This window comes from Vanellus vanellus (genome assembly GCF_965231255.1).
Source record: "Vanellus vanellus genome assembly, chromosome: 3".
In the NCBI taxonomy this organism is placed as follows: domain Eukaryota; kingdom Metazoa; phylum Chordata; class Aves; order Charadriiformes; family Charadriidae; genus Vanellus; species Vanellus vanellus.
Window position 1 is genome coordinate 83,073,159 of NC_138907.1, and position 226,041 is coordinate 83,299,199.

General features: G+C 42.3%; 6 protein-coding genes across 6 annotated transcripts; 5 read left to right on the top strand and 1 right to left on the bottom strand.

The window, feature by feature from the left end:
- Window positions 1-14,458: 14,458 nt before the first annotated feature.
- CCNC (cyclin C) lies at window positions 14,459-32,417 on the top strand. Its single transcript, XM_082481317.1, has 11 exons — window positions 14,459-14,573; window positions 15,357-15,463; window positions 19,198-19,282; window positions 21,048-21,148; window positions 23,982-24,037; window positions 25,279-25,314; window positions 27,069-27,160; window positions 27,906-27,973; window positions 28,271-28,350; window positions 30,326-30,444; window positions 31,112-32,417. Exons 1-11 carry the CDS (start codon window positions 14,542-14,544, stop codon window positions 31,164-31,166), a joined length of 831 nt encoding a protein of 276 aa, XP_082337443.1. The 5' UTR covers window positions 14,459-14,541; the 3' UTR covers window positions 31,167-32,417.
- A 3,429-nt stretch (window positions 32,418-35,846) lies between these two features.
- On the bottom strand, window positions 35,847-38,413 carry TSTD1 (thiosulfate sulfurtransferase like domain containing 1). Its single transcript, XM_082480313.1, has 4 exons — window positions 38,305-38,413; window positions 37,959-38,132; window positions 37,587-37,746; window positions 35,847-36,255 (listed from the first exon to the last, which is right to left on the bottom strand). Exons 1-4 carry the CDS (start codon window positions 38,387-38,389, stop codon window positions 36,192-36,194), a joined length of 483 nt encoding a protein of 160 aa, XP_082336439.1. The 5' UTR covers window positions 38,390-38,413; the 3' UTR covers window positions 35,847-36,191.
- Window positions 38,414-50,788: 12,375 nt separating this feature from the next.
- On the top strand, window positions 50,789-99,114 carry USP45 (ubiquitin specific peptidase 45; the record flags this gene model as incomplete). The annotated part of the gene is made up of 17 exons (XM_082480586.1): window positions 50,789-50,888; window positions 53,015-53,184; window positions 54,743-54,846; window positions 55,356-55,456; window positions 64,628-64,773; window positions 66,053-66,148; window positions 68,263-68,393; window positions 80,642-80,729; window positions 85,329-85,410; window positions 86,419-86,510; window positions 88,559-88,615; window positions 89,435-89,578; window positions 92,193-92,862; window positions 94,535-94,632; window positions 95,015-95,101; window positions 96,509-96,662; window positions 97,867-99,114. 17 exons carry the CDS (start codon window positions 50,789-50,791, stop codon window positions 97,998-98,000), a joined length of 2,454 nt encoding a protein of 817 aa, XP_082336712.1. The 3' UTR covers window positions 98,001-99,114.
- A 6,026-nt stretch (window positions 99,115-105,140) lies between these two features.
- PNISR (PNN interacting serine and arginine rich protein) lies at window positions 105,141-137,781 on the top strand. Its single transcript, XM_082480589.1, has 12 exons — window positions 105,141-105,247; window positions 119,041-119,159; window positions 120,428-120,613; window positions 126,869-127,092; window positions 128,748-128,934; window positions 129,189-129,379; window positions 129,984-130,121; window positions 131,137-131,236; window positions 131,956-132,009; window positions 133,303-133,473; window positions 136,089-137,190; window positions 137,440-137,781. The coding sequence occupies exons 2-12, from the start codon at window positions 119,072-119,074 to the stop codon at window positions 137,468-137,470; spliced, it is 2,472 nt and encodes an 823-aa protein (XP_082336715.1). The 5' UTR covers window positions 105,141-105,247; window positions 119,041-119,071; the 3' UTR covers window positions 137,471-137,781.
- A 4,807-nt stretch (window positions 137,782-142,588) lies between these two features.
- COQ3 (coenzyme Q3, methyltransferase) lies at window positions 142,589-150,050 on the top strand. The gene is made up of 7 exons (XM_082480587.1): window positions 142,589-142,706; window positions 143,777-143,900; window positions 144,275-144,427; window positions 144,595-144,694; window positions 146,223-146,465; window positions 147,629-147,788; window positions 149,764-150,050. Exons 1-7 carry the CDS (start codon window positions 142,616-142,618, stop codon window positions 149,958-149,960), a joined length of 1,068 nt encoding a protein of 355 aa, XP_082336713.1. The 5' UTR covers window positions 142,589-142,615; the 3' UTR covers window positions 149,961-150,050.
- Window positions 150,051-162,161: 12,111 nt separating this feature from the next.
- Window positions 162,162-183,933, top strand: FAXC (failed axon connections homolog, metaxin like GST domain containing; the record flags this gene model as incomplete). The annotated part of the gene is made up of 6 exons (XM_082481471.1): window positions 162,162-162,436; window positions 162,855-162,990; window positions 168,414-168,610; window positions 176,584-176,801; window positions 181,940-182,056; window positions 183,650-183,933. The coding sequence occupies 6 exons, from the start codon at window positions 162,162-162,164 to the stop codon at window positions 183,931-183,933; spliced, it is 1,227 nt and encodes a 408-aa protein (XP_082337597.1).
- Between the last annotated feature and the right edge of the window lie 42,108 nt (window positions 183,934-226,041).

Here is a 226,041-nt window from a genome sequence, read left to right on the forward strand (position 1 = left end):
TCTCCTCTCCTCTCCTCTCCTCTCCTCTCCTCTCCTCTCCTCTCCTCTCCTCTCCCCATTTCCTCCTTCCCCTCTCTCTCTTTTACAGTTTCTTTCTATCTCTTCCTCGATTTCGCTCAATTTCGCTCTTCCAGCCACTCTCTCCCAAAACTCCTTCCCTTTACCACCCGTTCCTCCTTTCTCTTCCTCCCCACCATATCCATTCCTCCCCCGTGACGCCGCCCGCAGCAGCCGCCTCCTTCGCCGCCTCCCCGCCGCGGCGCTGCCGGTGCCCGGCGCTGCCGGTGCCCGGTGCTGCGGGCGGGCGGGAGGGGCCGATTGGCGGGGCCGGGCGGTCGCGGCCCGAGCCGGCGGGCCCCAACCAGCTGTGCGGTGCAGACGAGATGCGGGTGGGATATTAAAGCAGCTTTTGAATAGTAATTCAGGTTCTATGGGAACCCGGGCAGATGACAGGAGCTCGATTTGGTATTCGTATTGTTAATCGCGAGCGTCAGCCCAGATCGGATTCAAACACGTTTTGTGCTCGTTAAAAATTCCAGTGTAGGGGCTGAGATTTTTTTTCTTTTTTTTTTTTTTTTCTTTTAGCCCAGCTTCAATTGGAGGCGAAACTTGCCGCATAAAGTATTCAAAGTCTGTCTAAAGTTGCCTTTTAACCGGATTCTCCCCCTCCCGCAGCCCCCACTGCATCTCTTGGTTCTTTCGGTTGACATGGTGCAAATAAAAGTCAGTAAACTTGTTGCTGAATTGCAATGTTTCGGTGTACCTTATAAATTCATACCTTTTCTCCCTCGATCGCCTCAGAATGAGCCCCTGCCTCAATTCGATTTTCCTTGCTGTTGGGCACATTTAGGAGAGAGTCTATTTGTGAAGTTCATTTCTAGGCAAATGTATTCAAGAGCTGATTGGGATGAATAGGACCGTGTGTCAGCCGCCCCTAATTGGGATTAAAGCACTTCGGACCATATGCAGAGAGTGACAGAAATTCTCAGGTTTCATTGTGCTCAGACTTCCACCCGCCTGGACACTCCCCCTGGAAAAGGGTGATTTTTAAAGATTTCAGGGAGAAACTGAGGAAATAAAGGAGACGCGGAAAATGACCGGGCTGATGTCGCTCTGCGGGGCTGCCGGCGTGGCAACTGCCGGGGACAACGACGGGCAGCGGTGGGCAGCGGAGGGACCCGGCCAGGAGGCGGATCCGGGGCCAGCGCGGCCGGGAGCGGACCTGGCACCGGGTTTCCCTTGGGATGGAAGGGAAGGAAGCCTCGGCTCTCTCACGCCCGGCTTGAAAACGTAATGCAAAACCATAACCTCGGGGTTGCGAGTTATATGGGATAGGAATGAAAAACCTCATGGGGAAACTTCCCCGGGTGTTTCCAGCCCAAGGAACAGGCTCCCAGGGGAGGAGGGAGGGAGGGAGGGAGCGGAGACGTGAGTCACAGGCAGACGCCGCTCCCTGCCCGGCCCAGCACTGATATCAGAGAATTGAGGGTTTTGGAAATGTGGACCCCTGCTGCAGCGGGAGGTGGCCGGGGGCTGTACACCCTGCGCCGGGCCGGCCTGGTCTGGTGAAGGATGCCCTCGGCTATGGAGAGGTCTTTAAAGGTCCCTTCCAACCCAAACCACTCCATGAGTCTTTTTTTTTTTTTTAACCCAAAGCTGCTCCACGTCCATATCCATCCATCGCCCTGTCTTCCCATCTATCCAGCTGTGTGCCAGCTGAGCGCAAGTGGCCACGGCAGGGCGAAGCATCCTGCCCCTGAAGGCTCTGCACTTGTAGCAAGAGGCAACGTTCAAAGCTCAGGCCTGGCCGTCACACTGTGACTCATCCGGGTGTGAGGTCGTCCGGATGCGGCAACGGGGTGAGAAAAATATTGTTTAGGTTAGTGATTTTTAACCCTTGTGCTCGGTTATTAGAAAGACGATGTTTCATCCCATCATAACAAGAAGCAGAAGAACCTGTACCGCTAGCAAGGTCCGTCATTTGCGGAGGCGACTTTGTCCCAGCCAGGTGACCCAGAGCTGGTGACCGCCTGCTGCTTTCGTCCTCTCTACGCTCCTCTGCAAAGCCCCGACGGGACGGTTTTGTGCCAGTGTCGCCGGCAAGTCCGTGTACCCCTGGAGGCAAAGCCGGTGCCCCTGCCGTTCCCGGTCCCCCGCGGGCTCCGGGACCCACAGCCCGGGCGGAGCCTCCGGGGGGGGGGGGGGGGGGGCTTGGCAACCCCCGGGGCGATACGGATACAACTTTCCTCGGCGATACAGAGCCGGGTGTCCCCGGTGGCATCTCCGCGGTACCCGACCTTCGTATTTCTGCAAGACAAAGAGCGGGAGGGAGAGGCGACGGGAGGACGGTCGTGCGTGGCGGTGTGCGGGGGTCGGGTCACGGCGGTCGCTCCGGGTGGCCGCCGCTGAGCCCGGGAGGAGCCCCTGACATAATTTCGCCGCAACGGCGCTGGCTACGGGCAGGGGGAAATGCACAGCCGTGACATACCTCCGCCCCTCGACGGCTGCGATATTTAAATAAAAAAAGAAAGAGCATCCCCGCGCCAGCCGGCAACGCTGCCCCAGCTTTCGGGACGGGACGGGGGACGGGACGGGACGGGACGGGGACGCGCCGGTTTTGCCGGCGCAGCCCGAGCCCAGACGAGGCGACCCGTATTGGCACCCCCACCCAGGGAGCCAAACCTCTGCCCTCGCCCCAGTCCGAGGAGAGGAGCGCGGCCCCGCGACACGGCGAGTCCGGGCGTGGGGGCAGGCCCATGTCTGCCCCTTGCTCCCGGGGTGCCCGAGGAAGGGATGCCCAGGAGGCTCTGCTGCCCGCAGGCTGCTCCTCGGGTTAAAGGCAGAGCTGCATGCAGCTGCCTGCAGCTACAGCATCCATACGTTATCCATATGCGCATATCCACAGGCACCTCGGAGGCAGGAGGGATGCAGGTTTGCCTGTGTGTCCTTACATACGCACCCGGGTATGTCTGTGTGTATACAACACACATACACATTTATTTGTAAGTCGGTATGCTGAAGTCACTGTTTTTAATGATCCTTTTTTTTTTTTTTCCCATGGATATCGTGACAGGAGCGCAGGGAGAAAGGCCCTTCCGCTCCCTTCCGGCCGTCCCTGAGAGACAGGGCTGTGACTTATGGAAAAGCATACTGTACACATAGAGCCAAAGGTCACCGAATATATACCGGACCAACGCGCTAGGAAGCATCTGCAAAGGGCTGCGTGGCGATGAGGAACCCGAGTTGCTCCTGTGCTCCGGAGAGCAGCAGGGTGAAGAAGCAGAGGGCGCTTCCCTCCCTCCCCGTCCTCCAGCATCAAAATTATTCCCGGGAATCCAATTTCTAGAGCTATATTCTGACCTAAGCTCCCTCCGAGTCGCGTTTTGCACAAGCAGTGGTTGTACCACTTAAATCACATGGTCCTTCCACCTCTAGGCAGGCAAGTCAGCATTGACATTTTATTTCACCCTGGGCTTTAATTGTTTGTTTTCTTTTTCTTTTTCTTTTCTTTTTTTTTTTTTTTAATACAGTGGGAATCCCCTTTTCTGAAGATTTCCACAGACTGTCTCTCTCCGTCATGACAGCTTGAGAGATACGAGCCCGACCCTGAATCTCTTCCAGGGATGTAATTGTGCAGCGACAGAGGAAGCCAAAGCACCCAGGCAGAGCGCGCATCCCGCAGAGCTCCCCTCCTCCTCCTCCGCCTCTTTCTTCTCCTCCTTCTCATCCTCGGATCCCTCTGCCGTCCTCAGCTCGGCTCAAGCCGAAAAAATTCTCTATACACAGCCTAAATTTGTTGCGTTTTCCTCAAGAGCTTAACAGAGGGTGTGGTGGTGGTGGTGGTGGTGTCATCTCTCTTAAAATCAGCCCCGTGTTTACAGAAGAGTTGCAGCTATAAAACGAGGCACTTCTGTAAATTTTCTCCTCGAGGGGCAGCGTTATAGTGGTGGGCTATAGAGGGGTGGTTCCTAGGTAGATGCCCAGGAGCTCGGAAGAAGCAAGTGGCATCAGTGCCGGGATGGGAGCGGGGACCCCCGGCGGAGGGAAGGCGCCGACCCGCTCCCGCTGCGGACGCCCTCGACTGGGGAGGGGAGAGGTGGAAACGGTGGTGATTTCCCCTGTTAAGGCTCCCACTGAAACCAGCACTTGATCTGAGGAGAGGCAGGGAAATAAATCGTTGGCATGGAAGGGAGAAAGGCATGCAAAACCGATAGCTGCTGGAAGGAAGGTCTCTCTCTGCAGTGGCACCAGAGAGCAGGGCAGAGCTTGCTGGCTGGCTGGTCGCGATGTAAATGGAGAAGGAGATAGGTTTTGCCAGCAAGCAGGAGAAAGGGCTGTAAGAGAGCTGACTTCCTAATGAGCGCATATAATGTTGTAAAGGGTTTCAGCATTTTATGCTTTTCAAGATACGACTATCAGCAAGAAGGGGAAAAAAAATAGAACTTTAGCACAAATGCAGCCATCAGAAACTGTTCGTTACACTCTGGTAAACATCCCCTCATGGTGAAATTGTTGGTGGGGGCGGAAGGCAGGGCAAGAAAACGCATCTTCTTCTAGTATGTGCAGCTCTCTAATTAATGAATTTGACAAACTGAAAGGTCTTCCTCTGGTTCCTGTGACTTGACTTCTTTTTCCTTTTTTTTTTTTTTTTTTTTAAACCAGTTAAGATATTCGAAATAAGAAAGAATTTGGCTTAGATATGCAGAATAACGAAGGTTAAACTCACGTTATCTGGGACTTATCTTAAAGTACACCACGAAGCACAGCCCTTTTCCTTCTCTTTATTTCGGCGTTGCATATTCTGATGCTGAAATATGCATCATTTTTGACAGCTTCGGAGTTATGAAACCAAAGAAACTTTTGGTGTCATCTGTCGGAAATAATTTTTCTTTACAGCCTGTAGCTTTAATGTTGTTCTTTCTGTTCATTGTTTGTGCTATTAAAATAAAATCCAAATAAAATTATTCAGTATTTTTGCCCAATCGCTTGTGGACCGCTGCCCTCAGCTTCCTCAGCGTCGTCATCTTTCAGTCTAAATATTTAAATATGTGTTTAGAAGAAGAAGACAGATTAACCTCAGAGTTTCTGTCTCACTCTATGTCTCTCACACGGAAAAAGAAGGGCACACTTCGGGCACACATATACAGAAGGGTTAGTTCTTCCAAAACTAGGAGGAAAAATCCTATTTGTCTTTGAATATTTCGATCACGGTTTGGTATTTAACAGGGGCGTCCTTTTAATAATCAGACCTCCTTAAATTGTTTGGGGAATGAACCCTTCTTAAAATCGGGTTTGAATTAAGCTGCCGTCAAAACATCAGAGTCAGACTAACTCCCGCTTTTGAGTCACTGATTTCAAAGATAAATTATGATGTCCACGGTATAGGTATTTCTGCCTGAGAAAGGTGGCTTGCCACCATTGTCTTTAAACCCTTTTCCCGAGGCATTTGAAGAAAAAAAAAAACAGTGTGCACATTCAGCTACGGCTGAGAAGAAGTTTTCAACAACCCGTGTCAGCCAGAGCAGTCCCCGGGGCTTTGGGGCTCACCCCCAGCTACAGAAACTGCTCTCGGATGGGTGCAGGATCGGACCCTCTACAGACCTAACCCCATATGGAGGCAATGCTTGACTTTCACCCATCCTTTATGAGTCTTCCAGACAATTTTCCCTCGGGAATGAGAGACCCAGGCCAGACCCCGAGGTGCCCGCACCCCCCCCGGCAACTGGGCTCCCAACGCTGCCCCGAGCTGTCCGCACCCGCTGCCCGCGCCCCCCGGCTTGCGGGCTGAGCGCCGCTGCCCGGCCCGCTCCCGAGGAAGACACACACCCCCCTCCAACCCTGGACAGTCTTTATTTGAGAAAAGGCGGCCCCGTCCTACAGCCTAGGCGTCCTGGAGCTGGTGTGCTAAGATTTCCCTCTAATGCTTTACCTTGCAAAGAAAAAATAAACCAATCAACCAACCAAATTCTTTTTTTTTTTTTTTTTTTTTAATTCCGAGAGAGCAAAAATACGCCGGTCCCCTGGGATGAGTTCCCAAGAGGGGAAATATCTGGATTTTTCATCACGGCACACCTGAAGCTGTCACCCCGCCCCGTTGTGTCCCGCTCCCCGTGTCCTTCAGTTACTACAAATATCAACCTAAACGGCGCTCCCCCCGCCGCCTGCCCGCTGGAGGAGAAGCCGGCCCAGACCCGCGGCGGCTGAGGGGTGCCCCCGTCCCGCTGCCCCTCCGAATCGACCCCAGGGGCGGGTTGTGATGGAGGCGGTCGAAACTTGGGGCAAGAAGACGGCAGTTTCTCAAATTCCCTTTGGGAGCCCGCAAAACTGGGTGGAAAAGATGCGCGTACACCTGTGCGTGTTGTATGCACGTATATGAAACCTGTCCGGGGGAATATAGACACTCAAATACATAACACGGCAGTGCTATATTTCGTCTCTTCGGTTATATGTTTTTTTTTTCCTCACTTATATAGTTTCAGAAACCCACTCTGAGCTTCTGGGTTGGAGGGAAACCGTTTTCTACCAGATAGAGCGAGGCAGCGAAGCCTCCCCTCGGAAAAGCGTCTCTCAAGCGTGATCCGGCGAAGATGCAACTAATTAACTCGCTTCTCTGTTTTCCGCTCATTTCTCTCCGGTAATGTCAGGGGCTTGTCGGGGAGGAGGAGCAGGAGCGGGGGTTCTCCTCAGGCCAGGCTCCGCCGTGCGCACCGGGGAGCCACAGCCCCCCTCTCGCCTGCCGGGTTGCTTCAAGGTTAGCCGATACCTTTGCGAAGTCGTGCAGAAAAACCCGGCTGCCGAGGTCCCACGGGGCCGAATCAAGCAAGAAAATACGTGCTCCTAATTTTATTCGAGTTAATAAAAGCGACACAACAAGTTTGCAAATGCGTGAGGCTCGGGCTGAAGGCGGAGGAGCTGCTCTCTGGGGGGGCGGGAGGGGGAGAGAAGAAAGGTTTTGAGGGAAAACCTAGAGGAATAGCAAGAAAGGAAGGAGAGGTCTTGGGGAGGTGGGCACAGCCCCTGTGCAAGCCTGGGGTGGCATCGGAGCAGCCCCGGTGCCCTGCGGGGGGAGCGGGGGGGGCGCGGGCCGTTTTTATTTTACGGCAGCATCCTTTCCTCCGAAGGGGCCAAGAGCTCAGCGCAAAAACCTACACCTTCGGGTCACACCCGCTTTCTTCCAGAAAGTGTTTAGGGTGCGGAGGGGTCCCCCGAGGCACCTAGGGGTGCGGGAACAGGTAGAGAGGGCTCCTGCCCTGGGCTGGGCGGCAGCCTCGGACAGCCTCCTGACTTCTCAGGACGCCTTTCATCGCCCACAACGGCTTGATGCTTGTTTAACTGAACGGTTGTGAAGAGGTAAGAAAGAGGTAAACTCTCCCTGCGCAGTGCAGGCTACCTCAGACACCTTCAGTCCCCTCCCCGTGTCCCCGAGGGGGTCCCCAGCGGAGCCACCCTCCCTTTGCAGTTCCAACACAAGGAAAGGAGACGCGGTGCCTGATCAGTGCTGGAATTTGGGGGAGGGAGAAAAGGGGGGCAATCCGCAAAATACCCTTTCAGAGGGGTTGTATTTCATCCTGGAAACTTGGTCTTTCCAGGAGGGAAAGTCCTCCCTGATGGGACACATGGCCCACGTGAGTGAAGGGCCACCCGGTCGGTGTCTGGACTGCAGGTTGACCTACTTGGCTTCCAGGGCTTGAAGGACAGTTGAACCCCTGTCTCAGCCTGGACTGGGTGTGCTGCTCAGGATCCGGCCACCCCCTGCACGGAAACCCCGAGCCATTGGGGCAGAGGATTCATTTCTATCTGACCAGACCAAAAAAAAAACCAAACCAACCCTCAAATCAACGTAACACTGATTTGATACTCTGTCTTGCATATGTTCCTGCTGTGTATATTTTATTGAGAGGAGGTGGGGTTAAATGCCAGCGTATCTGTGACCCAGAAAGGAAAACCCTTTGAAACAACAGACTACTGTGTGGGAATGCTGGCGATTTTTAAAAATGATTTTAAGTGCAGTTTGGTAGGAGGTAGTTGAAAGCATCCTTCTGAACCAGCTATCCTCGCCAGCAGAGCTGATGGTTTTAATAATGCCTCTGTCTCTTGTCATTTATCCTCGTGTTGTAAACTGAGCTGTCATTATTCTAAGGTCTTTCCCTCATCTAATTAAATTACCCTGAATGTCTTCTAGGTAAAATATTAAATGGTAGCATTTGCAAGAGTCTTTGTGTGTGTGTGAGCGTTGCAGGGAGGTGAGGGTGCTTCAAATAAAAAAATCTCCAATATAAATAATTTCCCCCTGAAACTGTCAGTCGAGAACATCAGGATCCTTATGTTCAGATACACGCTACTGAGCAGCTCAATTTTTGTTTCATATGTATAAACATTATTTGTGGATAAACATTATTTGGGGATATTTCCCACTGGTTTGACATGGGGTCACATCCAGAGTCACCACTCCACCGATCCGCCTCCCTCATTGCAGAATATAGCCTAAAAGACCACCATTATTGGCAAAAATATCAGACAACTGTCACATTACCTAACTTAGCGAAATCATAACAAAGGCTTCCATTAGAAGTGACATAACATAAGCTGGAAGGGGTTTTCAATTCCACTTACACTTCTTTTCCCCGTTCCTTCCCTGAAATGTCTCACATTCTCAACATGTTTTGTGGAAGCTTGATTAAAGTCAGGAAATCTGGTTTTGTACCACTCATTCATTTCCTGAGGGGATATTAAACAGAAGAGGGCTTATAAACAGGAATGCTTATTGTCAGCTCTGTGAGAAGATACATACTGTTTTTGGTTATTAAATGAACATGTAAACATGTAAAAAACCTGAGAGTATTAGTAGAGACTATTTCTGTGCACAACTAAAGGAAAGGGCTAAAGGAAATATTGTATTTGGAATTGTGGAGGAGGACCCATGAACAAAAAATTGAATGTGCATCATCCTTTCAACATTTTAAATGCTGCTTATAACATGTGTATTGGAAGAAGCATTTATTTTGTAAAAAAAAGAATCTATCCAGCTATCCTGTGTATATTTATATTTAGTGATGGACTACTAAGTATATTCAATATGTTTGAGACAGGTTTTACTAGGGGGGCAGAGGGGGAAGAGATCAGCAAGAGCTGACAGATAATTTCATCTCACAAATACGACAAAGTATAATTTTACCTGCAGGTTCTTGGCTGCGATTTTTTCATCCTATATCTGGATGTCCCTCAGAGCAGCAGCCAGGTCCAAGGCTGAGCAGGAGACATCGGCACACACAACAGCACTGCACATCTGTTTCGTGAAATCTTTGTTTGCCTGTTTTGACAGGAACACACAGAGAGGACATGGTAAATAAAGTGATCCTCTGCACATCTCCTGGAAAAGAAAGGCTGCAAAGCAATGTCAAGGGAAAAAAGCTCTGCCCTGTCTGCCCGTCGCCATGCCTCTACCCAGCAAAGCACCTCCCAGCTGGGCCTCCAGGGAGATGGAGCTGCTGTGGCATTCATGTCCTCCAAGAAACATTGGAAACCGCACACGGCCATCAATATCCCCCATCGAAAGTATAATGTGATCCCACGGCTCTACACCAGCCACGGGACTCCTGGCCTGGCAACAGGCATCCCCAGCATGCCCCAGTTGAGACGAGCCTTTGCCCCTTTGCACAGGGGATGCTGCAAGCCTGGGACGGACCCCTTGAAGCACGGGGTGTCACACCACAGGGGTGCTCTCCAGCAGAGCAGGATGTCCTTTCGTAGGGCACCAAGAGGGTTTACTCCTCCACAGTACCTCCCTGGTACTGGTGTGGTCTGCTGCTCTGCTGTGAAATGGGGTCATGCAATACGAGGCCAGTCCTGCCGAGAAAAAGACAGTCCAGCAGCGGGGTTGGCAAGACCCTGCAGTGGCAGACTCTCCCGTTCCAGAAGCATTAGACAGCCCCTGCAGTGCCAGGTGCAGGGCAAGCAGAGCTGTCCCCCATGCCCAGTGTGCGGTGGAGCAATGGTATTTATCATTAGCTACGGTAAGTCTCCTGCCCAGTCCCTACTATTTATTTCCTGCCACACTGCAACATGTAGAAATGCAAATCGCCAACATAAGGTAACAAAACGCAGGTACCAAAGCAGAGTAAGAAAAAGGCAGGTAGAGAAGGACAGTGAAACAAAGAGATGCCTGCTTGATGTGATAAGCAGTAACACGAGGTCTGCTGCTATTTTGGTTGCTCTCATATGTTCAGTGAAGCAATGACAGGCTTCTGTGTTGTACAGCAGCTTCTCTCTTTCCTGGCTCCCGGGCGCTGTGCTAAGCTGGGTGTGATGCAGTTGTGAGTGGCTGTGATCCAAAGGCATGTGCTGGCAGCCTGGTTCCCCTCTTTGTAGCGGTGACATTGGAATAGTGGAATAAGGACTTTCTCCTTTGAGTTTTCACATGCTCAGCAAAATCTGCAAGGTCTGGGTGTATTTTTGGAGGAAAGTGTCAGGTCAGAGAGCCTCCTTAGAAATCCCACAGAACTCAGCCTGTGGTCTTCATCATGTCTCCTTGCACTGAGAAGGGAGAATCAAAGGAAACACAGCCAGGGTATGCAAATTCTTTCTTCCCTACCTCACCCCTCACCCTCACCTTCCCACTTACAAACAAGGTCTCAAGCCCAGACTCTCTCTGGCACGTCAAAAGTTTCTCATTCCACCGGCAAAGCCATTTAGAAACACCACTGTCTCCATCTTACCCAGTGCATCTTCCCTCTCCACTTCATAGTTCCTTATGCAACCCAGAAGGTCAACTGTATCCTGGGCTGCATCAAAAGAAGTGTGGCCAGCAGGTCAAAGGAGGTGATTCTGCCCCTCTATTCCACTCTCATGAGACCCCACCTGGAGCACTGCATCCAGCTCTGGAGCCCCCTACATAAGAAGGACATGGGCCTGCTGGAGTGTGTCCAGAGGAGAGCCACAAGGATGATCCGAGGGCTGGAGCACCTCTCCTATGAGGAGAGGCTGAAGGAGTTGGGGCTGTTCAGCCTGGAGAAGAGAAGGCTCTTGGGAGATCTTATTGTGGCCTTCCAGTACCTAAAGGGGGCCTACAGGAGAGCTGGGGAAGGACTTTTTACTAGGGCATGTAGTGATAGGACGAGGGGGAATAGCTTTAAACTGGACACCCTGGGCACCCTGGAGGTGTTCAAGGCCGGGCTGGACGTGGCCTTAGGCAACCTGGTCTAGTGGGAGGTGTCCCTGCTTATGGCAGGGGGGTTGGAACTCGATGATCTTCAAGGTCCTTTCCAACCTAAACCATTCTATGATTCTATGCATCTCCAGCACCTTAGCTACACCATCAGCAACAGATCACTGCCGAGTCCTGTGAGATTGGATCTGAAATGCCTTTCAGGGCTACTTGGTCAGTCTAAGGACAACTATTGTGTGCTTCTCACTGCTCCTGCCACCCACAAATTCTTGCTTTACTGCTTCCAGCCCCCAGCCCCTGTCAGCTTCAAGGCAAAGTCCAAACTAAGCACACCTGGTATGCTGCAGGGACAGGGAGGAACATGCTCAGACAATCTCTGTCATGGTAAAGTCAAGAGAGCATTCAGGTTCCTCTACACAGACACGTATATGTATGTATACCTATACACACACGCATACCTCTAGGCTCATCTTCACTTATCACAATGGCAAATATATTCCTATATATATATAAAAGAATATATGAATATCCCAAAAGATACCCAGAACTATATTAATTATATTCTTAATGATTTGCTCATTGAATATGTAGAAAGTTCCCATGTTAAGTTTTGCTGAATGGAGATGTTTCTTTGCTTATTGGTGATGGTGGTGTTGGCTGCGTTCTGGCTTTGCAGACAGCCTCTCAGTTCAGGCTGATGAAGCTGAGGGAGATATTTAAAGTGGTGGACAGAGACGGAAAGAATTTGCCTACTGTGAGGAGAACCCCTAGGGAGCAAGCAGGCTGCTCTTCGCACAGTACGCCGCATGCAGATGGACGAAGCACACTTAAATTTCAGAACAAATAGGTTTTGTCAGACTATGCAAAAAACAGTTCTCATGGGCTCACAGGTCTCACCAACCATTAGCACCATGCACCACCTTCCCAGCAGGATAAACCAGGAGTCACCTCACTTCACTGAGGATCTGCTCTATGAGAGTGCTTCTTGCTGCCACCATGATTGCTGACAGAAACTCTGCTGACTTTTGTGGGCACAGGGGATGGGTCTGAACCCCAGCCTGGGTTCATGGTGGAACAGGGAGGCTGTGAGGGCTGCAGCTTTCCCATAGCTGCTGCCAGCTGCTGTCTGTGGGTCTGTCTTGTGTCCAGGCAGCCTTCCCCTTCCTGCCCACGTTCAGCCCTGAAAACTGGGCTTGCAGGAGGGGTGAGTACACACACTCATCCGGGTATAAGACCACACATGTATGTCTCTGGGTGGGGAAGGAAATAACCCCCCTGATCTAGGTTCTGCCACGTTAGGGTCCTCATTAGAGGTAACCAAGTCAGACTGTTGATTTTGCAATAGAAGTTGTGAAAATGGGCAAAGCACCCAGGACAGACTTACTCAATCCACTGATTTTATCTATGGTGCATGTGGAGGACAGGGGAGAGGACGAGATGAATGTAAGTGCTGGCACAAGTGAACATGGGTAGAGCTTGCCTTCAAGACCCCAAAAGTTTCACCTTCTTAACATTTTTGGTTAAATAGCAAATTAAGAAAGTGTTCTGGAAAGCTGAGGCAATAAAGTACAAACCCTAATGATTTAGACAGCAACTTTAATGGAAACAAGCTTGGGTGAAATATTAAATCACATAACACAAAGAGGTGCCTTTTACTGCATCCATGGTGGCACACCATACACCAGCTCCACGTGCCAGGGCCCTGAGGGCACCCAAAACCCTGGCTGTCCTTGCCCACCCCTTGGGGCTCCCCTCACCCTGCCCACGGCCCAGGACCCCATCTCAGCCCCCCGGGGCCATCAGGCACTGCTACATGCTGCCAAATGGCATTAATGAGCCCCCTCCTCAAATGTGGAGCAGGGTTTTAGCCAGTGTGGGATAGGAGGGTGAATATTTGGCCTGTAACAGCATCAGTCCTGGCAGTCGAGCTCAGGGTCCCTCATCGGTGGCCACACACTCCCAGCCCTGCCAAACACCAGGTGGGCTTGCTCACCTGGGAGGTGACAGCTAATATTCAGCTAGACTCCTTCAGACTTTTTAAATGCGCCCTTTTTTACTGATCTTGCTTCAAAACTTGGGTATACTTCCCCTAGCGACAGCGCTGCTTGAAGAAAGGAAGGCACCATCCATTCCTCCTTCCACACTCATCCTGACCGGAGTGTTGCATCCCTGGGGCAGTGGAGGTCCGGGGACACCCCGGGTCCTGCCCTGGTGCACCCTTCCCAGCAGTACATGGGTTAACACATCTCAGATCCCACTCAAAAGTTGAAAGCTGCGAGCGTTTTGTATGCCACCACAGGAAAGGGCATGAAAAAAAAGCTGCAAAGGATTTAGACCCAGGCTTTTCATGTTAAACTTAAAAAAAAAAAAATAAAAATTGCCCCCAGAGGCTCCCTCCAATGAGGAAAATTCCAGCACGGGGCAGGCACAGCCCTGAAACCTTAGGAATGAGTAAAGCAAGGGGAAATTTAGGTGAGGTGGAGACAATTGCAAGACAAATAAGTGGTCTTATTGGGTCCGCTAGTCTGTGTGACATCTAAAGAACAAAGTTTAAAAGTTTATCAATAAAGTTTTGTTTGAGACATGGTTGAGACATCACAGGAGACAACACATGGTCCCAGTTGGGACCTTACTGGGAGCAGACGGGTACCAAATTTAGACAGCAGTGGCTTTACATTGGAAGAGGGCAGGTTTAGATTGGAAATAAGGAAGAAATTCTTTACTGTGAGGGTGGTGAGGCACCGGAACAGGTTGCCTGGAGAGGCTGTGGGTGCCCCGTCCCTGGAAGTGTTCAAGGGCAGGTTGGATGGGGCTTTGAGCAACTTGGTCCAGTGGTGGGTGTCCCTGCCCGTGCCAGGGGATCGGAAACAGATGATCTCCAGGGTCCCTTCCAGCCCGAACCTCCCCGCGACCCCACGCAGAGGGCACGGCGCAGGACACCCTCCCACCGCCGGCGGGACCCCGGACGGCCCCCGCCACCCGCGGCCGCCGTCGCCGCTCGCTGTTGCCTACACGGCGCCTCAGCAGCGCCGGATTGTGCCGCGGCCGCCGGGCCAGGCCCTCCGAGGGCTGTCCGGCCGCAGCAGCCCCACACCGCCGATGGCCGGGGCCCTGCCGGGGCCCAGCCGGTGGCGGGCGGAACCCGCGCGCAGGGGAACGTTTCCCAGTGCCGCGTGTTGCCGCCCGGCGGCGGCGGTGGCGGCGGGCGCGGGGCGGGGGGGGCGGGAGGGCGGGGTGGTGGTGGTGTGGGGGGGGCGGTGGCGGCCGCCTCCTTCCTGCTGCCGGCGCGGGGGCGGCGGCGGCGCTGGCGCGGCGGGGCCGGGGCATCGCGGGCCCGGGCGCCTCCTCCCCTCCCCTTCTTTTCGCCTCTCCTCCCCATGGCCGGGAACTTCTGGCAGAGCTCGCACTAGTGGGTGCCGCGGCGGCGGGGCGGGAGAGCGGGGGGGGGGGGGGGGGGGTAGGGGGGGGGGGGGGGGGTAGGCGGCGGCGGCGGCGGCGGCGGCGGCGGCGATGGTGGGCCGCCAGCGGGCTTTGTCCATTCATTGCCGGGGCACGGCTCTGTCGGGAGGCCCGGCGGGGGCGAGGGAAGCGCCGCGGCGCTGGGCTCCGTCTTGCCAGTGGCGGCGGGGCCTGCTCGCCTCAGAGTCCCCTGAGGGAGCCGGGGCTGGAGCGCGAGGGCAGCCGGAGCCGCCCCGGCTTGGGGGGTGTTGGGGCTCTCCGGGAGGGGAACCGCCGCCTCCCGGTGTTTCCGGTCGGTGCTGTGGTCTCCAGCGATGGGGTGGGGGCGGCTGCGGCCCCCCCGGGTACCCCAGTGTTTAACCTTAAAGCTGAGGTGCCCACCTTAAAGCTTAAGGTAGCCCGCGCTGAGGGCGTCCGGGATTACGTGGGTGCCCGCCCTGTACGAGACGTAACGTACAAACCTTGCTGGGCACCGACAGTGCGTATGGTCTGTACAGCCAGTTTGGTTTGCTATAGGTAAAGGCTAATCCCAGTCCCTGATACTTGGTGGTTTTTTGCATGGCTTAACTTTGGAAAACCCACACGCGCGTCTCCTTGAGAAGATGGCATGAGGCTTGGTTAAAGGCCACCAGCCCTTTAGCCCTGAGCTTTAATCTGTGGGCTGCTTGTATGGGGGACGTACAACGTATGCACGTTGACAGAGAGTTGCTGAAATGATTCTTCTTTCCTTTAGTTTACAATGGATTTTGGATAAACAAGATCTATTGAAGGAACGCCAGAAAGACTTGAAATTTCTGACTGAAGAAGAATATTGGAAGCTACAGATATTTTTTACTAATGGTAAAACTGTTTTATTTTTATTTCTGCCGTAAAATGTGTACGGTATCTGCCGTGTCTAAATGCAAGTTTGAATTGCTTAGAGAATGTTATGTTTTCATTGTGATGTTGCCTATACTTTCACAACCTATTTTAACCAAGAACTGGAACGTCAATAACATTGTCATTTGTTAGCTGTATTAACACAATTTTAGGAGAACTTACAGGCAAATTAGTTGCATATATAACATTTTAACCTGTGATGGGACAAAACATGGTACATTTTCTTATTTTCAAGAGGTTCTTACCAAAAGCATAAAAGGAGAAGAAGCAAGCAGAAACTTAGCAGAAACTGCTAAGCTAGCATATGAAAGGCTCAGTGTCAAGCTTTAATACTCAAACTGGGCTTTCGGTGGGCTCTTAGGCTGTGGTAAGTATTTTAGCTGATCTGTGCAAAACAAACCAACCAGCAAAGCTTAGAAACTTGTTATTTGTGTTCGGTGACGTTCTTTGAAACCTGCACCACAGCCTGTGTCTTGCCTTGTGACTGATTCCCCAAGCACCGGCTGGCTCTCAAATTGTCTACAAGTTTCTGAGAGCTGTTGGCAGGCAGCCTGTGCTCCCAAAGACTTTGGGGTTTGTCTGCGAAGTTACCTAAGACTTACTTCATCCTGCAGAGCATTTAGCCCTCTGAATGGCCGCACTGGAGCATATCAGGTTACGTAGGCACTTAAACTCTTTTCTGTGCAATTGTTCAGCATTTAAAAAAAAAAAAATCTCCCTAAGCAAAGCATATTGCTAAGTAAGAGTTTGTTTGCAGACAGCTCGTTAGATATTTTTCGCAGCAGTCCTTTAACATACAGAATGCTTATTTTTTCAGCTATCTGGCCAGGCATACTTGAGACAGAGAAGTTAAGTGACTTTCCTAAGGCCACTGGAAGATCTTATGTCAGGGCTGGAATTATATCTGTGAAAGATACTTATCCCAGCTTCTCTCTTAGCTTAGCTATTTTTATAATAATTGCGTATGCTGCAAATCTGATTGCTGTGGATACATCTGTGTTACTGCCTATATAGCACCAGGAAATCGAGCTAGCAATGATTTACCTATTTGATCAATTCCTGAAATTCCTTGAGGTTAAAACAAAGTGGTGTAGCTTCATAATGCAAAAAAGAGAAAACAGGGTACTGGGATTTCTAAAACTGTATTTCTGTGCTAATTTTCACTACTAATAATTTGAATTGTGAAATACGCTTTTTAGAACATTTCACTCCAGTGTTTTTCTTGAGTAAACAAAGATTTGCAAAGTAGACAAGGTGGTTTCAATTTGTGGTTCTTGGGCTCCTTTTTTTGGCACTCCTTGCCTTCCCTGAAGGTACAGTGTGTGACCCATGGCAGCTGGAGAACGGCTCTGCCAGCATCTCCCTCGTGCACGTATGAGCACAGCCTACCCTGGAGGAGAGAGTGGTGCTAGGCTTTCACCCCTTCTGTAGCAGAGAGAGGCACCTTCACAGGGAGGACAGTCAAGGGCTGCTCTGTGCTGGTGGGAGCTCAGGCAGAGCTTGCTGTGTTCAAGCCCTTGATATGTGTTGTATTGTCACCTGCTTCTGCATAGGGGACCCTGCTTTGGGTTTATTGAGCCTCCCTCTCTTCTCTCCTACCTCCTGCGTTACCTGGGTAGGGAGATGAGTCTTGGCCCCTCAGCTTGTCAAATTCTGCGTGTGTCTGCACAGGAGATGGTTGTTCCCTAATGCAACCAAAAAATTGCCTGCTGTCTCATCATTGGAAAACACATGCAATAGATCACCAACTGATTGTATGGCCAGGCACAACAACTCCGAATGTTAATACTGTACGGAAGGAAAACTATCATCTTCTAAAATGGTTTGAAAGAGGAAATTTGTGTTGATTTCTCTCTTTGGATCACAAAGTCTTAATAGAGTTCTTGGTTGAAAAGCACATTAATTGATTTCTCTTTCTGGTTTAGGGCAGAAGCTGTGATGTTTGTGTTACAGGCTACTCAAGACACTCAGATTTAAACCAATTTTTATTAAAAAAAAAAACACTGAAACCACATATTTTGTAAACATAAGGGAATAATCCAATAGTTTCTTTAAAAATATTTAAAAAATTAATTACAAGCATTGGACTTTTTCCCAGCATATACAAGCTTCCATTTCATTAAGTCTCTCTAGGCTCTTGTCCATTTTTTTCCCTAAACCTCACTTGATATTTCTCTGACAGCAGATGGCCTAACTGTTCCTGAAAATCCCATGGGAGTGAGAAACATATTTGGAGAATTCTGTTTAGCTTAGTATTTGGATTTTTCTGATGCCTTAATAGTAAGACAGCTTTGTGGCCCCATGGTCAAATCAAAGGGAAAGATCCTTTCAAACCTCCCAAGATATGCTGATAAATATTTTAATATTTGTACAGACGCTGCATACCGAGCTTAACTTCTTCTCTGGCAGAATTGCTTGTCCTACCGTCACTGGCAAGCTAGTCTCAATTTGGCATTCTTGTTTTTAGGAAAAGAGTGGTATGACATGGACGGGGACTTAATGTTGCTTTGGGTAATCATAGTGGGTTACAAATTAGTTACCTTTTCCTGTGGAAAAAAAAATTGCTAATCATCACTGCTGTTCAGGGTGGTTTTCTTCTTTTCTCCTACGTTCAGCCCTTTTTAGCCAACAACGTCCTTGATATTTGCGTGTTTTAAAATGTTGTGCTGCTCATTAAAAGTGAGGGTAGGGTGTACCCTGGCTATTCCTAAGCGATATGGGATAAAGGCATGGGGGGGAAGAGATCTGGGCTTGTGTGCTTAAGTAGAGACTAAGAATTTAGCAATGACTGCCAATAGAGTTCTTACTTTTCCCATCAGTGGTCACTGTCTTGATCTTGCTGCATATATTTTAAATATATATTTAAGTGTATTTTAAATGATAGTTTTGGATATTTCTGCTGAGGGAGGGGAAAAAAATAAGAGAGAGTCTTAACACAGCCAAGCCTTGCTCAGAGTAATGGCTGTGAAGAAGTATGGGAAAAAAACATGTAACAACCTTATGTTTCACTCTGCCATTCTCTGTATCTGACCCCCGCTTTTAATCCCGGCTTGATGCATCTAATTTGCTTGGCACCTTTCCTTTGCCTGGGAGGCCAAACAAGAGCTACCTGCACAGATGACACCAGGGTTGTTTCTTGGCCAACTGGCAGAGGACCACTGTGATGGAGCAGCTGACTGCATCCTCTGGTCTCCCACCCCCTCTCCCAAGACTAAATATGTCATTTTTTTAACACCTGCTGCCTCTGCCAAATTTAATGACCATGTTTGTGTTGGCAGCTTTAGTTGTTTGAAAAAAAACCCATCCATTTTGCATGGCGCTGAAAAGCCATAGGCTTATATTTTAAGTATTTGAATTTGTTTTGCTCTAAAATGGAATACCCAAGCTTTACCCTTCTGCTATTTGTGTTATCATCTTCTTAAAGGTCATACTCACTTTGTACACAACAAAGTCAAGTTACCTTTCCCTTTTTAAAGGTGTCCAGAAGCTTCAGGATACAGTGCTGCTTCTTCACCTGCAGGTCTGTAGGTTTACAGCAATATATTGTCTCCAGAATGACGTATCTGAACTGAGGGAGAAGACTGTGCTGCCGCTCCTTAGAATCCCCAGCACTAGTCGTGATTTGAGATCCTTTGCTATTTGGTGTCAAATTGTTGTAAAATCTCAACTCAAGCTTTTGTTCATTTTTTTTTAAGTTATCCAGGCTTTAGGTGAACATCTTAAATTAAGACAACAAGTTATTGCCACTGCTACAGTCTACTTCAAGAGATTCTATGCCAGGTAGGATTGTTTACTATGATGGTTTGAGAATAAAACAATTGCTAGGCACATTTTGGTAGCCCTTTAAAAATGCAGTTCTGTATTAAAAACAGTGCCACTTTTGTTTTCTGGATGGTGTAAAGCTTTTATGCTAATAAAGTTAATTTAAGCTTTGCTTTTTCAAAAGGAAGTGTGGTGCTCTTAATAGATTAATCGTTCTACGTGTATGAAACAACATATTATAATTTTGTTATAACATTTCAGATATTCCCTAAAAAGTATAGATCCAGTATTAATGGCTCCTACGTGTGTGTTTTTGGCATCCAAAGTAGAGGTATGAAGTATTACAATTTTTTAATGTAAAATTATGTGATGTATGAGAGAGAGAAAACGTTTAGGACTTCTAAAATTTTTGTTGTTCTTCATGCTTTGGGGGTTGAAACCTTCTCTTTTTTTGTATGGATTTCTATGGCAATTTAAGAAAAGGAGACGGAGAAGGCCTTCAAACATGTTATTTAGTACTTGATCTTTCACAATTTTGTCTGAATTACTAACCCTGAAGGGCCTCTGAAAATTGGAAAGAGTATTTTAAATGGCTATTTCACTGTAATACAGTGTTTATGTATTTACATACACTATCTCCTAAATTGTGTGCTATTGCCTTTCTGGTGTGTTTTTCCTTATTTATGTTTACTCAAACTTTAAAACATAATTTGAATTTTTTTCATAATTATCCTTTTTGCTTTCATATAGTGAGGGATCCTCAGAGTTTACCACACTTTCATTACTTGAATTAAAAGTATGTTGTAGCTCATATGGTGTGTTTGAGAAATTATCATAAGGAGCTGACCCATTAGGGATAATGGTGAGAAGGCTCCATGCCTCCACCATCAGAAATCCACTTTGAATGTGACCAAGTTAGCATCAGCTGGGCACTGCTCTTAGTCCTCTGTAATGCAAGTTTTTCAACTGTTTGAGAAGTGTCTGTGTAATGGAAAAAAGTCAAATTGGCCATTTTGTGATATGTCAGGACTAATGAATTTTACAGGAGGAACTCAAATACTTAGTGGATGATAGAAGCAGTCCTACTAAACCAGTGTTTACGTGTGGTACTGTTGACTGTATAAATACTGTGGCACCTTCCAGTGTTTGGAAGAGATGAAGGAAAGGAGAAAGATGCAGAATATTGAAGAGAGTATTTTTTATCAGCCTGTTAATTAAACTTTTAAGAAAGCACAGACATAGAGCGTACATAGGCAGATTTACTTTATATTATAGAACACTTACTAGAAGTCAGTGCAGACTTCTTTACACTATGGCTTCTGCAAGTTTAGAATGCAGCTATAGTGGTAATGATTCTGCTATGCACTTCTCTGAAAGAACATTCACTATAGAAATATTTCAGCTTGCTGAGTGTCTCAGCAGAGAAGCTAAGGCTTCATGGAAACATAATAAAAAAAGGTAGTTAACGACAGGTTTCTAAAGGCAGTTTTCTCTCCAAGTGGGTTAAGGAAAAACAACATGCATTCTTGAAGCCCTCTTGTCTATCTTGTCTTGTAGGGTGTCAGCCAACTGAGCTTTTGTGGCTTTAATACCTTTCATAAATGTTTACTGTCCCTCATAACATAAACAGCAAAGTAACTAATAAATGAAAAAACTCTTTACCTAAGATCCTTTAATTTACTCTGTTCAGCTTAAGAAAAAAAAAAAGAAAGAAAAAGGGGTGGGGAAAAAAAAAGAAATACTGCATTAAGCAGCCATTATTTTAATTTGATAACACTGTGAGTATATGGTATTTCAGGTGGTTCACCTCATTTACTGTTCTTTTTGTTCAGGAATTTGGTGTTGTTTCAAATACAAGGTTGATTTCTGCTGCTACTTCTGTATGTAAGTATTAGTAATTTTCATTATACAGTAGTTGGGTATCTCGGGAGATCAGACATTTTCTTTGTGGTTTGTTTATTTTTTAAATTTTTGTTTGTTTTTAAAAGGTAGCCTTTTATCAAGTCATGAGGGGGGGCTTGCATGTTGATTGCTAGGAGTCAGTTAAAGCTGTACAGAATAAATAACTCATGTTTTTAAATTTGGTAACAGAAGGGTCCTTTCTGTATTAGTTTCGGTTGATTCTTGTTTGAACTTATACCAAGCATAAATAAAAACAAAGTAGTAAAATTAAACTAGTGAGGTTTATAAACAGTCTTGAGTAGTAAATTGATTCCTGAACTACTCAAAGATAGAATTGGAAACTTAGGGCTTTATTTGTCTGTTTTACAGCAGGTACGTCTCCAAGGAAGTACCTGTTTTCAGAATTTTTGGTAGTCTCCGTAGGTCCCAATGTTTTAATCCATTTTCCCCATCATAGTATTAGTCTCTGCGCATGATATTTATTTCTAAAAATACATCTTATAACCTACATACTGTTCACAAATAAATGCAATAAAATCACACTTTAGCTACTTCATTCTCTGTCTTTCACACCTGCCTTGTACTTCCCAGTTCCTGTAACTTGCGTCTCCTCCTTCAAGGTCTTAGTGATGGCTTCCTTAACTGAATGCTATAATTTGACCCAGAAGGTCCAGCTGCTCTCAGTAGGCAATTCCTGGCTGTGCTCTTCACAATGTAGGTCAGTGCTTTCAAAATCCCTCTTAGCCATTGAGGGGACAGGTGACTGGCTGCATGTGTAGCCTCCACACGCTCCACAGTAAGTATATCAGTCCGTGGGCCTGGCCTTATGACAGTTCCACCATCAGGAACTGAAACGCATCTTCAGTGCCAGCATGACCAAGACCAGTACTGGATTTAGCAATAAAAGTTGCTATTTTTACAGCAGTAGCATCTCACAGCACAGATCTATGTGGCAGTTTTGATGCATCAGTGAGAAATTTAGATGAATTTTAGTAAATAAACAGTAGTGGATTTTACTTGGACTTCTAGTCCTGAGCCGTGCTGTTTCTGAAAATCCCAAGTCTCAGAATCCCTCAGAAGTTGTCTCCCCATGGTTCTTCCTTCAGACCTAGAAGCCCTGCCTGTCCTGATAAGTACTCTGCATTTCACGGAAGTGGGGACAAAAACCAACAGGCTTTCTCCTAGTGTTTGTCTTTTATTCTACCTGGTCTTCCTTTACTAGAGTTGCTTCAGTAGCACACAGGAATTTTTTTGGAGGCCTTCATACAAAAGGCAAAAAATCATGAGGCAAGACAAGTAAAAGAAAACTAACAAAAGGGATGACTAGTGTAATAGTAGTCGGTTGAGGAGGATTGTTTGCTTTTAGTTAGGTAGAAACATGAAGTTGGTAACACATGCTTCCTTTGTAAAGAAGATAATCTCAGATTGATTTCTGGTAACCTCTTCAAAAGCTTTTCGCTCTGTTTCCACAGCTCACTAAAAAGACAGTTCCATATGGTTGTGTCTGCAGCTTGCTTTGTGGGGAAAATGTTTTGTTTCCCTATCTTCCCCCTCAAAGTGGTTTGGTTTTTTACTAGGTATCTTTTCAGTTTGCATGCTTCTTGAGAAATCAGTTTTATTCATTCTTCTCTTTCTTGAAATAATTAAAATTTCCAAGCAATAGCCTAGTCTTAAAAATTATCTAGCAAAGCCCACCATAGGTCTCAATGTTGAATTCTTTAGGCCAGAGGACTGGCACTACCTTTTCATCAAAGTGAATGGTGTACCGATTTTCTGGAAGTAGTATCAATTCATACTATACTGTCTGTCATTAATATAAGGAATGTTGTCCACCTCCAGGATGTTTAAATGTTACCTGTTTTCCGTGGAGGACAGGGACTTAAAATAGATTTTAAAATGTTTCACTTGTACAAATCTCAAATTCACATCCTCAAGTGTACTTCAGTTTTTCTTTGCTCAACATCCGAATATGAGATCACTCTGGTCTTGCAACTTAACATAATTCTTAACAGTGCACTATTTGTACCTGTTCTCCTTGCAAAATGCATGAGGATAGTTAGCTATCTAAACTGGGGATCATCATGAGCTAGAAAACTGAAGATATATTTGGACGTTTTCTTGCAGGCAAGTGGCTTGAATTATATCATATGCCTAAGCAGATGCTTAGGTGTCTCTTTCAAGGAGAAAGAGACCCTTGAAGTGTCTGATAATCCAGTGCTTCAAACATATGTCTGCAGTGTGGTGAATTGACTTCTTGCTTTGAATCTGAGCCTGTTTTTTGCATATCCAAAATCTTTACATCATGGACAGACCAGGTCTTCACCCTGACCTCGCTCATGTTTTTCTAAGGCTATATTACATGGTTTAAAATATTGCATGTTGAAGGATCAAGACTATGTAAAAAAAAAAAAATCCCATGTGAAAATTCCATTTGGATTTAGTGTTGGAACTGAGATTCTGAAGAGATCACCAGATTCTGAGTGACATCAGTAGCTCTGTGAATGATAACTGTTGGGAAGTTAGGTGTCCATAAGCTAGTTGGTAGTTAACCAGAAGATTTTGCAGTGTCCAAAGCAACAGAGAAGTGTCTGTCAGAGTACCTCTGAAAATCTGGGTTTCAGGTGTATTTCTCTTTCCCTTTCAGTATCTTAAATCTTATCACTTAATTTTTCTCTTTCAAATACAAACCTGTGCTGCAAGCAGTTGTGCTGCCAAATGCATTTGAAGGGCTGTGTATAGATGAGTTAATAGAAAAGCAAAGAAGTTAAAGAATCAATTACATAATTTTTAATATACTTATTTCTCTTTACTGTAGTGAAAACTAGGTTTTCGTATGCCTTCCCGAAGGAGTTTCCTTATAGGATGAACCATGTAAGTACGCTGTTTGAAATACAACTTGATCAAATAAATTAAAAGACAAATATTTGTTAGGAGGAAATCCTGTCTTTTAAATTCTAAGAAAGAAATATTTTCATACTTACATGTCAGGGTGCTCATAATTAGTTTTGGATAGATTATCAGGAAAGTTACTTACATACGCTCCTTTCTTTAAGTTGTTGACAGGAATGCTATAAAGAGAAGTGATGTGACTGGCAGACTGAAATAGCAATTTTTATATAGTATGATGATAAAAGAGCTTTAGCTTTTTTTTGAATGTTCTTGTTTACGAATACATTGCTCCGGGGAAGGTAAATAGCCGTTGCACCTGGGATGCTTCCAAGCTTGCACACAGGAGCAGTTGGCTTACAGAAAGCAGTTTTATTTTTGCCTGTAAAATGTAATGGCTTTGGAAAATAATTTTTATTTGTTATTTAAAAATTAGATCTACTAGTGGTTTTCAAGGCGTTCTCGGTCACAATCCTGAGAAATTTTGTAGTTTTTCTTGAAACCAGTTTTGACCTGTGCTGTAGGATTTTGCAAGTTAAACAGAGACGATTATTTTAGATCGTCTGTGACAAACGCTACTTTTTTGTTGGTTTGGTTTTTACCCAATCTAGAAAGCCAAATTATATATCAGAATATAAAGACCCTGTAATAAAACTGCACTGCTATTTTACAGGTAAAGGCAAACATACTGCTTTCCTGTAGCCAAAGCAGTCCAATCTCTTCCTTGATATCACTAATGCATAGTTATCTGTATGGAAAATGAGAGCTGATTTAATTGCTACAATTGGACAGAATATTTCATATGAACGTAAATCTGAAAATACTTTAAAAGGCCATTTGGCTTGTTAGTGGCCTGATGTAATTCTACAAAAGGACTTCTGTATTGCTGTTAATTGTTTATACACTGGGAACAATTTGCTGCTGCCAGGTGTTGAAACAAATCAGACAAGTACTGCCAATGAAGTAGCGTTTCATAGTAAACTTGATCCAATATGTTTAAATGTGTTGTTATTCTGACTGGAGTTAAGTTATAACGGTGGTAAGGCAATGGCTAATAATAGTTTGACTTTTGTTTGGTTTTGTAGTTTCAGATGAAATGCATTTAGGACTGTTAGGAATATGTGTTGAGAATTCCTGTGGATTCATGATGTTAAACTGGATGCCAGTTAATTCTTTCTGCTGTCTGAAACATGCTGCTGTTTAACTGTGATTTTACTTCTTTGCAGATACTAGAATGTGAATTCTATCTCTTAGAATTAATGGTAGGTGGGTTTTTGTAGAGGTTTGCCTTTTTTTTTTCTTTTTCTTTGTACTGATGAAGAATATTTTGAATTTTGTGCTATGAAATATGCATTATGCTATCTTTTTTTCCATCCCACTACAATTTTAGAATGATGTCCATACAGGTCTAACATTTACATTTTCAGCAGAATGCTGTAATTGCTGTGCTGTCATGTAGGCTGAGTGAGGGCATTCTCACCTCCTTGCCTTGAAGCTGGTCTTCTCGACAGAAAGAGAGCAGATTGTGGGAGCGCTGGGGACAGGAGGAGCGTGTATGTCTCTGCGTCCTACTGGTTAGAGCACTGTTGGGAAGGGTAAAGCATAGGTTCTGTTTCCAGAACTGCTTCTGTTTTTAAAAGAAAGGTACCTCTATGTAAGTCCTGATGCAGAGACTAGGATGGCTTGTCAGTGTCCTTATTGCCCCAGATGAATGTCCAGCCAAGAGCATAGAGAGTTGTATTCTTGCTATGCCCTCTTCTTGCCTGGGAGAATCTGGACCTCTACAACAGTCCAGCTTCAGCAGAAGGTATGGGTAGTACCTCACTCAGGCTAGTCTGTAACCTGATAATTAGATTAATCTTCTAGGAAGTGAGATGTGGGTTTGAACCCTGTGAGGAAGAAACTGAGTTCAGGGCCTCCCATTTTCTGAGATGGTGCTGGAATTATTAGGCTGTTGGCTGAAAGGAGCGCAATGTAACATTTTCTTCCAGGCGCTTTCAAAGAAAGGAGCTATACCTGCTTTTTGTAAGGGTTGCCATCCCATTGCTGTGTTTTCTAGGGCAGTTGAAAGAATGCAGCCCAGAATTCTTAGGGGGCTTAGGTAAAGTGGTGCCTGATTTCTGCAGGTTGGTTGGACTTGGATGGGTTAGGCACTGAGCTGGCTGCACTAGGGTAACTCTGCCCAAGTGCAGAGAAACCAGGAGGAGCCTAGTGAGTTAGGCAGCAACTGAGAAAGGATATGTTTTGGGAACAGGGCACAGAGGAGGTCGGATCAAAATTTTTGCTTGCGCCTACAGTTGTTATCACCCATTTTAGATATCCTGTTTAGATTTAGTCCTTGATACCTCTGCTATACATGGCAGTAACTCTTGAGTTTTGTATACAGGAGTTTTGTCACAAGTAACTGCATTTGCAAGAAGTTACGTTTTGGGGATTCTCTTATTTTTCCAGTACGCTATGCAACATACAGTATGTATAATAACGGTCTTGCTTCAGTGTTCAGCACATGTAACTTAATGTGGCTTTTCCCTATAGTATCCATATAGTTGGCTGCTTTTAGCAAGAGGATTGTTCCTTCTTGTTTACACCAACCTGGGCCTGAAAAGCAGGGATTTGAGAGCAGTGGATCTTTTTTTCTTTCTTTACAAACCAGTGTCAATTATTTTGGCATGCCTTCCATGTATGGTATTTAGTGACAGACTGTTTTCTGGCAGTGCTTTGTATTTCCAAGTGGGAATTACGGGTTTGTAAGCAAATGAGGTTTCAGTGTGCTGCAGATGTGGCTTTCTCTGTCTCTTAGGGGAAGGACATTGACAGACTGGCAACCATGCTATGTAATGGTATTCTAGAGAGAGCGCTGCCCTCATTAGAGCAGGGTTAGGTGTCAGAATGCTACTTAAAAAAAAATAATCAGTAATTGACTTGTAAACCAAATGTTGTTTTTTTTTTTTTAATACGAACTGACAGCACATTCTGCATTGTGATCTTACTTTTATCCTGTTGACATTTTTCCTAGGACTGCTGTTTGATAGTATATCATCCTTATAGACCTTTGCTCCAATATGTGCAAGATATGGGCCAAGAAGACATGCTGCTACCTCTTGCATGGTAATGAAGACAATGATTAACAACAGTGCCTCCTTTCAGCAAGAAAGCGAGTGTTTAACAGTTATGCTTCGAAGGTGGTTAAGCAAAAGCAGATTTAGCTATATTTGGATACAAAGGGCGCCCTAGTTAACCTGTGCAGGTATACGTCCCTGACTTAGCTTATGCTGTCTTTAACTCAGTAGTGATTTTACTTTTGGAGTGATCTGATTTTTATTTTTAGACTAGCTTTAATAGCACAGGTTTTTTACACTACTGAACGGTGACTGAGCAGCAGTAATCTTTTTCTATTCATGTCAGCTTTCTGTTGTATCTCTTTGTAGGACGTAGAAGCAATATATAGGGTTTTTTAGCTGTGTTAGCAGAACATTTATTCTTTAACTGTATCTCAAACACAGAAAGACAGTAACAAGACTACCTTTACGCTTGCCCTTAGTTACTTGTGAAACAGGGATAATTATTTTATGGTATGTGTCAATACCCTCTGCAGAATGACATTTATGATGCTATAATACAGTGCTTCTGCTGTGACTACAAGAAGAAAAAAAAGAAAGGCTTTAAGAGATTTTTTTACAAGGGAAGAGATCTTTTCCCTTGCTGTTTTGCCCTGTATCCTCACTGTTTCTGTTTTCTGGGAAACTGACAAAATATTTGGAAACTGACAAACATTTATAAACTGACAGCAGCTTTTGAAGTCATATAATCTAAAGGTGAATAGGATGATACTTACAATTTCTTTTTTGCACAGGAGGATAGTGAATGACACGTATAGAACTGATCTTTGTCTGCTGTACCCTCCTTTCATGATAGCTCTCGGTAAGTAACACAAGCAATGTCTCATGTCATGTTAAAGTGGATGTTTGCTGTGCACTATGCCATCAACAAACATTCCTTAGAGTGCCCTCACAAGGTGCTTCAGTTTGTGTTTCATACAGTACTGACAGTGTAGCCTTGCAATTTAGCAAGTCTTGAAGAAAAAATCAGATAATTAATCTCGAGTTTTCCCTGTTGAACCATATAGTATTTTGTCTGACTTACAAAAAAAAATAGAATGTTTCTAATGATATTAAAAGTGGATCTTTTTTCAATATCTCTGTTACTTGATCTTTGCAGCTTGCCTACACGTGGCCTGTGTTGTCCAGCAGAAGGATGCAAGGCAATGGTTTGCTGAGCTATCTGTTGATATGGAAAAGGTACTCTGTTTTTTCTTCCCGTCACCTGTAATGGACTGACCAGAAATGGTAGTCATGGTTGTAAAACTACTCTCCTCCATGTCTGTGGTACTGAATTGAATTTAATTCAGTGATCATATGTTAGGCACTGTTGAAGTTAGGTAGATCTCTCGGGGAGGGAGACAATGTCAAGTCATTCGGTTATCACCCTGCTCTGAAAGTCAAGACAGAACCATTGCATAACGCTGAAGTGTTGCTGCTGTTGCCATTTTTCAGATGGAAATATAAAACCTTTGCATTTTTTTTGCCAGAAAAATAATTTCCAGTGGTTTTCCTCATTCAAGATTGCCAGCATGAGTTTGACTTTTAAATTCTGGTGCATGGGATTTTTCTGATTTGCCTTTCAGCATTGTGCCTACATACTGTTCTCATTTTTTCCCTATAAATGTAGGTAGTATAGCAGAGTGTAAAACATTCTTGACGCTTTGAGGATGACCAGGGCCGTGACTTCAGTCAATGTTAAACAGGGGTACGCCAAGATCATTCAGTTCTGAGTTTCCTGCTATTGCAAATACTATTTCAAATAATCCCCTTCCTGAATTTCTCAGGTTCCAAGGTGCAGTTGTTCTCATACTAGTAATGTTCTTCATCTTCACTAATTCCTTTTACTTTTTAGGTTGACTTCTTTAACCTTTGTTTAGCTCCAGCAAGCAAGCCAAACTAGTACACATAGTCCTTGTCACAGTGTTTTACTCTGCACGTATCTTTCAGTCTATCTTTTTTGAAACCAAGTGTCTGGAATTAAATGGCATATTATGGATGAGATGTACCATTGCCCTATGCACCCTCCATATTGCCCTTTATCCCACTGATGATATCCTGGCATTGTATTTGTATCCCTGGCATTGTATTTCTATTCCAGGATTTGTCTTCAAATTTAAGCAGTGTTGATGCTATGCTGCATCAAGAGCTCTGTGAATTACGCTGTCATGCATGTAAAAGCAGGGCGATAATAAATTGGCAGCAGAGAAGAACCAACCTATGTTTGGCAGATAAGGTTACCATAAGCTTGGTACTACTGAACGTGTTTGAATGTTCATATGTCCTGGTTCTCGTGCCAGGGATACAATCTAAGCTTGATTTTTTTCACATTGACACCATGGACCTCTTGGCCAACTATGATTTTTGTTTCAAAGATACATATTGTTCTCGCACTTAATGCAAGTCCATGTCTTAAAAAGAAGTCTACCTTACTAATTTAGAGAATGATGAAACAAATTATGAGCCAAACATTACCCACCTTTTATATAGAATAGTGCACTAGAAATTTAATAGGAAATTAAGGTAGTTGAGGTGCAGTAGATAGAAAATGTCCAAACTGGTAGAGAATGCTTATGCTTCCAGAAGTGGAGTATGAAAGTTCAACAACTCTTATTATATGTATATAAGAATGTAATAAGAACAACCAGTACAAGTATACAAGAATATAATAAGAACAAGGTCTTTATTTCTTGGAAGGAAGGAATGTTTTTGTGGTTTGGGGCTTTTTTTTTTTTTTTTCCTGCACTGTGCCTCTGATGAGTATAGAACTTTGATAACCATCAGTTACTGTGTTGGTGAGCCATGGTCATGTAGTTGCAATCATGCTGCCAGGTGTCTCTATTTTCCCAGTAGCATAGTTATAAGCTGTGACAGTAGTAGCTTTTTATTTATTTACTTGCAATCCAGCTTGCAGGGGAGAAGTGGTATATACTGTTGAATGGGAAGGAACGTATTCTGTTGGGGCTTCCATTCACAATTAAATAAAAAAAAAAATTATAGAAATGGTTGATTGCCAGACCAGATTAAATGTGAGACATCTCTGTTTATATTATGAAAATTGTGCTGCTTAATTTCAGTTCGAGACATGTTTAATTAATTATGCACTTAAACTGACTGTGACAAAGATAAAATCGCTACTGTGTGTGACCTTAGGATCTATTTTCTTTTTAATCAGATTTTAGAAATAATCAGGGTTATTCTGAAGCTGTATGAGCAGTGGAAGAACTTTGATGAGAGGAAAGAGATGGCTACTATTCTTAGTAAAATGCCTAAACCAAAACCACCTCCAAACAGGTACTGTACTTCCTGAATACACCTTTCATATAGAAAAACTGGACTACTATCTTAAGAAGGAGTAAATGTTTAATTTGAGGTATAGTGTATGTATTTGCAGTGCAGACCTTTCTATTACAAACATCCAGTCTGATTGTTGAGGAGACGGTGAGAAGCAGAACATTTGTTGTTTTATGGAGACCATTAATGTGATTAGAATGTGATCAATACTGCTTAGCAAATGTAATGAACCGCGGTGCGAGGCTCCGTGGCTGGGCCAGATTCCTTGGAACTGGGCCTGCTTGATGTTGTATTTAATTACTGTGATTAAATATCACTGTTGGAAATCTGCACATGCAAATTCCTGTGCACATGCTTGTGTAATGTGAACTTTGAAGTGTTGACTTCAGAAGTAGGTTCAGCAGGCAGCTGTATGGGGATATATTGAAATTATTATTCAAATAAATACACTGAAGTTATTTATGCATGCAGAGAATAACCTTTGCATTTTTTATGAAACTGAGCAGAACATCTTAACCTATTTGTGTATGTTGAAGTATTTTCCTTCAAGAGGTTTTTACTACTTTCAGAATACTGTATTTTTTTAATTTAAAAAAAAAGACAAAAATGTAATGTGATGCTTCCTTTTGAAGACACATGGTTTTGTTTTTCTTTTTCTTCCAAACAGTGAAGGAGAACAGGGTCCAAATGGTAGCCAGAACTCTAGTTATAGCCAATCTTAAAACATTCCAAAGAATTTCTTTATGGACCACTTTGACTGAAGACATCCTGGGATCTTTCCTGTGTTCATGAAATGGACAGAAGCTTGTAGTAACATCATTGACAAAGAACCTGAAGAATGAATAGCTTGCTTGTGTCAAGCATTTTTGAAAGCTTTTTCTCTAAAACTGTATCATTTTCTCTGACGCTGGAGCAATTGTACTAAGATTTTTCAGTGTAAGGAATCAAACATTAAACCAAGCTGCAAAAGATTAACACTATCCACTCAAAACAAATAGTTCATTATTGGTTTTGTTTGCTTTGAGAAAATTGTAACTTGCCATTGAAGTGAACTATTTTTAAAGCGACAGTAACCTGAAGCCTAAGTGTAACTGTATTAATGACTTGTGTTGTCTCCATTTTGTTTGTGACTGAAGGAAGATAGTGCACTCTGTGTTAAATCTATTTGTTACCTTGAATTTGGTTGTTTTCTTAAAAATAAATATGGATTCTGTAACAAGTAACACAGCAATCCTTCAGAAACAAAGCCTAAAAGAGCCTGCAAATAGTATTATTACAGTTTTAATGAAAGCTGCAGGAAAGAAATTCAGTTCCTTTTTTGGATTAGAAAAATGCTGTTTTACTCAGTAGATTACTTGGATGTTTTTGCCATGAAGCGTAGTAGCCCAGCTTACCAGAGAAGTGCAATATGTATAGGGATTCTGCAGTTTTCTAAAACATTTCAAGTGTTAGGAATGAAAAAACCCCAACATACTATGATTTTTTTTTCGCAAGTAAATGTACTGTATAGTACAATATTTCACAATCAAGTACGAATCTGGATACGATTGCTATTTTTTATGGTGGATTTTTTTTGTACAAAAGATATACACTGTTAGTCTGCCTTCACTGTTAGTGTGAATTCGTGTGGTTCATTAGAGAGTTTATTTAAAGAGGATCAAGCTTTTGGTGAGCTTCATACTGGCTAATTATAATTGTGATGTTAGGAGCAACTCTTTAGAATAACTGAAATGGGATTCCTTGGTTAATTATGTGCTGGAGAAAATGAGATTCCTTCAAACAGAAGGCCATATCCTGTGTTCCTTACTCAGGCAGATATCCCACTGAAGTCAGGAATTGGCCTAAGTCGAATTTCTTGATTTTTAGATAACTTTGTTTTTAATTAAGTTCTGTACAACTTCATTTTGAGTAATAATGCTGACTTGCCCAAGTATAAAAATTGAATGATAAAATAAAGTGCAGTAATATTGTTCTCCTTTCCCCCCCCCCCCCCCCCCCCGAAGCAACACATTTCACTGGTCTGAAATATTGGAGGCAAACTCTTGAAAACCCTTGCTCTGTGATGCATCTTGGTTCAAAAAAATGGCCCCTTAAAAAACAACAAGTGTTTTTTTGCAAATATCTGTCTTTGTAATTGGCTGGTCATTCAGTGAAATGTAACTGAAGTGTGCTTGTATGTAGCCCATTAGGCTACTAGCATTTATTTCTGTTCAGGTTATTTATGTAAAACATTAGGTAAACAAGCCCAAATCACTTTGGTGAGACAGAAAATATATACATTTTGGTCTTTGCTACTTTTGTTGCCATTTGACCCATACCTTTTGTAGCCACTTACTTGATGAATTGGAATTTGGCTATTTGCCTTTGTTTCTTGAAGTCTAAAATGTGCTATTTGTATGTGGACTTGGGGACTAGAAATAAATCAATGCAACTTGACCACTGTGTGGAGTTCTTAAACAGGAACTGTTCTTTAGGTAAACATCAGTCTTCTCACATATACCACATAATCTGCTACGAAAGCTAATGTTTTGAAATTAGGGATTTCACCCTATTTATGAAGAATTCTGGCTGGAGCGTTTAAAAGTTTTCTTGCTGCTCAAGAGCCTTTGCAGACTTGACTTCACACCTAAATTACCTATGTGACCTAAACCTCAGAGCTAAAGCATCAGGCACTTCTTGATGGTAAATAGAAGTATCTTAAGTCATTTCTCTACTGAGCTGAGGACAGTTTTAGCAGCTCTGATTCCAGTATAAACAGTGAAAGGCAATTAAGAGCAGTCAGTGGAAGTGGATTCAGTGGTAACAGTTATAAAAAGAAAGATTTAAATTGGAACAACAGGAAATGGAACATAATGTAAATTGAACAGACAGAAAACATCACCTTTACTGTGCTGCATTTCAAAGGAGAGAAATGCATAAAAATTAGGTATCTCCTTAGAAGAGAGGTATCTGAAACTCTTCACAGATTATATGGTTATACGTGACAGCAAAGTGTCAAAGCAAACACAGGCTTTGCTACTTTTGTGCCAAAAGGACTTAAGGAAAAATCTAAAAAGAAGCAAAGTGAACTGGATCAGACAAGTTATTTAATTCAAAAAGCATAATTTGAAAAGCAAGTTACATCCACATAGGGAAGATACAGAGGACACAGAAAAGACCGTCAACTTTGACAAGCTACAAGTAGTTTGAGAAACATCTTGCAAAAAAATACCAAAAGTAATGAAAATGAAAAATAGGTATATATAAAATCCACAGCTCTTCAGCTCAGAAAAGATAGCAGAGGTCCAGAAAAATCTTAAGTGGTGTGAAGACTGGTGAGGTGACAACTGTTCACCACTTCTGATGGAAGAAGCAGGAGCATCGGATGAAAACACCATGTGGCAGGTTGCAAAGCAGCAAAGGGAAAGAGTTATTTTCACAACACGTTGTCAAAGCTAGTGCAGCCTGCTGTGACTGCTGGGAGTTTGTGTTGAAAATTTACAAATACCCAAACATACAAAGACAGGCAAAGCCTGAAGGAAGCATCAAAGCACCCTGAGTTGTAAATGAGGATAATCTGGGGATTGTATCACTACATATCCTGCTTTATGCTCTTCCTCAGACATTTATTAGCAGTTGCTGCCAAACAGAACATGATGAGCTAGACACATCTTGGTGTGATGCAATATGACTTTGCTGTTCATTTTTTGTGGCTATGTAGTTTTAGATGTTCCCAACAAATGTCAATGTAGCTACAAAAGGACGCATTGTCCACTTATGACTAAATTGTGACTAAGTTTAGCTGGTTAGATCTTGCTTTGTTCATTTGTATGCTGAAGTTTGGTGGCTTGGTCAATACAGCTAGGCATCATTAATTACACGTTTAACTAAATATTTCCAAATTTTCTATGCAGTCTGACATTAATGATCTAAATCATGAGGCATCATTAGTCCTGGTGAGACCTGGCACAACGCAGCCAACAGTGGGCTTCAGTTGCCCCTTTGACTATGTGCCCACAGCATTGTGAAACTGACAGTCTAGGTCATGTTAATCAGGCAGAATTAATAGATTATAGGATTTGGCTAAATCTAACAAAACTGTTGGCATCTGTTACTCCTCCTGATCCAGCCTGGAAAAGACCCTTCAAGAGTAAGATAGTGAGAACTGCAGAGTAATCAACCACAACAAGGTAACACCCATACTCGCCCTGGCATTTTAATTTCATCTTACTCCCATTAATTCATCAGTGAAACTAAACCAGGGTTTTGGAAATTAGTCTAAATTCAGGTTCTTAAGTTGCTTTGTTTGTATTTTTTTTTTTATGGATGGGAAATAAAGTATAGCAATAAGACCACTAAAAAGTCAATGATAACTTTGAAGAAAAACACACTCGTTACTCACTATGATGACATCTACGCTACAGGGTCTCTATTAGCAAAGACGAGAGAACAGAAACCCACGTGAGATCCATGGTCAGGGCAGCACAGCTAACACAGCTGGTCATGCCAACTGCAGGAGTTCTCCTCTAAAAACAAATGACTGCAGAGAGACTGCGGGACTGGTTAGAAATAAAATTCCAGTAAGATTAGTTAATTTTTCTTCTCTGTTCTCTAAATTTGAGATGGTGCATTTTTTAGGTCCTCTTCTCACCATGCAGACTGCACTGTCAGAATGGAAGAGCTGTAGGTAAGTGCACATTGCCCGCAATACTGATTAGAGAAGAACCAGAAATTTTAATTCCTTTTTCCAGACATCCTGCAGAGCCCTGAACTTCTGTGCTAGGACTTAAATTTTCTAGAGGCCAAAGCAAACCTTTGCTAGTTCCCCTGAACTGCTAACAGCATTAAAAACCAAAGAAACAAATCCTTAAAATTATGACTATGCAAATTTGTAGGTGGGGATGGGATGGGGTGGTTTGTTTTTTAAAGTTTAAGACACACAAATTAACGTACATAGAAGAAGGAATGGAGTTTTGCAACTTCCTTGGACACCTCAAATTTTCCAGCCTAAAATGATTACACCTCTCTAATAATAAAATATAGGCAAGTTCTCACTTGATACTGAGCTGCTGAAGGAAAAGAAGTTGTTGACTGAATGTATAGCATTGTGCTCAGAAGCAGTTCTGTGTATAAAAATGGATACGCTTTTAAAATAAGGAATCACACATTTTGAACAGCAGGTATTGTAGCATCAGGTCAGTTTCCCTCTGTATTTTCTGACCAGTAATGAAGTTTTGGCCTTACAATCACGTAGTACGAACCTAAAAGTTTGTACTCTATGCGTTCTCTTTAATAACAGCAACTATTTTAAAACTCCAGCTATACATGAAATATAATAAACTTGTGCTTAGGGCAGTTATCCTGATTCCATTAGAATAACTGCAGTGCAACTATTATAAACAAACTACCCAACACAGTTATTTGGGAAAGGATAATTTTATTTGTCCTATCACCATTAGTTTAAATAGTCATAAACTACATCATACAAAAATCTTAGTAAACATAATAAGCATTTAGGCTCCCTTCACATACTTTCACCAAAAAACATAGCCCAAAGTAAAGGTTGAACGAATTTTATGTCCTTTATTCATGTCATAGTCTTTAGATATGTTAAACCAAGCAGTTGATATGCATGCCTATTTAGAGGTGCATATCTATTTACAAGAGAAAACAGGAGTAGGCTGTATTCTGGAAGTGGAATGCACGTAGTTTTAAAACCTACAAACCATCCTGAAGCCTTGATGGGGCAAGGGTTGAGGTAGTCATCTTCATTTTTTCTCTGGAGGTTCATGTTTTACCCAATCCTCAAAGCCGCCAGCATATTGCTGTACTCTGAAAATATGCAGAAGATACAATGTTAAGAAGGACTCTTCTTGAAAAGGGTATCCAAGAGGACGTGGAAAAAAAAAAACAAACCAAAATGAAAAAAAAAAAATCAGAGAAAAAAAACATACAGAAATTCTCTGCAATCAAATACACTTGTACCTAGCTTCAATGAGCCAAATCAATGCTCCTTGTACTCTAATGCTGCCTGCTTCCACGCAGTGTTTTCTGTAACTCTTTTCTTCCAAATGACACAACGCTGGAGATCAAACATGAAGTCAGTTGTAGCAGCCAGATCAATGAAACAGTTTGGCACTTTTTTTTTTTTTAAAAAAGACAGAAAAGACTCACTGTGGTGGGAAATTTACATGTTATTATGTCTAATACTTCAGATGTCCTCAGATAAATGCAGCACACTGATCTTTACTTCCTTGCAAACCTACATACTCTATAGATCTGACATAAGCCTGCATGAAGCTCTGGAAAACAAAAGCCCACCATGCAAAACAATACCAACTCCTTCAATTAAGCAGCATGAAAAACAGGTAATGGAGGATATTTTGCACTAATTAAAACAAAGTATTTATAAAACAAGAATGTGGTTCCATACTTTTGACTAGAATTAGCAGGGATATTTCAATTCATGAATTGCAGTTCAGTGAAAACATGATGAAACAATCAATTTTTTAAATTCTATCTGTAGTCTTCAAGCTAGCCAGGCACCTTCTGGCACAGGTGTAACAATTCTGTCAACCAAACACTGCTTTTGCTTTCACTCTATCAATGTCATTGTCTTTTTAGCTATTGCCTTCATTGCTTTACTCCTGACAAACAATCCAATGCTTTACTGAAAGCGAGGGCGTACTTTGTTAACAGTGAACAGTACAGGTGGAACTGCAATTTAACAAAGGGTGTGGTTTCATAAACTATTTAATGCAATTTAAGACTGTACTTCTACCAAGGTGAGCAGTTCACCTTTCCAATCATCCTGCGTCTCAGGACTAGTGCTTATGAAGCTGTATAAGGAAGCAACATCTCAGCAAGGGAGCCCCAAGAGGCAGAAGGACCCTTCAGTGGCAGCATGGTCTTACAGCAGATTGCATCACCTGCAGCACATGCGCAGAGTTGTTGAGGGGTTGTTTCACAGGGCAATACACCTCACTTTGCTGGAACATCCAACAGTGTCTTTCAAGGTTCCGTGGAGACTCAAGGAGGTGTCTAACTCAAATACCAGTTGCTCTGCTCATATTGCACATTTAAATTTTTATCCTGGCCCATAAGAAGCCAAGTTAAGCAGCCTGGTCCACAGGAGGAGGCCATCCCTACACACAGCAGCTTACCTGCTGAAACCCAAGGACGTGGCAAAACCGAGTGCTTGTTTACTTCTCGTTCCTGCCAAGCAGGAGAAAACCACAGGGTCCGACTTGGCTGGCATCTTTTGATTGTACTGCTCCTTGAACTCCGTTGGGTCCATTTGTAGCGCTTCCACTAAATCACCCACTGTGAAATACAGAAGAAAAAAAAAAAAAAAGTCTCATTTATTCTCCATCCACAGACAGGCTCACACTGTGAGACTTCTTTCCAATTCCTCTGGAGGAGAAGTTTAGCCTCTCACACCACACTACGGCCGTCTCCCACAGCTCCTCTGTGCCCTGCCACCGCCACTTGCCTGCAGACGAGACTGTCAAAGCACAGGGCAACACCCAACTCACACGGTATGTTGATGGACGCCGGGATTTTCCCAAATTTGTCGATCTCCCACCTCTCCCGCACGTCTATATGGAGGACGTTGGCCTTCTTCAAGTCTTTGAGCTCCTGGTAGGAAAGGCTGGGCGCCCCGCCGGCACAGAGGCTGCGGCGGCTGGCAGCACCCACCGCCCCGGGACCTGCCAGAGAGGGGCAGTCCGTGAGCCCACAGCCGGCCCCGCTCTCGGGGAACACCATCGCCCCTCAGAACCTCCGCCATATTCACACGGGGCTTCCCCCTGCGCGCCGGCAAACCGCCCTCCGCCGCCACTCCGTCCGCCCCCCCCCCGCCGGCGGCGGCCCCCGCCTCACCGGGCGCTGCCGCCCGCCCCCAGCCGCCGCTCGCCGCCCGCAGGGCCCGCGCCGCCCGCCACCAGCCCCAGCCCCCGGCCCTCATCAGCCCGCCGCTGAAAATGGCGACCGCTCGGGCCCTCCCTGCCGCCCGCCCCGCTGGCGGGGGAGGAGACGGCACCCCGAGCGGCGCCGCCTTCTCCTCAAAGGCCCGGAGGCCTCGCTCCGGCCTGGGAGTCAGCAAGCACCACCGGGCGTAGCCAGGCTGAGTTAAAACCAGTATATTCCCCCACCCCCCCGCCTAGTGAATCCAGAGTAATTTCAAAACCTGAGGAGAAAAGGTGATTTTAGCACTGGCCTGCACCGCCTTCACCTTTGCCACAGTCCCCTGACAGCCGCAGTGCGCTCTGAGGGCAACAACTGCCACCCCTGGTTTTGACAGGCTTTGGCTTTTAAGGCTGTCAGTCTTCCAGACCCAAGGACTGATGGCTAAGATGTGTTTTAAGGGGAGAAATGAGGGTTCCTCTTGTTCAATGCGTTCTAAACCAGTACTCCATATTTACTGCATACCTTTATAGATACATAACCATACCAGCAGTTCCAGTCATTAAAGGCGGGTGTGCTGGATCTTTCCCCTCCATAAAAGCTGCGTTTTGAGGAGTACGCTGTCAAATCTTTCCTGGTGAGAGCCTTCCTTCTCAAAAGGAGAGCAAAATATTTCTCAGTACTGCAAAGTGTGACAAATTGAACCTGGCACACATAACTGGTTCACTAGCTGCCCTTCTGCCAGCCTCTCCATATGGCCTCCTTGACAGGCACTTGCAAATTGTCTCTTTGAACCTGTGTATCTATATATATATATGAGTTGAAGTTTTATGTGTTTTCCATTTTGAACAAGGTATGGGTAAAATACACTACTGCTGGAAATTATCTTTTCCAATATGATTTACTCTATATTTTATCTGTAGTAAAATAACGACCACAGATACTCTCAATTTATTGCATATATTGTTATAAGGACCATAAAGTGTGCAATGTGGAGCATCGGGATACTTCTGGTATTAAATGCATATTCACACGAAATTGCATTTTTATAAATTAATTTATGCTTTAAATTTGACCCTGGATCATACACATATACACACAAAGAGTGAACACACTCGCTTCCCTGCAGAAATAGGAATGACCCACCAGCCATCTTGTGAAAGACTGGGAGCCTGAAACCAGAGGAGGTCAAGCAATGCAAACTCCCCTGGTCGGTGAAAGGGTGGGAAGCAGCAAATTCAGTTCTCCCCTTGCCTTCATGGCACTGTCATCCAGGACTCACTCAACCCCTCCTCAGCAGCTTTCTTCATTTCACCTCTTGGGACTCTCTCTCCATTTCATCTCTTCTTCAGTTCCCTCTTTCTCCATTTCTGCACAGCCTCCCACTCTCGTCCTCAGTGGCGTCACATCCCAGCTGATTAACCATCTGCATTTACCCTTGCGCATTCTTTATTCTCATCTTCTCACCTCACTGAAGCCTTCATTGGTTGAAGAAATGGTTCACAGACCTAGGCTTGCATCAAGTGTTACTGCCTTTCTGATTTTTTTTGTTACCGTATCTTCTTTTTCTGACTATCATCTGTTTTTTTTTTTTCCCGCACAAACTTTTCAGCCTTCCCATAGTATTCTTCACCATGCTTTATTATTTGCTTTTGGCCTCCCCTCTCTGCTTTCTCTTTTCCTTCTTTCATGCCTCTGATTGCTGATGCTTTTTGTATTTCTTTCTTCTTTACCCTTGACCCTTCATTTTCTGCCATTACCAAACCCCAGACATGATTCAATCTCAGCACAGGCTTTCTTTGGCTCTGCTTCTGCTTTTGCATTGTTGAGTGCTTCTGGAGAAAAGCTGGGGACCTGGCCGATTTCTGTGGCAAATCTGTTTTCCTAACACGCAACTCTAATTTATATCCCATTTTTCTCAACACACGGGAACCTATGCATAAAGCCTGCTGTCCTTACTCTCTGCACAGAATTCAAAACATTTCCTTTGGGAAACATTTTTTCACCTCATCTCTTCCACCTCCTTTGCTTGCCTTCCCCTCTGCCAGTGCCCCAACGTTCTACCTATTCGAGACATTTCTGTTCTCCTCTCTGTGCTAAATGAACGTATTCCCCTTCACATCACACTGTCCCCCTTTCACACATGTTCACTTTTCCTTCCTTCTTTCTAACCTTTTAATCTAGTTATTGCTCTTGCAGTGCAATAATTCTTTAATCTCTCCTGTGTGGAGGAGAAAGGACCTACTTCTCTATGTAGTTTGTATTCTTTTTCCCTTTCACGTGCAGACTCCATGAACACAGTGTTCACAACCTGTATCTGGTGCTCCTCTGTTAGACGCTCTGCAGTCTGCCGGCAGATCTCTGCGCTCAGTTGTCACCACTGTCACTGAAGTGCCTAAAGAATTCCTCTTCCCTAAATCAAATCCTGCTTAATCTGTCAACCTCTTTCAACAATAGCCTTCTTGACATCTTGTCTTTGCCTGGTCCAATGACTTCTACATGCTTCTCTAACCATTCTTTCAGCCTGTTTGTCAGCAGATCCGCTACAGGTTCTCCATCCTTGTTTTCTGAGGGGTGCCACAGCAGCTTGACCTTTTCCCCCTTTTTTTTTTGCTGTGCCTCATAGAATCACAGAATGGTCTGGGTTGGAAGGGACCTCTGGAGATCATCTAGTCCAACCCCCCTGCCAGAGCAGGGTCACCTACAGCAGGTTGCATAGGACGGCGTCCAGGTGGGTTTTGAATGTCTCCAGACTGGGAGACTCCACAACCTCTCTGGGCAGCCTCTCTCTGCCACCCTCAAAGTAAAGAAGTTCCTCCTCATGTTAAGATGGAACTTCCTATGTTCAAATTTGTGCCCGTTACCTCTTGTTCTATCACTGGGCACCACTGAAAAAGGACTGTTCCCGTCCCCCTGGCACCCTCCCTTTAAGTATTTATAAGCATTAATAAGATTCCCCCCTCAGTCTTCTTTTCTCTAGACTAAAAAGACCCAAGTCCCTCAGCCTTTCTCATCACTGGATAATCTTATTCCGATAAAATGACCGCCTCTCAGTCCTTAATTCAGATTTGCCTTCTGTCCAAATAAAGTCCCCCTTAGCTGCCCAGCCACATACCGAGTTCAACCTCAATCCCAGCCTCTCCGAGCTCCTCCCTCGTGTGCTGGACACCCGTAACTCTCCCTGTCCCTCCGCTGGGATATCCACCTTTGATTCTCGTCTCCCTCCAGTCCCTCCCGCGGTGGCTGCCTTAAAAACCTACCAGGGGCCAGACCCTTCTGCATAACCTCTGGCTACGAGTACCCACTGTCCTGGTTTGCCACCCGCACCCCTGCGCACAGGTTTCGCTTGCTCCCCACAGGCACAAATCCAGTCCGCCATGTCCGGGTCTTTCAGCAGGACACGGCCAAACCCCGATGCGACGGGAACCCCATCGTGTCTCTCTTTCTTTGCGTCCCCTCCCCTACTTTCCCTCCAGTTTCTCGGCTGCCCCGCAGCCAGCCCTGCCGCTCCCTGCTGCCTCTCAGCGGGCCCCGCTTCCCTCTCGCCCAGCCGGCAACCCCGCTCCCCCCCCGCCCTTCCTACCCGATCCCCCCCGCCCTACACGCTCCCTGCCCCGGCCGTACCCGCCTTGCCGAGCTCGTACGGCGCCAGGGGCAGCCCTCCCGCCGCCCCGGGGTGCCGTCCTGGGCCGAAAGCCGCGTCCGGGGCGGGGAGCGGCGCGGCGAGGCCGGGGGCGGGCCGCGCCGGGCGGAGCGGAGCGGAGCGGTGCGGCGCGGCCTTGGCTGCGGCCCAGCTTCCTCCGCCGCTTCCTGCCGCCGCCGCGCCTGCCTGCCTGCCTTGCCGCCCGCCGCTCCGTGAGTGCGAGGCGCTCGGGGCGGGGGAAGGGGGGAACGGAAAGGGGAAGCCCGCCGGCCCAGCTCGGGGTCGGGTGTGTGGGGGGCGCCGTGCCCGCGGCGGGCTCCTCCCGCGGAGGCGGGGGGTCGCCGAGCCTCGGCGCGGCGGCCGCGGGTGGAGGGCCGAGCCAGGCCGTGCCGTGCCGTGCCGATCCGCCCCGCCACGGTGGCGGTTGGGCCCGCGTCCTGGGGGGCCGCCGCGCAAGGTGCAGCCGGGCGGGGTGTGGGGAGCAAGGAGGGCAGCTTGTGCGGGGCTGGGGGCGGGCGGGAAGCGGGGGGGGGGGGGGGAGGGAGGGAGGGGGTCACTGCCCCGCCGTGGACCCGCATCAGGCGGGCCGCTCTCCCCGCTTCCCGGGGCAGCCGTGCCCGGCACTTCTCCCGCGGTGTTCTGAACTGGTGGCCAAGTAGGGCTGGCGTGGGGTGGTTTGGGGTGCTGGTGCCGACGGTCCGCCGTCGGTCTACAATAGGCTAACCCAGCCGCGACATGGTAACAGCAGCGCCAGGCCCTCTCCGTGGCCCTGGCGTAAGTTTCTCGGTCTATTAAATTAGAGAGAGTGGGTAGCATCGCCCTTCAACATAAGCTTCGTCCACTTTGCATTAGGCAAGGTAGCAAGCGCCGGCTCGAAAACGGCCTTGCGGTTATGCGTGGTGAGGCTGGCGTGATTATTTCTGCCCGTCTCTGACAGTCTGGTATATGCCGGTCTGGTGATGCCACCGACAGCCCGCTGCCGCTGCGGCCTGCCCACGGGGCTCACCCACAACAAGTGTTTTTCGCAGGCGGTGCATGTGGCCGCAGCGCCGGCGCCCTGCGACCTGAAGCGTGGTTTTCAGCAGATGCAGACCCATGCGTGCCTGGTGGTTAGATGACAGCCTGATGACGGTCCTCTCCGTCAGAGACACGGTATTTTAGACCCGTGCCTGCAGCTCTGCACGTTGTTTGAATTAATGTTTTGATTCTCTGATTCCTGGATTTTTTTGTTTTAGAACTTCATTTGGTCTTTTGCTTTTAACGTCCTTTAGGACTTCATCCTGCTCTTGCTATAGATACGTTGCTACTCACACAGTTAAACAGGATACGTGTGACAGCCTTTTAAACACAGATGCACAAGAATACAGTAAGACATCAAGAACATAGAAGCGAATGGCAATTACTCCAGGTGCAGTGCTGTATTCTTGTTACACGTCATCTTTAGCTACAAGTATTTCCCAATTCCATTAAATAATCCTCTCATACAAGCATATAAAGCAGAGTCGTGTTTAAAGTGTTCTTTCCGCCCTCGTTTTCCAGCTTTCTAAATGGAAGCATAGTAGTGGCACGAGCACGTGCCAGATTGATAGCAGAACATGCCTTTGTGAAATTGCTCTGCAGTTTACTACAGTTGTAAATATTTTGTCAGATTTCTTCATGAAATATTGAAGAACTGGTGCTCTGTACTTTTGTTTCTGTGAGTTTCACAGAAATGCAGCTAGTGTCTCACAGGTTCTGCTGTGAGCATTGATCGTAGATCAAGGACAAGTTGTTCCACTTTAGACGTGTCATCAAAACAAACTGGGGCAATTTGTGTGGAGGAAGAAAATGAAATGAAATTCTTTGCTCTTGGCAGCAAGACTTTGACTTTCAAAGAGCTCAAACTAGTTTTCTGTAGTCATTTATGGTTTTATCTGCTTTACCCCCATTAATTAGCTGACTCCCACAACACCCAGAGCAGATGGGAAGTTATGTGTAGCCGTTGTCTTCCTTTATCTTCTCCGCCTCAGCCCTTTAGGCAGGGGTACAGCCAGAGTCTCAGCATAACATATTATCTTCTGTGGGCTTCAACCTGCTATCTCACACAATGTACTGCAACCACAGTTCCTTTTCATTACTTGTTATGACTTCACTATTTCTTCTTCTTTTTTTTTTCTTTTAGACTTCACAGAATTAGCATTTCTCTGAAGTTCATCCTTTGCTCATACTGCCCTTCATTTCCTCTTATGACATCTTGAACCACTTCTTTTCCCACCTGGTTATCCTGCCAAGATATTGTCCAGCTATTTCTGTTGTTACACCCTTAGGTTTTCTGTGGTGATGGCACTGTTACATCAGTGTTCATATCATGTGAGTGCATAGTCTATCAGCTCTGTCATCTGATTGCCTTTTCACGTACAAAGTTTTCACTTGTGGGTCAACATCCTTAGTTATAAGCCATGACTCTTTTTATGGTACTTAGGTGTTTTGCTTTTTAAAGTGTGAATTTGTAGGAAAACCCACGTTAGACCATGAAGGCATCCACCTGGATGTTTTTCCCCTCTTTGTGTGTTCATATTTTTTTTAAAATACATTTAGGGTGGGATAGAGGATATAAGCAAAAGTTGCAATTTGGTTTATGGTTTGGATATTGATGGGTATCCCGGAAATCTTCCATAAGACGCTAGCAAAGCCTTTGCTATAAGATACTAGCAAAAATATGTCATCAAAATACTACTCCTTTTTCCCACTCAATCCTTTATTTTGCTTTAGTCATAAACCCAGTTACAAGGTCTTTTCATTCTTGTTTCTGGACACATCTGGTTTATGTTCATCCTTAGAAGTAATTTTTCTGTGGCGAGTGGGTTTCAGTAGCAAATCTGAGGGGGATGGTGCAGGATGCAAACATCAACGTTGACAGACCATGTTTAGCATGGACGGCTGGATAAAAAGGATTAATAAAATTGAGGAACGCTAAGGGAATTTTACTGTCACTTGGAAAGTTGTATCTAGTGGTCCGAAGTCTCCGTCTCACTCCTTGCGCAAAGAGTACATCAGTGTCTCACCCTTTTAGGACTGTAGCATAATGTCAGGATTGGCGTTTGAGTTCCAGTGACGGTGTAGGATGTGTGATGTGCCTTTGGGCTAGGAAATCTTGGAGATGACACTTTCAGAATTTCAGATGACATTTTCCAGGGGAAGAAGCGTTGCTGCCACTACCAGTCAGCAGTTCTGGTCCTTTTACTGCTCTAGCAGGCAGCAGGGGCTTGTTTGCCATAAAGGTTTCGGTGGCTGTCAGAGCGCTGAGCCTTCTGGCCCACTGATGGGTGACACTGCCCGGTTGCTAACCGTGATGGATGCAGTTCTTCTTCTGATTGGGTGACATTTGATCTAGCAGCAAGCAAGCCAAAATGCCACAGGTAACGCCTAGAACAGACGTCCAAAATATATCAACTTGCAGCTTACATCAAAACATGTAGCAATTCTGCAGAGGATCTGGCATTACTGACCTGTACAATGCTCTGGTTTTTGTACTCTCACAGTTACGTGGAGGCTCATAAAGCCCTTTCGCAAATGTGCTATGGAGCATCTTGGCCTTTGGACTTAATCTGCACATCTGTGCTGTTCCTCAGCACCTTGCTTTGGTGGTAGGCTGCTGTTGACAGCTGGACAGTTCTGTTAAGTTACACGAAAGTGCTAATTTTTGAAATGCTGTATTTGGTGCGCTATGCCTTTTCAGTATGATGCAGGGTTTTTTTTTTTTTCCTATTAGCAACATAAAATCATATCATTTTAATTGGAAAGTTTGACTACAAGTGGTGAGATGGTTGGTATTTAGGGTACCTCAGATGAATGGAGGGATTGAGGTAAATGTATTTGCCCTAGCTTCTTTGAATTCGGGTGCTCAGTGATGAAATAATTAACACTACTGGTCTCGTAGTTAATGGGCAGTCCTACTGGAAGAGTCTTACCGCATCCAAAATAGTACCTACAGACTATCTGTAGACTCACTTGGCTACATTTCGTAGGGTAAGTAGGCTTAGATGAGCTGATGGTTATTATACCATTTTTATCCTGTTGTTTGTATTCTAGTAATGCAAGTGTAATCCTCCTAGTTAATCAAGAATCAGGAGGAATGTTGTGATAGGTATTACACAGATAAGAACAAAAATGTGGCACTTGCCTGAAAGAGCTGGCACCCTAATTATACGATGAGAAAAAAAGTGGATCTTGGCAGATGGAAGCAGTGATATGGTGGTAGTCAGCACAGCACTCTAACATGCTGATGATCTGGTTTGGGTTTCTTAGAATCATATCATAGAATCATAGAATACCAGGTTGGAAGGAACCTCAAGGATCACCTGGTCCAACCTTTCTTGGCAAAAGCACAGTCTAGACAAGATGGCCCAGCACCCTGTCCAGCTGAATTTTAAAAGTGTCCAATGATGGGTTTCTTATAAGCATCATAGTGAAGGTACAGCATGGGAAAACTCACTACATTCCAAAACTTAGCAAGTGAGCTGTAGACATTGTAGGAGGAGGGACTCAACCTCTAACTAAGCAGTGCAAGATGATAAGCTGGGAATAGGTTTTGAGGAGTCCAGAGAGTAAAGACATAGTTTGCTTTTCCACCTGTCTTGCATAAAGATGCTGTGAAGAGGAATGACCTGTTTAGTTTTGTTCTGTGGTGGTTTTGTTTGTTTGTTTGTTTTGTTTTTTTTTTTTCCCCAAAAGAAAAGTGAATTCTAGTTCACACTGGCCTTGTGTCTTCTATTGGTCCTAACTCTACTGAGTTCCAGTAAAATACAAAACTTTAAAAAATAACATTTATTTTAGAAACTACATCCAGCTCTTTTTACTTTCTAAATATATACTTGATGAAGAGTGTGCATTTCTAAATACAGAAATATTAATTCTGTTACATATAGACTATTTCAGGCATAACTTACATTTAAAATAACCTAGGCATAACTCAGATTTAAGGTAACAAATTTAGCACGTTGATTTTTGGCCCTTTGTCAAATTTAAAGCTTCTAAAATTAGGTAGGCAGATTATTCTGCTGCTTTTGAAGTGGTTTGATCTTTCTAGAAAGGTGGAAATGAGCAGTTGTAGTGAGGAGCTTTTGATCTTAATCAGCTTTTTGTAGGCAGACTCCCATTAGGAGTCTTTTAAGAAGTAAAAAGTAAACCGAGAGTAGCAACTGATAATGATTACACTTCAGACTTTTGTATGCTGAGCTAAAAGAATCTGAACACGTTTGGCAAGGACTAGTTCTTAGTTTTGTATAAAATGATTGTTTATAAGGAAGAGGTTTAGCTCTTTCTATTTTTATTTTTTTTTCCTCATGAAACTGCATAATTTTTACTTAAGGTTTCTACTGTGCGCCAAATAGAGATCTTTGTGGAGCAAATATACCCGCTGAATTCAGCTTTTTCTACAACAAAAATTGGGGTTCTTTTTTAATTTGTCAGGTTCATTAGTCAAATATCATTTGCACTGTGACTTGATTTTGTGCATACAAAATGAAAAAACTTACCGTATTTGTTTTTCCATCACAAAAAGAAACTTCCAAGCAAGGTTGCATGGAGGCCTCTTTCTGCTTTTGCATTCAGAGGTGAAAGTCTGTCTCCTTCAGGAGACTCCACAGTTGATGGCTGTAGCCACAAATTACTCATTGAACGTGTTCAAAAAATGGGACAATGGGTTGGAAAGAAATAATGGGAACATTGCAAAGGTTTTAAATCTTCATTGTGTCAAGTTCATTTTGTGTAAATTATTCATTTCTCCTCTGCTTGCTTGTCCTGAATGGCTTGTGCCTATGGTCAACAGAAACCTACAGAATTTCTCTTGCTTTTTTACTTAGCTGTATTTTATGCTGTCTTGGGTCTGTTTGATCAGGGTCTTCATTCCATTAAAATCTCAATCTTTTATGAGCACCTCAGGTTTCTTCCTTGTTTATCTCAATTAAAGATAATAATCAAATTCCTGGTGCAAACATTTTGATTTTGAAGAGTTGAGCACGTTTTTAATTGTTAAATGAAATCTTTTACTTGTAATGTTTTCTGTCCCCAAATAGACTGGAACAGGGCAGATAGTACTGCATAGATACTGTGCTACTTGTATTGTAGATGCTTGCTGAGTAGCTCGTTGCTCTTACCCTTTCATCCCACTTAAATGCTTTTCAAAATCAGGCACAACCCCTGGCTGGCTAGGTCCTTGATACGCTGTGGCTTTTCCAAGAGTTCACAGGTCAGTAAACATTGTCTGATGGATGCCTGTCTGTATGTGTGTTCATGAAAACTGATTAATCTAATGGTCCGTGTTATCTTTTGTTCTGCCTGCTCTTACTGAAAGAAGTTGCTTGGTGGGTTCCCAAACCTGCAGCGTGAACGCCAGCTTCTTGTGCCAGTCTGCTTTTTAATGCCGTGTTGATTATGTTGATTATGTTGGGCTAGAAGTGCTGTGTTTCCAGCTGACACTGTCTTTTACTCGTGTCCTGAAGGACCCTAGAGAGTGGGTTGAGCGGTGGGCTGTGTGTGCCCCAATCTGGATTGTATCACCTGGCTTGTGGGCCACAGGATTTCACAGGTGGTAAAGACTTGCTTGTAGTTCAGCTGGTTGCGCCCATAATTGTTCTTTCATGAAGTTATCCAAGCTCTCAAAATGTACTGATATGAATATGACTTTCATCTGGGTGAAATCTGTGGTTTGGACAGTCTTACATAATCTGTCCAAAGAGATAAAAATCGTTATGCCGAAATGAACTCGTATATTGCTTATGTCAGTGTTGAATAACCTAAACACAACTTCGTTCCTTTAGGGATGACATTTTTGCTGTCTTTGCTATTGACTCTTTACATAATTTAGTGTAAAATCATGGGTTTTCTAACAGCAGCTGTGTTGGCCTTACTGTGTGATGAATGTCTCCATGAATTTGGTGCTTAGTTAAGTGGCAGTGGGACAAGTGGTGATGGGTTGTTTCACATGAAGCTTCAATGTCTATGATAAGGTGCCAAGTTGAAGTTGTTTGGGTTTGAAGCACCTTTTCCTGTTCTAGGGATGCCATGATGCATGGCTGTTGATGTACGTTAGGCGTGCTAACATTTGTTGAATATAAATAGTCAAGAGCTGGAATATTCAGATCTTTCTTACTGTATGAGCATGAATTGTGAATCTAGAAGATCAGCAAAGCTGAATTCTGTGGCATTGTTCACTTGCGTGCCTAAGCATTTGAAGCTTTATATACTTAAGCACAGGAAATTTTGAAATCTATAAGTTAAGAACATCACAGTATATAATATAAACTGATTGCTATGTAAATGTAGCTTTCTGAAAAAAATGAAGTGCATTTTGAAAGGTTGAGGAGACATGAAACTGTTGGTGCAAGGAAACAGAGAGTAAAGGTTTCTTTCATACTCTACAGAAATTTGACTTGTCCAAAGAAAACCTGTGATTGATACTTTCATGCAGAAAACCTCCAGCACTAGCAGTATGTGTGGCAGATGCAGAGATGTCTGTCCAGATCTATAGGAACCTGGAACAGGAGCTCTGAGGTGCGGATTGCCTGCTTCACTTTAGTGAGAGCTGTTCAGATACCAGTGTTGATGGTGCTCTAGTGTCGATAATGATGACTGTTCTGCTGACTGGCTTAATGGATAAGAAAGGAGAGGGAATACTGAGTTAAGTGTATGGGTAAATTCCTGTGTGTCTCAGAGCTTCAGTAGCACAAAGGTCTAAATGTGTATACAGAGAAGATTTAAAAACTTATGTAGACAAACTTTTTAAACTTTGGTGAACCTATCTACTTTATCTGTAGCAAGAATATATCTTTTGCTGTTCCCAAATGTAGGGCATTTTAGAGGTTTTCCATACATAAATGAGGTAGCATAGTTGAAAATGTTCGGTACTGGTAGCACAGGTGACATTATTAACCTGTTGGTGGTACACAACAAGACGTAATTTTTTTTCTAAACAGAATGGCTCACAGGTTTGCAATATATGAATATTTGACTGTCTTACATTCATATGCTTTGTATATGAAAGCATAAATTTGTTTTTATGAAGCACATTGTTAAAAGACAATCTATATACTAAGCCTCAGAAGCTGTTTGTGTGATGCACAGCTACACTCCTTTGGTGAATTCATATTTGGGTTTTGGTTAAATGACTGGTGTGGTGAAATCTCTGAGGACTTTTTAAAAGTTTAGTTGCAAATATTTATCCTTTATTTCTGTTCCTCATAGGACTCCTATGAGAGACTTCATCTGTACAGATTCTCTCATATTTAACAGACAGGTCAGCTTGCAGTCCTGTCTGTGCTATTTATGGGAGAGGACACTTTCATGAGATTTAGAAGACTTTTGTATTTTATTAAAGTGTTTGAAATTGCTCAAAAGCTTTTAGGGAATGTGCAAGGGCATCCTTTTTGTAGGTGAGATATGTTAAGGAAGAGAAGCTTTTGTTTTAATGAAGTTTTTCTGGTAAGGTATGGCTGGAGCTCTGTAATAGTTTACTTTACAATAACAAAAATAAAGAAAATCTCCGTATCTCAAATATTTAACACTGCTGCCTGAAAGTGTGTCTCCTGTGGTTACAGATACAATTCATAATGTCATGTAACATTAACTAACTGATCTTACAGTGTTCCTCAGAGTTTATTTCTGACACGTTCATACACCTTGTTACACAATAGCTGACATTAGTCAAAGCCTAAAACTATGTTTGTGAGGTTTGAATGTGTGGTTTGATCTCATGCTTTTAGAATTCAAACTGAAGACATTTGCTGAAGCATTTGGACAATACAGCAACCCCTGTTTCTCTTTCCCAGTAAGTAACAGATGCGGGTGAAAGATCCATCAAGAGCCAACCCTGAGAAAGCAAAGAGAAGCAAAAGGCCTAACAGGCCGCAGGATGAGGACTCCTCAGATGATATTTCAGGTAAAAACATAAAGTGATGTTTGGCCCTAAGGTTGAAGGCTTATAACTTCCATGTTGACTGGTGAAAACTACAAATCAGCAGTACCATGAAAAATACTTCTCTTGTTTGAATTTAAAACAGAAATATCTCCAGTCAAGTGTTTATGACAGGATCGGTTGTTACACTACGTGACTGCCCAAAAGGCTGAGGAGTTGGTTGATCTTCAATGACAATCTCTTCAGAGCAGGAGAACGGTCCTTTCCAATGCTCAGAAGGTCAAGCACGTGTGGCAGGAGGCTGCTCGGCTGAACCAGGAGCTTCTGACTGAGCTGAGGCAAAAAGGAAGGACAGAGAGGGTGGAGGCAGGTTTGGGCTGCCCTTGCAGGGGTCTGAGTGTGCAGGGATGGGATTAGGTGAGCCAGCCTCAGAATTTAATCTGATGAGGGTTGTAAAGGGTGAGATAGGCTTGTATGGATACCGTGCCAGTAAAATAAAGGCTACAGCAAGTGCAAACCTGCTGCTTGAGGGGGCATGGGACCTAGGGACGTAGGGCATGGGAAAGGGCTGAGGAGCTCAATCCTTCCTTTGCTTCTGTCTTCACGTGGAAGCTCTGCACTCGGTCCTCCCTGGTCCCTGAGCCTAGTGGCAGACTCTGGGATTTAAGCATTGTCCAAACTATAAGAAGATTGAGAGCTGTTAAGCAAACTGGAAATGCACAAGTCTGTGGGATCAGACGGGACGCATCTGAAGGTGCTGAGAGCGCAAAGTGATATTGTGAGGCTACACTCTGTCATCTTCATGATAACAAATTGAGGAGAGCAGTTGATACGCTAGAGGGTAGGTCTGCCATTCAGAGTCACGTAGACCGGCTGGAGAAACGGGCTAGCAGAAACTCCATGGAGTTCAACAAAGGCAGTTGGAGAGTTTGACACCTGGGCCAAAGCAACAGTGCAGTTACAGGGTGGGAATCAATGGCTTGAAAGCAGCTTTGCAGAAAAGGTCCTGGGGGTCCTAGTGCACATGCTGAATAAAAGCAAGAGGTGTGGCTTGTGCCTGCTGTATGCCAGGCTGCATTAACTAAAGCACAGGGCGAGGTGTGTGATTCTTTCCAACTTTTCAGCACTTGTGAGACCTTATCTGGAGTAGTGTGTCCCCAGTTGTGGACTCCCTGTTACAAGAAGGACATTGACTTGTTGAACTGAGTCCAGCAGTGGGTCGCCCCTTCCATGTTGTTAAGGAGATTGAGAACATGATGTGTGAAGAGGGGCTGAAGAGAATGGATTTGTTGAGTTAAAGGAGTGAAAGTATAGTTTCTTTTTTTGACTGCCAGATAGGTTGTTATAGAGAAGGCAGAGCCAAACACTTCTAGGAGGTCCACAATGAAAGGACTAAAGGCAACAGACAAAAGTTAGGGCAAGGAAAATTTGGGTAGGTATGAGAAAATTTATTTTATTTTCGCCCTGAGGATGGTCAGACAGAAAACTGATTTTCTAGTGAGTTGGTGAAACCTCTGTCCTTGAAAATATTCAACATTCAGTTGAACAAAGCCATCAGCAACCAGATCTAAATTTGTATTTGGCCCTGTTTTGAATGAGGGTTTGGACAAGATGGCCTTCAGAGGTTCCTTCAAACCTAGGTTATTCTGTGATATTATAGTGGAATTTGTGCAAAAAATATGACGGAGAAGAATGGTAGTTGATATTCATATTGAGAATGGGCAGTTGTAGTAGGGATGCATGGGTATTTGAAAATCTTTCTTTATGGATTGAAAAGGAGTTAACTGCCTGTGTTGTTATATGCAAAAATAGATTTATGTAGTATTTTACTGTTGACAGTAAACCAAAAAACGGGGAAATGGATTTTTTACAAAAGTAATCCCTGTATTTTTGTACAAAGTAGTTTATCTGTTTTTAAGAGGTGGTGTTTATTGACTTGAAAATGATTCTTATTATGGAAAGACTGAAATAGACCCTTCATAAGATTCAGTATATGGGGAGCAGCTGACTGAGTTTTCCTGTTTTAGGTCTTTGCTGTTTTTTCCCTCATGCTGAATTTGTTGAAGATTCTGCTCCTTTAGTGTACACGTGGTCCCTTTCATAGCTATTATTTTTAATGGATGAAAGTGAGCATGTGCCATTTTGTCTAGGCTTAACCTGCCAGCACGTGAGCCAAGCGGTGGATGTGCATCATGTGAAGAGAGCAGTAGCTCAAAGCATCTGGTCAATATGTGCAGAATGTCTAAAGGAGAGGCGGATGAGTGATGGTGAGCCTGTGGCACCTTCGGACATATGGCTGTGTCTCAAATGTGGCTCTCAGGTAAGCGTATGCTGTAAATTTACAGAGGTGGATCAGTCCTGATTTTCTAAAGGATACGGCTGGTGTGGATCCTTGTCTGGCATCCCATTACCTTTGGTGGAACAATGTGACATCAGTGCTTAGTTGTGAGAGTTCATGCTTCAGCTTCTTCAGTGGAGTGGGATGTGGCCTTGTGTTCTTCTCATTTGGTTTTCGGCAGTGTTTCAGATTAGCTTTATGTGTTAGGGTGTGGTTCGGCATCACAAGCAGTAAGCGACGGTCCTGCCTTTTCTCTGTTCTTCATCTGCATGTTATTTCCACTTACGGAGAATTGGATCCAGGAACTGTGTGGCTGCAAAATGCATCCGTTCAGCTGGCTTATCTGGCAGGAGATCCTGCAAATACAAACGAATGAAAAAATGGATATGGATATTGCTGAATCAGCTTGCATTGTGGGCACTCAATTGCTAGATTTAATTGAAACCAGGGAGAAAGGACTGTGCTGGAGTGAGAATGCTGCTTTTTGTGGCAGCTAGCCATTAGATTGGATCAGTTATAATGTCAAATCGTGACCTCAGAGTTTAAAATGGCAGATCCTGACCCTAAGGACTTGCGCAGGTTTCGGTTCTGTGAGTGAAGTAAAGCCTGATACAGAAAAATTCAGTTTACAGGCAGTGTCAGGCTTCGTTCAGCTAATAGTTGCCTGAACAAAGCATTTCACAATTTTCTTAAGAGTTCCAGTAGGTCCTACTATAGTAAGGACAGAAGCCAGCTCCTACCAGTATTATCTGAACAGATTAAATTTTGCAAAGAAACATGCTATTAGCAGGCTTCAGAAGATAGTTAACTAGATCTGAGGAGGACTCATATAGCTTTTCTCTGAAATTTTGTAGTTAAGGAGGGCTTTTAAAAGGAGTTAAATCTTTTTTCGTGTTTATGCTGTTAATAGCCTTCAAAACTCATGCCTCCTGAATCTGTAGATACTTGGAAAATTGCAAATGCTTTCTCTTGAAGCTGCTGTACATAAATAGTATGTTCTGAGTACCTTTTTCATACAAAACCAATTTATGTACCTTGTGCTGTCTGGAATGCATTTGGCATTCTTGAGCGGTGAGAGTTACCTATACTGTCCTTTCCTTGATATTCTGTGGACCAAATATGCTATAAAGTCATTTAATTCACATTTTTTTTTGAGAAATCTTACTTTTCTGAATGGCATAATTTGCTGTCTATTGATACTTGTTCAAAAACTCAGAATTATTTCTATTAAGTTAAAACAAACCTACTAATTTTCTGTACATTTAACTGATTTTTCAGATTTTGGTTCTGCGTAGTCATTGATTTTCCTTTATTAGTAAAAAGAAAATGTGTTCATTTAAAAAAAAAGTTAATTTATAATACTCAAGTATAAAAAATGTTAGACCCTCTCAATCCTTGAGAATGCTAAATAAGTATTTAGGGCATTATACTTTTCAAAATTAGACAGAAAGCTAAAGTTCTTGCAGTTTTATTTACTAATAATATAGTCTTTTCCTACTTCCCTTTTTACCCCTTACTATGTTGCTGTTTCTATTTTTAGGGATGTAGTAAGAACTCGGAAGGCCAGCATTCTCTGAAACACTTCCAAACAGCACGCACAGAACCTCACTGCATTGTTATCAGTCTCAGCACATGGATCATATGGTAAGAATGAGTATGCAGGTGTTGGGGTATGCTTGTATATAAGGACTACTCATAACTTAAAGTGATGTCTTTTCATGATAAAGAATGATTCTGACAGATAAAATGAATATTTTATATAGAGAAAAGGCAGGCTTTCTGGAGAGAAAATTAGTTTGTCCTTAGGAGTCTCAGAGAGGTCAAAAATCAATACTAAGAGAGAAGTTTGAGTCCGTTGTGTTCTGTAGAGAGTTGGCTGGTTATAGGAGTTTGTCCTTCCAGCTTGTTTTTATACGATTATTTGCAGGACTATAAACTGAGATTGTTTGCGTCTGTAAGCATCACAGTGAATTTGGGCTGATCTATAGAAGGGCATATATGGGATGAGAGAATTCAATTTTATTTCTCTCTTCAGTGTGAAAAATTCTAACCAAGAGCTTAAGTAATTTGTGTAGGGTTGCTTGAGAGGTTTGTTAGAGCTGGGAGGTGCAACCAGATACCCTGAATTCCAGTTTGTTTCTTCTTTTGCTTAGGTGTTATGAATGTAATGAAGAACTGTCAACACATTGCAACAAAAAGGTTTTGGCTCAGATAGTTGACTTTCTTCAGAAACATGGTTCCAGGGCTGAACCAAGTAAGTTTACACAAATAGTTTTATCTGGAGACATCTGTAATGTACTGTCTCTAAAAATGAGCATTTCAGATTTTGATTCACGTTAAACGTACAATTGAAAAATTATGTATGATGTGAGTATAATACAGTTTGTAATTACACAATTATTTGGGCAGGTAATGCCTGTCAAAACATAATTTCTTTTTTTTTTTTTCTACAGTATGATTACATTTTAAAAATATTTTGGGCACTGTAGGACGGTTTTTCCAAATTTTGTTTTTAATGAAGAAAGTTTATTGTAGAGAAAATGTTACCTTAAATAAGACTGAATATAAATTAATGCACAAAAAATATATAGAAGCATAAATGAATTGAATTTTCCTAGTGTGGATGTGTCACATCTTAATTTTTTTTCTGATTTAAATTTGTTTTCCACAGTTAATTAAATTCATTTAAATGAATTTTCTAGTACTCTGTTATTGGATGTAATGCTTTCTGTTCATTTATGTGATTGGGTTTTAATTGACAGAACATTAATTTCTATTTGTAGAAAATACTATTCAATTATTTTCTTAACGTTAGGAGCCTACTGTATCTTCTCAATATATGTGAAAGTAGATGGAACTTTGTACATGTGGCCCTCAACTGTCTACTCTTTATAATGTTGATGTTATTTGTCCCTACTGTAACACACTTGGGAGCGTTTCTGGCTTGTGACTTAGAGAGTGCATTGGATTCCAGATTTTCCTCACAAAAAACAGCTTAAGGAAGCTTTTAAAACAATTGGTTGCAGTTTTTAGCAGAGATAATCAACTGGTTAGAAATAAGAATTGAAAATTATTGCCTTGCTGAATTAGACTAGGTATTCCTCTAGCTGCATGTGCGTAAATCCTACTGGTTTTAAGAGATGTTATATATTTTTTGAGAGGGGAAAAATGAAGGGCCACTCAGAAATACATATTTTATATTTTGATCTAGTCACAAGTTGTATGTTAAATATTCGATTGTAATGAATTGATAAATTGCTACTTTTTGCATCTTTTCACTTGGAGCAATGAAAATACAGTATGTGATTTCACTTTTGTTCACAGCTTCAGTTTCAAGTTTATGTTTAATAAATGGGTGTTGTAGTTTGCTTGCAGATGAAAATCCTGTAGTGTTTGTTTGTGTTAATTCAATGGAAACTATTTCATTTTAGTTTTGTACCACTGGATAAGACTTTCAGAGGAATACGACTCTGTGTGCTTCACGGTTTAGATTCTTCATTTATGAGTCATCAAAATATCTAAATTTTTCGGAGTGTGGTGCTTAGAAGTTTTCTGTGAAATGTCTTAAATTAAGCAACCAAAATTCCAAGCTAATTGAGGAAAAGTAACCTTAAATTATGCCCAGAATTTGTTAAAAATCAGGAATCTATAGCAGAGCAGGGCAGAATATATTTCTGCTGTATATGTGTTTGTGTTTCTTTTTGATACTCTGTTTTGAAAATACATATATTTCATTTAAATAGTTGCCTGATACAACCGTAAACTCTTTTCCATAACCAGACACAAAATGTAATTTTTTTTGTTAGAGCATAAACATTTCTCACCATGCCCCCCCCCCCGCCATTTTATTTAAACCAGTTTTCCCTTCAGTTTCTGAAATTGGGCATTGAAATGAAAAAATAGCTACCATCCAGCTCCATCACACATGTTGTGACGGCAGTGCATTGAGTTGGCCTTTGGTGGAGAAGGAGGTTCCCAACAGTGACGTAAAAGGTAGAGCTGGGTAGCTACCGATGGTGACGTCAGGTGAGAGATGTGTTGTGGGCAGCGCGAGGCGGTGGGAGGTGCAGGGCAGTTTTAAATCAGACTGCGGAGTCTACTTTCCCGGTGTCTCGGACTGTGTGTTAACTGGTCTTCATGGTTACTCTTCATCCTTCAAATTCATGCATGTGCCTGGTTTTGAGCATGCGAATGGTCACACCAGCATCCTTCAAGGCTAAGGAAGTCACGTGCGAGCCTTGCAGGGTGGCCTCTTCGACAGCAAGAGGTCTCGGGGTGTGGAAGTTGCACCTGCAGGGCAGTCGTGTCTTCTGCTCTGTGCCAGGAGGGGGCTAAGGCTCACGTGCAAGCAGGTTTTCACACAAAAAGTGAGCGTGTGCGTACCTCCAGTAATGGCTTTAAAGCTGGGAATCAGCGACCCTCTCTATGAGGCAGAGTATGGCTGCGCTGAGCAGTTTGGGTCCTGTTCTTGAGAGTTCTGGGAATGTTGGCCCAAAGATGATTTGTTGGGTTTTCTGAAGTGGCAGGGAAAAGAGGAAAAAGTTTGCCTGGCATGCTTTGCTGCATTGGGCCAGGCTCCTCGCTGGAAGAGGCTGGGAAACAGCCGTGTATTGATAAATAAGTGGTATGTGAGAGGGAATTCCCAGGCAGAGTTGGCATTCTTATTTCACTTTGATAAGTGTAACAGCAATGCCTTTTCTGTTTCATGTCAAATACTTGGGCTGACATACTTGGTACTTCCCCTAACAAAATGTAGCATAAGTAAGACTTTTTCTTTTCTTTTCTTTAAATTAGACTGCATATAAAGATTCTTTTAAAAATAAAATCTGAAATTGAAATGTAATTCATGCTGTTGTCCAGAACACAAAAGACACAAAGCATAACAGTGAAAATTAACTCTACTATTGACAACTTATCTTTTGGGTTTTTTTAAGTGTAGCATTTTATTTCATGTTACAGTGATATTTTGAGTATAACTGTCATCCTTTAAATAATTAGTTGGCTTATGCTTTTTTAATTTATTTTGTGTATTCAGCCATTATAAAAATAAACTAATTTTAAATAAATGAAAAATAACTTGTGAGAAACAAGTAGTGTAAACCTGACAGTTGTTAATTCATATTTCCCACTTAAAAATCAATCTTGTGCTTTTTTCCCCATTGCTTTTCTTAAGCAATGGGAAAATTAATTTTTGTATCAGAATGTGGCACTGTGACAACAAATCATCTTATGTCTGGATTTCTTTCTGTTATAACAACTGGTTGGCATGGTGCGTCATTAAAATTCAAATAGTGTTCTGTAGAAATTTCTGCATAAATGCAGTATGAACATGGATATAAGTAACAGATGAGAGCTGCTAGTTTTTTGTTGTTTTTTTTTTTTCCTCTCAAAACTGCAGGAGTCATTTAAAGATAAAATAATCAGCCTAAACATGTAAGGGAAGGTTATATAGATTTCCTAATTAATGCATCTTGGAAAATAAACAAGAGCAAAATGCTTGTCATTTGGTACTAATGTGGTGGAATAGTGTGGCAGCAGGATCCCTGCTTTTCACTCGGCCTCTCATAAAGATTCAACTTCACTTCAGCTGTAAAAATGTGCAAATTACATTACTACTACATGACTGACTTTTGTAATTACATTAAGCGATTGAGATAAATCCCAGTGCTGGGTTCCCAAAAGAATGCTTGCAGCTGTGTGATTTTCGCATCTGATCCTATGGTTTGTTGTACCCAGCAATGCCTGCTTTTTCCTTTTTTTTTTTTTTTTTTTTAGAGGAGTCTGTTTGGTTAAGAGGTCATGTTGGGCACAAGATGGAAGAATAAAGCAAGATTGCTTTCTAGGGTGTACCACCCAGAAATTTGTTTTGTGGAAAAGGTTAGCGGGCCGTGATGATTTTCACAGAAAGGCAGGTGCAGTATTGTCCGTGTGGCACACTTGTGAGCTTCACATGGACATAATGCACATGTAGTACACAGAAACCATGCTGAGACATTGCGATCCGCGTGTCTGCTCATTTGCCGGAGAAAATAAATTGTTTTGCAGTCTTAAAAGCGAATATTATGTGTACTTTCCTTTACAAAAGCCTAATTAGACATCAGTGGAGACATAAGATTGCATACTCAACTTTTTTAGAGAGCAGTTAATTAAATTTGTTTGTGTGGCAATAGAATGTGAAGGAAGAATATTTATTCTCAAATTTTCTAGTTAAATTTATTGTTGGGAAGGTCAAGCAGAGGAATGAGATTTTGCTAGTAAGTTCAACTGCTCAGATTTGGCAGTAGGTGAAAGTTAGAAATTTGATTTTTGTTTTAATGGGTGTAACTGATATAAACCAAAGATTAAAAAATATATAATTTTACAGTATAGTAATAGGTGTTAACTTGTATAGAAAAAAAAAATTGTATGATGAATAACTTTTCAGATTTGCATTCGTCTGTGGGTATTAGCAGTTGACAAAGGATCGTACTGAGAAAATTAATTGTGTTCTTTCATAATTGATTTTTACTGTGTGTGATTTGGACCTTAAAGTCATATAAGTCCGTTCTGTCTATTTAAAAAGACAATTAACTAGCAAAATAAAGCAGAATATGTTGATTCTCCAAATCTGAGATACACTTCAGCAAAAAGACATTTCTGTTGTGGGTTATAAAGTTTTCTTTCAAGTTTACTTACTTGTTAGGGGCTACTGTTAATTATGCAAATTGCAAAGAGATGAAAACCGAATCATTGGCAAAAATATTTTTACACATTCTGTCATTTTTATCCATGGATTCTTCCCTTTCCTGTACTTACTTACTTGTGAGGTGTAGCACAAGTCATTGGAGCATAGAGGATCAAAATTGGTACTTGAGTAGCTTGCTCTTTCACACTGTGCAGACATGTTTTTTAGTTTATAACATTCTGTCAGAATCAGAGAAATAAAATTTTTCTTGTAATCTCTAATTTGGTAAGATTGTAACGCTGCAAGAGGAATTTGTCTTTTAAAACATAAAGCTAGTGATGATTTCAAAAGAGAACTGTACTGTTTTTCTAAGGGTTGGATTCTTGTTGTTGTACAGTGTTGAAAAAAAATCTAAATATTTTAAATAAAAAAGGAGCTCCAGACAATTTAGTAGCATTTCATAATACAGCATGATGAGAACTTGGTAAAAGAAAGGCAATCTATTAACCTTGCTTTTACTGTGAAGACCTTCAACTGAAGTACCAGAGTTGTATTCAATAGAGAAGGCTTGACCTTGGAATAAAAGTGCATATTCCTGGAACCATCATTTTTAATTAAAAAAAAAAAAAAAAGTTGCATTGAAAAGAGGAGCAAAAATGCTTGCTCCCCCAGTTGAAAGAAAAATTGGATGCCATTTATCTTTTTGCTTGCATACCATCTGCACCCCCAGGCACAGCTCAGTTTCAGCAAGGGCGGTACAGAAGTCCAGGAGCACCGCAAATGTTTGAAATACTGGCAAAACAAACCGATGGAGAACCTGCCATAAGTTTTCTGAACGTCTTTTGCAAGTGGATGTGTCAGCAGTGTGTGTGCTTGTGCACCTGGCCTGGTGACTTGCTCTGATTCGTGGACTGAATCGTTGTCTGTGTTAACGTGGGGCTTAGGAATCTCAGTCACATACCCTTGAGGCCGGTGTTGTGCAGCTGTGGGACACAATGATGTTCCTTGTAAGAGGACTTACAAGACAAGACTACAGGTGAGCAGAAATAGGTAAAAAAGAAAAAAAGCTGAAGAAAAGAGCGGCAGGACAAGAGCGCATTGCAGCAAGAGCTGTAACAGTGGAGCAGTCTCTGACTGCTGTCCTCTTGCCTCTTGGTCTGGTGGGAAGGGGGGTTGCTAGCGTGGGGGACAGCAGGGTGACATTGGGAAGCTGGAAGGCAGCACCTACGCACAAGAACAGCTGTCTGAGAGCCGAAGGATTGAGCGCTGGAGGTGGATGTCATGGTGGGACCAGAGGCAGGCACTGACCTGGTGCCAGGGAAGAGGTGGTCAGTAGGGTGTGATGGGTCGGATGGAGAGCTGGGCAGTGGGTCTTGGCAGGGTGCTCCGGTCAGGTGTTTCTGCAGCCAGAGATGCTTTGTTGAGGGAAAAGGAGGTTGTGGTAATCAGGGCACAGCTTGGGTGAGAGGTTTCCCTGTGTGACTGGATTAGAAAGGCCACCTCTACAACAAAACTGCAGAAGAAATCTGACAGAGAGGCATAATCAGAATGTGTGAGCCCCAAAACAGTCACAGTCAGATGCGCTGTCCCTGCTGTGGAGGGACAGATCTGCCTGGGGCTGATGTCCACAGTGCCTGAGAAAGGCAGAGAGGTTGAGGGGCACCATGTCAATTCTTTAAAAGATGTAATAGTGAACTACAGGCAGAAATCAATCTATGAATTTAATTACTTTTGTGCTTCTCACCTGCCTTGCTCTTGTTAACGTTAATGAGGGTCTTTGTAACAGTTATTACTGCATGCAGCCGGATAGCTTGGAGTACTTCTTTTCTCCAAACACTGTTTGGCCAGGAACTGAAGGCCCTTGTGGGCAGCAGCAGATGACCGCTATTTCAATGGAATCCTTCTGCTGGGATCCTTGTTGTGTCTCTACTGGCATAAAAGTCACTTTTCATATCCAAAAGCACGCCTGTTAAAACATTACAGGATTGCAAGATTGTGTTGGCAAGCATCTATGGAACAGTTCAGCGCAAATTCACTTTAAAAAATTACATATTACCCTTTTGATTAATAACATGCTCGTAGCCTTGGGTTAATCTTGCAGAAGGACCCTCCAGCCCCAATCTGTAGAAGTATTAGCTATCACAGTCATTACCAGCATCTTCTATTAAGACTGACCAACTCTTCACATGTCAGCTAAACATTCAGCTTCAGGCCTGTCTGTCATTTGTCACTGAGCTGGGAACACTGAGCAGAGTTAAATTAAAAACTGCTGTCCTTCCTCTGGCTCTGTATATGTCCTTAAAAATATCTGCATGGAATAAGCAAGGCAGCAGATAATGTTTGTAATGGCAAAGCGACGCTTTTCTGTCAAGACTTTCACAGATAGAAAAACCATAAAATGTCACATGGATTGTGTTTTTAAAATCTATTAAATCAAGAGACAGTAATTAAAACCTTCTGAATGAAAGGAGTTTCCTAGACTTCAGTAACAACATACAGGCCTTTTCTTAATTTACTACTACTTCTCCTTATCCCTATACTAATTATCCAGCTTTGCAGCAATCGGATATCTGGTTCTCATTTATTGTGTTTTATAATTGCATATTCATCCGGCTCTTATCACAAAGCTGGATGCTTCAGCTTTGTTTTCCCCCTTAAACAATTTATATGTAAGGCTCAGCAAATGGAACCTCGCTACTTGTGTGAAGCTGCCATTTAACCATGAAGTGAAATGCTTTTATCGAGTTTGCCCTGCAGATATGGTCCGCTGTGGCAGTGCTGTCCATATTTGGTGGCTGTGCAAGGAGAGCCAGGTGGTGCTGCAAAGCATAGCACAGTGAAGCGTGGACAGATCTAGGTTTGACATTTGTCATCCTGTACTGCTAAAGGGAAGAGAAAAATCTGCTTTTCCATATGCTTATGCTTTAATTTTTGCCTGCAGTTTTGTCCAGATGGCCTTGTGAACATTGTTTACTTTAAGATGCTGTCCCAGATGTTTTTGAATGCCGATGGATAAATGCAACAACTGTGGTATACTAATACACAAATTATTTACACAATTTTGGCTTTTTTTTTTTTTTTTTCTTTTTAACCATCTCTTCTCCCTGGCACTTCTCTCACTTTTCAGAGGGGAAGAAGTCTCCACTTGTATTACTAGATTTTTGAGAGCGAGCAATGCCTGCGAGTTGCAGAAACTTGGAGCTCCTGTTCTCCTACTACAATTCTTTTGGAGCTCTGCGTGGGTGGACGAGTCTCAGACACTGTAGCATGCCCCTTGTAAGCATGGCAATTAAAAGATGTTGCTGCACGTGGCCCATAAAACAGTGACTGTTTCAGGGTGTGAGGAACTCCCAAGCTGGTTGTCATTCATTGTGTTCAAAAACACCTTGTCTGCTTTTTCAAGGAGAACTAGGTGTCTCACTTTGCCCTTGTAGTGTCTTAATTTTCCACACGAGTGGAGAGTATTTTAAAGCTGTGTAAGCAGTATTAGCAAGAACATTTTAAAATGTTTTTAAACAGCAAAGCATCTTTAACTGCTTTTTGACAAACTCAGATCCAATTTGGAAAAATAATTATGCCTTGATGGCACTATAGGGTGCAGACAGGCTGCAATCACAAGCTTGTTGCCAGATACAATAGATATTTAGATATTTTAATGATTTATTTTTTATTTAATTATATTTTTTCATCTTCTAAGCAAGAAATTACTTAGTAGTGTACATAAAAGAACCTTTTGGCATGAGCATTTCATTAACGTAAATAGGTCTGTTAGCTATTTCTCAAGAACACTTTAATGAGACTTCAATGTGAAACTCATTAGAACAAATATATGAATTCATATGTCAAGACAGAGATTGCAGCATCACAGTTCTTGGCATCCATTAAGTCCATAACTCGTTTACATTGACATGCATTGTTAATCAATATTTAAGACACTGCAAATGTCGGTAATGTTCATATTTAGTCCTGCAACCATGACAATATGAATGTTGCTAGTAGAATTTCAGGCTAAATATTGTTATCTCAAGTCTTTCCATTACCTCTAGGCTACAAGTTAATGACTGTCTAACTTTGCTGCCCCTCATCTATTTAAATAATAAGGGAAATAGGGAAATACGTGGATGTAATACTGGTAGCGTATTGCACTGCAGTTTTATCAAATTTTTGTTGTTTAAAACTAAAACAGCAGCGTTGGATGCATTTGGGTTGTGTTAGCAATTCCTCAGGCTGTGACAAAGGGAGGCGGGTGGAGGAGCAAATGTAGCATTTGGGGGAACTGATAACAACACTGATTTGGCCGTTGGCTGAGTTGTACAAGGCAGTTCAAACAAAGTGCAATAACTGATAAAGACTTGCAGCATTCCGGTGGTAACTTTTGGTTACCTCTCTTCAAATGCACCAAAAAGCAGTCTTTATGTGGTGTTTCTAGTGTGCCTAATGAACATATGTCTTCACTGCCGGTTGTTAATAAACTAGCGGAGCCTGTTTTACTTTATTGCTTGGGTAATTGAAGAAGTTACAGTCTTACAGGACAGTGTGATTGTTGTGGAAGGTTTTGTTGGATATATGTAGTTGTTGGGGGGATTTTTTTTTTTCTCCAGGAGTTTGACTGCTGATACCTCTTTTCTTTTTTTTAAAGATTAGAGTACCATCAAGGTATCTTTCCGTAGATTTTAAAAATGATAAATGTAATCCATGGAAGGACTGAATTGATTAAATTATGCAATTATGTAGCAATATTAATCTACAGTCTAATTACAGGTTCATCAAAAATCATACGACTTCGTGAAGAAAACAGTGAAACAAGTGAAATACTGAAAGGAAAAAGTTCTGGTAATGGTGCATCAGTTCCAGTTAAAGGAATAAATAATTTAGGAAATACGTGCTTTTTTAATGCCGTCATGCAGGTAAGATGGAAAGATCATACATCTCTCTCTTAATAGATTTCAGAAATACTTAATCTGTATAAACTGTGAGCTTCAGAGTAGGTTCTGACTGTTACCAGTCTTCGTTCTGCTTTCTGAAGGTCTTTTTCAAATTCTTTTTACTTCTTGCTGTCCAAGCAAGATTTCCTGTTATAACAAAAAAGAATTCCTGGATCAGGAGCATTTTTCACAGCAAAGAGACAAATGAAAATGTCAAGTGTTTTACACATTGCATATGTGTGTGGGTTGTGCTCTAGCATATGGTTTTATTTGTAGTTCAGCATTAGGCAGTCATGAGTAATGCACAGTATTTACCGTACTGGTGGGTGTGAAACATGGTACTTTGTGTGTAATGTAAATGTCTGCACAGTGCATTGTGATGGTTTTAAGCCCCTACAGTGGATGCGGTTATGAAAGTACTTTTATTGATTATGTTTGTTTTTTGCTCTGACCAGAATAAGAGGAATGAGCTATACTAATACACTTTTATTGATGTTGAGTGTGCAGCTAATCCAACATCCTCAAAAAAGCAGCAGCCTCAGTGGGTTTTATATTGGACCATCCTATTGCTTGTCAGTTGAGCAGGGACATCTGTGTGTCTGCAGACAGGAGCGAACAAATGAGAGAAAACTGCTTCAAAGTTGTTCTGAACTGGCACTCTTTACCTTGTGTTTATGGTGGTGATTACAGGACTCAGCAAACAAATAGTAAATTTTTAAGGAGTAGAATTGTAGCAAGTTGTTCTCTGTCCATACTTAGGGCATTGCAGAAACCTAAGTGATCTGCAGTCAAAGTTAACCAAAAATAAAGAAACAAAGCTGAGATATGTTGAGTTGGTTTCTCTCTCAAATTCAGCGAGGTAATGCTTTTCATTGTGCCAAAGCCTTTGTGCTTCTCGGGGCATGATGAAGGGGACTGCAGAGTTTAAAAGAAACAAACGATTTCTGATACTAATGACCTCGCCATAAAAAAAAAAAAAAGAAAAAAGAAAATCTCATTGTTCAACAAAAATAATGAAGTTATTACTAGGAAACTATTTTGGAATTACAGAAAACAGAAGTAGATACAGTTTTAGAAACAGTCTGAGATCAATGATCTTGGCTTTTGTAAGGGTGATATCTGCTTTTCTAGTGGTCTGATTTAAACCTCAGTGGTACATTATGAAATGTATCTGGTTTTGTCTATCCCTGAAGCTAGAATTTATAACTAAAGAAAAATGTATAGTTGAAAGATCAGCATGTTACTTGTTTTTTTCTTTAAGAACTTGGCGCAGACTCACATACTAAATGAACTGATGTATGAGATGAAGGAAAAAGGAACAAAGTTAAAAATCTGTCATACTTCAGACTCTCAGTTGGTAAGTATGCAGTGAGAAATACAAATTTGGGGAAATGTGGGAAGAAGCGGGAGGATGAGAAATTGCATCTCTGTTAAAGAGATGCTCTTACTCTCCCATTTCTTTTGCCTTTTAATTGTTTAGCTGGTTTATGACTTCTGTCAACTCACTCCTTTTACAAAACTAAGTATTTAGCCCCGGAGGAGGAGGAATAATCACTTCCTTTCACATTGTGTGACATGGAAGTAGCAAATAGTGCCTGACCGTAAGAAGGAATGGCTGTCTTATTTTTGTTTCCCATTTAATTTCCTCACTATGAATATATGATACAGAAAGTAGTGTATTTGGCTCTGGAAAGTGTTCGTGAAATATTTTATTTCAGTCTGTTCCAGCCCTTCATTGATAAGGCTTGTAAAATTCATTATGTGCTTCACGGGCCAGAGGATTAAACTGAGATTGAGGACCAAATTTCTTGTCCACAAGCTCATTGCGTGCATATGGGAAAGAGTCTCTTGTGGTTATTATCAGAAGAATATGCTGCTGTTCCCAGTCATGTCTCAGAGAGACTTGGGTTTTCATAATACGTTGTTGGCAATGAAGATAATACCCCTTTTCCTCTGCTAGCTAAAGAAAGCAGTTTACAGAGGATTTTTAATTGTTTTTTTTTTCTTTATTTCTTTTTTCTGCTGTTTGCTGGGAGCTTTCTGGTGGTAGGGAGGATTGAGGGGTGGGATTCTGTTTCAGATACCTCTGAAATGATGGAGATTTCTGTATGTTGCTGTCGGTGATGTTCATAGCTTCTCCAGGCAAGAACAGTGTGAAATTCACTGCATTGCTATCTGTATTACCTCCAGTGGCAGTTCTGAGCAGCAACATGTTTCACTAAGTTATCCTGATCCTCAGTGGAGGTCTGGAGCTTGTTTGTGCCCAGAGGCTTAGGAAGCCAGTGGTACGTTGGCTTATGCTTGATGTGAAACTCGCACAGCCATAAGGTTGAATGATTTATTTTTTTGTTTAATGACAATGCTTACAATGTAAATAAGACCTCTGGAGCAAAGACTGTGTTTTCTGGTCTTTGCATGTCAACACAGGATTAGAGGGCTGCAGTAGTCTAATAGTAATGTAGAGACTCTGAGCTTCCTGCTTGGTAAAGGGCATTTTTCCATGTTTTCATAGTGTATATAATGCAAATACTTTGTGTGTATCCATAGCGCTCATGTTTTGTGTGGCTCTACTTTCTGGATGAGGCAGCCTCTCTAATTGTTTATCTGGCAGTTGTAATGTGTTTTTGTGAGAGTCAGGCCAGCTAGTAGGAAGCGCTGTGGTCACATACAAAGCTGGGACCGTGTTAGGGAGAGCTGGCGATCTGTGGCTGTTGAGACACACGGGGCATGTAAGCAGTGCAGGAGTGTCTCCTGCTCTAAGACTGTCTCGAGTGGCTGCTGGCTGGCTCCGTCCAGCCCCAGGACCTGCTGGCTGGGTGGATCTCACACCAGGAGGGGCTGTGCAGGATATACCCCATGCCTATCCCCTGCCACCATGGTGGACCTGTGGGGTCTGCTGTCAGCCCCTGATGCGAGCCACTGCTGGTGCCTTCTTGGCACCTGGTTCCTGGAGGAACATAATATGTTTCTGTGGCGGTTGTACATGTGGAAAATTTTGGTGAGTGGCTCACAAGTCAGAGAAGCTGGCCACCCCTTCCCTAAGGTTGAGCAGACAGAGTGCCACTGAGCTCCATCTTACACTGGCCCACGGAGGAGGTAGCCTACATTGTCTCTCCAACTGAATTTCGGTGCACGTGGGATTAAGAATAAAGCAGGTAATACAGGAGGTAGTCCGGTTTTGTGAGAGTCAGACTGGCTCGTTGACATGCCTCTTCGCAAAACTATTGGTTACTAACCAATTTGCTGGACAAGAATTGTTTGGTTTTGCAACTATTGCTGCTTAAATAATAAGCTTTCTCTTCAAATATTTCAATCCTGTAGGTGACATCAACATTTAAAAAAACCCCCAAAACCAAACCCACTCTAAGACTGAAAGTTACATTGTTCTTTGTCATAAATGTGCTAACTGGAAATAAGTCTTGTGTGTCATTAACTTTGAAATCTGATATGCAATTTACCTTTGCTTTGAAGGATCCTTTGGTGGTAAACCTCTCCAGCCCGGGACCCTTGACTTCAGCGATGTTCTTGTTCCTTCACAGCATGAGGGAGGCTGGAAAAGGTCCTCTTTCTCCCAAAGTGCTGTTCAGCCAGCTTTGTCAAAAGTAGGTATTGTAAATATTTTACTTATTTATTTATATTTTATTTCCAGTGATATGTTTCTAAGCATGCCATGTCTTTTGTCCTTTCTAAGGTGCCATTAGATTTTTACCAGGCAATCCAGAAAATGTCTTTGTGTTTTAAAGTTGCAGGGCTCCTTGTTGTGCTCCAGGGTTGTACCTGCTCTTCATGAAATGTGTCACCCAGTCCATAACCAGTAACTTTCGATGGGCTTTGAACTGAGTGTGAGGGGGCAGAAGAGGGCATGGTAAAACTGAAGAAAATAGAGCTTTTGAGGTATATTAGCATAAAGCTGTGCTAATACTGGAAAGTGTATGGAGGTATTTTGAAAAAAGGGTAAGCTTTTAAATGGGAAACCTCTGCTGTGATGTCTGACCTTGGCATCAATTCAAAATTAAAAAGTCTAACAAGTAAGGACTTGAAGCAGTACTGAAATGGCATATGGCTCCAGATTGCAAGGAGCTCGTAAGCCCTGAAGAAACTCCTGTTTCTTGGCATGGAAAATGTTTACAGTGGTGCTTTGTAGGTGCCTTCAATTATGATGCAAACAATCTTGCTTTTTAAAGCACCTGTAGAAGACCTATTTCAAAGTTGATACAAATATTTAAATAATGACTTTATAAGTGAAAGAAACTGTAGAAGCAGAGTAACTGGAAGATGATATAGATGAATCTCACATTAAAAAAAAGATAATTAATGCATGTTAATTTATTTGCTACAGTATTAATGTATGGAATTTTAAACATTCTGCAGCCAGAGAGTTAAGAGGAAAGTTGCAGCCTACTACCAGGGTGTTCTGGGGCAACCTCACTGTACAAACGTGGGTTTAAAATTTGCTATAAAGAAGCAAAAGCATTTAGCCTACAGCAGGGACAATTTAATTCTGATAAAGAAATCAGTTATTACCTTTTTATTATCTTCAAAATTCAACTGCGCAAACTTAGTTTTTCTGTTGTACTTGACTTCCTTTTGATTCTTTTGACCTGTAAAAGGAAATGTGTCTAAAGTGTCCTTATAGTGATTTTGAGTCAAACAGCAGCATTCTCTGTTTAGCATTATCTACGTGGAAGAAAAATATATAGGGAAGAAAAAGATGTTGTTTCCTCACTCCTCCTGCTGTTTTGGGGTTACCTCAAAAATGTGATTATAAGAACAAAATTTGGTCGAGTAATGGAAGTGAAATTATTAAATAGGAATAGTAGTTTTTTTCTCTGTAAGCATCAAGGGTAGAAGGGAAAGGATGATGTAAAACGTGTTTTGAAGCCCACCTTAGCAGACTCATTGTAAAACAATCACAATGCGGTACACTTCAGATGGCATTGTATTTTTGAAGTGACAGCTATTTTATATCTGCTCTGTGTGTTTGTGTACTCAAGTGATGGCTACACAATATATCATATTAAATCTCAGATATCTAGTTGTTGTTTTTTGATCTTTAAGATGGGCATATACTTTAACAACCAGCTAAAATTGCAGCATATTTTAATGTGGGCAGCAGATTTTTGCTGTTTAGACACGTATCTGTCAGCTTCTGTCATCTCTTGCCTTCATCCCTACTTCTTACTTTTATTAGCCTTGCAGAACACAACTTAGATACAAATCCTATGCTAGCTCTAGTATTGATAACAAAAGTGTCAGCCACATCCTGTTAGCAAGAAATTAGGTGTTCAGGGGCAGTAAGTGGCTGCACAGGTATGACAGAAGGTTTTGGTCTTTTGATTATTTTGTTATTGATGGTGACGTAGCAAGAAGGAAGAAAGGGAGGATTTCAGCAAATTCAGCAGGCTGCAGTGGTCAAAGTAGGAGAAGGGGAAATCTTTATCTCTGAAAACAATATATTTACTATATATTAACTTAAATAGCATGAATCCAGTGTTCTGTCATGCCATGTTTACAAAGCCTTTTTTCATCTTTTAAAGTTGTCTTTCTACTCTTTAGCAAAGCTGAAATGAAAGAGAGAGCATGGCAAGATTGCAGGAGTCCCAGCTAGGAAGAAATCTGTTTTGCTGCAGCTTTCTTCGTGAGCTGTTTTTTGAATCCTGCCAAGAAGTCGTGTTAATAAAGTAATCTTGAAGGCATGCACTGCTTGTGGTCTTCACATGCATTAGCACAAACTCTTACTTAACAAGTAAAGATCAAACAGCATCTTTCCTAAAGAGGTGATGGGAATAATGTGTAAAAGGAGGAACTACACTGAAAAACAAGATTTGTCTTTCTCTGACATAGTTCTCTGAAATACATGAGAACTATGAACTACTGGGAAGCAGGTTATGGGGAAGAACTTGTAATAATAGTGTTTAGTTTTTATATATTTTACATAAAAGTTTGCTGACTCCAGTTGCAACCTCATTTTTAGTTTTGTTTTGTTTTTTTAAATTTATTCTTTCCCCATCACAGATCTTGCTGTCTCAGTCCCACTCTGCAGTATATGACCATAACTTTCTTCAATAAGGAGTTTATGAAGCAGATTGTACAGATAATATAGGATGTACTTGTCTGTGATATCAAGAGTTGGACTCAGAGACCCAGGAATTGTCTTCCCAGTCTTTACCATAACATTATTTTGAATCGTTGCTTATAGCTTGCAAAACAGGGACACGGACGCTGAGTGGTCATGCAGAATATAGACATTATACTTAGTATAGTCACTTCCAAATCCTACTAGGCTTCTTACAAATGTGAGTGGTTGAAATGCTGAAGCTGTCAGCAGGTGATGATATGCTGCTGTTCTTTATATACTTAGATCTGTCTACTTGTCAGGACTGTTATAGTATGCTATCTAGCCAAAAAGTAACACAGCATTTTCCTAGTAAAATAATTCTTATGTGTAGCTGATCCTTTAAAAATAGTTACTTTTTCCTGATGACACAATTAGTTTATATATATAAAAATAATTATAAATTTTGATTAAATTGGTATTGATGAGTTTGAGTGTTTTTTGGTTTTTAATCTCCTAGCTGAGTGATGATGTATTTTCATGTTGAATCAGTTGATGCAAGATAGAATCAAGGTAGCTGTATAATTTAAGACCTGACACTAGCCCTCATTTCCACTTCAATGCTGGAATATACTTCTGAATTTGATGTCCAGAGTTGCTTTTTTTGATGCCCTTGTAGGATTTCAGGACTCCACCTGCTTCAGATGTTGCAGTGTGAGTTTGAATGCTCACATTTGAACTGGGCATCCTTACTCCAAAATTTAAAAGTGCTCAGTGAAAGAAGACCTAAGAAGTCAGGGAAGGAAGGAAGAGCCAAAAAGAGTGGGTGAAGGTACTTAGAAATACAGCTAGGTACGGGCAGAGAGCCTGTAAGGAAAGGGAGCAAGTGTTGCCTTCTTCAGCTGCAGCTGTGTCGTAGCACCAGGTGGGATCCCAAAACCTGCAAGTGAGAAATTCTGCAAGTGGGTGCACGTTTGCTGCTCAACAGCGGTGAGAGAACTGGGACACAGTCCTTTCAACTGCAGACTGTGTCTTTAAGAGTCTAGGGAGATCACGGCGTGAAGTTCATCATCTTGTGTATGAAAGGGTATTTGTGGTGCGTTTTTATTAAATAACAAAAGAAAAAAAAATGATACCGAGTGTTAATTTTATCAAGTGGTGGGGTAGCTGGGTTGAAGAAGGGGAGAAGAAGAAAAGAAATGGATGAGTCTTTCTATAGCAACTGTTTAGCGTCTGGTACTAATTCATCCACTGTTAATTTTGTTAGTGTTGCAGCTGTCAGATGTTTTGCGAGGACAGATTGTGAGCATAGCTACGGGGCCCTTCTGTTGGTTTTCCACTATGCTGAATATCAGGACTGCAGACTTCTGACTTATCTGGAGACTTAGTGACTAACGCAACACAGATATGTTAAGAGAACATGCATTTTATTTCCTTTATTTGTTATGATTGAATAATTTTATTGGTGGAAGAAAGCTTAGGTTTGTGTAGCAAGTAAAGGTTGCAGTACTTAAGTGATGACTCCAGAGAGTAGTTACAGAATTTAGCATCTTCAAACTTCCACCAAATACTTATTTATAGGGGTATTATATTGCTACATTAACATGCAGGAAAAAATACTTGCCTAACAAAGATTTTATTGGCGGTCACAAAATATGCATACATCTTCCCTCCCTGAGGAGTATTCGTCCTTCCTTCTCAGGTGCAGAAAGTAGGACTCAAGATGGAGGTGGGACTGACAGAACGGAGGTCATGCGCAGTTAGGACTCTTGATTAGTTTTGGAGGGAAACCCAAACAAAGCTTGGAGCATTCCACATTTATCACTTCTGAGAGAAAATGCTAGGGGAAACTGAGGTAACCTACAAGATTTAAGGGGTGAAAGAAACAGGATTTTTCTTACTAATTAGGAGTCTTTTTGAGCCTTTTCTTTTAAAATAATATTGCTGTAGAGAAAAATCTCTTTCAAGAAAAGATTTCCAACTTGCTTGTTTTTCCCATTTGACTTTTACCATTTAAAGATAAAAGCAGCCAAACACACAGTTGATGTTCCTGTGACTAGTTGTGAAGGATTGTTTTGGGGTCCCTGTTGTGGCTCCACATGCCTTGCTGATGGAGCTGTGCCATGTTCAGGAGCTCTCTGACACAGGAGATTGAATCTTCTTCTCCGTGCAGCAGCAGCTGAGAGATCGCACGTCTTCATCTCAGTTAACTTTGACAAAGTTTCCTTAATTTTAGGAATAAGTTAACAAAGCTGGATATGTGAGGTTTATGTGTGCAAAGTAGATAATTACATATATAAGTAGTGTGCATTGGCAGGAATCATCTGCACTTGTTCCGAGTTTTGTGTTCACTTCTTCCATTCAGGAGGAAGACCTCTGCAGCATTTTGGACAACACAAGTATTTGTAGTGTGTAATTGTAATTTGTATTGGTGAGCTACGTAAGCAATGCTTGTAGATACAATGAAGGAGAAAACCAGTAATTTCATTAGGTACATCGGAGGTCTATCCTCAGTAGCAATGTTCAGGTTAACCAGAGTAGAGTGTTACAGGATAAAACCAGTTTGGAGCTTTAGGGAGAGGTACAAAAATAGGAGGCCCTCATGTCAAGAGGGACTTGAATATTGGGAGTTTAGGCAGGCGAGGACATGGAAAGGAGGCATGACAGCAAGAGAAGACAATAAGTGATAGCGGATAAATTAGTTGTGCTTATTTAACTGCCCTCATAAGAGTTCAAGGAACTGTCTCTGAAACTGAATGGCAACAGATTTAGAGCCAGGGGAAAAAAAGGGTTTTTTTTAACATTTCATAGAGCTAACCTGTGGAACTTGCTGTCACAGAGTGCTGTTGAAAATCTTAGCAGGACTTAAAGGAATAAAGAAGAATAAGATGTCCATAGAGAGAGAAAACTTTTTTATAGGGATGCAAGAAAGACCTCATGCCTAAAGGCCTTCACTTGGCTACCACCTGGTAGGAAGAAATTTCCCCAGACAGGTATTTCCATTATTCAGGATAAAGACCCTTATTTTCCCTCTGATGGTAAAGTGGGAAACGGCTCTGGTGTAGCATGTCAGCTGTTATGTCCGTTCAGAGCTACTTCTAGCAAGTGCTAGGTACCAGAGGTCTGGTGCATCAAAAGAAAGCGATGGTGCCTCGTTTTCTCTTTTGGGGGAAGGTGAGACAGAAAAGTATGAAAGAAATCAGCCAGCTCGTCCAAAGGAGAGCTAAGTGTTGTTTATCCATGCCATCAAGACAGGACAGGCATGTCTGGTGTTACTGGTTATTTACATGTGGGGGTAAGCCTGTGTTTGGTTGGGTTTTTTCCTATGAAGCACCTCGTGATAGCAGAACTCTTATGTCTGTTGAGCAGGTTTGAGAGAAGGTTAATCATGGGGATTAATCATGCTGTAAGATTTTGCTCTCTTTTCAGTCATAGCACTGCATATAACTTGGGATCACTAATAAGAACGATTGCTTTAAGAAGAACAAAACTTTTCATTCTAGCTATTCTGTAATGACAGTGAATAGGTATTTGATAGTGTCACTGGGAAAGGTAAGTCCTGTGAGTTGTGGTAACTTCTATAAACTGGTGCTTTGCATGCTTTTTTTTGTAATTTTCAGTGGTAACTGATCAGTCTTGAGAGATTAACATCCTCATTGCAGATAAGCAAAATTTCTTCTCTCAGGCTAACATTAAGTAACCATTTTACTTTGCTTCTCTATAGGGTACTGCAGTATTAAAGGGGTTCCTCTGCATTTTGCACTAGTGGAAAAAATCAAATAGTTTTCTGTTTCCAAGCACTTATTATTGTTTCTAAAGTTTTCCAAGGTATTAGGCTACCTTCTGATGAAAGATAGTAATTATTGAAAGGATGATTTTGGAGAGGATATTTACAGCAAAGGTATGGCAGTTCTGTGCAGTATGATTGAATGACTGTAATTGTATCCACTTTTGTTTTTGAAGCATAGCTTAATTTCCCTCACATGAATATAAGATAGGAATTAAAAGTATTAATGCTTAGAGGACTGGGGTTTTTCTCCTTTTAAAAATACATTATTATGCAGGTTTTGTTATTAAAACATTCTAGGAAGTAGATCATCATGAAAAGTATTTCTTTAACTGACAGTCAAGCAATTACAACTGGTCTGCAGATGAGTAATGAGAGGCTAGACAAGTAGTACGCATGTAGATGTCACAGTTGTCCTTCACCACTTATGGCCATTAGCAGGAGTTCAACCTGTTCTGTCATTATCCTGCTGACACTGTACAACAGGTTGTATCGCATTGGCACTGGCTTCCATATGTCAGCACATCTGTGAGCGGTCAACTGAACCAACCATCTTCACGTCCCCCACTTTTGCCAGGGATCTTGCTTGAAGCATATTTTCAAGGAGACAAGAGCGCACATCTTTTAGTTGTCAGATTTCTGTGTATCAGCATGGATTAATTCCTTCCCCCCCCCTCCCCCAATACTTGTTTGTAAGTGTAGGGCGTTTCCAGTAAATGCATTGCGTGGTGTGAAATTCCCTCCCTCCTCTTTTTTTTTAATTGTTTTTTTTTTGTTTACTTTTATGGCTTTCCCCTGAAAACAAATGCACTAATCTGAAATGTTTTTCTGCAGATCACCAGATATTTAGAATTATATACAACATCACATAGCATGCTATGTACATGAAGGACAGCTTAACTGTATATTAAGCAGTGTTAACAATGACATAATTTATCAGTCAAAATAAATGACTCAAACCTTACATAGCATCTTTACAAGTCCCTTTCCCTGCCACTTTACTTTTAAAGTGGTAGCTGCTACATTCCCATCATCCTTGTTACCATTAAAATTCAAGCATGTAGCTTTATGTGGAAGAGGGTTTAGTACAAGCACAGAGAAGCCTAAATAATCTTGTCCTCGTAGATACACTATGTGCTAGTAAAATGAAAGACTAAGAGAAATGAAAAACTGCCATGGCTGAGTTAATTTTCCCTCCCTTTCAAGCTAATAAACTGGTGTGGAACATATGGGTAAACTATTTTCCCTTGAAATATCATTTAGTAAATTAATTTTCATCTGAAATGATTATTGTTTGTTCATCAGTGTGAGGTTATACTGCAAACCGTAAACAGCAATGAAAGGTATGTGTGGTTTTTTTTTCTGATTGGCATTGCAGATCTTGCTCTGTGAGCGGTGCCGACCATGAAAAAACCCTCCTGTAACAGGGATGGAGCATGCAGTCTTTGCTGCTTCTTTGACAAGTAATTATTCCTTTTTCTTCCTTTTTACTACAGTGTCTCTTCCTTTTCTTCCTCTTTACTACAGTGTCCCGGCTTCTGTGGCCAAAAAAAAAAAAAAAAATCCCATCAGTACCAGGATCCAGGTTGGGTAAATGCAAGATTTTGTTTTCTTGCTGTACACTGGAGCTATTAATGTGCACATATTGGAGGAGATGGGCTGAATATACCCATTGATTCCCACTGTCTCAGGAAAACAAGAAATTTCTCATAAATAAAACTAATGATAATGCTATGGCTAACTAACTAGGTATCTCAGAATTGAACTGATTTTGGCATATGGGTTAAAAAAAATTATTTCAGATTGCTGGCCATTTAATTAAAGAAACAATGGGGAAACTTTTAGGAAATTGAAAAGTGAAAGTGTGCATGCATGTAAACGTGTGCATGCAAGTACATATTTATTTTTTTAATGTATATTGAGTGTTTTATTGGTTCCAAAATAAAAATTCAGTGCTTGTCAGAATGTATTTGGGTTTTATAATCAAATTAATTAGAAATAAAGCATTTGATTTTAGTAGAAGCAACAAATTGCATTTTAATAATATTAAACCAAAATATTTAATTTTTAAAAGAAATATTTCAAGTTTGAATGAATTGATTTTTTAAAAATTTGAAATTCATTTTTTAGGTTCACCTGCACATGCAAAAAAAAATTTGACTTTAAAAAAAATTTTACTTTGAAAAGATCACCCACCCTGCTGATTCCAGATTTTATAGCAAGCCTCATAGTAGAGCAGCATCATTAAATCATTTTTAACTAGGGTTATTGTCAACTTTGTGTCAAAAAGTAGATTTGAAATACAGACGTGAAAGTATCATATTTGTAAATGTGCAGGATGTTGTTTTGCGTATGCAGGTCCAGATTTATTCCACTTAATTTTAGGCACTGACCTTAGATGCCTCGTCACCTTCAATCCTTCTCCAGTTACATCCCAAAGTGCCTCCAGCGAGCAGTTCAGAGCTGAGCCCCTTCTATCGCTGCCCTGCCTGTAGCCCCGGGCTGCCGGGCCCTAGCTTGGCATCTCGACATCTTGCCCAGCTTTATGTTTTACTCTCCTAGGCACGGTGCACGTCTGATGCGTTTTCTGATTGCCTTTAATTTGTCCTGCCCATGGGCACAGATTTCTGAAGGAAACCTGAGCAGCTTTGGTCTATGAGTGGGAAAGAAACCTCACCTTCAGGAAGCCTAGAAGAGCATGGCTGGGCAAGTAAGATTATTGTGCCTTGAGAAAGTACTGATACGTATTTACAGCTCGATGTGCTGGTTAGCCAGAGCACGCAGTCTGAGGCTGAAAATGAAAACTGGCTCAACCTGTGTTTAATAAAATTGAGTAACCAAGTAAGTGGTTGCTTCTTCTGGCCACTCCGACAGTTTGATAAAATTCCTTTTTGTGCTCTGCTCAGCCAGTTCTCTCCTGTGCTGGATTTTGGAAGGGGTGCACATGGTTACGCCTGCATGTGCTCTTCCCAGTGGGCAGTGGGAGTCACAGCTGCAATTTGGTGGCATTACTGGAAATGCAAAAATCTGCACTTTCAAATCCCATTTTAGATTTGAATCCAAGACTGTAATTAAAGATCTAAAGGGTAACTTGCCTGGTAAGACAGGTATGGCTTGGCCAGTAAGTTACAGTTAATGTGAATAGAGATATGATAATAGTGAATATTTACACGGTCTAATTTGGGGTTGCAAGAAGCTGGAGATCCAAATTGTTTATGAGAAGCCTTCTAGCTATGGTTATCTTAGTAAGGATAACACCTTAAGGGTCTATCCATGTATTCATACGTGTATTTTGTAATTTCTATGTGATCTATGCCTGCAAAATATGATATTTAGAGTATATTTAGATGCTGTGAGTAGCAAAAAAAGGAATCTACAGTTTTTGAATAGCAGTGATTTGGACTGCTGAATGGTGGTCTTATGAACAAATGCAACATTACCCCTGTGCAGTTGGCTAAAACACCACTGGTGTAAATTGTAGCATAGCCTGAAACAGAGGTTTTTCCTCTTTTGTGTTATGAGGCTCATGCGGATGCTGCTGGTGGCCTTTTTACAAGAATTGCCTTTCCTGTGGAGCCTTTGCTTTTTTTTTTGTCCTGTGTAGTAAAGCGTTAATGGTACAAACTCAGCCAGTGCCAGGGTCCCTTCTGTGTCCTTGGGCTGACTCACAGTCTGGCTCATCTTCGCTGGTGCTGTGGCCAGACACCATGGAAGAGGGCAGCTCGAAGGGTGGTGTAGACTCAGAGGACAAGGGCAGCACCAGATGTGTATTTTCCAAGGCACGTAGTCCCTTTCCTTCAAGAGTTTTAATTTCTAGAGATGGAAAGTTTGGAAGTACGCAGTTTTGCTTTATTTTTTTTTAAGAAGCTGTTGCAGTCTTTGGTGACTTAGATCCTGTTTAGCCTGAGTAGCCACTATATATTATTCTAGAAGGTGGGCTTGTAATCTGGGAATTTCAGACAGTCATTCAGTATCGCACATCCAAGAGGTAGCGATCTTATTATTTATGCAGAAGCAATATCTTTTTCAGTGGCAGCTGTAATGCTTTTTAGCTCATTAGGGATCTCAAAACCAAAGCAAAACAAAAAAAAACCCCAAACCCTTCTTTCAACTTTATTGTAAAAAGGATGTCTGTGGCACACAGATATACAAGAAGTGCTTATCACCCACCTCGTGAACAAAATCACGGGATGGCTGGAGAGGTGCAGCCTTGTGGCTTTCTCCTGCAGGCCACTTCACGCGCTCAGCCCAAGATGCTGCTCAGTGCAGTTTTGGGGATGGCCAGGGAAATTCCCACAGGGGGCTGGCATGTAGGAACCGATTCTGGTGGGCTCAGGGCGGGTGTATCCACCACCTGTGCTTACGGATGTGGCACAGAAATGAGGCTTTAAAAAGTTTTACCAAGGGTTATAAAGTTTGGATGGGATGGACCACGCTATCCCCCATCTTCTAAACTCGATTAGTGTGAGGAAAGAGCGTTGTATCAGAATTTTCTTTTTAATGCTGGCTATTCAGATTAGTAAAGTAAGCTAATGGTGGTAGGAAATGTAGTGATATTAAATCACAGTAACAATGTGGACACTTCATGATATTCCGTGGGTTGACCAGGTAACTTGTTTTGATGCACTCGGAAACTGCAAAAAAGCTAAAATTTGTAATGTTTTTGTATTCAATATGCAGTGGGAGCAAAATACTCGATATACTTGGCTGTTACGATGGGCGAATCAGGAAGGTTCCTTTGAATTAGTGCAGAAGGCTTGTGAAATTTCAACCTATGTCATCTCAGATTTTGGGGTTTTTTGCTCTCAAAATCAGTTGGGTATACAATTCCTATAAGCAGCTTTGGGGCAAAAAAATCAGACAATGTGTAGCCAATTTATTACCTGCTTTTGCAGACCTGATATGATAGCTTTTGGAATCTGGATTCAGATGCATTGTCTGAATCAAAACAACTGTGAAGAGATTGTCTCATCAGTTTTGGGCTCTTTCCATTTTAGGTATGAAGGTGCGTTTTGTTTGCTTCTGGTAATACTATATGTTTTAATATGAATTTCAGACGTGAAGTATTGCAGTTTGTTAGACTGTAGAACAGGAGTTTGGATGTGGATATGATGTGAGTTGATAAGTCATGATGCTAAAAGGTCCTTTTAAAACTTTATAAGAGTAACTTAAAACAGGAGAGTAGTTAACTCTTTCTACCAAAAAAACCCCACCCCAAACCCTGGCTTTTCTCATTAGCAGTGCTTTTAGAATGGAAATCCTACGTTTAGAGCATTTATCTTGCAATGTCTGTAACATTAATTGAAGAATGTTTTCTTAATAACATTTGAAATCCATATGCTTATGTGATGCTATTTATTTTTAGCGTGTTTACCATCTTACTCATTGACTGTTGAGTCAGTTCAGGAAGCTGCAGATAGCTGGATTGATTGACTGTGGAGCCATTCAGAAGAGATGGTTATACATACTTTTGTTTAAGAGCTTGAGGAATTCTCATTTGGATTCCAACCTGCAGTTTTTCTTTGTTTGTTTGATGCATAACTTTGTGACTTCCCTTCCATTTCAAGATCATCTTTTTCCAATTCAGACTACAGTGCTGTTTCTGGCTTACTACATACAGACTGTTTGATGTGCATTTGAGATTTCCTCTTAGTAAAGAGAAGGGTGAGATAGCAAGGGAGGTTAAGCACTATGAAAATTGGGTCTGTTTGGTGATACAGAAGTACTGGTGCAGTCTGTTAGCAAAGTGCTGCCAGCGTGGATGAAACTTCACTGGCAAAACTGTATTTTAGTCAAGCCGTCCCCAATTTGGTCAAAATGCTACCCTGGTGAAAATGCAGCCTTGTTGGTGTAATTGCAGCCACACCAGGACCTTCCTAAAGCCCCATTAGATCCAGCAGGGATTGCACCTATTTATACCCCTGACATCCAACAGGAGTCTCATGTAGACTTTGTCTCACTAAGAACCTCCCAATGTAAATTTAAATTCCTTACTACTTCTTTTGTAGGGCTCCTCGGTTTAAGGGGTTCCAGCAGCAGGACAGCCAGGAGCTTCTGCACTATCTCCTGGATGCAATGAGGATTGAAGAAACAAAGGTAACGTCTTTCTGTGTGTTTTTAAGTAACTTATTTGACTATACGGTAAACTTTGCTTCAATGTTCTTCATGTTCCCCATGTTTTAAAAATGTACTTAGCAGTGGCTTGTTTTGTTATCTTGAGAAAAATAATGACTTTTTTGAAAGAGGAGTTAATTATGTTCAGGTTGATGGGTTAAAACAGCTGATTGGAATAAAAGTGTAAGTTTCAGAAAGAGTATGGTGAGTAGATCATGGTAACTTTAGGAATCTGAATTGTTTGCCTTTATTATTGATCAGAAGCTCAACATGAGCTGGCAATGTGCGCTTGCAGCCCAGAAAGCCAACCGCATCCTGGGCTGCATCAAAAGAAGCATGGCCAGCAGGTCGAGGGAGGTGATTCTGCCCATCTACTTCATTCTGGTGAGACCCCACCTGGAGTACTGCGTCCAAGGACATGGATCTGTCCACAAAGATGATGAGAGGGCTGGAGAACCTCTCCTATGAGGACAGGCTGAGAGAGTTGGGGTGGTTCAGCCTGGAGAAGAGAAAGAAGGCTCCAGGGAGACCTTATAGCAGCTTTCCAGTATCTGAAGGGCACCTACAAGAAAGCTGGAGAGGGACTTTTTACAAGGGCATGTAGTGATAGGATGAGGTGTAATGGCTTCAAACTGGAAGAGAGTAGATTTGAATAGATATTAGGAAGAAATATTTCACTCTGAGGGTGGTGAGGCACTGGAACAGGTTGCCCCGGGAAGTTGTGGATGCCCTGTCCCTGGAAGTGTTCAAGGCCAGGCTGGACGAGGCTTTGAGCAACCTGGTGTTGTGGAAGGTGTCCCTGCCCATGACAGGGGCATTGGAACTACATGATCTTTAAGGTCCCTTCCAACCTAAACCATTCTATGATTAAAATAATTAAAGGACAAAAAAAGGAATTCTGGGTGGTCAAAAAAGTAGAACCTCCAATGTAGCTGACAAAGTGCTCTGGGACAGAAATTAGCAGCTCCTAGCTGTGGGCCTGCCCATAATTTTCATTGAAATCTATTTAAGTGAAAAAGTAGGACAAAAATAAAATACTGCAAAGTTTCTTATATCTCTTGAAAGTGTGAAGAACTACGTGTTTTATAAGGTGCTGCTTTTCATTATTTAAAATCTCCATCCAAGTATACCAGGTATATAACCTGTTATATTAAAAATGTCCCTGTGTGTTTTTTTCTCACGTTTCTTTTGCTTTGTTATCTCTGCCTCCTGCATTGTTGAATACAAAGAAGAATACGTTTGCTTGCTCAAACTATTTTGACCATAGCGTATTTCGTCTGCCTGACTTAATCTTGGACCCTTCTTTTCAGATGATATTTTGGGAAATGGTGTTTTCTAAGTCTCATCAAAAGGAGGGCCTTAAATCCCATACTGACTAGCATATTTCCTCTTCCCTCTCATTTAGTAATGTGATGAATGTCATGATACTGAGCTGAATTATTTTGGAGATGAGACATAAAGCTGTGTCAGAGCCCGGTTCCTGGCACTAGAGTAGCACTGAACAAATCCCCATCCTACTGGAATATTAATATATATTGGTCTTGTCAGCAGTACACTTGATCATAAGAACTGAACTACAAGGAGAAACAGCTAAACCTTGACTTTGTCGCACTTACAAAATTAGGTGTTGAACAGGGCACGCAACAGAAGCAGCTGATCTTAGTTAAAAAACATTTGTCATGTTTTTGCAGTAGAGGGAAACTTTATTTTGTTGTTTGGTGATTTTCATGTAATAAAATGTCGAAACTGTATTTGCTTCACAAATGAGGATTCACCAAAAGCAAGATTATTACAACTACTAAGCAGCTTCTCCAGTGGGTGATTGTGCTTTCCCCTCAAGTCAATCTCAGTTTCACCAGTGAATGTGCTATCATTATGATAACCTGCATTCGTATTTGCCTTTTGAATTTTTTATTATTAGAGAGCGGTAACAGCTACAGTAGCTACCACAAAAGAGTAATGGAAGATTGTGAGAATTTTAAGTGACCTTTCAGGCAGTATTTCTGCAGCCGCCGTCACCAGACAGGGAGAAGTTGCTCCCACCCTGCCCTGTGATTACATCCCTCTGCTGCTGTAATGGTGCATTATCATAGCAATATAGAATGGTTTAGGTTGGAAGGGACCTTAAAGATCATGTAGTTCCAATGCCCCTGTCATGGGCAGGGACACCTTCCACAACACCAGGTTGCTCAAAGCCTCGTCCAGCCTGGCCTTGAACACTTCCAGGGACAGGGCATCCACAACTTCCCGGGGCAACCTGTTCCAGTGCCTCACCACCCTCAGAGTGAAATATTTCTTCCTAATATCTATTCAAATCTACTCTCTTCCAGTTTGAAGCCATTACACCTCATCCTATCACTACATGCCCTTGTAAAAAGTCCCTCTCCAGCTTTCTTGTAGGTGCCCTTCAGATACTGGAAAGCTGCTATAAGGTCTCCCTGGAGCCTTCTTTCTCTTCTCCAGGCTGAACCACCCCAACTCTCTGCAAACACGTCTTTATCACCTCGGGCTGCTCCGCCACAGACAGTAGTAGTAAAAGCTCTCAGTCTTTTTAAAAAATTTATTTAATTATCCCATGTTTCGGGTCTGTAGATGGCATGACAAACGGCGAACATCAGGCCCATGGTGACCCTAGCAGGAGCTCAGCAGCTGCCCCATGGCCTCCCCACCACGCCAGCTCCGGCTGGGGACAGCCTGACTGCTGTAACCTGTCTGTCACCAGAGCCCTGTAGCAGGGGTTACAGCCGCTAACCTTTCCCTTTCACGCTGCTTTTAAACTTTACTCTCAGAAGAGGGAATAGCCCTGCTGGAAGGGCAGCCAGCTGCTTTGCCGTCCACCTGCGAGAGCGCTGAACGTGGCCATTCCTGCTACCCTACACCTACCGGGGTTAATTTTTTTAAACTCTAAGAGTTTTGATGAGAAATACAGATGATGTATAACATGGCAGTAGTTATAGGAACTAACAAAAAATCACATTACACTTTTGCCTTTTCTCTATGGTTTTGTATATTGTGTCCAACACCTGTGTTGAACTTTTCCCTGTCCACGTTAAAAAAAGTTCAAAAGTGTGTATGTACACAAGTGGATTTTTTAAGATAAAAGCTTGTCGATACTACAATGAAGGTGACATAGCGTCTGCCGTTTCCAGCAGTGTGGGCTGGAGATGGTTTCACACCGGGGCCTGAAGTGGCTGAACCCTGCTGCTAATTGATTAATGTCTGCTGCCATTGTCCCCATCGCCCTGCCCATTCAAAGACTATGTCTTTCTTTGACCTAAATAAATGGTTCAACGCGCTAATCCCAACAAAAGGGTTGCTTATGGCCCTAAACCCATTTATAGTGCTCGGCTTCATGAATTACCTATTGATTAGTCCTTTTAGTATATTGTTGGCTTTAAGATGAACAAAGCTGAGCTTGGGGCAGCGGGAGTTAATTCACAAGCCAGGTCACATACTCATAAGGTGGGAGTATGACTTGGTCTGATGGGTGCCTGAACTGGAAACCAAACCTCCGACGCTGTCTGTCGTAGTGTAATATGTGGCTTGCAAGTGTTATTTGCTGCCTGCACACAAGAGTTATTATTCTTTTCCTGTTAGGACACAGGGTTTGGGTTACTTGCAGAAGGTTTACTATCACTGTTTGTCTCTAGAATGGTACTTTGCTCCAACTGTGACTTGCGTGACACATGTCATTGTAAATGTCATTTGCGCACCCACGTGAGAGACTCGTACACGTTACTAGAGTTTGTGGATGAGAGAGACAGTACGTTTGCCGGGAAGAAGGGAGGCATGGGTCAGGCAGGCTGCAGCATTCCCTGGCCATGGACCTGACTCAGCCTCCGGCTTCCTTCTCCGTCTTGGCAGCGTGTCGGGGATGGGGCTGAGCTGCCTTTGTGCCAGCCCGTGGGGTTCTGCTGCCAGGGTACACCTCGCGGGGACACAGCATCCCCTTAGCCCAGGGCAGCTGAGAAATACCGGGGGAAGCACCCCCTGTATGAATTTTCTTCTTTCAAAAACGGATTTTCCAAGCAAATGTTGATGACATTTATATGGGTTCTTGAAAAGTTTTGTACCGCTCCTAAGGTTTTCTAACATAGCTTTGAAATGCGCAGTGCTAGAAAGTAAACAGAAGTAATAAAAATACTGCCCCAAAACAGTCACTGAAGTCTGGCTATTGCAAGATACTTAGCTGCCTTCAAGTATTTTGTATCCTAGCAATCAGTAATAGTCCATTTTTCTTCAGCATTCCCCCCCCCCACTCTGCCCCCGCCAACAGTGGAAGTAAATGGAAAGTATTTGTTCACTGTAAATCTTACAGTTTCTTGATAACCTCTCAAGCGCTCTCCAATGGCTCCCTTTTTAAGGGGAGGACATTTTTCCATGGTTACCTGCTACGGTTAAGCTCATGTAGCTTTGACGCTGTTAGTGTGTAACAACAGTAGTTTTAAAATATTAAATAATGCTTATTTTATGGTAATAAGAGTACATAAAGCCTAATCATATATTAATACTTTTTAGAATGTTTACACTTAAAATACTTGCTAAATGGTTTTGGTTTTGTTTTTTTTTTCTAAATTATAGCGTATACAAACTGGTATCTTAAAAGCATTTAATAATCCAACTACTAAGACAGCAGATGAGGAAACTAGAAGAAAAGTCAAAGGTATGCAACTCTTTGTTGAATACTTATAAAAATGCACAAGTTTTTAAGTGCCATTGTCCTCAAAACTGACTATTGCAAACATCAGTCCCGAAGTACTGTAATTACAAGACTTTTATTATGTATTATTTTAGTGCCATCTAGTGCATATCTAAAGGATAGAGAGCTTAGTATGTGCTGACTTGTGTCTTTGTATCCAGGATAAAGTCTTCCCCTGTATTAATAATGGATCTTGTAATGATAGGTAGAAATTAATTTTGTTTTCCAAAAATAATTTTCTGCATCTTCAGGTTTCTTATATAGCCACAATCATTGTATCACTCAGAGAGGCCACTTTCCATAAATAAAACTGATTTCTGTCAGCTGTCTGATACCACAAGAACTCTAAATATGATTGCAAAGCCAAGATAGGAAGCTGTTTCCAAAGAAGGCATGGTTGTTTTTTGTTTTTTGTTTTTTTCAAAACAAGCATTTTTTAATTACTTTTTGTGTGTTTATGTATTTATGCAAAAGTTCTAATTTTGGTGATTTTGCTTAAATTAACGTCTTAATAATGATTAAGCTGTTTTGAAAGTCACCCTTCCAAAATCTGCAACAGTTAAGGCATAGAGATGTATTCGAACAGGCTTCGGTCTCCTTTTTTAAGAGTTTTGTAGTTTCAAACACCATTTAGAAAGGGTGACAACTTGTCTGCTACCCTAGTGTCTTTATCAAGGTGATACAGTATTATGTATTCAAAAGAAATCTGAGGTTTTATTTAAAAGGCTTCTTGAGAGATACAGTATTACTATTCTGTTACAGTAGGTGGGGAATGAAGGATAAAAGGGCACTAAAATATTTTGAAATGTTGAGATAATACGGTATATGATGTTATTGTATTGTGTTCAAAACGTTTTTAACATGTTTTTAAATTATACTTTCACAATGAATCTTAGAAAGAATTTTGTTGTACTTATAGTGTGGCATTGGATCTGTTATTTTTCACATTTAAAAAAGGCAATGTTTTTTCAGCATATGGAAGAGAGGGTGTGAAGATGAACTTCATAGATAGGATCTTTGTTGGTGAATTGACTAGCACTGTCATGTGTGAGGAATGTGAAAATGTAGGTATACTGGAATTTGGTTTGATGTGGAATAGATCACATACTGATTTGACAACGTTGTCTTGAAAGTATAAAATTGTATTGCCAATTTTATACTTGTTTGTTTGTTTGTAAAAGCAAAACTTTATTGAAAGTTTTTCATTGAAAATTATTTATTCCTTCTATAAAGCATTATCCTCCACAAACCTAAGAAGAGGGGTCCTTTGAATTCAAAAAGGATTCAAGTCCTGGGCTTGATTTTACATTTAACTTAAGGCTGGAGGTTCCAAATTCTATAATCATCTGTGTTACACGCAATTTTATTTGATATTTTTAAAACATCTACTTATCTTAAAACATAAATCCTTCTGCCTACTCTTCTGGGATATACCCGAAAATTGGAAATCACTTACTTTGAATTAGTATGAGTGGGGAAATGCTAAAATTACTTTTTTGTTCTTGAAGTATTTTCGATAATTAACGTAATAACTCTAATGAACAGCATATTCCTTTCATAATTAATATTACTGACATTTCATCATAAATGCTTTCCATGTTTCTTATAATTTTCTTTAACTTCAGAAGAGAAAAATCTTATTTGCATGACTTTTCTAATTGAATGTAACATTTGTGTTTGGTTTAAAACATTATATTTCATATTATAGAGATTAAGTAAATCAATCAGCCTGAATAATTAAGCACAGTCCTGCAGTGCCAGGTAAAATTCCCTCTCTGTGATGTGCAGATTACACTTCAATGTGCTACTAGCATCAATGAAGAACTTTGACTATATACAAAATAGAGGTTGTATGTATTTTGCGTGTCTCATTTATTTTTGCTGGATTCTTATATTCTGCCTGCAGAGGTCTCGGGAATTTGCTAGCTGTAGCCCTTTGAGGAAGAGTTTAGCATTCGCTTTTCCTTTGCCTGTGTTGGCAAAGATATTTTTGACTAATGTTCGTTCATGCAAACTCACTCTTTAGAGGAACCCCTGTTTGAAGAGCGCTCATCAGGCAGTCAGTCATCATAGTTACAATAGTTTTGATCTCATTTATTGCTTTACTGGAACCTAAATGCTGCCGAGTCCCTCGCACAACAGGTAAAAATAAGCCTACAGTCCCTATCAAATGTCGCAGGTGGAAGACAGGGTTACGGATGTAAGAGAAGGGCAATGGTGACAGTAATTGAGGGTGTGACTGTGTTCAGTAACCTACATGTACAACATGATTTCTGTTTCTTTTTTTTTTTTAAGGCCTTGTTTTTGTGTCTTTCCAGAGGTAAGATAAGTCAGTTTCAGAAGGAATTTGATAATGACAAGGGAGAGAGCTTAAGGAACAGGCTTGGATGAGATGTTCTAGTTAGATGGAAAGTGCTGAGAGAGAATGTCTTTAGGTACGATTTGCCAGATATTTCCAGTTTCAGCTCAGATTTTATATGGCTTATAGATAGCAAAGTAAAACTTCAGTACAGAAAAGAAGGATGAGGTTTTTTCAGTCCCCTTTTCTTCAGTAATTGAATTTATTTTAACAATTACCAGTGTATGTTATGGCGTGAAAATTTCTAATCAAGCTTTTGGCTGTAACCAGTAAGCCCGACTTAGTCTTTTCTGAGAGCATTAGGTTAGAACCTGTCACCTAACTGTCATTAACCAGTCCTTGCTGCGTAACAGTGCATGAGGTCAAATGAGGTTCAGGGAAGAAACTCTACAAGTTAGCTTTCTGCAGAATTGCACCATCTAGAAGGCCCATATGACTTGAAAATCTGTCTGGAGCTCAGAGAAACTGAGCACCACACTGCTCCTAGGTCCAGTTTGTGCCCACATGAATGGCTTTGCCCTTCATGTCTGTATGCTGAAATTTTGTGCAGTGTTAGAAAGAAAATCAGAGCTAACTTAAAATTAAAAAAAAAACCCAACTTTGTGGGAAGTTCTTCATTGTAGTTTCATAGATCTGGTAACTAATTAGCTTTTTGTATGTTCCTGATAATAATTTGATTTAAAAAAGGGAGCTATGTGCTAAACCCATATATTGTTCTTTGCATTTAATATGCATTTTCTCTTTTTCTTCAAGATTTCAACAGTAAAAGAACCTTTCATTGATCTTTCACTTCCTATAATAGAGGAGAGGGTAAGAAACAGAAGATGTATTAAATAACTATTGCTTCCAGTGGATTGTTTTTACATACCTTTATGAAGATGTTTATGGATATACACACAGTTTTGATTTCAAGCCTAAAACTGTATGCTTGTCCATAAATACCTGAAGGATCATACATCTGCTCATTATATGATTTTTTTATATATAGAGAGAGACATACAATGTCATAAGTGCATATATTTTTAAATTAGTCCAAACTTAGAACAAATTACCATTGTAATTTACAGCATATGTAGGTGTGAGATTAGCTTAATTTAGTAGTATTTTTAGTGTATACTTATATGAATAGAATGATTATAAGCTTTTTTTTTTAAAAAAAAAAAGGTCCAGAAAGTTAGATTCTAGCCTATTGGTTTGCATTTAGAGAACCTGAGTCCCTTGAGCTCCTTCATCACGTCTTAAGGTGGTAGGCTGCACAAGAGACTGACGTATGGGGAGCTATGTCCCCTATGTCCCCTTTGATAAAGTCACATCTCGTGCAGCTATGCATGTGTTTATACAGTACTAGAATGGATTATTTGGTATGTATTCTGTACAGGAACTCTGTATCATTCCTATTTCTTGTGGCTCTCTGTTGATCCTTCAAAGATGTTGACAGTGTGTTCACGATAAATAAAATTAGAAAGTAGTCTTATACTGCAATTCAGGGGGCAGTTAACTGGATTTATGTAGGTTGCTGTTTTCTAAAGTAAAGGAATAAAAACCCACCTACATTCATCTTTTCTGTAGGTTGCAAAGGAATACAAAATTGGCATATTTCCTTTCCTAATTTCCTGTCTAATTTCTTAGGTTGCAAAACCTGTGCCTTTGGGAAGAACAGGTAAAGGTAAAAGTGTACAAGAGGCAGATCTTGGTCAGTATAACTGTTCTTCTATCACTACATTGAATAATCAACCCAAAATTGTCAAGAAACACGCTTTAACAAAAGATAAGGTAAGAACTTAAATATTTGCACTAACCAGTCGTCTTGAGTTTATTTTTAAGTTTCTAGGGTTACAGGGGTGGGAATTTTGACACCTATCAGTGGTAGGTTTTTTCTATACATATAGCTGACATTGACTTGTTTTAAAATATTTAGGTCATTATTAGAAGCGTGAGAAAGGACAGTTATTGGGAACCACTTAGTTTTCAGTTAACAGGGTTTCTTTTGTATGGGAAAAAAAAATAATCTGCGAGTTGTTTTCAATTCATGTTGCTTTTGGTTTTGTTGACTACTTTTCTTTTGGTGTCCTTGTAGCTTGCTCCTGGTTGCAATCACAAGAAGTGTCATGCTGGCTCAGAGGGCAGGCAGGTCAGCGTTAGTGCCTTCCGAAGGGATTAGTTGGTAGTGGGTACAACAAAAATAGTACAGCCAGCAGAGACTCTTGGGGACTGAGAGTGTGGTTTCTGTGATCCACTTGGCCGTCAGCAGCCTGAGGGCTGGGGAGCTCGGGTCAGCCCGTCTCCAGTGCAGCCTCCTAATACGGTTCTTCCTAATGGGTTCTGCAAATACGGCAGCCTAACAAAATTGATTTTATGTATGTATTAGTGTTTAGAGATTAAAAGAAATCTGTAATAATTACTGTGCACATATATTATTGTTAATGAAATGTGACAAAGGCTCTCATTGTCATTATTGTCATCATATGTTATATACTGTCATGATTAACATCATCTTTTTAATAAGCCTGATCATCCATATAGGATTATGTGGCCAATTAGAATCTTAATCATAGTGTTAATACTGATACATAAAACACAATTACTGAAACGTTTTCAAAATTAAGAAAATAAAATATAGTATGGATTCAATAAACTAGATTAGACAGACTAAAGGAGGCAACAACTCTGCTTTCAGTAAGAAACTGAGGCAAGAAAGGGTCCTAATGGAAAACAGTTTTGGGGGTTTGTAATGATTTTAATTGGGATTTTATTCTTTTTTTTTTGCTAAACTGTTCACTTGCTTGTAAGTTTAAGGACTTGAATTATGAAGTCATACATTTAGTGTAGGTTTAGACCCCATTTAAGAAAATATTCAGGAATATTTTTTTGTCTTTCACATGGTCTTCATTTGGACTTAAGTTCTTGCTTAAAGTTTAAAACTGAGTACTCTTCTTGAGGACTCTTCATGAATTGAGTCTATGGTATATATTTAAGGGATAGAGTGAACAAAGTTCAGTGCCTGCAAGTTAGGTAGTTACCTGTAGTGCTTAGCAGTTTGGTACCCATGACCTGGAGTGGGATCCAAAAAAACCCTCTCTACCAAATGAGAAGCTACTTAAAGATAGTCAGTAGGAAATAACTAAACACAAAGACATACCTAAAGTTACACCCTCACTGCAGCTTAGGCACATGTTCAGGTGTGCAGAAGGGTATTTCCCTCCACTCAGGGTTCTTGTTATAGAAGCAACCCATGAAACTTAGTTTCTGTAGTTTGTTCTGTGAAAGCACTGATGTGAACTTAACTTGTTTGTTTAAAGGTACTTTATTAATGCCAGGAAGCAGAAGATGCAAGTGCAGGGCTCCTGATGCTCAGAGAGCATTACGAGTCTTATTTTAGGAATGTGCCTAGACTATAGGTTATGAGATCATGGCAATTTTGGATTGTTTTACGTGCCATCTGAGTGAGTCCTATTGAAAGGGTCTCTGCCCTGTTGGGGACCTGAATCACGTGAAGAAAAATATAACAGAATAACCATATAAAGACTGATAGGAGAAAAGACTGAGACAGAAGTAGAGAAAGGACATGTAGTAGAAACAAAGGAAAGGATGGAAAGAAGAAGGTGCAGACACTGATTGTTATAGGAGAAAAGACCTAAAACTAAAATTGTTAAGGTGAATGGAAGGATTCCCACTGACATCACTGGAATTTTGATCCAACTCACATAAAGGAAAAAGGAAAGGGGAAGGAAAGTTGCTCATTTCCTGTAGAAAGAAGCCAAACGAAAGAAGGAAAGGATTCATGAACATTTACAAATCACCTAAAATTATGGCAGTTTGGGGTTTTTTTTAATCTATAGTTGTAGTTTTCTGTGGCAGCAAAGTTTTTTTTCTTCTTGCAGTCTTGATAACATTAAAAAATCAACTTCAGATAACACACAAATTAGCAAACACACTACTAGGGATGTTTTATTTAATTATAAGACAAGTGCCTACAAGGTGAGTTGTATTTTCTTCTGGAGGTGCTCATCAGCTTAGGCCTCTGATGGGAGGCTAGGGGACTAGCTTAAACTTGAGAACCTGTAAGAAGCTTAAGTTAGATTAAGTGAATACGACTTCCAGTGTGCCATCCACATCTGTCACAAAGTGAATGTAATTAGTTGTGGGAAGTATTGATCTCGCAGTAAGTATAATGCTCTTAGCTGACTGGGGTGTAGGTTTCTAATCCTAAATTGGTTTTAAAAGATCTTAAGGAGATCAACTAGCTTAAACATGGGAGAGATGGAGAATATAAAAGAATAGGTTTGATTTGCTTTGAATTTGTCATGTTTCAAAACCTATGTTAGATCACAGATCAGTTTTCTGTTTCTGCCCTATATTACTGAAATAACAATGCCATAATTTACAGAATCAGTTGAACCAGGAGAGACGACTTGCCAGGAAAGCTTCCTCTAATGAAGAAGAAAGAAGTCCTGTTATTATGCAGGAAAAAACCAAAAAGCTTGAGCTGGAATGTAGCTCTGGTGTCCTGTACTCCAAAGATACAACTGCTGACTCCGCTGTAAATGGAAGTCAGACGGACGGCAGTGAGAAGGAAGCCAGCCGCTCTGAAAGCAGCTTTGATGCAGACAGTGAAGCCTCAGAAAGTGAAAGTGCATCTAAGCAAACAGCTTTCAGCCCACCTGGCAACATGTCTGGTTTGCATGTCAACCACATAAATGCTAAAATGCCACACAACAAAGCAAGTGATGGTAATGATGAGATGATTTCCAGTGCCATATCCAAACTCAGCTTCTGTGATACTATGAACGAAGATAAAAAATTGAGCCGTGGGGATCCAGCATTAGGTTTATCAAATAATTCTGTGTTCTCAGTAGACAAATCCCCTCTATCCCAAAACCCTCAAAATGCTTTCCAGACGCTTTCCCAAAGCTACATAACTAGCTCGAAGGAATGTTCAGTTCAGTCCTGCCTTTACCAGTTCACCTCTGTAGAGCTCCTGATGGGTAACAACAAGCTTTTATGTGAGAGCTGCACAGAAAGGAAACAGAAGTATCAGAAGAAAAACAACTCCACAGGTAAAGTGCTTGTGTCTGTCTGGACATTACAAAATTGCCTCTCAAAACCTGTGGGCTCGGTGCTCTTTCGTTGGTCCAGCATGGGCCTCCCTCTTGTGGATAAATAGAAAACATCTCCACAAGTGGAACTTGTAACAACTTAAAACTTCATCCTTCATGAGAGCAACAAGACTAAATTTTATATTAGAACATAACTGCATATTTTCTTTATTTTATCCAAGATAAGTAATTTAAAGATGACCACAAACTGAATAGGCTCGTTGTTCAATACTAATCTTTGCTGCTGTTTCTGTTCTTTACAATCCCAGAACCTTTGAAATAAGTGCTGTAATATTCAGCTCTAAGCAACTTACGTACTCAGAGAAGTCATGTAATTAAGTACGTAAGAGAGGCAAAAAAAGATATTTGTAATGAAAAGGGAAAAAAGACTTACAAAGATTTGCAAGAATTGAGATGAGAGAAAGCTACCTTCTTGTGACAGTGTTTTCCTTGATGTTTGTATAGCACAAGCAGATCATTAGGGTTCACTGAGTGAGAAAAACAATTTAAATATAATGAAAAATAAACTTTTTAAAAGGACTGGAGGACTTTTTTAATGTGTAGTAATTCAGAAGGATAAAAAGCATTAAGCTCTTCTTATTATTTGTAAACAAAATATAAAGGGAAGTCTTACAGTAACAAAAAATTGCCTGTTTGCGGTGCGTTTATAGGTATCTGGAGAGATACAAGTTAAGCATGGATAAATTCAGAAAAATCTAAAAAAACTATCTTATAATTATTCATTTATTGTTATTGGACTGAGAGTAAGTGCTGTATAAATAATATTTTGGTCCCATGGGCATAGTGAAAATTTGAAAGGAAAAATCAGTTCATAATTAATCATTATTTTTTTTTCCTTCTAAAACAAAAGATGTAAGAAGTCACCCACTTCTACTCAAAATGCTCCATTCTACATCAAATGAAATATTTTCCTTTGGATGTGCATAAAACCAGTAAATGAATTCATTATTCAGTGAACAAAATGCTTTTATTGTAGGGCGAGCCACTGAACTATTTTTGGTAAGAGCCCCAGATTCAATTCCCTCTGCACCACAGGGGGATCGGAGGCCACGTTTCCCAATGCTGTGTGCTGAAGGCAGCAGACTGTGAGGCATCCTGAAGTAGACACCCCCCCCCCCCATCAGGCCTTTCTCTTAAATAAGCACAAAGTATGGAGTCATTCAGAAAGAACTGAAGAGTGTAAAATTAATCTCTATCTTAGTGGTTAGGACATTAGGGTAGATGAAGAGACCTGTGCCTTCCCTTTCTTGTTCCGGTGATCATCCGTTTATTTCAGGTGAAATGGTTTTAACAGGAAAGTTGGGTGCTATAGTAACAGACAACGTAGGTATCTCACTGTGCAAGCTGACCTAGATAGTGTACATGCTTAAACTTTTGATCTGATTTGCGCAGGACAGGTTAAAATCATGCTCAGATTTGACAGATGATGTTCATTAAAAATGGGAAGAGTGAGAAAATATTTTTCTGTTACTCCACAAAATTTCCCTTGGATTTTATACAACATATACACATTCATTGCAATGCAGATCTAGTCTATCTAGATGTTTAAAAAATACTTAAATACCGTGTGACTGTCCCACTTTACAAATTATTTTGATATTCATAAATACAGAAAAGAAAATGGACGGTGTCTACACAAATGCTCGGAAACAGCTGCTGATTTCTTCTGTTCCTGCTATTCTTATTCTGCATCTGAAAAGATTCCACCAGGTAAAAGGCCAAAACCCTCTTGTATATTCCTCTGCCTCACTGGTGGACAAGCAATTCTTCAAGTGTCATTGTGCATATCAATATTTGCTTTTTATATGGAGAACTGGTAGAACCACTATTTGAAACATGCTTATGGTTTTGGTTTTTTTTACTATCTAATACCTTCAAAAGCGCATTTAGGCAGTATCCAGGGAAACTTCTTACGTGTCCATCATGCTTATATGTAGCAGGCGTTGTATTGAAAACATAACAACGTTTAAATCGGTTATAGTCTTATTCTTGGTTTTGGTTTGGTTTAATAGTATAGTAATGCACCTTACCTTTAAAAAGCTTCCTAGTAAAAATACCTGTTTTACAGTCTTTTTTTTCTTTTCTTTTGAAGGCTGGTTTGAGTCTACGGAAAGTAAATAGGCATGTGGATTTCCCACTGATTTTAGACTTAGCACCATTTTGTTCCGCATCTTGTAAGGTACTGATTTCAAATCTTTATTTTTATTGTACAGTTGTTGTCCTGAGCACAAGTTAAACTGGATTGATGATGAAGATGATGATGATTACTATTCCTTCCTTTCCTAGAGAAATTATAGAGTGAACGTTTTCAAATAGTGTCCTGAGATCAGAATTCTAAATAATTGAAATTCCATTCATATCAAGAATATTTTTGGTTTTGAAAAGCCAGCCTGTGTCATAGAATGGTTTAGGTTGGAAAGGACCTTGAAGATCATCGAGTTCCAATCCCCCTGCCAGAGGCAGGGACACCTCCCACTAAACCAGGTTGCCCAAGGCCACGTCCAGCCTGGCCTTGAACACCTCCAGGGATGGGGCCTCAACAACCTCTCTGGGCAACCTGTTCCAGTGCCTTACCACCCTCACAGGAAAAAACTTCTTCCTAATGTTTAATCTGAACCTGCCCTCTTCCAGTTTAAAGCCATTCCCCCTCATCCTATCACTACATGCCCTAGTAAAAATGCTTCCCTAGCTCTCTTGTAGGCCCCCTTTAGGTACTGGAAGGCCGCAATAAGATGTCCCCAGAGCCTTCTCTTCTCCAGGCTGAACAGCCCCAACTCTTTCAGCCTCTCCTCATAGGAGAGGTGCTCCAGGCCTGGGATCATCCTTGTGGTTCTCCTCTGGACACACTCGAGCAGGTCCATGTCCTTCTTATGTTGGGGACTCCAGAGCTGGATGCAGTGCTCCAGGTGGGGTCTCACGAGAGTGGAATAGAGGGGCAGAATCACCTCCTTTGACCTGCTGGCCACACTTCTTTTGATGCAGCCCAGGATACGGTTGGCCCTCTGGGCTGTGATTGCACATTGCTGGCTCATGTTGAGCTTCTCGTCAATCAACACCTCCAGGTCCTTCTCCTCAGGGCTGCTCTCCAGCCATTCCCCGCCGAGCCTGTATTTGTGCTTGGAATTGCCCCGACCCAGATGCAGGACGTTGCACTTGGCCTTGTTGAACTGCATGAGGTTGGCTTGGGCCCACCTCTGCAGCCTGTCCAGGTCCCTCTGGATGGCATCCCTCCCCTCCAGCGTGTCTACCTCACCAAAGAGCTTAGTATCATCAGCATCAATAATATCACAGATGTTAACTAGTTAATATCAATAATATCACAGATGTTAAATAGTATTAGTTAAGCTATCATGCCCTGATGGTGGTAGTGTATCTAACAGCATTAAGGACAAGTATTGCTGCTTCCATGGTAACTAATTCAATTAATAGACTCTCAAGTATTTTTAATAGATGTATTTCACCATTGGAAATGCTGTAGATGTCTGTCTGCTTCTTTTGAAGTAATACTGTTGAAAGCTACTTAAGATATCTGTAAAATTAAGTGTGGAATAATTTATCTTTGTTTTCTGTGTTCCTGGGAATTCAGAATGTTACGGATGGTGCGAGAGTGCTATACAGTCTTTATGGAATAGTAGAGCACAGTGGGTCAATGAGAGGTGGTCATTATGCGGCGTATGTGAAAGTCAGGACACCCTCCAAGAAATTACTAGAGCATATTTCTACCACTAAAAGTGTTCTGGGTATGTACAAATAGAGCCTCCTTTCTCTGTGAGTAAAACCAAAAGCAACCACTGGCTACAGCTCCTTATCCTGAAGGGGATTTATAGCAAATAATTGTTTTACCTCAGAATATTCTGTTATTTTTAGGGTCACATAAATCAATTTTCTTTTCTGTTACACCCAGTACACGACCTACTTCTGTATTAACCCCACATAGAGCTGAGTGAATAATGGAATTTTGATTCAGTTATTAAACAGAATTGATGGAAAACTCTTCTCTCTTTCCTAGTCAAAATAGTATGTCCAGATAAATAGTTGTGCTTGGTAAAATGTAATTATTTGGCATATTTAGTATTTGAAAATGTTCTTGCACAAGAGCCGAATCCATGACAATTTAAATTAAATTTTCCATATATTTGAGCATTTTACCTATCTTAGCATTGAAGATTTTTTAATGCTTAGAAATGTGGAATACCCTGGTTTAATGGAAACAGCAATAAACTTTTTCATAGAGGATACAAGGTTTGCTGTAGGGTTTCTGTTGGTATTTTGAGAACAGCACACTAGTTCTTATTAGTATGTTTTGGATATGTGGAATGAAATAAGATTCTAGCACAGAATCTGTTAGTGAATGATTTGTGGAGGCAAGAATGTTGAGCTGTCAGAGTAAGATAAATATATTTACTGTTTCCCTTCATGGGAGGAGTGAGAACCAAGCAATATCCTATCTATCCTGTGTAGTATCACTTTGCATTTGAAGCTAGTTTCCCAGAAGGACAATTTTTTATATTATTTTTGAAACGGAAGCCATCCTCAGTCTTATGCTTCCCTTGCAGTGATTGTTAGAACAGATTAGATCTTTTTGTGTTCTTCATTTCACACTGGTCAGCTTTGGAAATACGATTTTTTTCTATGTCAGAACTGGTTGTGTGCTAGTATAACTTACTGTTAGAACTCAGTAAGCTGTACTTGAAATGTCTTAGGGTTTTTGAAAAAATATGAAAAAAGCAATGGCAGTGTACCTTTGTAAGCATTGTCTTCCACCAGTTTCTCTTTACAGTACTCTTTGACATGTAAGTGTCAAACTACAAATACTGGACTGCATCTAAGTCATGAGTTATTCTCGTGGGTTAGAAGCTTCTCTTGCTTTTTTAAATGCCTACTGTATTTATTTGATGATGACGTGAAAGACAAAAAACAACTTATTTTGCTTTTGCATTTCAGGTTTAAAAGAAGCCATGGGAGCATCAGGAGGACAGTGGGTGTATGTTAGTGATGCCCATGTTCAGATGGTTCCAGAATCAAGAGTACTAAATGCACAAGCATATCTACTTTTTTATGAAAGACTATTACTATAATTCTCAACAGTTTAATTTAAAAGATAGTAGTGGTTATTTAGTTTATCTTATTTAAAGCTGCAGTGGTAAAAGTACCTGTAAATATTGTGCCTTTATCTTGTAGAGAATTTATCATATGTTGACTCTGAATTCAGTCACGCTATTATAAATATCTGAATGGTTCTCTTAAAGTATGCACTTTGCCAAACATTTAAAATCCCTGGATTCATTAAAATACAGTACCATTAGAATGTAAGATGATGTCCTATCCTACTGAAGTCTATGGAAAGTTTGTTCTTGATTTTAATAAGCTTTCACCCATAGTTCTAGAACAATTGAGAATAAAAATACTGATAGCATTAAGTGCCTGGATTTGCTGGTGTACAATAACAATATAAAGTATTTCAACTTTTTGTGATCTAGTCCAGATCCTTCCCATCACTGGGTTGGATGTCAGCTGTTAAGATTTCTGCAGACAAATATCTGTCTAATCGTGTCGCTTCCACATGTAGTAATTGGGAAGCACAGTGCTTCCAGAATGGAGTAACAACAGCTGTCTCTAGGTAATGCTGCTGTGCACTCTCCTGATAAAGCGGTGAATAGACTGGGAGAACATGGCTTCCACAAAGTGACAGTGAATCCTCAGATACCCAGTACCCTGTCAGCTGTCTCCAACTGGCAGTGGTATAGCAATGTACTCCTGTTTTAATATAAATATATACTCGGTGTGCTTATGTATATCCTCTCATATATATATATGCACACCATTAATCCATCAATCTGTATTGTCATTTTACCTACTAGGAAAGAGAATTGCAAATACTTCTGTATTTAGTAAATTTTCAACTTCATAATTATGACAATGTACAGCATATAAGCTTGTGTATGAATATGTATGGGGTTTAAGTGTAACTGCGTAATTCTGTTACTTTTGGTTCTAAACATGAATTTGTTTATCTGTTCCTGAATACTTTTCTCACAGGAGTAATAAACTATAAATTATTTTTGCACTGTGTGTGTGAGTTGGACAGTAAATGATGATTTTTGCCCTGATACACGCCTGGACTTCCCTTTGTCATCAGTGGAGGACAGCAGGTATCCTACTGGCAGAACTTGTTTCTGTATCCAGTTTGACTGCACCCTTTTGAGTTGTTACTTCTTTTGTTAATTCTCACTTCCAACCCAGATAGTAATAGATACATTTTAACACCAAAATATGATGACTGCTTTGACCCTATGTGGAAATTAATTTCCTTAATAAGCAGTTACTTAAATAGAAAATACTTCTGTAACAGTTTCATCCTGTCCAACTTCCTCTTTGGTAGAGAAAAGACTGTTTATTTCTGTATACTATTTTCATTTATGGAACTGTTTTTTGGTGAAAAAACATGCTGTCCTGACTACTGTTTCTACCACGTGTTGTCGTACCTACTTGAACAATGTTCCTATTCTCTAATTCTGTTTCAGAGCTTCATCCCGCCTCCATTCACTCTTTTGCATAAGAAAATAGCAAAACCTGCCAGAGTTGCATTTGCTGAAACTACTGAGGTGTTTTATAGCCATATTACTTGTACATAGTTGTACAGGCACTAGGGATTGTTAGGCCACACAACTGATTGACGTAACAGAGTGAGCCCCTGGTGACACAGGATTTTATTTTCCAAAGGAAAACTCCTCTGTTTAGCTCAAAATTAGGCTGTGCATTTTGGCCAACACAATCATTTTTTCCCTCCACAGATTAAATTGTCTCAGTCTACCCAAAAATAGTAAAACTCAGAGAAACCAAGCAGTCAGCTTTAGCCATCTGTATTTCAACTAAACATATCTTAACCTGAGTCTACACTAAGAAAGAAAGAAAAAAAAAAAAGTCACGTTTAGACTAGAGTTGGTTAAAATATGTTAATTCCCTTTTACCTCCTTATCTTCCCATACCCTTCATTCACCTACACGCACCTTCCCCCTCTTTGTATACAGCTGGTCAAAGCTCAAAATTAGTTCTGGGCAAGAATCACAGCAAATACCAACTAAGTTTCACTTCCTGTGACACAATCTTGCTAGGGGACCACAGATGGAGTGTATTTGATCCACCTTAAAGCAGACAGACTGACTAGATGAGACCTGAAGTTCCTAGTTTTGCTGATTTCTGTAGAACTACTGAAGTAGCTATATTAATCTCCTACTTTTTAGCCTAGAACTACCTCCATAGAGTACCCCCCCTGCCTCCCTAGGAGAGAAACAGAACAAGATTCTTAACCTATCTTTTCTTATTTTAATGCTATTTTGAGGAAACTCTTGACATGGTCTTCACTTCTCTTTAACCAGAGTTCAGACATTGTTTGGACCACTGAAATCTTCCCAAGTGACCATACTGACCAGGATGCCATGAAAGGTGCTAGCAGGATTATTTCCTCATTAACAGCCAGGGAACATTTCCCTGCTATTAAGGTATTTTATAGACTAGGGAGAGAAAATGGCATGGGAAAAAAGCTAACGCCTTTATCCAAGATAGCCATCGCTATTGCTCCTGGGTGAGGCTTCCTGAGCTGAGATAAAAGGCAGTATTAGCAGCAACCCCAGTAAGTTCAGAGTCAGGAACAGGTATGAAAATATTAGAGAAGGAAACACTCTCTAAAAATGAGGGCAACGGGTGAAGTTATAGCTTTAGAATGAAGAATTGATGACTAATATGAGATATCATACACAATTTTTGATGCAGGTCACACTTAGTGCGTCATTCAAGACATAGGTTGGGTGTTTTGTTTTGGGTTTGTGGTTGGTTTTTTTTGTGTGGCAAAATTTAGTTTCCTGATGTGTGCACGCTACTGAAAAGCTATGGGGTTTCAGAATTTAACTGAAGGGCTCTAGAGTCTAAGACTCTTCTTAAAATACCTTCTGTTACCGGACAAGAAAAAAGTATTTTCAGGCCTACAGCATCTACTCTTCATACAGCTACACCATACTTTGTTGTTTGGGGTGGTTTTGTTGTTTTTTTGTGGGAATAGGGGTTGTTTTGCCTTTTTTTTTTTTTTTTTTTGTCTCAGAGAAACTGCAGTAGCCTGCCTGCTTCTTCATTTGGAATAGCTTAGAAACATCTTTGTCCCACCCTTCTCTTCACACAAGGGCACCACTGTTTTCCTCATCAGCCTCATCTGTTCTTTATGTTTTCCAGGTCTCTGTAAGCCTCTGTCAATGCCTTTTCTTTCATGGATCCTTAACCATAACATGTTTCCCAGTCCCATCACTTGCATTCCACAAACTAGCAAAACTGTTACTGGAAGAGCTACTGTAACTATGGTCTTGCCTTTCCCTACCACCGCACTGGCTCTACCTACAGGTGGCAATACAGGCATCTGAGAAAAACTGTGATTCCCGAGCAGCTCTGTGCTGACCAGTCATGAGACAGTGCCTTTAAAACAACGAGAAAGAAAGCAAATAGTTCCTCACTCTTCAGTAAGTAAACATAATTTATGAGAAGTACTTTATTTGCATATGGACAACTGGAACAACCTACAAAGGTTTTCCCAGAGCGAAGGTGTCAACAAAGACGGCTGTATCAGCTAAGGAGTTAGTCCAGATTATAGTCTTTCTCCTCAGATCTTTAAATTTATATACCATTTATGCTAAATATGGCAAAAAAGTGATGGGGAGAAGATTTATTATACTAATCTATCTACACCGATACATGTACAGACATCATGTTTGTATAAGTCTGCTCTCCTAAGAAAGGGCCACAAATACTTAGCTGTGAAGGAAAAACAAAAAAAAAAACCCTGAACTTCTCTGCCCAAAATGTACCCACTATAACTGTCTTTGTTTAGAAAATTAAATCAATGCAGTCTGCCAAACCTTCTTACCCTATTCCCATCTGCACCCTCTGTGTGTGTCAATGAAGTGCTCTTGGTTATGGATTTCAAGTGGTAGCAGGTGAGAGTGGTTTATAAATTCATTACAAGGCTGAAATGTCTTAACTTCACCATTTGCTTCTCTTTGGACTTCTTTTTTATACTAACACAAACAATCATAAAGGGACATGAAATTAATGCATCTATGTTCTCAAGCCATTATAAAAATCTTACTTGAACATATTAGTAACAAACTAAGATTTCAAAAGGAATAATTTCTTGAGGAGAAACTTTAAGATTTATTAAAATGGGAACAAAGAAAGCATTTGAATACAACTCATGTTAGCAAAAATTAGCAGATCCAATTTTGGTTAAAAAGTGGTAACAAAACAGCTTCACAGCAGCCCTGATTAAACAAAAAAATTATATTCCTCAGTTTATATCAGCTGGAAAATTTTTTGTTGTGCCCTGCACACATTTATGCATTTTTACAAAGATTTATACATTTACATGAAAGAGATGCTACTAATAGTAGAACCATTTCAGTCTAATTATTTTAGAATAGATTATTTTTACTTCTGTATCTATTTACTGTGTCTTAGGGTGTCATTTTGCCAGCTGTTTTAGCTGTCTGTACCTCTCCTGTTGGTGTATACATAAACAGCAGGAACAGTGGGAAAGTGATTATTAAAAATTACTCAAAATCTATTTTTTTTGGTAAAAATTTGGTTGATATTATAAAATATATTTTCAGACAGAAGTCTGTTAGTACAAGTCAAAAGACTTCCTTTGCACAACTTTATATATAAAGTCTAACTGAATTTATTTGTTATAATAAAACAATTGCAATGCATTGTAATTACTTTAAGACTACTTAGAATACATTCCATTTATAAAAAGCTATAAATACTTCTGTCTTCATTGATATTAGTAGAAAAAGTATTTTTAAGTGTCAGGAATGTTTCTTACATCTATTGCAGCTTCAAATATTTTTCTAGTACAAAATATAAAGGTGCAGTACTGCTTTTAAAAGAGAAGAGAAAAGCATTTATTTTGAGTAGGTTTATGACTTCTTAACACTCATCTCATTGCTTTGCTAGGTTAGTTTTTTGGGTTTGAGCTCTGTAACCTGGGGATCATTACACTGAACTCTCTAATGAAACCACCATGTCAATGGCAGCCATTCCCTATTTAGCCATTTCACAAAGTCGAGTTCTGATTCTACTGTCATTTATACATAGGGATAATCCCCGATATGCTCGTTTGTACTTATACAAAACACAATCCAAGTAATCAAAAAAACCCCATTTCTAAGCCCGAAATACTTGTGAGCAATAAATCAAGCATGTTAAAAGTTTCATTTCGTTTTCATTCATGCACTTTTTTCATTTGTTTGAACTAATAGCCTAACTCTACTCTGCAGGTATTTAAATAACAAATAATATTTTTAGAATTTTACTACAGTACCAATACATTGTACACTTTATTTGTAGATTTCTGGTTCCAAATATTACTAAGTAATCGTGGCCTTAAACACAGACTGTATTTCAAAAACAAACAAAAGTCTGATCGGTTTTCCATCTGTCCCAGGTGCTTTAACAAGTTTCTCAGAATAAAGCTGCCATTTATCTTCTATTCATTTTGTCTTTACATCTATGCTATATATTATTTGATAAATTTACAAATAAAATTTACAAATAAAACATCCAACCATTTTGAAAACTATACTGTTTAAATATAAGCTGTATGCTGTACAACTGAGTTCACAAAGCTTCCATTTTTTTCCCAACTAAAGAGAGAATATTTTTTCTGTTCATCTTGTGTCATAACTTCACTGCATTTGGAAGAGCTACCCAGAAAATATCCATATCCTTGAACACTTATGCTACACCACTTATGTCCCCCTGCCTTACCATCTGTGGCATAGGTCATAGAGTAAGAGAGAGAGTTTGTTCCCTTTACAAGAACAGAGATTTGTAATTCTGTGGTAAGAACAGGACAGAAGATGGGTCCCCCCCTCACATGCCCAGTTTCAGTAGTGACTTAAAGCTTGCACATCCACAAGTACCACTCCAAGGTTCCAGCTGTGTGTCACTCAACATTGGGCAGAGTTAAATCTTCCACTTCTGTCCATGGGAAGTATTCTTGGTACAGCTGCTGTGACACAAAAAGGTAGAAGTCTAGAACACTTCGGTTGACAGTAATACGTAGCATAAGTGGCACCAGGAAACCTTACAATGAAATCCTAACATGATGTAGAGCACAAGTTTCTTGGAAGCTTTCAATTTTCTATAATTTATAAAAGTTAGTTTATTCTGTTACTCTATGTGGGTATTAACGTTACTTTATCCAATGATCAAAGAGATTATGGATGTTTCAGGCACTTAAAACAGATGATGCGAAAGGAAGGAAAGGAAGTGATCACAGTGGTAAGTAATGTGCTAGCTAATGAAAATCTCTGCTCCACAAAAAGCAATGCCACCACTAAGTCCCTGCCAACAGAATCAACCCCAGTGTGGATACAAGAAGAGCTATTTACCAAGCACGAAAGGATAATTTTGGTTTATCTCCATACATAAATATACAACGATAATTTCAAGGTAAATCTCATAACTTAAAAATTGGTTTGGATATTCTGAATAAACGGCTGTAAAGAATCGTCCGGCTCCATGAATGCTCCAGATACGCATACACTGACCTGACTTACTCAGAATGCCGACACCCGGCAGCTATGCAACATGTCAGTTACTTATCCATTCCAATGCAGTATCACTGCCCAGAGTCATGTCCACTTGACAAAGCAGCTTTATATACCTCTCTATATACTTCTCTTCACGTAGGCTCCACAGCGGAGCCCGTGACCACACTCTCTGCCCCGCAGTTACCTGCGGAGGCTGCGGGGCTGAGGAGATTCCCGTGGGTCTCCTCACACTAACGCTCGCAACCGCCAAGAGGGATCCTCGGAGAGGCCCCTGAGGCGTGCTGGACCGACAAGGTGATGTGGGCCGACGGAGACCCACCCACCTCGGCCGGGGTCCCTCTCCCGGCGCAGGGGGAACCCGGCCCCGCCTTCCCCCCCTCCCCTCCCCCGGCCGCGGCTGCCATGGAGAGCGGCGAGCGGCAGGAACTTGTGTGGCTGCCCACAGTAAAGATGGCGGCGACGGGGCGTTGCCCTCCGCTGGCCGCTTCCCGCCGAGGGAGGGGGGGAGGAAGGGAGGCACCGCCCGCCTGCCCTTAGCAAAGATGGCGGCAGGAGGCGTTCCGCGTGTTCCAGGCAAGGGTCACCACCGTGACGCGTTTTACTTCCGGGTGAGCGCCAGTAGGCGCCATATTGTCTTGTTCGTGAAGACGAGGAGCGAAAGAGGGGAGAAAGCGGCGGCGGAGCAGTAGCAGCGGCAACGCCTGCGGCGGGAGGCGGGGGAGAGTGTAAGTAGCGGGGCAGGCTGCGCTCGCCAGCACTCCCGGGGGCCGGCGGGTGTCGACTTGACCCGATCCTCCCCTTCGTTCCTCCTCCTCCCCCAGCCGGGCTGGGCCGGGCCGGGCCGGGCCGAGCCGAGCCAGGAGGTGTTGGGGGCTGCCTGCGCACCGTGGCGGCAGCTCCTCGCCGGCCGTGAGGAGCCGGCGGCGCCGCGCCGCCCCGAGCGGAATCCGCCGGCCTGGACGAGAAGGGAAGACAGGAGCTCCCTGCCCTCCCCCGCCGCCCCGAGGTGGCCCGCGGCGCATGCGCGGCGGGGGCGCGAAGGGCGGGCGGGGCGGAGGGGGACGACGCCGACAAGGGGCGGCCGGCGCCGGGGAGCCCTTCGGGACCCCCGTCCCGCCCAGTGCGCATGCGCCGCCTCCCCGCTTGGGGGGTGTGTGTCCCCGGTGGCCGGCAGGGAGCGGGTCCCGTTAGCCGCCAGTGCGCATGCTCCGGGGCCGCGCAGGGGGCGCGGCGGCGCTGCCGCCACTGCCTCTGCCGGGGGTGAAGCCACCGTGGGTGCTGTTGCCCCCGCGGGGGGAGCGGGAGAGGCCGGCGGGGGGATGGGGGAAGCGCGCTGCGCGCCCGGGAACCGAAGGAACGGCGCTCGGTGCGCGGGGGAGAACGTCGAGTTATTTAGCCAGTAACCCAGTTAGGAAAGGATTGCGCGCTCTCCAGGACTCGGCGGTTGGCTGTGTCAACAGCCCGGCTGTGGCGGGTAGAACGTCTCCCTGGAATGTTTGTGCCTTTTCATGGCTGTTCTCATGAGTTCGTCCCACTGGAGGGCTCTGGAGAACTAAAATTAACAATATCATTGCACGCAGCAGCATTTGTCAGGTACCTCAGCCTGTCTCGGCAGCCTAGCAAATGCAGGACATTTCTAAATTGATCCTTAAACAGAGCACAGGTTTGCGAGCTGTTTTGCATCAAGTGCTTATGCAGGCAGATTCTCAGTACTCTCTTTAGACAATCCCACAAAGTTCAGTGTTGAACTAAAATTGGATGGGGTGTGCTGGGCTTTACATCTGCTAAGGATGGGGCCACAAAAATGATCAGAGTGCTGCAACACCTCTTTTCTGAAGACAGGGTGAGAGAGTCGAGGTGGTTCAGCCTGGAGATGAGAAGGCCCTGGGGGGACCTTATAGCGGCCTTTCCTTATATAAGGGGAGCTTATAAGAAAGATGGAGAGAGGCTTGTTACCAGGGCCTGTAGTGACAGAACAAGGAGCAATGGTTTTCAGCTCAAAGAGAGTAGCTTTAGACTGGACATAAGGAAGAAATTCTGTACTGTGAGGGTGGTAAGACACTGGAAGAGTCTTCACAGAGAAGTTCTGGATGCCCTATCCTGGGAAGTGTTCAAGGCCAGGTTGGATGAGGCTTAGAGCAACCTGGTCTCATGCAAGATGTCCCTGCCCATGGCAGGGAGGTTGAACTAAATGATCTTTGAAGGTCCCTTCCAACCCAAACCACTGGATGATTCTATGATGTGCTACCCCAGTTGAAATTTACCAAGTTTCTGAAACGAATTACTATAGGGAGTATTCAGCCACCTTGGTTGTTGTTCATTTCTTCCCTTGCAGCCATACCTGTAAACGTTTGTATGCAAACAGCCTTTATTGAAAGGTGTGGGATACAGGGAACAAGGGATGCTCTAAAGTATCTGTTCCAAGGCAAAGGGTCAGCCACCGTTTAAAGCTGAAGAGGTCAAAGCTAGTCTTCAAAGCATAAGGTATGTCTGCCAGCAGGCAATATTCAAGCATCATTTTGCAAAGACAGGATTACAAATAGCAGTGCAGTCCAGCTGAATAGCTGTATCGTGTGTAGGAATAAGAAACCCCTTTGGAATTCTGAAGTCAGGCTGTGCTGAGAGATGGTGGCCTCTCATGGAGCTGACTGATGCTGCGGCTCCCCCTGACTGTAGAGCACAGGAGGAGCTGGGAGCCTCAGCTTTGTCCAGGGGCAAGTTGCTAGTGTTACTGACGATTTGGTGACAAATCAGAAGACAAGCTACTGATTTTTAATTTATTACGCTATTATGCCATTACAAGGCTTCCTGTATTGTCTTTGTCACATGTGACATGCAAACTCCTGCTCTGAAACAATGGTTTCTCCACTTTTGGGCTTAGAGGTATTGCAGGGCTTAGACCACAAATTTAGCACAGTTCCATAAATTTTTACAACTCGCCATATAACCTGCAATGGTAGAGAGGTTTGACAACTCACCAATTAACCTGCAGTGGTAGAGAGGAGTCTTAACCGTGTTTGATTTTCAGTTAGGTGCAGGATTATGCAAAGGTGTAATGTAGACAGGAGTGTCCAGTCTTCCTTCTTCCCATGACTGAGATACATGATTATCTTAAGTCTGCCTTTGGCAACAAATAATACTGTGTGTAGGCTTTATTAAACATTCTTGCTTTCATCGCTACCTGACCTCTCTTCCTTAAGTGACAACTGTTTTTATCATTGAGAGTATTTGCTCATAAGCAGCGAGGAATAGTTGTTTATTTAATTATTGCTACTATTCATTTTTTGTACAGAGCATGTTCGTGAAGGAGGAAACTGCAGATGGACAGTTCACTTCAGAAAAACTAATAAATACTGTTTTACACAGCTAATTGAAAATCTAGCATCAGGTCTTCTAGTGGAATGATACGTGCAAAAAATAGTCAGATCAGACTTTTTCTCCCTCCAAACCCAAGACAGTTTTGCCTCAAACTACTTAAGTTACTAAGGTATTCTGTGATAGTGAATGTTTTAGCAGTGGGTTTGGTGCTTGATGATAATCAAAGCATGTGTTAGTCCTTATGTCTCCAAAATACAAAAAATAAGTAAATTGTACCCGAGTTGCTCATATCTGGTCCTTTTGTTCTTTTAAAACGGTTGGCTTCATTTCAGGGGATATGTGGATTTAAGTTTAAAATAACAGACCTTGGAAGCTATACTGCTTGAATGACTCACTGAAGAAGTTTTCACAGTACTTTTTTTTTTTTTTTTTTTTTTTTTTAATTTGGCCTTTGTTCAGCCTGCTTCATCTTGGTAGCACTCTAAATATTAGTTAGACATGCTGACGCGTGAACCAGATTCTGGAAAACCTTGTGGACACTGAACAAGCTGTTTTCTTCGGTTCTTTTTCTGGTTCTGTATTTTGGATCTTGGTTGTGCATTTGGAAAGCCTCTGTTCTTCAATGTGAGAAAGAATAGTTCTGGTGTTAAAAAACACTCTTGGGAAGAGAAAAGATGTACAGTATCTGTGCATTAAGTACCTGCAACAACTTAGGGTGATGCCCTACGTGACATAGAGAAGTCTTTGGCCAACTGAAAGTACGATGAGTGAAAAAGAGTAGTAAAGATTGTTATTTTAACTCTTTTTTATCTGATTTATTGCAAACTTAACTCACCCCATAAATGTTTCATTTTCTAATCAGCAGCTGACTATAATATAGAGGTAAATATTTGTTTTTTCCAAATAAAGTGGAAGCGGGTATATTTTTGTCTGAGTGATGGTATGCGTTTGTTCTGACTCTGGGTGGATGTTTGTCTGCAGCCCTTCTGTAGTAACTCCTAGAGTCCATTCCTACGTGGATACATAGGGTGCAGCGCTTTTTCATACTCTCAGATCTTTTCAGCTGCAGAGGTGTTCTGACTTACCTGGGTCTCCCACACTAAGACCGCCAGCTGATGATTCTTGTGGTACCCTTTCTGCATTAATTTTTTCTTCTGGGTATGCAAGGCCGTTTTTCCTTTGCATCTCTCTTTTTCAGTCACACCTGTTGTGTACAGGTTCTTACAGTAAAATGTTCTTTAGTCCAGTGACACAGTCATGGAAGAAGTGCTCAGTTTATGTTTTCTTCCAGTTTGGAGCACGCCAAGATAGTTATTCTTGGAGTTTACACAGTCTGTGTCCTTTATTGACTTTGAACTCCAGTTCAGTTGGATGTCAGTAATACCACGGATGAGTTGCTCTATGTAATTTCTTGGGAGAAACGTGTGAACTGTGGGGGTTGTATCCCTAGAGTATCTATCCACTAGTCCTTCCAGCTTCATCAGTGATGTCTGTGCTATTATGACCCACTAGCATGGTGGGAGGAAGCAGGGGAAAGAACAGCTCTCAAGCAACACTGGTCTGATTGGCATTGGTCTGATTCCTATCTTTCTACTAACTGCTTTGCTTCAGGTGTTGTGAACATATGGTTAGATTTATCCTGTTTGCAACTGTTTGGGCCCCTCACTACAAGAAGGACATTGAGGTGTCGAAGCATATCCAGAGAAGGGCTACAAAGCTGGTGAGGGGTCTGGAGGACAAATCTTATGAGGAACGACTGAGGGAACTGGGGTTGTTTAGCCTGGAGGAGACTGAGGGGAGACCTTATCACTCTCTACAAGTACCTGAAAGGAGGTTGTGGAGAGGTGGGGGTTGATGTCTTCTCCCTGGTGACAAGTGATAGGACAAGAGGAAATGGGTTCAAGTTATGTCAGATGAGGTTTAGATTAGATATTAGGAATTTTTTTTTCACTGAAAGGGTTATTAAACATTGGAATAGGCTGCCCAGGGAGGTGGTGGATTTGCCATCCCTGGAGCTGTTTAAAGAAAGGGTAGATGTGGTACTTGGGGACATGGTTTAGAAGTGGTTTTGTCAGGGTAGGTTAATGGTTGGACTTGATGATCTTAAAGGTCCCTTCCACCCTCAGCAATTCTATGATTCTATGAAGGGTTCCACAAAATTAATCGTGGAAATTCACCATAAACCTTCGGTACTGTGCTGAAACTTCACTGAGTCAGTATCACCTACCTTGAATGAAAGGAAAAGACCTTATATTAGAACAAGGTGCTCACACAAAAGATCAGGAGATCAGGCTGTTGATTTCAAGGACTTCTGCTTCTGAGACCTCTCCATTTTCCTTTAGGTCCATCTCTAGAGCCTAAGACTGTATGGAACAGAGAAGCTCTGCCCGCAGAGTATGTGGTGCTTTTGAGATGCTTCTCAAGATGTGACATGGATGATTCCCTGCAGTCCAGGAATTCCACAAAGAGCATCAGACTGATGTATCTTTGCTGTTTGTGTTGTCTTGAGCTCATGCAAAAGATTACGTAGCTAATGACACTGATTATTAATATTAATTTGTTTCAAAAACAGTACTTGCAGTTTATTATAAACCAGGACTCCTACGTCTTGAGGTCCTTCCCTTCAGCTACTCTGTAAACCTAAAGATAGTCAAAAAGTCATGGCTGCAATGGCAGTTTATCTTAGAGGAGATGGAACATCTGTTTTTTTTACCTAGATATCTGATGGATGAATGGAATATCAGAGTGTTGTCTTTAACCCTGGGGTCCAAAGACTAGCTATGTAGGGGTTCTCAAAGTATGCATGACAGCCCATGGTTTCAGCTTCTTTGTTTATTTAGATAATGGACACTTCTTTGCTAAAACGCAATACCTGTTTGGAAGGCCTGCAAGACAAGATCTTTAGTCACCAGAAGAACTTCTGCAGCTACGTATTAGAGCTCAGATTTCAAGTAAAACTTGTCAGGCTGTCTCACGTCACATATGGACGTGGCATTCAGGGATGATGTGTAACATTATCAGAAAGGTGATGCAACAGCCTCTCTTCTGCATCAGAAAGCACTTCATTATTGGCTCTGGTTCTGTAGGCTCCATAATCGTCTGTCATTAGTCTACCTGTCTACCTGTTGAAAAAACAGGCTGCGAGACAGTTTCCTAGAGATCTGGTCAAATGATGTTGATGTCTGATGTCGGAGTTCCTAACCTTGATCTCTTTGACTCATGACACAGCAGAAGGTGCCTGCTGCTTTTCTTCTAGAGACATCCTGAGTCCTAGGGTGTCTCCTGATTTCTTGGAGTAGAGGTAATCTTGCCTCTAACGAGTATCTTATTTAATGTCATCTTCCAAAGAATACATTTTTTTTGCTGCCAAGATATTTCACTTTCATGAATTTCCTGGGACAAACTGCTCAGAATCTCCAAATCTTTTTTTTTTTCTGCAGAAGCTGTTGGTGTGTAAGGTGTTGTCATGGTTTAAACCCGGCCAGCAACTAGGACCACACAGCTGCTTGCTCACATCTCCTCCCCAGTCAGGGTAGGGAGAAAAGAAGGGGAAAGAAAAAAAGCTTGTGAGTTGACATAAAGACAGTTTAATAGAACAGTAACAGAAGAGGAAAATAATAATAATAAATAATAATAATAATAATAATGGTACAAGGATATACAGAATAAAATGATACAAGTTGCTCTTACCACCTGATGATCGGTTGCCCAGCGTGTCCCGAGCTGTGATTGTGAATCCCTGTCCCCCGGCCAGCCCCCGTTTATATACTGAGCCTCACGGCTGTGGTATGGAATATTCCTTTGTCCTGTCTGTGCTCCCTCTCAGCTTCTAGGGGAAGCTGAAAAAGTCTTTGACTAATACAAACATTACCTAGCAAGAACTAAAACTATGTGTGTTATCAACATTCTCCTCATACCAAGTCCAAAATGCAGCAGCTACCAGAAAGAAAATTAACTATATCCTAGCTGAAATCAGGAGAGTTCCATGTAGGTCAGATGCTGTGTAACATTCACATTGGGGAGAAGCATGTTATCACAATGACAGGAGGCTCTTAGAAGGAGCAAGGAAGTCTGCTAGGTGTACTCATCTGACCAACTAGGTATGGTTAGTTGTCTTTCTGATGCTCTACTGCAGCTGAGCTAACTTCATAAGTCTCTGTGCTTTTTGTCTTGGAAGATCTGCATGAATCAGAGCAATTCAGATTATCCATTAGCTGTATTAAATTTTATTTACGGGCTGGTTCTTGCTTATCTTTCCAGGGAAAATTTCTTGGTATTTTTCAGTTCTACTACAGCCAACGTCATAAGGCATGTAAGGAAGATAGCATCTCCAGGATGGCAAGTGGGCTTTGTCTTTTGACATTCACAGGACTGAGCCTTGCTCCCTAAGATTGCTCCTCTCCATTGTTGAGAGGTGTGAGCATAGTTACCTTGGCACAAGCACCGTTGAACTGGATAACAGATTTTATGAACTTACACTGTGGAACTGCCAAGGTAGAGTTTTTGAGGAATCTGAGCGAGTCTGTTAGATCTAAAGTTCTGTTGGTGGCCGTGTCCAAAAAACGGGCCTTTGACATTAGTGAGCAACTAACTATGGAGGCCTTCACCAAGCACTGCACCATTGGGAAACTGTCAGGAAACCAATGCAGGGTGGCATTCCCATCGGTGTGAAAGCCTGTAATTTGCCTCAAGGTAACTGTGTTTTGGGGGGAGTCTGCCAGAGTTAAATATGAGCATATGAATTGTCGCTCAAAACTCTGGTTACTGGTAAGTAACTTCTAATTGTATACTTTTCAGTGCGTGTGGTGTGTCTGGACACATCATACAACCGTATCGAAAAATATCTTATTTTACAGACATATAGGCAGGTTGAAGGAGACCTAAAAGAACAGGTTAACACTGAGGTGTAATCTATAGCCGAGATGCACGTCACTGTCGAGGAGTGGAAGGGTGCCTTTTAAAATATCTCTTCTTTCTCCATCTTAACCTAGCTTTTTGTAAGATACTAAAGTATAGTAGAGAGTTTGATGCTAACTTTAAATTTTTCTGGGTGCTGTGGGCTTTCAGAGGTTGCTACTTGCTGGGGATCAAGGTAAGTCCTGTCTATGCCACTATGTCAGCTTTTATCACTAACAGGGGAGCTTTCACGAGCAATCCTTCCAAAGGTGGTACGGCTTAGTACTAGTAATTTGCTGTAATGAAACTTTAGCAGATCCTTCCTTTGAATAAAGTTCCGGTAGGTCCAGCCTTTGAATAGGAATCTCTTTGTTTAAAAAAAAAAAAAAAAAAAAAAAAGACAACAGAACATATTGCAGAACATAGCTGCTCTTAAAAAATTGAGCACAATTTTGCAATAACACATTAACTTTTCATAATGTTAAGTACATGTAACTGAAATTAAATGTGAATCGACAGAGTGTTTTTCCCATGTGATTGTGTTTCTGTATAGAACAAAAAGAATCCTGAATTGGCTTCTGTTTTTTCACTGGTAAACAGATTTTTAATAGATTCTGGTTCCCGTTCTGTGATCTGACATCAGGGAATGGCTCTTGAAGCACCAATAAATGTTCTTTTGCTTATTTGTGTTTACTAGAGAGTGAGAAAGCAGAAAGGCTATATCTGATTGAATTGGAGGGTAGAACAGTGATGTGGAATAATGGTAACCCATCATCATAAGAGAGGGTAATATCTGCATTTACTTTACAAGTAGGTACCTGGAAAATTGATCCATTCTTTGAACCTGTTTGCTTTTCAAAACCTGTTGTACGCACTGGTGACATTGGGACCTGAGTGTCTTAATGACTTCTCAGTTGGTGTACCCCTATGTTAGTAAGTAACTGTCCTGCTGATGTTTGAATTTTGTAGATTTTAGTCAGTATTAATCTTCTGCCTCTTACAGTGAAGCAAGCTTTATTTTCCACTGTGATTTGGATGCTCTGCTGGGTATTTACCCTTGTTTCGCTAGTGGGAAGTAGGCTAAGAGCTGTCCATTGTATTAGGTGAAGCCTCTTTCTTTCAGGTGATGCTGATTTGGGAATTTTGTAAGAAATTAAAACTCATTTATAATTTCTGTGGCAGCATCCTTAGTTAGTTTTGGCAATGCAGATTTTAATTAGGTGGGAGAGGACTTTGATTATCTTTTTTCTGTTACTGCTACTTGATGTGTCTCAGGAAAATATTATTTGCTTCTTGGTACATACATTAGTACAAGAGGTTTCAGCTGTTCCCAGCCTTTAAGTTACTGATTTGGTGGGGGAGAGGCATTGTTTGTTGGTTTGGGGGTTGTGTCCCCCCCCCCCCCCCCCGTCAGTATTGGGAGTGAATTGCCTGCAGTAAATTTAAATTTACTGAGAACAAGCTGCATTTCCTCCCCATGTTTTGTGAGTTCTTTCAGAAGTAGTTTGTGCCATTTCCAGTTTATGGCACTAAGGTTCAAAAGTGTTGTTTTGGGAACTCTCACATCTGGACTTGCCTCGGTTTGCATTTATTTTTGACATCTTTAAAATAGCATCGCTATCAAAGGAAAATATCAGTGATATCTACTGGGACAATATTGAGATTCTGTTGAGAAGTTCTCGTGTACTCTTCTCAATAAAGTTTCACAAGGAGTATACAAAGTTACATTACTTTTATGTGAAAAAGAGTAACATCAAATAGCCTACGTGCATGTAATTTAATAGATGTATCTGTATATAAGATTTATTTAGTTATCTCTTAGAACATGATAACTTAAAACTAAGAGCTCAAACCAATTTGCCTCTGAAACTTAAAAGCAGATGAAATCATTAAACACTGGAGTGCTTAGCAAAACAATTTGTGAAGACCACAAATCACCTTTAAATACCTGTAGCCTCCCTGTAGTAAATGAGAAAATTTTCAATCAAGTACCTTTTTCATGCTTACCTTATACCAGTTAGTGAAGACTTGGAATAAGTGCGGGAAACCAAGTGGGGAGCAAAAAAGCAGGGAAGTCTGTTTCTCAGAAAGTGATGGTGTCCTGATATTTCAGGTCATTGTGTAGATGGAGGCCTCAGAACAAACATCTTCTGTTCACTGGCTCTGAATAGTGTATATTAAAATACAAAATTTAGTTTTCAATACTAAACAAATTTGAATACATGTGGTCTTCTCTTTTAGCCAGTGTATCTTAAGGTTAGTTTTATAAACATTTTCAGATGCTAATTTTGTCCCTTCCACATCCAATTCCTGTCTTATTCCAAAAAATAGCACAACAGAAATAAGTTGAAATAAATACAACATTAGAAATAGTTTCGGCCAGTTTTCACATGATATTTGAAAAAGGGCTTTTGCATGTGCAGTTGCATAAAGAAAGTGATAGAATTGCTTAGGTATTTGTGTAGTACATATTTCTGATTGGTAAAGAAAGTTTTTACACTGAATTTGGTAATAAATCTGTACTTGAAAGCCAGCATATCTTATAGTTGCCAGCTTATGAAAATCAGCATTTCTTCAGGAAAACAGTGAAAGCACAATTGCAACACAAAATTAAAAGTTTTCAAATAGAGTTCACAAACTAAATTTAGCCGTTTGAAACGGCAGCCAGAGTTTGCTCTGGATGGCATAAATTGAATTAACCAAATGTTGAAGTTTTTCAAGGTTTTACACAGTTGTTGCTGTCTCATCATACTGTTGTGCATCAAAATAGAAATCAACTCCGTGTCTTGACCTCTTGCTTTGCGCTTCCCCACCTGATTTCTGTTCCCAAAATAGCACTAATAAGGTGAAATAATCTGTCTGAGGAAAGTTGAAGACTCTAGGCGGTATTATATTGCAGGGTGATGGAGAAGCAGCTATGTATGCTAACAACTAAAACCCAGCTGGGTTTTTTTCTCTGGCCCTGGAGCCAGCTGGCACTGAATGAAAGTCTCTGACCTTCCAAACCAGAGCGGACACGCCCCAACTGCCCGCCAGGTCCCAGGTCTGTGCTGACACCTGAAATGTGCTTGGGAGCAGCCCGGAGGAGTGCTGGGTGGCCTGAGTCAGTGCTGATCTCTGATGAGGAGATGGTGGAGTCCTTTGGCACCGCTTCCCTTAGGACCGCAGACTTGGAGTCAGGTTTGGTAACATGGGGAGAGGGAACCCAGGAGGGGAACAAATGCTGCTGTGGCTTCCTAAAGACACTGCCTATCTTCTGGGTCTCTTGGGCACCTTTTTAGATGCCGGTTGATATAGCTGCAGAATAACTTGTCTCCCATAACTTATCTCACAAAAAAAAAAAGTTGGATTAATATCTTTGAACACCTTGTAAAATAGTAAGATAGTTGCTATCTTGGGGGCAGGTTATACAGAGGAGATTTAGAGGAGTTTGTTACCTTAGACCTTCTTGTGCTCCACAATAGTGCTTCAGTTCGCGTGTAGTGAGAGAATAAAGAAAAAAAAGGCTAGAATACTAAACATCCTTTTCAGTGCAGAATCCATGAGAAGCAGATAACTGGTAAGTGTTTTAACAGGTACAGAACTTTATTACAAGCTAATTGTGTTAGCTGGAGCTTGTAAAAAAAAAAAAAATAAAAAAAAAAATCCTGAATGTTCAGGATTTTAGGACAGACATATAGCCAGTCCAATAAAAATAAATCTCATCTGATCCAACCAAGTAAAAACTGTGTGTAGGAGGTGCCAGCTCAGTTGAATTTGTAGAGGTGCACTTAATATTGCTACAATTCCCTAAGAAAAGTTGACAGTAATTTCTTTAACTGGTTGAAAAATTGATTTTTTTGGCATTCAGTTATATGCAAACCTGCTTCTTACATTGTTGGTGGAACAATTTAATCTTCTAAATATTTTGTTGAGTTTATTTTAGTGGAATTTCACAAACTTTTTCCAAGGCATTAAGTATTTAGGTAAAAAAGTGGTACATACACATAAAAGTGGAATACATTATTATTATTATCACTAGTGTGATTTAACAGCTGGAAACAAAAGGAACAGCATGGTGAGGCTGTGCAGTACTATAAAGGCTAGTGGTTATCTTGAACTAAAATTGTTATAACTTTGTTTTAAGATGTAAACAAGTTTATTTTGACAATTGAAAGAATTTATATTCTGGATGTAAAGATGAATTGAGGAGAGGAAGAAACAGTTATTTTTTTTTACTTTAAGGTGAAAATAGTACAAGAAATTACTTTTTCATACTTTGTGTATGAAATATGTATGTATAAGTACTCAGGTGTATGAAAAGTGTATATATGAGTACTGGGAGAGCTAGGAGTGGCAGGGCCAGCTTAAATGTCGGATTAAGTGCATGTTAGTTACTTTTTTACTCTCAACTGGTGTAAGAAGGTTGACTTTCTAGGTACAAATCAAAATGTTTAAAAAAGACCTTAAAAAACAAAACCCAAAAAATCCAAAAGAAGGACATTGTTTTCATCTACTAAAATTTTGAATATCATAAAGACATTGTGGAAAAGGAAAAAAATCAAACACTTAATTTGGGAAGAAAAGATTGTGAAACCAGAAAGGTAGGTTTTGCCCAACGCTTCCCCGTGTTCCCAAAGTTGATCTGGTCTAGTTTAAAGCCCCCCAAAATGCACTTGTAACTGAATTTTTCTGAGCAATACATGTGTACCTTTTGTACTGGCTTGATGTAAGCAGTCTCAAAACAAAAGTGATGTACAGTTTTTCAGATTAAAAATAAAATTTGACAGAAGTATGTAAAATATGAGTTTACATTAATATCTGCATGACCCAACACCCCATGATGTTATTATGTACAGCTTTTTTTTTTGTTTTGCATTTTTGTGGTGTGATGCTGTCTTCCTTGCAATCATGCAATTATTTATATGAATGTGTTTAAGCACTAAGCACGAGATCCCTTTGGAAGCAGGGTCCACTCTAATTGCTCTTCTCCTGTCAGCTGAAAACTGGCTGTGTCTGTGGGGCTGCAGGCGCCCTGCTCGGTAAGCACAGTTGGGGTTATGTTCCTGGCTGGCCACCCTGGTGGCACCGGCTGCTTTGAGCCGGTTTTCTCTGAAGTGGACAGGCTGTATTCATCTATTCTGTATCGCACTTGGCTGTGAGCATCATCTAGGTCTTGTGTGCTGCTCCTGTGACCTCAGGGAATTAATTTTTCTCTGTTTCTTTTAAGTTTGGAGTGTTTGAGACGGCCTACATGGGTGATGAAATCAAGCATGAAATCAAGGATTGTGTGTTGAATGGCGTGAGGATATATTCATTGAGAATGGGAAGCCTGTTGAGAAGTTGTTAACAGGCTGGGAAGGGCAGAGGGAGTTGCGCTTGGTGCAGTCTTACCCGTGCTGGCGCTGGGAACAGTCCCCGGAGTGCAGTGTTCCCAAAACTGTGCCCAGGCTTTGTCTTCAGAAAAGCTGTTTGTAGCAGTGTAGGTGGCCACTCTTTGGTCCTTCATGTGTAGCAGGTTTGATGTTCGCAGGAGGGACAAATGACCGGAAGGAACTGGTATGCCATTATAGGCATACCGACCTGGTAGACCACTGTGCCTCTTTGAATTCTTGCAAAGCTGGTCCTGGAGTAGGTGGTGGAGCTCCTGTGCCATCAGGTGCTAGGGCTTCGGCTTCCTGCTCAGTAAGGATATACAATACGGCACCATTTCTTGTGATTTTAAGGGACAATGTGGTAAATGCACAGCTATGCAGTGATTTCTTCTTTTTTCTCAGATTTGAAGGCATCTGTTATTTAGAAATTACAATGAACCTGTACAGTGCATAAAATGCATGTGGACACCATCTTGTACCTGTGCAGTTCTCCAGTGCGATCGTTAACGATGTGTTTTACCGTTCAGTGACTTGCCTTTGTCTCACTTAACAGCCTTGCATGACACTTGTATAGAAAAATACACATCTTTTTACCTAAGAAACAGCCAAGGATACCATTTATGTAGTGTCTTTTATGTTTTGACTTACTCTAAATTGCATTTACTGCCAGATGAGTTCTTGTCTTACAAACTTGCCATATCTCTCCTTGAACGTCATTTTGTAGTTAATTTATTTTTGAAAATACAGAGAAAGCATACCAGGCTTCCGAAATCTTACAGTAATATTTTCAGATATTACTCTAAAGGATGAACCATTTCTTCCAGCTTAAAATATTAAGCCAGCATTGCTTCAGCTTGCTTTGCAGGGCTTAACTATATCTGCAGTTATGTAAGTTTCAGTTATGTGATATTTCATGGGCATCTATTTAAACATACAACTATTATTTTTAGTTGAAATATAGACTATATAAAGACTTAAAAGATGTGGGATCAAGGTGGACAACCTTGGCAGCAATGGCCTTTGAACCAACAGCAGTGGATGCAGTCATTTCAGCACCAGCAAGATCCAAGTAAGTATATAGAAAGCTTTGTGGATTATTTTTTTTTAATCTATTGTCATTTGAATTTTTGAATCTTTGTTACAGAGCATGACTGATAGTTGCTTTTTTGTAGCTGTTCTCAAGATAATACATTTATGATGCTTTTCTGCACAACTAGAAAAAATAGAAAACATACATCGATTCCGCATATTTTGACATAGTTAATATTTGATATGCAAAACACAGGCAAGCAACCTGAGTTATTGTGGACAAATTATCAACATTTTACCGCTCATACAGATTAGCATTTAGACCTCATGTACTTGTACAGAGTCTGTATTCCTGTCAGTTCTTTAGCCAAGCTGAATCACTTATTTGAGAAAATCTGCTTTTTTATTCAGTGCCTGCGTGGCAGAAGTACTAATGCAGATGTATACACAGAAAAAAACTCACTGGAGGATAAGTATGATACTTGTTTTAGGTTACAGCAGTGATGATCACGATGTCTTGTTTGGATTTTTTTACCCCACCAAAAAAAAAACAAAAACAAAAACAAACATTTTAAACAATAGAACAGAGTGTATCTTAAACTGAGAGTGAGGTGACAACAATTGACAGTATCAAGAGAAATACAGAAATGGATAAAGAGTGTGGAGGTGTGTATTTAATACTCAGGCAGAATGATCAGGCACGCTGGTTTTACATTGCTTTCCGTCATTTCACTTTCTGTAACTTCACTAGGGAGATTTCCTGACTTGATAATGAGCAGAGGACATACTAGTGTCCTCATCTGAGAGTGCAATTTATTTACTTCCTGATAGGAATAGTAGCAAAGAATAAAAGGGGGGAGAGAACTGTAACATAAAATAGTAGTCCAGAAATCAGGGGTTATACAAAGAGTATACATTGCAAAATGTACTTTTCTAACTATGCATCTTTCTTAGCCTTGAATGTTTATTAATTTAGAATTTAAGGCTATATATATTTATTTCTGATACCAAAATGAGTTCGCTATTACTATCACTCGTTCAGTGTTAATGTGAGCCTAAAATATGCCTTATGGCATTTTGAACATATGCAGAGAAACTCTACTTCAGCAAGCATGTACACTGACATTTGCTTTCAGTTTGTTTTACTGTACACTGTGAATAAGTTTTAATGGTGCTCATGGTACTTGCTGAAGGTAAACATTGCCCGTTTCTCTGGAGCAATGAGACATATAATTGAGAAACACTGTTAAACTTCAGATACGTGAATACTGAAATACTGACCTTTTAAATTTCCTGTGTTTATTTTAGGCCAGATTGACTGGGCTGCATTAGCTCAAGCATGGATTGCTCAGCGAGAAGCCTCAGGGCAACAGAGTGTAGTGGAACAACAAGGAATGATGCCAAACGGACAGGATATTTCAGGAATAGAGTCTGGTCCAAACAACCATAATAATTTTCAGGGGGATCCCAACTTCAACAGAATGTGGCAGTCAGGTTTGTTTTCCTTCCCATTCGTTCTTTTTTTTCATGTAGTGAAATCTTATTTTTGTCAGATGTTTTTGGGTGTGAATATGCCCTGTCCCTCACGTTTCAAGATGCAAAACTACCAGTAGCATCAGCTAATTAACTGAATATCACAGCTTCTATTTTCCAGTCAGGTGCTCAAAAAAAAATAGGTAACAGTACAGATACAAAGGTCTGAGAACATCAGTAATCTCTATATAAAATACGTTTTATAATATACACATGCAAAATATTTGTTCTGTCCCGAATGTTGTAGAAAGATAAAATGTGAATTGGAAGTTACATATTTATTTCCCTGGATCTTATTCTTACGTGTTTTGTTGTTTAACCCACTGCAGTAGGAACAGCAGCACTGAAGGCAACAGGATGTCTCAGAATTAAAGAGCATCTGTTGCCCTCTCCTGTAGTGTAATACCTGCTTCTGGCATGATCTTGACATGTAGAATGAGTTCACAGTATAACGGGCAGACACTGGCTTTAGGTGTCTTAAAGTCTTGAAAAAGGAGATGAGCAAAATTCTTTGTGTAAAATAAGTTTTTATTACATGCTTCATATACTTAATATTTTCCCTTTTTGACTCACGTATTTGATTGTCATCTGTGTAATTTTTCAGTTACTGTAAGTTAAAGTTGGTTGAACACTTTTGTTAGTATCAAATATTTTCAGTTCTTTATAACTTTGTCAAAACTTCAGTTTTGGCCAAAAAAATCATTTTCTTTTTAAAACTTCATAATATAACACTGGCAATAAGCATGGGGTAGAGATTGGGTATTTTCTGCTAAGAATTTTTCTGGAGTTGTTTTCTGAAAGATTTGTTATGTCACCACTCTACAATGCAATTTGAAATGTGTGAACAAGGCAGTTAGTAAGCCTGTGTGCGTGCCCTCTGTTGTCTTGGTGAGAACTGCACTTCATGCTTGATTCTCTTAATGATTGAAAGAATAACACCTCCAATTTTCACTGTGACTATTCAAATTTGTTTAAGTGCAATGTTTGATAAAAGTAGGCTTAAAATGTTGTTGGTGGTTCTTACATGTGTATAACAAAGGGAGGTAGCCATCAGGTTTCACTTAAATTTCACCTACCTGCCCTGGGCTTATAGTCATGCGTACAAATTTTAACTTTACTGTGTGGCAGCACATAGAGTGTATTCTAGCTGTACTTCTGTATAGTAAGTAGGCATTTTCACAGAAATACTGTGTCGTTATTGGACAACTTTGTTTTTCATATGATCCTGTGGTGGTGAGTACTTCGTCGGCTACATCTGTGAGGTGAAAGAGAATAATATCTTAAGTGGTATTTTTTGCAAATAGTCACAGAATGGTAAAAGTGAGGAAGAAGTTTCACTGATAATTATAAATGTTTGATGCTCACGCTTGCCAGAAAATGCAGAACAGGAAAACATCTTGGATCTAGGAGTGAGAATAATGTAACACCTTTTGTTCACAGAATCACATATAGTCTAACCCCCCTGCCAGAGCAGGGTCACCTACAGCAGGTTGCACAGGACGGCGTCCAGGTGGGTTTTGAATGTCTCCAGACTGGGAGACTCCACAACCTCTCTGGGCAGCCTCTCTCTGCCACCCTCAAAGTAAAGAAGTTCCTCCTCACGTTAAGATGGAACTTCCTATGTTCAAGTTTGTGCCCATTGCCTCTTGTCCTATCACTGGGCACCACTGAAAAAGGACTGTTCCTATCCCCCTGGCACCCTCCCTTTAAGTATTTATAAGTATTGATAAGATCCCCCCTCAGTCTTCTTTTTTCTAGACTAAAAAGACCCAAGTCCCTCAGTCTTCCCTCATAAGAAAGATGCTCCAACCTCCTAATCATCTTTGTAGCCCTTTGCTGGACCCTCTCCAGCAGTTCCCTGTCCTTCTTGAACCGGGGAGCCCAGAACTGGACTCAACACTCCAGATGCAGCCTTACCGGTGCAGAGTAGAGGGGAAGGATGACGTCCCTCAACCTGCTGGCCACACTCTTCTTGATGCACCCCAGGATGCCATTGGCCTTCTTGGCCACCAGGGCACATTGCTGGCTCATGGTCATCCTGTTGTCCACCAGGACTCACAGGTCCCTTTCCACAGAGCTGCTCTCCAGGAGGTCAGCCCCCAACCTGTGCTGATGCATGGGGTTATTCCTCCCCAGATGCAGTACCCTACGCTTGCCCTTGTTGAATTTCATTAGGTTCCTCTCTGCCCAACTCTCCAGCCTGTCCAGGTCATGCTGTGTGGCGGCACAGCCTTCTGGTGTGTGAGCCACTCCTCCCAGTTTTGTATCATCAGCAAACCTGCTGATGGTACGCTCTATCCCTTCATCCAGGTCATTGATGAATATATTGAACAGGACTGGACCCAGTACAGACCCTGCAGAACACCACTTGTTACTGACCAACTGGACACTGCACCACTAACCACAACCCTCTGAGCTCTATGTATCAACCACTGTTCAATCCACCCCACTGTCCATTCATCTAACCCACACTTCCTAAGCTTGCCTGTGAGGATGATGTGGGAGACAGTGCAAAAGCCTTGCTGAAGTCAAAGCAGACAACATCCACTGCCCTCCCCTCAGCCACCCATGTAGTCATGCCATCGTAGAAGGCTATCAGATTAGTCAAACATGACTTCCCCTTGGTGAATCCATGTTGACTACTTCTGATAACCTTATTTTCCTCCAGATGCTCGGAGATGATGCCCAGAACAAGCTTTTCCATCATATTTCCAGGGATGGAGGTGAGGCTGACCAGCCTGTAGTTTCCCAGGTCATTCTTCTTGCCCTTTTTGAAGACTGGAGTGACATTGGCTTTCCTCCAGTCCTCAGGCACCTCACCTCTTCTCCAGGACCTATCAAAGGTGATGGAGAGCGGCCGAGCAATTACTTTTGCCAGCTCTCTCAGCACTTGTGGGTACATCCCATCAGGCTCCACGGACTTGTGGGTATCCAGTTTACTTAATTGATCTCTAACTTGTTCCTCCTCAACTAAGGGAAAGTCTGCCTTCCTCGAGACTTTCTCTGTTACCTGCAAAGTCTGGGACTACCAAGGGCTGGCCCGAGAAGTGAAGACAGAAGCAAAGCAGGCATTCAGCAACTCCCCCTTCTCTGCATCATCTGTCACCACGGCACCTGTCTCGTTCAACAGTGGGCCCACATTTTCCCTAGTTTTCATTTTGCCTCCTATATACTTAAAGAAACCCTTCCTATTGGCTTTGACATCCCTCGCCAGGTTCAATTCCAAGGCTGCCTTGGCTTTCCTTGTTTCATCCCTGCATACCCTCACAGCATTCTTATGCTCTTCCCAAGCAGTCAGCCCCTTCTTCCACCTACTGTAAACTCCCTTCTTCCACCTGAGCTTTTTTAGAAGGTCCCTGCTCAGCCACGCAGGCCTCCTGCTTTTCTTGCCTGATTTCTTTCTCTTTGGGATGCACTGATCCTGAGCTCGGAGGAAGTGATGCTTAAATATCAGCCAGCTCTCTTGAGCCCCCTTACCCTCTAGAGCCCTCTCACATGGGATTTGTCCAAGCAATTCCTTGAAAAGATCAAAGTTAGCCCTCCTGAAGTCTAAGGTTTCAACCCCACTTGTCATTTTGTGCATACTGCACTTAATCCTGACCTCTATCTTCTCATGATCATTGCAGCCCAGTCTGCCCCCAACCTTAACATCCTCCACCAGTCCCTCTTTGTTAGTCAGTACTAGGTCCAGTAGCACACCTCTCCTTGTGGGCTCCTCCACCACCTGAGTCAAAAAGTTATCATCAGTGCACTGGAGGAACCTCCTGGACTGTACATGCCTAGCTGTGTGGCCTTCCCAGCAGATATCAGCGTAGTTGAAGTCCCCCTTGAGAACCAGGGCCTGCGATTGTGAGGCGATTCTCACCTGTCTGTAGAAGGCCTCATCAACTTCCCCATCCTGATCAGATGGCCTGTAAAAAAAAAAAAAAAAAAAAAAAAAAAAAACCAAAACAAAACAAAAAAACCCAAACAAACAAACAAAAAAACCCCACCCACAACAGTGTCTCTCCTGTTACCCTGCCCCTAATCCTTACCCACAAGGTCTTAACTCACTCTTCACCCCTTCCCTCCCTGAGGGAGAGCTTGATACATTCCAGTTGCTCTCACATGAAGGTCGACTCCACTACCTCATCTCACTGGCCTATCTATCCTAAAGAGAACATAGTCCTCCATGACAGCGTTCCAGTCATGTGAGCTATCCCACCACATCTCAGTAATTGCAATGAGATCATGGTCTTGTGACAGCATGTAGATCTCTAACTCCTCTTGTTCTTGTTTGTTCCCCATGATGTGCGTATTAGTGTATAGGCATTTCAGAGAGGCCAATGAGTGTGTAGTTTTTGCCCTAGATGCGTGGTGGGCCTTCCGATTCTCAAAAATACTAGCACTCTGACCCACAAGTGCTGAGCTACTACCCCCAGGCGCCTCTCGAGCCCAGTTATGTGCCCACCCCCCTTCCAATGTAGTTTAAAGCTCTCTCAATGAGCCCTGCTAACTCTACTCCAAGAACCCTTTTCCCCCTGCAAGACAGGCTTTTCCCATCTGCTGCCAGCAGGCCTCATGTTCTGTAAATCAGGCCATGGTTGAAGAACCCGAAACCCTGCCGGGTAGCACCAGGTTCGGAGCCAGTTATTGATCTCTTGGCTCTTCCTGTTGTTAACAGGAAACAGCATGACAATGTGTTCTGTGATCATTGGGTATATCATTCAAAGAATTTGTTGTTTTCACAGTTTTTTGGGACACTGATAAAGACTGTGCTGATGCAGATAGGACGCAGGTTCCCTTAATTTAGGCAATATCATTCTTAATTTGTAAAAGTAGTCACAGCAGACAAACTAAATCATAGCACGCATAGCTAGCCAAAGTTCTCATGTATTTACTCTGTTTCTATAAAGCTTCATCTTTCCCTGTATCCTTCCAAATTTATTTTTGGATCTAAAAGTCCTTTATGTGCTACTAATAAAAAAGCAAAATGGCAATCTGAAAACCAACTGCATAACGAGCAGCCAATTCATTTTGAAGGGATTCATGTTCTACAAGTGAAAACAGCATCTGTTGTATGCGGCTTGCAAGTTTTCAAGTCAGTTGACTTGAACTAAACTGGGCGTTAAAGTAGTATCAAATGTTAACACATACATTTATAAACAATAGCTCCTGTATGCTGTACTTAAAGGATAAAGAATTCTGTCCCTTAGAATACTTTAGAAGTATTGACACAGGAAAAAGATTTGATTAATCAGCTAAATATGACTTCCCAGGATGACAGAGAGAAAGGAGTGATACAATCTTTGAACATACAAGAAAAAAAAAAAAGTAGAAAAACTACGTTAACCCTTTTTAGTTGCTACAGTAATGGATCTAGTTATGATGCAGATGGGAAGGACAGCAAAAATTAGAAAAATGGAAAGAATTATTCCAGGACTGGATGGAAGGTAGGAGTTAACCTGAGAGGCTAGCTATTAATTCTGTTACTGGTGAAAGTTACAAGGTAGTTCTGTCACAGTCTATGAATATCTGTATAGTGGACATAATTTTTAAACTGTTTTCTTAAGCTTGTGGCCGCATGAGCTTTGTCTTCTTAAGAAGACAAAGTGTATGGCTGCACAAGCTATTAACTCATACCTTAAACCCTTTTCACTCTGTTAGCCAATTGTAACTTATGTTTGAGGCTTTATAACGGTTGCTTATGCTGGAACCTCTGCTAGATATTGGAGAATCCAGGGAATCATCCACTATCAAGACACGAGACTTTGTAAAGCAAAGCAGTTCTGCTGCTCACAAAAACATTTGCGTTCCATAATACATCTTTTAAGTCTACTATGCAAAGGAATAAAATAGCTTGTTACTTTGAAAGTTGAAACAACATAGAAGTAGAGAAGTAGGAGCATTTATTTAACAGTCCACACAATTTGTAGGTGCTATGGCGGACTCAATATGACTGGAAATTTATAAAAACAATTTTACCACATCCCTGTGTCAGTCTAGTTCTGCCCCTCCTCTCCGTTTTAGTTCAGCTACAGCTATTTGTACTTTCTTCATTTAGTTGAAGAAATTATTGAGGCAGTATAATACAGTCTGTAGATTGGTGATTCTTCATAACTTTATCATCTGTGTTGCTTTCAGGAACCTTGTGATAAATGCAAGAACATTTAGTGATTGGTGACTCGTATAAATTGTACTAACTTGGTACTGAATTGTATTCTAAATCCTAAACAGAATGGGGAATGCCTCACCAACCCCCTCACCCACCTCCAGATCAGCAGTGGATGGCTCCAACCCCAGGTCAAATGGAAATTGTTCCTCCGTCTGAAGACAGCAACAGTCAGGACAGTGGGGAATTTGCTTCTGACAACAGGCATATATTTAACCAGAACAATCACAACTTTGGGGGACCTCCCGATAACTTTGCAATGGGGCCAGTGAACCAGTTTGACTATCAGGTGAAACATATTTGTTGCTTTAATATTGTAGACGCGCAGAGTCCCTTCCATGGATGTGTTCCTCTAATATCATCTAGCGGCGACTTTCATTCTTCAGTTCTACAAACATCTACAGAATCTGTTATCTGCTAAGATACATTTTTACCAAATACTTTACAGAAGAGACTTTAGAGTTTTCAGTTCTGTTCTGAGGCCAAAGGGTTTTTTTTCTCTACTAGTAATGAGAAATGGCTGTTGTCTGCGGTATTAAAATGAATAACCGTGTTCCAGTATATAAACTAACATTATGTAGTTTTGTATTAAAAAAGAAAAGGGGGAAAAAAAGTTCAGAAATATATACTTAAATACACTAGATAATGTACCACAGGGAACAGTCCTGCATTTGCAGGGAGATAGACTGGATGATCCATTGATCTTTTCCATATCTATCTACTGTGATTCTTTGAATAAACAATGGTATTTCTAAAAAATCCACATCCAATTTTTTCTTCATTCCTGTATATAAGTTGCATAGCATAATAAATCTGTAGGTGGCTTTAGCACTAATAATCGCAGGGGGCATTGCCCAAATATTTAAACACAAAGAAGTTTTGGATGTTTCCCCTATTTTCAGTATTTTTCTTTCAAAACTTTTGATATAAATGACAAGCTGTACCTGTTAAAACACCTACCTCCTGTTCATAAACCAACCCAAGGGAAGACAGGCAGAAATGTGTTTCTGTATTCTGGCCTACTTTTCTCTATTATTAAATGCTCTTGTTCAGCAACATTGTTCAGAAGTGGACCAATATTTTCAAACACACTAGTTTGTTATAATTTCCTTTGTTTACTATTGTGGGACCAATTCTCAAAATTAATTTCTCTAAGTACTACAGAAAAATTGTTTTGCAGTGAATGACAGGGATGCTTGGCCTGAAATTGTAGTGGAAGAGTGCTTCTCTCACTAGTGACTTAAATAAATAGTCAATAGAACATAATAAAAACATAATAAAAAAAATCTCCTAAACACTCTCCTCTTAAATAGTTTCATTAGGCATTTCTGGGCAGCAAATATTAAAACTAAAACTCCCTCATGTATGCCTCAAGACTTGTGACTTTTGGATTGTATACAGCTTGCTCAGAACCCAGGGTCTGCACTAAACTTGCATATTTATGCATTTAATATTTTAATCAGCCATACTAATAAGATCTGTCAATGATTACTGGAAAGTGCACAGTGCAAAATTCTGTTGGAATAAAAGCTTGAACTTTTCATTTTTGTCCTCATGTTGTAGTTACAAGGAAAGGCTTCTAGCATAGCTAGACTTTTAAACCTTAATTTTGTATACTGTTCATTTGACTGCATGCTCTGTTGATAAGCTGATGAGGAACTGCTGGAGATAGATGGTGGTTATAGGGCTTAATGTTTAGCACAATACGAAAGGAGATCGGTTGAAGCCCTTTCAGCTTCGTTAGTATCCCTGCTTAAATCTAAGTTTACTCATTAAGTATTTAAGGAAAACTTGTTTCTTGGGGACCACAGAAAAAGATATTGAGAGATCTCAGTAGCCTAGAAATCATGGATTCCTACTTGCATGGATTTCTGTAGACCGACTTGCGCACATGCTGTATTTAGTGTTACATGTAAAGAAAAATAAACTGCATTACTCTTTCAGCATGGGGCTGCTTTTGGTCCACCTCAAGGTGGATTTCATCCACCTTATTGGCAGCCAGGACCACCAGGGCCGCCAGGTCCACCAGCACCTCCTGCACCTCCTCAAAATCGAAGGGAACGACCCTCATTCAGAGACCGACAGCGTTCACCTATTGCGATGCCTGTGAAGCAGGAGCCTCCACAGATTGGTACATGTTAACCACTCCTTAATGAAAAAATAAAAAAGCTGTGTCTTGAAAATTTGAAGACTTTTTTTTTTAATAAAGTAAAAAAGGAGGGAAAGAAAAAGCTATTGTAGATGGGGTTTTCCCCACAATCAAATGTGTGGCTTGTTTAGATTGGATTGGGGTGGAGGGTTTGCTTCTTTGTTCTTGTTATTCTTTTTCTTTTCGGGGGGGGAGGCTGTTTTGACCTTACAAAACTGTAAACCTTGCTTATGTAGATGCTGTGAAGCGTAGAACTCTGCCTGCTTGGATTCGTGAGGGCCTGGAAAAGATGGAACGAGAAAAACAGAAAAAATTGGAAAAAGAGAGGATGGAGCAGCAACGTTCACAGATGTCTAAAAAAGAAAAAAAGGAAAGTGAGGAGGCTGAAGAAGGGGATGGCCCACGGTTACCTCAGAAAAGTAAATTTGTAAGTAGAAAGGTTTGCTTTTTGCTCAGGTTTGTATATCCTGAAAGGTATCTTTTTCAGTCTCAAACAGAGACTGTGTATTCCTGGTTATCTCTTTTTCTGCTGCTTAAAGTTAAGGTCCTGCTTTGTTGATATTTACTTGGTGTTTTGAAGTTGTTAATGTCTGAGAGGTAAAAGTATATTATTTGATCTGTAGTAGCAAAGAAACAACGATGAAATTAGGCTTTTTTCTTCTCAGTATTTTGGGAACACGCATAGTCTTTGAAGGTTTGAATTCTAAATCAGTAGGTGGACAAATTCAGATACCTGTATTCGCTAAACTGAGCCCGTTTAGGAAGCCTTGTGTTGCCTTCACTTTAGCAGTTATCTCATTTGTTTGAGGTTCTGAGTACCCGTCTGGTAGTGAACTGACGACTATGTATTTACTTATCTTGTGTGGGTAGAGAGGTACCTGCATGTTTATTAGGAGGGGAGAAAAGAAATAGTTTCATGATAACTGTAATACAGATTTCAGTACAAAGTAAATAATGTTGACTATCATAAATGGAAAATAATGAGCTTGACATCTAAGTTTTTCCTGAAATGCAAGATGCTGTTCTTGTAGGACAGTGATGAGGAAGATGACGATGCTGAAAACACAGAAGCTGTAAGCGTTGGGAAAATCAGCAGAAGTCCATCCCCAGCTCCTCAAGAGGAGCAAAGTGAACCAGAAATGACAGAAGAAGAAAAAGAATATCAAATGGTATTAATAATGTAGTTCTCACTAAGTATTTCTATTTGTGTATGGTTTTGGGGCATGGCAAAGTAAAACACTTCTCTGCCTGATACTGTCAATAGAGGTATAGTACATATCATACAGTAAACCGGGGTTATATATACATGTCTCTTTGTATTGCTGTCTTTCTCATGTAGAGAAGGATATAGGTTATGTAACTCATATTTAGCACAATAGTGGAAGAATGTGATGACTGTAATCTTTACATTGATCATTATTAATTCTGTGGTTTGGCTTAACTTGTCAAATTCCTGAAAACTTTTAATGATTAAATGCACCCATCTAAAATCTATGGTTCAACCTCAGCTCGTGTGAAAGGGAATTTAAGAAATGTATCCTTGCAAGAAGGTGCTAGAAACCTAAGTCCTAGACCAGCAACAGTTTTGCTGTGTCTGCAGAAACTTCATACTTTGAAATCAGTTGTATGCTAATTGTACAAATTGAAACCTGGTTAATGAAGGCCCTGAATTCTAAAAAATTTGAATGTGAGAACTAGCCTGTAGTAAATTTTTGTAGTAAATATGTAATAATAAAATCCTGTATAAGTAACCTCTGATTTTTGCAGGATTGGGTTCAGTGAGGCAGCATACCAGACAGAAAGGTGCTCTTTATTTTTTAAAAGAATAAATGGGATCAGTCTAAGTACATTTCTGATTTACATATGCATTTGTTGTATCATCTACGACATAAGGAATCAGTGCCCTGGGTAGTTGTGTGTAGTACATCTGGATAAACTTCACAGTCAAAGTACAAACTGTTCTGGAAGTTTTGAAATCAGGTCAAATTTAAACAATTTCAGACTTGTTTTTTAAGTCATGTCTGTTGAAAGAAATCATTAAATAAAATGTGCAGGAGAGTACTTTCATAGCTATCAAAAGAAGTGAAGCTCTATAGATATAACTTGAAGATATATAGATATAACTTGAATGCAGCATTTGTACAAGAGGTTTTAGCCTTTAATTGTATATGCAATTTTCTTCAGATGATGCTGACAAAAATGCTGCTAACAGAGATTCTCTTAGATGTCACAAATGAAGAAATTTATTATGTGGCCAAAGACGTTCACCGTAAAGCAACTAAAGGTATGCCAGTTCTTCTTTTTCTTTTTTTTTCTTAGTTTCTTCTTTGAATATTCTATATTTGCATGTCTCTAGAGCATTTAACCTCCATAGTTATTCCCCAAGAACAATTTCAGTATACTGCATTCAACTTGGTAGAGTTCAAATCCAGTAATCATGTACTGTTGTCCTGTGCAGTGTATTGTGAGTTACTTCAGTTATTCCATTTCTTTCATACAATTCATTTATTTAGTTAAAACGGTATCTGTGTCAGTGGCTCTTGAGTTGTAGCTGTTTCTTAATGCTATCATCTTTATCTCAAGTTCTTAGCTGTTCAGAAGTGAAAAGAGACGAACTTTGAGTCCTCAATTAGTAATTCATTTGCTTTCACTATTAACATGTATTGTACTTACATAACAGATTTTTTTAAACATAACTGAGTTATTCTAAGTATGTAACTACTGAAACTTGAAAATTATGGTGCAGATGCTGTAACTTGCAAAGTGATTTATGAGTGTATATTTTTTTTTTTTTCTGTTCACTATTAATTTGCAGTTAAATTCTAAATCTTCGTGGTCAGAAAATCTAGAATTGGTTTTAAATGGATGATGCGTTTTTAATGTTTCTTCTCTCCCTCCAAAGAACAGCAATAGTAGTAGATTTAACAATACCATAGACTCATGACTATGAAATCGTGGCTATTTGTGTTAACATGTTGTTCCTGTTGTTGATGTGATACAAAGCTCCTGCAAAACAGCTGGCACAGTCCAGTGCACTGGCTTCCCTCACTGGACTCGGTAAGTATGTTCCTTATTTTTGAGAGGGCTTAAAGGGGGAGTTTCACTCTTGCCTTGCGTTTCTAGAAATTGCATTTTGAAACTAGATTTTAATTGCCCAAGAATATGGGTCACTTCCCAATAACTTTATCAGCACCTTTGTTTGTTCCACAGGTAATCCTACTGATATAAGTGGGATGGTTTTTGGAGTAAAGGACTAGTCAGTGTGAGATAGTGTATGAGAATCTTGCCCTAATTTTGAACATACATAAAAACTTTAGATAAATTTATTTTTCAAAGTGTGATTGTTTCAGAAGCACACTGCAGTCTTCAGAGAGAGGAATGCTGTTTTATATTTTTCTCCTATTTTGATACATCCAAACAAGAAGGGCAAGTTGACAGAAGAGTAATGTGAAAGTCTATGAATAAGAATACTATGATCTTTGGAATTATTGTTTTATTGAAAAGCTACATAAGCACAGATGCGACCATATATATTACCAGAAACAACACAGGAAAAAGAGATTGAAATTCCAGCTTGAGACACAACAGCAAAAGATCTTGCCCAACATGTTTTTTTATCATCTAAAACATACTACTACAGCAGTGTCAGTCATCAGTTATGTGCTTGTTGTGTGGAATTCTGATGATTAGATTGAATGTTATCATCACAGTATTCACACGTTTTAAAACTAACTCAATAAAGATCATAAGAACCTCAGACTGAAAGAAAGTAAAATATCTCCATGTCAGATGTTTAAATTGACTTTATCATTCTTATCAGTCCAGTAGTTATTAATATCTCTAGGTGAGAAGAAAGTCCATTTCTGTTCCATCTCCATACCTGTCAAAGTGCAGTGTTTTCTAAATCAATGTAGAAAACTTTATATGGCATTCAGAATGTCTGTAGCCTTGGACTACGGAGGCGGTTGAAGTCGTTTCAGAGATGTCTTCTGGGAAAGGTCCCAGGCATTTTCTGTGCGGTTGCTGATACAGAGGCAGGCACTGTTACGATCTCTGCAGGGAGCTTTTTTGCCCTTCCATACAATGGAAAAAGTACCGTGATCACAGTGGTTGCTTGCCGAAAATAGACGAGCTGTTCCAGAAGGAGTAGAACCAGACAGTGAGCATCAATGCAGATATGGGGGCCTTGATCACACCAGTCAAACAACATTGGCACTTACCAGAATAAAGTGACTTCTTCAGAGAAGAGGAAGTGGAGGAAGGGCAATGTTACTCTCCTCTTTGCCCCACAGAAATATTAAGAACAAAGCTTAATCTTTCCTCGTGATAGACTGGACTTTATGCACGCAGGTGGACTGGGTGGTTATGGATCAGGAGACAGTGAAGATGAGAGGAGTGACAGAGGCTCTGAGTCATCTGATACTGATGATGAGGAATTACGACACAGAATCAGGCAAAAACAGGAAGCATTTTGGAGAAAAGAGAGAGAACAGCAACTACTACTAGAAAAACAGCTAGAAGGTAAGTCATGTAATTCTTACTATGCTGCTGTGTATGGACTTTACTACTTAGTATATGTAAATTGGTGGGAGAAAAAACGCATTTTAAGCCAGATTTAGAAATAATGTTCTTTTAATTAAAAAGTTTTAGCAAAAAAGATCTTTGAGCTACTTGATCAAAATGGGGTTTGCTGCTTTTCTTTCTAGTAAGAAAAAAAATCCATGTGGGGTTTTCCCTAAACTATTCTACTTCAGTATTAAAAGAGCAGACATGGTGCATATGTATGTATATGCTGTAGATACTATGCTATATAAATAATAGTATCGCTTTATAAAAACGCACATGTGCGTATAATGTATTTTTAAAAAATTATTAGCATTTCCGTTGTGACTGGGGGATAATTTCACCCTTCTGCACCAGACTGCAGTTTATACAAACTTGATTCCTTAAAGTTGTACCCTCTGAAGTATATGAAGCACATTTCACGTCATCTGAAAAACTTGCTTTCCTGTTACATAATCTTGTGCGGCGAACCTTTCAGAACGTACAGTGGAGGCTGCAGTTTCTTTGAACTCACGGTTTGCAGTTGTAGTTGAGGTTTGTGTCCATATGCTGCATCTCCATAACTGGGTTTTAATACCTAATACTGGGTAAAGATTATTGAACGCAGTCAATTTGCACTTAGCCTCTGGGAAGGTGACAGGATTGATTTTAAAAAATAATAATAAATCTTGTTTTTTACGTCTGCTTTTCCATACAAGGTAAGGTTTGTCCTTTTGTACCAATAATGTAGGTGAAAACAGTATTACAGTCGTCACCTTGCACTGCTGAAGAGCAGTCTAGGTCAAGAGATGAATACAATGGTAAGAAGACGTGATCTAAGTTCATAAGCTGGAGGAGGAAGAAAGCGCTATTAAGATAGCATACTTTTTTCTTATTTTGAGATGGATGATTTCCTTCTTTTACTTTTTATTTTAAAGGCCTGGAAATAAGATATATGGATCGCTTAATCAAAGGCTGAACTAGCTAAACTTTTGGTTTCTTTAATATTCCTGTCTCTCTCTGAGTATTTTAAGATTTATGTATAAAAGGATAGCTGTATGAAGAGTGACTGAGTGGTAGCCTATGACCTCTGTCTTCCAAGTTCAAGAGGCCAGATGCCAGTTTGCGGACATCTGCATGGGGCTATTTACAGAAATATAAATCTAGAGTAAAGAAGCTGATTCTATACATCCAAAATACTGAAGAATACTAAACGCAGGATCTCATTTGTAGCCGTGTTTAGGAGAGGCAGAAGATTTCTGATATACAGTACAGCATCTTCTACTGTACACAGACTTCTGCCTTCCCTAATAACTCAGGGATCAGATGGAATTGTTTTCTGGGTTAGATTTGACCATCATAGAATGGTTTGGGTTGGAAAGGACCTTTGAAGATCTAGTCCAACCCCCCTGCCATGGGCAGTTGCCATTTGGATCATGCTGGGTTTCCGGATGCGTTTTTATTCCCCAAGTTAATTCAGAAACTGATGGCCCACATCAAAAGGCCATTTTTTTGGCTAAAAATGTTGTACACAAGTTTTATTTTTTCTGGGTTACATTAAAAATGGGGAGGAGAGATAAACTTGGCCAGTGATGCAAAGGATCCTAGGTTGAATAGAAATAAGTAAAACTTTTTTTTTTAGTCGGAAGCCTCTGGAAAATGCTCTAAGAGTCTAAATTTCTTTATTTTGCTATGTGAAAATCTTGGCGTGATACTTTCAAGAAATGTATTTTTAATTCTTCTGTTGTCTTCTTACCACGTTTATAGTATCTGCTGATCACCAAACTTACATATAATCCCAACTGACATTAACTTTTTCTTTTGTAAGAGCTTCACCATCTATCTGTATTAAATGCTGTGGTCTTAACTTTTAAGCTGAGTCTTAAGCAAAGAGTTATCGCCAGGTCTCCTTTTTGTACTATTTGTCTCTTGCTTAGAATTCCTAGTTAGCATTTAGGACTAATCTAAGTTATCCTTGGAAAACACCATAATACTAGTATTTTCTTTCAAAAACCAAACTTGCATCACTACAGCAGAAGGTACTTCTCTACGACTTTTTTGGGTAATGAGGCCTGTGACACATAGAGCTACAGCCAACATTGCTCTGTGGTTGAGAGGCCACCTGTGCACTGTGTGGGAAATACAGCTTCTTCAGACCAGCCAGTGATTCCCGTCGCAGATGAACGGGGCTGGAAGGAAGGCAGGAAGTGTAGGTACAACTGGAGGAGTATTGTAGGAGGCAGAAGGGGAGAATCAGGTGTGCCAAAAAGTTGCAGGAAGAAAAAGTATGTGTGTGTAGATGAATTTGGGAGTTCTGGTGCTCCAGGATATTTGTTTGAGAACTTCATCTTATGCCACTGAAACATGAAATTACATGAAGCACTTCTAAAAGTGTCTGGGTTGTATGCTTTTTCTAAACCAGGAGGACAACTGGTTGGTAGGTAGTTGGTATGGTGGCAGACAGTGCATTAGTTATAAGTATTATGAAAAGTGCTTGGAAATTTGGTTTTGCCAAAAGTAACAGCATGGAAATTATTGACATATTACTCCAAATTAATTGCATTTTTCTTTTGTATACTTTTTTCTTTTTTCAGAAGAAAAGCTACAAAATGAAAAAATTTCTAAGGAGATGAATGAATTTATCAACAAAGAGCAAAACAGTAACTCGGTATCACAGGAGGCAAAAGAACTTGAAGCAGATATGGTTCATGAAAAGAAAAGATCTCCAAACGCAATTGCACCTGATCTAGAACTCAAAAAAGAGGGTAAAGAGAGGACAGGAAGGAGTGGGTCAGGAAGCTCTAGCAGTGGTAGCACTAGCAGCAATAGCAGAAGCAGTAGCAGTAGCAGTACTGTATCTAGTTCATCCTATAGCACTAGCTCAGGTAGTAGTCGCAGCTCTTCGCGTTCTTCCTCTCCTAAAAGGAAGAAGAGACACAGTCGCAGTAGGACGCCTTCACATAAAGTTAGGCGCAGTAGAAGCAGGAGTTACTCCCACAGAAATAGGAGAGAAAGGAGTAGGAGCAGGGAGAAAATAAGGGAAAGGAGAAGATCTAGTAGAAACCGCAGTGCTGAAAGAGGGGAGAGGCGAAGAAATCGGAGTCCTTCTCGAGAGAGAAGCTGGGATAGGCGTAGAAGTAGTAGCCGTTCAAGAGACAGGCGAGCCAACCGTGCGAGCCGCAGCAGAAGCAGGGACAGACGTAAAACTGAAGACCAGCGTAGAAGCCCTACTGGAAATAGGCACAAACATAAAAGTGAGGGTAAAGATCAAGAAAGGAAGAAGGAGCAGAGCGGAGGTGTAGATAAAGACAGAAAAAAGAACAGAGAAAGAGAGAGAGATCAGGAAAAAAGAAAAGATAAGCCCAAAAAAGAGGAAAAAGAAAGTAAGGCTGGCAATCATGACGACAGTAGATTAAAGAGGAAAAGAGACAGCGAAAGAACTTTCTCTCGCAGTGATTCAATATGTGTGAAAATAATAAGGCAGGATTCCAGACAAGAAAGCAAAAAAATTTCTACCAAAGATAGCAAAAAACGGTCAGGCTCCGAATCTAGTGCGAGGAGTAGTTCTGAATCGCCAGGAAGCAGTAAAGAAAAGAAGGCTAAGAAATCGAAGCATATTCGATCATGCTCCATGGAGAAATCTCAAAGGTCTGGTAAGAAGGCAAGCCGCAAACACAAGTCTAAGTCACGATCAAGGTAGTATACTTTTTAAGTATTTTGTCTGACTTTTTTTTATTATTATTTTTTGCTATTCGTCTTCATGTGTACGGCATATGAACTTTTTTTAAATAAAGTATGGTATTTATTAAATTTTTTGTCTTAGGCAAAAGTAACTTTGGAAAAATCTTTTAAAGCTATTAATTACTAAGCCTAAAGTGTGTGGGGGTTTGGGGGTCTTCTATTTTTTTCCAATTAACTTTTTCCCCCTTTTCCTTTATTTTTCAGATCAACAACTCCTCTTCGTCGTAAACGCTGAGGAATTTATGGCACCAGTGCTATGACGTTTAAAAATTCCATGAGTTATAAAAGGCTTGTCTCATTATAGAGGCACATTGTGGCTATGTAGGTGAAACCAGAATCCTTTTTTTATCTGTAAATAGGTGTATTTTTTCCAAATGCTGCTCAGATTAAATACCTAATAGGATTTCTTTGTATTACATTTTTTCAAGAACGGTAGTGCTTATTAAGAATATAAAACATGCCATTCTCTTTCAGCTGTAATGTTCTTAAAATTACTATTGAATGTACTGTGATGTCAATAAAGCTCTTTAGTTCATTTTTTGTTTAAAATTCTTGCACCTGAATTTTGTGTTAAATTGTAGAAAGTACTTTTTTTTTTTTTTTAAGAAAAGAAAAAGGCAGCTTTTTTGGTATAAAAAAATTTTTAAAGTACTTGAAAAAGATTTTAACGTAAAACACTTTAACGTTAAAGTATGTAATCCATGGGCCTGATGAGATTTATCTATTGGGGGGTGTGTGGAAGAACAAAGAAAAGACATCATATTTTTTTCTTTAGATATGTGTAATAGATTTTTAATATTCCTTTTCATTTGGACTAGCAAGTAATATATGCTCTGTGTGTAAAATATGGGTCACTGTAATACAAACTATACTTAAAACAGGCTGAGCCCCATTAGGAATATGTGTGACTAACTGATCTTGTGTGACAGTGTTAAGCTCTGGAACTATATTCCTCACCCAGTTTTCAGAGAGAACTTTCTGGACTTTCAGGGATATTACAGGAACAAGACTCAGTATTTTAGATGTTTTTATGGAATATATTTATAAATGGCACTCAATACACGTTAGAAAACCGATAATAGGTTAAGTTTTACATTTTGGCACATGCATTAAATGTGTAGTAAACAGTAAAGCTGGATATTTTTGTTAGTGTTATGAGAATTGTGATTCCTGCAAAGCCAATACATTGATTAGACAGCAAGGTAACTAAATTTTTGGTTTTAATATCACCCTAAAGTGAAAGGTCACTGTGATTACCTCCTTCAGGAAATGAACTATTGCTGTTAGTAACAAGAGTGTGAAATAATACTAGTTAAAAAAAACAACAATGCACAACCCTAGGCCAGTGACTGTTACAGAAGAACATTAATTCAGGAAGAGACTGGAGATCTGTGCCTAGAAGGTCTGGTATGATACCAATTGTGAAAAAGATAAAAGGCTTAACATCGAAGTATCATCTCTTTGGCTGTATTGTCTAAGAAAAAAACTATACTAGTACTGGCAACTTGCAAAGCATGTCTTCATGAACAGATTAATCCGTTTACTGAAATTAGAATTCAGCTACGTAGCATTTTTGCCAATGTAATTTTTTTCATAAATTAGATGCAGAAGTAAACTGCTTCAGTGCAAAGAATCACATTTCAACTATACATTTATTAAGCAAGCTAGTGGCTGGTGAATACATGCATGTTTATCAAAACACTGTTACAGAGAAATAATTAGTTAATCAGTTATAAATAACTCAATTAAGTCCTTTTACATAGAGTAAGCAGTCACACCTATTAGCAAAATAAGGCATAATTTGCAACACGCAGGTTTTACTTGCATTGGTATGGATATAAATAACAATGTATTGATCCAATCTCAGTACACTATTGGCTCTGGGTAAAAGAAAGGATTTTTTTGAAGAATGCCTTAGAAGGATTTCTTGAGAGAGAGAATGAAACTAGAACTGAGTTTAAGAAAATTTATTGAGGAATACAGTTTCCATGATGCATTGAATTTGATTTTTCAGTTCAGACTTTATATTCTCTGTCTAATAATAAAAAGGATTGTGTATGAAAAGCTTTATATACTCTGCCAACAACTGGAATTCTGTCACTTCCTGTAAATATGAAAATTATTTTTTTGACACAAATGCACTTATATGGGTAGTGACTGTATGCCAATAAAAAGAGCATACGATCTCTATTTAACTGTTTCAGAAATCTTACTAAACAGCATACTCAGCACAGCAGTAATTAAAAATACATCGGTACTATGTCAGCTTCACATACATTAGACTTCTTGGTGTTTCAGTAGCTCCCTTATGAATATTTTTAAATGCTAAAGGCTAAAATAACATCGAGTCTTTAATTCAATACATCTGAAGTGGTCTTAAATTAAAACATGTGCAAATATAGATATAAAAAAAGGAATGTATCATTTTGCAAAAGCCTAAATTGGGTTGTTGCTCTATTCTTTTATATTTTTAAATAAACACCTGACAATATTTCAGTACTCGTGCACTGTAGGAGAACCAAAACATACAATTGTGAATGTCATGCAGCCGCTCTGAGGTAGTTCCCTTGAAATTTTTTTTTTTTAATAAATAAGGGAGGGTGTGGAATCCAGTGAAAAGTGGTTCCCGTGCAAATACTGTTTGAAGATGAATACAACAAAACCAGCGTGAGTATGTACCCCGCAGTACCCGTTACACCATCTAAGAACCGGAGCTGGCTGTGGCCATGGGTAGGCCAAACAGGACCAGTTGGGTAAAACACTCTAAAGACTGAGCAACTACTCAGTTTTTGAAATGTGGCATGGTAAATGGTTTTGGAAAAAAAAAAACCCTGTTACCTGTGTCTTTGAGGCCCTGTTTTGTGGGAGAGGTTAGAGTCTAGGCTGCTGCATTTAACTGCTGTTATCTTAAGATCTGTGTTTAATAATAGAAAAATGGAATAGCTACCTCTTGTTTAAAACCAGCCTAGCCTGTTAAGTAAAATACTTGCCATTGTGCATGTATTTAATTGCTTGTTACTAAAATTTTTAAAATCGCAAATATAAAAGCTATGTAAGGATTGGCTCTCTTTCTCCAGATTTTGCCTTCGCTTTGCTAAATAAATGAAAAGTTATCAATTAATCTGCATAAGTAATATGCAGAAGCATGCTTTGAAGGAAGGCTTAGTTTTGTGTCTTGGGAAGACTGTGTGTCTTGGGCGTAAAGGGCTTCCTTGAGCTCTGGTTCTTTGGTAGCTCTGAGGTGTTATTGATGACTGGTAAGTCCTCTGCACCGTGAGCTTTGCTGGATGGAAAGTGAGTGAGTAGGGAAGTGGCGCACACACACACACTAGGCAGGTTTGCCGTAAATTTAATTGCTGCCAAGACAAGGTTCTTTGACACCTTTAGTCCTTATTTAGTTGTTGTTTTTTTTTAATTTAAAAATAATGCAAATTGACTACTCAATCAATTATACTCATTTTACAGGATACCTGTAAGTGGGCAGATTTCAAGCAGCGAGGGTGTTAGCACCGAGCAAGGTCAGTCAACAAAACCGACTGGTGTTTGATGGAGGAAAGAGTGAGTTAAACCACAACTGGTTATACTGCTCCAAGCCTCCTGCTGCCTGGAGGGTGCTCCTGCCCCTGGCTTTCTGTACGCCATGCCTCCTGCCTGCGGATGTCATCTGCCTGGAGAGCACGGGAGTGCTGCCAGCAGCTGCATCCATGGCTCATCTCTGCCTTGCTCCACACTGCTGCCTTCCAGCCAGCTTTGGTTTTCATGGGACTTTCTCATGAGACCTGCTGCTCAAAGTGCCAGAAAACAATTATTTTTTTTTTAAACTGGCTTAATTCTTTACCATTTAAGCATGTTAAACTAGCTCACTGCGGGGATCTGAAAATGCCGAAGCCAGCCAAGAGGGGAAGGAGGAAGGGAAGAAGAGCTCCCAGTGCCTGTCAGCTCTGAAGGGCCGGTGCTGCTCGCAGCAGCAGCATATGGATTCAACCCTCCCTGACTGGGCAGCGGTGCCTGGGCGAGGGAGCAGGGAAGGCAGTATCCCTCTCCCTCCTGGGCGGCTGCCCGGACTGCACCTGCAAACCATGAGACAGCAGCAAACCAGCCTGGAGGGTTCTCAAGAGGAAATAAAATCACTGCATTAATTGTCAGCAGCACTTCCAGGTGAAGCCGTGGCGACACATGCCACAACGCATCCATGGGACAATGCGGGCTGTATCAGCAGTGTTGCAATGCACACTGCATCGGGACACTGCAGTGCTTCACTGTTGGGAAGGGAAAGGGAAATAAAATGGGGTTTTTTTGCTGCTGGTACCACATCTTAAGCTGGAATCTTTTTATAAAAAAAAAACAAGCTTGAATAAGTGCTTGTAATGGTCTGTCCAGCGTTTTGTTTTGCTTCCCTTACATTGTATAAAATATATATAACATTTTAATAATAAATATTATAATCATAGAATGGTATAGAGTTGGAAGGGACCTCAAAGATCATCTAGTTCTGACCCCCTGCCATGGGCAGGGACACCCCCCACTAAACCAGGTCACTCAAAGCCCCATCCAACCTGCCCTTGAACACTTCCAGGGATGGGGCATCCACAGCTTCTCTGGGCAACCTGTTCCAGTGCCTCACTACCCTCACAGTAAAGAATTTCTTCCTAAAATTGAATCTAAATCTACTCTTTCTCAGTTAAAAACTGTTACCCCTTGTCCTATCACTACTTGCCCTTGTAAGAAGTCCTTCTCCATCTTTCCCGTAGGCCCCTTTAGGTACTGGAAAGCTGCTATAAGGTCTCCCCGGAGCCTTCTCTTCTCCAGGCAGAACAGCCCCAACTCCTTCAGCCTCTCCTCGTAGGAGAGGTGCTCCAGCCCTCTCATCATCTTCGTGGCCCTCCTCTGGACCCACTCCAAGAGGTCCATGTCCTTATGTTGGGGACTCCAGAGCTGGATGCAGTACTCCAGGTGGGGTCTCACGAGAGTGGAGTAGAAGGGCAGAATCACCTCCTTTGACCTGCTGGCCACGCTTATTCTCACGCAGCCCAGGATGCGTTTCGCTTCCTGGGCTGCGAGCGCACATTGCCGGCTCGTATAAATACCTATAAATAATTTTTATAAAAGACTCTAACCGGCGGCGCTGCCCGCGGCCGACCCCCGGGGAGGGGGGGTCGGCCGGCGGTGGCAGACCCGCACCGGCACCGCGGCCACAGCCGCGCACCACCGGGCTGCGGGGCCGCCGCCGGCGCCTGAGGGCCGGGCCGAGCCGGGCCCCAGCGCCGGGCGGAACCTTCCCGTCGCCCTCCCCGAGAGGCCGCCGGTACCCTGTGGCCGCCGCACGCCCGGCGCTGGCAGCGGGGCGGAGCGGGGCGGCTGCGGCGGCGGCTCTGCGACGATGTGGGGCGGCGGCGGCGGGGCGGCCCGCGCCTTCACCCGCGCCCTCGGGCGCCGGCGGGCGGCGGCCGCGCTGCCGGGGGCTGCGGGCGGTGAGCGGGCGGTGCGCGGAGGGCGCGGGTGGGAGGGCCTCGGGCCCGGCGCGGTGCCCGCGGGCGGCGGGGCCTGTCTGTCCCGCCTCGCCCCCCGCGGCTGTGGCGGCCTAATGGGGCGTCGCTTCAGCGCTCCCTCCGCTTCCCACCCCGGGCAGCAGAGCCCCAGCAGACCTCCCACCGGCTCCGGACTGGCGGTTGCTTCTAGCGGCTTCTCCCCAGTCCCGCCGGCCGGCCTGGGCCCGGCGGCCGCGGCCTGTTCTCTCTCGGGTCGCTCTCCTCCCGCCGGGCCGTGTGCGGGAGGTGCTGGCGGGTCCCCCCCAGGTCTGACAGAGCTCTCCCCCAGCTCTCCCCCGGCCGCCTCCTGTGCAGCCCTTCGCCTCAAGTGTCTGTAGATCTCTCCATTGCTCACTGCGGCCTAAAATCACCTTCGGGGGAGCCGTTAGCCTGGGGGCGGTGAGGTACTGCGAGGTTTGGGGGTTGTTGGTGGCCCAGGCAGCGACTGGGTGGTGGGTGAGCGTGGGTCAGGCCTGGGAGAGCCGAGCCGTGCGCTGGCAAGGCGGGTGTGGAGAGTGTTTTTCCAGGGGGTGTCCTTGGCCCGGCTCTGCACCGACCGTGAGGTTTTCTTACTTGTGTTTCCGCACCAGTTCATACGGTACAGAATGAGTGTGCAGCTCGATATTTCTTATTCCGATCTGTCATGAAACAGGAATCGGAGCCCAGTGTCGATAACTCTTAAGTGTGCGTGCCTGTGCACAGCTTGTGGTCAGCGTACACGTTTTGGTGGAATTCTCACGAACCGAAGCATTTCAGCCGCCTGAAAAGTTCCTTTTCATTCAGCCTCTGAAAAGTGTCATCGTACACAATTTGAGGAGTACTGGGGTGGTGAACTAGCATATGGTCTTTTATTTAATCCCCATACTCCCAAAGTATGATAGTGAGCAAATGTGTAAAGGTTTGCACAGTTAGTGGTGGTGTTCTAGCGTGGCATTGTTAAACTGGGTTTTTTGCCTGTGAGCTCCTGTAAAGCTGATGTTTTCCATTTGGTTGCCTTTCTTTTATTTATGCAGATGACCATGCTGATCTGTCTTTTCAGACAGGCCTGAGAGGTACCCTTCAGAGCTACAACTGGAAAATACAGCTGAAATCCAGTGGTGCTCTGCCTGTCTCTCTGACTGAAATAAAAAGCAGCATGTAAGTATTGTATCTAAAATAATCCTGCGTGACAAGGACTGTAATTTTCTGTAACAATTAATTTTACTTTGTGTCAGTGTCACGTTAAGTAATTTTTAAAGCTCACGAATGTTTAAATGTTTGATGTGGCCTATTTTTGTTTTATTAATTACTAACTGAAAAATTACAGGTATGCAGCCACCTGTTTTGGGAGATATGTTATACATACAGTGTATAAAATCTGTTTGTTATTAATCAAGTATAACTAGAGTCTCTAAAGGAACATGAGTTTTATCTCTTTTTTTCATTTTCTGATGGAGAATTTGTTTTTCCCATATTTCAGCTGACATGAAATATCGGTACTAGTTTCATGACATTCAGCTCTCATTATTTAGGCCCACCATGAAGAGACTTTTCAGCACTTCACACTCATCAGTGGATTCAAAGGAAATGAAAAAATTCCAGCTCCTCGCACATAAGTGGTGGGATGAAGAAGGAGAATACTCAGCCCTTCATTCTATGAATGATATTAGAGTGCCATTTATTAGGTATAGTTATGAAGACAGATATTTTTAAATATGTACTATTTCTGCATAACCTCCGAAAACATTGTAAAAGAAAACAATTACCAGTACTTAAGATAACTGCATACTGCACCTACTAAACCACCTTGTGTGTTTGGTGTTTGCCCTTAATCACGTCCCTTTACTTACAGAGATACTCTGTTGAATATGAGTAGTAATTATCATTTGGGAAATCCACTTTCTGGAGTAAAGATTCTCGATGTTGGCTGTGGTGGTGGTCTGCTAAGTGAGGTAAGAAAGAGTGTGCTCTGGTTTCTCTTGTTAAAAAGCATACAAAGTATTTGAATTGTTTTACTATTACACTGCTTAATTTCTAATTCTCCAAGGAGGAGCTTTTCTTTTCTATGATATGTTAGTTTCTGAATGTTTTGGAGTAGTTTACAGAAAGGGAGGTACTTGGTAATGAGAAATTCTAAAATACTGAGGTTCATCAGAAAAATAAGATTTCAAACACAGTAAAGAAAAGGAGAGGGGGGAAAAATGATGTAACTTTGAGTATTCCTCTGGGCAGTCACAGTATGACAACTTTTTTTTTTTTTCCTTTCCTTTGAGCCTAGGTAAGAATACTTTAATCATGACAATCCTCATTACCAAAGAAGTATTTTCTATTATAAACTTTTTCTTACACGTTCATTTCTTTGAATTGCTAATCTTCAGTTGTTTTTTTTTTTTTTTTTTTTTATATATTGGGTGTGGGGATTCTCGCCTTTGCTTTGATGTCATGGGAAAAGCATGGAATAGTGTCAAATACCTGAGACATACTTCTCTATCAGGAGAGATTCTGCTGGTACAGGGGCTGATGTTACAGCTGCTTCCTGGGGAGTCTGCTTAAACTTGGGACTGAGAAGTAACTATTTTTGGTGGACCCCCTTGGCCAAACAGTGCTGTATCCTATCAATAGACTAGGGATGGTTTACGAATTTAGGATTACGGATCTGGCTGAGTTACTCTGGGAACTTCATCAGCGTCTGAAAAAGGGTCAGATGCTGAATCTCTCCCCATGTTTTTCTTTCATTCTGAGCAAAATTCTGTACTCTTGTGAGAGCCCTCTCTCCGACAAGGCTGGCAAAACCAGTGTGCTGCATCACCTTCTCAGGCTGAACAACAGGAGAATTTCAGGTTGGAATAACATACATGTGGTCATGTTCTGCAGCCTGTTTCAGTTTCAGAAGAGGTGATGGCTGAGGTGTTAACCTATGAGTAAGAAGACACTGGAGAAACTTGAGTGACAGCCAAGCCTGATGCTATCCTAGTAAACATCAGTGTTTCGTTCTCAGCAGTGAGAAAATCCCAGAGATAATCATATATTAAGTAACCATTAAAAAGATATGAGGATTTACCATTACAGGTGGATGTTGAAGAAAGTAATGACAGTAATTAAATACGGCATTGTTTTCCCCCCCTCTAAGTACTGTGTTGATTTTCCCACTTTGTTTTTCCTCTATCGGGGTAATAGTGGAGGAAATCTTTATTTGGCGTAACAAAATGGATTCGGAACAATTTATTCTAAAAGACAATTTAAATGTGTATATTCCAGTATATAATTTTCTAAGAAAAACACCACCTCCCCAAACCTAAGGAATTTCTTGCTTTAACAAACATTTAAAATAAAACTGCTGGATCAGAGCTCATAATTTACTGTTGTTTGTCTTATTCTCTGGTAGCTGTTTTATACATCGTGTATGGATACTGCAAAGTTGCAGAAACCTTTAAGTAAATTGTTTTCATGCAGAGAATAAATTATACTCTGTATTATTAGCCTCTAGGTAGACTGGGAGCTTCAGTTACTGGAATTGATCCTCTGGAGGACAACATTAGAACAGCAGATCAGCACAAGTCATTTGATCCAGTCCTGGCCAAGAGAATACAGTACAAGTCCAGTTCACTAGAGGAGATTGTGGAAGAGTCTATGGAAACCTTTGATGTAATCGTAGCTTCTGAAGTAGTGGAGCATGTGGCTGACCTTGAAATGTTTATCAAGTGTTGCTCTCAGGTGTTAAAGGTAAGAGAGTTTTTGCTTTCATTATTGGGAATATTTATTCTCTTTTATCATTAAGGCTTTCATTTGAAGGCATGTGAAAACACCTACATCTGCATTCATTCCTCCACCTTGAAGTGATGAGATCTGAATCATACTCCAGAGGTGCCTTCCATGTTGCAAGTACATCTTCCCAACTTCAGTAACCAAAGTTAGAGGAAATTTATTTCCCCAGCCCTGCCTTAGAAGAAGGTTAATGGCATTACCTAGCATTGCAGTTTTGCTTTGCATCAAGACCTTAAGAAATCCGATTGCATTTGATTTCACTTAGGTGAGAGGAAACATGGCAGTGCTGCTGTTGATCTATGGCTATGGCTCAGACTGCATTGAAATTGACTATAATGGTGTTTCTGACTCACAAGATTCTATTCCAGCTCTAGCATCACATCAGATGTGCTCCTGGATTGCTTTTAAAGGCTCATAGGAATGTTTGGAGATAATCAGGTGTTGTTTTATTCCTCTTGATATTATTTCATTTGTAAAGAAGGGTGGTAGGCCCAGTACACAAGCAGCAGCTTTCCTTTAATCTTTATGGTTATCAGAAGGGATATAGATTATTTCAGTGGAACGCTTAACACTTGGAACGCTTTCAGGCTGCTGGGGATGTATAAATCATCCTTTATTTCTACCAGTCTCTTTTAAGTAGTTAGAATTCATTTCTGGCTTTGTTTTTTGACCTTGTAATCATTAAAATAAGCATGGCATTCAGCACTCTCAAAAAGTAGGCAGTATTGCATATTTTACTTTGGTTTTAATTTAAAAAAGTGGGGGTTTTTACATTAGGTATTTATATGCCTTAGTACCTTTTATTTATCTATTTCCTGGGCAACGCTATGTTATAAGTGACTTTGTTAGATTTTTGGGGGCAAGGAAATGGTTATTAGACCATCCAAGACTTTGATTATGTTGACTCTTTGAGGACTACTGAGTCATACTGTTAGAGCATTATATTCTTTATTGTATTTAAATGGTACACTTGTAAATACCTATCCTGGGATGAAATTAGTTCTTACTCTTGCAGCATGTAGACTTGTAGATAGACAAATTACGTGTTTTAATGTGATTAAATTTACTTTTTTTTTTAAATTAAATGTTCTTCTAATTGAACATTTTCATCTTTTCATTAGCCTGAAGGTTCTTTATTCATTACTACAATCAATAAAACGCAGTTGTCCTATGTCCTGGGAATTGTGGTTGCAGAAAAAATAATAGGCATTGTCCCAGAAGGAACACATGAGTGGGAGAAGTTTGTTCCCCCTGAAGAGCTGGAGCGCCTCCTGGAATCAAGTAAGTTGCAGGCCAGATGATGGGAATGCAGCAAAATAGCCAAATGCTCCCTGTAGAAATGGCAAAGGGATAAGCTTGGTAGGGTGAGTGCTAGCAACAATACACAGCTTTTCCTGTGTGAGTTACCAGTCATATATTATGAGTATCATTTCTGGATTAAAGACACTGCTGCTTGCTGGATTTTGCATAAAATAAATAAACTGAGTGGAGTCCTAAGAATGCAGAGATTACTTAAACAAAATCACGGTTACAGCTGCTCTCTGTTTGATAGCCTAAGCAAAAATGCCAAGGTTTTCCATCGTGTTCTGGTGATAGAATGTGTGCTCTGACGTGGTTCATGCCCTCTAGGTCTGGTTTGAGAAAATAACTGTATTGGCATTCCAGAGCTGCGCTGCTGCCACTACATTGTTTGTTGTCTTCCTCTTGGGAGAAGGTGTTTTTATTCTTGGTTGCCGTTCCATGTTCTTTGTTCATATTATGTTACTAAAAGATTTCTTCAAAAATATGAAGATGAAACCTACCACAAATTCATTAGTCAGTTCTTGAGAAACTAGGATACTGATTTGAAGAAATAATTTAATTTCCCTGGTTTGATTGCTTTTAAAATAGACAAAGCACCAAGCTGGGAAGAGTCCTGCCCGGTGCCCTCCTTCCCTGCAGATGTTTTAAAACCCTCACACCGAATACTTCACTTTGCTTTAGTTCACTGTAAAGAAGCTGAAGTATGAGTTGAACTGTTGTCTTGGCATGGTCTTCTCCTGGCACTTTGAAGTGATGCCATAAGGAACATGACTAATACTGTGTCGTGGTTTAATCCCAGCTGGTAACTAGGACCATACAGCCGTTCACTTACTCCTCTCCCAGTAGGATAGGGAGAAAAGGGAAAAAAACCCAACCACCCCCCCCCAAAACCTCATGGGTTGGGATAAAGACAGTTTAATAGAACAGTAACAGAAGAGAAAATAATAACAATGGTAAAAAAATATACAAGATCAGTGATGCAATACAATTGCTGTCACCACCCGATGATCGGTTGCCCAGCGCATCCCAAGCAGCGATCGCAGATTCCTGCCCCCCATCCAACCCCATCTATGTACTGAGCCTGACGACTATGGTGTGGAATATTTCTTTGGCCAGCTTGTCCTGTCTGTGCTCCCTCTCAGCTTCTATGGGAAGCTGAAAAAGTCCTTGACTTAAAATAGGCATTACTTAGCAACAACTAAAACAGTATGTGTTACCAACATTCTTCTCATACCAAATCCAAAACACAGCAGCTACTAGGAAGAAATTTAGCTCTATCCCAGCTGAAACCAGGACATACTGGTTCACCTGCTGGTGGTTCTTTTCGTTCTCCCTTTCAAAGGAGAAGCAGGTGCAGTGGAGTGATTTGTTTTGATGGGGTGTTTGTTTTCCGCCTTCCCTCCCGTATCCTGCTGGAACACAGCAGAGCCATGCAGTGAACCGAGAGCTGCTCAGCAGGGAGTGCTAAATCACTCTTTACTTGCACTGAGTCCTTGATGGCATTCTTCTACCTCTTTCTTATATTTTCCACTCCTAAGGGGAATTGCAGAATCCTTTCAAAGACATGCTCAGATTTTGATTTTGAAATGTGTGATGTCGATCTGAAGAATGTCTCCACCTACAGAAAACATTACCAGTCACCCAAATGTGGTGGTGTGGTGTGAAGTTGGGGTTGCTAGCATACAGCTTTGCAGTGCCTCATCATAAAGCGTGCTAATGGTCTGTGGTCTGGCACAGAGCTATTGCTGCTACTGCCAATAGTGGGACCCACTGTCACTGGTGATGTCTGTTGCCTCTGCTTGTGGTGGGGTCTGACAGAGGCCAGCTTGTAAAGCACTGCTCCCCAGCTTGGAGGAAGAAGCGTGTTTCAGACCTGCTGTTCTAAAGGGTTTGATGTTGCAGTGGCTTACAATATTTAAGAACATCAGTTACTTTATGCCTCTTTCTTTTCTAGATGGCTTTTCAGTCAAGACTGTGAATGGGATGTTGTATAATCCCCTCTCGGGGTCGTGGAGCTGGATGGAAAGCACGAGCGTTAACTATGCAGTGCATGCTGTGAAATCTGGGGCTCAGGGACAGTCCGGCCCAACAGACGCCCTGTCAGAGCTGGAAAGTGAACAGCCCTCAGCCACAGCTGGCACTGCCGTGTGACTCTCTGAGATGGGTGGTGATGGACTGCCACCAGGAACAGAAAAGAAGGTTTTACCCATATAGACCTAATAAAACCTTTTTTAAGAACAAGCTTGCTGTTTGCATTAATAATGCTTATGCTGGTTTTGGCCAAATATTTTAGGGCAGTCTTGGAAAAAAAACAGCAAGTGCCCATTATCTCAGGAATCATTTAAGATTGAAATGAGCAAAAGCTTTTAAAGAGTAAGTATTTATATAAGAAAGTAGTTTGAAATTGTTGGACACGGAAATGCAAATTATTATGTCAGGACCTTGAAGGAAGCTCTTGTGTGATGGCATTTTCAGTCCTACTAGGAAAACTCTGATCTCCATAGAATAATAGCTTAAATGTAGAATAAATTTAAAAACGCAATAGGGTATGATAAATAAAATGCCTTAGATACTTAAGTTACTGAACTGAGTCAGTTAAATTATACAAAATACTTAAAAACCACAAACACTTGTTTCTATATTATGTCTTGTCCCTGAGAGGAGGAGAAAAAAAAGAGAGCAGCAAACCCTTTTCTGTCAGGTCATGCTATTTCTACAGTTGACGTGAGCTAACTGTGCAGGGGTGGAAGAAGAGTATTCTAGACCAGAGTGCCTCAGCTGTCAGAAGCCTCTTCACCATAAAGGTACTTGTACTTGTATCTGTGCCTGTTATTTCACCTTTCTGCTTCCACCCAAATAAAGGGAAGTAAAGCTGCAGGTAAAATTTTACTAAGCAACCAGAGCTTTATGCTAGAAAAACGATACATTAGCAGTCTCTCCTGGAATTAAAGTGCCATACCTGCTTGGTCTGAATTCCTAGTGCCAGGTTAAGGAAGTGTTGATCTGCAATGAAATAGCACTTTCTAAATAAAGCATCTTGTGTGTATCCATGATTGTATCTTGTTCTTTCTCTCTTCTCCTCTTCCTCTCAGCTTGTATACAGGTAGAGAGGTGAGCTGGCTGTGTTTTTCTAACTTTTAGTTTGCAGGGATTAAAATTAAACTTTTTTTTTTTTTTTTTGGTTGTTGGAGGGGGTGGGGATTTTTGCTAGTACTGCAGTTTTCCTGCTGGACAGGTTTGCTGTGCTACAGATTTGCATTCTTGCTGCTTTGTTGCATCTGCGTGATGTCTTGGTATCCAAGTTTCATGCTGGATCTGACAGTGCACGGAAGAATATCATTAATTTATAATGGAAAAAATAGTAATTCATAGGTATTAAGACTGAAAAGAGTTATCTAGTGTGATCACTTCCATGACAGTAAATTCTGCTTTATAATACCTATTTGGGCTGTAGCTTGGCTTTGAAAAGATTCATCTTCATGTAAAGAATTGAGTGATGAAGAAGCCACTATATCGATAAGTAAATTGTTAGAAAAGTTGATCAGTTGAAGTGCTGTAACTTCAGGTCCCAGCCAGTGATGTCTTAACATCTTAACTTTTTAGGTTAAGGACCTCTCTGCTATCAGCCGTCTCTGTCTTGTAAACGTAGTTGCTGTGGTTTTGAGTCAAGTCACCCCTTAATTTTCACTTAGTTAAATGGACTGAGATTATGTCTACAGCTGTTTACTGCTACAGTGTAAGTTTCTGAGTTTGTATAAAATTTTGTGGTAAACAACCTTTTTGAAGCATGACCGTGGAAATGGACGCAGCATTTCAGTAACAGGTCTCACTAATGCTGTCTGCAGGAGGAGTGCTGTCATTCGGCTTCTGCCTGAAGTTCTTTTTCACAGACATCTCTGCTCCATCGGCCATGACTGCAAAGCAGCACATAGTGTTCGGGAGAGGAGCGACGCTGGGAGAAAAGTGGAGCCGGAGCAGATAACCAGCAGGCTTTGTTAGCAGTGTGTTAGCTAGCAGCGTGTTCAGGCATGCGAGTGAGTTCCCCTAGCCAAGTAATCAACTTCACTCTAAATTTACAACTATGGGTGTTTTAAATTTTTAAGTTTAAAATTTTAAATTAATTTTTTAAAATTTAAATTTTAATTTTTTAATTAATTTTAAAATTAATTTAAAATTTTAAAATTTTAATGGGTGTTTTAAATTTTACCCATAGTGAATTGAAAGAAACAGTATCTGAAAAGCACTGAGACCTGGACAGATACCTGGGCTAGATCACTGGAAACATCCCCCAAGGGGGAGCAGTCCCCCATTCATCTATTTCCTAAATCCAGATGTTTGTGTAACCAGCTGTTATCCCAGCTTTCTTATCCTTTCCTTTCTTCCCATTTGCTTGTTGCTCACTTGTAGTTTTTCATTAAACTGTGAGCTGCCTGGGGAAGGAACTGTTTTTTTCACTGCTATTTCTATCACACTTAGCACAAAAAGCCTCTGATGCTGCTTGGGTTCTCTGTCCAGGCTCACAAGAGGGCTCATGTACCAAATTAACAGTGGCTGGCATTTAAGCAACAAACACACGGGCCTTGTTGTCCGTGGATACTCCGTGGATAAAAACATGGATAGGGTTTTGACAAAAATGTTATCGCAAGCAGCTGCCCTGCTGCTCCTACGTGTGTATAGGAGCCCTGTCAACCTGGGAGAGTTTAGTGAGTGGTGTGGGCACAGAAGTGGGGACTGCTTGAACAGGTCCTCATACCTGTGACATGTCTCCAGATGTCCTGATGTGCTCCATCCTCAGTCTCTAGCCGTCCATTTTCCTCTCTTGCTGGAGTATCCTTACTATTCTGGCTGTATTTCATCCATCTGGTTAAAAAAAACTCTATTTAAGCTAGAGAGTAAATGATTGCACTAGAGAGAATTTCAGTGAGATAATAAACAGTGCAAGAATATTCTATACCTTGCTTTTTAGCTGCTTTTTTTTTTTTTAACCTTGCACTATTCATAAATATGCATCTCTGGCACAGTGTAATCCAATTCAGTACTGTGCGCTGAATACATACTATGTATTGATGCTGCACAAACTTTCTTCTTAAAATCTGTGCATAGGAAACCAATGGGGACTTCATGCTTTTCTTAGCCCAGTTGCTGTGGAAATTTAATAGGTGCTACTGAAATGGACAGAATTTAAGTCAAATAAATTTGCAAATCTTTGACTTCCCTATTGCAAGTTGTTCAAGAGTATGGAGCCACAGCTTTGAAACAGGAATAGTAGTAGTAGTAGGTAAAAAAAAGTAATGTTATAGCACCAGGCACACACCTGGAACAAGGGGTGAGGCAAGAGCTGATCCTTGCCTTGGGATCAGGGAAAAAGTCATATTTGGGGCTTACTCTTTTTCAGCCTCTATGTTTATTTCTGGTTATGGCCTCTTGACTCTCCTGTTCCCCGCCATTTGTTTCTGCAACACAACAAATCAGAGCAAAGAGCCAATCTGGACAAAAACATCCAACAGAGCAAACAATGGTGTTCTGGGTGGTCTCAGCTATTCAGCACTGTTGTGGCTCATTGTGTTTTCTCATCTCTTCCCCCATTGCTCCACATGGTCCCAGCCCTTTGCTAAGACTGATGCTTGTCCAAGTTGTAAATATTTTTTCTTTTTCTTTTTTTTTTTTTTTTTCCCTTGAGGTGCTGGTGGTGGTTTTACTGTTCAGAATTGCTGAATTTTCCTACTGCTAAGGACTAGGGCCAGCCAGGAGGTAAGCGCTGGGAGCGTGTAGCCAGGGAGAAGGTAGGGCAGAACAGCCCCTTGAGGGGCAGTAGGCTTTTAGGTTGGCTCAACCTGTCTTGTGCAACAGCACTTTCAGATAATAATTGAAAAATTAACTTTAGTCAAGCCCAATTTGAGTAGTATGAGGAGATTTGCATTTAATTTCCTTTTTAAATAAAAACAGAACTTTAAGTTTCCACGATGTCCTGCTACACTATCTCATCGCCCCACTGTTCCCTGGAGGTCAAGTGACGTTTCATGGCGATTTTTGCAGGACTTTACAATTTCTTTACATACGTTTCCACAAACACCCTGTGTCAGGTTTCTAGGGAATGGAAAAAAGGAGGGAGAAAGTAGTGGTAAAGGGAATGTGTAGTGGCTGTGAGTAGAGATAAGAATAAAGACTATCTCATAGAAAGTTTTTCTGAGAATGGCTTCTCAAGTTCTTTCATAATCTTTCATTTTTCATAATATTGAAATCTCAGCTTTAATTAAAAAAAAAAAAAGCTAATTTTCCACACGCTTCTAAGAAGTGCTTGAAAGGAATAACCACATGCAGTCTAGAGGTTCAGAAGCTTCTGTAATTAGCCAGCCTGATGAAGCAGACTGCAGGAGAAAAAGTGGGACAGAACATGAATCATCATGTGAGTGTTGATACTGTAGTTGGAGGGATCTGAGAGGCACCCAGGAGTAACCGGAATGGGGGACAGCATTGAAACTGTAGAAGGAAGACAAGCGATGCCTGGAAGATAAATTTGATTCCAATGGAGATGAGAAGTGTGAAATAATGGTATACAGGGCAGTCAGGTTTGAGCGTGCCTTCAAAGAGGAACTACTGATGGTTGGGAGAGTGGCTCTGTGTCAGGTGGAAGCAGAACAGTTCAGGTATTCACAGCCTCCCACTTGGTTTTGCATGTTAACCTCCAGTGCCTCGTTCCAAATGTCCACCCCCTCTGCAGAGAAAAGGTGGGCTCCTCACTTCAAACTGAGTATCGGTCACTTCGTACTCGTGGGTACCTGCCAGCTCCCTCATTCATGGTGCCCCCCATGTTTGTGTAGAGGATCTCTTACTCTGCTGCTTGCAGATGTATTCCCACTGTACTTCTTTGCATTTAATTCCCTTTATCAGGAACATAAGCTAGAGCAAAACTTCTTCACTCTCTATCCCAAGATGCCCACAGGTAGGAACAACAGTATCCTAAAACTCCAACACTGTTGACTTCAGTCCATGTTTGTTTAATAAAATTACTAACAGTAACTTGTTAAAGGGGCAAAATGCGGAAGCCCAAATGCATAATTTCTCTTCCCCATCACCTCCCCTTTGAAGTCCGTAAACGTCTCAACAGCACTGCCTGTCCCACACTGCCTCTGCTGGGCTTTGCTGAGCCCACGAGGGAGCAGTAACACTTAGTGTGTACAATTATCCCTTCAGTACCTCTAAAGCAGACTTTGTGGTTTATTTGGTTCTGTGCTGCCTCAGAATAACTTCCTATTTTTCCAGCTCGGGGTGAATTTTGTTGCTTTGTCTCCTGCTTCATGATGAGTGACCGAAAAGAATGCTTTTTAGGTAATGCACTGTCTTACCATCATAACCACGCATTTTCCCCAGCCCCTTCTCCAATGGAAAGCAGAATGCTGCTTTTGTAACCCTTTCAATATCGTTTGATTCTGCTTAGGCTGAACAGTACCATAAATATGAATAAAAAGAACATTATTTTCAGGTGAATAAAAATCAGCCTATATTTCCCCTGGTTCTTCCAGCTTATAGGAGAGAATGCTAATTATTTAAAGTTTGTGCTACCAGTCGACTTTACTTGTATTGACACACATTCAATTTTCTTGCAGCAATATAAAATGATGCCATGTCATGTACAGAAACTCTAGAAGGGCTGGGATTTCACCTAGGATCTAAAATCACCTGATCTGTCTTGACTTCCACATGCATTAATTGCACAGCCACCTCTCAGTGCATTAGATGTTCAGGATATATACTTTGATCTGCATTTTATCGTGCTTTTATTCCCACATGGAGTCACTCCAGAGGTATAATCAATATTCACTTTTTCTAAAAAAATAAAATTGTTTTCTGCTTAAGGGGATTGTGAAGACCATTAGTGTTCCATTAATAAATCTGAAACCTCTGTTGTCTCCTCATGAGATATGTTACCTTAAAAAAAACACAACCCTGAAACAACCTGGGGATTAAACTGCTAATATTGCCTTCTACAGTAGTTGTATTACAAAAATGTGCAATAATAGAAGATATAGAAAAAGATCTGTGTTTATTTTCCTAGATTAGAATAAGCATATACAACCTGAAGACATATAAAAAGGAAACTAAGCAAAACATACAATAAAAATGAGACCTCAGAAGAACGTATCCAGCTCAAATAAATAACTGTAAGTTAGCAGATACACACTGAACACCCTCTGATGAAACATAGCCCCAGCATTGAAATTTGGGGTTCAATTCCCACCTTTGCCTTCCTGCAGTCAGAGAAATGGCAGCTCGGTGCCTTACCACCCATGATCCACCTTGAAGTTACGCTTTACAAAACGAATGGGACCTGGCCACCCTGCGGGGTCTGCCCTGAGGGTGCTCCCTGCCCCACTCCCAGGAGTGGGGGAGGATGATGTCTGGCTCACCCTGCTATGGCTGCTGAAAAAGTACCCAGGAGACACCTTATTTTTTCCTTCTCCAGAGGAAGCATGAGACCCCAGATGAACCTAGTTGCTAAAGTTTCTGAAGCTGTAGTCAGGGGAGATGATGTCCCATTGGAAGGATGAGAAAGGGAGGAAACTACATGGACTGAAGGCCTTCACAGTAAGTAACGGAAGAAACTTCAAATGCCCTGTCTAGGCAGGACAGCGTTCCCATGCGGGTTGTGCAGCATCCCTCCCTTATTGAATCCAACCTGCAGATAAGAAAAAAGCTTCTGTCTACAGCACCTTTTTTTCAGAACCGAATTCACAATAAAGCAAAATCCTGCTATCTGCTATGGTGCTCAATCAGTTCGCCTTCTCAGAGGATGCAGACAGCAAACAGGCCATTGGCTCTGCTGCTGTCTCTCCCATCTGTCTTTATTTCCAGAGCTCTAAGGAGATGAAAGCACAGCCTTGGTCTCAAGGATGCATCCACATCCTCTGGAAGGGGCTCTCCTCCTCCCTGTTTCCATCCCGTCTCATTGTCCTCCCAGTGCCTTCAGCTGGGAGTTGATTTGCAGACAAATGCGTCATGCTGGAATGATCTCCTCTTCGCATTTTGTGGTCCTGTTGCCCTGGATTGACAGGGTTTGTGCTCGCTAATGGGACATTGCCCCAATTTGCAAGGTCTGCAGCAGCTAGCGCCTTTATCTCTGTCATTACCACCTTAGGCAAGTTGCTAGCTAATCTAAGGCAGACACATTAAACAACTTGTTTTCCCATAAAAAACAACACCTCTTACTTAACAGAGTTATATCTGGAGACTGTATGCATCTTTTGAAAAGAGTAAATACAGTAAGGAAAGGAAATCTGTTTTAGGAAATCTGCAAAAACTTCATATATCTCTACTGTTCATCGAATATGAACTGAGATGCCAGCCCGGTCACAGCATTATGTACTGCAAATCTTAATTCTTCTGATCAGAGGATGTTGTAAACTGGAGATGGAGAGCACTTACAAACGGGTAAAGACTGGCTGCCACTGCACCTGGCTATGGTAAGCAATCCGTAGCTGGTTCCAAATGCTATTCTGCTACCGAGCAAGTTTTCCATGAAAGATCTGACTATAAATAAAGTGTGTAACCGCCCCCATGACATTATGAGGGTTGCCAGTCATCCAAAAAGCTTGTAATAAAATAAAAACAACTAAAGGATTGTGAGACTGTAGGTCTGTCAGCTGAGTATCTTTTTCTGTTTATCTGGCTCTGTATTAATAACTTACGGATGTGACCAACTCAGCAGCAATCTGCCAGCTGGAGTATTTACACCTGCAAGTATTTCCACCTGCAGAAAGCAGGGGGGTTCATGCAAAGCCATTTTTTGGTGGAAAAAGCAAGGAATGCTCAGTTATTTACATCATTTGGGGCAGTCTCAGAATATGTCTCACCTCTAAAGTGGCTTTGTTTACCAGAAAGGGCAAGGTAAACTCTGGGGAATTGCTGGAATTGCGCTTAATGTGGACTTAGATATAGGTACTTCTGTATAGCACAGAACAAGTAGTTTGGACTCTGTATTTGCATTTTCCATGTATTTATGGATTTGTATGTCATTAAAGTTATCATTAACTCCTTTTCTAAATCCAAATCAAAATGCATCATGACCATTTTGCAGCTTTACATTGGCTATTTTTATCTGAATAATTAAAAAGATGGGTCTATGAAACTCAAGCTGCCCAGAGAGATCATGAATATTACAACAAAACCAATCCTGGCAGCAGTCAGCAATTATTTCAGAAGGATCTTGGAGAGCCTGCTGGCAATGAAAAAGCCTTTTTTCACCCTCTTATAAACTCAGCCCTCACCACAAAACCCTATTAAATTATGTCTTCTGACAAGGACTCAGTAAGTTTGGGCTATTTCAAAGAGATGGAAAGCATTTCTGTATCACCAGAGGATGCCCTGCCAGTACACAAAGTGAGAATTGCACCTGAGCAGGGGTGTCACTCTGGCTGGGGACAACCCATCACTGCACATGGGGACCATGAGGCGCTTTCGCTTCAGGCAGAGCAACTTGTAAAAACAACCCGTACTGATTAAGGGAGCTGTTGAAAGCTCTGTGCTGCCAAAACTCTGGCTGCTTGGAAGAGAGAGAGGCAGGGAGTAGAAATCATGGGTGATACTGGAGTGGGAGACAAGCAGAAAATGGGTGGCCCTAATTCTTGAAGCCCTGGGGGAGATTTGACAAGTGATGCTCTGTGGTTCAAACCCAGTTAGCAGCAGTACAGGAAAGCAAAACTCGGTCCAATACATTCAACATAAGCCCTGATTTTTAAAATGTTTAGTTAGTTCTCAGCCAAAATACAGATGGGGCAGCTTCTGTGGTGGGACTCTGCAAAGACCCATCACAACCGCTGGGCTCAGAGCGCGGTTTTGACACCTGCCACCAGCTCCACAGGCAGCCTGCCGTGCTAACTATAGGCTTTTTTAAAGAGGAGCAATGACATCACAGAAAAAAAATTAGATTCATGTAATGAGCAACAAGAGTTTTTATACCAACATACAGAATCTAGTAACACTAAGTTTATTAGTGCCTCCCTGCCCCCAGAGCAAAGTGCAGACTTCAGAAGAAAAATTTGACTTGCTATGTAACAAAGTAGGCTTAGATTTACGTTAACTGGAAAAAAAATCTACTTATTTTATTCTATTATTCTCTCTTCCTTTAGGCTGCTGCACTAGAAGAGATTACAGATAAAAGCGTACTTTAACGTATTAGATCTTGTTTTGCTCTGCACAATGTATCTGAGGGATGACTGTTCCAGACTGTGCCGTGCTCGGTGCGTATTTGCAGCCAGACAGGCATGTGGGTGTGTCACTGTTAGCTCTTATTTTCCCCACTCAGAAAAACCCGAAAAGTGGTAATTTAGTGAAGATGCAGAGCTGGATTCCCACTCTCCCTGACTGCGAGAGCAATGTGGCTGCCAGTCCAGCGTGTATCACCTGTGAGCTTCTTTGAGACAAAGGTGGGAAAACCCAAACATATGCCAGGAACCAGTCCGAGCCTGCACCATCTGCAATACGTGGGAGCAGAAAGCAATACCCACCACCAGACGAAGTGCTGTGCCTTGGGTTCCTGAGCACTACTGCTGCCTGATAAGCCTCTCTAATACAAAGTCGTTAGTCACAGGCAACAGCACTGCCTTGCGAGGCTGTGCACCTTCCCTGGAGGAATGGACACTGCCTTCTTCCACAGCCAAGGAATAGGCGGGCTGAGAACACACAATTTGCTGTTTTGCCCGTGGAGAAGCTCAGCTACCAGACTGCCAGGCCAAATGGATTCAGTACCTGCTGGCAGGAGACTTTGAAAGTGCAAGGCAGAGAGGCTGGCAGAGCACCGCTAGTGAGTCAAGTGTGTGGCACAGGTACGAGGATACAGAACTTGTGTTTTATCCATGTTCTTTATTTGCTGTTGTTAAACTGGCTACCAAGATGTGACACTCGGACATACACCTGTGTTGGACAAGTCTGGTCAGTGCCATGCAGGTCGTAAGCAACCTCTTAAGGTCTGGTTTACCAGCAGGACAAGGCTGCCAGGGTGTCTGCTGGGGTCTGTATCCAACACCCCCCTCCCGAGACACACAGGACCTGCAGCTGGGGCTTCCCGCACGGTGCCATCACCGTGCACTGGACCCCTGCAACACCGCACCCAGAGCAGCAGTAACACAGCATAAGGTCCTTGTCTGAAAGGAGGGTGGCAATCTCCTTGCTGAACAAATGTTAAATATCCGACTAAATAATAATCCTGGGGCAACCAGTTTGCCTTACTATCTCCTTTGCATCTGTACAGCAGCTTAATGCCAGCAAAGGCACAAGCGGAACTACCAACACAAAGCATTGACTTTCAGAGCATAAATTGCAGTAGAACCTCCTTCCAAACACCAGGTTTGCCTAACTTGCCTGAGGCAGCTCCTGGAGGTGAATGGTTTCCTCCCTCCTTCCCACTCTCCTCTCCCCTACAAGTCTTCCCTGCTTGTGCTTGGCCACTGATTCCAAAAGCAGATTTTAGGATAGCTCATTTGCCTCTGAAAGTCAAGCAGTGGCAGCAGCTGGGATGTAGATGGCCAGGACCTTTCTTTGCCCTCACAGAAGCTTACATCCCATCTGTAACTGGATCCCCCTTATCTGTAACACAGCAAGCAATTCCCTTGCAGTAGCAAAAGCTGAGACCAGTTACCAGGCTGTGACAGTCCAGATTTATTAGGCTGACTGCCACTTGAAACAAATCTTCAGCCTGAGATTTGCAGGTGCTGTAGGAGAGAAAAAGCACTTTTCTTCTTTGTCTCTTCACTGCCCTGTTGTAAGAATTTAACAAAACCTCATGCTGCAAATCATCAGCTGTGACATGAAGTGGCTGCTAACTCTCACTTTCCGCTCTTACTTCACTACCTGTACATCACTGATAGTGTGGAGCAGCCCAAAAGCTGTGAATAAGGTGCTCAGCCCGCACCTCACTAAGGGTGAAGGCAAAGGAGCTCAGCAGGTTTTGGAGAGAGCAACCTGTTTGTGGAACAAGATTTACCAGGTCCCTGGGACCTCTCTGATCCCATTAATTCCTGAGAGCAGGGCGTCAGCACAGTATCAAACACGTGGTATGTATTAAACATGGGGCTCTTGCACTGTAGCCTGTGGTTACTGAATACCCATAAACAACAAGTTAAAAGTGAGGAATAAAACAAAATGCTGCAAGGAGCTCCAGCAGGGAAGTGTCAGAGCACGGCATCCTTCCTGGTGAGCGCAGGCGGGAGGCAGAGACCATTGCTCTCACCGATGTTGCCCAGCAAACCTGAACACAGAACTGGCCGCTGCTGGCACTTGGAGAAGTTGGCACACGGATCTGAACCCTAGGGCTTTGCTGAGGGCTCTCCTCTTCCTTGTCTTCCTCCTTTGTCTAATCCATCCCACAACCTGAGTTAAAGCATCTACAAAGCCCCGGTCATAGACTCCGTCTGTCCCCTGCTGGACACTGGAAGTTGCTCCATTTGTGTGAAGAATTCAGGTCACTCCTGTTGCCCCTGATGATAAAATGAAATGGGAGCTTTTTGGAGCAGCTCCATACACACCACAGCATTTACAGGTGGACTACGCTATTTGGGCAGTAGTATTAATCAGAAAACGAAGGGCATTGATAGCGTTGTAGGGTCAGCGTGCTGTGGGTGTTTGGCAGAATGTAATGTGAAGTCCTGCTCACACCGTCCCCAAAGGCTCCCGCGGATGCAGGGAGGTGGTGGGTGAGGGGGTGCGGGGGCCCTCAGTGACAGACGGACGTCGGGGGACACCCTGTCGGGTCACCGCGCTTCCCTTTCTGCTTGTAAAGGCCTTCTCCTCCGTCACCTCACCCACCGCCAGAAGAACTGAAAGAAAATTGGCCACCGGGTGTCAGTTGTCTGGAGACACCTGCGGCCAGGCAGCGGGATGCCATGGCGTGGTGTCTTTTTATCCCAAATAAAGCGACCAAATACCAGGCCTATTCCTCCCCAAAGCAACGGGGCGGTGATGCCCGGAGCAGCGGACCACGGGTATTTTACCAAGGCCGGCTCACGGGCAAAACCCCAGCCCTTAAAGAGCGGCCACCATTCACGACTTTCTCCCTAAATTTTGGACGGCGGCTTCTCAACCCCCGGCCCCGCAGCCCTCCCGCCCCGGGCCCGGCAGGGGCGGAGGGGGGAACGCGGCCGCCTCCGCAAGAGCAGGCCCGGCCCCCCCTTCCCTCCATCCCTCCCCGCCGCCTTGCGCAGCCGCGCAGCGACGGCTGAGGGAGCCGCCGGAGCCGCCCGGCGCGGCGCGGCCCTCCCCGCCGCGGCGGCTGGGCTTGGCAGGGCAGGGCAGGGCAGGGCCGGGCGGGCTGGGGGGGGGCTTGGCGGTGCGGCGGGGGATGCGGGGCCCGGGCGCAGCATGCTGTGGGGGGTGGGCCTGGCGGCGCCCCGCTCCTGCGTGGCGGACCTGAGCCGCAACCGCAGCCTGTCGCTGGGGTGGTGCGGGGGGCCCGAGGAGCCGCCACCCGCCTTCTATGGGGGGGAGATCGTCGCCTTCCCGCTGGCGGGCGGCGGCGCGGGCGGCACCATGGCGGCGCTGGGCTCCGACTCCTGGTGGAAGAAGACACTGTACCTGACGGGCGGCGCCTTGCTGGCCGCCGCCGCCTACCTGCTCCACGAGCTGCTGGCCATACGGTGAGGCGGGGAGCGGCGGCGGGGGGAGCGGAGCCGGCGGGCGGCCTGCGGCGGGGCCGGGCCGGGCCGGGCCGGGCCGGGCGCTGCCCCCTGAGGAGAAGCGGAGGGCGCACTTACCTGAGGGGAGAGAGGGGGTTGGGGCCTGCGTGTGTGTGTGTGTGGTTGTTCTCTGCTTCATCGTCGTTTTGCCATTTACCTTTTTTTCTTTTTTTTTTTTTTAATGCTTCTCGCCGGCTCTGGATCCGAGGAATCCAAACGCTGCAGCAGCCCATTAAGGGAGGCTCTGCGTGTCGCCTCGGCTGTCTCCTTTGTCTGTTTAATATACTGATGTATCATGCACCTGCTCGTTTTGTGTTTGCCTTTGTCTTTTTTTTTTTAATTTTATTTTTCGGTTTTAATTCTCTTTCTTTTTGGACAGGAAAGAGGAAGAGCTTGATTCGAAAGATGCTATTATACTGCATCAGTTTTCAAGGCCTACCAATGGTGTTCCAAGCTTATCTCCGTTCTGTCTGAAAATGGAAACTTACTTAAGGATGGCTGATCTGCCCTACCAGGTACATCTCTGCAGTTTTCCTTTACACTGCAGTTTGCTGTCATTTCATGAAATGCCAAATAGGCATCCCCTCTCCATACCCGCCCCCCCCCAGTCTGTCTCACCCAGGGAGATGTAAACATACACCTACAACGAGGTGGGTACACTGATGCTTTTTTGTCTCTGCTTAAACTCAGTGTATAACCTTTAAAGACACGACTTGAATAACATTGGTCTGCAACAGCTCTGGATTTAACTGGCAAAGCTAAGTGAATGTTAGAAGTTAACTTGGCTGGAAATGCTGAAGTGGGAGAGTAGTCTGGAGTTTATATAACACATTATTTGGTCTTTTTTAATTTCACCGTGCTAAAGAGACTGGGATTAGACAGCTGCAGCTCCTTATTTTCCTGGAGGGTTTCTCTCTGGAGCTCTCCTGGGAAGATGTGCCTGCCTTTTACTTCACCTTCCATTGCCAGTGTGTCCCCTCCAGTGAAGGGAGACAGGATTGCTTTTAGAGGTCATGAAGGCTGCTTCTTAATTGTGGCTGGGTGCCTCCTGGGCCGTCTTCCCACAGTGGACGAAGCCTGAGTTACTCCATTGAATGAAAGCTGGGAGAGCAGGAATTTGAATGTAGCAGTCTCACCTGTTAGCATCAAGGTTCACTTGTGACGCTGTGAGTCTGGCGTGTGCCCTGTTGCAGTGCCACAGGCTGTACAGCCTGAAAGCTCTTCGAAACATGGGACAGGTTTTTTTTCTGTTTGTGTAAAGTATTGAATATACGTAAGATGATACAACAATGGTGATAAATGTAATGAGGATCTTAGGTAGAAGTGTCTCTCTTTTTCATCTTTTTTTCTTTTTTCCCCCAAGTGATATAAATTTGGCATCTTTGTGTCAAAGAGACTGAGCTGTGGGTAAGTTGCATGCTCACCCCACATGAGTTCAAGTCACTTCTAACTCCTGCAGACCAAGGTATTAGGAAGAATGTTTCATTTATGTCCAGTGTTTTACAGAGGAAAAACAACCATATTACAATTATTTTTTTAACACATTTGTGCTTGATATTCATTCAGTTTTGTATGTGATTAAACTCCTTTACATCGGAAGTGAAAGAAAACCTAATTAGTACATTTTGCTTAAATGTTTAAAAGCCCGAACTTAATGTTCATTATCTTACGATTTAATGGTACTTGAATCAGATAATTCAGAGCATTAAAGAGCGAGTCTTCCATCCCATGGTTTGTATTTTCCTCATTTAGATTTACAGAACCTGCAAGATAACTGAAGTTTGAACATGTCATTGGAGCAGGATGACTTAGTGCACATTGCTTCTCCACCTGGAGTAATTTTGGGTAGAAATTGCACATTTGAAGGGAAACCGATTTTGGTGAGATCTGTTTTCTTTCTGGTGGCTGTTGATGTGGTTCAGAGGTTTGCACTGATCAAAGTTGCTCTAGTGGAGAGTAGTTAAAGCAAGCTGCAGTTATAAAAGATGGTTGCGACAGGATATGGTCACTTCTAAAATATAATACTGCGCATTTGTGTGATTCAAGATGGGGTCGTTTAGACAGCTAATGCTGGGTGAAAGTGACTCACCCAGCTTTTTGGAGGGAGAGGCATTTCCAGAGGGTTATCTTCTCTTTATTCTCTGTACTGCTGGTCAGCATTGTTTTTTGAAGTTGCGCGTCTCTCTCTCTGTCCTTACTACCTGTGAGCACCTAAGCTGGCACAGGTCAGCAGAACCACGAAAAGCAACAGGCCTGCCTTCAGTGGCTGGTGGCTCCCTTTTCTCCCTTCCCGCACGTGTTTTTCTATGGCAGATCAGGCTGGGCCAGAGCTGGCCTAGCTGGAGCCATGGTTTAGTTTATTTGCTTTTAACTCGTCTTGCTTCACGTGCACTGTTGCAGGAGCAGGAATGGGTCCCACAGATGCTGGGAACGCCAGGTTGCTGCTTTTAGCCATGCTGGCTTATATGGGTTTAAGGTGTTTGTTGGGTTACTGACCCTATATAGGGTTTTAGAGGTAAGTGTGGTAGAGCTAAGGAAAGGACGCAGCTTTTTTTCCGGAAGGGGCAGATTCTGTTTCTGTCATTGTGTTAGGAGTACGGTGCTGAGTTTGGCTCCGGTGGAAGGAGGAAGGTATAGATGCCACCATGGGATTAAGAGGTAGGGGAACAGGAGGGGAGCCAGCAGGCAGTGCTGCTCTCAGCTAGAGTTATGAAGTTTCCTGTACTTGGACTACTCCACTACCTGGAGACTTTTTTTTGGTTCCCTCGTGGCTGTGTTACCTGTAGGACACTGTAGGTGACAGAGGTATCCGATGGCCCCCCTGGCAGGCAGGGGTGTGGGTGTGCAAGGGGGTATGGCTGGATGCAAGAGGAAACATCTTCCCTGCGTGATGGTGGGAGTGGTGGCGGAGAAACAATGGTGCTGTGGGTGGCAGCTGGTGCTGGGGCTCGCCTCCAGAGACTTGCTGTGGTCATCATCTTACTGGGGAGGGGATGCTTCGAAGGGAGGGTTGTGGAACAGGGTGAAGAAAAGGCAGCAGAGGTGGCTAGACTGCTTTTACTCTTTCAATTCCTTGTGTTTGTTATAGTGCATCAGACTATTGAATAATGTGTTGTGTGTTACACAACATGCTTTAATGGCATGTGAGAAGTGAAATTGGGTGACGCGTTCCTACCTTACTCTCATCTGAATTTCTCCCAACAGATGTACTCTTGTAGTGTGCTTACGTTTTCTTGAATCTGCCTTTCTAGGTGTGAGTTCTCCATCAAAAATAATTTGGCAGCCCCACCCCAGCTGGACTGTCATAGTACCTGTCTGATTTTTCAAAATGTTTGATGCTTTTCTTGATAAAGCTTGTTTTGAAAGAGCCCATTCTGGGTGTTTGTGGAGGTGTTTTGGGTGTTCTTTGATTCCTTCACAAGTATGAAGAGCTGAACATTTATATAATCTGATAAGTAATTAGCACAACAGAAACGTGCTGTTTTCCTGCCAGGTCTGTGAAGATGGTAGCTTCCTTTGGAAGAGACATGAGTAAAAGTAAAAGAAAATGTGGAACCTATTTTTTTCTGGAAAGTACGATAAAATTACCCCTGAAGTACCCTATGCCATTCTCTTCATAAATTCCTCTATAAATGAAGTTCTGGGGAGCTCTTGTTATTGTTGCTTTGCAGGATGCAGTTCAGTTAAATGTACTATAAGGGAATATTTTGTTTGATTTTTTTTTTTTTTTTTTTAATGATAATGTCATAGTTTTTCCCTGCTTTGCAGCTGGAACAATTTTTAAGTGGAAAATTGATAAATATTTGATATCAATTAGCAGAAGCCATAAGGGTACTGAGGTTTCCAGCCTAAAAATACCCATTTGAGACCAGTGGATGCAAGAACATTATAACAGATTTGTCTGGAGACTAAGGTTTTCTCAGGTCATTGAAAGATGCTTTCTATTTTGTTTGATAAACTACATGTAATGAAACATGAAAATCCTGAGAAGGCTTTTTTAAGCTTCCATAAACCAACTTGCCTATAGGAACTTTAACTCTCATTTGTGTTTTTGAGAGTGTAATATTAGTGCAATACTAACAAGTTTTTACACACCATATTTATTTATATGTATTATATATGTGCTTGAAGAAATGTGCAGTTGAATAATAAGAACTTGCTTTTCTTTTCTGGGTTGCAGATGAAATGGACTACAGTAATTGCAATAGGTAATAAACACATCTTCAGGTCTAGTAGCTTCTGCAAAACGTCCGTGTTTGTGCACAGGAAGGGAAATCTCACACTGAAAGGGCTTAACAAAGATTAAGCGAGCGATGCTCAGTGCTGTATAGACACACTATAGTTCCAGAAGAAGCTTATGATTCTGTAGTAAGTTCGTAATGAAAAATTATGGAAACCTATCAGTCAGTCTGAGTGCTGAAAGAGCCTTTTTGATGAAGGAAGGGTCTGGAAGATGGAAGGGCGGTGGGCAGTGCTCTCCTTTCAGCTTCAGGTGTTCAGCAGTTTTAGAGTTTCTCCCATGGACCAGAGTAATAACCCCCATGCCTCTCATATGCGCAAGCAGGGTGGATTAAGTTGCTTTATTCACCCGTGCGGGGATGCAGTAGATGAGACATTATATAATCCAGTGTTCCTGCCATGCTCTTTGTTTGGGCAGAAATCCCAGAAAAGGCTACAGCCAGAAGGCATTGTTTTCCCAGCAGCATTGCCCGTCGCTTCTGTTTTCATCCACGAGGGAAGAGTCTCTGGGAATGGCCGCACGTTCGTAGTGCTTTGCTCATCCGCGTTTTGAGCGGTAGCCAGGATGCTCTCAGGCTGAGCTGGAGGCGCGTGTGGGTGTACGCTTCTTGCTGCGGGAGGACCTTAGTCCATCTTTAGTGGATACAGGAAGTGTAAATATTTGAGGTCCAGAACTGCTAACCCTAAACCTCCAGTGATTAGGAGCCAGACCCCAAAATGCTTAGAGTGACTTCCAGAGACTAAGTACAGAGCCTGTTTATTGTGAGCCTCTATGGTTTGGGTTTCTGAGCTGGGGTTTTTCATTCATTAAATAACAGGACACGGGGAAGTGAATCACAAGAAAGTAGAAAGTTCTGCCTTGTGTCTCTGTCTTCAAGAGTAAGAGAGAATTGAAGTCAAATGTCCGATCGTGTTTTGGAAGCCAGCAATTCCTCTCTTGTTTGTCAGATGAAACATTAATTCTCTCATCTCTGTATTTCACCTTTTCTGACTGTAAAATGGGAGAAATACATTGCTACTTCTACGTGAGTGCTACTCTGAGTAGATATACCAATATTCAGCGATGCAGTAGCACTGTACTGGTGCTGGGATCTCGGAGACCCAATTGTAACAAGCACGCCTGTAAATGTATGAGATTTCGAAGTTATGAAGTTGCAGAAGTACATGTAAAGGCCGATTTCCCTCCTGCCCAGTGAAGGAATGATAGGCCTTTCATTATATGCTTGCGATTGTGTGTGTTTTATCCTTGGGGGTAATGCAGCTGTCTGAGATAGGTAGTGAATAAATCTGTATAAAGTACTTTCAGTGTGAAAAGTGCTGCTCTGTGCAAGAGCCAAATTTATGTGTCAGTCCTGTGATTAAAAATTTGTTTAGAATAACAAACCCAACCTTCTAGGAGATCTAAGCATCTCCAACCCCTTAAATAACCTGGGTACTTAAATGTTACATCATGTGTCATCCAACATAAAAGCGTATAACACCTTGCCGGGCCTGGAAGTAATTTTATCTGAATTGTCATATAGGGTAAAGCTTTTGCTGTGATTGAAGAGCTACCACTAGTCTAGAGTTAATTTTTTTTAAAAAAATTGCCATTTAAAAACACAGAAAAATATTTTTAAAGTTTTATTCTAATTGAAACGGAACCCAAAGGGCCTTTTTTGTCTGTATGTTTGTTTGTTTACTTGCTTTTTTTTCTTAGAACTATTTTGATGGAAAACTTTCCCCTCAAGGGAAAATGCCTTGGATTGAATACAATCACAAGAAAGTGTCTGGCACTGAGTTCATTATTGACTTTTTGGAAGAGAAACTTGGAGTGAATTTAAATAAACACCTTGGTCCACATGAAAGAGCTGTTTCCAGAGCTGTGACAAAAATGGTGGAGGAGCACTTCTACTGGTAAGCTTGCATGGCAAAGCTGGCTGTGTTCTTGACCTGTCAGATGTGCCCCTGCGCTCGTGCCTGCTTATTTTCTCTTGCAGAAAGCTTAGGTACCTAATTATTAATCTCACAACTCTCTTCACCCTAGAAAACTACTGCTTCTTTCTGTGTACGTTAGTATGAGCCAGGGATAATTGCCCTGAAAAGTTACCATGCTGTGCAAGCAAGGTGAGGACTCAGGCCCTTCGCCTGCAGCTTTGCAGAAGGGAGCAGCAGTGGGCTGTTCCTCTGTCCTTTTTCATACGATCTCCGTATAAAAACAGCCTTGTTAATAACGAGCGAAAAATCAAGGTGTTTGAATACATTTGTGGTTTAGGGGGGTGGTGGTGGTGCAGGGGAACAAATCCAGCATTCATAGTGAATCCAGAATATTTTGTTCTTACTGTTACTGATTTTAATTATCTGTACATCTGGTTGCAATACGGATTATTGCTTTTTCTCTAACACAGGATACTCCTTTTAATATGTATTGTTGACAGCACTGCCAGTTGATAGGATGCAGTTTTAGTCACAGTATCCTGAGAAGCTGAAATATGGTATGAATGGAAACGTAAATATAACTTTGCTGGTACTTGGTGCATTTTGCTGACACCTTTGAAAATAATACCTGTGATTCCCACCTCCACTCCCTGCCCCCCCCCCCTCCCCCCCCCCCCCCCCCTTTACTCTTCAGTTCTTTTTAACTGCCCTTTCTAGCCTGGATTTGTAGAAGTAGCAGGTGGACATGGCATCTTGGATGCTGTGCTGGCTGCCTAATGAGGCACAAGGCTTTTTCCCAGTAGTTTGCTTTCTAGCATGCATTTAAGTCCTTGCTCTACTAAGTCTTGCGTTTCTGTTGTACTTCTTTTCTTCAAAACAATGTGTGATTTAAATTGAGTGCATTTACCTGCTTTTTCTTTTACCATGTGATCGAAGATGAGCAGCAACGTGTACATATAGTTGTTCAAATAATTTTTAGTGTTTCCTGGGAACAGTTTTAGCATTCAGTAGGCAGATTCAAATGATGTGGTTTAGAAATGTAATCCCTGCTTTCCAGAAAGTGTGGCCTTCGCCAGTTATGCCCATCTGCAGTGCCATAGCCTCAAGAATCTGACTCAAGTAGCCTGCAAATGTAACTTTTTTTTTTTTTTTTTGTTCAAGTTGCAGCAGAGGAGGTTTAGATTGGATATTAGGAAGAATTTCTTCACAGACGGGGTTGTCAAGTGTTGGAACAGGCTGCCCAGGGACATGGTGGAATTGCCATCCCTGGAGGTATTTAAAAGATGGGTAGACGTGGTGCTTAGAGACAAGGTTTAGTGGTGGTGTTGGCAGTGTTAGGTTGATGGTTGGACTAGATGATTTTAAAGGTCCCTTCCAACCTGGACAATTCTATGATTGTATGGTTTTTCCTCCCTCAATTATTATAGCTGCCAAAGGGAAGATGAGGCCTTTTAATCCCCTAATGCTCCATCTCCTTGCCTTAGTGTTGGTTGTTTTGCGGTCCATAGACTTAACTGCTTTAAATGTAACATTACTGATGACAGACTTATACTGCTGTTGTGTCTCAATTACAAATCCTGCTTTCCTCTGTGAAGCTGTTGTCTGACCATGCAGCCTCCCTCTGAGCTGACTTGGCACTGCTGGGCATAACATAGTGGAGCATGGGGGACAGGTATTGTAAATTCAGGCGCTGACCCAGAGAGGTGGCGTTGAAACGGGTGGACAAAGCTAAACCAAGTAAGAATAGAGATGTGCGTGCCTGACTGTATATCCCTGTTGCCTTTCCTGTTTAGTCACACAGCTGAGTTTCCCTAAGGCATGTATTTTTGCTGCAGTGTAGTGAAACATCCGACTATAAGTGTTGTATGTCCCTGCTATGTGGCTGTACTAGATGCTTCCTACATCAATGAGGTTATACCATGCCAGTTCTCAGTACTAGGCAGAGCTTGAGCTGTGATGCATTACAGTTGTACTGCTTTGAGTCCTGGATAACAATTTTGACCATCCTGTATTTACACCAACATAAAATCAGACTTTAGCTGCGTAGGACCGCATTTCTCCCTGACAGCATTGCATCTGTGGTTGTGGGATCCCTTCACATTGGTCCTTGAACCTGCCCACTTCTCACCAGAAGCTTAGAGTTTGTTCATGGTGTCCTCAAGTCTCATGGTGAGGAACTTGGGACAGTGATTGCCTTTCTGCAGAATAAGGTTTATAAAATCAAGCCTCCAAAGCAGTGATGTAAAATTTGATTCATACCGTTTGATTGCCAGCAGCATGCAAAGTAGCTTCATCATAAATAAGTAATATTGTAGTACATTTATCGATCAAAGGAGCAAAGTACATCCTGTGGTGTGCTGTCTCTGGATGGAGCTAATCCTGGTGGGTGCTCAGCTTCTCCTCCTGAAACATTTAGCTTTTGCTGAGGTATTTGCTCATCTTCACCAATTAGTGCCTATTACAGGTGGAAATTGCTGCTCTGGCTGGAGTTGAAAGCAATGCAGGGCTGTTGTGAACCTCGGGCTCTAGACACCCTGCCTCTGCCCCAGGCTGAGATACCTGGCAGGGGTTGGGCAGAAAGACAGCAAGCGAGTGAGCATACCTATTTTCGTGTTGGGATTAGAGCGTATCTCCGAGATGCACAAGACTGATTTGGAGCTGGCACTGGAGCTCCTGTCCCTGGAGAATGCTGTAACTATTAAGCTTTTGCTATGTTTAAATCAGCAAAAGGAAAAAAAAAAAAGCCTGCTAACTTGAATAGGTGTTGGGCCAGGTCATCAGGGGAGACATGGGAGCGGACCGATATTGTGGTTCTTGTCCCAGGTCCTGCATCCAGTGCAGGCCTCTGTCATCTGCTGAAGGCTTGCCTTGTGTCACCTCCACTGCCTGCAGCGACCCATTGGTCCTCAGAAACCAGCAGGGAACCTGCAGCCATCTTCAGGATGTGTTGAGTTTTTGGTGTATCTGCAGCACATTTGTGGGATTGGACCTCTGTGTGGGATGGGCTGGAGGATGTTAGATTCTCACATCCTTCTGGTGCTGGCACGCTGGGCTCGTTTGCACTGCCAGCATTCAAAACAGGCAGCTCCTGGTGCCTGGAGGGCTAGCAGTCACTGCCAGGTGCTTTCTGGCACTTTAATCTCAGGAGAAGGATCTCAGGCCAATGACACTAATGTGCTTAGTGAGAACCTAAAGCCTTAGATATGCAGCTTAACCAAACTAACCCATTAGATTGGTTTGACTGTATTGTCAAACACAACCTTAGTGATCCATAAGTGTGTGTGCACGCACATACATATTTAACTATTTTCTTAATTTGTCTTTCAAGAAGACCATGTAAAATCACGTATGTGATGAGTGCTTGAAGTACAGGAAAAGCATGGTATGAGAATACGGAATCACGGAATTTTCAGAGTTGGAAGGGACCTCCAGAGATCATCTAGTCCAACTCCCCTGCTAAAGCAGGATTGCCTAGAGCACATTACTCAGGACTGCATCCAGGCGGGTCTTGAAAATCTCCAGGGAAGGGGACTCCACAACCTCCCTGGGCAGCCTGTGCCAGTGCTCTGTCACCCTCACCGTAAAGAAGTTTTTCCGTGTATTTGAATGGAACTTCCTGTGTTCTAACTTGTGCCCGTTACCCCTCGTCCTGTTACTGGGAACCATTGAAAAGAGCCTGGCTCCATCCTCCTTCAACCCACCCTTTAGATACTTGTACGCCATAATAAGGTCTCCCCTCAGCCTTCTCTTCTCCAGGCTAAAGAGTCCCAGCTCTTTCAGCCTTTCCTCAGAAGGGAGATGCTCCAAGCCCTTAATTATCTTAGTTGCCCTTCGCTGGACTCGCTCCAGCAGTTCCCTGTCCCTCTTGAACTGGGGAGCCCAAAACTGGACACAGTATTCCAGTTGTGGCCTCACCAGTGCAGAGTAGAGGGGGAGAATGACCTCCCTCGACCTACTGGCCACACTCTTCCCTATGCAGCCCAGGATTCCATTGGCCTTTTTGGCAACAAGGGCACATTGCTCAGCCATGGATAATTTACTGTCTGCCACGACCCCCAGATCCTTCTCCTCCGAGATACTTCCCAGCAGGTCCGCCCCTAACCTATACTGGTGCTTTGCATTCTTCCTCCCCAGGTGCAGGACCTTGCACTTGGTTTTGTTGAACCTCATTAGGTTCTTCTCTGCCCAGCTCTCCAGCCTGTCCATGTCACACTGGATGGCAGCACGGCCCTCTGGGGTGTCAGCCACCCCACCCAGTTTGGTATCATCAGCAAACTTGCTGAGGATACACTCTGTCCCCTCATCCAGGTCATTAATGCATATATTAAACAAATACAAACAAATACAAATACAAATGAATCTGACTTTGGTCGGCATTCAGACTTGCTGTGTATTAAACATAAAATATGTTTATAATATAAATATGTTTAAATACATCAAGCCAATTATAAGAGTGATGTCTCTCCTGCTCTTAACAACGATAAGCCTTGAATGCCACTGGCGGCTTAAAAGCTAGTTGCTTTGGGCTGGTGCACAGCAGGTGGGGTTCCTACAGCAGATTGTGGAATGAATTCATTATAATCCTTTTGTATATCAAGAAATTCCACTTTGCATGGGTTCAGATAGGAAAAATAACCCCAGTTCACATCCTTGTGAACACCTCCCCCTTGCCTTGATGTTCAGTCAGTTTGGAGATAATCAGGCAAGCCACTGTTGATGAGTCACTTTCTCCATCTCCTCTCCTGATTTATGTATTGAGGCCAAAGCTGCTCTTACATTTAGACTTCAGATTTGCTTCACCCCCGCAGCATTGCTCTTTAACGCATTATTATTTTATTTATATTCCAAGATTTGTACAGATGTGCTGGCACAAATGAGAATGTTAATGTTTCCCAAAATGCTCAGTTCAGGCTGATGTTTAAAAAAATTATGTCATCCTATAAATACTAACTGTAGTTTAAAATGTATAGTTATGCTGAAGGAGGTTATGTAGACTACCCGATTTCTGGCATTTTCTAACCTTTTGTAATGTTAATAATACTCTAGTAATGTAGTCTGAGCAGAGGGATGATGGGTGGGATTAAATGCAGAGGAGCATGTTTTGATAGGAAGCACAGATTAATGAACCTTAGAATAGAATTATTTTAACAAAGTGCTTGTAAAGCCAGTTTTAAAAGTGCTTTTGACTGTCTCTCTGAATCTGAGCCTGCTTTTTTCTTTGCTTTTGTATACTCAAACCCATAATTTTTTAGGAGTAAACTCTGTGGTTGTCTATTTAGCTGTGACAACTTTACTCATTCAAAGTGACAAGCAGATATCTTAAGATTGTGCTTGACAGTTTAGCCTAAGCAGGATTACCTAAATCCTGTGCACTTCTGCTCTTCCTGCATTGTTGTCCTGATAGTTAAACATTTCATCTGATCTCTGCTTCTTCCAGACTCAGACCTTCTGCCCCAAAGCAAGTGAGTGCTAGGGGAATTTATTTTTGATTTAGAGTGTAGGCTAATTAGCTTTGTGGGAAACCTTCTTTATCCTGTCTCATGAAATTAAAGCCATCCTGGACATGGTTGATTGTCCTTGGTGCGGTGCCAGCTCGCTGGTGTGGTTGGAGTGGACAATAGTGATGGCAAATCTATAGGGCCCAGTTAGTCTTGTGCGACTGGGGTGACTTAAAAAATGGTGCAGCAGAGTCTCCTCTCTTTTTCTGTTTTGTTTTGGCTTCTTTTTCTTGTCGTCCCTCTCTGTGGCCAGGCCTGTTGTCCTAGAGCAGCTAAGTTGTGTTGCAGAGTTGCACCTGCCTAAGGGACCTTGTCCTTTCCCAGGGCAGTGAAACATGACTACTGAAATGTTCTGCTCTATGGAGCACCCGTATGCTTTCAGCACAGTCTTCTTTCCATCCTTCTTAAATCCTGTTTTACCTTTGTTCCTGGAGCAAGGCAGTCTTGCACCACATCTTCTAGCCAAAGACAATACTTCTGGAGTTTCAGTAACTGCTTACTCCTGTGTTTGCTGGCTTCATGTTCCCCCTTTTGTGCTGGTGCTTTTCGCTAAATCTAGTTTTATTTCAAACTCCACTGTGCTGAAACCAGCCCAATGAATTGAGTTGATGCATCCATTTTGAAAAACAAGGATTGTGCAGAACACCTCTGTTTGAAGTGTGATACTGAAGCACGTGGAACGTCAGTGGGATGCTTTTGTCATATTAATACAATGCAAGAAGTTCTGGAGAAACCTGTTGAGGGTAAAAGCCATCAGAAACACAGCAGGTGCATTTTCGTATTTCACCGTTCATGCATTGGCAGCAAAACTTGCATATGCCTCACTGTTATTGACTTGAATGAAATCAGTTTGAGAAGGCATTGTCCTGCAGTGGACAATTTTTAATAGAATTGAAATGCCTTTCACTTGCTCTGTTGGGTTCTTTTACCTTACATTATTAGTAATTCAAGTAAAGAATATGTGGAAACTTAAAGATTGGAACATTTTCATGGTGTAAACATAGTTGTTCCTGATGGTATGTCTGAATTCAACTTCTGTTCATGACATACACGACTTTGATAAAACTTACATTAAAAAAAATTTCACAAGACTTCTTCAGGAGATACCATTTTGGTTTTTTATTCTGTCTTGAATTAGGCGGTCCATATCAGCACTAAGGAAATTATGTGCAATTAGAAATGTGTGCAAAGATAAAACTGAAGTCATATTCCATTGAGCTCTGATCACATTGGAAATGGAAACATTTGATTATTAAGTTAATGTTTAATATAATCATGTATATGAACTTGCAACTTTCGGTATTTCAACTTTTGATCTAGCTCCACTGGTTTATCATGTCTGCATGGGCCTGTTTTCATATGACCTCAAATATGTAACACCACTTTTAGATATTTCAGTTTGGAAGTTGCTACATACATAATGGAATATGCGTATCAACTCTGAGTGTTTCTGAGACTCTGTTGGGTTTGTATGTTTGTCATTTCTACTTAGAGGTGTCTTTAGCCCTTTTTCCAAAATCCCTTGAAGCTGGTGACAAAAATCATATGGTCTTTTTGGTTTCTTCGTAATGTGAGATGATAGATACTAAAAAAGTTAGTATTTCTTTTTTCATAAGTTTCTTGAGTAGTGACAGCAACAAATCAATTTTCTTTTAGTAAAGAACAAAAATTCATGGAGGAAACAAATTTCAGCTGGTAAGACAAGTTTTTATAAAAAGAACTTTCAAAATAATATATTTGCCATTTAATAAAGCTGAAATACAGAATGAAATACAACAGAGTCCTTTGGAAATGTCTCTCTCATAAAACCAACATTTTGAAGAGAGGAAAAAACACAGGAGAAACCTAACCCAATAACCACCGCTCCTTCATTTTTTTTAAATTTTATTTTTAAAAGATTGTGTCATTGTTAGTTTCTGAGGAGAGCAGAGGTGTTCTGAAAAATGACTGCTGCAATATTTATGTTGGGGCAAAGTTACTGCTTGGCTAAGTTTCAGCAGTATAGAAAGCAGGGAGAACAGGTTGGTGGGAAAGATTGGTTTCTTTGTGGGCTGTTTTGTTGTTATTTTTCCCAGGTCTGTGCAGTCAATCATCTTTAGTTAATAAATCCTTTTGGCAGTTTTGGCACTCCATTTTGTTATGTGAGTTTAGCAGAATTCTGCAGCTTTTATTTTATATTTCAGTGTGAATTGTATTTTCTCTTGAAGTGAGTCATGATTTACTGAGAGAATAAGCACTGGGCAGTCTGTGTAAGTACTGCAAAGTCAGTTTTGTCTGCTGCCACTTGTGAGCTGCATCAGGGTCTACTCTTTACTAGAAACTACCCCTCCATCAGGGCAGTGAGCACTCGGTGACAAAAAAGCTCTCTGCCTAACCTTTGTGTGAGTCTTTGTAGGGGTGGTGATGGGCTGTCTGGATATTGCACCGCGATAACTTATTTTTGCATCCTTCTAGGACTTTAGCTTATTGCCAATGGGTGGAAAATCTTCACGAGACGCAAAAGATGGTTTCACTTTTTGGCCCCTTCAGTGACTTGCTAAAGTGGATCCTCTGCCATCTGACCAAAGGGATCGTGAAGCGGGAAATGTATGGCCACGGCATCGGCCGCTTCTCAGAGGAGGAGATGTACACACTGATGGAGAAGGACATGCGAACTCTAGCAGGCCTCCTCGGTAATGTACAGCGAGTTATGCGCGTTCTGTTTGATCACAGCCTGCTGTCCACAGGATGAAACTATCTGCAAGTGCTTCCTGGCAGCTTGACGCGTAAACAAATAATCTTGTTTTGTCAGTGGGTAGAGCTTGCACTGCTGCTGTCGTTCAGTCCCACCCTCGCTTTGGCAGGGCCAGTGTTTCTTTCCCTGCTGTTTGTTACCAAATTGTGTCTCTAGAGGGCTAAGCGGCTTTCTTCTCTGTGCACCAGGTATGTGTATCTAGAGGAGCAGAACATGGCCTGCGATTTTGGAAGAGTATTTTGCTATATGAATTTAGGAAAAGGTAGTGTTTAGTTCTGCAAAGCAAACCTCTTATTTATATTTTGGGGGGGTCTTATTTTTTCTTCATGGGACTCATGGCTGTTTGATAGATCGTTACGAGGCTGCCGTTTGAAAACTCTTTGCAGATGTTATTTTGATGAGCTGGACTTTGTTGTATTTGGTTGGTGTTAGCAGCTTTATTCAAAGCTGCTAGTAGGAGATGGGTCTGTGTTGTCAAAATAGGTGGTTTTAGACTTCTTGGTTGTCATGGGTGGATCCCATAGTGTTAGTCTTAAGGTTGACCTCACTTAGCTAGAACCACATGAGCCTGTTTTCTGTTGCGTAGCTTAGGCTGAAATCTGCACTGAAGCTATCTACACTGTGCTTCTTGCCTTGCAGTCTGCTGTGAGCTGACCATATTGTGCTCCTGTGTAAAATTTGTGTTTTGAGGAATTGGTTTGGGGCAGATTGTCACTTCCCTTGAGCTTGTGTCTCTCTTGTGCAAGGAACCAAGAGAGATGGTACCTGTATGGCTGCTTTGTTCCCTGTTATGATTGCTTTAAAGAGGTGGCTGAGTGGAGGGCAGGAGGGATGCCTCCCTGCCCTGTGCTCCAGAAGGAGGACATATGGCACGTGCTCTAAATAGGTAAGTATGGAGTGGATAGAGGGAGCAAGGTGAGGAGAGCCCAGCAGAAGACAGAAATTGAGTGCTTGTTCAGAAAGGGAAGGGAGATGCTCCTGGACTTCCAAGGTGTTTTGGAAAGGAAGATATTTGCAGAGTACCAAGGTGGGGCTGTGTAGAGTTTTCTGTGACTTTTTTTTTTTCTGAAATAAACCTGCCAAATCGCTGGATTGAGAGCAAGTTGGGAAAAGTCCACTGTGCCCGTGCATCACGTGTCTAAGGGGGGGATTTGTTGACAGCTCCTCTTCTGTCAGTGCTTTCTCATGCTGCATTTTGTTTGTTAACAAAATAAGTTGCCTATTCCAGTGCCTCTTCAAAGAAAACCTAGTTTTGGAGCTTAAGAGGTCCCTTTTCTTTCTGTAGGAGGAAGGGAGGGAACAGCTCATTTTAGAAGAGGAGGCCTGGGCACATGTGCTGCAGAGCTGTGACCAGCTCAAGGTGCCCTCAGCTGAGGGACTACTGTTCCCATAGTTTTGAGGTTGGCACCACATGGCTCCATGTACGTTGCGAGAGGAATGGGGTTAGGATGGGAGATGGAGCAAGTTCAACCTATGACTTGGGAGCTCGGCAGAGCCCCCTTGTTCCGGCTGGGCAATGCTGGTGAGCTGAACGGAGCAGCAGTAGATGTATCTGTGCTAAAGTCATCCCTATCTGCCAAGAGTAGACGTAACCTTCAAACCAAAATGTGTTCCCGAATACCTGTAAAAGTTTCTTGGTTTGCTTATTTGAAGTCTGCATCCTTCTGTCTCTGGAGTCTATGCTGACACTCAGATTTGCAAAGTTTTTTTCATCCTCCCCTCTGAAATGGATGTCAGATTAGTCAGTGTGCAGATATGAATCATTATATTCGTCCTTTTAATTGTTGGTGCATTTATCTACTTTTCTGTAATTGCCTTGATTTTTCATTAACACCAACGTGCTCAGGTTTTCTCCAGCCAGGTGTTTATGGTTAGGTCTAGTGACTGTGGCCTCCAGGTAGTATCCTGGCATGGGGACAGAAAGTGGGATGAGGACTTCCAGCCCGACTGGAGACTCTGCTGTTTCACAGGGGGAAGGAGAAGGTGGTCAGTCAGCCTGTTGCCTGCACAGCAGTCTTTGTGAGATTCCACTCCATGTATATGTGCCCGTGTGTTTTCTCAGAAGAGGAGGCAGTTGGCATTGTGGCTGTTAATTAGGGGCAAATCTTAAGAGCTTAAAAAGGATGCCTATCATGCAGAATAGCTGCACATACCAAGCTGTAGCTGTCAGTCGTCAGGCATATCAGATTAATTTAATGCTCCCAATTTTTTAACAGACCCATTCACATGGGAACAAGAATAACTTTTAAATTCCAAGAGCTGCTTCCAGAGAATGATAACTTGGCAGCTGTCAGGTCTTGTGACACTCATTTTGATGTTCCCAGTCACATCTTGGGTGCTGTTTTTCTTTCTTTTTAATTTCTGAAAATCAGTTTTCCTTCTTCTGTGTACCTGTTTCCCTAACAGATTCCCCCAGATCTCTTAGAAACATGGAAATTGGACCATGGAGTCCTGTGATGGATCAGCTTGCCCTGTTGGTATCATTTTGCTCTCTGTCCTGCAGTCTTTAAACTGCAAATGTCATTTCCTTGTGTTGTAGTAGTTTCGTACTGCCTGGTAGTAGTGTAAGGAAGTGGGGGGAACTGGGCATATCAACTAGCAGTATATAAAAATATACATTTTGCTAATTATTTAAAAGATGCAAGTGAGTGAGCAGTGCCTATACATCTGTTGGTGCTCTCTCAGCTCGTTGCCTGCCTCAGGCTTTTAGGTAAATAGGGATTTTGAGCAGGGAGTTGCAGGGCAGCAGCTGCCTGAACGGGCTTTTGAAAAGCATTGGAAACTTTGTGGAGGGCAGGGGTGCTTGGAGGTGGGAATAACCTGGACGCCAGCCTCTAATGCTAGTTGAAATGTCCTGCAGCAGCCTGCCTGGGCTGTACATGCTGCTCTGGAAGGGTGTAGGTTTCCTGTCGGCACTGTGTATCATAGATCTGTCTCTTGCTGGGGTTTCTTGATCCAATGCTGAAGTAGCTGCTTTTTAATCCTCTGGTGCTTGCATTCATAAATAGCAGAGCTGTGTGCTCTCAAATCCCCAGGCAGTACAAATATGATCCAAGTCCAGTGTGACCAGGTGATTGCATTTCTGTTGGATTAGCCGGGGGATGCAGCGAGGTGTTTGAGATTATTAGCACTATGGCAGTCTTGATGTGACAAATGCTGTGTAATCTGGCATAAAACTAGACACTGAGAGATCATACCTGGTCTGTCAGAAAGTCTTCTGGAAAAATGTTGCACTGGAAGTTTTGGGAACAGATTGGACCTGGTAGAAGGAAACGTGCATGAAGGCTCTGTGCGGGCTGACCTAAAACCAGATTTACAGTTTTATGGAACTGCAGCTCTGTCTTCCTCTTCTCCTTTGTTTCCACACAGCTGAAGGTGCAGGTGTTGTACCTGGGGAGCCACTCTGTTTGCAAACGAGTGGGATGGTTCATCCCTCACTCACTGCCTGCCTTATTTGTAGCAAGATGGCAACAGCAGTATTACTTCCCAGCATGACATTGTTATGGATCGAGTCTCAGACCCGGTTGTATGGTGCTAAATTCCTAGTGTTGGCATATAACTGTGGTTCGGGGACCAATTATTGAGCTGTGCTTGAGATCGATGAATGCTAGGCATCACATAAATACTGAAAAGACGCAACATTTACCCAGTACATAGTTCTCAAACACCAGATTGATGCAACCATGAAAGAGCTGGGGAGAGTTAACTCCATGTTAAAATTACATCTGACAGGCTAGAGGAGGTTGTTGTTACTGGTTATTCCTAAGCACTGCTTTGCTACACTGTACTGCAGGGGGATGACAGCACTCATTGTACCGTACTCTGGAATTTGATGCATTTTACTGCTGGACAGTTTTTCTAAAGTCACTCAATAACCCTAACATTTAATAACCCGCTGAATTACAGGCAGCTTATATTGGGCAGGGAAAGAATGTCCTGGGGAGATGGGGTAACTGGATTTGGAGAATTCAATTACATACCATGTTTTCACAGCATTTATAGCACTTTGAGCCAAGGCAGGGACAGTGCAACCATGTAACCTGACCTCTGTAATACCCCGTGTTTCACCTGTGTGCCCTGTATGCGGTCTTTGCTCTTAGTCTTGTACTTGTGATGAGGAAACAAGTTTATACTGGATGTTTCTTTGCAAATGGTGGCTTTGAAACGTGAGTTTCTTCCCTATCGTAGGTGTTTATCAATTTGTGCTGTGGTGGACACTTAGGACCATCATGGCATTGGGGTGCCCAGAAAGGTAAACAGAATAGTGGTGTGGAGCGGACGTGTGTCTCCTCTGGCCCAGGCCAGTCCCAAGCAGCTGCTGTTTCACTTGCGTACCTCTGTGCCTGATGTGCCTCTGTTTGGTCCCTGCTAGGTAGAAACCAGTGTTTTTTGGGTGGGGACACCACACTGGTGGTGTGTGAGAGGAGCTGTTCACTCCTGCCCGTGGATGTGTCCTCCTCCTGGAGATGCAGGTCATTCCTGAGCAGTTGCTGCCAGTCTGACTGCTGTGTTGGTTTCAGCCTGAACAAATGATGGGAGAGGAAAGCTTTGGGTATGACTTTCTTTTTTCACATGTGGGTAACCTGAAACTGGATCTGCACGCATGAGAGATAAAGGGTGACTGGCTTCTTTCAGCAAGTGCCTTCGTGCTTTTGAACCACGGTTGAACGATTTTGGGTTTGCACCAAAGGAGAAAATTGTGCTTTCAGACACCCGCTGGCTGCAGAGATTTTAAATGCAGCAGCACTAGTGCATTGTGTATGCACTGCTAGCTGTGACAAGCAGAGGAGGTTACTTGGCTAGTGGTGGCTCTGTAATTGGCCTAGATACAGAGGTGATGAGCACAAGGGAAGCTGCAGTACTGCATTTCACCTGCTGAACCCTAGCAACGGCTTTTGAACCGTATTCATCATTGAATTCCTGTCTTTGAACCAGTAAACACTTTCAGCTAAGAGATTTCAGTAAAAAAAATTGCTAAAGATGTAACCAGGAATTTTTTTTTCTTTTTTTTTTTTGTTTGTTTGTAATTGGGAGAAGTGACATCCAGTTGAGAAATATTTGCTGTTGTATTTACAGGTGACAAGAAATACATTATGGGACCAAATGTTTCCACTGTTGATGCCACTGTCTTCGGGCATCTGGCACAGGCAATGTGGACATTACCAGGGACTCGACCAGAGAGACTGATCAAAGGTAAGAAAGCTTAAGTGATCTCTGAAAAACTCCTGATGACATTTGCCATGTTTAAACTTGAAGCACCTTGTAAGGACATTTGAAGACTGCAGCAGCACTTCAACTGCGTCACAGGCTGTTTTTGCCTTTGATGTAGCATTTGTATCCTGTAATGTTGCTTTCCCTTAAAATTCTTGTTTGTTTTCTCTTTAATGTTCTACACAGTAATTGTTTCTATTCCTGTACTTGATCTTTTCTGTGTTTAACATAGCAAAGGCTGAATGCCTCTAAAGAGTGAATGCTGGGTAAAGTATGAGAAGACAGATGCACGGCCATGAGCCAGATTCTGCTGAACTGAGTAATTTCATTGACGGTAGAACTGCAAGTGCTATTGTCCCACTGAAATTACAGCCTTTGCTATTATTGAAGATGCTGGGCAAGGAAAGAGTCCAGCCTGATTTTGGAGTCACTGTGTTTTGGTGTGAATTGGAAACAAAGATACCTCGCCCTCCACGCCTTTTTTTTTTTTTTTTTTTTTTTTTTTTAATGTGGGTTGGTACAGGCATGTGAAAGTATCTTTGCATCCCTTTTCAGAACAAAACAAGGCAGTATGAAAAGTGGGAAGAGCTAAGGAGGAAAACAATATGAAATAGGTGTAAAAGGAATGAATCTGACCTGTAGATTTGCTACTAAAGCAACAATTAGGAGGTATAGAGTTGCTCGTTATTAAAACTTTGAGGAGAAAAATACTTGAGATGAGGACATAAGTATAGGCTATCCAGTTCCTCTTGATGTTGGGGGAATCATGGATAAAATTCTGAAGGGTCCATGGCTTTCAAGAAGGAATAGTATGTTGTTTGAACTAGTTTGTCTCTAATGAAAATAAATAGATGGTAATAGCTGCAAGTACCTACACACTATGGATGATTCTCTGTACTTATCCACCTACTCATGCTATTTTGAGTGCAGGTTTCATGTACACATTCCCTTTAATATGCTATTATTTCTTCGTTCTTTGAAGTTTGTTTGTAATGTCTTCTTTAAGCACACTTTAAGCATACATGTATCTATAAACATAATGTGTAAGGGACTAAGGCTGGGAACATTAAGGGCGAGCCAGTTACTGTACCAAAACTTCAGAATGTGAATTTAATCTTGCAGACAACGCTGCCATCTGGTGGTGGAAAACCCAAATTCACCGTATTTTAGTAAACGAGTGTATTGTATGTCTAGGATGAAATTCTGTCTTTAGAAACCAGATTTCTGCAAAATGAGCTAGAATTTTACTATGAAAAACTTACAGTATTAATATATTGTTTTGATCTGTTTCTATCGAGGTTGAATTTGGGGTAGTTATTTTGCTGCATGCATTTATGTTCATTCCAGTGTAACCCTTCTTGTTGTGCGTAGGTTAATAATACGTGTTTTAAGTTACATGAAAGTTAGAAGCGGAGCCGCTAAGAGGATTGATGAGATCTTGGAATTTTGAAACTTCTTTGGAGAGAACCTGCACAATTTGTTTCCAAGCAGTGCTAATGTGTGTCTGCGTCAGCAGGTGAGTTACGGCATTATTGACTGGATGTATTTACTGGGGTCTCTTGTGCTGTGTTGCAGGTGAACTGATTAACCTTGCTATGTATTGTGAAAGAATAAGGAGGAAATTTTGGCCAGAATGGCACCATGATGATGATAACACTCTGTACGAATCTGAGGAAAGCAGTGAAGCAAGCAAGACTTACTCCCCTTTGCAGGACTTCAGTTTTTATTCAAGGACAGAAACATTTGATGAGGAAGGGAACAGTATTTCGCAAACCCCTGACACAGATTACACTGGACACTCCCTCTTTGATTCAGATGTGGACATGGATGACTACAGAGATCATGAACAATGCAAGTGACGCGTACAAGCGTCTCCCATTTTGCAGACAAGCTGTTTCTTGGGATCAGTCTGATTTATTTTCTCCTCCAGGTTAAGAAGAGGTTTATACCACTTTGGAAGCGACCATTGTGCTTGACTCAGATGTCACATGCTACCCGGACTATTTCAACCTTAATTCATTTTGTGTAACTGTTCAGGTGGAACCAAGGTAAACAGTTATTTAAAACACGCATGGGCAAGCTGGAGTTCCAGAGGGCAACAGGACCTTTCAATCTACATTTTTGTTCGCATTCAAAACCAGGTCCCACAACCAGGTGGGACAGACGTTCAGGAAGTGGAGCATTTGTCAGAGCTGCTTTGTGTTGATATCTTATCTTTACAGGGATGGGTTGAGGACGAAAATGGAAGAGGCATGACTGGCACACCTTTCTCCCGTGGAAGAAAATGATTGATGCTGTATTGATTTGGCACAGTTTTGGGGGGATTTTATATGATAGCTACCTACACTCTAGATACCTATGCTACTACAGTGTCTGCAGGAAGGAACTACTCCCAGTTCTTTCGGAGACAGTTAAGGAAGGCAGGAGGAAAACATATTCCTACAGAAAGGAGCTTTTTAGTGTTTCTTGCTCTTTGCGGAAGATGGAAATTGCTATTCTAGAATATTTTTATTCAGAAGGGAAATGTCAGTTTTAATGTATAACCTGCCAAACACTCATCTGGAATGTGTGTTGGCCAAATTTCTTCTGTGTTTTCGAATTAATGTTATGTTTTTACTTCCTTCCACTGGCTGTTGTCTGCTATTGCTAGGCAAGGCTAAAGAATTGGGATTTGTTACTAAGTGCAGTGTGTCTCAGCAGTGGGTGCTTTGTGTCCTTTACCAACAGACACGTCAAACCCATGAAGCTTGCAAAGCGATTTGGAGTGTTTGTGGGTGTGGGATGCTGTGTAAATGCAAGATGTTGGCCCAGGCAATCTAATGCTTTAGAGCTGCCTAGGAGGGTGCTTCAGTGGGTGCTGGGCACTGTGCTGGCTTACAGTGCCCAGTCCCTAAAGCCAGTGCATGGGGAGGCAGTTGAGATGGGAGAGCTGCATCAGCACTGCCGTCTGTGGGGATTTCCAAGTGCTGAAAGCATGACCAGAATTGATTGTAAGATGCCTTTGCTAGCACATCCATGAATCTGGAACTCCAAATCCGGAATGATTGCACAGGTGCTGACATGCTTTGTGTTCGTGCCTCTCTAAATGTAGGTTAGAGGTGAGCATGAATCCATTGGATTTACTCACCAGTTTGAAGGTAAGCATGTACATCAGTGTTGCTGGTTTTAGGTAGAGATAAAGCATATAGGACATATAGACAGCTGTGGTATTTGTAAACATGCATATAAAATTGGGTATTTGCTTGCAGACTTTGGTAGTGTCCCATTTAAAAATATTTTTAATTATGACTTTCTCAGTGAGTTACAGATGAATTGGGATCCCTCAGCAAAATTTTTATAATGTGTTGGTTGTGCCATACATTCTGGGAGCAGACAGGGCAGACAACTGCTTTAGGATGTTAATTGTTGGTAGTTCTAGTAGTCTGGAGCTTGAAATAACTCCAGCTTTCAAAGAATACCTCTCTTTCTTGGATCGTGGAGTGTCTTCTGCAGAGGACAGTGCTTGCTCTGGGGAAACACCGAGCTAGCTGTAGCTCTGAAAGCAGGGGGACACATGTCTGCAGTGAGTTCCCAGGTCTCTTCATGCATGGGAGCCACCACAGTGAGAGCTGACAATTTTGGTGTTGTCCGAGATGGGTGTGAATTTGCACCTGTTTCCTCAGTTCCCCCGGTGTGTCCTTGGAGCCATGTTCCGGTCAACGATCTCTGTTGTTGTGGGCAAGTATCAATTGCAAAGTGAACCAAAATCGAGAAGGAGGAAGATATCATCCACTTACTTGGGACACTTCTCAGGAAACTAAGCACAGGAGTAGAGCACAAGAAGATCGGTCTTGGGCTTGAAAGCACAGAGGTGATGGCCTGAAATGCCTTTGAAACTTCAGAGCCAAGTCAGGGCAGATGCTACCTGCAAAGATGTAGGTATCTGTATTTGGATAAAAGGCATCCATGTCAAAAAGCTCCTCTTTAAAAACGTTTGTGTGTTGGAAGTTCTGATGGAGATGCTCTCATTCGTTTGCCCATGCCTGTTTGAAGGCTGTGCTTTCTCCATCTTTTCAATGTTGGGAGGGTGTGCTTGCAGGTATGGAGGCTCCTGCTGGCAGCAGATGAGTCCCAGCTACGAGTCACAGTTATTAAAAGACCAGCCTGAGTTCAGCAGACACTGTCACTTTTATAATTTTGGTGGGCTGACAGATAAGTCCGTGGCAGCGGCTCTTGTGACATCCCAAAACATGGGTTAACCAGAAGTCAATGATGTCATTTTATCTTCACATGTGTGTGCAGCCAGATTTGGATTTTGCATGGCTGGGCACAGAGATGGGAGACACCAGTGCAGCTCACAGCTGGTGTCGTGCCACAACCCTGTTCTCCCCCGGCACCCAGTGCTGCTGGCATGGCAGGTAGAGCTGGTGCTGCCACAGCACAGCGTGGACGCCTGTGCTGAAGATGCAGGTGCCTGTTGGGGCCACGGTTATATTTGCACCCAGTGTTTTTTGGTTTTGTTTTGAATAATCAGCATGCCTCAGCCAGAGACTGAACCTCACCCTGACCAGCCATGTAACGGGCTTCACCCCTGGGGAGGGTGAAGAGGAAAGGATTGGAAAGGGTTGCAGAAGGGGAGGCGGCTTTTTGCTGTCGGCTGAGGTTTTCCAGAGTGTTAGTCAGTGAGGTGAATGTATTTTGCAGCTTGTTGCATGCCTGCCTTTTCTGAGGGACTACTCAGGTTACTTTAGAGAAGTTAGTTGGGAGAAGTCAGCTTTCTCCTTATGACAGCTTCTCTTGAGAAAGTCTGCATTTCTGTGTTTGGCTGTGTTTCAAACTAGAGGTGAAATTAGGAAAGAGTATCTCTTTAGGAATTTATAGGTGTAGTATTTTGTCCAGGTTTGATAGGCAATCCTTGGGTTTATTTTCCCCTTCCGGAGGCAAATACTGACTGTTAGACCTGTTTAAAAGGATTTATCCAAACTTTTTTCTTTTGGAAGCTGGTCTTAGTAAAGAGTTCTGAGGGAAAAAAAAAAAGTTTTTTTAAAAAAGCTTTTTTTTAACATCTGTGAAAAAGTGTTAATTCATTTTGGTTTGCATGGGGAAAGAGAAGATGAGTTTTTCAAAAAAAAAAAAAAAACCAGAACGGATTTTTTGACTTTCCAAAATTCTGCTGGAAGAGCAATATTTTCTTAGTCCTGCAGTGTTTTGGTTGGTTGGCTTCCTCCCTGCTTTGATCGTCTCTATTTTTTATCTTTGTGCTGAGGGGCCATACAGAACTAAAAATAGCTGAAATAGTTGGAGAGCATCTTTATTTCCTCTTGTTTGGTTGTTTTGTGGTTTTGTTTTGTTTTGTGTGGGTTTGTTTTTTTTTTCCTCCCTCACTGGTCAAAATTGCAAGCAAGTCTGTCGTAGGGATGCCAGAAATCCTGGCTGTGCTGCTGCTGAGGGTCAGGGACATTAGGTGTCTCTGCAGCAGTGAAACCTGGAACAGCCAACAGGGTGCTTGATGGGTGAGCTGGGATGGCAGCTTCAAGCTGGAGCTGGAGGGTGATGGATGCCACGATGTCATGTATGAGGTGACATGAGCCACGTAAGGTTTTTTGCGTGCTGGGAGTCCTGCTGCTGCAGCCAGGCACTCATTGTGGGGTGATGTTGGGAAGGTTTCTGGGACCCTTGTCACAAGAGTCAGATATCCGTGAGGTCTTTGGGAGCATCACAGCTGCCAGCGCCAAACCTGCTCATGGTCCCAGCTGAAGCCCTGGGCTGGTTTCTGCTAGATGGCAGTATGTGGTCCTGGCAGGAGGAAAGCTAGCTTGGGGCTCCTCCACACTGTCTGTCCCCTCCCAAAATATGGCAGGGGGCTCTTGGATGGTCAGGGAAGGAGGCAGCGGGTGGGAGGGGAGAGGGTGGGATGCAGGGAGGGTGCCAGGTGGCAGGTTGCCACAGGAGGACTCGGGCTGAACCTGTGGCCAAACTAATGCCACTGTTCCAGTGGCCGGGTGGGAGCCCCGCCCCGCTCATGAGCTGGAGCATGACCCCTCATCCCAGTGAGGAGACAGTGTGGTTCCTCCCAGTTACTTTACCTTAAATACTGCCAAAGGTTGAATACTGCCTTTGTTTCTGTAGTGCTGCTTTAAGAGAATGTATGATCGGTCTGGTCCTCGTTTGGCAAAAGGGAGCTTAAAGCAAGCCCTGCATTTCCATTAGAGTTAGATTTGAAGCAGTCTGTTGGTTTTTTTCATGCGAATTGCTGTGTTTGACTGTGTAACACACTGTCATGTCAGAAGGGATTTGTTTACCCCTGTTGGACTCATTGGCTCTGTCAGCAGAGCTCACTGTTACCGAGTGGGAGAAACAGACGCCCGGATGTATAGGTCCTACAGAAATCCTACAAATGTGGTGCTTGATTTAAAAACCAAGCCAAACCCGATGTTTCAGATCTGGAGGACTGTTCCCATCTAATTATAACACTGCAAGTCACACGTTTTGATCTTTAAAACCTTGGCAATGTCCCTCCAGATCTATATTCTCTTTGAAAAAATATTGCCTGAAATATTTCTGCAGCAACAGTTCAGGCACAAATTTCCTTTTGTCAGTGATGTCTGCTCAAGTAATCGTGACAGTTTCATACTGTTTTCATTGAAAGGGCTGTATCTGTCAGATACTAAGCCTTACAAAATATTGCCTGCTGGAAATGTGTGTTATGTGCAGATTTATGCAGGGCAGCTCACCAAGTGAAATTTCTGTGGCAGGGGATGAATTCAAGTGGATCTTGTCCTTAGATGTTTGAATAAGAATTCAAATCTGTTTTCTGACAAGTAGCTGTTTAGCCTACCCCTCCCCCATTCCCAAATACTGCAAAATTATGAATTAGGCATGTGATCGAAATAAAGCAAATTACGCTCTCTAAATGTAGAATTATGATGGACAGCCCAGTATCTGGCATATGGAAATGGAGATATGTATATATATACATAGCATAGGTGTGAGTTGTGCCGTACATGTCTGTGGCTGTCATCTGGCAGGACCACCCAAGTAATAGTGTCTAATCCCATGGACCAAGAGGACTAGAGGTACCTTTGAATGACTGTCGTGGTTTGCAGCAGTTGATTAGTGCTACAGGTATTCGTGTATGCTGTGCTATGCTTCGGGTATTCATTAGTGCTAGGTCGACAGCACAGGGACTCCTTTCGGTAGCTGTGGCTCCAGTGAGGCTGCCAGCGTGCTGTCATCCCGTGCCCACCCTGCAGAGCTGCCTGTGTCCTGGTGATGAAGGGCAAGGACAAGGATCCGCTTGGATTTGACTCCATTATAGAGCGTTTCAGCAAGCACAGCTTCAAGTTTACTGGTGAACGTGGGCCGTTGTGTCCAGCTGGCGCCCTGTCAAGGGAAGATGTTCCCCTGTACCCCATGGGTTGCTGGCGGGAGGGGGGATTTAATTTTCAGGCCAGTGACCCTGTTCTTGACAGCTTTGCTTTAGTGGAGAGAAGTGTTGCAACATGAATCAACTCTGGCTCAGTGGTTTTGGGCAATCCTCTCTTTGGCCATTGAGAGGGCTTCTCTTGCATTCCTTCCCTGTGGAAGTACCCTAATGTGAAGTACTTCTCAGCCAAGGTTTCTGCAGCTGCCTGAGGAGTTTGGAAAAGAAATAGGATGTCTGTGTCCCAACACAGGGATCTCAATTGATGGAAATGATCAGTGTGCCGCTGTGGTGCTAAACTGTTAGTACCACGTCCTGGTTGCCCCACTTGCAGATTCTTTTTAAGGCCAGAGGAGATTGTTATGGGCACTTAGTATGACTCGTGCATAAAAAAGATTGTACGGTTTCATCTAATAATTTCCACATTCGGCTCAACAAACTAAAGCTGAAACGGAGCATATGCTTCCAAAAGGCGTTCAACTTTTGCAGAACGAATAAAATTCTGTCCCTTTTGAAGTCACTGCCAAAAGTGCCATTTGCTTCAGCGGGGCCAGAGTTTCCGACCGAGCTTCCAAGTGACCCAGACAGTTTCTCTTATTCCTCTGTCTAATTGTCCTTACAAAAAAAATTGCTTTATTTGGGGCAGTAAGGCAAACAAGATGTGAGCCTTGTTTTTTTAAGGTCTCTAAACAAAAAAAAAAAAAAAGAAGGTGCATTTTTAAGCTTCACTGGTTGTGATGATATTCTCACTGGGCACTATGTTTGTGTGTGTTCTTCCCTCACTACTTAGTTTGTTCTTATGACTCATCTTTTCTTGAATGTACAGGTTTTTATTTTTCAGGATACTTGAAGAATGCGAGTCCCAAAGTTTTAACTGTTGGGGTGTGCAATCCAGCAAGAATGCAGTATGTGTGGATGGGTATGGGGGGAGGGATATATGCAGCTAGCTGCAGTGTACAGGGTTTAATTAAAATGAAGCAACACATTGCTAAATGAGGGTTTTAATGCTGTAGCTGCATTATGTTGTTTGTCTGTGAACTTACATGAGATGCATTATTTTAGCACTGTTATTACTACTAGTTTATAAAGCCATATTTAAAATTGTACACTTAATTGTAACATAACTTTAAATTGTGCACTGTGTTGATCCATGTATATATATGAAAATCTGTATATTTTGTCTTTATGCTGTATGTCATTGTTGTGTAAATTATAACTAATGGATCTAAAATACCACTCTGGTTCATGTCCTTATTCTGAACGTCTCTGCTTTCTGTAGGTCTGTGAACTAACGGTGTTCTCTTAAGTGTGAGAGTGTGAGTGCATGAAGCTGTAATGGCCACTGCGTTAAACCCTCATCTCCCCAGGCAAATACTTTAGCCACCAGCAGGATTTGCATGGGATCACTCTGTCACTGGTTGTTTCTCCTGACGCTGCAGGAAGGATTTCAGGGGCCAGCACAGGAGGAAGGACTCCACTTAAACTTGGGCATGAGGAAGGATTCCTGCTTCCCTCTCTATTTTGTGGCTACTGCTACCAGCATGAAAACAAATAATCCTGAGAAGGGAACTCTGTCAAAGGAGTGCACTTCACCTACCCGAACATTTTTTTCTGTCTTTGTGAAATAATCACAAACTCCCTCAGTCCCCAAAACTTTAAATTATGGCATGTGAGAAATATTCTGGACGTGACACGGTAGTTTGGGGCCAGCCCTTGCTGGCAGGAATTTTGTCGATCAGTAACTGGTGGTAAACCTCATCTTTACTTCACCGAGTACTTCCAAAAAGGTGAGGGTGCCCATGTTTTCCGTGTGAGGAGATGGAGGCAGGTGGTCTGGAAGTGCCCCAGGGGCATTGGACTAGATAACCTCTAAAGGTCCCTCAAACCCAAAGCATTCTATGATTCTAATATTCCTCCTTTTCCAGTGAAATTGTTGATAGCAGCTGATTAGAACTCTCTGTGCCAGCTCTGTCCCCACTCAGATGCCTGTTGGGAGGCTGGGGTTCAGTTGCCCAAGGTAGGTGCCCAGTATCTCCTGAGATGCCCTGGGAGAGACCTGAGGCACCTGTGCAGAGCTGGCTGGCAGGACCCAGGGGAGACCCGAGACCAGGAGCGGCAGCTGGAGGCCTGGCAGGCTATCTTACCACGTCTAAAATGGTTAAACATCTGTGTCCAGGCAACTGAACCCCACCCTGCGTAACCACCTGACAGGGAAAATGAAAGAAAGTGATGGTGGTGGTGTTGCAACTAATACTATTCAATGTTTATGTTGTGGTAGGGCCCAAATAATCTGACCAACATGAGTTCTTTGTGCGCAATGTTCTTCAGAGGCTCAGACTGCCTGCTATGAGGTTTACAATCCCAGAAAATGACGCAACAAGAGCGTGAAGAGAAAGACAGTCTATTGTTTCAACATTTGGCTCTGGATTTGGCCATGTACATTTGATTTTATGTTGAGACCTCGCTAGGCATCTCTAGGTGTCTGCGTTGTTGTAATCCGTGGAGATCTGTTCTGAGTGGTCCGTGCAGCCTCAGGGCTCCTCAGTGGAGCAGAAGCATCTGCTCTTGGGAGAGCTGACCTGCTCCTGCTGCACTGACCGCACAGCCCAGGTCTCTGTGGGTGACAGTGGAAGCCGAATGTTTAGCTCACAAGTGTACCCTACAGTCACACATCAAAATTAACACCTCTCAATCCCAGACTGAATCCCACCCTAAAATGTCTGTGTCTATCTGGAAGCCCAGCCATCACCTCTATTTTGACACTTATCTGGGCAACAAGGTACCATTGATCTGCTTGAGGGTGGGAGGGCTCTTCAGTGGGACCTGGACAGGCTGGATCAGTGGGCTGAGGCCAGTGGTATGAGCTTCAACAAGGCCAAGGACCGAGTCCCCCATTTGGGCCACAACAACCCCATGCAGCACTACAGGATTGGGGAGGAGTGGCTGGAAAGCTGTCTGGTAGAGAAGGACCTGGGACTGTTGATTGACAGCTAGTTGAACATGAGGCAGCAGTGTGCTCAGTTGGCCAAGGCCAATGGCATCCTGGCCTGTATCAGGAATAGTGTAGCCAGCAGGGCTAGAGAAATGATTGTCCCCCTGTACTCAGCACTGGTGGGGCCCCACCTTGAGCACTGTGTTCAGTTTTGGATGCTGCACTATAAGAAGGACTGAGGTGCTGGAGCGGGTCCAGAGAAGGGCAACGAAGCTGGTGAAGGGTCTTGAGGATAAGTCTTATAAGGAGAGGCTGAGGGACTTGGGGTTGTTTAGTCTGAAGAAAAGGAGGGTGAGGGGAGAGCTTATTGCTCTGTACAACTACCTGAAAGGAGGGTGCAGAGAGGTGGGTGTTGGTCTCTTCTCACAAGTTACAACCGATAGGACAAGAGGAAATGACGTCAAGTTGTGCCAGGGGAGGTTTAGGTTAGACATTAGGTAAAACTTCTACACTGAAAGGGTTATCAAAAGCTGGAACAGGCTGCCCAGGGAAGCGGTTGACTCGCCATCCTTGGAAGTATTTAAAAGCCATCTGGATATGGTGCTCAGGGACATGGTTTAGAAGTGGGCCTGGTAGAGTTAGATAACGGTTGGACTTGATGACCTTAAAGGTCTTTTCCAGCCATAACGATTCTGTGATTCTATGATTGCAGACAGGAGTTGTTCAAGGCAACTTCAGGCTGCAATGCTGAGCACTCCAGGGTTAGGAAATACCAGAGTTCAATTGCCCGTGTAGTTTTAATGGCACCTCTTTTTGCGTAAGTATTGAGTTGCAGATTTCAGGTCTTTCAGTCTCTCGCTGTTTTCTTTTTTTTTTTTTTTCCTTGAGACCTCTGCCTCATCTGGTGCAGGGGATAGAGACTAGTGAATTAATGATGAGCTGGTGGTGATTTCATTTGAAGTGTGACCCCCAAGCCTTATTTACTGCACAGGATTCAAGCCCGACAATGGCAACATTAATGATTAATTTCCTCATGAGCTTCTCTGTGGCAGTCATTACCATGGTTTCTGGGTGCTTCAAAAATACTAACAAGTTTATTTTCACAACATCCCTGTTGAGATGCAGTAATAGACAAGACTAGAAAGATAGAGTTGTCAAGAGCCTTGAAACTAAGTGCAAGAAACTGGAATTTTGTATAGGAGGAGCCAGTGGATGGACTCAAAGAAAGGAAGGATACAAACGAGCAATAGGCATCAAAGATACTCTCAGCAGGTGCACTTTCTGTGGGTTAGAGGGTCTTAGAGAAGCGCTGATTACTCTAGGATGGAAGTTGAGGGTCTAAAATAGAGCCTTGTTTCTCAAAACAGGAAGGAAATGATTTAAAGGAGAAACGTGATACAGAAATAATAAGATGTGGAGAGAGGAGACATGGGCTGTCACCAGGCAAAGGCCCTTTTTCTGTCATTCACATAAATATCTGCAGGGGGGGTGGGGTGGGGGTGTGCTGCCCTTCCAGACAGTAGCGAAAGGAGCTTAAGTTTTCTTGGCCCAGACATGAAGGCTTTAAGGTTGGGCCACGCTTCACCATCATTTCGAAGGCGGCATTTGTTTGGGAGCCACCTGGAGCACGGTTGTTATCTAATAAGAAGCTTTGATTTGCTGACTACATCTACGCATAGAGAAATTGCCGTAATTTCACATGCGGTGATTCACTGTGACAAGGAAAACCATAATTATGCAGCGTGCAAACTTCACTGCATGCTAACGCGGCTCTTGTCATCGCGCTTTTTCAGCGCCCCTTCTAACCTGTGAACGCAGCCTCACAGAAATAGCCAGCGGAGCAGGGAATGGCCATGGATTGCTCCCAGGAGGAGCTGAAATGCTCCAAGGTGGGGCGACGTGCTCGTTCTCGCTCGGGAGACCTGGGCTGGGCATAGGAAAGGTTGCCCCTACACCAGCCTTTCTCTGCTCCCAGCCCTATTTTTGGTCCCGTTGCCGAAGTTCATCAGTGATTCATCATCGCACAACGATTCAGAAGGGGAAGAGGGGAAGGTTTGCTGCCAAAGAAAGCATCGCTGTGAAAGCGGTTGGGTCCCAAAGGTGTGCAGCTTTTACTCCTGAAAAAAGCAGGGGGTGAAGTTTGTGCCTCCTTTCTCCTGAGTTGTTGGGCAAGTTCTGACCAGCCAGTGCTTCCCCTCACAGCTCCGGAAGAATTTGCTGTAATATTGCAGCTGTAAAGTACCGTTACGCTCTTTAAAGGTGGGACTGTAGCTATTCTGCGTTCTCAGGCTTGGAACCATGGGAACAGTAAATACCCTCCCAGCTACCTTCCGAAAGCCAATGCCAGCCCTGCTAGTCCCATTAAAATAATTCAAAAGATTATATTTACATTAATGTACATGTCCTAACGAATGTGGCTTGGGAAGTGCCTGGATTTCACTGTAGCTCATAACCAGTTGCCAAAACCCTGCAGAGTACCAAGGAGTTGTAAAAGTTTGAGGATTATATGAAGACTTTCTAGCTGCTATAACTATTGCTAATTAATTTGTGTTCTGCTACAAGGCCAAAAGCAAGTCTTAACCAAAGAGGGGGAAAAAGTGACTAAATCTGATACACCGTTTATATAATAAATAAATTATATAATGGATAATTCTGGAACCCACTCGGGGAATCAAAGTGAATAGCAATCTTTTTAAAGCCTGCCTAATGAAATGGTTCACAATATCAAATCCTTAGACAAATCATTAAAGAAGTCTCCAGCCTTTTATTGAAAGCCATGAAAATATTAGTACTTTAACAATGAGCCTAAAAATATGACAAACAAGAACGAATTGTATGATCGCTAACTAATCTCTCCATGGTTTTGGAGCTGGCTAACAAGATGGATAAAAGTCAAGTACTTAGTAATGATTTTCTTTGTCTATTGTATATATTTTAATCCGTAGATAGATTTTGGAGAGCTTTGGAAACATGCATCGCCTGAGCCAGGCAGCATCGGGAGAGCGTCAGAAAGGACCGTGTATGTGATACGTGCTGGCAAATAGCCACGGCTAGCGGGGAAAAAAAAGAGCAAACATTAAAAAAAAGGGCTAAGCCAGAAGCTAACGATGGGAGGAGGATACAGAAGATGCGCAATCCTTTTACAAATGCAAACCTGATGGTGGTTAGATGAAGTTTTAGAACTCTACCTGGACGAATTTTAAAACTTGACAGGGAGGAAGGGGGGGTGAGATCCACAGGAGGGTGTCTCCGTCGTATTTAACACTGTGATATCTGACAGAGGAGATCTCATGGCCGCAGCGGGCAGTTTCCCGCTCACAAAGCCTACGTGAAACAGCTCGGTTTATTGCCAGGATGGTTCGGTCCATCTCTTAAAGCAGCTGATGCTGGCAAAGAGGCCGGATAGATTTTGTGATAAACTTTTACCAGTCTAAAACCAGGCTCCTAGGCTTGGTAGCATCTCGAAGGCTTCGGAGTGTCTTCCGTCAGATGATCTTGAAGTTCATTATATTCCGTGCTAATAAGGTGAGAAGTTTCTGGATTTGCTGCCGTTGTTTGAGGTTTATTTTATCACCAAGAGGAAACATTAGTAGATTCTGTGACAATTTTTACTTGCACAAACATAAGTGCATACTTGTCTCATTGAATTTTAAGTCAGGAAGGGGTTCATTCATCATCTAAATTAAGCAGTTTCTCAGCTCTACAGACAATCTTGTATTCTACTGTGTTTTGATGGCGGAGGAGATGGGAAGAGGGAGAAGGAAGTGGGGTGAGGAAGGAAATGATAAATAAAATACTTAACATTCGGGTAAACACGTTTATAAAATCATAATTTGTACAGCCCTGATGGCAAACATCGGTGGTTAAATTTCACGGGTACCAAAACATGGCTGGAATATTCGGCTCGGAGGAGACACAAGTCATGTATTTTGGCTTGAGTACCTCCCTGCAAGCTGCTGGGTGCTGCCCTCCGGGGCAGCTGCTCTGTACGCCCCGTGCCACTCCACGAGGCAAAAGATGTTGAAGCAGAACGAGTCGTCCTGCAGCATTTCTGCTTACAAATCTTATTAAACTTTCCCATTTCCACCCGGGTTCAAGACAGACGGATGCTTCAAAGTAAAAATAATTTTAGGGAAAGGAGTTTGAGGCATCCCCAGCCCAAGCAGCAGCCTCACACCGTGCCCCTTATCTGATTCCCAGCTGCTGGGAGGCGCCAGGACCAGTTATTAATTGCACATCCCCAAACTTCTGCACGGGGGTTAAAATGACAACTTAGGCGTCAATCACCCTGATTTTGATCTGGTATAACAACGCCCCGAATAAGGAAAGGCCCGACAAAGTCCCCGTTTAGCTGGTTTTTCATTCTCGCTCGGTGTGTAATCTCTGCCAAACAGAAGTGCCGTTTTTAACTGTAATCTAAGCCTATTTGCCTCTGTACCGGAGTTGAGGGTAGCGCATGTCATCAGGCCACTGCAAACAGAGGCAAAGGAAGCTTTGTTAGGTAAGTAAATATTTTTTCTCTTTGACATGTGAATGAAATGAAATAGATATGAGTGATTGACTGACACCGGAGATGTCAGACCCCTCGGCTGCCCCCCTCCTGGCCCAGTTTAGTCAGCATTTTGTTCCATACACATTCAAAAGATCATTAGTTTTTGTTTATCCAGAACTCTAAATGAGAGAACGATGTTTGTAATTTAAAGTGCTGATCCCTCCTCTCCTTTAACCTCCCCATCCTGAGCAGGGTATAGTCAGGCGGTTTAACATTCAAGTCAAGTGAATCATTCCACGAGTCTTCAGCGACACAGTTACATCGTCTAACGCAGGTATGCCATGTTTCTAAAACATCTACTGCTCCCTACTTGGTACTTCATCTCTAAATTCATTTCTAGCAGCCGCATGCAGGGAAGCAGAAACAAACCAGCCACTTTGCGTTCAGCAAAACGTCTTTGTGGAGGACTGAAGTTGGGCTTCTGCCTTATTTGCCTTCAGTTTGCTTCTGCACTTCGACCTCCTCCTGGCTGTTCTGACGAGTCTCCCGCAGAGCCGGCTGCTCCCGCATGCGACGATGTGCCCCCTCCTGTTCGTGCAGTCTGCCATCTCACTAGGAGAGGATCCGGCAAGGAACGTTTCCACCATAAATATTCCTGTTTTTCTCTCCTGGGGGAAAACTGAAAGAGGCTCTGAAGAGATCTTCTGGAAGAAGCTGCTAAAAAGACCCTGACATCTTTCTTCAAGGGGCTGCCCACGTGGCATTGTTGTTGATTTTAGTCATGTATTGTTACTAGAAGAGAGACACGAGATGTCCCATTGAATCTTGCTGTATTTATACATCAGGGAAACATACATAATTCTGTTGTCCGTGCCCCTTTCTTCTCCTTTCGCAGAATCCTCATTGATGACCGATTGCTGTCAGCTGCAGGGAAGGTCTCCGTTGCATCCTGAATCATTCCTCCGCAGACACCTCTTCTGTGCTTGCCTTGATGGATACCTGGTGGTAGTGCAGTATTGTCGTCATGCTCGGATGACTCCTGGATCCCCCCGTGGTGACAAATCTGCCTCCTTAGTTTCCCTTGTTTCTAGTTCCTGTCCAAGTGAACGTGTTTTCTGGAGCTGCTATGTTGTGCTGAAACACATGCCTCCAGGCTTTGCTGTGTGTCACCAACTCAGCCATCTCTTCTGAGTTCTGGTGGAGAGACAAGCAGGGCCCTTCCTTCTTCCTCCATGTCAGCTGCTTACTGTGGAGCCTTATTTAAATACGAAGACTTACACGTCCTTCAAAATTCCCTTTCCATCCCCTTGCTTAGGGGTTTCACCACAACAGCTTCCACAGCAGCAGCTTCCTTGAGTTGACCAGACCATGTGCCTGCCCTGCTGGGTGTGTTGCCCATGGCAGGGCGGTGGGCCAGGTGGCCATGGTGGGTTTGGGCAGTAGGGGACATCCCTCCATTGGGTTCCCCTGCTGCTGCATGGGGTGGCTGCTGGCCACCCTACCCGCATGGGGACATCTGCAGCAGAGAAACTGTCCCTTAATTATCACGTCTGCGCTGCCACCGCCTCTTGTCGGCAACCTGTCCTTCATCTGACCTTCAGCACTCACCACTGTGGTGACAGCACATCTTCCCATAATTTTTATAGAAACAAGACGCACCTGTGCGGTGTCGGCAGTGTGACAGTAATTTAGCAATTTGTGTATCACCGATTGGCAAAAGTGGGAAGCAGCTCACGCGAACAGCAGACATTTGGAAAAGTGTAATAAATTTTTAAGATTGTTGAGCATCTCTTAAACCTCAATTGTGTACGTGTTGACAACACACATACCACATGCCAAAAATGCTGCTGGATCAAAAGCCACAACGCACTCGACAATCCCAATCCTGCCCCTTTGGCAACAGCACAGGAAAGCGAGTAAGACTTTGTAATCCTATCTGCGCCCGATCCAGGAATTTTTCAGGGACTCTTGTGTTGTAGTAAGGAAAAATGCAGGGTTAATCTCAGAGGATAATGCTATTATAGCAAGAGACTTTACTGAATTTGACGCAAGAATGCCCTATTATATTTCTCTAAAAATTATAGAGAAGTATTAACGCATTATACTTTCCTGTGTTTTTTAAATTGTACGTGTAACATACCTTCTGGATTTTTTTTTTTTTTTGATTAACACTCTACCACTATTAAAGTTAGAACCAATCTTCCGGCCAACAGCCAAGCATTAAGTGCTGGAGAAAGACAACATAAAGACTAATTTGGCAAATGTATTTGAATGGACTTGAAGATGAGGCCCTCCTCTGCTGCCAAGTGCTTTGGAGGTGCTTTACAGACAGCCACGGGAGGGCAGTGGATGACTTGGATATGCGCTTTCCTTCTAGTTTTTATCTGTTTTTTAATCGTTTCGTTTCCCTTCCACCGAGCTCCTATCTTGTCAAGAAATAAAAATTTGACGCTGATGCGAGAAAAGGGATTTGATTTTCATTTCCCTCTGTGGGTTTGGCACATTTTCTTCATATTCTTGTTAGTTCAGCTTATCATCAGTGTGTGGAGAGCGTGTGATACCATCCCTGGTACCGCACGCAGGGCACGAGGGGAGCTGGGGGCAAAGTGTTTGTACAAGTCCCGTGTTTACACAACTTTCAAGGTCAGGACTTCCTTCCAAGAAAAAACATATCAGAGAGCCCACAAAGAGTTTAATGGCTATCTGTGGTGCTAAGTTGTCCTAGGTGCCCTCCAAATTCTTCCTTCTTCATTGCAAGACCTGACCCGTGTTCAGCCCAGGTTCCAAAAAGCAGTTTAATAACAAGACTGTAGCTCTCGACCCTTCTGTGGCTTAAAGATTTGTTAATGAGCTGGTTTATCTTTTTGCCACTATGATATTCAGCCCAATCCAGCCTAAGCTAGCAAAGGGAAAAAGTTGTAATTAAAACCAGAATTAAACATTTTTGGTGAAAACAAAGGAAAACAGGTCTCCTCGTGAGCAGTGTTCGTGGCCAGAGGGTCTCTGTGATAGACACAAGTCAACTGAAAATGTCAGGACAAGCTCTCCAGACTGACCCCGTACCCTGATCAAAGGTATTGGAGTTGGCAAATACTCAGGATCAGAGGAAGTCCAGCCTAGCAGTAAGCAGAGACAGCCACATACCGGCTGGACAAGCACGTCGTAGAGACTGACCACAAGTTTTACAGTTCAGAGCAGAAGTGATGTTTGAAACATTTGGAAGCAAGTTAGGGAGAACAAAGGCTGTTTCTGTGGCACGCTGAGTGCGGGGAGGAGAGGAGAGGAGAGCATCCGCAGCCTGCCAAGGCGGTATGAAATATATGCCTGTGTCTCAATATGCCAGAAGCTTCTGGGCTTTATTCCCAGAACTCCCACTGGCGTATATGACCTTGTGCTAGTCACCCACGCTTGCCATGCCTCAGTTTCCCTATCACAAAGCGGGGACAAGAGTACCTCTGAACGGCTGTCAAGGAGTTGGTTTTGTAACTTTTTGATGCTAGGGAGAGGATGTCTGTTTGCATTTGTGTAGTACCAGCTCTCAAGCATTTTGCGCTTTTTGACATTTGCAGTAGAGTAGCCAGTCTTTGTGTTGAGGCATTGCAGAAAAAGAAGGTCGCAGCAGAGACAAAACTCACATTTCCCCAACTACAAACTCCGTGAGCTATTATAGAAGAACATCCCCCAATAGGTAGGAGCTCTGCGACTTGTGCTGCAGTAGTTTTCACTCCACGTAACAGTCTGTCTACAGATATACTGGCCAGATGCATACCAGTAGGTTATTGACCCATCATTTCAGCTGCCAGGTTGGCTGGTCACCAGTTCCCGGTGCAAGGTTCAGCGTACCCACGCCGACAGGAGGGGACGCTCAGATGGCACTGGAAAAACAAAAGGAGCCTGACCCTTAACCGTGAAGGCAGATGAGAAACCACGGGGTGACTGATGAAAATCTCTATTTGGCCGGCCTGATGCTTGCTGGGTCAGACTCCACATGCCCACTGTGAATGAATTGGACTCGCTGTGTAGGTACATATGTGATTTATCTCTCAGTGGGTTTACAGGGATTTACAGATTTGGCTTATTTTGCATGGGACGACAGCGTCCCAGATCTGTCACTGGCCTTGGGTTGCAACACATTTCTTTCAGCTGCAGGCTTGGGTTACAGGACATCCAAAATGGCATGTAAACTTCAGGAAGCAGGATTTCTCCATACTGGTATTGCTTTCACTATTCACCTCCATCAAACTGAGCCTCCAGGCTGGTACCCGACAGCGGTGTGTGTGTGCAACCCACATACAGCCCACCAGTAACTGATTTTGGGGGGAGGCAAGGAGAACATTTCTGTTATTACAGTCTCGTTCCTTTTTCTGTTGGTTTCCTCAGTATTCAGGGCAATAAGTTTGTTGACAGAAACATCTCCCAATAAAGGAGGTTCTAAATGACTTTTGTAACACAACAGGAAGGAATTGAGAAACCGTATCTGCAGAGATATGTGATCATGTTACCTTCTCTGAACAGTGAATGCAGCACGGGGGTGGTGACCATTTCAACAGCTTCAAATATTGAGTATTGCATACTGTCAGCTGTTTCCTCGAGACCTGCCTACAAATAAGTAGGCATTTCCATGTTGTTTTTTATTTATTTATTTATTTATTTATTTATTTATTCTTTTAATATCTGGATCTTTCCCCAGCATATCAACAACCAATTCTGAAAACTCAGCTCCTTGCTGTGAGGTCTTGGCAGTGCACTTGGCCTCCAAGTTCCGTATTTAGAAAGTAGGAACAACACTCTCTCATGATTTCCTCTTCTGAGGAAAACTCCACTGGAAACTGTGAGTTTCCCATGTCCTGAGCTACAGAGGAACATATGACTGTTTACGGTAGATATTTTTAAAGTATTCATATTGAGTGCTGTTACCTTGGGAGCAGTGTGTAAGGACATAGAGAAATGGTTCTGTGTAGAAGGCTGGAAACCTGCCATGGTGCATAAAGGTCCCGCCTGGAACATACCTACTAAGTTCCCATTGAAGGAGTACTGACGTTCCCCCCCATCAGAACCAGTTTTTGCCACATGGAAAGAGAATTATTGCCTATGGCTGGTAGGTCTGTATCAAGTGAAGGTGGAAGGAAACAGAAAAGTCAAGTTGTTACCAGAGCAGGATGTTAATTTTGACTTGCAGTCCCAATCCATAATGACTTTTAACCTTTTTCTATTTGAGTACGACCTGCAAGTCATTCAATTCCACACCAAATCTTCTCAACTGAGTTAGGACAGTCACTTAGATTGAGAGAGGTGACACTTCAAATTTCTCCTCTGATTCAAACCTCATCCAAACTCAAGTGTTTTCCACTGGACTGCCGCGTGATCTGTAGTGATGTCTTCCCAATTTCTTCTGCTGAAGCTGTTCTGCTTTGCATAAGTGCTCTGTAGGTCTACATACCTGTAGACCTACATACATACATACAAGTATGTATGTATGTATGTATGTATGTATGAGGCAGGGATTTGCTCTCCACAGTTCCCAACACAAAAGCTGTAGGCTCAGGAGGAGGACAAAGGAAATGGATTGCAGATTTGCATTCAGACTCATTTACCCTCCCAAAACAGCATCCCCCATTGCCATTCTCTAAGAGACAATGAGGGCCAAGAGAGACCACTGGGGATTTAGGGCACCACTCTGAGCAGTGGAGGGTTTCAGTTCAGCTTTGTGCTCTCTCCCTGTATCAACACACCCAAACCTCCTTCAACATGAGGGCACTAAGTCCTCCCCATCATGACCTCCCCTCATGAGAGATATTTTTTGACAATGACTTCCCCCAAATGATCTAGTCTTTAGCAAAAATGACCCCAGCTGCAGTCTAAATTCACCAGAAATACTGAAAAAATATTGATCTGGGTCAACCTGAAGAACATTCTTTTCTGAGCTGTTTCTGTTGCCTGTAGAGCTGAAAGCCAGATGCTTCTCCCAGGCTATGCAGTGGAAGTGGATGGTGGAAGGAGAGAGAGGGACATGGGGTTACCAAGATGAGCTAGTCTGCACTAAAAAAAGTTTTGGGACAAGTCTGATTTTATTGTCGTTGTTATTTTTAAGCTACTAAATAAACAAGAAATATTAACGACATCAGTAATCCCTCCTGGACATATGCCTGGTCATTAACTTCTCTTATTTTCCTAACCAAAGGCAACAGCATCACACTGTGTTGATGTTTTTTCAAGAAAATATCACTAGCAAATAATCCTCTTAAGGAAGTGCAAGTGGCTGGAGGCAACGCTTGGGGCTAAAAAACGTTAAGTGGACTCAAACAAAAACAACTGCTCCCCTCCATGCTACTCTGCTGCTGGGCCACTGTCAGAATACTAATACAGGGAGGTCTGGGTAGACAGGCACTGGCTCACAAAACAAAAGATTTTGACCCCTTTTGACTGAAAAAACCCCAATGTTTGATCAGTGAACACTGCTGTATCTTATAAAATGTAGAGGATAAATCAGGTAGCAGATAATTATAATGTCAAAACAGTAGATCAAGTCCATCCCTGCTGCATGCCAGTGGAATTCTGATATGTTTGACCAAATTCATTCGGTATTTTTACCTGCTACGTCAGCTCCGGTTCAACTTCCAACAAAAGTGGTGCTAGCTGGCTTCCAGTGGGCCTTCAAAAGTTTTTTGAGGTGTTCCCAAACCTGACTGCTCTACATAAGCCCAGTTTTAATGGAGTAAATTTATACGGCCAATGAAAGCTATGTGCTTTGCAGTCTCTTTGTCTCCACATCTGGAGAGGGTTCTGAGGTCTATCCTTGTGCAGAAATGGGCCCCACTGACTGTTAGGACTTCTTGAACAGTGACAGAAGCATCCCAAGAGCTTGATGATAAGCTTACAGATGGAAGTTGCAGAGGAAGAGTAGAAGGGATAAGGTTTTCTATTATCTTGTATTGATATTCATCACCAAGACCATTTCAAGTGAAGACTGTATTTAACCTTCTTGTTTTTAAACAGTTTTGTTTATGCTCCCCGGTACTTAACCACCGCAGTTTGCTGGAGCCGGGTCAGAGCTCCAGGCAAAGTTTTTCGAGGCTCTCTTAAATTTTCATTTAGATATTTGGACAGTCTCAGGTTCCTCTGGGCTGTTTGCTCACATGCGGTGTCTAAAAGCTGCCCTCATTATCTGTTCTTTTCCTCTAAATTCTAAATTGAAAAACATCCGCATCCTCTAGACCTTCTGATCCTGCTCTGTCAGATTAATTTCTTACTGTGTAGTCAATCCTGGGGCTGCTTCACTGCATCCCTTAATGTCGGTTCTTTTAAACCTTGGTGAGTTCCATGTTTGTACTGCCCAGCCTGGAATAGCTGCCTCATTTTTGTCTTTTTTTTTTCTTTGCCTATCAAACTGCACCCTTCCTAAAATGCTCCCCGCTCTTCGGGAAGATGGTAATGTGATCCATGTAATTCTAGGAAAGGGGACAAAGAGCTCTATAAGTGTCATTTAAGAGCACTTAAAATTTTGGTCTAGTGATCTTTATGAGGCTGTTTGCCATTGCTTTCACTCTAATTGAATTCAGTGAACTCTTTTTCCCCACTTTTTCCAGTGCAGGGGAGCTGAGTTGTCTAGGAAGTCTGTAAACTTAGTTGTTCAATTAGCCCTTCCTCAACCCTTGGGATTATTGGGGCCGGGAAAGCTGCTGGGAGGCCGGAGCACAGCCGGGATGGTGTGCAGGAGACATGGCGGGACTGGGCGGTGGAAGAGACTGTTGGCTGCAGGGCCTCTACAGCATACCTTCTGCAGAAGTTGGGAAATGAGTAGTGAACAAAACAGAAAACTGCAGTAAGGAAAAGGACAGGACTGTAGTTTATCTGGCTAACACCATCCCAGAGAACTGGATTTTGTCCCAGACAGAGTTTTCCATCGATACTGAACAAGTAATTTAGATGACCACATATTCGCAAGTAGCCCCATCTGTGTGGTCCCTTCTTAAGGCTCTCCAGCCTGAATCATGCAGCTTCTGGTTCTCAGAGCACCAAAATACACAGCAATGAACAGTACATGGAGGCTGACCCAAAGACAGTGACTACTGCAAAAATGCTGGCTATCCAACAAATCAGGCATCATGGGTGCTTATTCGTCTTGCCTAACTGTAAACAGCTGATGCTCAAGTCAGGAATGAGGTTGCTTCTATACAATCAGAGGGGGAAAAGGTTCCTCCAGAAGGCAATACCCCACTGAAGGCACGACACTGCACGTGCAGACGATCCCAACCCCCCTAAACTAAGTATCAGGTTTATGGAGCGTACTCAGAAAAAGTATTGTGTGGACTATTTGATTGTGTGTGAGTGCATTAAATCCAGCTGTCAAACCAGCTGACAGGGTACCTTGCATATCTACAGTTAACCTCATGCTCTGGAAAGAGCCAGATATAGTACATGAGTGTGGGACCGTCATTGGAGGCTGTGTAGCTACATTGATCTAAGAGGTTGACAGAAACGTTTGGGTGCTACAATGGTAAATTATAAGGAGAAAACAGCAATTCCAGTACCCAATATCTTGGGTATTGAAAGAAAAATAAAACCCAATGGTAATATGATTAAGGACTGTATTGTAAAACACGCACGCAAGGCAGCTTTAGGATCGCATTCATTTTGTCATAGAATCATAGAACGGTTTGGGTTGGAAGGGACATTAAAGATCCCCTAGTTCTGACCTCCCTGCTGTGGACAGGGATACAATTATCATTTCCTAACTTCTGAACACTTACGTTACTCTCTCATTTATTAATACAGTAATCATATAAAAGGCATGGTCTTAGGTGCTTAGATGCTGGTGGATATCTCCTGCTCTCTTTTTATGCTGCTGGGGCAATGGCTTTTGGCCCCTGCTAGTAGCCGTGATAACATTTTAGAAAGCGTTTTCTGGGCAAGGCAGTGACACTGAAGCAGATGTTCTGTGGGAACATCTGGACTAAATACTTCTTGCTCAGCCAGCTGTGACTGTGGACCTGCTGGGCAGCTGCTGGTGCAAAGCTTGGGTCCAGCTGATGAAGTCTGACTGCAGGAGAAGCCCAGTGGCAACAAACTGATGGGGTTGTGTTGTATTTTTAAGGTAGGAGTGGATTTCTTTATTTTGTTTTCTGTTTTTTCTTTTCTTTTCTTTTTTTTTTTTTTTCTCATTTCCTGTCGTTATTGTAAGAGTTCACATCCCATCCAAGTCCTTTGCCTGTGCTAGGTCTATATGGAGTCTCTACCAGAGCAGAATTTGAGCTGGACTTTTCAGCCCGTGCATGGCCAATAGTAAAGCTGGTGGCACTGCCTATAAGAATTATGAGCTTATTTCCCTGGTCCAATCACAGAGAGATAAACCAGTCCTTATATATTACGAGGCAATTAAATGAGCTAATGATCAAGTTTTCCTACTCAAATTGTAATAGCTATACTTTTTATTTCCAGCCAGAACAAATCTGACGCAGACTCTGGCCAAGCCAATAATGATTGCCACTTCCCGTTATACCTTTAAAAGTTGAATAATATATGTAGCACTTGCAGTGTTTTAGTGGCACTTAATGTAGTCAAAGAGCTGAACAAGCAGTATTGCAGTTCATTTCTGTCAAGCAGGTGTTCACAACTGCCATCCCCACCAGCGTTCCTGCAAGGAAACTAAGGTCTGAGGAGAGATAAGGGTGAGTTTTTAGCTCAAGCACACCCATGCAGTAATGCAGCTCTCTGTTTTTCATACTGGAGTGAGATTACGTCCATCTGCACCCAGTCATGTAAGTGTGCCTCTCATGGCTGCACGTTTCCCTTTTTCCTCTTCAGTGTGGATTTAATGGGGCAATGGGGAAAATCTTGTGGTTTTGTTTTGTTTTGGTTTGGTTTGTTTTTTCCTGTCTGCATGCAATTTAGATTATTTGCAGTGAATGCAGGTACATGAGCTGTTAGCCTGCGTATTCCTGTGATTTACAGCAGAAAGCAGGACTATGTATATGCTGGAGTCTTACTAGCTAAAATCGCAGGTAGCCAAGCTCACCTCTGGAGAAGCTACTGCTGAGATTTGGGCCACTGCAATGCCAGATGCTGCAGGCTCCTGCTACGCTCAGCATCTCTTTGGGTCTGTTGTACAGTGTCTACCCGAGGTCACCATGTCACAATCTTTTCCTTCTATGCCTTCCGGAAAGGGAAGATGACATTAAACAAAAGGAAGACTAGGTGAAGTACATCCAACCTAATTCAGCTGTCTTAAAGTTAGATACCTGAATCGAAGCTAGTTCCCTTATGGCTCTTGGATGTCTGCACTGGAATTAAAGCATGAAGGCTCCCTTCGGAGTCCGATGTATAGAACAGGTATTTCCAGAGACCATTTCATAACAACCTCAGACAGACACAACAGGTGGGAATGAATCACCGCTGGAGACTTCTGGTTCCTCCCATTGACAATTAAAGCACCATAAATCAGTAAGGTCAGGCTTTGCCATCTTTTCAGCCCTGAACGTTAGGGCAGGTGCATCCTTTTGTCAGAGCGCTAGGTTCCCACATTTCATTCCCTTTTTCAAAATCTTGTTTTTTCCTTGTTTCTTAATTGTATCCTGTGTTCTGACACTGTCCAGGCCGCACTTCTTCTGTCATGGCGACGGGTCAGTGATAGTACTTTATTGTTAAGATCTTTGGGGCCAGGCATAATTGCACATTTTTCTTTTGTATGCCTGTAGTTATAATCAATTTACACTCTGGAAGAGCCAGGCTTAAGACATGCCATTATAAATAGCTTAATACATTGACTGTGGTGTCTATGGTTGTAAAACCAAAAAAACCAAATTCTTCCACCTACTGCAGATTTGCCATATTCAGTCCTACTTGTGTCAGCAGGTCATGCTTCACTTTCTCTTTCCCTTTCTCCTTTGGTGGAAATGTTAGAATCTATTCTGTATCACTTTAGTCTTAAAGCAAAAGAAACCAGACTTAAAACATATTTTTGGACCTTGTGTTTACAGGAAACAAAATGAGTGACATAATGAACTACTCGTTTTAAGTCTGTTGTACTGGGAGAAGGATGGCAAAAATAGCTTCTCAGCAGCCCAAGACCCAAGTACCAGGATGCATAGGCATAATCAAATATTACCGACGCAGGGTGTAAACTTTTCCTTGTTTGAATGTAAATGTTCATTATATACAGGGAGAGAAATCAGCTACTCTATTTTATGCCAAGAAGCAACAGAGGAGGCTGGATGTGTCAGCTTGGGCATAGAGCGGAGCTCAGGTGGGAAGTACAGGGGCCCTGCTGAAAAACTAAGACCAGTGGGAAAAAAGTTCAATGACCTGACGGAAGAGCTTATGCCAAAAACTAGGGTGTTGACAGTCAGGTTTTGAAAAGAGGATTTAAAAAAGGAAATAAAATAATTAATAGACTGTGACGTGGAAAGTGAAGGTTTCTGTTCTTAGTGACTACAAGGTAGCTTAAATTATTCCGTCTAACGCAGTTCATTGGAAGGAATAATTTAAGCTACTCATAAATATTGTGGGGATCTCAGTTCAGCATAATTAAGAAAATAATTAGGGTAGCCCAAGAGCTCAGCGAAAGCGGCTGATCAATATGCAGCTATAGGTGAAAGGATAGAAAGGTTGGCTGTGCAAAAAGTGTGGCTGAATACCGAACATGTTACAGTCATACCTGACATGTCATGAAGACACAAATCATAAAGTATGACATCATCCAGAATTCTGGTCTAAGTTCTGCTTCTTTTGTCTCAAAAAGACGTGTGAAGCAGAAGCTTCCATCTCGGTAGCAGAGGTGGCTGTAAAAATAGAAGGTGCTTCCATCTGAGTTACGGTTGGAATGACTAAGACTGCTTAGTTTGGAAAGAAGATGGAGGTGGGAACGTACTGGCAGGATATAAAATACTGAAAATGGAGGAAGTAAATAGATTGCATATTCTTTCTGGTAATGCCAGATGAAATAAATATCTAAACTAAAAAAATGCTATTACTGCTTACAATTTAAAGAAACGCTTTTTTAACACAATGCAAAATAAACTTGTGAAGCTCATGATGGCTAGATGTCAAAGAGCTCTGAGTGGTTAGCAGGATTAAAAGCAGATTAGACATTTACTATTAGGGCAATTACAGATAACTAAGAAGTCTACAGTCACATTAGATAGGATGAAAAATGCAACAGGGGTATAAAACTTTTTGCCTCAGTGAATGCAGAAGCCATTCAAGAGACAGGGATTAAGCGGATACTTCCTCCAAGAGCAGGCTTCTCCTTAATTATCTGTAGGAAGGCTTGCAACTTTCTTCAAGGCGTCTGTCACTGAACATGACTGAATTTTGGTTATTTGTCCGTTCTGTTTTTATGATGGAGATCAGGGGAAACCTGATCAAAACTGGTGGATGTGGCAACTGTATGGCATTCAGGACCAAAATAGATACAATGGTTGCATAAAATGTAGATTGCTTGTAAGCCTGGTCAGAAACTAACTTATTTAGGGGAAGGAAGAGTTTGATGGACTACTCAGCCAAGAAAATCTAAGAAATGGAAAGAAGAGGATGGGAAACACAATGCTGAAAAAAAAAAAAAACCCAAACGGGAACTCATTTTCTGGTCTGTAAGATGTGTAGAGCTGGGACTGAGGAATGTTTCCTCGATTCCTGCCCTGCTCAGGAAACAGGGGATTGTGTACATGCCTGTAAATAAAAAGGATTCAAAGAGATAGCTGACTGCATCATCAGTTTAAACTACTCCTAATTGCCAGAATGTAGGCTAATTGATCTGGACAAAGAAGTAACTTTTGCTCAGTTCTGCTCTATCCTATCACAATAACTTCAGTGTGTCTATACTAACCTTCTCCTAAGCTATATTAAGCAATGCCTACTTAAATTTTCTCTCTCTTTTTTTTTTTTTTTTTTTAAATTTTGTGTTTTTCCCAGGGCAGGGGATGGTGCAGGCATTTGTTGTAGGGTCTTTCAGGTTTTTTAAAAGGTACCTTGCTGATAGTGTTTAAGATGACGAGGACGGTGAAACGTGCTCTGCATATGGAACAGGGGAGAATTAGCAATGGTTCATCATTCCTGTAAGAGTTCATTCGGCTGCCGCAGACTGGCCCATGAGAATATTTCTGGAGAGATGAACTTTATCTAATAATCAAAAGTCCGCTGACCTGCTCTCATGTCGCAATTCCTATAGCATGAATAATTGCACCCTCTTGTATAATTGGCAACATTAAGAGTGCTAAGTGAAATAATTAAGAAAGAATCAGATTTCACGAGCACACCATGCTCTTACTTTGAGGATTTTATTCGTACCTCTTCCCCTCTCCTGGATAGTCACCACTCGGCTGCGCTTCTGCTGGGAGACGTGGCCAAGCATCTGCCTCGGCAGCTCCTGCCAGCCTGACTCTGGCAGGGTGTCAGCAGAGCCCCCAGGATAACGCGTGGCATCTTCAGCGTATATCTGGCCTTCGGCGTTCCAGCAAATGCGCGGCGAGATGTGAGTCCGTGGCACAGAGTTTTTGCACCAGGTGCCTCTGGTGCCTGGAACTGGGTTCTTCCAGGGCTGGAGGTAGCAGCGCGCTCCCAGGCGCCGAGGAAGGGAATCATTCGGCAATGGCAAGGTCCCCGTTCCACAGATTAATGAAGATTGATCCTCCCCTCCCAGATCTCTCAAAAAAGCGACAGTGACACATTTACGGGAGAGCAGCCATTCGAAGCTGCCTGAGCGTAAGGACATAGCTTTGCGGTGGGTCACGTAGAGTTGGTGGGAGCATGCCATCTTTGCTGGGTCAGCCTGAAATGGAAAGAGAAAAATCCCTGACCATCTGGCAGGATGCAGCTGGCACCTGGGGCAGTTTAAGATCTTTTTGCTGGTTTCAGGGCAAGGGAGAACTCGCCACAGAGCTGTGCGCACAGTTCCCAGACAACCCCAGGGGAAAAGTCCAGCAGTGTATTCCAGATTCGACTGGGAATGATCCGCGCAGATAACATGTCTGACAACCATCCGCTGCCTTAAAAAAAAAAAAAAAGAAAAAAAGAGAAAGAGAAGAAAATCCACAGAAAGGGAGGAAATATGAAACTGCTGAGATGTAACTTGGAATTAGGCAAGTGTGAAATGTAGTACGACACTTCTTAGGTCACATGTTGGGGTGGAAATCTGGCATATTGAATCATACGATGCAGTCACATGCATGGGATCATGCAAAAGCTGTGTCCCTAAATATGCCAGGTCGCAGGCCGGGGAAGTAGGACCCTGCAGGAGAGGCACTCCTCAGGCCCCGAGCTGGTGCCACATCACCCTGGCATCACCCCTGTGTGACTGGTGGTGAGGGGTGTCATGCAGACAGGGGACCAGGAGAGGTGGTGGTGCAGCACTGCTGCTGCTACTGGGAAGGTGTTGCAGCAAAGCAGGAATAAGGGGACATCAACTGAGTAGGTCTCATGGGACATGACTGTTATCCTCTCTGCTAGGAAATATAACAGAAGAAAATCTTGACATTACTACAATTTAATCACATGGGAGCAAACGAAGAGCTGTGGAATTTCTGGAGAAATACCAGAACCAGTAGCCAAACCAACCCCTTGTGAACACAGAAGATAAAGAGATGGGAAGGTGGTGAAGACCAGATGACCTTCTCAAGATCCTGCATCGCCGTGGGTTTGTGATCTTTGCTGCTTTACAGCTGATCCTATTTGGGAGAGGCTAGGAGAATGAATGACAGCAGACAGTTGTCCTCAGGTCCAGTTCCGGTTTATCTTCTCCAGCATATTGTCCCCATGACTTTTCTTTCGTGTGGGTCTCCAAAACACATGTACACCTCTCACACATAGTAACCATTTTTCCTACACCCCTTCCCTGATTCACTAGATAATCCCTCCAGCCCCATTTCTCAGCACAGCCCCCATGTTATACTGGAGTTTACCTCCACAGCTCATTCAACCTTAAATGTTGGTGTGCGCCAGTTGTCCTGCTGGTGGCTCATCGTGTGCCAGCACTAGCCTGAGAGTTGCTTTCACAGGCTTTGGGGAAGGGGTGTGAAGATAGGGTGGACAGTGAGAATGATCAACAAATGTGGCAGAACAGGTCCGAAACTGGTACTGACATCGCAGGTCTTTGCAGACTGTTAAGCTGCAGCTATCGCTAGTCCATACCCCGCTTCAGAGCATCTACTGGGAAAATACTGCAAACCAGGTCCCACATGCTCTTCGTTATGCCAGCCATTCCTGCAACCCAGTCTAAATACAGATGTCTTTTTCCCTTATGATCATTAATTTCCATACATCAACATAAACAATAACAAAGATTTAAGGGAGGGGGGGGAGTTTCTAGTCAGCTAAAATATAAAGGGAGGGGGAATTAATACAAAGAGGATGTTCCGAGGCATGAAGGCATCATGCTGCCTACTGAGAATGAAGGAAATAAACACGGCTACAGATGAAGATTTATAGGGAGATTTCTAAATGCGCTCGGCTGAAGCTGTTTCAGAAAGAGAGTGGATCCGGTCTCGTAAGCTAGGCTTTAAGCTGGATCCTCCCTGCCTTAACACTCTTTTATTTTGGCAATTATAACATTTGTGTTTATCCGCACTTCTCAAACTTCATGTAATCTGAAGAGTTTGCAGTATCACGTAGTATGGCTGACTCAGATGCTAGAAACAGCTTATGTAGTGAGATTATGTAGAGAGATATTTAGCATTTATGTCACATTCTTTCCAAAATGTCACATAAACAAATAATTTCTGTATTATTATTGTTTCTACCAGCATGAGTTGATGCAATATCGTTGTGTTCTACATCTTTTTTGATTTTGTCATTCTCATATGGAATAGAGAGACCAGAATGGCAGGAGCCACATAATATGAAATGATGACTTAGCACATATTTAAAACAGTCCTCTGCCTTTCACACAGTAATATTATAGACTAATTGCAATTTCTAATAGCAGCAGACAATGCTGATTAATACATAGTGAGCTCATACTCAATTGATTCATTCTTTTTCACCGATGAAAAACTCATGAGTAACTTGTCATTGGAAATTAGAGGTGTGGACATTCAAAACACCACAACTTTGCCAATATTTGAGCATACAGCTGAGGTTACCTTACCTTACGATCTAATGGAGGTGCATACCATTTCTGCGTAGCCTGCTCTTTCTGTACAGAGACACAGAGAAGCTCACTGTGCCTGGTGACATCGGGAAGGCTGGAGGGGTTGAGCTCGATGGTGCATGATGGACTCCTCAAGTAGGATTGCAGCATGAAGAAAGTGATGCTTGGTGGAAGGGACTGGTCAAAAACTCTCCTTGCAACCTATTTTCTTCAAGTGGGAAATCGGTAATTTGATGGAAAAAATCTTGAAATTGTTGTTTTTAAAATAAAAACCATAAACTGCTTTTATTTGGCAGCCAATTGAAAAAAAAAAGGTTTCTAGATTCTCAACAAAATTTCAAAATTCTGGAACAAAAGCTCCCACTGTCTAATCAGCTCCCCATACGCTTGTCCCTCCTGACGCCTGGAACAGCTCCACAGTAGGTCAAGCAGGACGGCTTAGGAAAGGTCAAGTTTCGCAGATGCCCTCTTTCATCTGGATGTAAGATGCAAAGTCTGACAAGTTGTGCTGTCTAAACTTCCATATCACTTTTTTGCCATATCACGCTTACACCTCGGTCAAATGCTGCCTGCTTAAGTTATTAGCATTGTAAACTCTTATTACGTTCGGCATGCACTTCATATGTCATTGGCCTCCAGCTGCTGGTGCTAGCGTAGGAGAAGATGACTTGACCCTAGGTGGAGAGGAGGAGCGTTACGGGAGACCCTTGGAGTGAGACAGCCTGGGAAGCTGTCCAAGGGCACGCAAGTGTAAAGAGCAGCTGTGGAAGGTAAGAGTTGCACGCAGAACCATGCCCTATCACTCAGATTAACAATTTCCTTATCGTTTCACACTTTTCTACAGTATCAGCCGAGGCCACAGTTGACGTGGTAGTATAAGCTAGCCATTGCTGCATTAGCTGCTGTGTGACACCGGCACTTTCTGAGCAAAACCAGACAGCGTGGTGGGTGAAGCGCTAACAGCCAGCCCAACCAGTGCACCTCATGTTCATAATTCAAGGGAGGGACACGTTTCACTTTAGAAAAATAGTGCTGAGAACAGGCCATTTCTCCAAAGGGAAAGGAGTTTGGCCGTCTCAATGGTAGCAGAATAGACAAGACTTTTTAATGTGGAAGAGATGTCCCTTTGACTCAGCTGGAAGTCATTACAGACTACAGAAAAGGAAATTTTGATGGAGGGAATTTACATTGAGAGACCAGGAAAACACAGCTCCAAAGGGTACCTTGACAGACAAGACAACAAATGCATCCCAGGAGGCAGGAGCCAAGTTGGGAGCAGCAGAACAGCCAGGAGATGCTAAATGGCTTTGGTCAAAGCATAGTGACAAATCTGTGTTTGTAACAGAGGAAAAAAAAGGAGCAGGGGAAGGAAAGCAGATCAGGAACAAGTAGGTAAGACAATAGTAAAGCAATATAAGGCCCTTTGGCTCCGAGTTTCTCCTGAGCTCTGAGCTGGAGAAGTTGTTCTTTTCTGTTGCCATTAGCACTGTTGCATGGTTTTCAGGAGCAAAATGGCTGCTGGAGATGTCCCCGGTGCTGTCCTCTGTGCAGTAGAGGATGGCCCTTTGTATAGAGTTCAGATGCTTGGTAAGGTACTTCAGGGGATTTTCGGGGGCATGGCCCAGAGTCTATAGGGAACAGAACGGGGAACGTTTCTGCCACTAGTCAGACAATGTGACTTTGCAGCTGTGGAACCTATGGCAGTCGGGGAAAGAGACGGGTTTCATGTTCTTCCTAACAGTAAATCAGACCCATAGATGACGTGCTAAGGATGCTTTAGCACTAGCTTCTTTTCCATCTCTTTCAATTTGTCCTACTGTATGTTTTAGAGTATTTTTATAGCTTTGGTACTAACAGCATAGTCATGACGTAGTAACCAGGAGGCAGAAAGTGGCTATTGCGGGGAAACTTTAAAATAATTTCTTTTCAAAGAGAACAAAAAGCCAGTGAAAGCATGCTTTGTGTCACACAAATTTGGGTAAAAGTCTTGCACCTGAAAGACTCAGACAACATTTCTTGTATTGCACATGTACATATACGTATGCCCAAGTATTTATATGAATATGCATTTATGTAACACGCATGCGTACATGCTTAAGCACATGGAATTTCTTTTTAAGATTATTATTTCTAGGAAAAAAAAACCTAACTACACTGACAGTGCCCTCCAAATGAAATCTGTTAAAACCATAGACGGGTGAAGATCTGAAACGCCCAAATGCCAGAACAACTTGGGAACACCACTGCTGTCTGCAATCCTCACTGGATCTTGTTTTCTGGGGGAGAGTCTGTCCCCAGTCTCCAGCAGAGGCTGAAGGAGGACTGCACTGCTCCCAGGCCCTGGGGAGGGGGGACAGGGCAGCATCTGGGTTTGGGCCCCCCTTTCGTTGCTAATTGTGTGAACTGCAGAGTTTTGAACCCAACTGAGCTGTGTTTCAGGTTACACAATGCAGCAGAATGGGATGCAATTGAAAAGGCTACAGATAAAATCAAATGCGAGGGAAGGATGAGAACACGTCCTTTCTTCTAGCCATGACTATTTTGTTGTGTCTGTTATCTAACCCTGTAATTAGGACGGCATTCAGAAAATGCGAACAAAGTTGGTATTCTTTTCATAACCCCCAAATCTTTGCATTGCTGCATGAAACTTTTGGCTTCAGCTTTTCCCTGTTCATTAACCATGCCAAAATTTTTAATCTAACACCACTGTTAAAGAGTGGCAGGCTTCCAGGGAAATATATCAGCCAGGCTTATTAATTTCATGCCAAGTGCTGGAGGCGTGAATGTAGAGAACGCTGTTTGACTTTGGATAATAGGAATCAGGCAGCTTAAAGGCAGGGGATAAAGATCAGGAGCCCCGTGTCTCAAGAGGAGGAGCAGGTGCAGGCTGCAAGCAAGGCCTTCAGGCCCAAAGGGGCAGCCAATGCTTAAAACAATCTGCGGAGCCTTCCCCCCCCCCCTTCCCTTCTTCTTCTTTTTTTTTTTTTTTTTTTTTTTTTAATTTGGCATGTGCCTCTCACAGCTTAACAGACCGCTGCTCCACAAAGAGTGGTAAACAGAGAAAGGGAAATTAAAAAGGGAAGTCCCATGGTAGACAAAAACAAATTAGGGCAAACAAATTACACAGAGTCAACAAATAAACAAGGGAACATCTGTGAATATATTTCTTGGGTTTTCTGATTCTGAAAGCAACCTGAGAAACAGTGGAGGGATGTATAAAATTTAATCGGGGAACCAAACCTCTCCTCCTCTCCCCGAGCCCCTCCTTCCCTGGGAAGGTTGAGTTGCAGCAGGGGATACCTGCGGCTTCTCTGGGGACCCCGCTGGCAGGGCACATGTCGCAGCCTTCCCGGTCCCCATCCCAGTCCTGGTCCCGCTGTTCCCACCGGTGCCAGCCCTGCAGGCTCCCCTGGGAGTGCTGGTGGCGGCCGAGGAACCCTCCGATAGCAGTGGGGTGGGACAAGGCTGTGGCCACATCAGCACATGGGGGGGGTTCCCTTTCCCTGCTGCTTCTCCCGACACTAAGGGGGATTACACTGGGGAGTCAGTATTTTGTCCTCCAGTTCTTTGATACATCACTTGTTATACCCATATATGTATATATTTATGATACCCATATATATATATTTATGTGTACATTTGCATACAAATATAAGTGTAAGTCTATATATAGTACATATATCTATACTTATATATAGATATATAGAGAGATTCATAGGTACAGAGACATAGACACAGATCCTAAAGATTTGGGGATTTCTCTTCTGGGAGGTATTGCTGGGGTGCCTCAGGATCTGAGATAAAAAATTACAAACCTGAAGCAGGGTAAAAATTCTTAGATAAGCTCTTCAGAAATGAATCTGGTGAATCAAAAGAAGCCCCCAAACAGCTGTATTTACTTTTTATGTGTACACCGTCAGAAAAAGACATTTAGTTACTGTTGGTTGTGAGGATGTATAAAAAAAGAAAATGGAGGAAACTTGAATTTAGCAAACTGTTTATTTTGGCTTCTAGAAATTTAAAGATTTTTTTCTTCAGAAAAGTTCACAGAAAGAGTCTGAAATCAGAGAAATCCATGCAGGAGACACTCATCTGAGAGTCCACCCAAAAGCACAAAACACATTTCATTTCTCTCTGGACTGTCACGTGGCTCTGAATAATTGTGTTTCCCCCTCTTATATCTGTTACGCTAAAAGATGCTTGCAAAGAAAATTATCATGTTGACAAGCACTCAGAAGTGATACATCAATAGTGTTCAAGTTTTCTATGCAGCCCTTAATTTACCCCCTGCATAAGAAGCTTTAGTCATAGTGTTGCACAATATTTTTCCCACGGGGCTGTGGCCTTATTCTGTACATGGAAGGGGCGATACTTACTTAACAGGCAACTATTCAGCACTTTGTTTTTGACTTATTCTGTGTGTGGTCTCTGCGAGAGAGAGACCACATTCAAGCTCGGCTCTGCAGGCAGAAGTTGTTAATTTTCTTGAGGTTTTGCTGTATTGTCCACCACTGGGTTTTTGCGGTGCTTTGGAAACCTTGCTTTGTTTTTCATGGCTCTCCAGTCGGGGTGGTGATGGTGACAGTGCTGTTGCTGTCTTACAGACGAGCAGCGGAGGCGAGGAGGAGTTGCAAGTAGACTTCTTTCAAGTGGTCAGTTTGAAATGCACGGGACCTGGGCTTTATTTTCCCAAACCGCTTGTATTTACATTTAAGCATATACCTATAATGTAATGCAGAGTTGATGCTGCCACATCTTTTCTTGTGAATCTCTCCCCACCACTCTGCTAGTTTCTGATCCCCGGCTCCTTGCTCTGTTTGCACCTGGTTTTGTTTCAGTTCGTTTTCCCATCTTGGTCTTGCCACACCGCAGTGTGGCTATTGCTCTAGACTTATTTTGTTCCCCAGTTCTTGATCCCTCTTTAATTCCCTGACAGAATTCACTCTCCCCATGTTTTTTGATAGACACAGCTTTTTCTCCTTTGTCCATTACACTGGGACATCACAGAAAGGGCAGGAAAAAGAAGATTCGTCTTGCTGTAGACCCCAGTTACAATATTGAAGGAAGCCCCCGTGTAGTCCCATGAAGCATCATGTCCTACATAGAGGAAATTAATCCAAAGGCAGGAGTCATTTCAGGCTAGTAAGCTGTAGCAGCAGCTTTGGGCAGTGACAGCTGGACGGGCATCTTCCAATCATCAGTTTCACTTTTGATGTGACTAACATCAGTTACAGAGGTCCAGCTTAGTGACCACAAGTACCTTCAGTGAAAATGAAGAACTTTCCCTTTCTAGTAATTTTAGGAATGACTCTATAATTATATTAGTTGATCAGCAGTCTTCTGGCCATTTGGAGGCATCCCAAACTGTCCTGGCTATAACAATAAAAAATAAATAAATTCAAGACTATCCAAAAGCTGAAGCAGAAAGCACACGGCATAGTTAGAGGATAGTTCCTGCCTTACAGACTGACACTGGAAGTTTCCCCATAGATTTGGACGCTTAGCTGCTCAACTTTCAAGAGCAATTTTTAAATGCAAAATCTGGGAGAGAAGTTAGAATTCAACTTGCTCTGAGTAAAGCGCATTTATCTGAAAGGAAAATCACATTTTTGAAATGCACTTTCTGCCTCACAGCTTTCGTGTGGCTCGGTATGCAGATCAAACCGAGTAGGTGCTGGATAAACATGATCAGTAAAGGTTCATATCAGACCGATGCACACCAGACTGGTGGCTTCCAGTATTATCCAGGCTGGTTACACCATGCAGAGAGAGGAAAGGAGATGAGGCAGCGAGCACTGTGGCTTTCTTTCTCTGTGATCAGGCTGGCTTGGCCAGGTGCTGTAACAGAAATGCTGAAAAAGTTGAAGAAACTTTTCTTGTCTGAGACTTGCTAAGGAAGGGAGCTGTAGGAGGAGAAGTTACAGGGGAGTCTGTGCATACCAGGATACTCCAGGCACTTGTGCATCTGTGAAGTCCTGAACGCAAGAACGAGAAGTTTCATTAGGAAAAATGAGAGTCATCAGAAGCTTAGTGTAGGCTTTCAACTGAAAATTTTAAATGGCAGGGGTTTGCACTAAATGTGTTAGTTATTAAAAAGCGTGGCTAGGATGCCTTTATTTTTCTTGTCATCCTTCCATCTGATTGCAGACAAACATAGCCCAGAAGCTTAGCGAGTTTCACTGGTCGGCCTACCCAAGTGTAAATGGAGGGCAGGAATCCAGGGTGAATTTGTCTTTGAAGAGTTTTGTACTTTGCCCAAATGGTGCTTATTTCCTTGGGATCATCACATAATCCTGCTCTGGCTCAGGGGGGCATGGTGAGACGTTTAATGCCATCATGCCACTCAGACAAGGCATGTTCTCAGGGCCTGGTGCATACTGTGACATTGATTAATGCAATCAGACTGAGGGTTGATCCTCATGGATGGGCTTTGGGAAACACGTGGGTTGGGCTGTCCTTTGGTATGGAGAGCACACATCTGGGCTCTGCCAAGAAGGCTCTTTGTCAACCAATGAAGACCCATTTTGCAATTTCCATTTGCTCCCAGTTACTGGAGGCAACTAAAACATCCGTCTGTATCTCCTTATGCAGTTACGACAATTTCCTCTTCTAAATAGGTCTTGTCTCATTCATCCATATCTTGGTGGTCTACTGGTTTTTATTTTCTTTACCTAGATTTCATCAATGCAGAACATAAGTTCTCTCTCCTGTCTGCTATAGGAAACATATTTCCTTTGCAGGGCTGCTACAATTCTAATTTAGAGAAACCGCCGGTTTCACTTGGTAAGAGAGAATTCTGCGTTTAATAACTGTTTTCTGTTAACTTTGTTTGCAGCACCAGATTGTGTATGCACCTTCAAAGTTCAGATCTGTGTCCTGCTTATTTTCTTCTGAGGATGACAGGGTTCACCTGAGGCATCTTTGCAAAGTGATTTAAGACAGGAATGATTAAGCAGGAGGTACCTTATCTCACTTAGAACTGCAGGAGCCTACTAGAGTCTGTAAGTACTGGGCACCACACACTCACCCGATTTCAGGAGATGTCTAACAACTATATCTTTTTGGCTTCCAAAGAAAAGGGTTAATTGCACTAATTCCACATTTAAAGCATATTACCTAGCCTCTAAGACTGAAAAATTTGACCATAACCAGCTAACCCGAAGCTTCAGATGTTGAAATTTAAATGCTTTAGCGTTATCTGCATGACACCAGTTTCAGTATCTTTCCCTTCCCTCCACCCCCAAAAGTATTTGAACACATTTTGTTCAAATTTCATTTCTTTCCCTTAACTCCTGGGCAATTTCAGGAACTTCAAAAGCTAAATAACACCAGTTACAAGCAAGTCCCACATTCCCTAGGAATGATATTAACTTGAGTCACCATCTATGGTCTTACAAGTCTATCAAGCACTGCAGTGCCAGTTGCAGTGGAAGGCGGTGGAGGTAATACCTGCTCACAGGGAACGTAAAGCCTCCAGTGGTACTAAAGGAGACAGCAAAAAGTCATGAGTCTTTCTGGATACCTATGAAAACTCTCCTGCCAGGACATAGCAGTGTACTGGGATCCTTTCCAATGCCCAGCTGTGGAATAAATGCCACTTGCATGAGCTTGTGTCTCCTCATGGTCATACCTCAGCCATCTGTGTGGCACTACTTAGGTCTCCATCTTCTCTTGTCTTTTCTGGGCATCAGCAGCAAGAGGCTGTGGGAGGGAATAGAGGGAGAGTAACAGAGATCCTGGATGTGAGGCCTTCAGAAAGGAGGTAAGTCCCATTGCAGGAGAGGGACTCAGCCTTGGGATGGAGCCGGATGGCTGTCAGGATCCAGTGGGGGGTTTTGTGTTGTAGATAGTGGCTTGTGGAGGATGTGAAGTTGTCTCACTGGATGTAGAGACAGCTATAGCTCTGCATAGAGTTTTTGTGATACATTTTAAGAGGACCTCAGACTGAGGAATAGAGATATTTTGTATCAGATCATGACTTATTCTGCCTCTTTCTTTTCTTGATGTTACTGCTGGTGCAGGATATTTTTTGATGGCCATTTGCAAAAATTCTTATTTGATATTTGTCATCTCATCCAATCAGCGGGATATGATAAGAGAGTAAGTGCCACATATATGAATATTTACTGTATATGCAGGTAGATAGGCATGTATATTAGCTCATATATGTATGCAGTGGTTGCAATGGACTTGCCACCTTGCTTAGTAATTTGAACAATGTGGGCTCACAAGCTCCTTAGGTTGCTATACAGCCAAAGATTTCCCACACTTCCTTACCTCTCCATCAGCAAGGCTACTCGGGGAGTAAGGAGTTACTCTCAGTGAGGAAAAAGACCGGATCTCACTCTTAGCCATTCATGTTGACAGCAGACGTCATTTCAAAGGTTGATCATGAAGGGAGGCAAGGATTTGGCAGTCCCTGTACAACTTGGTATAACTGCACTCCCCCATTCCTCCGCCTTCACCTTTATTTTCAGCCACACTCACAACGAGTAGTACTAATGAGTTCAGCAGACTCTCTGTAAATGAGTGTTACTCTGATGTATGCGATGGAAATATACTTTGAGGATTTGCATGTGCCGTAAAAAACTTTTCTAAAAACAGATCTTTTTTTTTTTGTTTAACCACAGTAGTGCTTGCTTACAGGACTGCGACACTGACCCGAAATGCAGCAGGGCTGTTGTTGGCGTCTATCTCCTGTTGTTGGCGTCTATCTCTCTGCATCGCTATAGATAACTTCTTGTCTTTTCACACTATAATGCAACCGAAACAGAACACTTGGTATTTCAGATACCTTGAAAGCACGAGAGAACAGATGAGTCTTTGCTGGCATTCAAAAATCCTGTTACTGGCAAATGCTGGTCAACTCAACATCAAGTTTGGAAACCTTAAAGGCAGAAGGCCAATGAGAGGAAACTGCTACTTCCCAGCTCTATAGTCAACTCACAGGCTGGAATTTCTCCATCTAACACATCTGCTGTTCAATTAAACAGGAGGCCAAATCCTTTGCAAGATCCACAAAAAGCAGAAACCTATTCCTTTAAAAGAAAAAAAATAAAAGGAGTGCCTTTCATGAGCTGCTTTCAGAAAGACTAGAAAGCATCTTGACAATTCATTAAAGAAGAATAAATTGTATCAGAAAGTGGCCTCAATGGCAGTCCACCTGATTCCTAAGTGTTAAAAAAATAACCGGGATAAAAGATTATTCTTAAATTAAATGGGTGGGGAAAATGATTGTAGAAGATGAAATGACACATAACTGGGGCTAATAAGGCCTGAATCATTCTGGTTTGATTCATTAAGCCCCTGAACTGAATGTCAGTATGCTTTTTTCTATACTCGGTGTTAAATTCCAGTATGAAGTATGGTCTTTTCAATAAAGGTGTCTTACCTGGCAATTAATGTACAAATCTAGACTGGCGGGCGGATGTTTTTGTGAATCAGACCCTAAGCTAAATATCAGACTTTGGTAAAACTTAAGCCATATGGACACAGACATTTTCTTTGATTCATAGTTTGATTAGTTTAAGAAGAAAGATTAAAGTGGGGATGAATGGCTGTGTTAATGAAAGCTGATAGGTCTTGGAATGGGCTCGGTTACAATGTTGATCTCAGTGTCTCAAAAATGTAATGTCATTATCCAGGATTAGAGATTATAACTGAGAAAAAGTTTCTTTGTGTACATAAATTTGTTCCCAAACTCTCTTGATTATTAGATTGCACTAAAGACTTCAACACCACTATGTATAACGTAGTATGAGACAGATAAATGAATAAAACAAATAAGCAAACCTTCTCTGAATTAATTGCTATTTTTTTTTTCATCCATTAGCCCGTTCTCACGCCATAAAGTGTGGGCTAATTTAAAAGATTTTATCAGAAGTGATTCTGGGCTGCAAATAAGGGTTCGTAGGCTCCAGGTAATTTCTCTCTGCCTGCAAGCTTCATAACTTGAAACTACCTTATGGTGCCTCTGACTGCTTCCATGGGACCGCAGGGCCAGAGGAACCTCAGTGACCACCTTGTGTGACCTCCCTCAGGACACAAGCCAGGCTCCCCTCAGCTCTCTACCCCCAGGCAGCTGCTACATCTTTAGAAACCTATTCAGTCCTGAAATGAAAGCTTAGAGGGATCCACAAAACTTCATCCCATGATTCTTTTAGGTGTTGATAATGCTCCTTTTAAAACCTCTCTTTTCACTTTTTTTTTTTCTCCGGATTTGGCTTCTAACTCTTGGATGTCCTTTTCTGCTGAATCAAAAAGTCATGCAGCTTCAGAGATCACTTCCTCATGAAAGCGCCTGCTTACAATAGCCAATCACTTCTTTTTTTGGTTTAAATAATATAACTAAGATTCTGGAGTCTTTTACTATGAGACAAATTTTCTGAACGTTTACTACAACTTGAGGTTTCTCCCAGTGTTTCCAGCTTCCACTTGCCTGAAGCCTCGGCTTTCACAACCCCCTTCTTGGCTTTGCAGCTTCATGAGGCAGCGCTGCCAGGGACTTTGAAGCTCAAGGCAGGTGAATGGCTGAAGACCACTGACTTAACTATAATTGATTTTCTTCTGGGAGCAGCCAGGCAACACACTAATGGAAGAGAGAGGCAAAAAATCAGGATACACTACGTACCTCATTCACCACGTATGTTCCAGCTGTTGAGGTGGAAATGCAGAGCCTGCCCAACTGGCCAGACCTGGTTCGCGACAGGCATGGTTTTGAAAGCTCAAGCTGGGTTAAACAAAATGTGGGGAGAAACATCTAGAGGTATTTCAGGTCTCTCATTAAGTTAGTCCTGTGACAGCTTCTTTAGAGGCATCACTACCCAAGAGTTTAATACCTGAAGTGGAATCCTGCCGCATTTGAGGAAGTTTTATTTTGTATGATATTACCTGTTCCTGCAAGGGTTATGCAACATGAGTGCCATTAAAATATCAAAGACAGAGTCGTCTTCCTTTTGAGAATTTTCCCATTTTGTTTCTTCTGTTCTTCTTGTTGCTTGAAGGATTGCTACAGTTAAAAAATTAAAGTGTGTATCTCGTTTCATTACAGGAGAATCGGTAAATTCCAACTAGGCATTTCTCAATTTGCATTTGTCGTCCTTTAAGCTAATTTTCAGTGCTGCAAAACAACTTTAAATATTGTTTGAAGCCCTCCATTGAACTCTTTTTAACATGACTAACATAACCTTCCTGTAGACTTTTACTTCAGTCTGACCAGTATTTGTTATCATCACAGAAGGCCAAAAAAGGGAGAAAACTCTGTTTCTACACACAAAAACACATGAAACTCCTTAAAAGATATGACTTGGAAATGTTTTCAACCCTCCAAAATTTTAGGGTGTTAAAAAAAAAAAGGTGAGCTAAACAAACAGAAGTTGGAAGGAGTGAGATGAAAGACCGTAAATTCACAAATTTCCCTGTCTTCCATACCTCTGCAGCGATTAAACAGAAAACCCTTTAGCAACCAAGTTACATTTTCACTTTAAAAAATCTTCAGCAAAATATAACCTTGCAGCTGTAAACATATGTCTGAATAATTATTCTGGCTTTATATCAAAAAACCCACCTCTGCCAGAGCAGACAGATTTTAATTTAGCATTCCCCCCAGAGCTCTGGAGGGCAAGGTGGATGATTGAGAGGGCAAGGTGACTTGGCTTCAAGGGCTATCTTTATTTGCATGAATGAGTAACCGTAAAGCACAGAAAATATCTTTAAGTAAATTCCGCCTGTCACTGACAGTGATCTAAATGGAATTATAGTTGCATGAAACTCTCTTTTGCTAATATATATATTTTTTTTTCTGAGAAATATCTCCCCCCACCCATATTAAAATAATGCAAAAAAAAATATGCGAGAACAAAAAAAGCATTATCAAAGAGCAACCAAGAACATGATTAAACACAGCAACAAACCTTCCAAACAAAGGGAATTTTTCCACTTATAAACCGTTCTGGGTGGAAAGTGTTGCACCTACAAGCCTCCCCTTTGAACCCCCAATAGCTACTGCAGAGCCCATGGCAGCCAAGTCTTCTCTGTAGTGGTCTGCTGATGTAGCTCAAAGGCATTGTGGAGAGGTCCCATCCCAGGTGAGCACTTAGTTAAGCCTATTTTTGAGACTGGGATTTTAAGTTGATGAGCTTTCTATACACAGGAATTAGAGCTGGGACTATTCAGCCTGAATAAGAGTCAGGGTATAAAGAAGCCAGGCTCATTTCAGTGGTTTCCAGTGGTGGGACCAGAGGTAATGGACACAAACTGAAACACAAGAGGATCCCTCTGAACATTCAGGAAACACTTTTTTTACCATGAGGGTGACTGAGCACTGGCATAGACTGCCCAGAGAGGTTGTGGAGTCTCCATCCTTGGAGGTGTTCGAGACCCAACTGGACGTGGCCCTGCTCGAGCAGAGGGGTTGGAACAAATGACCCCCAGGTGTCCCTTCCAGAATCACCAGTCTGTGATTCTGTGAATATTCATTCATTCATTCAGGCCATTTCTTTATTTCAGTGAAAGTTATAAACATTTCTGATGGTTATACCCTACCAGCCATGTAAGGTAGGCAATGGAAATGAATATTTCTGGAAAAAAAAATCTATAAATCTGGCCTACTGAAAGACAGAGTGCAGGAGAGTGCTCATTACAGGAAGCAAACCCAAATCCTATGGACTCAAGTTCTGTGCTTGGACTACTGAACTACCCCCATGCCATACCTCTTAGGCTATAAGGCTGGCTGGAGTATTTAAAACAAAACAAAACAAAACAAAACATTGAGCTGCATTGCTCTGAAATAGATTGCTATACCCTTCTGCAACTTCTGTGAGTGGTTATCCTACGACAGCTCCATAACCATTCTTGTAAGTTGTCTCTCAGCCAGAAAAATCCATGTGTAACAAGTACGGTAGCGCCTACTTAGAGTAGGTAGGCACCTATTCTACTTAGAGTAGGTAGGTACCTACTCTAATAGGCTTCCAGTTTTTTTGGGGAGAAACACTTGCACTGGAAAGTTTTGCCAGTGAACAGGTCTCCAAGATGGGACGTCCTTTGATGCACAATTAATTTA

What these genes read in the sequence shown, in the direction of transcription:
- CCNC (XM_082481317.1), top strand. Translation starts at nt 14,542, where the DNA reads ATGGCCGGGAACTTCTGGCAGAGCTCGCACTA. An exon ending in TTCTGCTGCTACTTCTGTAT is followed by an intron (nt 21,149 to 23,981) that starts GTAAGTATTAGT and finishes TCTTTACTGTAG; the next exon opens with TGAAAACTAGGTTTTCGTAT. An exon ending in TCTATCTCTTAGAATTAATG is followed by an intron (nt 25,315 to 27,068) that starts GTAGGTGGGTTT and finishes CATTTTTCCTAG; the next exon opens with GACTGCTGTTTGATAGTATA.
- TSTD1 (XM_082480313.1), bottom strand. Translation starts at nt 38,389, where the DNA reads ATGAGGGCCGGGGGCTGGGGCTGGTGGCGGGCGGCGCGGGCCCTGCGG. An exon ending in GGGGCGGGCGGCAGCGCCCG is followed by an intron (nt 38,133 to 38,304) that starts GTGAGGCGGGGG and finishes CCTCTCTGGCAG; the next exon opens with GTCCCGGGGCGGTGGGTGCT. An exon ending in ACGTCCTTGGGTTTCAGCAG is followed by an intron (nt 36,256 to 37,586) that starts GTAAGCTGCTGT and finishes GCATATTTTCAG; the next exon opens with AGTACAGCAATATGCTGGCG.
- PNISR (XM_082480589.1), top strand. Translation starts at nt 119,072, where the DNA reads ATGTGGGATCAAGGTGGACAACCTTGGCAGCAATGGCCTTTGAACCAA. An exon ending in GCAGGAGCCTCCACAGATTG is followed by an intron (nt 128,935 to 129,188) that starts GTACATGTTAAC and finishes TTGCTTATGTAG; the next exon opens with ATGCTGTGAAGCGTAGAACT. An exon ending in GGCTTCCCTCACTGGACTCG is followed by an intron (nt 132,010 to 133,302) that starts GTAAGTATGTTC and finishes TTATGCACGCAG; the next exon opens with GTGGACTGGGTGGTTATGGA.
- COQ3 (XM_082480587.1), top strand. Translation starts at nt 142,616, where the DNA reads ATGTGGGGCGGCGGCGGCGGGGCGGCCCGCGCCTTCACCCGCGCCCTC. An exon ending in GTTGCTCTCAGGTGTTAAAG is followed by an intron (nt 146,466 to 147,628) that starts GTAAGAGAGTTT and finishes TCTTTTCATTAG; the next exon opens with CCTGAAGGTTCTTTATTCAT. An exon ending in GGAGCGCCTCCTGGAATCAA is followed by an intron (nt 147,789 to 149,763) that starts GTAAGTTGCAGG and finishes TTTCTTTTCTAG; the next exon opens with ATGGCTTTTCAGTCAAGACT.